We start from the raw sequence: 232,988 nt of genomic DNA, 5'->3' as shown, positions 1-232,988 counted from the left end.
TCGCGTGGAGGGGACTGGGGTAGCGGAAAGCCCGCGAAGATCCCATGTAACTGTGGGATGTTAGCTCGGGATGCTCGCCCAGGGAGAAGTCAATCTCGTGTACTGATCTCCGCTTGCGTCTCAGCATCTCCTCCTTCGTGATGAGTTCTGTGGTAGATCTGTCGGGGGTTGTGATTGGTTCCTGGAGTGACAGCGATCTAGTGATGAAATGAGGTCTTCTATTGAATTGATGTGTCTGGGGATGGACTAGGTTAGCTTTCAATGATGAAGTTTGTTCCGAATTGGTAACTCTAGCTGCCGAATTGTTCATTGGATCGCCATCCTTCGTTGAATCATTGTTAGCAGCCATCTGCTCCGTTACACTTTCCCGAACCCCATCCAAAGTGACGGTACTGCGTTCGGAAATGTCACCGAACATGTCTTTTGATTCCAAATACTCTTGCGATCTATCACGAGAATCTCCGAATGCTGACGAAACTTGACTGCCGCCTTCGGAATTCTTGCGAGACGCCATGGAACCGTCTGTGCCAGCAGAATCATAGAAACCCAAACTCTTCTGACTGGATGTTATGGATTTGGTGTCCTTTGTTTCGTTCTGATGCCTCGTTTCTAACTTTCCCGAGTCGTCTCTATGGTTGTATGCAATTTGCTGATGGTGATTCTGTATTTAAAACAAGCAAAATCGAATAAGTATGTTTTTATATTGCATTTCGTAACAGGAATCGAAGCACAAACCATCTCAAATTAAAATACCTTTTGGGACAGAAAGAGTAAACAGCACAGGTAAACACTGAGGAGTGGAACTATAACAAGACAGTTCATTCGAAATAGTTGCGTTTTTTTCTCAGCCATTTTTTTTTGGAGGGTGTTCGGGTAATTTTCAGATCATTGATAAAATAAACCTTCATATCACAAAAGAAAACTTTGTGTGACTTTTTTATATGGATGGATTGGCTTGTACAGGGGTTGGGTTAGTTTGTTTTATGGTATTTTAATTTTATTTATGGGTTTCATTAAGTTGAATACTTCCCTTCAACGCCCCCCCCCCCAAAAAAAATGCAGACAGCCCTCTGGCCAATGAAGCATGAGGTTATTGCCAATTAGCTTCAAGATTTAATTTCAGATCAGGTGTTGGCACTGCCTCTCGTAAGAAATGACCACAATTTATTACACAAGGCCATTCTTTCTCTTTGCAGCACCCCTGCAGTCCACAAACTTTATTTCTTGAGATAGAGTTTCCCTCCTTAGAGTCCTGGAGTCTGAGTTTTGTTATTTTACCCCCGCCTTCCCATTCATGGAGAAAATTGCATTGATGCCCAAATTCCAACACCGTTCGTTCATTTGGCTTCGCCTTTCATTCGAGACGTGGGAAATAATTGGGGTTTGTTTGTTGCAAAACACATTTAAAATGTAAGGATTATCAATGTCAATTCTCGTCACGTTCGTTGAGATTATTTTGACTGGTTTCTCCAATCAATCACAACTTTCCCCGGCAATTTCTCCGGCTCCGGCTATAAAGATTAAAACTTTTTCCACTACTTTTGTTTTCAAATTGATAACAAAAGGGGGGGGGGGTTCACAAATATATCGCTTTTTCTTTTCTGTTTCCTTTTCACAAAATCCCCAAAAAAAATTGTGTGGGAAACAAAACGATATAAACAAGATTCGTAAATCCATATGAAACGCGTTGATCTGCGAAATGTGGATTTTTAATTATCTTAGTTACTGAATCGCCATTGATTGAATTGAAAAATACTTACATTTTGAACAGCTACATTTTGCGTGTTGCCACCCAGGCGCAAAAGCAAACTGCTGTCTCCGCTAGAATTTCCCGCCAATTTATCTTCTTCAAATCCAAACACTTCATCTTCCGTATCTTCGTATTTCTGAAGGGAACTGCTCATGGCCTCCTTTACGAGTCGTTCCTGCCTCTCTCGCAGCAGACTCAGCTCCAAGAGTCCCGCATTGAGTGCCTCCAGTCTGGCCTGCAGACGATGACACCGCTGGAATGGAGGTCTGCAGGGTGAGCTCCCTTTTCTTCCTCGAGACGACATCAGTGCTGAGGTCGGAACACTTGGACTTGTGAGACTGTCTCCATCAATTGTGTTCACCTCGAGATCCGCGTTGTTACTGTGCAGAAATGCTCCCGCCTCTTGCACAACAAGGTTCCTTGCTTTGTAGGCCAATCATTTATTCACCATATTATTTGTGGTCAAAAGCTGACTAATTAACATGAGGAGTCGAATACTATAGCAGTAACTGCTTTGTTTTTGGTAAATGGAGCGTCGATAATGTAATGAGACAAATACAATAGCAGTCGGGTGTTCGGTTGGAAAAGGCAGTGGCGAAGCCGGTAGAGGGGTGTGGAGAAGGCGCAGTCTGCTGGCAGGTTGCAACGGGGTGGAGATTTTAGAAGCAAAATCGGGACGCTGATCATGATAGAAGCAAACTCGGGACGGTGAAAATGGGTTAAAACGGTACGAACATTTTAATTGTCAACGGGCAAACAAAACCCTGGCTACGCGTCTGGGGAAAGGGTTATCCTACGGTGCCAGTGCAGAGTGGGGAACATTTAGCGCCAAAAATTCAGGTGTATAATAAGTAGGCCTATGCGTACCAATTGCACAGACAGAAATGCAGTTTCGTGCTGATAAAATTTCAAGTGTTTTAAACTTTGCGTCAAGAAAGCAATGAAAAGCGAACTATGACAATGATGGATGCCTTTTTATGATTGGTTTCTGAGGTTGGAAACCCCTTTTTAATTTCCCCCTTAAAAACCACGTTTAAAAGCTATGGAAATCCTGGGGAAAAATTGTTTGCCATCTGATAAAAAGATTAATGAATTATTTTGAGGTAATTCGTGCGTCGACGTGCCAGACAGCACGACCGTAAATTGTAAACAGCGACCTCTGTTGAAAAGATATTCCGCATTTTAAAACGAATCGGTAACTTTGTGCAAAGCGATGATTTGTATTTAGGAAAATAATTAATAATGTGAACGAGTAAGCATTCAGGATCATATTTGTAACGAATTAAAGACACATTGGGGTTTGTTTAAGCTTGGCCGCTCATCATGCGCAAACCCTGGCATCATTCATGTGTGATGGCGCCCTCTTTTGATCTTAGTATGAAAAACAGCATTATAAATATTACGGTTCATAATGCAATGATTTACTCGTGCTAAAAAATAATGTGAGAGATGTCGAACTAATCAGCGTGGTTTACTCTAGATGGGAACAGTGGCGTAGCCAGGATTTTTTTTTCAGTTGGGGGGGGGGGGGGGGGGCATCAGCCTGTTATGGGGGGGGGGGGGGCACCAAGGGTGGACCCGCAACAAAATTTCCCTCAATTTTCAGGGCACCAACTGGCCAGGCAAATGCTGCAAATTCGAGGGGGGGGGGGGGGGGGGGAGAATGAGGGGGTATGTAACTCTTTTGACCATAAAGGGCGCTCTTTTTTCTTTCAATTTATTCACATTTCAGAAAGCCGTAGGGAATTATGGGATCGAGTAACAAACGTTCCTCTTCTGTTTAATTACTTAAAAATAAGATACATTAAAAAGACACTTCATTGGATGTGGCAAATTTGTGTGTGTGTGTGGGGGGGGGGGGGGGGGCACCTGAGGGGAACTGGGAATTGGGTGCCGGGGGGGGGGGGCACGTCTCCCCTCCCCTTGGCTACGCCACTGGATGTGAAGAAAATTAATATGGATTTGATTGTGTGTCACAAAATTTGAGTGCCAGATTTTATATTTAAAAAAGAAGAAGTTATTTTTCACTTTTGAAATTCAAGTGAAACTGTTGAGCACTTCAAAGTTTCTCAGAGACAGTGATGGGTTGGTTGCCAGCCGAGGAATATGATATTGACAATGAATTTTTAAAAATGAATAAATAAAAGTATGACATTCTCTTGAATTTGAAACCTTGTTCGTGTGGCGCAGCGCAGTCGTCTGCGAAATATCAACAACACTAGATGAGAGTGTGAAGTAATCGAACCCCGGGGAGTTAAGACCACCTAACGGTGCAAATTTCACACTCAGTGCCGCCCACAGATTACGTCACTCATTGTATGAATGGAGGCGGACTGTGGACCGGAAATACACTACAAAACTTATCTCCAGGGCTTTTGGACTTTAAGACTTTATTCAAAGGTAAAATGCAATATTATAATTCACCCAAAACTCCTTAAAATATCAAATGTTCATCTTGGTATATCATAAAAATAAGATTAATGTTTTTTACGTTCCAAAACGTCACCTAATTTTGCAATGTACCTGTAAAATAATTGAAGGGGATTTTTTTTTCAATTTCAAGAGCCCCCTTTGTGATGAATGGAAGGCTCCGCCTGTCAACGCGCAAGCGGCACACTTCAAAAGCTGCCATGCCGTTGTGTTATTGTACTTGTGTGGCGCGCGTGTGTGCACAATTTGAGGTACAACGGTGACCCTCTTTGCGGTCGCTAACTCTGTGTACAAACCCACCACCAGCTCTGTGCTGCAAAAGGAGTAATTTCTAGACTTGTGGCAGGCCTCCTTTGCCACAGTCAATATTTCTAGTTTCCATGTCTTGTTTCTTACCAGCTTTTGTAAGTTTTATGAAATTAGGGCTTTTTTCGCCCCGCCAGAGCAGAAATTCTGACAGCTGAGTTGAGCAGACGAAACTGTCGCAGAGTCCAAGATTTTTGGCGGCAGTGCATTTTCAACTCAAGTTCAACGTGGTCGTGTTCACAGTGTTGAACTTGACTGCAAGATGCTGCAACGATTCTTGCTGATTTCGACGGTTATTGCAGTGGTTTGGCAATCAAGTCCAAGATTTGTAGCTGCCCAGGATACCTCGGGTAAGTTTGTCTCCGTTTATTTTGTGGTATTTATCTATGTTCACTGCGGTTTTCGGCTGTGGTTTTGGGGGTCGAACCGCATTTTATTCAATCGATCAAAGAGTTCGCACACTTGACACACTTCTCGTTCAACTATTAAACACGATTTTTTTTTTTCAGGGGTGAATAGCTGATGCCTGATACAGTGGGAAAGAGGGTAAAAAGATGATGTTAATTATTTCAATAGGGATGTTAAATAAACTTCAATGCTGTTGAAACAATTTAATACATTCATTTCGTTTTAGGCCTATATGAATTTTTAAATCTTTGACTTTTTGAGAATTGAACTTGAACTTGAAGAAATTGAACTTATTTGGGATGTGAAGCACAAAACAGCCATTCAAATATGGATTTGAAGCACAAAACAGCCATTCAAATATTTTTGGGATGGCGAGGTTGGGGGTTAATACTGACTGCCTAGTACTTTTGAGATTGCAGTATTCATCAGTGCAGCACAAAAGGTAAGTGTACAGGCCTAATAATTTGAAGGGGTAGGGATGCACACAGGCCTCATGCAGAATTCATTGATATGGATTGCAACTTGATTTCTGCACCAATAACTCAAAGATATCACCATTTAACCGTGTTGCTCTAGCCTAAATGAATAATTGATATGGAAATCCGTACTTAGGCCAACACTCAACATAAAATAAGAGACCCATTATTTTCCACAATAAAGTGCTGAACCACATTTACCAAGTCGATGATTTATTGTGTATTTCGTGAAAAAAAGAAAAGAATGCGGCATATAGTCACTCACAGCTTTTCTTACCAGGTATGCAATTTATCAAAGACATAAATTCCCACCTGCTGTGAGAGAATTCTACAGAGAGGAAAAAAATGTTGTATTTACCTAACGCTCCATTGATCCACAAGGGGGAAAAAAATGGTATTCCGTGTCCATTAATAACTCAGGAACTTGGGCTTTATGGTCGACACGAGTTTCCACATAATGCTGGAATTCGAGCCGAAAAAGGCACCCTATTCAAATATGCACACAAAGGGGTCTGAATGGGATTTCTATGGTATATTGAGCATTAGCACCGGAGGGAATACAGCAAAACCAAGGTCAGATAGTGTGTGCCCATAACATGAGGGTTGGGTGGCAAGGGGTGGGTGAGTGTTTCTTTCAAGTTTCATATGATAGAAATGTGAAAATTCGTTTAGAATTTTTTTTCTAAAGAATTTGTATAATGAGAATGGGACCACTCCTGCTTTTCAAAATCCCATTTGTTCATTTGTCATTTATAATTGAAAGATTTCAATGACGTTTGGCTCTGTATTTTTTAGTTGATGTATGTAGTGCACCAACTTAAGAAAAGGCTGTCAAATTTGACAATACATGCAACTTTGGTGCTTGAACACAAGAAGTTAACAAAGTACTTTACTAAAGTGGAATGTGAACCTTTGACCTGTAGAAAACTGTACCAGAGCTCCATCAAATGTTCAGCCTTCTGTTGGCTCTTTTCCAGTTTGTAACTTTTCAGTAAGTTTGTAGATTTTTTTTCCTGAATAATTGAAGAATATATATGAATTTAAAATATGGAAGAACTAAAGCAATTTGTGTTAAATGTATTTAAGTAGGCTATTCAGAGTCGTAATTGAAGTTAAACAGGTGTGAAGATCTTATGGTTTAAAGTTTCATGCGGTCCGTGATTATTGAACTTCATTTATTCCGGTGTCATATGAAAATTTGACTCACTATGAAATGACTCCTTTAACCTATAATGACTATTAGGCCCAAAAAAACCCTTCTGCTTCCTATTACATGGCATTTGAAAATAGGGTAGGTACCAGTAGGTAGGGATATATTTTTTTGCAAATTTTTTTGTGTACACTCATGTGGAGGTGTCTGCGTGTAGTAAAGGGTAAAAGATGTTTTTCCCCTCATTTCCCCCCCCCCCCCAAAAAAAATAGTGTAGGGGCTGTCAAAATAGGGTAGGTAGGGTAGCTGGAAGCAGAACTATTATTATTTATTTTTTTGCCTTAATGGTTACACCCTCTCATGTGATCGGTAACTCTCCCATTATCTTTGCTTAGGCATGAGTCCGTATTTCATAGACCTAAATTCAAGCTACTCAGGATGAAGAGATTTTTGCTTGAGGTCAATGTTTTAGCAGATTTAAAAGTGTATGTATAGAGATCAGTGTGTTGAAAAAAAACATAATATGTTTAATTTCCTTTTAGCAATGCTACAGGCATAATGGATTTTTTTGCAATAATTCATTTATGCAACTCTGAAAATAAATATCGCTGTGGTAGCAAAATATTTAGGAAACTGCAAAACAAACATTTTCCCCAAAGATCCCCTCTGGTGAAGTTGTTCCTAAGGCTGCATTAGTACCTAACAGAAGAATGAACCCTCCATTTTGTTATAAACTCTCTCTACGTTTGCTTTATAGTTGACATAAAACCAGTAAGAAAACATGCCACCGCTAAGTCTGTGAAACCCAGGAATAATAAATATCGCATCTTTTCATATGAGTTTTTTCCATACATGCACCCATACTTTTTTTTCTTGCAGTATTCACCCATGTGTGAGCACTTGTTAAAATAGTTCATTCTCCTTTGTAGAATTAAGCTTTTTGGATCTTTTGATATCTTTGCTTCAGTTCTATTGTGCTTTCAAACCGGAATCTTGTTATGTTTACCTTATTCATATAGTAAACCATTACACCGGACCTCGATACTGACCGCAAACTGCCCCCACTCAATCACAGTCAGTGGGCTGGTGTAAATTTCCTCTGAGTGGAAATCCCCAAAGAAAACAAACTGTTCTTTGGTTTGGTAAAGCCTTACACCATGTGTGGGTTTTTGCACAAAACTGTTAAAATTATTCTTCCAATTTCTAATATGAAAGTTATGTTGTTGTTATTTTGGTATTTTCTTAATGTAAATACAGGGCAGCTTAATTCTGGAAGAGAGCCTGCAAAGTTGTGTTAAAAAGCTAATATAACTTCAAATTTGGGAGCAAAAAAAATAAAAAGTTAGACGAAATTTCCTGGATTTTTTTCTAACAAATGGTATAGAACTCCTGATCAACACCACAGAAAGAAGTCAGAAATTATACAGAAAATCAACTTCCCACCAGAAATGAAAGGGAAAAAAACAACAGTTGTTGGAACCATTACATGGTTTTCAGTTGACAAGGGGTTGTTGATGCAGAAGTGTTGCAATCCTTATCAGTTGTCGTATTGTAATCCTTCAGATATTAAAAGGCTTTTTTGCTTTACTCTAAGGTCATGGAAGGGCATGGACCACCCCGGGTTTGGGCTTTGCTCTTGTATCATTTGCGGAATCTACAAAATGGAAACAATAAAAGTAAAAAAAAAATTGTGGATGGCAGAAAGTTATCCACAAAACTTAAAAATGATTCTTTAAAATCTACAGTAAAATTTGGTCAAGTGCTATGGATTTTAGCCACTTGATAGCAGTGATGACATGCATTTCTTAGAAACCAGAGTTCTCAGTCACCCCGACCATCCATCAAAATGATTGTTAGAATCTCCCGCCTAATTAGTGTCAATGTTTGGTCTAATGACACCCCTAATTACACACCATGGCACTGATCAAACTCAGGCAGAGGAAGCAGGCCAACAAAGTTGTCTATATGTTTGCTTTCATGCTGATTGTGTTTGTCTGTGAGTTGGTCGCAGTGATTACTTATACCTGATCAATTTCTGCAGCTAGATCAGGGGAAGGGTTGCTTAGCGAGTTTGGAATGAGATTTAAATTGCCTTGTATGCTTTTATCTGCACTCAACAATGGAGGCGTGAATTTAAGGTGTAGGTAGTCACAGCGCAGGTACTGTTTGGTTAATGGCTCTTTGTTGAGAAGAAAGTCTTGCAATGAGATTTTGAGTTCATTGTCTTTCCACAATCCCATGGTGGCGAATAAATTATTTGTTCCCAACAACCAGAAGTATTTGTTTGACATGCCTGAGCAGCAAAGCAAATTCTAATCATTTTTATTTTCTCACCTTTTTTTGGAGGGGGGGGGGGGGTTTGTAAATTGTGACACACACAAACAGGTTTATTGTAAGCATACAGAGGCCAGGATTACAAGACTGGAGACCTGTGTTGTACAGCGGTTGTTTTCCTCCAGTGTACGCAGATCTTTCTGCCGTTGCCAGTGCTCCCCGTCTAACCATTTTGATGTGCCAATAATTATTTCCGGAGATCCCAACACCCGGAGTCTGGTTGGCCCTAATCCAGCTCTCAGTGATTGACATCTGGGACGTGCTCGGTGGCTGGTACCGGAATTAATCAATTGTTTCCTCCCTTCGTAGTTGCTGGAGGTGCATTTTGGGAAACACCCCAGCGGTCCAGCAAATGTTTCCGTAAGCCCTAGTTGATAGACATGACAAGGTGTGAAGGTGGCTACCTGTTATGTTGCGTGTTCTCTTTAGCTTGAGTGCATTTAACCAGCAGGGCTATAGGTGCAAGTATTCAAAAGAAAACAAAGACATCTTGGAAAAATATTGTCTGGTAACAAATCTGTCTGGTAGAAGTTATCACTAGAATGTGTGAACTGATTAGGGAATTGAATCTCACATTTCCATAACATTTCCAGTAATATCAGTTTTATATCCTAAGCTATTTATAATAACAAATGCATTGTAAATCTTAGAGTTTCCTTTTCCAACTGCCAGCCCACACTAGATGTCTTGAAAATGAATACAAAAGTTGTTTTCTTTGACTTGGAAAACATAACTAGTATGCAGCACCCCTTGTACAGTGCCCAATTGATAATAGAACATTTTTTAACTGTTTTTCCCCTCAAACTGTCCTCGTCAGGAAACATTGCTTTCACCTTTATAGCTGTTACGTAAGCACTTTATAGAACTAGTCAAACATCATATTTCCTGCGTGAATACTGCAAAATCTTTGCCATTATGTGGTATATAATAGGAAAAAAATATCCATTCACGTTGCTGCAATGCACATATTCAACCTTACACAGAGGATGTTGACCTTCCAAATCCTACAAAGTCCTCACCGACAGTCATCACAACCCTCTGGGATTCCGGCGCTTAATTCCTCTCACCAAACAACCCAGGTCTTTCCATTTTTTTTGGTGGTTTGGAGGGGGGGGGGGGGCAAAATCCTACACATATTTGAATGAACCTGGGGAATGAATGACTGAAGCGCAACAATGCCTCCACAAAGCTAGGAGTAAGTGCTCTGTTGGAATTTGAGAGAGTGGCCTGGCACTTTGACTTGGCGATTTGGTTGTCCGAAGTAAAACCTTTCAATGATTTTATTGTGTGAACATTTTAACTCCTTGAAATAGTTTTCCCGAAGTTAGTTGAAATAATTGGCTGACATTGTACAGAGAAATTGGCTGGAAAATAACGCTTTCAGTAGTTTGTGTAAAGAGAATTGACAGTTACGGGGCCAAACTGCAGATATATAAGTGCAAATAATTATTTTTAAACAGGTAGGCTTGCAGGTGCACAATCTTTTTGTTGTTGTCATTTGCCTCAAGCAGGCATGCAACTTTTCCTAGTGAGCCCATTTCCTCATTTTTATTACTTGTGCCATAAAAAATTGAAAATCACTAGAATTTCAGCTTAGAATTTCCTTTTTTGTTGTTAATTCCTTGTTGCATGCCTACTCTAAACTTAGTATAGTGAGGTACTGGCTATTTCAGATATATTTCATTTGTCTAATTCTAGTGCACAGTGTGATAATTAATAACAAACAGAGTAGCATTTCAGAAGAAGGCCAAGAAAATGTAAAGAAGAATTGTTTTGGCTGGTCATTGGTGATATTTACAGGTACGGTAGACTATCCTTAGCGTCTCAGTGATTTGAGAATTTTGAGATACCGTACCCTAATCTTTACTTGCTAGAAACCTTCCTCCTTTTTGTTGTTGCACCATCAATGGAGGTTGTTTGTTGAGTTCAGGGAAGCAAACATCTCGGATCTGTGTCAATACGACTGGTGTTAGTGCATTTGTGTCCTGTAATTTGAATTGGAGGAAGTGCAGCGCCAACCTGAATTGGCATTTAAGAACTAAAAACACTGTAAGGTGGTCCTCCTGGAGGTATGAGGGAAGAAAGAAGTCATCATTCAGCCCACCGGATTGTGCATGCAGTGTTCCTTGGGGGGAAATTAACACCGACCCTTTAATCTGTGGAGCCTACTTGAGTTTTTTTTTTGCCATGGCTTAACCAAACCAGTCATGAAGATAAATAATATTCTTTCTTTACAAATGTTGTGATTAATTAAGAAATTGTGTGTAATGTTTAAGGTTTCGTGGTCAGAGTTGGAACTCAGGTTCGTGGTTGCCCCCTTTTAAAATGTTCAGTACAAGCTCAAGATGTTTGGTGGGATTTCTCGCACCTTCCTCAAAAGACCTCAAGTTCTTCTTGAGGTGGTCTTAAGTGCTTAGAGTACCCTACTAATGGATCCTATTAGGAGAAGTGTAACATGAGTTTACCATTTCTACACATCATGTGCTTGCTCCGCGATTCTATTCACTGTGCACTGGCCATTATACCAGCCTAATGAATAATAGAGGTGTTTGGGGGTAATTTGCGGTCAGAAGTGACAAAAGGTCCCTTTTTTTCCCATCCTGTGCAGCCTGCAGTTCAATACTGGACCATGTTAAACTGAGTGACCTATTCTTGCTCAGTGATCATGTACTTGAGTTGATTAGGTGTGAACTGCAGAGGAGTGGTTACAAATAGGCTTACTTTTTTAAGCTCAATATATGGTTACTTTAAACCAATTTAGTGTCTTTAAAGTTCAAACTACATCCTTTTTTTTATCTTAATTTAAAAGTGGTTAATGCTTGCATAAGTTGGTAGCAGTTTTCCTCTTGCAAAAAAAATATATCTGAAAAAAATTCATACAGTTTGAGATGGAAAATTAAAAACAAATTAAAAAGATGCTTAATGGAAATAATTTCAAATTTTATTACCAACAGGTATCATGAGCAGCCTGATTATATTTTATCAGTCCAACAACTCCAACATGTGCTATAGTTATTGTATGTAAGGACCCTCATGTTACTGGTCTAGCAGTAGCCTGACATGGCCTTCATATTGGATGAGCAATCAATTTCCACTCACCTGCCGAATCGTTAGACATCCCGCTTACCATCTCGCTGGCAAACTATTGTTACCCTCATTGTTCCCAAACAATAGAAAGATCCTGTCCTTTTTCCTGCTTCATTGTCCCTGTTCCTTGTGGGTCCAACATCCTACCTGTAATTTACTTGCCTCATTGCCTCAGATGATGATGGATTATTGATGGGATCTACTCCAGAGCTGAGTTTGCTGTAGTCACGGGCCCATTGAATAGAAGTCTTGTTAATGAGACATTAACAAGATGATACCTGTGTTCATAATCCTTTTATTAGATTAGTAGATGTAATCCAATCAAAACATGATTTAATTTTTGCGTAATGCATTATTGTTTATTAATGAAATTTTCAAATTTTCAATTGAAATTTTCAATCTTTTTTCACGCTCCACTTTTGTGACTAACCAGGTTGGGACCTCACCACTTCTCCAGTCACTGCGGGCTAAATATTTTGATGAGGAACAGTATTTGATTTTGCTGTAAGAAAAAAAATATATCCCATTTCAAAGTTTCCCAATTCATGCTGTAGGCCTATAGTCTCATTTGCTGGACCTCATTGGTGTACATGTACCGGTACCCTACGTTACCAAAAGGATATGGAAGGATAATTAGCTTGTTAAACTGATCTGGATGCTGTCACATTAGCCAAAACCTATGAGGCATTTATAGCGGCAAACTTAAAAGCGTAACATTGCTTTTTCTTTTTCTTACGCGATTATCTTGACAGTTATCCGCAAAGATATTCTCCAAGTCCTTCTCTCTTTTGGCTGGCACAATACAATCGTTGGACAAATTGCAAACTACCTTCCATTTGATTCGCACACACATCAAGAGCCCCAGTGTTGCAATTACTTCGGATTTACAAAGGATGCACAACCTTGTGTAATAATCTTCAATGTTTGGCCAACTTTCCAAAACCTCTCCCGCCAAACAATGGCTGACCTCAGTCAGGATATTAAGAGTATGATCGACCAATAGATCGACAATCCAAGCAAGATTACTAAACTGCTGGTTAAAGGCACACTGAAATATTATGTACAGTTAAATTCCTTAAACATTGAGGTCAGTTGGATTAAAGAAAGGTGTTCTGGAAAAAAAGTAAAAGTTGTCATAAAAAAAAAAGGGTTTATTCTTGTTTTCTTACCTTTTCAAATTATTTTGTTTGTCAAATGTGAGTGACCCAAATCTTTGCCATGTACCGGTAAAAAATGCTGCTAATTTGGAATTGTAGAGTTTTTGTCAGGACTGTTTTTTTCCATTTCACTTATAAAAGACAGCACATGGTAAGTTACATTTTTGTTGTTTCATTATAGGCACAAGAGTGAGAGGCACAGCTGACCCGATGTAATTGTTTTGCAACATGGTTTGTTGAAATTTGCAGGTCTTCACAGCGAATGATGTACAATTCACACAGCTGTGCAGCATTGATTGGCATTTTTACAAAAGCCTCGCTTGAAATAAGCACAATTGCAACACTTGGCAACACCCCCAGCCCCGAAATATCCATTTCACAGTGGCTTAGAGAGTGTAAACTGATACTTGTACCACTCTCACGCCTTGAAAGGACCCCTAAATTGTTCTCCCAGAAAATACAAATGTTGCAGATTAGAGCTGGGGAATTTTTAAGTCTGAAAACCAGTCCCCTCCAGTCAAGGCTTAGCTGTCATTCAGGTAGAAAGTGTTACTGATTGGGCTTAAATGGTCAGGAGTTCATATGGAATTTGTTAAAGGGAATATACATGTAAAATACATCATTTGCTTTTGCTGTAATTTTCAGAAATGGATGGAATTGGGGGGTTGGAAATACATAGCAAATATAGTTACACTGACTTTTTTGAGGTTTTGGGTTCGAAAATTGCTATAAAAAACCAAGAAAAACAATCATTTTCCTGTTGTCTGGTTCCCTGACTCCATTTAAGAAGAAACAGAGCAGTTTACATACATTGGGGAATTGTAAGGTCAGGGAACCAGTCTAGCTGGCTTGTACCTGTTCATAGGTGTGTAATCGATTGCAAACAAGTGCGATGGTCAACCGGGGCCAGTATTTGAGAAAAAACGCCAGTTTTTTCCAATGCTGGTCGGCCGATCAGCATTGGAAATTGATACAAAAATACCACTTTTCTTGAAAAATGACAGTATACCAGGTGCCATGATTTTACAGGATGCTTTACACTGTCATTCACTAACAGTCCAGCAAGGTATTTCAAAATGATTTGGTAGTTTTATTTTTTGATGTTTGCAAATGTTGTATTTTCCCTTTAAAGTCAGTGAAATGATATAGCATGTGTTACCAGTTCATGGGTACAAACATGGAAAATACTCCATAGAAATGAAGTTTTTATAGAACTGAAGTGACCTGTCCTTTGCAGGAGAAAACATCGTCATAACCTGATATTGCCTAATACATCGGAAGTTTAGCTGCAGTATAATAAGCCTCGATACGCATGTACCATGTACAATTTCTTTGCCGTGAACCTATAAGTGTGCATGTACAATGTATGTACGGTAGGTTTGCAATTCTTTCTGCTACACTTTGCCAACTAACTCTAAGTAAATTGTTCTGTTTGACTGTCTTATTGGTTCATATTGATTACCTTCTCTGTCTATTGATCAGTTGACACTGTTCAAGGAGCCCCAGGCATTCAGCCCTGGTATTTCTTGTAATGTGGAACATTTTGATGGGGTCTTAAAATTCTTTTAAATACAACAATGAAGACACAAGAAAAATCAATGGTGGTCAGTTATTGACTGTAGACCCCATGGCTAAAAGCATTGCAAAGATGCTCTTTATTTGGCTCCACCCGTCTACTTGGAAAAGCCCATTTTTCATTTGACCTTGCTTGAAGTGTGAGGCCAATCTGTGTAGCGGGTAAAGTCATAATTGGCTTTTTTTGTACACTAAGATCTATCGGCTACAAAAGGGATCAGTTTCTAAGTGAAATTTCTTCATGCTTGGGAGGCACTTTTGAGGGAATCGTTGATACAGCAATTGCATTCATAAAAAAATCTCTGGGTGTTAACTGTGACACTCTGGGTGTAAACCTTGACAATTTTTGTTGCATCAAAGACCAGGAAACCCAATTTGAATATTTCAGAAATCTACTTCTCTTAACGCTTGATGGTAAGCTCTGATTCACTTACTGTCAGCCAGCCCCATTGCCATTTATATTTGCTATTTATTTGATACGCCAGAGATGACTTACTATCAACAATGTAATCACTGCCTTTGTTACGGTAAAAAAGAAACCTTGTCGTACACAATAATCAGGAAATAGAAAAAAGGATCCTGCTGAGCGCAATCTTTTGTTATCCCTTTGAACAATTTTGCAAGCGTTTCCTCTACCCAGGTAATAGGTTTGCACTTTTTCTTTGTGTGGAATCAACTGACTGAGCCAAAAGATGAGAATTGAACAAATGTATGCTTTATCATAAACCGGAAACTTTGAAAAATCAGCAGTAAACATCTAACGTACAGTTGCTGTCAATTGAAAATCAGTGTTGCATTAATTTTTGTGGGGTCACTGCATAGAAAAAAAACCTTTTGGCGATGTGCTTGAGACCCTTCAAAGTTAATTTATCATCATGCTCTGTTTAGCCAAGATTCTTTTGAGAGGATTAAAGTACCGACTGTTACAAAAATGACAACCCAAATGCAACTTTTCACACCCATAGGTTATTTTGTTTGCCATCTACAAATTAAAAAAAATGACGGTAGTATGCAAATTAATGGATTAAGGCTTCAGGATAAGCATTTCTGTTTCAAGATTGGCAAGAAAATTTAAACAGTTGTAAATTGATTGCAAGTTGAAAATGTTCGTTTGACTTTGTCGTAACCCTTTTTGTTCTTTTCAAAATGTCTCCCAGTCCTCAGATCCTCAATCAAGTGCAAAGATTGCAGCAAACTTGCATTGTGTCTGCTTTATGTTTGTAACATTTTCCATAATCTTTAAGACCAGGTGTAGACGTAAAAAAAAAAAGACAAGCCCCTAACTCTGTCAGTTGTCACCCTTACATGTGCAGTAAACCTGTCGGATCAAGACTGCTCTGGAAGGTTTGATGACAATTCACAAACCTCACAACTCTTAATCTAACCTCGGTGTTGACATTGATTTGCCAGAAATGTTGGACAGCCAGCCAACTATTCACTGCTGCCAGAAGTTCGGTTGGGTTCCATATCGTAAATTTTTTTTAAAAGAAGGAAACTTTTCCCTGTGGTTTTTCGGAAAGCCAAGCACCACTGCTTGTACACAAAGGACAACCAATAAAATTGAATGCCATTGCCATCATTGTCAAAGGATGTAAAGGGACCTATTTTGGTATGACTTTACTACTGTCATGGTTTTGATGAATACTGTAAGTGGTCATAAAAACTGTTGGACTTTTCTCCTGCGATGGAGGAAGTTATAAACTTCTTTGTCAATATCAAAAGGACTGTTACTACACATGTAGTTTCGTTAGCATCAAAGTTCTATTTTGCTTGAGTGTTTTTTGTCACATGGTTTTGGGGTAACAATAAAAAACTGTGTAAATTGTATGCAAACTGTTTGAGGAAAAATATACAGTACTGAAATTAATGCTGACCTGTAGGGCCTATATTCCCCCAAGTAATAAAAAAAAGCTTTACAAGAAATTGAAAGGTTTCAAGGTTTCCGTCATTTCGTCTGATGAAACCTTTTACTCAGTTGAAATTTAAATGTTTAAATTTCACTTGGTTTGTTTTAGTGTTTGTAGAGCATCATCTCTGAATTGAATCTGAACTGAAATGTGAGCCTCATTTTGTACTTCGTTGTGAACGTAGTGTGGGGTCAGTAGCTCCATGGAGTTGCAAAAGGAATTAGGCCCACCTTTAAGATTTCAAACAAGTCATCGAAAACCCCAGGGAAACCACTCACTCCCAGGGAACTAGATGTTCCCCTGACCCCACAGATCTGTTTATTGCCACCTTGAAACTACAAATAAATCATTTCTGCTCAGAGACTACATAACATACTTTCCCATATTTTTCTTTCAATAGCGCTTGCCTTCAGATGCAGTGGAGTGATTTCAAACATATGTTGGGGGATTTAAGGATTAGGAAGAAAACTCCCATGATTGTAAATATTTATTCTCAGAACTAGATCTCAGAAAATTCACAAGTTTCAATCTTCTTTGTCTTCGCAGGCAAAAGGAAAAACAGAACTTTTTATGAATACATTGGCTTCAACATTCAATATTTCTCATAATTTGTACTTGTCCTGAGGAAATCTGTTTCAGTCTTTTCAGAAGACAACTCATGAGTGTAACTTAAGACGTTTGCACTATTGAATAAGCAGTGAAACTTGTAAAAAGTAATAATTGAACATGAAAATGAACATTGAGCCAATTCTAGTTGTAATTTTGCACAGCTATTATAGATAGTCAGAATTTACTTTGCAAAGTCAATAGAAAAATCGGAAACACTAAAAGCTTCAGTTTTGAACTCATAAAGTAATAAATTGATTTTCATTTCCTGCAATAAACTTTGATTTATCATACCTCCTCAACTGTATATTTTACCAAGAGTGGGATAAATTGTATACACTGGTTTTTTTTCACAAACTGTGTTGAGCTCATGGGAAAATAAAATTTCTGCCGTCATGAATCTTGACTGCCGTAACGAGGAGCAACTTTTTATGGGTCACATTTTTTTCATACCCGTGTTTACACATGTGGGTAATTCATTTTAAGTTTACATTTAAAGACAAAACTACCCTTGACTGCTGTAATTTGACCAAATCCGGTGCTGTGTTGCTTATGCAATGAAAAATAAAACAGATTCCGGGAAGTTTTAATATGGGATCAGAGGTCTTGAAGCTGTAGGCTAGAAAACAGGTGCCATGTGGATCAGTTTATTCAGAGACTTTTTGTCTTCGAAAACAAGAGGGCATGACTGGGATGGGAGAGGGTTTGGGCGGGTTTCAAGGGGATAAAAAAAACCCATTTCCTTCGCACATACACTCAAGTAAAAGTTCTGACCTTGATTTTGTTGAAAATACAGGATTTTAGGCTTCTGGTTTTTACAAGTTCATGGTGTTAGTGGATGTAAGTCCTCCTTTTTATTTCATTTTTTTTTTTTATTTCAGATAAAATTTTGGCCCCATACATGCGTGTGTGTACCGTTTCCTTGTACACCTCAAATTTCCTGCAAAAAAAATATCACAGCCCACCACCCCTGAGTGTTGTACAATATGTATGTGTGCACACCATGGAGCACACACCAAAAGAGAAAAGAGGATCATAAAAATGTCCCTGTATTGAACAAGAGGCTCAGTGAACACAGGTTTTATGGGCTAATTCTATTTAATCACCAGGGCTTTAACACATAATCAGCTTATATCTCAATATAAAGAAATCTCAGCACCTTCTAGAGTCATTAGCGGCTAATGCGGTTGCCAGGTAACATTTGGTCCAAGTTTCTTTATTGTGGGTATGTTCCTTTCGTCATTGACTGACATAGGCCTACCAAATGAACGACTTCCCTGCAATATGCCTTCTGTGAATTTTAATACAGTGTTTTGTTTACCTGTATTTTAAATGCACCACTAACATGGATTTATATAGAGATCAAGACCCTTCAACGCTCTGAATAGTTCAATTATTTTTGGTTTCTGTTACGAAAATTGTTCCTTCACCCTTTTCCCAAAAGATTATCTTTATTTTGGCCATTTCATTTGCAAAGATTACAATTAACCTAAAAATGTATTCTCAGAAAATGTCTTCCTTTGCGTTGCAGGTTAACTTTGAACGGTAGTTTGTGTGCGAAGTTCAAGACGAATATCACAAAACGTAAAAAGTTCCAAATTTTCTTTTGCATGTATTTATGTGGCTTATCGTTTTATTCCTCCAAGCTATTTACTCTACGTCTTGTACAAGTGTGTCAAGTTTTTTTCCCTTTCTTACCCACTGGGCCGACTTCCGAAATTTATGAATCAATCATGTAGTGATTGAATGAGCTCTCTCTGTTTCCCCTGCAGGTGTTATACACCTGCTCATTAGGGTATCCAGCAGGAACACTTGTAAGAGCTAACCTTGTTTGAACCGCAGAACAAGGAAAATCAAAGAAACAAAAGGCAGTCTTTTTGACAGCCAACAAGCAGCCTGGCTCCACGAATTCTCGACACAGACCTTACAGAGTTGAGAGTCCGTGCTGGCACCATTTCCAGCCGTGGATGCAAAACATTCATCAGTTGTTCCTTATGTTATGTTTATAAATAAAAAAGGGTATTTTTGCCTTTTTTGTCACTTGCATTATGACAGCTGTTACCTCATCATTTATGCAGCTGTTGCTTCATAATGTTAAAAATCAAATTGAAAGCTCTTGGGGTGTTTCCCATGAGGGCGATTTCTGGTTACCTTTATTGAGACCCCAAATCTCTATTCTCCCTGTTTTTGTTGCAGCAGTCCACTGACACGGTACGATCAGATGGCACTTGTCATAATCTTGAAGTTGTTTAACAAAGACAGGTACATTTCATATAATGTATGCCAACTTAATAAAAGGGTTAATGTAGAATTATGAGAACCCTTTCCTTTTGAATGTGAGCCGGTGTACGATCTTAATGTTTGTTTTTGTAGGAACTTGAAATAATGTGTCCCACATGTTGACTTGAGAAATCCTGCACTTTAACCATTTGACCTACAGACCCCTGGTCCAGAGCTGGGATATGCTGGAGACTGTCAAGGTTCTCTCTGGACAAAATAAAAATTTAGAAATTTTCTGGCATCATTACAACATGCACTGGTCCCAACATTTGGTTTTGTTTATCTTCCACTTGTTCTACACACAAGTCCCAAGATGATGTTACAATGTCAACCCAGTGGAACTAGCAGAGCAGAAGGCAGATTCGGTCCAGGGATAATGGAAGTTAGTTGTTGGTTTAAACTAGAGCTAAGGTTTCTGTCATGCTGAGTGGTCTCGTGTGATTACTGTGTGGGTGGCGCCGGAGAATTTGAGATTTGTGATCCTATCGCTGGAATTTCAGGATTTCTGATGACTATTTTTATTCGGCCAGAGCAGCATTATTGAGTAACCACTGCTGCTAATCTCAAGAATGATTTCTAAAGCATTGTGAACAATGTGCAACACAGTAAACATACATTTTCAGAATATTTGGACGGGTAACTCACAATTTGCAACACTTTTAGGTCATCATTCAACTGGAACCTATTGTGTTCATATTTCCACGAAACATATCTTATTTTGAATTGAATGGCCTCAGGCTGCCAACTTTGAGTTAGAGCTTAGAGTGAGAATTTGGCAATGGAGCTTGATCAGAACAAGTGCGAGCGCGAAGTGCTAAGCCCTATCAGCGTGAGGCTCAGGGCTGGCTTAAGGGCCTCGAAATAACTTGGATCCGAGACGCTCAGTGGTGCAATCCGAGGCAATTTCTGACCACTTCAACTATTTTTTTTAGCAAAAGATCATAATGTAAACATCATTTTCGAGATTTTTTTTTTTTTAGCTTGAAAAATCCTGTGTAGGAACGTGAGAATAACCTGAAATGCGTGAGTCTCACGCTCAACGCATGAGTTGGCAGGCCTGTGGTCGTTACATTGAGAAGCAAAGTATTCCTTCCTCCATGATTTAACCAACTTCAACTTCCGTGCTGAACCAGCTGTTCAGATACGTATATAATACAAATTTTCCCTCCAAAAATCTTAACTCTGAAACTAAAAGACTGTGTCTGTTTCAAAGTCCACCATTTTTTCAAGGTATTAAATTCCAGATTTCCTCTTAAACATTTGAGGACAAGTGTAAGAGTTATGGGGCTCCCCATAAAATATGTTAAATCAATCAGTAACAATCAGGGTCATTCATTCAACACAATGACCCTTGAGTGACCACTATGGACAGGTCACAGGACACCAGAGTTATTTAAGAGCCCTTTTGATTCTGAGCCTGTTTATGTCAGAGGTAATGTCCCTAGAAACACTTCAAATCTCCAAGTACTTCCTGCTTGTTGGATCTTAAACTATTTAGGTACATATGTTAACTTGTAAGTGGTTTCTGAGGTATACAGTTAGTGGTTTGTGTAAATGCATTTATGAAGGTCATTCTTTCAGATAGCTTCAGCTTGGGGCAGTTTAGATATTAACCTAAATACCTAATGAAACTAAAGTTTAGTTTACAAACTAACAAAGTATTTTTTTCTGGTGGAAGCTCTTGATAACCTTCAGTGTGCATACATCAAGAATTTTATTTCAAAACTATTTACTTCTTATCATGCAGGAACTTCTAAGTGTACACTTATGCATGATTTTGGAAGATTGGAATTCTCAACAAACCTTGGAATATTCCAGTTTGGGTGGTCTTAAATCTGGCAGTAAAAGAATAAACTTTCATTTCCAGCAATTGCTGAGTAAAATCAAGTCTTGCTGTATTGTAGGCATCTAAAAAGAAATAAATGAATTCGGTGCTTGGTCATAGATAGATGGGTTTTTGTAGGCCCCTACTTCAACCTTTGATTTAAACTCTGAAATCTGAATTGTCTTAAATTTCAAGATTCATTATTCCGGAAGATTTTAAACATTAAAAAAGATGGTAATAGTTATTTTATAAAAATTCAGTTTTGTCCAAAAAGAGGAAGAAGTGTCCTCTTTTGTACAGAAATATTCCAGCCATCATGTTTTGAAGTTAAAGTTTTGTTCGATCAGCATATGCCAAACGTATGCCAAACCCAACTCTCGTATATTTTCCTTTCTCTGGAAAAATATTTTGGTGTTTATTAAGTCAGAACCCATACCATAAAAATCAGTGGCCCCATCCATATGGTCTGCTGTGTATATTTGCTTGGGTGTTTCTGGGGGTCAGATCTGACCTCTGGTGGGGTGTATCAGGACAAGGGCTTGGCTCCAGTGGCACCAGTTATCTCATCAATCATAAGTGGAGACAGAGAAAAATAAGGTTGACAGTGGTGATAGAGATGTACATGTAGCCATATCACAAAGCCATTGGCTTTGCACATAACAGTTTTGCCTAGATCAGCTTAACAATGAAAATGTATCAACTTTTTCTTGTGTTAAGAAGTGTACTTTGGGACCCCATTCCTATCCACTTTTAGTTTCTGGACTCACCAAAATAGCTGATGATGTTGAAAAAGCAACAGGAATGTCGTGGAGAGAGGGCAGGGTGTTGAAATTAGAGGGAATTACTTATTGAGTAACATGATGACAAGTGAAGCCGATAGACAGCACAACACAGCATACTGTTGAAAATCTTGAGAACTTGTGGAAGATTGCTTGAGGCTGCAGAAGTCATTTTGGAGCAATAACATAAAACAACCGTTGTACTGTGCAGAACTAAAGAGATCTCTTTTGTTACTCTCTGTATGGTTCTTGGCATATTTTTGCTAAGCACATACATTTACCAGTCAGTACAAAATACGGGTACATGTATTTTCAGTAAAGTAGGAAGGGGATGGGAATCTGCCATGGGGGAAACACTGTCTCCTGATCATCATCACATTTCCTTTGGTGACCTTATAAGGACATGAAGAAGGTAATCTGCCAAACCTGTTAGGGAACATCCCACAGATGGGTCTCTTGTGCAGGTGTCTGGTAATAGGTTGTGGTGCAGTTGGGGTAGATGGAGTGTGACCTCATCAGGCTAATTGAAATGCCTCCTGGCCAAAAAAGTGCAATAAAGTCTCCCCAAGTTTCACCATCAGTGATCAATCTTGGCTGACAGTAACTCAATGCATGGTCAATGCTTTAGGTTATGATGCCTGAATGGTATTGGAAACTAGAAGTTACAACTTGCCCACCATAATGTGCTGAAATGACCTTTCTGGTTTTACTTTTCAGATATGATGATGAACACAATTTCAAATTTGTAAGTCTGTAAACTTCAGTTCAGGGGTTCTCTGAGGGTTAAACTTCAGTTCAGGGGTTCTCTGAGGGGTAGGCAAGGCTCAACTGAAACAAGCCCTGATTTTGGTTTAGCTGGACCAATTCATTTTACATGGCATGTAATATATCAATCATCGCCTTTCCTATGGTCCAATAAAAAGCAATATTTTCTGCTGGACCTCTCCTTTGAAGTCATATCAGGTCAGGAGGTTATCACGCCCCATAAAGACCCTGCCAGCTTAATTAATACAAGCAGGGATGGTTTGGATACAGGCTGATGGTTTGCAGGAATCTAAATGCTTGGGAAATGTTGTGGGTTGAAAATTGACTCCAATTAGCTGTGGGGTGTTTTGTAGGACAAGATCCGATACAAGAGAGGGGTCATTTTGTAGTAGAGGCGCGGCACTGTTGCAAAGGGGAGTTTAGGTTTTGGGTTGATCCAGGGTAGCTAATAAGCAGGAGTTGCATTGCAGTACATCCAGGGTAGCCAAAAGGAATGGAGGGGTGGGTGGCACCATGGTGGCACTAAAGTTTGCAGTACCTGCAAGTTCAGCTTTCTTGTTACAAAAGTTGAAATTAGGGACAAGATGTTCGGAATAAGATTTGAATTTTGCATGGCGGTGGTGAAAACTAGTGAGGGTTTGAGGTAACACCATGTGGAAGAATCTCTTTTGAGAAGATGCGGGGTTCTGAAAAGAACCGGTGGTTGTGAACTCAACGTTCCGATCAGTATGCTCTGATGTCTTGAGGAGAAAGCAAGACGGGCTTCCATGTGGTGTTACCAGACCCCAAACCCTCACTAAGATGTTTGAAGTGAAATTATTCAGTCAAATAGATGAGTTTTCACTGAACGGTAATTTCAAACTCATGCAACCTAAAAGTAATTTTCCACTCTAATTTCTAGAATTTCAGTTGAATTAGAGTATATTCACTCTTTGCAAATAAGAGATTAGCCAGGAAGTGGAAAAAAAGTTTGCCACGGATGGAGGGAAGGAAGGGGGGGGGGGCAAATCTTGGGGAAGGGGTTCCTCCCCATCACACCACTGAAAACTCCTGGCTAAGCCATTACCTCCTTCAGACATTGATGCAGTAGTGGGCTGTTTCCCAATCAATTATCAGGAGTGTGAAACAACCCTTTTCTCCTGCAGACTGGAGTAAATACATGGAACATGTATATTTGTCCCTTGTTGACCTAGGTCATTCTGTTGGGGCTGAAATGGGATGGTTGATAGATATGCTGACAACTGATGGATCCGGGGGTCGTTGAGTAGTGATGAACTCAACACTTTAGAAAACTCCAGAAAAAGACTTTCCAATCAACTTGAGACTGTAAACTCATCAAAATTTAGAAAAATAAAATGAACATTCTGACTTGATATCTGACAGAAAGGGACTTGCATCCATTAACAGGGATTTCTTGAAGACATAATTTAATAAACTATTCCCAAAGGTACTTGCACCCATTAACAGTGATTTCTTGAAGACATAATTTAATATACTATTCCCACTTTCAAATTGCTCGTTTACTTTTGAGAAGATCTAATCTAAGTGTTCATTTAAATAAACCTTTGCAAAGGATGGGTGAGACCAAATTGGCAGGTTAATGCAGAAACATCTCCGGTTTGAGTTGAAATGTAAACAAGCTACCAATCCCGAAATAATCAATATCATACCGGATATGTATTTGAACCAGAACACTGTACTTTGTAAAGTTTGCAATTTGATGGAAGGAACAATAAACGTTCTCCCCAAAACAAAATATACAGTGACATCTCAGGGAGTAAGCAGGTGACAGTCTCAAAGCAATGACCCCAAGGCTATTGCTGTACAAGGTAACAGGGCCATTGCATCTATATAATAAATTGGATGATTTATTGGAGGGGGTGTCTTAGAAACAGGTGGGTCCACATTTTGATATTTCCTTCAGATTTCCACAGGGGAAGGAGTTGAAGTTTGAGTCTTCCTGGGCGCATTCCCAAGAGTCCTTTGAACTCTGGGGATTATTTTATTAGTAAAGAAAACCTCTGATTCTCACTTTTTTGTCTAAAGTCAGCTTGAGCCCAGGAGGGCTACGGAGAGTCGGTTTGGAGAATAAACTTCAGAAAGATGTTCTGAAGATGCTTGTAAAAAAAAAGTTGTAGACAGTTTAATAAGAAAAAAATGGCGAAACTTGGTGTAACTTATTCTTTATACCCTCCTTGAATTGCACTTTTCTCCCAACACATCATTTATGTGTGTGCAATCTTGACCATAGGAATTTCTGTATTATAAAATGTGTGTAACGTACATGCTCTATGAACCAATACTGAGTTATTTACGGCACTTCTTCTGCCGTACAGAGCTATCAGGTTTTCATTGGTTGCCTTTCGGCAATATTTTGAAGGAATCCATCAAATGAAACAGTCAACATTTTCAAGGGTTTCGATTTCAGTCAGTGACAGATATGGATGTTATTGGTGTCCCCTCTGGGTTTACATTGGAGTCACCTATTGACCAACATACGTGCAGACAGCGAAGCCCAAGGGTGGATTGGGAATGAGTGGAGTGAGTTATGGTCGTTGAATAGAAGAACACTCCCCATAGTTTCCCTTTTTTTCATGTTTGGATTTAATGGTTGTCAGATGCTAAATTTAGTAATACATAGTATGTGCTCTCAAAAAATTAGAGTAAACATCAACTTTTGAGATATCATGTATACCCCTCCGATTTCTACCAAAATCCATCACTTCATTTTGCTTGATTCTTTTCAAGGGACTCGTTGTGTTCTTATTTTAAAGTGAAAATGTAACTGCAAAAATACCTTTGAGGGAGTTGGGGTTATTGTAGTGAGTTATTGCTTAATTTTTTGCTCAAACATTAGCATGTATATCTGCATTCAACACATTGAAGAATATAATGTCATACAATTTCTTTTTTGTACGATGACCTGCATTTGTGCACACTTTTTTTCTTCTCGAACCGGCACTACAAAGGTAAATTCACTCATTGACGGGGCGCACACATATATGTTCTAAATTTAGCACAAACAGGTGTGACAGAAGTTCAATTGAAAAGTTCAGGAACCACTTGCAAACCCACACAAAGAGAGTATAGAGCACGGGAATAGTTGTAGTATTTGATTACGGTACAGTTGGAATGTACAATAATGGAAATATTTAAACCTGATTTTCAGGTAGGCCTAAACTGTGCTTATTAGCTGCGGGATAGCAGCTCAATAAATCGTCTGTTTCTCCATTAGTCCATTAGTTAGTAACAAACGCTAACATTGTCTATTGCTAACTACAAAATTTGACCGATTAAAACCAAAATTTGTCAAAAGTAACAGTAGCCCAGCCCCAACATGTCACATGACCAAACTGGATCAAAGGTCATCATGGGGTCACTGGGGTCAAAAACCTGATTTTCTTTTACTCAAAATACTACTCCTTCCAGAGATTACATGCACAATCACGTGACTCATGTCATGAACACGAATTGGTTGGCCTGCAGCTTCCGAGATCCGATCGAGCTTGTTATGTTAGAATACTGTTAAAAAAGTAATGTAGCTCATTGCCTTGTTGCCGCAACTTCTTGTTAGTATACATGTTTTCATGAAATGGTAATAACATTTCTTCCCAGGCATTTATGGATTTTTTTTCTGTTTCCCAAACATTAAATCCGATGGTACAAATTTATATAGACAGCCATTATGGTTTATTATGTCTTCACAAACTATGCAGATAAATCTCTGTCAATCTGTTTTATCATAAGAACATGTGGTAGACTCACTATCTGGATATCATGCAATCCAAATCGACAATCCATTCCTCATTGGAAGTGATGGTTTTCCTCAGTAATAGAAATCCCTGTAACTGAATCATAATGCTATTAATGAAAGGAATTCCCTGCTGGCTGATCTCCAAGTGTCAAATGTGGTTACTGTTCTCGAGGCCTTCCAACAGGGAGAATATCATCATCAAAACTAGGACCGGAGCAAGCTGGTATTCTTTAACACTTTTGAGTTGCTATTGTAAGATTTAAAAGACTTGGGTCTGATGGTTGGTCTTGAATATTCCATGGTGGACTTTGGTGTGGTAAATTCAGGGATGTACCTGTAGTCGAGTCCATCACAAGTCCATCACAAGTAATCACGATTCCAGTCACAAGTCCAATCACAAGAAACAGTGGATGAACAATAACAAAGGAATGCCTTTGTCAAAGCTCATTTCAAAAGCTTGTGATTTAAATTGGGACTTGTGATGGACTTGCAGGTTGTGATGGACTCGACTACATCCCTGCATGGTTAAGTGCACCATTTTATCTCTTCAGGAAACAAATTTCATGAAAAAAAATCTTCAGGAAAAGACAATAAAACAGATCAATCAGTTTGACTGACTCCATGAATTTACTCATATTGTAGAATCTTCAATTGTTCATATGAGTAAAGAATGAATCATGTTTCAGACAAAATAAGTCACAGATAACTTGCAGGCAACCAGATTCAAAAACAGTACCAGGAATTGCACCGCAATTTTGAGTAGAAATGTACTTGTAAGTAATCTAAAGCATTATCTTCTAAAAGGTCTAGAAAAAAAGAAAGGATTTGAAGGAAAAGTATGTCAAGAAGCTGGTTTTTTTTATAGATTGATTGAATACATATTCCTTGGGCCACAGAGGGAGAACAAAATTACAGTGTTTAGTTGATGAACCTGCCTCTCATATGTTCCAATCCCATCAATCATAGATCAACAGTATTTATGTATGATTGTGAAGAAATACGTTAATGTTAAATGTGTCTGAACAAACTGCGCCAAATGTGGTTAACCACACATCCCCAGGCCCAGACAAGACCATAGACCATGCCTTGGCCCATTTACAGTTACACATGTAGCATGGGTTAAAAGGTTTGGGAATATGAGCACAGGGTTTGCTCTTGGGTTGATGATCTTCACGTGTTGAAGTACGGGAAATAAACCAAACGACAGGGGTTGTAACCTCCTCTGTGTTCAAGTTGATTCGTGAACAGGACACAAACATCAAACTATTTGTGGTTTTGGATATGGGCCGGAAGGCAGGTTGGGACAAGGGTTGCGGTTTGAACTGGCTCCATAATGCTGCCAAAGTTTGATATGATACCCACCCACCCCTGTCCAACCACCAACCCCCCCCCCCCCCACCAAAACTTTACTAGGTACTATGCATTTTGAGAAACTATAGGCCTATCTCATTAACTGCAGATAATGATGGGCTACTACTTTGTTATGTTTGCTTTGGGTGGATTTAGTTTGGTCCTTGTTAATTGTACCAATTGATTTATGATTAAAACAATCAGTTGTATTCATTTTGCATCACTAATCATATATGCAACACTTAATCCATCTTTTCCTGGAGTTCTAGGCTCCGAAAGTGACTCACAGCCCAGGGCAATTATTCGCTGACCGAGATTTACAATTGATTCAGTGAAATCAAGGAAGAATTTACAAAGAAAACTCCAACCTCTCACAAGTCTTTTTCCCTGATTTTGTTTGGGGGTAAAGTCAATATCCCTAGGTGGTTAGGACACTTTCGCTGTCTTAAAGTCTCAGAAAGAACAGGAAATAATTCCCAGGAAATGCAAACATTTATCCAACCTCGGTGTCCTGTGATGGAGCTTTCAATGAGGTGATAACAGCTTGGCTTCAGAAGACAATCCCACTTATTTTTGGTCCAAATCCTCCGATGAACAAATCCAACCTCCAGCCTCAGCCCCCCCCCCCCCCCAGAAAAAAGTTACCACTTTTAGTGCTAAGGACTTCCCCAGTGATATAAATATGTTGTGAAGTGTCAGATATTCTGTGTTGATTTTTTCAAGAAAGGGATTTAAAAAAGAATGCAAAACAATTCAAAGTTATCTATTTTTCAACTTGTACATGTATGTATTTAGGGGTAAAATATTCTAAAGGTTCTCCCTTTTTAGCCTCCCTGAAACCCCACCTGACCAACCCTTTCCACCCACCCTCCCCCACCAAAAAAGTGCTGAAAACACACTTTAATCATCTGTGTAATTTCACTCATCTCATATTTTCACTGTTGCAATTATTGCACCCTGATTTGCTCAGAACTGACCAACATTGTCCAAGTTTATAAACAAAAATGTGCAAGGTGTCGCTGAGGGCATATTCTGTAATGAGCCCCCAGGGGAACTGAATGCTTGACTCCAGATCATTTCTTGTTCAAGTGCTGTGAAATTAGCTCAGCCTACCAGTATTTGAGTCAAACTAGAGAAGTACTGCCCTCAAGCAAAGGAGAGAATGTATGTGCTGGATTTCTTCAGATTTTGGAGCTAGATCACAAAGCTATGTTCAGACAATAAAGCTCAGTCGTTAGTTATCCAGACCATTTGGATTAAAAAAAAATTAATCCTGATATAAATTAAAATAAAACTGCTGTAGTACATATCAATAACTTATTACTTATAGGCTACATTCTCTGGCATTCACACACGTATTAATAAATTTAGGATTATGGATTATTCCATGCAAAGTCATTCTGCCCACACAGCAAAACTGTCTGGTATTTTGTAACATCCCTTAGGCTATACGTGAAAGTATTCATGACAATTTACTGTTAGTCCTGATACCTGAAGTAGGTAGAGGTCCGCACATGTCATCAATTATTATGTGTTTTGGGAAACGTGGAATTTGTTTTCATTGAAACTGAAAATGATGATGACATAGCAGGAATCGATCAAATATTTCTTGGCAAGCCTCCCTTAAGAGACTTGAAGATAACTCACAAGACTTTCCTCAGCACAAGGCTTTGCTCACTGAACACTGTCTCATGTTTTTCTTCCTGTCAGAGAACAAACTTTTCAGAACATTTTTATAGACAAAAACAAGAAACAGAGATAAAATTAAAAACATTTTGTTCCAGACATTGTAACAAGAAAAGAAAGTGTTCAGTTATTAAATTTTGCCCCCCCCCCAAAAAAAGTTGATAGGTCTATTCTCAACTTGTTTTCTAAAAGCTATCTGCACTGATAAAAAAAAGTGAAACCTGCTGTCTCACATCGTCCCAAGGACCACCCTGCAAAACAAATCCATAAAAAAACTCACAGAATCAAATAGATGACTACAGTCCCAATTGGACATAAAAAGCACCTCTCAATGGATTAAATCCTCTTTTTAAAAGGTTTCAGTGGTTTAAATGAAACCTTGTTGGAATGACTATCAACCTGTTGTAAAATTTAATGATGCATCAAAAGTGAGCTCTTCTGTACTAGGAAGTTGTCAAGTTGGGGTTGTTAGTCCATTAATCTATTGAAGTCATCTCCTCTGGGAAGAAGTAATGGTGGGCTGAGAGAGTCCGAAAGTCTGAGTCAAGTCCATTTGTTTACCTGATTGAAAGGAAACTCTTTGACTGAGGGATTAGAGTTTGGTTTCTTATGGCTGAGAATTATGAATGGGTTCTGTGTTTGAGCCTGGAGTGGATTAGGAGATCTGTTTGCTCAAGCTATACCCCCCCCCCCCAAATTTATTAATCTGTTTTGAGAGACGTGTATTATTATGGGACTCTCAGATCTGTGAAACAGATAATATTGTTCATGAAATGTTGTTTGCCTTCTTTGGGTCAGTGATTTATAAAAATTGGCGTTTTTATGAATTTATGAAATATATGTTTTTGTGAATGTCACATATATACAGTGTAAAGTGCACACAATTTCAATGATCATAGTTTCTGCATTGATTTCAAGAACATGGATTTTAATATTACTAGAATGTACAAACTTAAAGGAAGTCTCTTCCCGTACATCTTCAACCTTGCCACCAGGACTCACCACCTCAGCACCACCACCAATGCTAATTAGAGCGAACCAAAAATAATGGTAAGATTTCTGCATTAGAAGAGCATGGGTTCGAATCCCACTGAATGGTGCAACTGCTAATGGAGGGACTGCAACCTGAAGGGAGAGACAACCAGAGATAATGGTTGTACTGTATTTCTGCGTCACGTGGGCATGGGTTCGAATCCCATCAAGGTGCACAATATTGATAATAAGGACTTTTTCCTTTCTTCCTCAGGTCTCTTCCCACACATCTTCAACCTTGCCACCAGGGCCCGCATCACCACCAATGCAACCTGCGGCGAGAGACAACCCGAGATGTACTGCCGACTGGTGGAGCACGTCCCCATGGGTGAGATGCAGATGGAGCCAGACCACGCCCAGTGCCAGCTCTGCGACGTGTACAGCCAGGATCCCACACAGAGGCATTGGATCTACAACGCCATCGATGGGACTAACTCCTGGTGGCAGAGCCCTACCTTAGCCAATGGGAAGCATTATCACTGGGTTACGATAACGCTGGATCTACAACAGGTGAATTAAAGGGTTAAAATGACTTACAGGTGCTGGGCTGGAGTAAGATTTGGCAACAGGAGTTGGCTTATCTCCCTTTTGTCTGATGAACAGCAGCGCCATAACATCTCATAATTTGGTCGAGGCAAATGCATATGCCTTTTGTGACTCGCTATTCATCCCTCACATGTCGGCTGCACGAAAGCAATGAAACGAATTCCAAAAACCAATAAAACTACTCTCATACTACATTTTTTTCATTCATTAATTTCACAACTTATATTTCGTCTTTACGGCAAAATGAAATTATAGCAATGAAAAATATAACAGAGGCCAGTAGAGTTGGCAAAGCTTAGAATAGAAAGCAAGCTTGCATGAGGCTTGCCAAGTTACAAATTGTTTCCTTTCCAAAGCATGCTGCATACTTAAGATCCACGCAAATCATAAAAAATTTAAGACTGTTCCAAACAATGTGTAGTTGTTAACAATTCATGGAAACTAAAGCATTACTACACATCCCATACACACACATACTTGTGCCGAAACTATGGGGACTACACACGAGTTGTCCTATGGTACTATGGGGACCAAAGATATTATGGGGACAGCAAAAACTCAGTCCTAATTTGCCTAATAATAAAAAACTTCCCCATTAACGTGGTGACGTCTCGCCCACTAGAACTCACACATGTTTACCTTCACTTTGTTTTCACATAGAGCCTAGTTAAGAAAAATCAGAGAAAAAAACTCATTTTATTCGCACTGTGAACGCTCTTTCAACCCAAATTTTTTATCATGATTTCCTTGAGTGTTGCTTTTCATTTTGTGACAAATAACTGTAACCCAAAATTCCCCCTAAACCTGTTTTCTAGAGAGGGGAAACCTTGTGTGGACATGGGCAAGTCCACACAAAGTTCACACTTCCCACAGAGCCAGGACACAGAGCAGCCGTTTTGGCATGCAGGTTTACAGCTTGTTCTCTGATTGGAAATGCTCGTATTAACCCAGGACTGACCCGCGGCTGCCAAAGCCTAGAATTATTTATTCAATAGTCCATATATAGGGCAAATAAAATTCCCTCAGAGGGTCGACATGGTTTATTCTGGCTGTCATCGGCTTTGTAGTGTGTTTAGGTAAAACAGCAGATGATTTATCCCCCAGATTGATTTGCGGCCGAAAACTTTACCCATCGCTTTTGGTTAAGGAACAGCATCCATCTGTATGTGTGTTCATAATCTTCCTTTTTTTCTGGCCTTGTGTTTCTCCTTTCCACCCCACATTTACACAACCGTGTTGGTTTATTTTTCTTTGTCGGGGCTTGTGTGTGTTCAGTTTCAACAGAAATTCCTGAACTTGAAATTTCTGTTAAAAAAAAAAAGCTTGTGCATGACTGCAGTAATGTTGCCTTTTTAAGTAATTTTGACGGGATCTACATGTAGAACGACCTGACCAACACCTGTCAAATGTATAATTTTCAACCGATTGTAAAAAAAGAAAAAGGCATCAAGAAACAATTTTCATGCATCTAATCTGTGAAATTCTTAATCAAACCTTGCCCACTCCCAGTAACCGTATTTGTTCAAAAACGGCAAGCATTTTCCCCCTGCCAAATAAGCTATCAGTCAAGTGCAGAATACTTGAAATATATGCCACACATCTGTGCCTGCCATCGCTAGCATTCCAAGATGATAAAACAGCGTCTGGAATTTGCTTGAATTCTCCGATATAAACACATTTTTTAATTTGTTCTTTAACATCGCTTGGAGCTCTCGCTCATGTCGTAAAAAGGTTTTGACGGCGGTCTACAAAGTCTGGGTTGATTTATTTTCTTTTCCTGATGTATGCTGAATTTTGACTTTGGTTATTCCATCAGTGATGGCAAAATGACACTGAAAACTCTGTGAAATGTCAAAGAAATATTTTGCAGAGGTGAATTCGCAACATAGGATTAATATTTGTAAAGAATGCAACTTTGCCTCTACATGTATGTCAAAATAGAACCTAAATTCTAGTATTTTATGTGTTATCTTCACAGTGTCAGAGCTGTTGCATTTTGCATTATTTCCAATTAAAACCTGCAGATTAGTTGAAACCCTAGGTTGGTTCTAATCTGATTCCGCATAAAGTTATGTTTAAAGAACATCATTAACAAAAACGTCTTGTACAATTAATATCTAGACGCCATCCAGTCTTAACAGGCCCTCCTGTTTCCCACATGTGTGCACTTTAGTCATTGGCAGGGTTCATGTTTAGGGCTCCAGTCTTCTTTGACTGATTTGACTGGGCTGTTTCTATTCAGGGATTGCCTTAATATGGATCGGAAGGGTGCACCCTAAGGGTCTAGTGACCCAGTTAGCTGAGGCCAATCACCCATGGCACCTTCTGATGTGTGATTCCTCCGTGATTAGGATTCCTTCATTTGTAGGCTGAAATGAGGCGTTTAAAGTATCCGTCCTTGGAAATTTGTGCTTTAAAAATATCAAATACTGTTTAACTAAGTCTTAGAAAATATTATTTGGTACCCTTTTAGGGGGATAATTTGGGTGTTTAAAGCATGTTTAACAACTATTATACAGCCAATTCCTCTATCTTGTGAACCACATACTCTTGTTTCTGTAAAGAACATACATGTAAGCCTGGTTTCAAAAAAATGATCCTTACAAATGTTTTTCTTTGTACAATCACTTGATTTCTTAATCTTCTATAAAATTGTGGTGGCAAACATTTTTCACAGACTTGTCTAATTTCAGGAAACGCAATCTTGTTTTCAGTCACTTGTGGCTGAAGAAGTTGCACTTTTTGTCTGATATAAAAAGAAACATTTGAGTCCGACCTCAGACAACATGGAGCCACTGCTGGTGGTGTTTATATCATGCCCATCAAAATTCAAATTACAAAGTTCTTTTATTTCTTTGTATGAATTGTAAATAAATTGTGGGAAGGTCATATTGTAACTTAGGGTTGATTCAGGGCCATTAAGTAAATTGGATTTATTGTTTGCTTCCAAATGAAAAATTCTCCAAGTAATCAGGTTCTTTGTCGCAATAATGATGTTTCTTGGAGCATTGTCCCTGGAATAGCTTTGTTTGAAATGTGTAAAAAATTTAAGGGATCATATTTCTTCCAGAGATTTGGATTATAACCAGGTATTGTTACCTCTTACAAGAGCAAGCTTAATGTGACCAACCATCTTATATTTCTCGGGTCAGTCCTTTATCTTCGCCTGCTGTTGCCTACTGGGTAGGCCTACGGGAGGGTTTTTATTGTAAGGCAAAAAATTTGGACAAAGTTATGGGTTTTTTTTGCTGTCCCCACAGCATTTTCTGTCCCCACAAATTCCTCGTACAGACGAGTGTACCGGTATGTCCCCACAACTACAGAACAAGAATGTATGAATTTTTGTTAACAACTTATTACAGTACCTTTGACCAATTACTTTTAGCTGTTTATTTTAGCCATCTCACTGTATGTGAAAAATGATGCACATTGTTTCATTTTGAGATTTGAACACTTGCAAAACTTTCTGTCACCATTTTTAGAAGCCCCAATCACTAATATTCAGAATTCACTAAATTTCTTAGTTCAACCGAAAATTACTTTTAATGTTATGTACACTTGTCAGCAGTGTACATAAAATATGATCTTTCTGATCACATTGCTTCCTGCAATTTTCTTCACTAGTAGTCCCATGAGTCGTAGAGCCAATTTTTTCCATAATGCCCGGAGAATTCGGAAGCATTTTTCCAGCTTTAACCTGGGGTTATTTATGGATCATATTCATTGGAGTCCCCCTGAAGGTTTAGTTGCTTGTGCTTGGGGATTTTCCTTTCACTGGACAGCTGTACCTTGGTGCCAACAAAGGGTAAAAGTTCAGCTCCGTTCAGAATTGGAATGGGATATGAATGAGTTTATTCTTATCTCGACAAAAAAAAACAAGGTATGGCTGCTGTTATACCCCATCACAATGTATTAGTTGAATAGTTTTTTTCGATAAATAAATAAACAAGATTAAGCTTGGCTAAGTAGAGCTGGACCCGACAGTGTCAATATTTTGGAATATCAGTAAGGACCCTATCAGTCAGTCAGTCAGTGACTTAGTTAGACGATTGCAAGCTGGCCTGACCTGGTCCTTCTGGTCCAGCAAAAACTGGTAGGAACAGACTGTACCAAAAAAGTATCAGTGTGGATGGATGTACATCGAAATTGCTCACCAAGATTTACCCATTCATCAGGCAACATGGCCCAGGCAAATGGTTTAAATGTATCGTGTTTCTAATCGCTGATTCGCCGGCAGTGCCCAGACATTGTATATAATGAGACTCAAGCTTAGCTGCAATAAGAAGTTAAGCAGATTTTCAGATTTTTTTTCAATTGGATATTGTGCTGTAGGTTCAGAGTTGGGTATCAGTTTTCAAGTGTAATCTGAATGGAATTTCATATGCTTTTGGGTATAGATGGTTACACAGAATTGCTCCAGTTTAAATTATCTTCGCTACCTTTGTTATATAAATTACGTCTTGCATATAGGTTTTTGGTGGCAGAATTTTCTTTTTCTTTTCTCAGCAAAAGTATTTTCAGATCTGCCTCTGTCTGGTTAAAACCAGCCTGCACATATACATGTAGCTCTCACCCGATCCCTGAAATTCCTGACCAAATTCTCGAGCACATTTGTGTAAACCTGAAAATTAACCGACATGTTTTGCCAACTGTCCAACGTGGACAATAATGCCCCTACCCTTGCCCCTTGGGGTGTCAACTCGCACACCTGTAGTACAAGTGTGGTGCGGCTTAAGTTTGAGAGAAATTGTCGGAATTTTTTTTTTTCAATGAACGTATTTAAGACTGCACATTTGGGACTTGCCTTCTGAAAAAAAGGGACTGAAATTCCTTAATGGTTTTACTCAAAGCCGTGTATGGCTCATTCACCTTACATCCCAGCTTGTGCTTGTCCTAAATCCAGCAGCACGACTTCAGTAGTATCAGGTTTCATCGCTGTTTTCCACTTCACCAATTGTCCGTATTTATACAGGTGTTCTATTGTCAGAAATCATTTAATTAGTTTGAACTTAATTTTTTTTTTATAAAATAATTCCACTGACCCCTCACTACCCCAGGATTTGTCTTCCAGGGTTTTCAGCATTAAACAAAAAAAATGCGGTTTTTAATAAATGTTTTCGCCCAAGGCATTGAATCCTGGTTTCAAAACCATCCGCAGATCAAAACGTGTCAGAAGCAATTTACCAACCCAGTTAGCACGGCGAGCAGTGAGATTGATAATAGATTCCCGTGATCATACCCCTTATATACCACAGGTGTCTCTGTGTGCTTGTCAATCATTATTACAACACCACTCAATAAACGACCCCAAGCAGTTCCAATAGACTCCCCTCCAAAAACTATCAGCAAAGTTCATCCAAATGTCACATTTTTGAGGACCTCAGAAAATATCGAATGATATATTTGTTTTATAGGTCAGCAGATAAAAACGTCATTAAACAGACTAAACAAAATAATGTGATTTAGAGCAAGGTAAATATTAGGTTTTCACTGGTAAGTCAGACATAGTTTTCGGCTTATTATTACATGTCATAAAATGTTTAAAAATGCAGCTATTTTAGGGAACTTTTACCCCAGTAATGCTATATTTATTATGTAAGTACATGTAGGCCTATATATTTTTGGGGGTGGAAGTTAGGTAAGGTGAATTTTTAAGTTAAAGGTTTTTAAAGAGATGTGAGTTAAATTGGTAATGCTAGATTTGCTGTTTGACAATGCTGCAAAATGGGCCTTGGAATGTTGTTGAAAACTAGTCTTAACTTTCCTCCTCCGAGGGTTCTACACACACTGTACTTTTGTACGATTTTGAAACCTTCAGTATAATGCATCACTGCCTATTGAGTTTGATGGCATGCCAGCTGAACCTGTGGCCCTCATTTGTCCGCAAATGAGCTCTCATTTGTCCACCTGAATTGATCACGCTGACAGATCTAAACATGGAAACATTTCCCATGGCAAGATTTCCAGGTGCGCATGACTAAGAAACATGACGGATGTCAGTTCACTGACAGAGACAATCAATCCATTATCCTTTGTAAAATTTTGAGTTCAAGTTCCCTGAATGACTCCTCAGATACCGAGAGTCAAGATTCCCCAAGATGCTCTAATGGACAATTGGGAGATGTGCCACTCCGACAACTTCAACTTCTGGAGTCTTCTGACCCATTTTTGTGTTCCACTTGTCTCAAGAGGCTGTCTCAAGAGGCCAGATTGTAACATTATCAAATCAAATCTCTGCAGTTCCGGGCAAAACAAATGGGAAGGGGGAGGGTCTGTAACATTTCTTGCAAGAACCTGAAACATGATTTAAAAAGAGTTGATTATTAAAAGATCTTTTACAAATCAAAAAGTTAAAAGAAGTTCCAAATTCAAACATTTTATGGACTCTTTCCATTTTACTTAGAGAATCAGAAAAATTAGCAGATTAATTTGTTTAAAAGTTTACACATTTCCTTATCCTTTATTTTGTAGTTGTTGGATTGTAACCTCCAACACAATTTTCCACTGCCAGAAATCTAATACTTCCCATTTGAACTGATGCCTTTGCAGGCTGGTAACATTTTACTGGAAAAAAAGGGAAATTTACCAAAACATTGCCTGAAGAAATTTATCTGCAAGAAATGATACTTTATAAGACATTGCGTGGTAGCAAAGGGTCAGCAGAGTTAATTTCCAGCCCCTGTCGAATTTACAACCAATATATTATACCAACTATCACTTCCTCTGAACAAACTCGCTCCCCTGTGTGGCCTGGGGCCTGTGGTTTGGGGTCTGGGCCTGGTGTGCTTGAACGCCCTGGTGAAGTTTATTGACACTCCTGGTACAATGATGAGATGTGATGTCAAAACATATCACTTACTGCCTTCATAATTCACCAGCCAGTGGAGACAGGCCGGAGACCAGGGAGGGGCATGTGTCAGGCGATGGAAGTTTTCCATCTCCATCTCTGCCCATGTGACTTGAGGGTAGTTTCCCATGATGGACCGGGGAGCTTTGTAATTCACTGGGTGTTTTCTTTCTTCTCTGAGGAATTCATCCACATGTAAACAAACTCAAGAGTTGGGAAATGGACTGATTTTACATTGCATGGGATTCTCCTTGTGATTTTTCACAACTTAAGATTTCAATTCCAATCTTATCCTCAGATAAAGGTAGCTTGTGGTTTTGTTTTTCAATTTCCACCCCAAATACTTTTTCATGTTATAATGTTGGTGTGGAAAAATTAATATTGAATAGTTTAAATTGAGGAACCATGTTACAATGAAGTATGTAAAATATGTTGACATTGACAGGTTACAGAATAATCAAATTTTTGTAATGCATACCAAAAATCTATCATAATTATTAAACACTTGCATCACAGACAAGTCTTTGAACTAAATCAGGTAATTATTTAAGTGCCTATCAATTGAAGATAATACTAAATTAAAAAAAAAAAATTGGGGGGGGGGTGGTTTTTTGTGCCATTGACTTTAAACACATGAGTAGCTCATAGCAATTGGAAGTGGCGTATCAAATTCTTGGAAGATAAATTCTGTTCCTTTGCTTTGCCTTGCAGGTCTTCAATATAGCCTACATCATTGTCAAAGCAGCTAATGCCCCCCGACCTGGCAACTGGATCCTAGAACATTCAATAGACGGTATTAACTTCAATCCATGGCAGTATTACGCCATCTCTGACGTGGAGTGCTTACGACTTTACGGCATTGCCCCAGCTATTGGGATGCATCGATTTATCAGAGATGACGAAGTCATCTGCACCTCGTATTATTCCCAGCTTGAGCCACTCAGTAATGGCGAGATTCATACCTCAATTGTGAACGGCAGGCCGAGTCGACGAAACCCGAGTGAGACGCTTATGGTATGTATAATTGGGGCTGTGCTTTGGTAAAATAAAATTTCTTGTTACAGTTTGAGGGGAAGGGGAGTTGAGTATTGAAGATGGGGTGGGCAGGGGTGTGAAATCTCAGCTTTATAGCTGATTTCAGCTTTTTTTGTTTTGGATTTCAGCTTTTTTCCCTCACTTGCTGTGTACAAAAGTATAGGAGATTTCCACAAGTTCAGCTTTTTTACACCTTTTTCAGCTGTTTTCAGCTATTTTCAGCTATTTTTATCAGTGGTCACTCACACCCCTGGGTGGGTTCAGATAGGCTGAAAATTTGGGCAGATTGAGAAAGAGAAGGTTTCATATTCTTTTCATTTGAGAGCTATTATCACAAGTAATCACAAAGTCAATCATTAGTTGTCACATGTCAATTACAAACCAGAATGGGCTTTTTCAAGTGAAAAGATATTCAAATGAAAAATGACATTAAGCATGCGATACTGTTAATCCCCTGTTGCATGTGACCAAAACCAGTGACTAGACTTGTGAGTGACTTAACTTAGGATTGACTTGCGATTTGACTTGTGATTGGCTTGTATTTGGCTTGTAATTGGCTTGTGATTGACTTGTGATTGACTTGTGATTTGACTTGTGATTGACTTGTGATTGGCTTGTATTTGGCTTGTGATTGACTTGTAAATGACTTGTGATTTGAATTGTGCTTGACTAGATTACAATGCTGTTTACATGTAACATACCACCTGATTTTATTTGGCTATTTGATGAAGATTTCCGTTTTCCTTTATCGCTTCAGAAATTCATGGCTGCAAGATTTGTGAGGCTACGATTTCAGAAGATCCGTACACTCCATGGGGGTCTGATGGCTTATGGGAAAAACGGCTTCATTGACGAGAACGTACACCGACGGGTAGGACCATAGCTCATTATCCATCCACTCAGCCAAACTGTTCAGATTCTTCTCCTGTCAACTAAATTATTTCAGCTCTGCGGTTCTGATAGGCAGACATTTCCTGAACGCTCATTAAAAATTAAATTTTAGCCAAAACGTAAACAGTGTTCCGAATCCAGAGTTGAACTTTTGACCTTGAGGTTCCCATCCTGTTGCCATGGAGACTGTGTTGGTAAATTTTCCTCATTACAACCGACTGTTTTCATACAATTTTCGGAACACGTTTCGGCAGCTTCTTCGGATGGTTTGTTTATGTTTTCATCCCACCGCTGTGAGGTTCTGGTGCACTTTTTGGTGCCAAGAGAAATTGTTCGCCTGATTGCCCGAATTATGCAGTGTTTGGGTATATGAATGGGTGTATTTAAGGCACTTAGGAACACCCCGGTGAGTTTGCAATTGATGCAATAGCACCAAGACAACTTCCTAACAATTACGGACAGGTCATTCAACCCTGCGCTAACTCGCAAGTAGCCTAGATGTCTGCCGGCCCTTACAAAAAAAAATACACAACTGGTAACCAGTATGGGAACACTACTTGTTTGCCCTCTAAAAGGCCCACTGTTATATTTGTTGGGTGAAGTGTATTGGATAACATAAATTAGGGCTTGTAAATTGTCAGGGGTGTTTGGTCAACTTCAAAGGAATTTTTGGTTTGTTTAGAAATTTGAGTTACAAGTTTTGGCCGGGGATCTATAAATTAGGAATGAAAGTGGTCATTATTTTGACCTCAAAGCAACACTTATAGAATCTTTGAAGAACAGTTTTGTGTATATTACTTGTGTAAATTATTTAAAATTTGTACTTTAAATGTAGTGTTCTGTATGATAAGACCACACACAGAGGGGAGACTTGTAACATCAACATTTATTATTTGGGATAACCTTGAAAATAGTGTAAATAACTTGAATTTGGAAGGCGATGTAATAATTAGAAAGGGCAGTTTTTCGTTGGGAGCTTGGCTTTTTGTTTTTCTTTCTTGATGGTATTATAATTAAAATTTTATTTTACCAAAAAAATCATTTCTTTATAATTTTTTTTTTCAGGGAGTCCTCAGTCTCCCATTACCTGTAAAAGTGAACTTGCATATTCCTGATCAATATGCAATATGCAAATTAGTTTATTTTTGTGAGAAATGTAGTATTTGAATAACTGAGTCAATCTATATTTTGCGATTGTGTTGGCAGTATTTCTACTCCATCAAGGATATCTCTATAGGAGGGCAGTGTATATGCTTCGGTCATGCCAGCTCTTGCATACAAGACCCAGAAGTAGCACCAGATCAACCGGTATGTACAACTTTCTTGTAAAATATTTTTTTTTTTTCATTTCATAGAGTTTTGACGATATACTTTTATGGCTCAAGTAAAGATTAAACCAAAAGAAAACAACCATGGCGATCTTTGATCAATTACAGAAGTCATTTTAAATGAAATTAACAGAATTATTTAGAGTTGAGAATGAAATTAAGGTATATGTGACAACGCTATATGGCACAAAAATTAGCCGGCTATGACTTTTTAATTACAAACATCTTTCTCTTCAAAATTTTTCTGAAGTACCACTTGTTAAATTGCAAGAATTTTGTTTTATTGGAAGTTGAATTTTTAAATACGGAAATTTGTTCTTGAACTTAAGTATCGCATAGGCTAATGTCTGTGCATGTTTATTAATGTTTGACTTAATTTGATATCAATTAGCTTGATGATTAATCATCTCTGCAAACAGGTGCTGAAGTGTGTCTGTGAGCATAACACCTGCGGTGAAAGCTGTAATGAATGCTGCCAGGGATTCGTCCAGAAAACTTGGAAGCCAGGCAGTAGGGATCAGAGCAATGAGTGTGAACGTAAGCCAACATCTCTGCCGTTCAATTTGATTGGAGTGAAGTAATTTCATTGAAAAACGACACAAACCACTTCGGAGTGTTCCTATATACTGCTGTTACAAGTTGAGCGCCTAAACACATTAGCACTGACTTTGTAGTACATTGCATTTCATAATTATTGTCTTTATTCCCTGTTTAATCCATAAAAACCAAGGGTGCGTGGACAGTTTGGGGCAGCACAGGGAGTAATGTGGTGGGCGTTGTGGGGCGATACAGGGACAAATGGGTTAAAAGCTATACTTTGAAATCAGAGAGAGGCCAAAAGCCATTATTCAGACCTGATTTGTATAAAAAGGAAGACAATCATTTAAGAATCTATTTATGCCCCTATAAAAATCTGACGCTTCTTCCAAAGTTTTCCCACATTTTGAAAATAGATGGTCGATTTGTTAATAACTTGAATGGATTCAACTTAATCTGGTTTTCATGGTTTTCAATTACTACACCAGAAGATTCTCAGTAGCCCTAATTTTGTTTTATTTAGAAAGATTTGTTTCCATGAAATTGCATCTGACCGAAAGATGTTTTTTATAAGGAGCATTTTGAGTTTTTACTTCAACTTTTGAACTCTCCTTTTGAACTCTGTATTGCCTTGTGTCATCCCCCTCTCAGCATGTAACTGTCACGGCCACTCTGATACCTGTTACTATGACGAGGCAGTCGACATGGCCCATCAAAGCCTGGATATCCATGGTAACTATGAAGGGGGCGGAGTCTGCGTCGGTTGCCGTGATGGCACCACGGGGATCAACTGTGAGATGTGCGTTGATGGGACGTACAGACCGCTGGGAATAGAGACTAACGATCCACAACCCTGTGTCCGTAAGTCTTGGTTGGAACTTCATTTTTTTTATCAAAGATGTTTCAAATCTTAAGCAAGCAAAACTTAATGCCAAAACAGTGCCTAGAAAAGGCACAGGTTTTATCATTTTGTCAACTTTATCATGGTTAGGTAATTATCATGCTTGCACATAGCGTGCTAAACTTTGTCGTTTAACTTGGCCATTATTATCATTAGGCAAAACAGATTAACATTCTAGTGTACTTTGACAGACGTCATGATAAAGGCAAATGTTCTTACAATTACAAAAACAGACTACTGAGCTGAAATAAATATTTGTTTTCAGTAGAGTGCTTAATGCAGTTGCAGTCAACAAAATAGGGTTTTGATATCAATCAGGGGTGTGAAATCTCAGCTTTAAAGCTGATTTCAGCTTTTTTTTGTTTTGGATTTCAGCTTTTTTCCTTCACTTGCTGTGTACAAAAAAGTATAGGAGATTTCCAAATTTCAGCTTTTTTACACCTTTTTCAGGTGTTTTCAGCTCTTTTTAACAGTGGCCACTCACAACCCTGATCAATCTTACGTGAAGTTTATTGAATATTTTTTTCTGTTTATAATTTTTCTGACCAGCTTGTGATTGCAGTGTTGTGGGTACTCGTAGAGACGATACAACCAATAGGCTGCTTGTCTGTGCCAAGGATGAAAGCCGAATGTATGAGGGCTTGGTAAGTCATACCATCTTCAGACTTGCGATTCCAAATCTTGCTTGTGCCAAAATGTATTTAGAGCAACTCAAGTCGACCAAAGTAGAATTTTGTTTCAATTTTTTTTGCCAAGCCTTTGCAAGATGTTTTTTGTATCACCAATGTTTGTAGAATTGAGCAAATGATGGTGTTCCTTTTACAGCTGTTGATGATTTCATTTCCTTCAGTTCATATCTTACTGGTATTAATTTTCTTTTTTTTGAGACATATTTATTGATTTTGTTATCTTGTTATTTACCAGATTTCTTTTTTATTGATGGATGTATTCTCTAAAGGAGTATGGAATAAATGTTTTTCTTGAATTGAATTGAATTGAATTGAATTGATTGATTCAAGGTAAGCGTGCTTCTCGTTTCATCAGAACCCAGGTGATTGCTTCTGCAAGCCAGGCTATGCCGGTCAGCGATGTGATCAATGTGCAAGAGGTTACTTTGGTTATCCATACTGCCAGCCGTGCCAATGTAACCTGGCAGGCAGTCGCAACCCAGATGCCTGCGAAGGACCATGCGACTGTAAAGTAAGTGGCATTTTAACTTTGATAATGATATGGGGGAGTGTGGCCTAGTGCTTAGGGTTTGTGACTCATGATCAGAGGGTCTGGGGTTCGAATCCAGCCAATGGCCATATATTGTGTCCTTGGGCAAGCCACTTCATCCCACTTGCCTCTCTCCACCCAGGAGTATAAATGGGTATCGGCATTAGCTGGGGAGTAACCTGCGATGGACTAGCATCCCATCCAGGGGGGAGTAGAAATATTCTCATCGTTTCATGCTACTGAAACCGGAGATAAACGCCAGCCTGATGGGCCACATTGGCTCGTGACAGACTTGACTTGAATGATATGGAACACTGGTTGACTAGCTCTGTTTTAGAGGTTTTTTAATTTGATTAGCACAAAAATTTGAGGATGATCAAATTGCCTATCTCAAAGGTAAAAAAGTCTGGGACTATTTCCTCATCCCATTTAAGCAAGTGCATAACAATTTTTCTGTCCTCCAAAGCATTACTTTGTTTTCAAGATGTCAATTCTTTTTTGATTTTCTATTTTCAGGAAAATGTGATTGGACAGAGTTGTGATCAGTGTAAATCCGGGTACTTCAATCTAAATGAGGAAGATGAAGCAGGGTGCACAAGGTGTTTCTGTTTTGGCTTGTCCACTGTGTGTGAGAGCATACCCTGGGGTATTGAAAAGGTAACGCCTGATGTATTTCATCATATCATTTGAGTGACAGTATATAACCTTTCCTGCTTGTCAATGAAACAGTGAGCATCGACCAATTAGATCATGATTTTTGGTCACGTGATTACGGTAGCTCAGCCAAGCTCAGTCACAAGCACTGAGAAAAACGCGGTCGCAAGCACTGTGAGAAATGTACACAAAGCAAAGGTGGGTGAGGCTTACGACCAATTCCATAATTGGCTGTATCGGCAGGTACGTCTGCTTTTAATACTTAATTGTTTTTTGATTACGTTTCGTCCTTATAACCATAGCAGTTGTCCATGGCAATGTTGCTGTGTCATCAAGTTGCTTGACAAGTCTAATTTGTTCTCGTATTCTGTCTTTCTCTCATCACTCTTACTTTTATCAGATCAGAGACATGAATGACTGGATTGTTACCAATCAAGAAACCTCTGCTTATGTAACCCCACGCATCGCTGGACCAAACATGATTGCCATCAACCATCTGGAGGCTAGGAAGCAGCTGCAGGCCGATAACTACTTCTGGCGTGCCCCCCGACCCTACCTGGGAAATAAGGTAGATTTGCTTTGCATCTCAACTATGATTGCGGATTCATTCTGGCTGTCAAAGTCAAGTCTGTCGCAAGCCAATGTGGCTCATCAGGCCGGCGTTTATCTCCGGTTTCAGTGGCATGAAACGACTGAGAATATTTCTATTCCCCCTGGACGGGATGCTAGTCCATCACAGGTTACTCCCCAGCTAATGCCGGTACCCATTTATACTCCTGGGTGGAGAGGGGCAAGTGGGGGTGAAGTGGCTTGCCCAAGGACACAGTATATGACCAGCGGCTGGATTTGAACCCCGGACCCTCCGATTATAAGTCACGAACCCTAACCACTAGGCCACACATTCCCCCATTCTGGCTGTACTCATACAAATTATGTTGTTCTTACTCCAATAAATAAGGCTGGGTTCGATATTACGGCTATGGCTGGGATGAACACTTGTCAATGGGAAGTGGCTGCAGCCGCTTCCATAGGCACGCGTGTGTTCGCAAGCCGTAGCCGTGTAGTTTTGACTTGGCTTTCATTTTGACATCATAATGCCAAAGGAAGTGGGGGATGGCTACTTTCTAGAGTTGTGAAATTGATGGGAACTTCTTATTAAACGCTTTGTATTTGATGTGGTTTATTTTTTAATTGCAGCTGACTGCCTATGGTGGCCGGCTTCAGTTCGCAGTGTCTTACAAGGATCAACCTGGCAAACAGGCCGACCCAACAACAGATATTGATGTCATCATGGAGGTAAGTAGAAAACATACAAACGCAACAGTGGCATCACAATTAAATAATGAAAAATGTTAATATTTTCCCTCAGCATTATAGAAATTAGTTCGCAGTGATACAATGATAAAAATAAACTGTATGAAGATTTGGAAGGGGTAGCTACATTGTCACAGTGATTTTGTGTTTTGTGTCATCTAAGTGTACTTTTCAGGGAGAGGATTTAAGTTCCTGTTTCATGTGAATCTCTTTCCATCACTGAAATTTGAAATATTTTCCTGGTTCATGATCAATTTATTGAGTTTCTTATCAGCATTGAAAACCAGCTCTGTCGGGTCGGGTGGAAAACACAATCAATGACAACTTTGTCTTTAGTATTTGATATTCGTTGCAACTTGAATATTTGTTTCCTAGGGTAACGGCATTTCCATCTACAAAAACTCGCTGGTAGTCATGCCTGATACCAAGGAGACGGTGGTGATAACAATGACAGAGCGTGATTGGCACCGGTTAGCTCCTAACACTGACCTGGGGGAGGGGTCACGAGGACAACCGGCCACCCAAGCCGACTTCATGTCCGTGCTGAGTGGGTTGGAAAAACTGATGATCCGGGCGGTGTACAGCTCTGGTGTGGTAGAGTCTAGGTAAGAAAAGGCATAAACAAGTCAAGGAGTCATGCTTAGTCAGTGATACTTTGCTCGCCTTCCATTTCTCTGACCCTGGTTCGAATCCCATCTAGTTTGAGAATTAAATTGGGTTTACTGTCCCTGTCTGATTTCACGGGTCCTCCTTTGAAAATAGATCTAGGGTTTTCCTCCCAACTCAGAAACTATCTATTGCTTTCTCTTTTTCGGTTTCTTTCCCTCTTTTGGCTTCTGGGCTGCAGTACCCTTGGTTTCAGTACCAGAGAATTTTGAAAGGAAATTTCAGTTGAACAAGGCTACTAACTGAGCTACAAATTGATGATCCCAAATTTCTCAATTTTCAGTACCGAACAGGTGTATTTTTGAGCAACAGAATATTAAAACAGCTCCTCTTTCTCTAAAAGAAAACAATAAAGTTTAGAAAATATAGAGTAAGTGTAGAATTTCATTCCTTTGTTTCTTCTCATCTTAAGACTGAGTGACGTCAGTTTGGAAACGGCATCTGAAGAAGCGACTGATCCTGGCATCTTTGCAAGCATTGAGCAGTGTACATGCCCTGCATCATATGAAGGGCTCTCTTGTGAGGTAAAATTAACTGACGGAAGAAAGAGGAATTGTAGTTGATTCATTGATAAATAGATTTATTCATAAAATGGTCAATTCAAGAGAAGCCCCCCCCCCCCTTTTCCGAAAACTGTGGTTATTTCAAATTCAAGTCATATATTGCATTGATAAATTCTAACTGTTGTTTCCTCCTCCCAACAAGAATTGGGTTCAGAGCCTTCATTCAAAGATTTTTTTTTCAGAAAAATTGACATTTTGTCGAGCATGGCACAAGTGTTTAGTGGAAGAAAGTGTGTAATTTTCTGTAATGAAAATATCTTCCGAAATTTCGTCAATTATTCCATATTTAATTCCATTTTCCGCTAGGTACATAGAAACTGCAAACTTTAATTTGTTTAAATCTGCTTGCTTTGTTGGCCAACAATGTGAACCTGGTATAGAATTGAAGAGTTTTCCTGATCCCGTTTCTTCTCACAGTCCTGTGAAATCGGATACAGGCGAGTCGACGGTGTACTTCTGAATGGGATCTGTGAGCCGTGTCATTGCAACAACCACGCCACGGAGTGTAGTGACTTCACTGCAGAGTGCTTCGTAAGTTGCTTTGAATCAGATCCAGCAGAGATAAGGCCAAGTTCACTTTACATCTTTTGACAAGTTTTGATTGCTATCACCTGTGTTTTCCCTCACTGTATGCGCTTTTGGAAGACCATTTGATAGAAAGCTGGATTTAAAGGGAAATTACAACATTTGCAAGCATCGAAAAATAAAACTACCAAGTTTTTACGAAATACCTTACAGGATGTTGGTAAATGACAGTCTAAAGCATCCAGTAAAATTATGGCACCTGGTGTGAAGTCATTTTAAAGTAAATGGTATTTTTGTATACATTTCCAACGGTGGTCGGCCGACTATCGTTGGAAAAACCTAACTATTATTCAACTACTGCTCAAAATTTATCATTTTTTCTTCAGTCCAAATTTTGTTTCCTATTGGTTGCATGTTCATGAATGGGGGCAGGCCAGCTAGACTGGTTCCCTTACCGTACAATTTTCCGGCATCTATGAATTGATCCATTTAATTTTCAGTGGAGTCAGGGAACCAGACTACTTGAACATTTTTGTTTTTCTTGGTTTTTCCAGCATTTCCGAACACAAAACTTCAAACATGTCAGTGCAACAATAATTTGATCTATTATACTAACCCCTCAAATAGTTCATTTCTGAAAATTAAAGCAAAAGCCAATGATGTACATTCCCTTTAATGTTAAAATTCTACATTGATTATTTTGCCCTTATATGCATGATTAGTTAGTAGTTATGTACATAATGAGGAAAATTGATTTCTTTTCCATGGATAGTATTCAACCTTTCATTGTCCTGGAATAAGCCTTATTCATTCGTATCCTAAACCCTATCGATATCTCTCCTAGCTATCCTGTCCAAAAACAGTAGATCCCTAAAACCTAATCTTTTCATTTATTGTCAATGTTTCGAAACGTCTAATTCTTCTGTATGTATTTTTAGAATCTTCCTGTTTGTCATGTGTCAACATTCCTGTAGTATGGTTATCAAATCTGTCAAAAAGGTGGTACTCGAAATGAAAGAACTTTGTCCAAACATTATCTGTATTTTGATGACACAGTGTCCCAAAGACTTCAAAACTGTGATAAGATTGAGATACTATTTGCACTAAACTCAGACACAACACAAATAGTGCCAGCAGTCAGGAAATATTGTGCGTTGATGACACTTGTAGGCAGGGACTTCATAAGATTTATGGCAGAGGAAGTGGCAGCTTCTGACATTTATTGATTTTGACCTTGAAAACTTTAGGTCAAAATCCAAATTTTCTGTACAACTCTGACACTTTTTTTCACAAGCGCAAATACAACTATCTGACAGGGATATAATTTCAGATTACACCCCCCCCCCCTAAAAAAACCACAAAATTTAGGAAACAACCAAGCAGGGCTCTAGAGTGCTATTAAAAGTTTTTTTTTCTTCTTCAAAAGTAACCCATTTTAAATTCAAAGAGAATGTGTTGTAAAATATTCAAAACTAAAAAATACTTGTACTGTATTTTTTTTTTGATGCCCCTCATGTTGTCAAGAAGACTTAGGAGAACTTGTTCAGCTTTTCCTGGATAGAACATACCCTTATCTTTGTGACCTCACAATGACCTTATGAACTTTTTTCCCTCGGCAAAACTTGTGGTTGAGTTACTTGGCCATTTCTCAAACCTCAGCTTTCTTTCTCCAGCTTTTGCCTTTAGGCAGCATATTCTCCATTTCATGCCCCTAGCTTTTGAGACTAGCAATCAAAAACATTAGATCTTCACATAGTTTGGTGCTAGTATTTGAAGAAAAAAACCCACAGATTTTAAAATGTTCTGTTTTTGTTTTAGGATTGCGCCCATAACACAACAGGCCCCCACTGTGAGTTCTGTGCCATTGGGTTCTATGGCTACTCTGTCCAGGGCACAATACGTGACTGCCAGCCATGTGCCTGTCCGCTACAAAACCCAGAGAACAAGTAGGGATGACTTTATCTATTAATTTTTGATTTATTCATCTTTGATTTGATTTCTGTTTGGATTATCCTAGGACATCTGGAATTGTATTTAATCAGTAAGCTACCAGAAAAGACAGGCAGGGCATCTCATAAGGACAATTTAGAAAATCACACAGAGTGTTTGTGTGTCTGTCAGTGTCTTCGGAAAGAATTCTTCATTTTCATTTTAAAAAATGACATCTTAGATGACTCTGGCACATTTTAACCATCTTACTATTTTTTTCAGTATATATTTGTAAATTAGCATATTTGTCCCAAAAGTTCTAAAGATGATGAAATTATGCAGTACCTCAAGTGACGTCACTTTCTACAGATTGTGACGTGCATCAGCATTTTGGGCATCAAATTTTCGTGATGCACATCGGCTGCGCCATATTTCGAAGAAATTCCTAGCAACATGCGCATGTGTTTAGAACATTTTGCACACTGAGCAGTTGTAATTTTTCTATGAAGATGGCTGTCTATGAGAGAGGTCTATAGTTTTTGTGCTTGTGTTGTTAGATGATAAGAACTTTGTTTGCTCACCTCGCCTGAAATTATTTTGCTTATATTCATTTAAATTATGTTGTTAATTTGATTGACATTTTGTTATTTGTTTTCATTTAGTTTCAGTCCAACATGTGTATCTGATCCCAAGTTTGGCTACGTGTGCGATTCCTGCCCCAGTGGCTTCACTGGCCCAAGATGTGAGCGGTAAGGGGTTAGAGGCATCATTCTCTCACTGCCTCATTTTAATTGATCAAGTAATAGGGTTGGCCTTCTTGTCCCCGAAACATTTATATCTGAACATTTCACCAGCTGAAAGGCTCTTTAAATAGTCTCATCCCACTTCTTTAAGCAGTCATTTATCTCTGCCAAATATTCTTATGCCATTTATTGACTTTGAACAAAATATTTGATATAAAACAACTTCCAAAATATATTTTGCTGTGAGATTTTTAAACTCTTCCATTATCTCTTTCTAAATCTTTACACAATTCACATTGACACTTCTCTATTTGAGCAATCACTGTGTGGATGGTAAACCTTAGAGATAATTTTGTTTTGTTGAAATTTTTCTGGCAAACTAATATCACTCAGGTTTATTCTGGAAAAGCAATGATTCACAGACATCACACCTTTAAATAAATCTTACCGGTATGAGCGATCCTTCCCCTCAGATGTGCTGATGGTTTCTATGGCAACCCTATGGAGGACGGAGGTTACTGTCGCCCCTGTGCTCCTCTCTGTAACAACAACATCAACCCGGATATTCCGGCGAGTTGCGACACACTGACTGGAGAGTGTCTGATCTGTATTGGTGATACATGCGGGTCACATTGTGAGCATTGTAGAGATGGGTACTTTGGAGATGCAATCAAAGCTAAGAATTGCCAAGGTGAGTCCACAGTTCACCAAAACAGTTTTAGACTGAACTTTTCCATTTGGGGGAGCTAAAGTTCTTCGTGGGAAATTGTTATCCATATTTTAAGACTCAATATTTAGAAACAAATTAAATTGTCAGAACTGATGTTTAATTTTTTTTAAAGTCTTCGTTAACCCACAGCATTCCTAGTATTGACCTATCGCGGCAGAATCGTGTTAGAATCGCGTCAACGCAGCTTGTGAAATATTGTCCAATTACATGATATACAAATGGACGTGGAACGTGCAAAATCTGAGACAAACAAAACTTATAGTGTACAAAAACTCCACGGGGGCATGGCTAACTCGCAAACGGCAAAAGGTCAATTGCACAGAGTGTGAATAGTTAATTAACCATGAGTTTCTTCTTAACTTTTTTCACTTTCTGAATTTCAACCATTGGTCCTTGACAGAGTGTCGTTGTGATGAAGATGGAGCAATCTCCTCCTTCTGTGATCGTGAAACAGGACAGTGCGAGTGTAAACCCAACGTCATTGGGCTATCGTGCGATCAGTGTGCTGTGAGTAAGCAATTTTATAATAACTTCAAGAAATGTCCTTGAGACAATGAGTTTACTAACAACCAAACAGACAATGAGTTTGATTATATTTTGTCGTGTTTCAGATGAAACTCAAGCAAAAGAGTACAATGAAAAATTAAAACCCAAATTGTAGAAGAAAAACTGTTGAGTAACATTTAGCTGCATCTTAAAAATATGTACGTTTATCAGACAAAGATGTTAAATATGCATGCTTTTGGACACGATAAATTCCCTAATTGCTTTACTCTACATATCATTGTTGTTGACATTTTGTTGATTTTAAACCTGCTTTTGAGTAAACCAGTTGCAAAAAAATGCTTTAGATTTTCACCTGTTTTTTTTCTTCCAATCTCTTTTCATCTTCCAATCTATTGCGTACAGCCTGGCTTTTGGAATCTGGAATCTTTACTTGGCTGTCAGTCATGTGACTGTAATCCTGTGGGTTCATTGGACGATACATGTGATGTCATGACTGGCCAGTGTCGATGTAAGCCAGGAGTGACTGGGATGAGATGTGACGAGTGTGAGCTGGGATACTGGAACTTAAGTGAAACAGGATGCCAAGGTTTGTACTGTAGTTACTCATTGCCATTGTGACACCAATAGGGACTGTCCTGGGTTCGACTCCCACCCAAGTAACTTTTAAAGTTTCCTTACAAGCTCTCAGAAAGTGCTTACTTCACAGCTCTCATAACGTTGTCTTCGTGGCAAAATGTTCTTGCTAATTGTGAAAGGTTAAGAAATATGCAGTTTTAAGTTACAGATTGCTACTGGATTTTCAACTTGTAAAGTTGTCATGAATTTTTTATGTTGGCTGTCTGCCGTTGCGGGTTCAAGTCCTACCTAAGCGAAGTTGTGTTGAACAATTTTCTTGCATCCTCTTAAAAATTCTAGCAATTCTAGGCAAACTCGTCTTCGTAAAAACCTGCATTTCTTGCTGTTACTCTCCTGTATTTCTGACTGGTTCAGTCGAATGTGACACAGTTTAATGAGTGTGCAACAGTCAAAATTTCCAGCCAAAAGTTGAGGATTGTCAGCCCATGAAATTGGTGCAAGTGTTTCAGCAGTTTCAGATCTCTTGACAATTACTTTGACCCCACTCAGCTTGTGATTGTGAGTTCAGCGTGTGGTGTAATCCCGTCAACGGTCAGTGCTCTTGTCCGCCAAACACCGTCGGTCAGAGATGCGAGAGCTGTGCTGATGACCACTGGGGCTATGACATTCACACTGGATGTAAGGTATGTGATGCCTTAATGTTCTCACTGGACTTAACTAAGGATGTAAGTCCTACTGCAATTGCCTGATTTGGGGCTTTTTCAAATTGCAAATAACATATCAGTCAGTGGCACATCCAAGGGGGGAGGGGGGCCTCAGGGGGCTTGAGCCTCCCCCCCCCACGCCCCCCCCCCCACGAAGTCAAAACAAAATGGGGGGGGGGTCAAGTCCCGCGATTTGACTGTGGTGATATGTATGTGGCCTTTTTTTGAGTAGTATGAGAGGGGTGTAAATGGCACCACCAACGTCAAAATAGTCCGGCCCCCAAACAGTTTATTTTTTATTATTTTCTGCGGCCAAACATTTTGGGCAACATTTTTTGAAGAAAATCAAACTTCTACACAACTTTGTGAGCCTTTTTCCCAAGCCAAATCCTGGGTGCGCCACTGATATCAGTTGATTTGTTCCTTTCATAAATCCTTCCATCCTTCCAACCAATATCAGGAATTTTGTTGGCAAGAAATGGATTCATGCAGGGCCCAGTCTATGCTACTCCGATTTATCCTTTGTAATTAATTAAAACGGAGTATTTCTAATGCATTCATTTTTCTTTCATTCTCTAACTAGCCATGTAACTGCAGCGCTGAAGGTTCCTCAAGATCTGACTGTGATCCAACCAATGGACAATGCAGGTAAACATTTTAATTCCTTTACTGACATCTGTGTTTATATTTGGAATTGTTTTTCACCTAGGGAAACACATAAAAAGCTTTAAAGTGTTGGCACCGAAGTTTGATTTGTGTAACCATAGCGAAATGAAAGCTATTCACAAGATGGAATTTGCGTAGGGGTGAATTAAATTCAATATTAGGTTTGTCCTTCACAGACGTTTTTCTATAAACACTGCATACTTAGTGTTGTCCCGAGTGATTTTGAGAAAAAATCACTCAGGTGGGACTCGAACCCACGACTTCCTGCTTACCGAAAGGTCTTATTACCCCGGCTAGCTCGATGGTCAAATGGTAAGACGTTTGTACTAGTAAGCAGGAGGTGATTGGTTCGGGTCCCGCCCGAGTGATTTTTTTCTCAAAATCACTTGGGACAACACTGAGTATACAGTGTAGAAATGAAAGCTGTTATATGGTAAACTAGCATTAAACCCTTCACACTTGCCAATACACTTGTCAATTTTCACATATCTAGCTGTAAGAGGAAGTTTGTCGGGCGCCGTTGTGATGAGTGTCCGTTTGGTTACCGTGACTACCCGAGATGTAAGCGATGCAAGTGTGACGAAGTTGGAACTGACCCTACCTCTTGCCAGAATGGAATGTGCCAGTGTGCTGATGATTCACAATGTGCCTGCAAGGTAAAATAAAAACACTGATTTTTCTCACATTTACATATTTTAAGCCTGATTTGTGTAAAATCGGAACGATCATTAAAAACAGGTGTTTTCATTATTTGAGATTCTTCAATTTCCTTACTCATAACTTAAGTGCTAAAGTCTATTTTGAACTTCAGAAGCGGATATTGTTTCATTGTTTGTTGGAAGAAACTCATCAGGATTATTTTTTTTATCAGGCCAACGTGAGAGGGAAGAAGTGTGATAAATGCATCAATAAATCCTTCAGTCTGCGGGCAACTCTACCGGAGGGCTGCACGAGCTGTTTCTGCTTTGGGATCACCGACAACTGCAGACAGACTGACTTAGTCAGGAAAGACGTAAACAAATTTGTTGTGGAAATTTTGTACAACTTAATATTGGTCTGGAGCATTGGATTCGTGGTCTGCGGGTAATTCTGCAGGTTGTGGGTTCGAATCCAGCCTGGGGTTATGGTGCGTGTGCCCTTGGGCAAGGCACTTTGTCACTCATTGCTTCTCCCCGTGAAGGCAGAGGTGGTTATTGTGGTTGTTTTTAGCTGCTTTGCGCCAAAATGGCAGCATCAAGCTGTATTCTCCCCAGGGAGCTGATATGGTCTTTGGAATGTTTTATTGGCCCAATGAGCAGGGTAATAATGCTCGGCCAGGAGTGTCACAATGTCATAGACATGGCGCATTACAATTCTCCATGATGATGATTATTATTAATTTAATGAAATCTGGGAAATTTTAAATGAATTGAGAGAAATTTCATTTTCTTAGTAATTACACTAATGTTGCAAAATTTATGACATACATGTAGCTCTCATGAAATCCTAGTCTGGAAACACTGACCTGGTCAAAATGTGTACAGAATAATTGAAAAGATTTGTTTTATATTCTGCAAAGTTACACCGAACGATTGCCCTTGACTCAACTTCCTAAAACTTAGATAATCTCTTTCCCCTTCCAACAGTTAAGGATGTCGTCCAGAACCAATGACTTTTCCGTCAGTGACGTTTTCTACAGCGTACCAACCCAACGTGGTGTTACATTCACCACAGAGCGTGTTGATCTTAATGCCACCGAAGCCTTTCTCACTCTGAATGTAGACGAGCTTTACTGGAATCTACCCATTGCTTTCGTTGGAAATAAGGTAAACGGAGACATGTTTCATAAATTAAATATTTGCTTAACTGATTGTACGTGCTGCTATATAAGTTAAGGTAAGGTAAGGATCATTTTATTGGCAACCATTATAAATTACAACATCAAAAAGTGACAAAATACATCATATAAACTTCTAAACAAATAAATAATTAACTTATACGAATAAAAATGAAATTAAGATTGGTATAAGTAAAACGTTTATATATAAATATGGCCAGTTATATTACAAGGAAAAAAATGGATTCTTGACCGTCAAAACTGTCTGATTCAAATATCTGATTCGAATCGGCCAGCAGACCTTGACAAGCTCTGTGATTGAGTGGTAAGACATCTGCACTAGTAAGCAGCAGGTTGTGGGTTCGAGTCCCGCCCAAGTAAGCTTGTCATTTTTTTTCTAGCAAGCCCATGGACAGCACTGAGTATGCTTTTGAAATTACATTAATAAAGGGCAAAACCAATTATTGAATGATAACTTTTTCTTCAAGCTCATCACAATTTTGTGGTCATTGTTTAAAGTTTTTCTTTATTTGACAGGTGTCGTCATATGGAGGCAATCTTAGTTTCACCCTGGCCTATCGACTGAAACCGCCATCCATCTCGCCAGTGGATTCCACGGTAGACATTAAGATCCTTGGCGTTCGCTATGCAGTCACCCTAGACACGCCAGAGCTACTCCCTGATGTTAAACAAGCATTCAGTATTAAACTACTGGAGGTGAGTACCTCATGCAATAGAAAGAATCTTTCATTTAAGAATGTAGAGATTTATTGATCTATACCCATGAAATTACATCAGTAAATTAAGGGTAAGACCCATTAATTATTTCAAACTGTCCTTCATGATTAACATTCTTTGTGTATTTGATTGAATTATCGCAGCACAACTTTCAGCTCCAGCCTTTCGGCAGACAGCCAACCAGAGAAGAGTTCATGATGGTTCTACAAGACATCCGAGCTATCCTCATCCGAGCAACATACGGACCAGATACTGTCTACTCACTGTGAGTAACCATTAATTTAACTATGAACTCAATGCCAGAACATAACATGGTGAAAGGAGACTCTCTGCGCTAGAAGGCCAAGATTTATTTTCCAGTTATCCAGCTGCCGCGACAATTAAAAGGTTGGGGAGGGGGGGGGGGGGGCTGGACAATATCTGACTATTGGAGACTCTCTTAAAAGCAGACGATATTGGACACAGCATCAAGTTAACAAAGCTGTGAAACACCCTTTTTTCACCTCTCCCCCCCCCCCCAAATACACCACCAGCTGAGACAAATTAGAAGTCATTGTTCATAAATGAATTGAGATTTTCCTCTTTCAGCATTGACGACGTTGTTCTAGAGACCGCTGGTCCAGTCAGGGGTGATATCAGTGGTGACCCAGCCATTGGAGTAGAGCAATGTGACTGTCCCACCGGCTACACTGGGCTGTCATGTGAAGTAAGTCTCCAATCAAATGCCGTGTCTAATCAGCAGCTAAGCTTCAGTTTTACACAGATCCTCAAATAGACCCGTTGCATAGAGCGCCCTCGCTGTAGACAAGTCTTTGTTTTTCTTTGATATGCTGAGTAGACACACTGTTCTTTCATTATCACCCAAATTTTAAATAACTAAACCTTACGTTGGTAAAGACGATTTTTCACTTAAGGGATCTCGGTTGGTTTCTCCTAGACTCTTGGATAGAAAAAAAAATCAAGACGTGAGGGCAATACTAGCAAAATCTGAAACTTATTCTTGCATTATTTATGTTCCTTTGTTGCAGCGCTGTGATTCAGGTTACTTCAGGTTATCTGGTGGAGACTACCTTGGCACCTGTGTGCCCTGCGTCTGCTTTGGACATTCCGATATCTGTGATGATAGGACAGGCCTGTGTGAGGTAATTATAAACAAGGGTGGATCCAGAACACTTTTTTTGGGGGGGGGGAGGCCAAAAAAATGTTGATCCCAAAAAAAGTGGGTCCGAAAAATAATGGCGTGGGATTTGGGTCCTGCTTAAGGCCCCAAATTTTTTTGGGATTCTAGATGCTCTGTGGTGCAGTCTGAGACAGTTTCTGACCACTTTGACCAATTTCTCTTTGAGGAAAAGATGGTGGTGTACGCAGGATCCCCCCTGGATCGGCCATTGACTGTAAACTTTAAAAAAAAAAGGAGTTTTACAATTCATTAGGTTCCATTCCTGTTCATACATTTCTAATTTTTCTTTGTCCGCTGGTTATTTCCAATATTTCCAATTGTTTCCACCATTAATCAGGATTGTCAGCACAACACGACCGGCCAACAATGCAACATCTGTGATGTTGGTTTCTATGGCGATGCAACAGGTGGTACCCCGTCTGACTGCATGCAGTGTGCTTGCCCATCCCTGGATCCTGCCTATAAGTAAGATGTCTTTTGAGTAAGATGTCTTTTGAATTATCAGTTGTCAAACTAATATTTGTCATATATAGAAAGTACCGAAGTGTGACGACATTTAGAACCCGAAAGTGTAGTGCAAACGAATGGAGTACGCGCGCGTATTGGTTCACGGGCTGAATCACGCGCTAATGTCTTTCACACACATTTTGTACGCGTGACGTATTTACTTCGGTACTCCATACATGTTAATCATAAAAGACTTGGTTACCTGTGAGGGCAGAGATGGTTGTTGTGATTGATTTTAGCTGCCTTGCGCCAAAATAACAGCATTGAGCTGTATACTCCCCAGGGAGCTGAGATTGTATTTGGATTGTTTCATTGGCCCATTGATCAGGGGTAATAGTAATGTAAAGTAGCTTTGATTTTAGTTAAAAGCGCTATAGAAGAACCTATTATTATTATTATGAAAGACTTTTACAAAAATTTAGTAAGCACCTGATATGGAAAAAACTAAATGATTCATGGAAAAAATGGAGGGATTGGAAAATCAAATCCTGAATCTAACAATATTTTCCAATATTTTTGCATTGGTTAGGTAAAAAAAAAATTAGATTCTCATACAAATTTATTTTTGCTGTAGCTTCAGTCCAACATGCATATTAGATCCATTGGATGGTCAACACAGATGTACAGATTGTCAAACAAGCTACTTTGGGAGATACTGTGATAGGTAAGTATATCTTGAGATTCCTTGCAGTTGCTAGAATAATGAGTACACTTACGTCTTACTTTCTCCTCGATCTTGAAACCATTGATGGGGTACTTCTGGGCTATAATATTCCTGGTACATGACCAAGGAAGCGTTTTCTTCATATTGAAATAAGTGCCTCTCTGATATTGACTTTCTGAACGAAATTCCCTTGTGAACATCTTTTAAATATCAGCTGTGATGACGGTCATTACGGTGACCCGACCACACCCGGTGGCACCTGTCAGCCCTGTGATTGCAACACCTACGGTTCAATCTCATCAGTCTGTGACAAGACTACAGGTGACTGTCTGTGTGTGGAGGGAATCACTGGGGAAAACTGCGACCAGTGTGACGAAGGGTCGGGATACGTCGTCACTGAAACAGGATGCTCATGTAAGAATTTTATTTCATGCTGTCACTTTTGATGGTATCGTAAGATAATTTGTATTTTTAATGTAACATAGTCCAGATAAACATATGTGACCTGTTCTGTCAAAATCAGACTATTCTAGGCATAAGGTCAAAAACGAGATTTTTGCATATTGTTAAAATATGTTCTTTTTCCTTTTAATAGGTGGTTTAATTTTTGAAACGGGTCATTCCTGCGAACTGTTATGCTATTTTGAAGTTCATTGTGTCGAAAAGTAGAGCATGGAGAAAATGGCCACAAACGTCACAAAACAGTAATTTCTTTAACTGATATACCTTAACAAATCATCAAAATACTATATTTAGAGTTCAAATTAGGGTTCCAAACTTTTATAGTATATTTTAGACATGTTCAGGATTACAAATATGCAAAAATGTGAAAATAAAAAAAAAATTACCACACAGCGTTTTTTGGCCCTATCTCAATTTCAACCTCTGCCCAGAAGCGTCTGTTTTGACAAAACAGGTCACATATTGCAAAATGAAGTTCTAAAGACCAAATTACCTTTTTACAAATTAGATGTTGTGGTCGCGTGATGCCAACTTTCAGCAAATATTTTCTTCTGCACTGCATGTGTATCACTTGGAATGTGATTGGTGTAAAAGTGGATAATTTGGGCAAAATGCTTTTAAAAATGTTTGGTTGCCTGTCGATTGCCCAACAGTTGCCCGTTGGTATGATTTTTGTTATCATAATTTGCAAATTTTGGGTTATATTTTTCATTTTCATATTTTCACAGCCTGTTATGGAAACTGCACTGGCCTCCTCCTGACAGAGCTAGACCGTTTAGAGCAACTTCTTCAGGAACGCAATTTCTCCAACATTGTTGTAGCTCCCTGGGAAAAGTTACGAGAGATGGAAAATGCTACCAAACTCATTAAGGTATTTTGACGTTTTAACACTTTTATCTCTGTGCATTGCAGCTTGCAAACTAAAAGAACTTGTTAAAAGTAGATTGAAAACGTATTCCATATTTTACCGAAAAACCATGTTGTCTAATGAAAATCACTAAATCACGTTGGGATTAAAACCTTATCCACATTTTTACTCAGACCAGATATGAATCAAAACCTGTATCTTAATTAAGATATTGGCCTATCCAGAGGTAGTTATTTGAGAGAATATTTGAAAGCTAGAAGTAATACAATTTTGTAAATTTTTGTTTCCTCCAGAAGAGAATTGAAATGCAATTGGAAGCTCTCAACATCACCAGGGAACTACTTCAAGACTTGCCAGACGCAAGCAGCTTACAAGAGGACGCAGACAGCCTAGAAATGAGAGTAAGATATAGTACATCTGAAAATGTGACGCGAGTCGTTTGTCTGGAACTTTCATTTGGAGATTCAGGCCAAAATAGGGCCACTTCATCACATCTCTTCATCACATCTCTTGGTGTTCCGATTTCCTTAATTTTTGAAATAAAGATGGTATCAGCATGCGGTTTTCACAGCAGTAATGCTGAGATTGTGCTCTTTTTAAATCTGTAAAAAAAATTTACCAGGGTCGACAAACGACTCATTTGATCGCATCACATATTTGTATTCAAGTAGTAACATTGGAAAATAAAAAAAAAATATTTCAACTATAACCGTTAGTTGATGGCTGTAAATTCCGAGAGTTCATGTCAGAGAGGAAGAAACAGTCATTATCTTTTACACGTTATATTGCATTAATTTAGTATAATGTGAGGTTTAAAATCTTATTATTATTATCAATTATTAATTGTTTATGGTAACTAAACCAAGGATTACTCAAAAGTACCCTAGGCACTGTAGCTCGCAAGCCTGAAGAAACCTGTAGAGAGAAGACAATGAGAAGAAATTACAGTTTTAGAGGTGGGAGGAAAACCCAGAATAATATTCTGGGGAAAACCCACGGAGTCAGGCAGGGACTGACAACCCAATCCACATGTGGACCAGGGCAGGAATCGAACCCGGGCCACAGAGGTGGAAGGGGAGGACAAAGCCACTGCGCCAACCTGACTTCAATAAGTATAACCACTGATAAACATGTCTCTGGGGAATTCAAGATTTGACATTATCTGTTTTGGGAGGAAACACAACCAACAAGGCATCCTGAATATTTTTTCCCCCACAGGCTAACAGCACCATGATCAATGCAACATTATTACGAAACAAGGCTGAGCGAACGACCCTACGTGCTTTGGATGCAGAGGCTAATATCACAGCAATATTTGACCGAATAAAAGGTATGCATTTTGTGATCGAGGAACATCTAGCAGTGATTGTAATTTTGTGATAGGGACATGAAAAGTGACACCTGATTTCAACAAAAGTAAGACTTGGAGATGTCTGTCTTGAAAGAAAAATGGTGTTCACCTTCTCAGGTTTGCATTGTTCTAAGCTTTGACAATTTTGAAAACATGCATGCTTTGAATTAAATGATTAATGCATTGTGTTGTATAATGCATTGTGACAAATCAAATCAAACTTTGAATCTAGCCAATTGGCACTGTACTACATTGTAGTACATTGTATGGATTCCCTGATATATACAAATATTTTTCTCTGGTGGTTTGGGGCAGTGTTGGGAGTAACAGGCAGGGCAGTTTTGGGTGGTACAGGGAGTAACAGACAGAATGGTTTGGGGCTGTGCATGGACTATAGACCATTATTATGTTGTGGCCATCTTGATTTTTTCCCATTCAAATCAATGTAACCAAAGTGAGGCTGGAAGGAAAAATAGTCTGGTTCAAATTTTTGCACAAAAAACATCATTCAGTGCTGTTATTGGATACAGGGAACATGACTGAAATGGCGGTAGCATGATAAAGGTCTATTGAGTTAAATCTTATTGAATGACAATCACATACAGATATTGTGGGAGAAATCAGCAACATCCGTGAGGAGCTTGGCAAGGAGCTGTCTCTGGATGAGTCTACTGCCCTCCTGGTGGAGGCACGCCAGATTGTCATGGACATCTCCGACAGAGACAATCTGTTCATGTATTCACAGCTGGGAGCAGATGTAGAACTTGGGTGAGATAATCTGATTTTTTTTTCTTTCTGACATTTCTATCTGAAATGCTTTATTTCATGTACAAAGAAGTAAATGAAACTGTAAAAAGAAGATAATCAAGAAAATGTATGTTAAATTCATTATTCCAACCTTCTATTTTACTAAAACTATAGAATAACTGAAACAGTTAAGTTTTATAAACAGTTTAAATCCCCCCTAATCGTTTAAAACAAATGTTTCAAGTTGAACAAAGAAATTTAAAATTATTGTAATGCTCCTTGTCTGTTTCCTTTTATTTGAAAAAGCATTTAAAATTGTGGCAGATTGAGCATTCCTTTACAATCGACAATTTGGTTTCCATATTAAGTGGGGGAGGGGGGATTTTCCTCCCTACTTTTTGAAATTTGTTCCTTTGCCCACCCTCTTTTGAAACCTTACCAAGACATATGTACATTATCCACCCCCCCCCCCCCTTCACCGTAAGAAAAATTTCACCCCCGTTTTTTTTTTTTGGGTAATAATTACAGAAATGACATCAAGTATACCTTGTTTTTAATTCCAGGGAAGCCAATAAGACATTAGACAAAGCCAGGAATTTCTTTGACGACATCCTCGATTTACAGCCAATGATTGATCGTGGCCGCTCTGCCATCGGAAACTTCACCAAGCAACTGGAATTCCTGATAGAAACAAGCCGCAAGGCTACCAACCAATCTGGGAATGCAACCAACATCAACCAAGGCAGTAATACTTTGATGGATTTGATACAGGTATAAATGAAAACACTGGTTTGAAGTAGCATGCCTTATTTGTAATCTATATCAAAACTTAATGAATTGAAAATAATGTAATAACTTCGATATTCAGAAAAGGTAGATGGAATCATAAACGATAGGTAGACTCGTAAATTATTTCAATTTTAAATTACTCTAATTTGCAATAGGAAAACATATTGGTTTTTGTCTTTGCAGAACATTACAACGCAAACTGAAGACTTGAAGGAGACGAGCAAAGGGAAACTAACTGAAGCCCATGAATTCATTGACAAAGCTTGGGATCTGTTAGCTCTAGCCAACGCCTCTGGAGTGGTAATTGTCTTATTATTTCATCTCAGTTCCTACAAGAGACTTTATACCTTTCTTAAAGTTGTGATTTTGAATTCTAAGAATGTATGCAAAACGCTAAGCATGTTTGCTTTGAAAATTCAGTTGTAAGAATTGACCAGAAAGTTTCAAAAATAGTTTTTTGTTTTAAAAATGAGAAACTATTTTAAGTAATAATTATTTAAAGATGCTTATGAGAGCCGGTTTAAATATATCCTGATTCTCTGAGAAGTCTTTGTAAACATCTGATATTCCCCAGAAAAACCGAAAAGGTCATCCCAAACGTGTGAAATGTTAACAAACATTTCACAGAAAAGCTTACCAAGAAAAGCCCATGAAAGTGTATAAAGAACCAACAAGATGTAATAATAAAATATACAAGTTTATCCAACACCCTTCAACATGATCGTGGGAGGGGATGGGGTTCTTTGAATCAAAGTTGCATGTGTTTTACTCATGAGGCATTGAGTTTCTCACTCTTATCTTGTTCTCAGGGTCTTAGAGAGGAGTTTGCTCTTCTCTCCAATGTGACATCAGACTTGGGCTTCAAGGTGGGAATCATCCAGCAGAACTCCTTCGGCTTGGATGAGTTAGTCCAGAGAGCTGAGGCACATGCAGAGAAACTGAAAGGACAGGCACAACACTTGCAAGAGTATGTGAAAATGTGATATTAATTCTTTGCTAACGACCAATCAAAATATGGGCTCAAAATGGTTCTCCACCCCCCCCCCATGGCAAAGCAATATATCGACTCAAGATTCACAGCAGATTATTTCAATTCTCTTTGTTTAAAGTAATTTGTTCTACACACAACAGAGAGTTAAAATGGGTCCGTGAATAAATATTTACGCAAAAAAATAGTTAGTGGCCTGACGTTTCGACCCTAGCAGAGTCTTTCTCGAAGGCTAAATGACAAGACTATAAACATAAACAGGTACATGTATACATTACTGATGTAAAAGATGAGAAAGACTCTGCTAGGGTCGAAACGTCAGGCCACTAACTATTTTTTTGCATTTGTACCATAGGTCCTTTTGGTTGGTAAGCAGTTTGCAACAGCTAATTCTATTTTTCAATAAATATTTACATCAACAGCTTTTGTGTCAAGACTTTTTTTTCCAGTCTTTTTAAGAAGCTTTGTCAAAAGAAAATTATCTTGAGAAAGAAAAGAATGGTAATCTTTATGAAAATGGGCCTTCCAAATTACACTCACAGTCACAACTCCCATCTTTCCTGGTCAACCTTCTAATTTCTTTATTGAAAAAGTTATTACTTTGTGTTGGTTCTTATTCCCAGATTATTTCAACCCACCAAAGACTATGCAGAGGACTCCATCCGAGCTGTCAATGCTTACGGTCAGATTCTGCTAGCCATAGATGAAGCTGAGCAGGCAGCTGGACAGGCCATGGTTGCTGCTAACAATGCCAGTTATCAAGTGAGACAGATTCCAAGGCGCTTATAAAAACCACATGCCCCAAATTACTCCCAAATCCACCTGCTAAAAAAAATTATCGCAGTCAACCTGCCCAAAGATATTCCTTATTTGTTAAGAGGATTCAGTCATTCCAAAGGTGCAACTTTTTGAATATTCTGCAGGTTGTGGGTTCGAGTCCAGCCTGGACTTTGTCACTCATTGCTTCTCCCCACCCAGGAGTAAATGGGTACCTGTGAGGGCAGAGATGGTTATTGTGATTGATTGAGCTGCTTAGCACTGAAGTTGCAGCATCAAGCTGTATACTCCCAAAGGAGCTGAGATGGTCTTAAGAATGTTTCATGGCCATTTTTTTTCTTTTTTTTTTGCAAAATGTTAACTTTGCGAATTGGTAACTTGCAGGCATGACGTCAGAGGTCAAAGCTTATCATCGATATAACAGTTCTAATTTCAGATTGATTGTATTCCTGCAGGTGAGTCACCCTGAGCCCCTGGACATCCTAGCCTTGCTGTCTCTAGAAAAGAGTCTCTCCCTGGACACTAACAACCTGTTCCCTAGATTGGAAGAGTTGGAGGCAATGCTAGATGGGGTGCGGAATGATATCACCATGGTTACTGAGAAGAACGATGATGCGGAGAAGCGATTGAGAGCCATACAGGAGGCACTGCCTCCACTAAAAATTGGTCAGTTTTGATTCTAGGAGACAGGCTTGCTTAGAAATAGAGCTGTTCAAAGAAATTGGAGGGAAATCTTAAAAGGCTTAAAACAGAGACCCTGGGTAAAGAAATGAATAAATATAATAAATAAATAAAAAAAGTCAAATGGAAACATATTTATGATGAATTATGTTGCAATGTGTATGTGTGGCCTTAAATACAATTTTTTTTGTGGAAAATATTTGGTATAGTTCATTTTTTGAGGTTGTAGAAATGCGGGTGGGGCAAAGGGGGCATGTGCCCCAACTTTTTGATTTTTTTTTCCTTTGCCCGCTTGCTTTTGGGTACCTAACTGCAGAGACGTATGCGCTATTCCAGTTCCTTCACTTTCAGAAATTTTCCACCACGACTGTGTATTAAGCATACTTTTTGGCAGAAATTTACTACTTGTGCCAATGGTAACTTATTCTTTTCGTTTTACATTTTAGCTTAAAACAAAATCTTTCCTATGGGCATAATTGGATTAATTATCCCATTAGCAGTGCTGGAGTAATCATTTATCATGAATGGGTTTTCCTGACAGATCTAACGACACCTGCACAAGAAGCTTTGGATTTATCCATGTTAGCTCTGAACAAAGCAGAGAATGTTGGAAATAGAATAGGAGGGATCTCAAGACAGCTACCCGAGATGGAGAAAAAAATAGAACAATTGAAGGAGGATGTAAGATTTGTGGATGACGCCCTGGAAATTGTCGGCAATGCAAGTAAGTCAACTAAAAGCAGGAAGGTTCTGAAAAATGGCATAAATATTTCAATATTTTACTGTGAGGATTTTCCGAAGATGCTTCTTTTGTAGAAACAGGATTTTATTTTGTAAGCTGGGGACCTTTATAAAAAAAAAATCTGAATCACTTTAGAATGATTGAACTTATTTGAGTTCCCATGAATTTTTTTCATCAAGTTTTATTTGAGAAAATAACATTTGTTGACCCTGCAACATCTTAAATACTGTACCTGCTCTTTAAATTTATCCAACAAAGAGAACTTATTCAAGCACCGGTAAAATGGTGCTTTGTTGGAAACTGAGAGTCAACTTATTTGTCGTGTTTGCTTTAGTTTGCTATATTTTTTAATTTTTGTTGTTCCATATTTGTAGCCAGGTATTCTCGATCCAGTGTCAACCAGATTCGTCGGCTGTCCTCGTCATTGAATGGACAGGCCAATGACATGAAGGCACTGGAAGGCGACATGGCGGTGGACCTCAGCAAGATTAGAGAGAAGATACGTCAAGCTCGCAACCAAGCATCTAAGGTCAGTCCTTAAGACCAAAGCCCAATTTCACAGCACTTTGAAAGGTTTACACAAATTTTCTCCATCCCTGTGCTTGTGGGGTTAAAGATGTTCAAGAGATAGAGATGTTCAAGATTTGAAATGCGTCAATCTTCTAATTGTTAAACCTGTTTATGAATTTACAGATCAAAGTATCAATGTACTCCACCGGTGACTGTGCACGCTCCTACAAGCCTCAAGTCAGCCCGTCCACATACAACTCTCTGATCATGAACGTCAACATCACAAGCCCAACCAATCTTCTGTTCTACATCAAGAGCAACAGCAGTGTAAGGCCACGTTCAAATTACTTGGCTGTGGCTAGCAGTAACATATGTGTCTATGGGAAGGGGCTTCAGCCGCTTTCCATTGTATGTGTAATTGTAAGCCGGAGCCAAGTAATTCGGATGTGGCTTAACCCTAAAGGGGCCGGGTTATTTTGACCATCTCTCAGCCGGGGGGGATTCCCCCCCCCCCTAAGATCTCGGCCATCGAGTGACGAAAAAATTTGAGACTCAGCACATGCATAGAGCAACTCTTCTTAAACATACCCAAGAAATTTCATGACTATAGGTCAAAGGGTTTTGGAATGATGGCTAATTAATTATTCATATGTACGAATGGCAATTCTGCTCTGTGTACACGACGTATATGCAAAAATTCAGTTTTCACAGCGCATAGCGCCGGAAAAGTTTGGGTCCGATTTTTTTTAGAGGCTATCGCGGAAAATGTTGAGGGGGGGGGCCGGATTCCGCCTCCCCCCGGCCCCTTTAGGGTTAAGTCAATGACTTCTGATGGAGTTTTTATCGATTGATGATGTGAATATTCTAACATTGGGTTCTGCTCTTTATTGAGGTTGTTGTAAACCCTGTAGGCTCATTTCTTATCTACACTACAGTTTTGTAGAAAACTTGACAAGCTTACTTGTTTGGGACTCGAACCCATAACCAAGCACCTACTTGCTTGTGCAGAAATCTGAACACCTAACCATTTACAGCTGACTGGGTTCCACTGGCAGGTTGCAGCGGGCACCACGGCTAAGTGTGACAAAGAACAGTTCATAAGATGTCTTTAAGATTGATTTCTGTGGAAGTACTGGACTTCCTTTTTGACAGCCGCAAATTTCCTCTTTGTATCTTAAACACCTGTGAAATCATTTCTCTCTGAATCACAGGATGAGTTCATGTTGCTGGAGACAATCAACGGAAAGCCGTTCTTTCGTTGGAATGTCGGAGCAGACGTTGGCTCCATCAAGTCATCTGAGGTCATGCAACTGAAGGAATGGTACAGGATAGAGGCACAGAGGTCAGTCATAAATTGGATTCATTATCAAGAGAACCATGCATGATGTGGCGAGATGTGATAACACTTTCATATGGACTCAGACAGTAATTGCGTCAATTGGTGGGGGACAGGGGGAACAAGTCCCCCCCCCCCACTTTTTCACATGGAGGGGATATCGTATAGTTTGTTTCCCCCCCCCCCCCCACTTTTTTCGTCCCCCAATATACTTTGTAGCCTACATTTGATGCTACAGCTCAGAATAGCGAATTCAACGCCTCCAAACTTGATAATGATATGTAAATGATGATCTTTTGCTAAAATAAATTGGTTAAATTGATCAGAAATTGCCTCAGAAATTGACGCTATAGAGGGCGCTCATAATCTCTCCAATTTATTTGGATTTTGCTCATAAAGGGTCAAGGGAATTAAGGGATTACAATCAATTAAAAATTAGTCAACTCTTCACTCCTCTTCTGTTCTATTAATCAAAAAGATACTTAAAAAAAACCACTTACTTGGCAAGCGAAACTTTCAGATTTTTGTGGGGTGGCCCCTTGGGGACACTGGGAATTTGGCTAAGCCACTGAACCTAGTAATTTGAAAACAGCCTGATTTTTTGATTTCCTCCAATCAGGATTGGTCATGCTGGCTCCCTCAAAGTCCAGAAGTTGATCTCAGAGGAGGACAACTCTAACCCAGAGAACACCATGGAGCCTCCCGTAGTCTTGACGGGCATGTCGGCCGTCGGGTCTAGCATACTGGATGTTGATAGCTCCAGTCTCATGTTTGTGGGAGGAATACCCAGAAAATATGATGTAAGTACTTCCACTTTTTAGAAGGTTGGAGAATATTGGTTTAGAAAATGCCCTGAGGCAATTCAAAGAATAAGGTTTGGGAAAATATTAAACTTGCGTCTTGAATGTCACTGCCACAAAACTGGCAGTAAGAACGGCTGCCAAATGGAGGCACTGTTAAACCCATTAGCACCTGTCATAGCACCTGTTTTTGCACCTGCACCTGTATTTATTCCCTGATGAATCCATAAAACCACAGAGTGCTGGGCTGGTTGGGTTGGTACAGGAACTATTTGGTGTAAGAGCATATGTGATGCGATCAAGCTAAATGAGTCATTTTTCGGCAATAATGAGTTTAGTAGGGGTGAAAATTTCAAAATTAACTTTTTTGTAAAATCGGAAGGCTACATATGTCCTTTTTCATGTCACCTATTTTTTTTTTCTGAGAAAAACTCACGATAAAGTAATTAAAATGTGACATTTTTGCTAAGGAGTTAATATTCAATAACCTGAAATAAAGCATGTTTATTGGTGCTTAATAAACACTTCAATTGTGAATCGTTGATTTCTCTGTTTGATTTCTCTGTTTTCTTCTTTCTGTTCTGCCCGTGTTCTAAGTCCCATAACTTCTGAACGGAAGGTCGTATTCACATGGGGTTTTCACCAAATATAAAAATGAAAAAAAAATGCTGTTCATAAATTATCTATATCCATCAATGCCCAATACATGTAATATCCCTTAAAAAAACTCACCATAGTTTTACTGCAAATTTGGAAAACTATTGCTACAATGTTGTACAATTCACCGTTCCACTTTTAGTTTTCCATAACTTTATAATAAGAAAAAATATTCCCGGATCCTGAATTTAATACAGAGGTTTGCAATTACCAGTAACATATTTTCTTATAATTTTTTTTTTCAGAGTGTTGTACAAGGAGTTGAAAGCAGAGAGTTCCGGGGTTGTATGGGCGAGGTTATCTTAGACGATGTACCTGTGGGATTGTGGAATTTCAAGAGCATCGAGGGACAATGTCAGGGATGTGGTAACAGGTGCGTCCGTTCTTCTTTCCTCTCTTGCTTTCCTTCCGGCAAACTTCAAACATTGAAACAGTTTTGACCATGCCTTGTTGGCCTGAATGTTAAGATTTGACTTTTTATTTCACTCGTTGCATATAAGAATAGGGTGAGAAAAAAAAGGAAACCCATATATGGCAGGACAAATTTTGAATGAAGTTTTGCCTGTAGCACTTTCAAAATCTAGGATATGAAAGCCTAATCAATGAGCTTTCTTTTAGAACAAGAATCATTCAAATCACTCATGTACTTTTCAAGTTTACGGAATTTTGAACGCAAACATCATTTTAAAGTTCTGTCCATGGAAAACAATTAACATGCATCCCATGAGAATTTGTTTTGTTTTGCTAAAAGCACTTACTTTTTTGTGATATCTGTGGACAGAACTTTAAAGCAGTGTTTGTGTTCTAAATTCCGCAACTTGAACAGTACATGAGTGATTTGAATGATTCTTGTACTAAAAGAAAGTTTAATGGCTGGGCCTTCATATTCTAGATTTTGAAAGTGCTACTGGCAAAAATTCATTCAAAAATTGGTCCTGACATTTGGGTTTAATTTTTTTTTACCCACCCTGTACATTTTGCTAAGTATGAATCTGAATGCATTGCCATTAGTACTAGTACAAGTACGGCTACTTTACCATGAATATGAGTACAAGAATTTTTTTCTTGCATATATGAGTACATTTTCAAGTATGTGTGATGTTTACATTTCTATTGCATTCGGATATGATCTACTGTATTGTATACTTGACCCTTGACCTGTGAATGGCATTCAGGAAACACTCGATGATGAGGCACTGTATTTATTAGACTCTGTTATTCCCTGTCTATTCAGGCATGCAACTTTTCCTCGGATCCACTAATTTCCTCGTTTTTTACTTCTCATGAATGCCATCACAAGTTGAAAAATACCGTACAAAGTCTTGTCTGGTTTGGAGTTTCCTCAATTATTTTTTAATTCCAAGTTGCGTGCCTGCTATTTTGGGTCAGAATTAGACATTATAGTATGGATAAGGCCAAAAAAAAAAAATATTCGGTCTCTGGTCAGACCAAAGTTCCGGAATTGACGCGGCCACGCGGCTTTTTTGTTTTTTTTTGCTTTTTTTTTCCTTTTCTTCAAGCTTGGATTGTACAGACAAGGTGGGTACTATTTTGCTTTTTTGGTGTTCTCATGTACATTGGTGTCCTCCATAATTTGCCTTGGTGCTTTCGATCATTTGCCTTGGTGCAATTTCCCATTCCTTGGTGCTCTTTGGTAAAAAAAAAATTAAGGAGGTGCGGAAATAGAGGGCGCTGTTGGAGCTACCGCGGAACATTTTGGGGAAAAAAAAGATCGACGCGCATGATTAAAATCGACGCGCGCGCTGACCAGAGACCGACTTATTTTTTTTTTTGGCCTAAGAGTACTACAACACTGATGCTTTGTGTACTTTTCATCAGCCCCAGCACCTCAGTGGTCGAGGAAGGGGTCTATAACTTTGATGGGACGGGTTACTCTCTCATCCCTCGTCCCAGCAAAGGGGAATGGAGAGAAAACACAATTTCCATTGCTTTCCAATTGAAGACGCAAGCCGAAGAGGCACTGCTTTTCTACATGGCTTCTTCAGATCAGGTCAGTTCAGGTTCCTTTTGCTTTTAAACAAGTTCCGATGTGATCATGCAAGTAGTCGTTTAAAGGCTTTGTTTTCTCTTCTAAAGGCACTCCGCTACAAGCCTTGGCTTATTAGGATTGTGCCTCCACAATATTGTATTTTGCTCTCTGTTATGTTATTGTTTCAGTATGGAAATAAATGTAATATGGAATTGAATTGAAAGTGAACTCTGTGCAGGTACAGTAGATACTTGGTACTTGGTTGCTTTCCTCCTGAAACATCCTCTAGGGATTTTGGCTAGGAGATGATGGCCTTCTGAAAAGTGCCAAAGTTGCCTAGATTGATCTGATTCATTTTTTTTGACAGCGCCTTCTACAGAATGGTCCAAAAAAATTCACCCTTTTTCAGACGCAGATTTCTCAGAAAGTTTAAATTGTTTTAAGATATTCCTAAACTACAAGATCTTGGTGGTATGTGGTGAAAACGGTGTTGAAAATAAAGCTCAAGTTAAGAAATAGCGGCCAGTTACAGAGAAATGGTCAAAAACTATAGTTTGTCCAAGTCTATGGCAGTCATGTAAACCTATTTTACATTATTTACTTTTATTTCGGGTTTGTTTTCCTTTTTTAGCGCTCTTTTTTTAGTAACGTTATTGAACAGAGAGAGTTGATTTGTTTTTGTTGCTGGCTTGCTTTTTTATCTATTCTGAGATTATGCTTTTGTGTTAAGTGCATATCATTTCATTTTTATGTTTTTTTCCTTCTTTGTTTCTTTTTAAGCCTTCGATTTGTAAAAATCATATTTTTAGTTGATTTAATGCAGGTCCCTAATGAAAACCAGCTTTTAGCTGTTTGGTTTTACACTGGATAAATAAAGGAATAAAAAATTATTGAAGTTCTGTTGTGTTGGCCATATCTCATAAATTTGTGTGTGGACAAAACTGGTTTTTGACCATCTTTAAACCGTCGCCATTCTTTTATTTTGGCTTTATTTTCAGCGCCGTTTCATTATATACCACGAAGATGCTGTACTTTAGAAATATCTGAAAACAATTTTAAAATGTCTTCCCAATTCTGAGAAATCTGCGTCTAAACAGTGTTAACTTTTTTGGACCATCCTGTACTGCTGCGGCAGTTTGAGATTAGTCAAGTACCCCCCTTTGTGCCATTGTGATTGGTATCAGTGAAGGTAAAGTAAAAGGTAAAGGGGACGAACCTGTGTTCACAGGAACGGAGTGTCCATCTCTCTTTCATTAACGATTGGGCCAGACTCATTATGCTGCTGTGGGGGGATCGCCACACCTCCTCCACAGCGAGTCTGTTACCTTTCCAGCATTGAATAATGCCGGTACCCATTTAACACCTTGGTTGAGAGGAGTAATTGAGGTAAAGCGCCTTACTCAAGGGCACAACACGCATGGCCACGGCGGGGCTCGAACCCACAACCTCACGATCATGAGTCCTATGCTCTACCGCTAGACCACACATGCCCAGTAAAAGGCACCCTCAGTATTATTGTCAGTAAAAAGGCACCCACCAAGAGATTATCTCATGGTGCTTTTAATACCGTCGGTTGGTTAAATCTTTTCGGTACAATTTTCTCACCACCACTTGCATGTATTATGTAAAACCTGTTTCGATGTGTGTGTGTGTTTTTTCCTAGCGTGACTATATGGCCATTGAGCTGATTGACGGTTACATGGTGGTCTCACATGATCTTGGCAGTGGAACTGGTAAAGTGTCCTCACGGGAAAGAGTCAACACAAATACTTGGATATCTGTTAGCGTCATAAGGAATCGAGGGAACAGTAAGTAAAAACTTTTTTTTTTCGCAACAGGCATAATTTTTGCCTACAAAACCGACCGTTTCGGAAATGGTTTTATACCATCGGCCGTGCGGGTTTCTAATAACGGGAAAGTTTGATTATATGACAGCTATTGTGATGTATTTTTTTTGTATAAGTACTAACTTTATGTTGTCATTGTTTTATTTGTATGGTATTTGTAAATTGTTATTTTTGTGTGAGTCCAACATTGCAAATTCCTGTGATTATTTTTTAACCATTGGCTGAATTAACAAAACAACCAAAATGAAAAAAAAAAAAATTATATTGTGTCTATATTTTTTACAGGCATTTTCTACATCGACAACGTATGGCAGGGAAACGGTGTATCTGCAGGAACGCTGACGGGATTAACCATCGAGGAATTTGCATATCTTCACGTCGGAGGCGTGCAAAGCTTCTATAATGTCAGGTAAGGTGAATTCCTTGATTAATGGGTTGTTTTTTTTCTCTTTCTCTGAAATCAAGCAGTGAGTTTCTAAGATGCTGGACTTGTGACTTGAATATGTTGTGGAGTTGCGAATAAATTTCTTGACTGCAATCAACAGAGCACATCAGATAAGGCCATCTTGGGCAAAGTTCAGCGGGCTATTTTAATTCCAATTACAACTTGGCTCTTGAATAAGGGAATAAATATGTAAATTGGGTAGGGGCCTGGTCGCCGATAATCGCCCAAGCTGAATCCCATTCATAAATACTTTCGGTCAAATAGTCAAAATGCACTAACTTCCTACGATTTTGCTCAACAGTTTACTTCATGTTTTGCAAAACACCCTTCTGGCCTTGTCTATGGTATGTGCCTCCCACGCGTAGTGCTAAGAATCTCATATGGAAATTGGTGCATGCGCGGCGCTTACTCTGCGACGTGGCATAGGACGCAGGAAATTGTGTTTAAATTTAAACCAGCCGGTGTTTTATCAGTGGTTTGAATCCATGCACAAATGACGGCTCTTGACCAATAGGAATGGGTAAACTGTCTCAGGTATTTATGAATGAGAATTACGTACAAATAGTAGATTCGTAATTGGTAAAAGATACACTGACAGAAAAAAATCACTGTGGCAGCAATGAAGGCATGAAACTAACAGTGACAAAAGGCAGAGCACCTTCATCTCATACCTTCTGGGACTTTTGTTAGCCGTGATTATTTTGCTTTTTTTTTTCAGGCGCGATGTAACCACTCAGCCATTTTATGGATGCATCAAGTTCTTTGGTCTGTACGGTAACCAGCAGAACCTACTCCAGCCTGGTCTGTCAACAGGCGTTGAAGATGGATGCGTCAAACGAGTAATTTCAAATACATATAAATTAAATTTAAAAAACTCTTTTTCCACCTGTTAGCGCAGATTTATGCTCGGTGTAAAGGTAAAGATTCTATTCAAATTGTATACAAGTTGAGCACATTTAAACTGCTCCAAAGTGGTTTGCAAATTTTTGTACCGTTAAATTTACTGTGTTCAAATGAAGTATAATCAAATTGGTCCTTTTTCAACCTCTTTCCCTCTTATCTCTAGACCGTTCGGAGTCTGGGCCTACTAGAAGGTGCTCAGGTCAAGATGCGTAACATTGCCCTGGGAAAGATAGCCGATGTCTCTCTAACCTTCACCACCGCACAAGAGACTGGTATCCTCCTGGCTGCCGGGAAGATGGTGGAAGATAGGACTAGGCGAGACGTGGACCCAGACCAAACTGATGTAAGCTTTGTGTTGTTACTATGTGTCCGCATGCACAAACAGTAGATGGCGCTATCACGGCCACTCATAAGAGCCTTAGGCCATGTCCGAATTACTTGGCCAGTATTCTCCTGAAGACGGTCAGAGCATATACTGACTGGAACGTCGAGTTTATACCTCTGGTTCTTTTCAGAACCATTCTCTTAGTTGAGAAATTATTCGCACATGGTGTTTCCGCAAATCCTTTCATTCATTAGTATCTCCACCATGCAAAGCCTCAAATTTTACTCAGTACATTCTGGATTTTTGTTTTATAACAACTGTATTTTTGTTTTGTAACAAGTATTTCATGAAACCCCTTCACCGGTTCCACACACCTTTGAATGCTTTCTGTTTTTTGAAAACAGTACAATCGATGGAAATCTTTAATGAGAAACAAAAGTTTAATGAGGTCCCAAATGAACTCATGTATAATCACTGGGATTCTAGGGTATCAAGTTGAGTCAAGTCCCAATAATTGTCTCATTAAAAAGTGATTCTCTTGGGATTCTAAGAACACATACATACAAGATGATGTTCAAGCCGTGTTCGAATGACTTGGCTGTGGCCAGCATTAACTCATCTATGAGAAGTGGGTGCCGCCACTTTGCGTAGATGCATGTGTAATTGGAAGTTGGAGCCAAGTAATTAAAAAAAAAGGCTTATGATGAGAAGTGGCTGCATTTGTGTAATTTTCCTTTTGGGGGGGGGGGGATTTTAGGTTAATTCAAACAACAAAAATTATTTCAATTCTCAACTTTATTTTGGTTTGTTGTGCATTCCTGTTGATTTTTTAAGTTGATGAAAACCACTCCAAACATGGCATAAGACATTTTATTGTTTTTTGCAACTTTTTTTCATTATTTTGGTAAAACAGCATAATTTTTTACGAGACAGCTTGCATTACAAATTCTATTATTTCAAAGGTATTCTAGTCAACTGGCACATTAGGGGGAGTGTGGCTTCGTGGTTAGGGTTTGTGATTCCTGACCAGAGGATTAGGGGTTTGAATCCAGCTGCTGGCCATATGTGTGTCCTTGGGCAAGCCACTTCACCCCCACTTGCCTCTCTCCACCCAGGAGAATAGATGGGTAGCGGCGTTAGCTGGGGAGTAACCTGCAATGGACTGGCATCCCAACCAGGGGGATAGAAATATCTTCGGTCGTTTATGCCTAGGAAACCTGACATAAACCCCAGCCTGATGAGCTGTATTGGCTCGTGACAGACTGTACTTTACAACTGGCACATTGCAAGATAACAAGACAAAAGAGTGAAACCTAACTTGATAAGCTCGAAATGAATAGAAGGAAATCAATTTGACGGATTTCTGTTCCCTTTTCTGTTTCCTGATGTGCAGGTATCTTACGCTGTTGCGCTGGTTGCAGGTCGGATCAGGGTTCATATCAATGCAGGACAGGGACTCTTAACACTAACGACCCGCTCATCTGCAGGTGTATTCAATGATGGCAGGCCGCATGTTGTGCTACTTCAAAAAGAGGATTTCAGGTAGACCCTTTACATTGCAGTAAACCCTCGTTTTGAATGAGCAATGTTGTCTCTTTTATGCACAAAGATTTTAGATACTAAAAAAAGGCTTAGTTCTTTATGCATCTCACATAAGATATATGTACTTGTGTATATATATATGATATAAGACATTTACCAAGTAATTTGTCACTGATAATTAAAGTGATAATGAAACATTAGCAAAAATTTTTGAAGTCATTAAAAAGGGCTTAGTAAGGATTAAGATATAGTAAATTTACATATGTGTGACGTAAATCCTAATAGGGGTAAACATGAAGAAAGAATATTCCAAGCTTTCCCGAAATTCTCCAACCTTTTTAATTTGTTTTTTGTTCATCTAAAAAAAGTCCTTGTATACAGGTATTTATACATTGTACTTGTTTCAGAAAAATATTCACATCAATTTATATGAATTTATATTTATTTTTTAATATCCTCAGCATTCGATTGATCGTCGATGACGTAATCGCTCGTAGCGGCAGACTCCCAGGAAGTGAGAGTTTGATCCCAGTCACGTCCCCCTTGTACATCGGCAGCGTACCTGCCTCAGTCAGGCTAGGCCCTGGCTTGCAGGAGATGAGGCCACTGGTAGGATGTGTCAAGGACCTGGTCATCATGGGAAGGTGACTTCTAGTTCTTTTGCTCTTAGAAATTCCATCCAGTTTCTTGTCTGTGGAAAAAAATTCTTACTCTACAAGCCCGTGTCAGGCTTGTGTTTGGAATATATGGAGAAAAAGTAGTTAGGGAGAAGTCAGGATTTGAGTAAGTCATTCCACTTGAAGACGCTGGTGGATCAAAGCCAAATTTTTGGTGGGTTGGAGGCAAGAATGCAGAGGCGCACCAGGCTCAGATCCAGAGCGGGGGTTTAGGGGTTGGAACAACAACAGCCCCCCCCCCCCCTCCCCCCCCCCCCCCCCCCCCGCTCTGACACACACAAAATTATAACAATTATAGTAATAATGTCTGCCTGTCCGCAACAATCAGACATACAAAATCTGATGGGCCTGAAACCCCCCATGACCTGCAAAAAATTACTGCATCCCCCTGCAAAAATTCCTGGATCTGCCCCTGTGCACCCATGATTTGTTACAGGGGTGATGACTGTTCTAATTTGGTAATTAACAAAAAAAAGGTTTCATATTCAGTTTTTTTTTTGGGGGGGGGGGGGGGAGTGGCACGACCCAGGTTTATGCCCACCTCCTGCCTCCTTCAATCCATTAGTGTTCCAAAAAGCGACAATTATTGCAGAACACAAAGTAGATACTTAAGATATGTCTGGACTTTTCTCTCTTTTTTTTGGGGCAACATTTTGCTTGCAGCCTTGTTGGATTTGAGTCGGCCAGCTCTTTCAGCAACGCAACCATTGGGAAGTGTAGCATTGTCACCCCAATCCCACCATCAGATATCACTAAAGGTAAATTACTGTTTACATCTTCTTATTGTTTGTCGTAAATTTCATTATTTTTCTTTACTGTGCCTTAAAATTTACAATAGAGTGATACATTTAGGTTGATGATGCAAAGAAACCAACAAAGACACTAAATCTGAGAGATTTTGCTGAAGAAAAGCTGATTTGATACTGGGACCCTGTTTTTACCGTGATAAAGTGTATCACCTTAATTTCAGTCATAGATTTGCACTTTTTCTACAAAATTGATAAGTAAAGCCATTCCTATTGGTCGAGAGCCCGTCACGTGGCCGGTATTAAACGGATGATAAAGACATGGCTAGCTGGTCTTAAACACTTTTCCAGTGTCACAATAAAATGTGGACTCCTAAAAATCCAGTGCCTCTTATCGTTTAATTGGTTGAACGTTCACAATCCTCACGTAGGCATGCGCAACACTACCAGGGAGTTAGAATTTTATAGTTCTAAATTCAAAACGCAACGCGCCAGGTGCGTTCTGCGCGACATCGCATAGAACATCATACGCGCGCGTCAATCTCCATAAAAGGGTTGTTTTCATCTTACTCGCCAGCTGAACACTCCATTATTTTGCAGGAGGGATGATTCAAAAAGCATAAAGTGAATTTGTTGAAAATCGGGATGTTTTGCACGAATTATATGATTTTTTTTTACCGAAAAGGTATTTATGAATGGGAATAAATATGTACTCCGTCGGTATTTATCACTCTGTTTAATACCACTTAGAGTCTGGGTGCTGATAATTACCCTCGCCTCCTTAGAGTCTGGGTGCTGATAATTACCCGAGCCGGAGGCGAGGGTAATTATCAGCACCCAGACTCTAAGTAGGCTCGGGTAATTATCAGCACCCAGACTCTAAGTGGTATTAAACAGAGTGATAAAAACCTCCGGAGCACACATTTATTCCCTTAATAAAACATGTTATAAATGCACTTCAAATAAAAAAAATGCACTGCTTCAATGCCTTTGATCCCAATGTCCCCAAAACTGCGCTCGCACCTTACAAAGATCTTTTCAGTTTACAAGTTATTTCACTGATTGTCTTTCCGTAGTCACAAACAGTGCACACTAGCTTTTTGTCCATTCCAATCCCGTCCTGTACCTATTTGACACCCTTTGCTTGCCCTATGAATTTCCTCTTCCCTGATCCTTTTGTCTAGAATCCACTGATCCTCCTGTCTTGCATGACTCTCCCGCTACGCCAGGTTAGTCCCCATTCCAGATTGTCTGTTTATCTGTCTGTTCTCTGGCAAAATTGCTGAGCCTATAATAAGCCATTTGCGTGTTAAATTTGAATAAAATCTGGAACGCTGACTTAATACAATGCTTTGCACGTTTTAACCTAGCATTCTCCCGACCAAAGAGACTGTTACTATATCACGTGATTCGGGGCAAGCCTTATGCTAGCAACCCCCAGCTCCGGCATGGTCTGGTGTCTTTGTGCCATTCTCACCCATTGTGAACGATGTATTGGTGCTGAACGTCTCTTACGTAACTATGCAAGAGCTTGCCCCGAATCATGTGATTAGCAACAGTGTCTTTGGTCTGGAGAATTCACAGTTAAAATGTGCCAAGCATTCTGAGCAAGTCATTGTACCAGACGTTTTTCAAATGTAAATCCCAAAGGGTATAGGTTACTCGCAAATGGCTTATTGTCACTGACACCCCGAACTGATACTCAGATTGTCTGTCAGTCTGTTTCTTCAATGCATGCTCATCCTATGGGCTCCGTGCGCCAACAAAAGAGGGCGTGTTTTTACCTCTTTTGAGAGCTCCCTGGACGGGACTCTTAGCGTGCGCGTACTGTACTGTACTGGTTTGCGCGCGAAGTACGCACGACTTCCTGAATATGCAAAAGTTATAGCCACTGCATCTTCGCGTGAGCGTCAGGCGTCGTAGGTGCGCGAATACATTCGAATTTAACTTGGTCTCCCAGACTAATCCCCGCCTCCAATAACTTTGGATATATTCCAAATACGCATTGGATGGATCGGGAACCAGTCTAGGTCTCCCCCAACTCTCCTTTTCTGGCCGTTGATGGGTACTTGTGCACGGAGCCCATAATATTAGAGAGGTTTCGCATATGTCAGATACGTGTACACATACATTTGGTTATCAACCACCGAGTTTGCTGGGGTCGGCTGGCCGGTTTGAATCTGTATAGCAGTCGGTACCACAAAGAATGACTGATGATAGTATTTTTTACGTCGGGGAGATATACTAATAAAAAAAAAATACGATCATCAGTCATCCTGAATACCTGCTGAATTTTGAGGTAAACTTTTTCAACAGGTGATGTTGAAAACATAACAGAACCGAGTACGAGTACCACGTTTTCACCCATGGGCTGTGCCTTGGCCAGGGAACCATCTGCAATCGCCAACGCCGTGCGATTCGGTTTGTCGATGGATAGCCACATTCAGATAGCCATCGACCCACTGCAGTTCGGCAAAGTGTAAGTCTGCTGTTAACTTTTGTTCTACGTTGGACAGAATCATCAAAATTTATTCCATGATTACCAGACTCATATATTAACATGCCCCCGGAATTGGTATGGGCAATCTTAAAAAAATTTAAGCATCTTTTTTTTTATTAACATAATGAATTTTGGGGCAGTAACAGGATTTGAGGCACAAATGTAGCCCTTCATAAGAGATTTGATTTCAAATGGAATGGCCCCACCTCAAGAACACAAACACACCCTTATCCTGCCCCCCCCCCCCTAAAAACTTGCTAAATAACAAAATACAGATGAATGAAAGGTCCAAAGAACGTGTGGCCTAGTGTTTAGTGACTCGTGATCAGAGGTCAGGAGTTCGAATCCAGCTACTGGCCATATGTTGTGTCCATGGGCAAGCGACTTTACTCTCGCTTGCCTCCCTCCACCCGGAGGTATAAATGGGTGTCATCATTAGCTGAGGAGTGCAATGGACTGGCATGCCATCCAGTTAGAATAGTTGTTTCATGCCAGGGAAATCGGAGATAAACACTGGCCTGATTGGCCATATTGGCCTGTGACAGACTTCACTTTTACTTTTAGTATGGGGGTTTTCGAAACCTTGGCTTCGGCTTCGGCTTTGCCTCCGACTTCTGAATCACTGAGAGGCAAACTAAACAAAAAGATTCCAACTTTCGGCTTCATATAAACCGATTGAATGTTCCTGAAGCATAATCGACACCAAAAGGTAGCTGGAGTTCCAGATATTGGGGGCCTAAAATCTCTGTATAAGCCGAAGACGAAAATGCTCGAAAATGCTCTATCCCTGCTAATCAAGGGCAGATCCAGAACACAGTTTTTTGGGGGGGGCCAAAAAATATTTTGTTCCCCCCAAAAAGTGGGTGAAAAAAATTACGGCGTGGGGTTCGGGGCCCGCTTAAGGGCCCCGAAAACATTTTGGATTCTAGATGCTGTGTGGTGCGATCTGAGGCAATTTCTGACCACTTTGGCCAATTTTTTTTTGAGGAAAAGATGGTGGTGTACTCATCATTTTGCCTGCCTTTATTGCGATGTCACATAAAAAAAATTTTAAAAAAGGTTTCGTTTTGGGGGGGTCATGGCCCCTTTTGGCCCCCCCCCCCCCCCCCCCGGATCCGCCCTTGCTGCTAATACACCAGTACCTTTCAGAAACAGAAGCAGAAGTGTGACTGGTTGTTATGAAAAATGACACTTCAGTCACGACCTTCTGTCACAGTCTGTCAGTGATGATGTCATTATCGGGCCAAAGACAAACAACCAAGGGGAACCTCAGGTGGCTGTTGTTGCCTTGATCAGTGTGAAAGACGTGGAGCAATTCTCCTCTCTTGCATCACGAAGATTTGATTTGAAAACTCAAGGCTAACATGACTAGCAGGAGTTTCCCATCCCTATAACGTATTTAAGTATCAAAACATATCTGAGTACAGAGTTAGGAGAGAAACGGTTCATTGATGCGTCAATGTATCACAGTGTGCCATACTTTGTATTGAAAGGGTGAAGACGTCATTTTCTCGGTACAGTAGAAATATCGCATTTATTTAATACTTGCCTAACCAAAGTGGAAGTTGTATGTTCACTGTGTTGTTTTTGCTATACTAAAATGACTGAATTGGTGAAGTTTGCAACACATTAATTAATTTTTTTCTGCTGTGTCGTTCGATGGACTACAAACAAAAACAGGTCATGCTGACAAGATCTACGGGGCATCAGGTTGGCGTAGCGGTACTTTCCTCGCCTTCCACCGCTGTGACCCGGGTTCGAATCCCGCCCGGGCCAATATGTGGATTGGGTTTTCAGTCCCTGCCTGATTCCGTGGGTTTCCCCCAGAATATTCCTCTGGGCTTTTCCTCCCACCTCTAATACTGAAGTTCTTCTCATTGTCTTCTCTCTACATGTTTCTTCAGGCTTGCGAGCTACAGTGCCTATAGGGCACTTTTGAGGAATCCTTGGTTCCATTACCAGAAAGAAATAAAATAAATACGACAGGATGATATTTAATTCAATTACCCATGCAAAACAACTTCAGTTATTTAAATCAAGCCTCAGAACCATGTCGCATTAATTAACATTCCCCGTTCATGAATGCCGAGCCGTAGTGTACCACGCTCTTCAAGGAAACAGCAAAAGTCTGTCTTCAATTTAACGGACTAATGTATACATAACCCCACTGATTGAAACTTGCCCACATCCTGAACATGTACGTCTACTCGCTAAGTTTACACCACAGAGTAAATAAGATGGCCTCGGAAACTGATGGGATCGAATGAGAAAACAGATTAAATCTTTTTGAAACCAGATTGCTGGACAACATGATGGCTTTTGCAAGCAGCTGCTTTCATTATTGGTTTCCAACTTGTAGTGTTACAAAACTCGTTTGCATGGGCGTCGCGAGGGGGGGGGGGGCAAGGGGGGCGCTTGCCCCTCCCCCCCTGAAAAAAAAAAAGGAAAAAGAGGTGCGAAGCCATATTGCTGTTAATTTGATGGGGGGGGGGGGGAAGGTTAGCAGGGCAAATGCTCCCCTGCTCACGCTCGAAAAAATGATAAATTGTGAATATAATGAAAAAGTTAAGGAATTTTGGGGGAAAATTAGCTTTGCCCCCCCCCCCCCGGAAAAAATCCTGGCGACGCCCATGCCTGTTTGTCTCTGCCCATGCTCTTCAACTTATTCAATTTTTTTTTTTTCCTAACGAGTTTCCAAAGGTTTCATTCAAATGACATCATTTCCTACAGACCATCCCCGTGCATCAGCATTTTGAGCGTCAACTTACATAACTCGCATCGGCTGCGTTGTATTTCCAACACATTTCGAGCAACAAGCGCACGTGTTTGGAACATTTTCAACACTGCGCAATGCATGCTTGATTGCGTAAAATACACAGTTGCAGTTCTCCTACAGAGATGGCCGTCATTGAGCGAGCCCTATTTGCATGTTTTAGTTATACAGAAAAACTACTTCTTTTCTTTTCCTTTTGATGTTTTCAACCATTTGGAAATGTGCTTTCATTTGGGTTGCTTTTGCGTGCCCAATTAGGAAAATTGTTTGGCCCCAAATGTTTAAAATTGGTTTCCGCCCCCCTCCCCTAAGATCTCGGCCATCGAGTGCCGAAAAATTTTGAAACTCGGTACATGCATAAGGCAACTCTTCATAAACATACCAAAAAAATTTCATGACCATAGGTCAAAGGGTTTTGGAATTATGGCTAATTATTATTCATATGTACGAGTGGCAATTCTGCTCTGTGTACACGACGTATACAGGAAAATTAAGTTTTTATGGCGCTTAGGGGCGGAAATTTTTTATGTTTTTGGTATCAAAAGATGCACAAGGCTCAAGGCTAAAAAGTCATAAGAGCTCGGGTCGCAAAAAAAATTTTTTTTCAAGGTTATCGCGGAAAAAGTTGGGGGGGGGCGCCTTTTAGGGTTAATTACTTCATAACTGAATGTGGGCATACTTTTGTTTGACATCTCATTCACAAGTGAATAACTTTGGTATTGCTTTAAAAAAAAAAGTTTTCGGGGGGTGAGACTCGAGAGGGCAACTATAAAATTCAATTCCAGTCCTAAGGATAGGCCTACATCTCTAATTTCATGTTTACAAAAACTCTCCGTAAATAAATTGTTTACCCGTTTGTGTCGCTAATGAATGTACCCATGGATTGTGTTCTGCCATAGGCCCAGGGTTTAATGACCTGACTGATTTGACGTTTCCGTAACTCAAAAATTTAATTACAGTACCAAAAGAAATCACCTGTAATTGTATGTTTACATAAACCTTACCATAAATAAGTTGTTTACTTGTTTGGGTCTCTAATGAATAAACCTCTTATATTGTGTCCTGTCATGGGCTTAGCTTAATGACCGCACAGAGTCGGAAACACGGATAAGGATCAGACTTCATTTCCTGTCGATCAAAACGAAGAGGGTTAAAAGGCGGAGCACATATTGATCCGTCACAGTTAATGACTCCTCTTAATTAAGTGTCCAACCTTTAAATGAAAACTTAGAGCTTAATAACAAGCAGTTGTAGTGTAGCAGGGAAGCATTTTAACAAAGGTGAGATGGGGGGGGGGGGACCGGAACAATTTCAAATAATTTTGTGTGTGAGGGCTTGTGGGATATAAACTGTTTCTATAATAAAAAGGACAGAAAAATAATATCAAAATAATTTGAAATTACAAATAAAGTAGGGATCTAAGAAATTACATCAATGATAATACAACTTATGGAGTGAAATAACGCAAAAAATTAAATTGGGGAGAAAAATATTTTTGGTTTATTTGAGAGCATTCACCTTTACATTAAAAACCAGTTTTGCAATTTGATTACTAGTTTTTGCAATGTTGATAACCCTTGATAGTCATAACTGTACATAGTACATTTTTTTACAGTCATAGTTTTTAAGAACAGATTTAAAATTTCACAAACTGCTTTATTTACGCATTAAATTATAGAGTGTCTGATAAACAACAATGAGCATACATGTTAAACGTGTATCCTGAGGCAATCTTGTCAGTGTTTTTAATAAGCGGATGATTTATTTCTTTCTGTACTTTCATCTTTGCTGTAGCAAAATAATTTTTGACTCGCCAGCCAGGCTACTTTTAAAAAGGAATACTTTGACTATCCTGCCGCTATTTTGACTAGCATTTGGCTAGCGGGCTACCGCTAAAGTTGAACCCTGCTGTAAAAGTATTAATCAGTGTGAGTTATTCCACAGAAATAAGTACAAACATTGGGGAAAAAAATGATGTACACGTATCAGTAGTTTTCGCTTCCATAATATACAGTGTTTGCAGTTCATATTGTCATCTGACTCATTTTCAATCTCACTGCATTCACACAAAAAGAAAAAAGGAACCATTGGTTTGCTTGGAAAGATACACATTAGTAGGCCTATATCAGGGTTTATGGAGTTATATCAACTTTGTGAACAAGGAAGTGTGTGGTCCTTTTTATTGGCCCCTTTTATCTGACTTGTATTTTTTGCCTCAAGTTTCTAGTTTTCTTCTTTCAAAGTCTTACATCACTGAACAGGTAGTCATCAACCTGGTACACCTCGCAAATTAAAACAATTATTTCTTCGGTCCTGTTATAAGTGTTTCTCACTTCCTCGTTTAGTTCATATTAAAGCAAAAACAATAAAACAAACAGACTACACAAACTGACCAACAAACACAGCAAGAATTACAACCCTGGCAAATCTTGCCAGTTTAAAATTGAAAAAAATCATCCAAACTTTTTCATTTGTAACCGTCTGGCAAGCACAACTTCGTTTTCCAAAAAAATTAATTTCCTGAGAGTTTCATTGCAAGTTTTCACTATTTGTTCTTAATCATTTACATTTTACAGAGCACTAAACCTAGATTGTTAACTCATCAATGTTTACAGTTGACTTTCTCTAAGCCCATTCGTGTCAGGGAGATGTGAGTGAGATAATCTCCTGCTGCCGTTAACCCCACGGTAAGGCGACATTGGCACACGCCTGTGTGTGGAGTTGTGCCTTTTTGGACAGTGGAGCAGCTTACTAAAGGCATCCTTAAAGTCCTTGTTGAATTTGGTGTACAGGATGGGATTGATCATGGAATTGAAGTATCCAAGCCACAGGAACAGGCTGTTCCAAAAGGCAGGAAGGTGGCATTGCGGACAGAAAGGTATGACCAATGCATTGATGAAAAATGGCAGCCAGCAGACCAAGAAAGTCCCAGTGACTATGGCTAAGGTCTTGACGGCTTTCTGCTCCCGGGCTGAGGCTAGATTGCGTCGCTGCATGATACGCTGTTGTATGAACGGTGAGCAGGGCACGGTGAGCGTTAACTGGCTGCCTTGATCCTGGGATTGCTTGACAGCCAGTGAGGTATAACTGTTGTGGATGGAAGAACGTTGAGGGGACCTTACATGGGTTGGGGATTGGAGGATAGATGCATCAGCTATCGGCAGACCGGGGCTGGACTTGCGTCTTCGACTGTTGTATGTCACAGGCTTCTTAGACACGTTGCTTGTACTGCTCATCTCATCAATCATTGGTTCACTGGTGGAAATTCTTCTCAAGAAACTTGAGATCTTTCTGGGGAAATCAGCCGTTGATCTTCTTCCCGGCGATCCGCAGGAGGAGCCTAACGGTGTCTGGACCAGGTTTTTCTTACCATGGATGCGCTTTCGTGCTTCGACAAAGATGCGCGCATAAACCACCATCATAATCGTCATTGGAATGAAGAAGGCCCCAAACGTGGAGAAGATCGTGTAGACCTGATTCTGAGAGATCATGCATGTCAGTGGGTCTCGGATCTCCGTGCGCCAGCCGAAAAGCGGTGTTGTTGAGATCATGATTGAGATAACCCACACCGCAACGATCATGATCAGCATCCTTGACGGTGTACGCTTGGGTTTGTACTTGAGTGGCTTGGTAATAGCCCAGTAGCGATCTAATGCAATGACGCAGAGATTCAAGATGCTAGCCGTGCAGCATAGGACATCCAGAGAGATCCAGATGTCGCAAACGGCAACGCCAAACTTCCACTCCACGGTCAGTTCTTGCGTCAGGCTGATGGGCATGACCATCAGACCCACCATAAGATCTGACGCGGCCAACGAAGCAATGAGGTACACGGGAGGAGTCTGAAGGGGCCGATGCTTAAACACAGCAACGAGGATCAGAATGTTACCAAAGATGACGCAAAGAATCATCAGACTCAGTCCTACGAGCAGTAGCCACTCTCTGGGAGTGAAATGTACAGTTAGATCCGTCGTACCTGATAAGTTGCTGGAAATGTTCAAGTCAGTAGAATACAGTATTGCTGTTGTGCTTCCATCCATTGTTGCTCTTGATGTACAGCAATCACAAACGGCAATCACAGACTTATTTTTCAGTGTTATCATGCAACGGCCTGTTATTGAATTGACCTTGTTTAATGCGATGAACGTGTCATAGTTAATTGTCCCTTTGTTGCCTTGTTAGAAAAATTAACAATGGCAATGTAGTTCAGTTGAAGTCTTTTCAAAAGAAGGTATCTGTATTTGGGGAGGTAGTTTGCTGTTGGCAGTTTAAATCTTTGCAGAAATGAAAAGCTCGGTCTTCATTTCTTTTTTGTAAAATGTCAAATGAATAACGTTTCATCTTCCATCCAAGTAGTCAAAATTTCCTTTGTAAACCACAGTTCAAGGGACGCAACAGCCGGCTCGTCTTTGAAGTCACATTGCACCAGGTCCCTTTTATCTAAAGCTATACAATATCAAAGAACTCTTTACCTGCAAAAGTTGACTGGTATTTATTGTGTCTTCAGTTGAGCAGTTCGACTGGTAAGAAAAACCCACGCACTTAAGAGTGTGTCTCTTGGCTGACAAATATGTGACGTACTTCAAAAGTCATCGATGAGTGAGCCGGGCCTCAATCAGCATTTATCCGAGGTGTTGATGTTGTGTTACGACCACTCAGCCACAGAACTCATTTCCTGTCGATGAAAACAAGAAGTCAACCACTTAATGAACAATCATTGTTCCTATGCATGGGGTGGATAACTGCAAGTTTATTTATGGCATACAGCAAGGTGTATTCTTCGAAGCACACAACAGAGCAGTAGGCCTACAATGCTTTCTGCATACCTGTGATCAAAATCTAATGTTTACCCTCACATCTGTGGGTGGTTTGTCCTAAACCTTGGATACAGACAAATCATCAGCCTTGCAGGAATTGACCTAATGAAGTGTGTAACACCACAGCCTGCAGCAACTCAAGTGAAATAATCCATGCTCCCTTTCTTGAGTTTCTTCCCTTCTTTGCACTTTTATTGCGAGTAGAAAATCTTGAGTTTATATAGCTACCTGCAGAAAGACCACGTGTTCTCTGCAAATACCTGAGCAATACCTGAGCAAAGCCTGATCATGTTGGTACCTGAGGGCACTTGCAAGTTTTCTAAAAACTATTTAAGAGCTCTCTTATTTCCAAGAGTGTGTATCCATTTTACCCAGCTTAAACTAGAGACAAGGTGTTCAGAGTTGAATTTTTATTCAATCAAATAGATTGATTTTCGCTCCAGTAATGTTTTTTTCCCTATAACTCTGTCAATCTGAAAGGGGATTTGACCACTGTTTGGTCTCCACTTTCATTAGGTAACAGAGAGAAATTTCACCCTTTGAAAATAATGTTTTAAAGTTGAACAAAGCCTAGAAATTGACTGGAACCGTGTTTGAACCTGCAACCTCAGGAATACCGTTCGGGTGCTCTACCAACTGAGCTATGCAGCCCTTTGTTGGCGGTTTCAACACAAGGAAGATCATTCTTTCTTACAAGAATGATTGTTTTTTAAATATGACCCTCAATGAGTCAATAATACCCTCTGAAAGTGAAGAAAATATCCTGTCACCTTAACATGTAAACCAGTGCTTTGCAGTCATCTCTGTGACATGGTTCATAGAGCATTCAAGCACCGTGCACATCATTAATGGACATCTCATGGTTATCACACAGGACTGACCATTAGAATTGCAGTGTCTCAGAAACAATGCATAATCCGTAAACAGCCTTGGAAAATTCAAATCAATCCTTTATTTCCCTCTTACATCATTGCAAAAAAAAAAAAAATTTGCACGAGCAAAATAACAGGTACTAGAGACAGGTAAATAAAAAGTAAACCCTGTCAAGCTCCGAATACTCTGTTGCAAAATAACAAGACTAAATATAAAATCGAGGCAAGCATAATTAGTTAAGTGCCTTGGACATTTCATTTCAATTCTTAACAGTCAAACAATTATCAAACAAAAACTGATTGCATCAGCAAAATCTTGGATACAGAGCCGTGCGAATAAATACAAGTTTCCCAGTCGAGTACAGGACAGGTATTTGCAAATTAAAATAACGAGCGTAAAAACAAAATGTAAGCAATGCGCAATTAATTACGAGCCTTGGAAAATTATAAAAAGGTCTCCGCTACTTCTTTTTCACATCATAATTAAAATTGCCGTTGAGCAAAAAAAAAAAATGGACACAAACCCTTTCAGATACAGGACAATATTTTACAAAACAACAAGCAGAAAAATAAACATAATCAGTTAAGTGCCTGGGAAAACTCAACCCAGTACCCTTTTGCTACATCCATCTTACTTTATCACAAACAAAAACCCAATTCAAAGAGCAGAATAATGCAAAGCCTTGCAAAAAATAAAACCCTGCAAAGTACAGGACACTTTGTCGCAAAATAACCAGCATAAAAATATAATCTGAGCAAGCTTTCACGGGAAAAACAATCAGCCGATGGAGTACTCTGATCTCTAGGGTTTTCTCTGTTACATAAGACTGTACTCAGCTGTGATTGAATTCATGTATACTGTGATTATCATTGAGCTGTGTTTGCTATCTCGAACCATTCTACATATTCCTGAGCAGTACAGAGTGTTTGCTTTGTGTGTATCTGATTAAATTGATACAGGGTGAGCAATTTCAGTGACTTTTTCATCTGAAAGTAGTTTATGAAATTTGCTTTCCAGTCATTATTATTTTTGGTGCTACATATTTTTTTAAATGTGAAATATATTTTGGGGGTTTGGGTTCCGCTTTTTTTGACTCGCCCTGTATTAATTTGAAACAGCATTTTAAATTGCTACTAAAATTGGTATCAAATTGAAGGGATTGTACCTTGTAAAATTACTTGTACCTTGTAGATTATTAACACAAAAGAGTTCGTAAAGAAAGCTGCACTATCCAATAAAAGTCTAGAACTCAGATTATTTTTTGTATCTGTCAAACGTTAAAATAAGTTCCGCTCAAAGTGAAGTTATGAAAAGATTTATATTGATTAAAAGCATAAATCGGTAAAATATGGCAGTATTTACTATATGGAGCAATTGATTTAAAGACATAGTAAAATATTTGACACTGTTGACACTTGATTTGAATTATTATTTCAGTTATAATAAAGTGGTTTACCTGTGTCTGTGTTGCACAAATTTATTTCGAAAATGTATCCAGATTAAATATTAACCCTGAAATTAATTAATAACAATTTCTTTAAATGTGCATAACCCAATGCTGTGGCAACTGTGGTCAAACGAGTCATCACGTCCCACATACACCACAGACAAATAGAACTTGCACGGCAGCATGAAGATGACTTTAAAGAGAAAACATAATTGCATTCTTACCTTTCTTGAGCCGTTGATTGGCACATTAAAAGTACAGCCACTGCCCAATTGATGAAATGGAAAATCACGATGCTGCTCTGTAATAGATTTTACTTGAAGATCTCTGCGGGCACTATTCAATGTCCACTGTCAAGTGTGGTTCTCAAGTCCAACAAGCCAACAGACTTAGGGTTGACCTCGTTAAACATAATCAGTGGTCCCTCGTGCTCAATTTAGCCGCTGTCTGTAATTAGCCCGGTTGGGTGTCATTCACGTGTCACACCAAGGATTTCTCGTAATGAAACAGTTTCAATCTGGTCAGCTTATTACACTGATAACAGTTGTATACAAGTAAAAAAAAAACTCTGCACTGTCTGAAATAACGCAGATTTAGACTGACAAGCATTGGATGTCACAGCAGGAAAAAAAAATCAGGGAAAAATAGCGGAAAAATCTTGAGCCAGCAGAGCGGTTGATGTCTGTATGTCTAAGTTGACAGCCGTCAGCCACATCTGCAAGTGACGGTCTGATCTGCACAGTGTACAACTCCTGTGTCTGTTCTGAACTTCGGCCAACCCACTTGGGATTTTTATATCCTTGTGTGTTACAGCACGAGTCCCGTGAACCAGCAATCCGTGTTAATGATGTCTATTACATCACTCCCTTGTAGAGAGTGAGTGATCGTGATTTCATTAACAATCTTAAAAAAGTGACAGTGACTCGGCCTATTCAGATTGTACACAACTGTCTTTTTGTTTGTGGACTTGTCCATTTTCAAACAGGTTAATGTTTGGGTTGTTCCATTATAGGTCAGAGGTCTACGAGAGAACTCTTGCGATAAACGGTTTCTGAAAACTGCAGGAAGAAAACCTTGAAGGCGTTTGTTAGTTGGTTCATTAGTAAGATCACGAAGTGAACAACACATGAAGTGAACAAAATAGGAATCCTTACTTCAACCGTACCTCTCTGGGTTAACATTCATAAATGCACCATAAAGCATATCTCTTTTAAATCGGTTCCAGGCTGGTATTAAAGAATGAATTCTAGTAGTTTTTGTTTTGAACAGCAAAAACAGATGACAAAAGCTCTCGTTCATAGACGTCATTTCCTACAGATCATCCACGTGCATCGGCATTTTGAGCGTCAACTTGCATAACGCGCATCGGCTGCGTCGTATTTCAAACACATTTCGAGCAACAAGTGCGCCTGTTTGGAACATTTTCAACACTGCGCAATGCGTGCTTGATTGCGTAAAATACGCAGTTGCAGTTCTCCTACAGAGATGGCCGTCAATATTGAGCGAGCCCTATAAAGGAAGACTAACATTGAACTGTGGTTCAATTAGCAGGGGGCACTTAATTAAGGTTCTCATTTTTCAGGAGGGGGCATCAGTGGGTTTTTACAATAAGAAGCTCATTTTTGCCTTCGCCAACTTCTGAAGGAGGAGGAGAAGACTAGGACACGGGCCTTGAAGGATTGGCAGTGCCTCTATCACTCCCTCTTCAGGAACACTACTGATTAGGTTTAGGTTTTTTTGTAAAAAGTGGGAGTTTATTCCATTCTGAGTGGGCTCTCATCAAATAAAGATGAGAATGTCCTTTCTGAAGATGATGACGTGATGGAAACAGTGGCCTGGGGGGAAAAGATTTACAATTAAGGCCACTGGCACTATCATGATGAGGACAAACCCAACTCTACTGAGACTGGAGAGTGTTTATAATTGGACCACTTCTCTCTGTAGGGGATGGGGGGGGGGGGGCTGGCTCATCAGTTTCTGTTCCTGTGGTGGGTTTCAGATTGTTAATGACAGTAGAGGGGGAACAACCTTTGTATCAAAATGTATGTATAATGTTGCAGGAAAAATAGTAGGGAAAATTTGATCAATTCACTTCATTCCAATTTTTTTTTTTTCATTTTAATTCATTAAATCTGAATAGAGTCCATTTCAATCAATCAAACTTTTAACAATTAAAACTCGATTCCAAGTTATTCCAACTTATCATATTCTATAGTCCATTCCGATCACTTCCAATTAAATCCAGTCATGTTTTCCAAGTCTTCCAACATCAAACTTCACATGATTCATAGGGCAGCTTTTGGGTCCAACATTAGGGATAAATAAATTCCGCTGCTTAAGTTCCGCTGCTTACTCTGTTTCTAAATCTAATGGGAATCCATCTGTGAAATAATAGTTTTAATGATCGACCTGAGTGTTGAAGTTGAGTCCAAACCACAAGCCAGTTCACAAATCCAGATATGAGTATCTATAAAGGAATGTCCTTTTTTTCACAGTTTATTTGAACAGCTTGTGACGATTGAGAGGTAGGGACTTGGTTTGACCGTGGAGGAATAAGAACATTTCTCCATGGTTTGACCAAGGGCGGATCCGGGGGGGGGGGGGGGGGGGGGGGGGGGGCAAAGGGGGCCATGGTCCCCCCCCCAAAAAAAACGAAACCAATTTTTTTTTTTTTTTTTATGTCACATCGCAATAAAGGCAGGCAATGAGTACACCACCATCTTTTCCTCAAAAAAATTGGTTAAAGTGGTCAGAAATTGCCTCAGATCGCACCACAGAGCATCTAGAATCCAAAAATTGGGGGGGGGGGGGACCAACATTTTTTTGGCCCCCCCCCCCCCAAATTGTGTTCTGGATCCGCCCTTGGGTTTGACTGGTCAAACCTGTCCTTACACTGTCCTTGAAGGAGGTCGATTCCCCTCCCACTGATCACTGATAACACTATGCAGTATATCGGCAGATCTTTAATTGGCAGGTGTCTAGCCTGCCCTCATAGCACAACACCACAGAACCCTAACAGTCTATCACCTTGATGCAGCTGTTACACCCTGTTACACCTGCTCCTGCAAGTTGAAAGTTAATTCATAAATTTCATGTTTTGGGGTTTTTATAGTAGAATTTCCTTCCACATCTTTGACTTGTTCCCCACTGGAAACAAGTCGAAAGACTTTTGTGGGCTATCCGGGCCAATTGCCGAATAATCACAATATCTTTGAAGTTAGAGGAGCACTTTTTAAAATAATGTAGTTCAGAGAATATGCCCCTCAAAAGTGGGAAATGATTTCTTCAGAGTAGTGTTACTCATTTTGCAGAAGCAGATCATGATTTGTTCTAGGTTCTACCCACATGTAGTTTTTCTTCAGACTAACTTCAGAAGTCAATGAATAAGATGGAATGTGATTCCCTAAATCCTCTCAATGATCACTCCTAATGTTCATTCACTCGGTTTATTTTTTCCTCTGTTTACAGACAACCTCCATATCTACAAATCCCTTTTTTTTGTGCTAAACACTTCTTGTTCAAGTATTGCGCCAGGGACAGAAATTCAATACAATTCTGTAAATAACAGATCAGAAGACAGGATTAAAACTAGATTTCCACAAGGTGTTGAGTTTGTGTATATGGGCTACAGTGAAATCTCGATCTGTCAAATCTCGGGGGAATTGGCTCAAATTTTGAATTAAGCAGAGTTTGGAGTTATCCAGTGGATTGACGGAAATAAGTTTTTACTTTGAGTGAGGAGGGTTTTGAGTTAACAAGTTTTGACTTTCGTTTCGGTTTGCGGTAACACCATGTGGTAATAACTACTGCTTAGAAGACATTAAGTTCTGAAAAGAACTTGTCCTGCTTATTATCAACTTCGCTAAGTAGTTTTTTGTTCTTATAAGAACAGTCCTGCTGTAAGTTCTAAACGAACTTGTCTTTGGTCTCAATGTTTCGACTAGCCTGCTCTAGTCATCGTCAGTTGTTTTGAATTATCGAGATTTCACAGTAGAATTATGTCTGGAGGACACATTAAGACATCACAAATTGTTGAAGATATTCTTAAGAATTTTCCATAAGGTCATATTACAATGAGAAATTGAAATGCTGCTGTACTGTCTGTAGTCCACTTGGGAAGTTATGAGTGAGTATAATTAAGACAAAAGAAGTGGAGTTTTCATCTAAGAGTAAAATAACATGTATTATGTAAACATACTGGTATCGTGTAGGGTTCACATTTGTTCCTGATCCTTAACAGTTCTCCTCTGTTCTAACAGTTTTGAGGATTTTTTTTTGGGGGGGGGGGAGGTTGAGGGGCGGGGCTTAGGCTCCCCCTTAAAGCCAGCCTTGATTTGAAGAACACCAGTATTGAGTTGTGTAAAGTTTTTCAAGCAGTTGATTAGCTACCGGTGGGTACAAGCTCGATCAGTCCTCAGCAGTCTAGAGAATTCCTTAATCAACATCTGGAATAAAAAACAACAACAGTGTCCAAGGATTTCAGATGGAATGGTCAGACCGCTATCATCTTCCTCATGCTGCCTCCTTAAGCAATCCTGGTGTAATTAGACATAACAAGGCCAAACTCTTTATGAGCCCCCGACGGGTGTGAAATTAATTCAGGACTCTTTCCTTCGAGCTTCTTGAAGCAGAAGAATTTGAGGACAACTTGTCACTAATTATGCCTGGTATTTACACCTTGAGATAGATGGAGACATGTCAAGCATCCGGATTTTCTATTAAAGATACGCGGCCTTGTTTGAGTTGGAACATGGAAAACTGTGTTTCTAATTAGACTTGGGTACTGATACTTTGGAATTTTTGTCTGGTTTGAAATGGACACTTTATGAAATGTTCCTTCTTTTTTAAAATAGATTGAAGGTTTTATTTTGCAAAACCAAAGTGAAAATTATTATGTTAATAGTTGTGCATTTATTGTGACATATCAGTTCCGTTACTCCATTCACTGTATAGTAAAATAACCTTGAAGCATGAATTTGGCTTCAAGCTACCTGAAAGACAAGCACTATATTCTCATTCATTTGTTCAGGGGGACAAATTAAAAAAAATTATTTATAAAATATTGTTTCCTCTTCTCAAATTCCATTAAAACCAGAGTAATTTCCTGTCCTTGTGACTCAGTTTTAAGCTCTGGCAGGAATTTCTTAATGTCACTTGGTGGTTGGTCTGTCCGTCTGTTTGTCCCCGGAAATTGACAAAAAGTATGGTGTTCCATATTTGCTTTTTTGATATCAAATTTTTAAGCTCTGACAGGGATCATTTTGATCAATTTCATGCAAGACTTTCATGCAAGACTTCCATGCAAGACTTCTTGCAACTAGGCCAGAGCTTTTTGTGCACTCGACTTGTTTTTTTTTGGTGGTCTCTTCATTAACACTTACAGAGTTTTTTTCTACCTGAAAACATCATCACTGCAGAATATAGAGCTTGAATTTGCTTGATCTTTGCAGGTTTTCTGTGAATGTTGAGCTGCGGACCTCCTCCCAGGAAGGGATGATCTTCTTCCTGGGTTCCGACTCCAACCCTGACATCTACTGCTCTGTGCATCTCAAGATGGGATACGTCTTCTTCACCTTCAGTAGTGGGTTGAAGAATGGTAACAGGAATGTCTTGTCACACCACGCGATTGATGATGGACAGTGGCATGTTGTGAGTATTGAAACAAGAAATCCTATGGAAATTCAATGGTAATTTAATGGGAATTCAGTGGGAATCCAATTGAAATCCTATGGGAATAATAGAGAAATCAAATTTGAATGTCCTGTCACACCATGTGATTGATGATGGATAGTGGCATGTTGCGGGTATTAGAAGAAAACAATTTCTATGGAAATTCAATGGGAATTCAGTGGGAATCCAGTGGGAATCCAATTGGAATCCTATGGGAATAATAGAGAAATCAAATTTGAATGTCCTAGCTGTCCGACCATGTGATTGATGATGGACAGTGGCATATTGTATTGGAAAAAACACTCTGTATGAATTCAATGGGAATCCATTTGGAATTCAGTGGGAATTCTGATGGGAACAGTGCAGAAATCCAACTGGAATCCTATTGGAATCCAGTAAAATTCTAAATCAATGTTAGAATCTAGTTGAAAACCTGTGGAAACGGTTTAGGAATAAAGTTTAAAAAAACATTTTTTTCAGAATCATTGTTAATATTTAACGATTCATTTTGGAATCCTGTGAAATTCAAATAGATTTGGAAATGCTACAGGAATATTTGTAATGATGAAACGTCATAAATGTTCACCTCCCTTTCACATTTTTTCTTGAAGTGTGAACAAGTGTAACAGGCTTCATTGCTTAAATACTTTATATTATTTTGTAAAGAGCATTGTTTCTTCAGATTCTTGATTGTCCCTTCATCTTGTGTTTTTATTCTGTTAGGTCAAAGTCTTGAAGAATCGTAAGACCATCTCCCTAACCCTAGATGCCCACGAGACGCAGAAGGAGAAATTCTCCAGAAGGGTCAACATGGTGGACTTTGACTCACCTCTTTATGTTGGCGGGGCTCCCTCTACCGACACTAGAACTATCGATGGAATAGTAAGGAAATAACTTAATCTAAATATGTGTCTGTTAAGTATACATTGTATTTATTCACTGACAAATCCGAGAGAGTGCTGGGGTGGGACAGGAGGTAAAAGGCGGGGCAGTTTGGGGCAGTACATGGACAAATTGGGTTAACCAGTTTGCGCCGGATGACGTGTATACACGCAAAGATTTTGCAGTATTCGGAATGGATGATGGATAAACACGATGGGAGCGAGGCCGGGAAATATCCGTCAGCGACCCGCTCGCAGCGAGCGAGGCCGAAATGTGCTGCCCGAGGGTGATGGCTTTAACCCGCCTGGCTTGAGGTTGGATGATGGTAAACACGCAGGGAGCGAGGCGGGAAAATATCTGTCAGCGACCCGCTCGCAGCGAGCGAGGCCGGAAATGTGCTGCCCGAGGGTGATGGCTTCAACCTGCCTGGCTGGCGGTCGAGTGAAAAGTAATCCTGCGCCTTGATCCAAAGATACGCGGCCTTGTTTGAGTTAGAACATGGAAAACTGTGTTTCTAATTAGACTTGGGTACTGATACTTTGGAATTTCACCTCAGCACGCTCTCGGATTTGTTCCATTCTTGTCAAAAAAGTCCCGGCGTGAACTGGTTAAGCTGTTATCAGAGTGCCACGTTTATACGTCATGTTTTTTTCCATTTTATCAGGCAATGCGGAGCTTTGAGGGTTGTATACGTAAGATTAGCGTCAACCAAGACGAGATGGATCTAATGCAGCCTCAGATCAGTAACAGAGTTACTCCTTGCTTCATGAGTACTGAACCGGGAGCATACTTCAGAGGCACGGGATACGCCATACTGAGTGAGTATATACATCAAATTATGGCAACAGTCAGTGGTGTATTGAAAAGATCAGGAAATACTTTCTCTTACCTCGGACTATGGGCTCCGTGTGCGAACAAAAGAGGGCGGCCTTTTACCTAGCAACGACGTCCCATTGGCAGGACATTTAGCTAGTTGACGCGCATCGTTCCTTGGGTGTGACGCACGTACACCAGGGGATTTGTACTACGTACACGCAGTGGTACGGCCGCGCGTCGCGGCAAAATTGCTGTCAGGCAAGATGGCATTGGTCGGTCCCCCAACTGTGCTTTCTTTGCCAATGAGGGGGTACTTGTGAACGGAGCGGATACTTGCATTATTTTCTTTTTTTTGTCGCCTGGAGATTTTTTTTTGCCGAGTCAGTTTGACCCCTCCAACACCTGGAAATCTAATGTTTCATAATAATATTTATAAAATGTGTTTCACACAACCTTCATAACAGTGATCATTACATATATGTATGTGCCTGAAAAATTACGCATTAAAGCAATAAGAATACATTTTGAAAGTCTAGAGCCTAAAATGTCTAACAAGGCCAAAAAATAAATTGAAAAAAAATGCCACTGGTCCCTGGTCCCTTAATCATAACTTGATCTTTTCTGATTCAGCAGAAATTTGTATCCCATTTATTTTCAGATGAGCCAGTAGCAATGGACGTGGACTTTGTGTTAAGCTTCAAGTTCCGCACAGCGCAACAGTTTGCCGTGCTTCTATCCATCCAAGATAATAAAGACGGGGGTCTTGCCTTAGAAATCATCAACAGAGAAGTAAATAAACCTGAGATTTGAGATAGATACTGATTAGCGGTAATATGATTAGTTTTAATAGTGGGTTTTACTCTTTGACATAATTTCATAGTAGTGGAGTCCTTCACAAGTCAATTCACAAGTTCAGCCACAAAGTCCACTACACAATTACTACCAGTGTTCATTACGAAAAAGGACTATTTATTTTAAAGCATCTTAAGATCAGTGCAACGGGTCTCTAACCTTTAAGGCGTCCATTAATACTCCTCGGTGGAAAGAGGCAATTGTGATAAAGTGTCTTGCCTGGGAACACAAACATACTGTTCCCATCAGAAATCATTGCTCACCACAAGTTTTAAAACTTGCAAGACAGGAATATTTATAAACTTGGAGTGCTGTGAACAATGATAAAGACATTTTTGTCCTTTCTCTATGTTTCATCCAACCGTTTTCTTTGACCAGCTTGTCCTACGTGTTGATAACAACCTGAACGGTCCGCGTCGCATCACATTCAACGGAGCCACTCAGGACATTGCACTGTGTGATAATCAGTTTCACATGGTGCATGTCCTGCAGCAGGGCAGTGAGCTAAGACTGTTTGTCGACGATGACAACTTTGAGTATAACGGTGACGACGGGGCGACGGCGGAGACGAATGGTACAATATCAGTTGGAGGTTTTCCAGGTAAAATTGTTGGAAAAATAGTTTTGGAAAAATACAGGGTGAGTAAAACAAAAACGAAACCCAAATGTCGGGACCATTGTTTTAGTGAAGTTCTGCATTTAGCAGTTTCAAAATCTAGGATATGAAAGTCCAATTCATAAGCCTTTAGTACAAGAATCATTCAAATCACTCATGTACTTTTCAAGTTTTAAACACAACCACCGTTTTAAGGTTCTGTCCATGGATCACAAAAAGGTTGAGTGTTCTTTTGTGTGTGAATTTTTTTTTTTTACTCACCCTGTAGTGTTGGAAAAATATTGTTGGAAAAATGTTGTAAACTATCATAGGAACGTCAGTCCCCACCCCCTCGTTAACAAAAATGATAATAAAAATCAATCAATCAATCAACAAAAGAAATTTAACTATTGGAGGTTTTCCAGGTTAGATATTACATGGAAAAATATAGTAAAAAAATTACTCCTATCTAAGGAAAGTTAGTCCCCCAAGCCTTATCCCAATCCCAAACAAAAACAAAAAATAGGAACTCAAGGCAAGTAATTCAAAAGACTAAGGCATGGTCTAGGCTAAATAAAAATGATGCAATCAACAAATGAAATTAACTGTTGCTGTTAAAAAATCAGCAGACCCATTCTACTAACGTTTCTCTAACTTGAGGAAAATTATATTAAACCATGTTTACAGTGTAGAGCTCAAGAGATAAAATCCATCACACTACTGTGGTCACTTCCAATCCACATTATCGGAGATATGTGACCTGTTCTGTCAAAAGCAGACGCTTCTGGGCAGAGGTTGAAATTGAGATAGGGCCAAAAAACGCTGTGGGGGTGATTTTTATCGATTTTCACATTTTTGCATATTTGTAATCCTGAACATGTCTAAAATATATTATAAAAGTATGAAATCCTAATTTGAATTCTACATACTATTTTTGATGATTTTGATAAGGTAAATCAGTTAAAGAAATAATTATTCTCAGACAACACACAAAACCACACAGTGAGAGTTGATTTGACTTTTTTGGCATAGATTTTTTGAGCCGCTAATTTATTTCTCCTCGGTCAATGTTTAACTGTATTAAATGTCCGTAAATACGTTAACAAGCTATAACATACCAATAATTACCTATTTGCTAAAAGATATTTGCCTTAGAAACATTTTAAACAAGCTAAAAACGGGGCACGCTTGCCCCAAATACTTGCCATGCTTGGCATCACTGGGCCCGAAAACTTGGCACGCTTGCCAACCATTCACTAGCCCCACCAGAACAAGTGGATGCTAGCCAAAGTGTTTTGTCACATGACTTAAGTATTTGTCACGTGACTTTAGTATTTATATGCCTATATTACTCAAGAAGTTATTTGTAGTTAAAGCACACCGATTTGGTCCACCGCTCGTAGATACGGTTGGCATGCCCCATCAGTACAAATGGGTGCTTGGCGTACTTTTTTACAAAGATTAAACACAACTTGTTAAATGTTTAACGTCCAAATTCAAAGGTTTTACTTAAGAACTATTCACCCAACTTGTTTATTTAGTTTGAATTGAGGCACTGCCCGTCGCTCCCAGCCAACTTCGCCAAACGCGCGACGCGCGCCCCATGGGACGACAGGCAGTACCCTCACACCCTTACCCCGAAGAGTAGAACCCCAAAAGAGAAAGACTGAACGAAACAAATACTAGCGCCAGGGCCCTACTGGAGTTGTGTATAACTATTACCAACTGAGGATAGAGTGCGAACTGCTACCATTTTTATTTATTTTTTTTTAAAGAGTTAATGTTGCAAACATCATTAAATGCTGTAACCTCATCGGCATGCTTGCCACAAATCTTAGGCACTCTTCCTAAACCACACAAGCTGCCTCTTTGAAATTTTTGAAAATTAAACATGCATTATAATAATACACATTACAAAGTCAGGTATTATAATCATACGCCACAACTTGATCATTGGATAACGTTGTCAAAAGAGGTAAAACTAATTACAAATGTTGATTAAATGCTTTTATATATTTCTCAAACCAATCCTGATCGATATAGATTCAATTGATACAAAGGGGGAAATGTTAGTGGCTACCTTCTAAGCTGGCCTACAAAGTGGCAAAACCATTCGTGGACAAAAAGAGGACGAAATGTACTATTCTCCCGTGGGTAGATCTAATATAAATCAGTAAGGGGAAATATCCCCAACATATCAACCTCCTATTGTGAGTATCACTAACGTGAACTAAACAAATTAGCTATTATTGCTCCTGAAAAAGGTGAAAAAGCCAGTACGAAACCCATCCTGGTGGAAAAGATCGAAAAAATTCCCTTCCGGCCCCCAAATAGGCGACCAAGTTTTCTTTGTAGTTTTTGGAGCAAAATTATCTGGAGGCATAAAGATTTTTTTTTTTTTTTTTTACTTTTTAATTGTTTATGTTAACTTCCAAAAGTACAATTATTACTTAAATCCCCTTAAAACAATGAACTTGTTGAAGTAGCCGTTATTAAATGTAAACAGTCAATGTATAGCTATAGCTAGTCATTCAAACTGTTACCTGAAGATAAGTATTCCGTGTTCAATATAAAATACAGTACAAAATAGCCAGGACTATGTACAACCTACAACCCAATACAATGACATCAAAAGCATGAATGCAATTTAGAAAATTCCAAGTTGTAATTTACTTAGCAATATTCATTTCATGTCAAGAAATGTTTCTAACCAGCTTTATCTGTTTCTTGTTTTTGAAGCCCAATTTTCTTTTTTTTGAAAAATCATAACCAGCAGGAGGCTTAAGTACGGTGCATCAACGTTAACATGACAATGGGAAATATTATTACACTTACAGGTAGGCCTACATATGAATAGTACAATTGGGCTGCTAAAGATCTGCGTCAAGCACGTAAACGCGCAACGTGTGGTTAAATGTATGTGTCTACGGATCATATAACTTAGCGTACACTTTATGTTGTATTATCCTCCTCAATGCCATCATGCTTTTAAATCGCGTCAACTTAATTGAAATAGTCCATAGAATTTAATAGGTCATGGTCAAAAAAGTGTGCCGCTTTTTCTGTTGACAGTTTTTTCCTGTTGACAGTTTTCCTGATATTCGCCTTTAGGCAACAGTTTATAATCTGGACGCCAAACTGGCCAAATTGCTGGACGATCAGTACCAACCGAACTTGACAAGATGTCCAACCTTGGAAGACCTCAATGTTGCAAATCTGAAGAGCATTCGATGGTTTGAGTCCCGGTCCCAAACCAATTTGTAGCGTGTGCTATCCCCTGGCATCCTGCAACAGAAAATACTCAAAGCAGCAGCTATCCTTTGCAAACATATCTATCTTTTAAATGTATTCATTTATTTTTTGTTTATGTGTTCGTTAGGTTGTTTGTTTGTTGGGGTGTTTATTTGTTTTGTCAGGGTGTTAGTTATCATTATTATCATTATTATTATATAATCTACAGCATCCCACAAATGGGCGACAGGTTCTTTTTTTTTTTTTTTTTTTTTAAATTTATTTGGCAAGTCACATCTGGATTTTGGCAACATGCCATGTGGGGGTGACAAATTGGAGTCACCCTATTGTTAGAACGACCCTTAGGACAAGGAATGTTTGTGTTGCAAATTATCTAGCTCGAGAAAATCACCAAATTTCGTGAAGAAAAGATAAAAGGTAAACTTGGATTAGGTGATAGTTTAGGTTTGTGCACAAGTCTATGGTAAAGTCTCGCTGTTATAGCATTAGTAGAAATTTTTACTATTTAATTATTAAAGTTTGTAGTATAGTATTTCATTATAATTTTGAATGTCAGTATAAATTCCTATGGCTTCACAAGTTGGCCCAGGTGACAGAAAAGGATGTCAAGCTAAACAGGAGAGAAACTATACCTCGAATGAATAGGTCCCCCTTAATTGTGTGAAAAAGAATCTAGCATTTTGCTGCAATCATACAAGGTTGGGTTAATTACACATTGTCAAGCGGAGCCTACTGCGTTTTTGGACTCTTTGGTCAGGTTCCTTGGGTTAACAATTAACATGCCTTTTCAAAATAGGTTAAGAAAGTGCCCATCCAGTGATCTCAGATCTGCCAACCTGCTCCGAAAGCAGCTGCTCTGACAAACAGCGATCATGTCATGTTTGGCCAAAATCGCAAATTTATGTGGAAGTACTATCTTATCTTAGGAACTGTCAAGATTAATCATGCCAGTGGGGACACTGTCACTCCTCTTCTTCTTCTTGTTTTTTTTTTTTAAATTTGCATTAAAGTGCTTTCTTTACATTTAATTGTGTAGGCCCTACAATTAATATCATCATGATTATGTTTATAACTATGTAATTAGCATTACATGCACTGGCTAAAAACTGCTCAGGTTGCACCGCGGTGTTATTATAGGCCCCGGGCCCCTATTTATTGTATTAGGAACCAATGCCGAAAGATCGGCTCAAATTAGCTGCAGAACAATAACATTTGTCAGACTAGAAATGGTCTGAAAAATTAATTAATTGCCCAGGGCTGTTATAGCTCTAGTATCTTATTGGATTTTTTTTTTTTTTTTTTATATATATTTGTGTGTTTGTTAGTTTATTTATTTATTACTATATTAGGCTATTCATTTACTTCTTATTATGTTTTACGGTTACATTTGCACTCTGGCCACGATTTGAGACAAATACAAATGAAACAAATGAAATAACTGAATAGGCGCAAGAGCCTAGCCCCTGCTAATTCTTTCATGAGTTTTAGTCCTATATGTTAGGAAAACAAAACAAGCCCCCAATGCATGCCTCAACATGTCGTAATATAGGGCCAACAAAGGCCTATTAATTATATTATTAAACATAAATGGCTGGCTGCAAAAACAAAACTATTGATAAAATTCAATAATTATTTTTTTTTTTTTTAAGAAAATGAAGTAGGGACCAGGTATCTCCGTTGAGGGAAGTAATTGCAAAAGTGAATGAACAAGTCAACTGCACACTTGGAATAGCTCACGCTCATAGTCATAGCTTTAAGGAAACCAGGATGTAGGCCTAGGCTTATTAATTATGGCAAACAATTAAGCTACCCAGGTATAAAGTTGACTCAGTAGGCTACCAAAGTTAAGGCCTCGGTGATCAAGTGATGCCTAATCGCCATGATTCGCCTTCAGCTTGCAGTGGATAGGCATTTTATTATCGCGCTTAACGGTCCCCGAATGATCGAATTTGTATCAAATCGGCCTAGGCCTATGCCGACGTCAACACCGATGCCCCGTCTGAGTGATCATGGTGATATTACATTCAATGTGCCGTAAAACTCATCAGACATATTGGACATTTTTTTCAGTTTAAATATCAAAATCATTAATTCAACTATCCAAATTAGGTCAAACCATGAAGGTATGAAAGTAAATTGTAGGATTAAATCAAATGTCGATCGATCTCCGCACTTTCAATAGGGCCCTACCGCTGGCTGCGTATAATTGAGGCCTAGCGTTAAAACTAAAATCATAGAAACGGTGAACAAAAACTTCACACGATATTGCACAGTACAACAAACAAACGGGCCCAAAACAAATGCTGTGTGATTGGAAAATTCTCACCTTGAATTCCATCATGCCTGGCATGTTTGAGCATGATGTCCAAGCCATTGCACGAAGCGGGAAATCTCGAGAGAGGGTCGTGACGAACAAAGATCCAGCGTTCACACTGTACTGCAGGCCGACACGTTGCCGCGGTCAAGCATGCCGAGAACACCAGCCACCAGCACCGGGGCGGATTGAAAGCTGGGCGGGGATGCACCGCCCGGACTCGGCTGGAACGCACCGTCATGACCGTTGATTTAGCACCTGGACTTCGGTGTCCGTAAACTTATGAAGGGCCATGATTCAAATAGGACTACACAAGCTTCAATCATGGACGGCTGACATAATCCAGTGGTGATTCAGCTTTCCAAAAAGTACGAGTAGGCCTAGGCCTATAACGCTGAGAATTCATGTTCTGGAAACCTTGGACGGCTGTGACAAATCACATGAAATGTCGACAAGCGAGCGGATCGCTTGGGCTGACGTTCTGACGAGGCATCTTGTAAAAGCTGTATGGTCGTACTCGTAGGATATACGTAAATGCCGTCTCCAAAACCCCCAAAGATCACTGAAGTCAGCTGCATAACATTTGCAAATCATAAGTTCACTAACCGAAGTTCAAATGTGAACGAAAATCCATGGAATGTAAGCAAACAAACGCTTATTCCAGGAGAAATTTATTTTTGTTGTTGCGGTCTCAAAAAGCTACGCCGAACTGGCCTTTCATCCACGGCGTGCACGTAGTGCGTCTGTGCGTGCGCGTGGACTTATCACATTTGTATCAATATTTATATCTCCCTTGGAAGTTACATCAACTTCTGCCTATGAACAGGACTTTTGGCTTGATGCCAGCAATGGATGGCCAGCTGCAATTTGGGCAATCAAAATGTTTACTAATTCCATACCATAGCAACCATCCGCTGATTAACAGAGAGTTTGAAACTCAGCCAGCCGTGTGTTCGTGGAGAATAATGTATTTTATCTTTCAGTGATAAAATGAATTGTTTTGTGACGTTTTTGGCCATTTTCTCCGTTTTCTACTTTTCGACACAATAAACTTCAAAATTTCATAACTCTGCCCAGGAATGACTGGTTTCAAAAATTAAACCACTTATTAAAAGGAAAAAGAACATATGTTAACAATATGTAAAAATATCATTTTCGACCTTATGCCCAGAAAAGTCTGATTTTGACAGAACAGGTCACATAATGTGCTATCGTACAGTGTGTTTTCACTTCAAAACAACAACAACCCCCTACACATTTTTAGTGTTCGGGTCTTTTATTAGTAACTGAATGAGTCAGCTACATTTGGTCTGTCCATGAAAGTTAGGCAACGTTAAACCCTTACTGAGTTAGACTCGTTAGCGCTTAATGATCTTACAGAGTACTGACTCTGTAAGATCATTAAGTGCTAACGAGGTATAGAAGTGATTATATCTATCAACTATATTTGGACTATTTTTGAGCTATATTTGAGATCAACAAAACCCAAATAGATACTTGTTGCAGTGTTTAGGGCTTCAAAATGCTGTATTTAACCTTGAATGTTGCTAAATCTGGAAAAGTCAAATCTAAAAAAAAAGAGATTTTTTTATTGATTTATGCGTGGGAGTTGCTGAAAAAAATACCAGTGTTTTCTCTATGTTGACTGCATTGTGTGGGCCTCTCTACTTTTTATTTTCGCAAGGAAGCTTTGAAAGAACATGTACATATACAACCTCTTGTAGGTGGTTTCTCAGCCGCTGGCAGTTAGACCATAGAGTAGGGGCAGGCACAGTTCTAGAGCCAATATTTGGGGGGGGGGGGGGGGGGGGGTTAGCAGGGTGGATCCAGATTTTTTTTTTTAGGTAGGCGTGCTGAAATGTAGACCTGTTATTTTCTTCAGACACTTAGACCTCCGAAAATCAAGGGGTGGGGGGGGGGGGCCTCATGCCATATTTTCAATGGGAAACGCTGATAAAATCCTACAATCAGGCACACTATATTAACCAAAAGTGTACTCCAGGATATTGACTTTCCCAAATTTCTAGTTAGAGGCGTGATATGGCACATGCGCGTCGAGCGTGCGGGTGACTCAGTGTACGACTGCAGGCTTTCAGTGGTCAAATTTCTGTCAGCTGTCGGCGATTAGGCTAGATTTGTGGGAATATTTTTTGAGTCGGTGTATTTTAAAGAGTAACAAGTGCGATATTTAAGTTACATGGTTAAATGTTGTATCATGGGCGTCGCGAGGGAGGGGGACAAGGGGGGGGGGCGCTTGCCCCCCCTTCGAAAACGGGGGAAAAAGGGGGGAAGGAAAAAGAGGTGCGAAGCCATATTGCTATTTATTTGATGGGGGGGGGGTAAGGCAAATGTTCCCCTGCTCACGCTCAGAAAAATGATAAATTGAGAATATAATGAAAAAATTAAGGAATTTTGGGGAAAAATTTGCTTGCCCCCCCCCCCCTGGAAAAAAATCCTGGCGACGCCCATGGTGTTTATCTCACATAATAATTTGGAGGCTTCTTAAATGCTACTATCATGTTGGAACATTATATATGTGTCTTTTTAAGTAACTTTACATTGCTTTTGTGTACTTGTTTGTTTCTGTTTTGTTTAGATGATACTTCTCTGAAAAATATAAATCTAGATTTGTTTGTGGATGTTTCTGTTTAACGTGGCATTTAGAGCTATTTTCATGCAGAGTATTCACGGTTTAACATGGACATTTAACAAAATTTTACCATCTGTGTCTGAAACTCTCTGAACAAACAAAATCATTTACTGAGAGATTATGGGTGCACAAAAAAAGCAAAATAAAATCATACTGAAAGTGCTTTGCCATTAAAAAAAATAGTTTGGTGTATTTCCCAACTTTAGTTATTTCTTGGTGGTGTACATCAGCAATCAGCATTTTTATCACTTTTGCTAGCTAGCAGTTTGTATTTGTTTAAACGTATATTTATTGTAATGATTTAAATAATCATTGACCATGATTGAGCTTACTCTTCCAAGTTCTGACATTTTGTCTTTCTTCTTTTCACACATTTTATTATGGAATATTCTATTGAAAGTTTTCCGTGCGACCATACCTTAATTATAACCTTAATTAAGGCTAACCCCTTGCATTTGTTTTGGCCCCGAAATGAAATTGTTTCAAACTTGCAGGAAACATAAAACGAAATTGGGCAAAATCAGATTTTTATGAAAAATCTAAAATTGTAAGGGGTTAAACCTTGCATTTTTAGCTAAAATTGTGCAAAATCAGATGTTTCTGGAAAATTACAGATTGTAAGGGGTTAACCTTGGTTTTTCACATAATTGGGCGAAATCAGATTTTTATGAAAAATCTGAAATTGTAAGGGCGTTAACCTTGCTTTTTTTAAAGCAAAATTGGGTAAATTGGATGTTTATGAAAAATTTCAGACTGTAAGGGGTTAACCTTGCTTTTTAAGCAAAATTGGGCAAAATCAGATTTTTATGAAAAATTTCCGACTGTAAGGGGTTAACCTTGCTTTTTTAGCAAAATTGGGTAAAATCAGATTTTTATGAAAAATTTCAGATTGTAATGGGTTAACCTTGCATTTTTTGCAAAAATTGGGCACAATTTGACTTTTATGAAAAATTTAAAATTGTAAGGGGTTTACCTTGCATTTAAAGCAAAATTGGGCAAAATCAGATGATTATGAAAAAAATTCAGATTGTTAGGGGTTACCCTTGCTATTTGAGCAAAATTGGGAAAAATCAGAAATTATGAAAAAATCCAAAATTGTAAGGGGTTACCCTTGCATTTATAGCAAAATTGGGCAAAATCAGATTTTTATGAAAAATTTCAGATTGTAAGGGGTAAACCTTGCATTTTTACCTAAAATCGGGCAAAATCAGCCATTTCTGGAAAATTTCAGATTGTAAGGGGTTAACCTTGCTTTTTGAGCAAAATTGGGCAAAATCAGATTTTTATGAAAAATCTAAAATTGTAAGGGGTTAACCTTGCTTTTTTAGCAAAATTGGGCAAAATCAGATTTTTATGAAAAATTTCAGATTGTAAGGGGTTAACCTTGCTTTTTTAGCAAAAATGGACAAAATCAGATTTTTATGAAAAATCTAAAATTATAAGGGGTTAACCTTGCTTTTTTAACAAAATAAGGCGAAATCGGATGTTTATGAACAATTTCAGATTGTAAGGGGTTAACCTTGCTTTTTTAGCAAAAATGGACAAAATCAGATTTTTATTAAAAATCTAAAATTGTAAGGGGTTAACCTTGCATTTTTAGCTAAAACTGGGCAAAATCAGACGTTTCTGGAAAATTTCAGATTGTAAGGGGTTAACCTTGCTTTTTGAGCAAAATTGGGCAAAATCAGATTTTTATGAAAAATCTAAAATTGTAAGGGGTTAACCTTGCTTTTTTAGCAAAATTGGGCGAAATCAGATTTTTATGAAAAAATTCAGATTGTAAGGGGTTAACCTTGCTTTTTTAGCAAAATTGGGCAAAATCAGATTTTTATGAAAAATTTCAGATTGTAAGGGGTTAACCTTGCTTTTTTAGCAAAAATGGACAAAATCAGATTTTTATGAAAAATCTAAAATTATAAGGGGTTAACCTTGAATTTTTAGCATAATTGGGCAAAATCAGATTTTTATGAAAAATCTAAAATTGTAAGGGGTTAACCTTGCTTTTTTAACAAAATAAGGCAAAATCGGATGTTTATGAAAAATTTCAGATTGTAAGGGGTTAACCTTGCTTTTTGAGCAAAAATGGACAAATCAGATTTTTATGAAAAATCTAAAATTATAAGGGGTTAACCTTGCTTTTTGAGCAAAATTGGGCAAAATCAGATTTTTATGAAAAATCTAAAATTGTAAGGGGTTAACCTTGCATTTTTAACAAAATAAGGCAAAATCGGATGTTTATTAAAAATCTAAAATTGTAAGGGGTTAACCTTGCATTTTTAGCTAAAACTGGGCAAAATCAGACGTTTCTGGAAAATTTCAGATTGTAAGGGGTTAACCTTGCTTTTTGAGCAAAATTGGGCAAAATCAGATTTTTATGAAAAATTTCAGATTGTAAGGGGTTAACCTTGCTTTTTTAGCAAAATTGGGCAAAATCAGATTTTTATGAAAAATTTCAGAGTGTAAGGGGTTAACCTTGCTTTTTTAGCAAAATTGGGCAAAATAAGATTTTTATGAAAAATTTCAGATTGTAAGGGGTTAACCTTGCATTTTTTGCAAAAATTGGGCAAAATTAGATGATTATGAAAAATCTAAAATTGTAAGGGGTTAACCTTGCATTTTAAGCAAAATTGGGCAAAATTGTATGTTTATTAAAAATCTAAAATTGTAAGGGGTAAACCTTGCATTTTTAGCTAAAACTGGGCAAAATCAGACGTTTCTGGAAAATTTCAGATTGTAAGGGGTTAACCTTGCTTTTTTAGCAAAAATGGACAAAATCAGATTTTTATGAAAAATCTAAAATTATAAGGGGTTAACCTTGCTTTTTTAACAAAATAAGGCGAAATCGGATGTTTATGAACAATTTCAGATTGTAAGGGGTTAACCTTGCTTTTTTAGCAAAAATGGACAAAATCAGATTTTTATTAAAAATCTAAAATTGTAAGGGGTTAACCTTGCATTTTTGAGCAAAATTGGATGTTTATTAAAAATCTGAAATTGTAAGGGGTTAACCTTGCATTTTTAGCTAAAACTGGGCAAAATCAGACGTTTCTGGAAAATTTCAGATTGTAAGGGGTTAACCTTGCTTTTTGAGCAAAATTGGGTAAAATCTGATTTTTATGAAAAATCTTAAATTATAAGGGGTTAACCTTGCTTTTTTAGCAAAATTGGGCAAAATAAGATTTTTATGAAAAATTTCAGATTGTAAGGGGTTAACCTTGCATTTTTTGCAAAAATTGGGCAAAATTAGATGATTATGAAAAATCTAAAATTGTAAGGGGTTAACCTTGCATTTTAAGCAAAATTGGGCAAAATTGTATGTTTATTAAAAATCTAAAATTGTAAGGGGTAAACCTTGCATTTTTAGCTAAAACTGGGCAAAATCAGACGTTTCTGGAAAATTTCAGATTGTAAGGGGTTAACCTTGCTTTTTGAGCAAAATTGGGCAAAATCTGATTTTTATGAAAAATCTAAAATTGTAAGGGGTTAACCTTGCATTTTTTGCAAAAATTGGGCAAAATTAGATGATTATGAAAAATCTAAAATTGTAAGGGGTTAACCTTGCATTTTAAGCAAAATTGGGCAAAATTGTATGTTTATTAAAAATCTAAAATTGTAAGGGGTTAACCTTGCATTTTTTGCAAAAATTGGGCAAAATTAGATGATTATGAAAAATCTAAAATTGTAAGGGGTTAACCTTGCATTTTAAGCAAAATTGGGCAAAATTGTATGTTTATTGAAAATCTAAAATTGTAAGGGGTAAACCTTGCATTTTTAGCTAAAACTGGGCAAAATCAGACGTTTCTGGAAAATTTCAGATTGTAAGGGGTTAACCTTGCTTTTTTAGCAAAAATGGACAAAATCAGATTTTTATGAAAAATCTAAAATTATAAGGGGTTAACCTTGCTTTTTTAACAAAATAAGGCGAAATCGGATGTTTATGAACAATTTCAGATTGTAAGGGGTTAACCTTGCTTTTTTAGCAAAAATGGACAAAATCAGATTTTTATTAAAAATCTAAAATTGTAAGGGGTTAACCTTGCATTTTTGAGCAAAATTGGGCAAAATTGGATGTTTATTAAAAATCTGAAATTGTAAGGGGTTAACCTTGCATTTTTAGCTAAAACTGGGCAAAATCAGACGTTTCTGGAAAATTTCAGATTGTAAGGGGTTAACCTTGGTTTTTGAGCAAAATTGGGTAAAATCTGATTTTTATGAAAAATCTTAAATTATAAGGGGTTAACCTTGCTTTTTTAGCAAAATTGGGCAAAATAAGATTTTTATGAAAAATTTCAGATTGTAAGGGGTTAACCTTGCATTTTTTGCAAAAATTGGGCAAAATTAGATGATTATGAAAAATCTAAAATTGTAAGGGGTTAACCTTGCATTTTAAGCAAAATTGGGCAAAATTGTATGTTTATTAAAAATCTAAAATTGTAAGGGGTAAACCTTGCATTTTTAGCTAAAACTGGGCAAAATCAGACGTTTCTGGAAAATTTCAGATTGTAAGGGGTTAACCTTGCTTTTTGAGCAAAATTGGGCAAAATCTGATTTTTATGAAAAATCTAAAATTGTAAGGGGTTAACCTTGCATTTTAAGCAAAATTGGGCAAAATTGGATGTTTATTAAAAATCTGAAATTGTAAGGGGTTAACCTTGCATTTTTAGCTAAAACTGGGCAAAATCAGACGTTTCTGGAAAATTTCAGATTGTAAGGGGTTAACCTTGCTTTTTGAGCAAAATTGGGTAAAATCTGATTTTTATGAAAAATCTTAAATTATAAGGGGTTAACCTTGCTTTTTTAGCAAAATTGGGCAAAATCAGATTTTTATGAAAAATTTCAAATTGTAAGGGGTTAACCTTGCTTTTTTAGCAAAATTGGGCAAAATCAGATTTTTATGAAAAATTTCAGATTGTAAAGGGTTAACCTCGCTTTTTTAGCAAAATTGGGCAAAATCAGATTTTTATGAAAAATTTCAGATTGTAAGGGGTTAACCTTTGTTTTTTTAGCAAAAATGGACAAAAGCAGATTTTTATGAAAAATATAAAATTATCAGGGGTTAACCTTGAATTTTGAGCAAAATTGGGCAAAATCAGACGTTTCTGGAAAATTTCAGATTGTAAGGGGTTAACCTTGCTTTTTGAGCAAAATTGGGCAAAATCTGATTTTTATGAAAAATCTAAAATTGTAAGGGGTTAACCTTGCATTTTAAGCAAAAATGGCAAAATTGGATATTTATTAAAAATCTAAAATTGTAAGGGGTTAACCTTGCATTTTTAGCTAAAACTGGGCAAAATCAGACGTTTCTGGAAAATTTCAGATTGTAAGGGCTTTTTTAGCAAAATTGGGCAAAATCAGATTTTTATGAAAAATTTCAGATTGTAAGGGGTTAACCTTGCTTTTTGAGCAAAATTGGGCAAAATCTTATTTTTATGAAAAATCTTAAATTATAAGGGGTTAACCTTGCTTTTTTAGCAAAATTGGGCAAAATCAGATTTTTATGAAAAATTTCAAATTGTAAGGGGTTAACCTTGCTTTTTTAGCAAAATTGGGCAAAATCAGATTTTTATGAAAAATTTCAGATTGTAAAGGGTTAACCTTGCTTTTTCAGCAAAATTGGGCAAAATCAGATTTTTATGAAAAATTTCAGATGGTAAGGGGTTGCATTTTTTGCAAAAATTGGGCAAAATTAGACTTTTATGAAAAATTTTAAATTGTAAGGGGTTTACCTTGCATTTTGAGCAAAATTGGGCAAAATTGGATGTTTATTAAAAATCTAAAATTGTAAGGGGTTAACCTTGCATTTTTACCTAAAACTGGGCAAAATCAGACGTTTCTGGAAAATTTCAGATTGTAAGGGGTTAACCTTGCTTTTTGAGCAAAATGGGGCAAAATCAGATTTTTATGAAAAATCTAAAATTGTAAGGGGTTAACCTTGCTTTTTTAGCAAAATTGGGCAAAATTGGATGTTTATGAAAAAAGTCAGATTGTAAGGGGTTAACCTTGCTTTTTGAGCAAAATTGGGCAAAATCTGATTTTTATGAAAAATCTTAAATTATAAGGGGTTAACCTTGCTTTTTTAGCAAAATTGGGCAAAATCAGATTTTTATGAAAAATTTCAGATTGTAAGGGGTTAACCTTTGTTTTTTTAGCAAAATTGGGCACAATCAGATTTTTATGAAAAAATTCAAATTGTAAGGGGTTAGCCTTGCTATTTTAGCAAAATTGGGCAAAATCAGATTTTTATGAAAAAAATCAAATTGTAAGGGGTAAGCCTTGCTATTTTAGCAAAATTGGGCAAAATCAGATATTTCTGAATAAAAATTCGGATTGAAAGGGGTTAACCTTGAACATTCAATTATTGACGTAAAAGTTCTCTCGCTTTCAGTTTCCTTAAAGTATGAACCTGCCTGTAGCCTTGTACACGATTTGGTTTGAGTTTAGAAATATCTATTCAAATATCTACCCTTTTCTATTATTACCAGAGCCAATGTGGCAGCACTCAGGAACCATCAAGACAGCCTTCAATGGATGCATTCAAGACTTCCGTATCAACCTGGGTAGACCTTACATCTTCCTGTCTGCCTCAGAGTCAATTGACGTCATCCCAGATCAGTGTCCCCTCACCTAGTTTCCCAAGACACCAGTCCTAAGATGTCAACTCAGTTTTTGTAGGTAACGCTGCCAGAGTTCTTAAGGTGCTTTCACGGTGCTTTCAACAATCAATACCAAGTCAATCATCCCGACGCAAATTCCATTTCATGAATAATTGAATAGTTTGGTTGCGGTAACTGCTGCTATATCAGATTCGAACCAGCCAGCCGACCCAAGCAAAGTCGAGTGGTAAGACATCTGCACTAGTAAGCAGGAGGTCGTGGGTTCGAGTCCCACCGAAGTAGTTTGTGAATTTGTTCTCACAATCACTCAGGACTACACTGAGTATACAGTGTTATAGAATACGTCGGTGAATGGCAAAAACCAAGATTGAAGTTTGTGAATTGGAGGGGTACAGTACATACATCTATGTAACGGGACATCCGAAAGGTTTTTTTTGGCGGGAGGGGGGGGGGAGGGGATTTACCCCTGTTTCTGCCGCCCTTGATCGACACATTTTATAAAGCAAATGTATACATGGTCCTGTGTAAAATGGTGTAAAAAGTATTTACATGAGTTTGCAAACAAAATGCTAAAATTTAAAATGGGTATTCTTACTTGAATTTTGTGTCATTTCGGAGGTTTCTGCATTCAGAAGTGATTTTACAGATTTACCCTGTGCACATGTGGCATCTGGCAGCCAAATTTAAAATGGTGCTAAGTCTGAAATATGATTGGTCAGCTGCTTATTGATTAAATATTTGTTTGTACAAAGAAAACAAAGATTTGTTACGTCCAGTTTTTAGATTATTTATATAAAGTGATAGTGTACCAGAGTGTATCCTGAAGATGTCAAAGAGCGATTTTACCAATCATCAAACAGATAACATTTTTTATGTGCTTGTGTAGTCCTGATTGTGAAGATGTTTACAGGATTTTTAAAATCTTACACAAGATTGAAAATTATATTTAAATTATGATCTATAAATTACATGATATACTCGTTGAAAAACTTCAATTACTTCGAGTACATGTACACCCTCTTCTGTATTCTCGGCTGTTCATTTTTTTTAGATGCAGAAAACGATCAATGGTCCAATATTTTTGGTTTTAAAATTTTAACCAAAATTGACGTGACTGTTTCATCAGTGCTTTAAGCCAAATGCTGCAATTTGTATTTGAAAAATGCACACGACTTTCGGAACCCTTTCATAATTTTGTTTACGACAAATTGTAATCAGTGTGATTTTATAAGAAATTGTTTGTGATTATATGGTATAAAAGATACTGTCTGTAGTTTTAAACTAATTATCACCAAATCATGTATGTGACATTATGTGTGTTCATAAAAAGAATATAAATTTTGTAGAATTATTTAAAACAGCAATGACTAATTAGATTTGTAGACTTTGCAGTAGATGTTTTGAAACAAAATGTAAAAATTATTATTTATTGTTTTTATACCGTTTAGATTGAGTTGTGATATTTTATTATTGGCCTACCAGAATTATGTCAGACATGATAGTACCTTCTATTATTCATGTTTTGATTAACGTCTTCGTAAATACAATGAAGAATATGGATACCACAAAATGTCTTAATTTCAAATTTTTGTTTCTATTTGTCCACATTTCTAGAACATGACATAACAACGATTTTTTTCTTTAACGAATACATGTACTCTATCAAAAATATACTTCTAAAGTTTTACGGAAAACTCAAATTACGCACAGAAACCTTCTTTGCGCAAAAATGATTGAATTTAGCCAACCGTAACCATAATTAATTTATGTTACACAGCTACAGTAATCAAAGCCAAAGTCTAGCCCCTTTCTTATCATTATTGCTTTAAATGCTCTGACACCTTATTTGAAGAAGAAGAAAATACAAAAGGGCATTTGAAAAATTCATATTCTTTTCAGTTTGAGTTACCGTAAATATCAAATTAAATCCCAAATATTGGCATTTTTAATACGGCATCGAAAAGAAGCCCTGTACATATAAATGCAAAATAAAATACTTAAAGGCACTTATAATCCTCTTGAGCCAAATCTGATAAATAAGTCAATATATATTGCAACACTATACAAGTATTAATGCTTTTTAATACCAAAGTTACTTTACCCAAGATTTTGAAAATCTTGTTTACATTTGCTCTTCGGCAAACGAAAGCTACTGTTTTCAATCTTCAACAATTAAACCAATAAGCACACCCATAAATGATATAAATATTTCAAATATAAAACAAAAATGTAAACCACCTTTTTTTTCCCAGGAAATAAGCCGTAACCCTACTTTGCATATTTCACTGATCTGATATATTTGGGGTTTATTTATAAACACTGTGACTAGATCTATAGATTTTAGCAATTTCAGTTTATGGCTGCCATTAGGCCAAAAAAAAGTCTCCGGTTTCTGGTATGGAGCTTGCCCCAAAAGTGGTGTGGCGACCTGGCTTTTTTTTTTCCCTTCAAGTGTCGGCTGATGACTGCAAATGGTGCCCGACTAAACTTACTGCAAATATATGAGAGTCCAGAGAGGCCACATAAACCTTGTACTTGATCCTAACCCCATCTAAAAACACGTTAAATTTGTGTAGCAGCAGGATTCCAGTCAAACCAGTGAATTTGGCGGTTTTGAGACATCATCTTTCATTGAAAAAAAAACTTGTTAATTTTGCCGACGCGCATGGCTACGGCAACACGCGGGCAGACCAGAAACCGGAGACTTTTTTTTTAGGCCTTATTCTGTTGCTTCTACTAGCTACTGCCTCGCACTCACAAGGCAGATATTTCTTGGAATTATTTTTGTTTCAATGACAGGAATCCATCAAAACTTACTTAGGAATCCACGGCTAATTTCATTTTCAATTTCCGCAAGTCTTAAGAGGCATGACATACATGTATATTGGCCTTGCTACATTTTTACAGCAAAACACATGAGAAAAAAGGGACAATTTCAGCAACAAAACTAACGGTCAGTCCTACTTCCAGAACAGCAATAAATCTTGCGAACTAATTCCAAGAAATTTAACAATTAACAGTACAAATTTGCTTTTAAATTATTATTGCTCCATTCCCACAACCAAACAGGAAAATTTTCCATCGAAAAAAAAATGAAAATTTTTAAATGAAAAAAAAAGGAAAGTAACTTGGTTGGGCAGATGCTAATGTCCTCCCATAAAAAAGGTCAAAATTCACAAGGTTTGTGTTTTACGTGTACATCCGATTATAAACCTGAGCAGGTACATATACCTCACAACACTGGTATCATGTGTCTATCATACCAATTTAATTTTGTACGCTTTGTAGAATTAAAGAGTAGCAATGACTTTTGAAGGTTGTCTCGACTAATGAGCATTTAGGTAGCTCAAGAATTCCAAATGTTATTCTGAGAATTTATGCGGGATTATTTCCTGCGTATCTTAGGTCATTCCACCTAATATTGAACACAGTTGTCTCAGGAATTACAAGGAAAATGTATTGCACAAGTCTATCGGTAAGCTTGCTCAAAATCAAGTGCACAGTGGATATCATGTTTCCCAATCTGGCGCCCTCTTGTGGCAAAGGATGAAAGTATAACCCAACGTCTAGATAAAAAAAAATGGCATGACTTTCAAAAATGGTCAAGTCTGGCGCCCTCATGTGACACGGTTTGATGTCATAACCCAAAACTGCTAGCTTACAAAATGGTTAAGTCTGGTGCCCTCTGTGACAACGTATGATGTCGTAACCCAATTACTGCTACCACAAGGGCATTGTTTTTGCAAAACGGATGTCTGGCACCCTCTTTCGTCAATTTCTGGCATCTTTGCACAACTGCTAGCTTACGAAAAAGGCATAATTTTCAAGATGGATGCCTGGCACTCTCTTGTGACAATGTATGACACTGGATAAAGTCTGGCGCCCTCTTGTGACTGCATCAAATTTTTGGATAAATGTATGTACACAAGCTGCATGGGGCTTGTTAGTATGTTGCCTTTTGTGTCCAACTCAGTACCCCTAACGTGGCCGATTTTGTAAAATAAACAATGGTGCATTGACAAACACAAATAGCCCCCTTTTACTCTCGAACAAGAATGATTAAGCATACTTCAAAACATTATTCATTGTAAAAAAAAAAATCAACAATAACCTTAATTTACCAATAAAGCACTATTAATAGGATACCACTATTTTTGATATTTACATTCACAAAACAGCAATTAAATGAAGTCACAAAGTGGAAGCACTTACCATTTGTTTCATTAAGATTGGCATTTCCAATCCCCTCAATCAACAAATTTCCACGATCTCTCAAATACCTCGGGAGTAAAATCAAAATCTCTTGGATACCACATGGACGTTGCTCTCAGCATGTTTCAGTTGGCCCAGTTTTGAGGACATCGCCCGGACCTCTTTGAACAGTTCCACAATCCATAGCAGACTCTGTGGATTTTCTCTCACCGTTTAGCAGGGCCGACGGCTCTATGGCAGACACATCGCTCAAAGAAGTTGGTGTGGTATCACTAGTTATGCCTCCGGACATGTTCTCCAGTGTGCTATCAGCAGTGTCACTAGGTCCGTTGTGGCCAGTGTCACTAAGTGATGCAAAGGGTGTGTCACTGGTTGCCCCACTGGGTGTGTCCTGGGTTGTGTCACTATCTAGGCAGACACCCTTCTGCACCTCAGCTTTAGACACAGAGTTCTCATTGTTCACTACACTTTCACATATTGGACGGGATGATGACTGATGTTTAACATCCAAACTTATATTCTGTTTTTCATTAGATGACATATGTTCGTATTTCGGCGAGTCGCTGATCTGTGTTTTAACACTAGCTTCGCCATCATTGCAATCCATTTTTTCTTCTGTTTCTAGGACGCGTTTTGGACTTGATCTTGTGTCAGTTGATTCTAGAGTAAAATGCACAAACAACAGATGCAAAGTTTACTATCTGTCTTGACAAAACTGAGCATTTAATAAAGTAACCAAAGACAACTAATAACAGTGGGATATGAACCCCTGACTTCTTGGATACTGTAACGATGCTCTACCAACTGAGCTATGTTGCTTTATACTGGTGGTCTCCAAATTGTTCGATTTCTTTATCAAAGTGTCAGAGAAAATAATGGATTGGAAGTTACCACCACAGGTTTGAGAGTTCAGTTGGTAGAGCACAAGTACAGCATTTGTGAGGTCACAGGTTCAAACCCCAATCTTCTTAAAATTGAGTCAGTTTCCATTATGCTAATATTTATTACAAATTCCTCAAAATTGAACAAATTCTGAGATCATAATCTAACTGATCCAATGAGAAACTTTGTTGGCCGGTCATTGCTTTATGCAAAACTCTTCTGCATTTGGCATCTTATGCACAGAACTTCAATAACTTTACAGAACTCGGAAGAAACACCAGGAGACGCTTATGTTCTCACCTGACATATTGGTGGCTGAGGAGCATGCTTCATTCAAGGATTCTATGGCCGGTTCCTCTCCTTCAGCTATCGTGTGGATATCACGGTCTGGTCTACAGGCTTTGAAGAGAAAAAAAAGACAGCATAAATTTACAAACATTTGTGAGCAAAGAGACTAAAAGAGAAGTAACCAAGTGCAAGATATTTTATAAATGTGTAAGTTTGGTCGGGTAGGGTCGGGTTGGGTCAGGTAGGGTCGGGTTTGGTCAAGTTGGGTCGGGTCAAGTTGGTCAGGTTGGGCTGGCTGGGTCAGGTCTGTCTGATCGGTTAGTTGGCCCCTCAGTCGGTAAGTACAAGTCGGTTGGTCGGTCAGTCGGTCAGTCAGTCAGTGTGTCAGAGAACAACAGGCAACCCCTTCGGGTCGAACAAAACTTACTTGGATCTCCAAAGAAGACTTCGGCAGCCTTGCAGTAGTACCCATCAGGTGTCTTGGGTTTATTTATAGAACACAGCTGTAACCCTTCCACCACCTGGGTTCCAAACACCTGTGAGCTGTGGGCCTTGTAGAGCTCAGACTTGATCCTACGTACACCTTTCTTACGCAGGCTGGGCGCCCGGGATAACTTCATGACAGTCAGGTGGGGTTTGAAGCCACGCTCACCGGTTGAGACCAGCTGGTACTCAGAGAAACATTTCTCTACCGTGTCTGGTTATTAAACGGGAGGTAAAAAAACGAAAAAAATATTAATAAATAAACAAATAAACAAAAAACTGGCGTGATCAGGCTTGAAGTTCACACTAAACAGACTGCAATAGCAAAATGTTATACCTAGTGGAGAAAATTATTTTTCGCCATCACAAACCTTTGTTTTGGGAAGTTAATTCACTGTAACTCAACAATTCTAAATATTTATTATCAGAAATTACTGTTCTGTAATCTAATTTTTAAAGAACAAGCTCACCCAATTTCCCAGCTTGATCAAGAACCAAATTTTCGAGGGGGAAGGGGTGGGAAGACAGGAGTCTGTCTTTTCGAAAGGGAACTTGCTAGTGGCCTATGAAAATGGGTTGAGTTAACTAGATCATCCATTGTAAAAACCGGTCTTCACTCCTGGTTATATATATATATTTTTTTTATTTGGGGGGAGGGGTGGGGGGTGGGGGGCTGGAACCACCCCCCCCCCCCCCCAAATTTTACATAAGCTTAGACTACAAGCATTGGAGGTCATAAGGGTAGGAAGAGTCTATCCGGTTCATGTGACACTGTTTCCCCGTTTGATTTCCTGTATGCTGTCATCTTGCCTGTGACACCAAGCCCCACCGGGATCACAAAGTTCAGTCAGGGTGTCTTGGCTTGCATCACAGAGCCTATGTGATCAATCAACCTATCTCTGGAAAATGTACTTCAGTTATCTTAATCATGAAACCCTATGTCCCATCCTACACACCTCCCCCCCCCCCCAACTGACACCCACCTCCAAACCCATCAGTTCAACACCTGGCATATATCAGGACAGCTTTTCATTTTCAGTTCATTTCCTAACTGCAATCAATCAAGATACCCAAAACGTCCCTGCAAGGCCTCCTATGTCATGCTAACTCTTGTCTTGGCATAATGTTTGAGCTGCTAAGTGCAGAAATTATTTCCTCAGCAGACACATATTTGGCTGCGGCTTACATGGAAGCGGCTGAGGCAACTTCCCATAGACATGTGTGTTACTTCTAGCCATAGCCATTCACACGGCTTCATTCACTTGCTTACCTGCTATCTCGTACAAACTCTCCAAGATATTATCCTGATCCTTGATCTTGGCAAACATGACCTGGTTATTGAAGTGGCCCAGTCCTCCGAATAGGATGCTCAGCTTCTCCTTGATGAAGCGTGGGCTCAGAAGTCGATGGCACTCATTCAAGGCTACCTTCGCTCTGACAAAATATAGAAGAAAAATGTTCAGTGAATTCTTTTAACCCTCGTAGTCTTCTGCACTTCAGGACATTTTTAAGTTTTGCAAAACCACTTTTGCCCATGAGTTAGCACCCACATTTCAATTCATTGGAGGTAATCTTCTGTGGAGTATGGATAACACTTCTGCACAATTCGTTTGCGAGGTTAAGCTCAGAACAAGCAGGCAGATTCAGTCACGTTTTACTGCCCTCCAAAGTGCTGTTTTTTGCGCAGGGACTCTCTGTGTGGCACAATTACTTAAACATTACATATCTGCTTTTTTCACCTGAAACTAACCTGCAGGGTTTTAAAGGGTTTCACATATTGCTCTGAATATTGACTTCCCACTAAGAGGGTTAACATTTTATTGACAGAAGGAACCCAGCCTGGGAAAGGAAAGGCACTAATGATGTGGTATATGTCCATGTATAGACACTGCAGCGCCCTCAATCATCCTGCACAAAGCTGATACAACATGGATACTTTGGCAGATTTGAAACCCAGGCTTCAACTCCAACTCCGGTTCCATTGCCAAATTACATGCTTGAAGCCAAAGACAGAGACCAACCGGTGTTTGAGAAACAGCCCTCGATTGGCCAATGTGCCATCACATAAATTTCATCAATAAGCACCAATTTGATAAGACAAGGATTATCTTGAGTTGCACCAACCTCTCAACGTCCTCCTCGGTTGCTAGGTGCATCACCATGATGGTAAGATGCAGTGTTGATATAGGAACCATGGCATCTTTTAGTTTCTCATCTCCAGACACCACTGTCTGTTGGACGTCTTTCAAGGCTTCATGGATCTACATCAAGAATAATTTTGACAGTTTTACAATTTTTAGTAACAGAAAGAACAAATTCCATTTTGATTCCAGTTTGAACTATCTGATAAAAGAATTCCCACTAAAGGAAGTTTCTACGCATATGTAGAGTTCAGCAACAACACTTCAGTTATAGCAAACTTCTAGGAATGAAAAACTTGAGAGAAAAAATATAAACTTTGAAATACCAAAAAAAAGATAATCTTCACAAAAAAACAAAGGTGTTTGGCTGAAGTTCAGTGAAAGCCAGAATCAAGTACTTGTATTTGTAAGTATTCGTGTTCGCAGTCTGTTTTACCACTGCATTTTTTCCTTGTGAATTTTAATTTTATTTTACTTAACTTTAGTTAATAATTTGTAATGTATGCAGGGCCCCAATAGAAACCAGTTTTAAACTGTTTGGGCATACCCTAGGTGAAGAAACGTAATCAATAAACAAATATCCAAGACTGGAAGACTAAACTGCCACAATGAATCAGAAGTGTAGCTCTTACGTACGGAACATTATCCGAGGTTAGTCAAGATTTGAAATTAATAACAAGGCACTACCTGAGGATTAGAGACCTGAACAGCCACAAAGAAGTTAGGAGCTAATCTCTTAGTCTTCCTCTCTGAGCCTTCATCTCCGGCTGCTGCTGAGGATTCCTCAACCTTTTCTGTTCCTTTCCTCTTCCTCTTCTTAGCTTTCAGTCCCTTCAGACTTCTGTCTTTAGAGGCATCTTGTGCTGAAAAAAAAATAATTTACTACCTTATTTTTGTTTACAAATTGAGAGTGCTGTAGCATGCCAAACAGCAGAAAGATGTTTGATGCAGTGTAGTGACTTAACTTCAATCTAAAAATTAAAGATTGTAAAAATGTACTTTTGAAGTGAGACAACTTGAAAACTTACGTCAAAGTCCTTTGATTATGGTCTTCATGAATAAGAAAATGTCCCTGAGAAATTTGCCTTCCCAAAAGTGGATCTGTTCACATATCCCTTTACAACATATGCAACATTGAAAATATAAGCATTCAACTCAGACATTGTCAACTTGATTTTGAAAGGAACAGTTGTGTCGATGTATTACATATCTCTGAACAGTTGGTTTGTCCTCTTTTTTGTTTGTTTAGTTGACTGGGTCGACATACCTCTCGTTGCATCTCCTAGTGACCTTGACCTTTCGAGAGTATGTCTCAGCAGACTCGGGTCAATCCCAAGCTCTTCATCTGTTCGGGGAAAAATAATTGATTCATTGGCTTATTTCAGACAAAATATCCTCAAAATCCTAAACCTTTGTGCTGACATGACTTGATTTCTATATTTAAAAAAAAAAACTTCATGTAAGATATACGTGTACCAGCTCCAAAAACTGTGATATTATTCACACACCGGCAACCCATATTACAACACATAGATTGTCTTATGTATACTGCAAGATGAATTTGAGGTGCCAATGCATGGTAGACATCCTATTGTTTGAGTCAGCATGTACATGAACAAGAGCACAAGCAATGTACCACCATAGTAATGGCTTCGAAATGTGGTTGCAAGATTTGTCTATAAGCATGCAAAATAGCTCCAGCTCTTACCTTCGGTTGTTAGTGGTGATTTAGTAACATGCTGCGGACAATCCTGGCACATGCTAGAGTCTGACTCTGCGGACTGTTTAGTCGCACACCAAGTTGACGTCGTGTTAATGGAAGCCGACTTCGCTTCAAATATATCCACGCCACCCACATTAGTTAAGGTTAGCGTAGCTTCATCAGTCGACTCAGATGTTATGAGTTCAGACTCGGTTAGCATGCTGTTAGTGTCAGTATCGTCGGCTTGTGTATCCAGACTGGTGCCCGGAGGGCCAGGAGAGGCACAACGGCGTATCTTGGCATGGAAGGAGGCAGTCAAGGTGACAGGGTCTAAGACAATGGAGCATCCATCTTCATCGATGGGACTCTCACCCCAGACATGCTTGATGTGTGCCGTCTCCTCCACGGCACTGTTTTGTGGATCCACTTGCGGTGAGCGAAGTTGAGAGTCTTTGCTAGCGTGCTTGCGTTTAGCAGCTTGCTTGTTAACTCTGCTAGCCATGCTTGCATCCAAGTTAATACAGACGTCTACCGGTTTAACCAAGTGATAATCCAGGTAACTGAAGCCTTGGTTTATAGTTAATATAACTTGGTTTAAACATGTGACGCAATTTCTGTTCATCAAATGGTTTTGGTAATGAGTTAATGGCTGTTTAGTTTCATCACTCCTCCTTGAGAAGGTAGGAAAGTTGTTAACCGGCCTCAACCAGTTTAGAGAAGAGTTGGTGATTGGATTAATCAAAAGTCTGTGGTTAATGAGCAAAGGTACCAGTTGATAGTTAAAGCCCTTGCAGTAAGGGTAGACTCTGCTCCAGCCGTTAATCATGCAGATGGATCTACTCTTAACCAGTTTATTTTTCTACTATGTAGTTAATGGTTAAGTCTGCTACTAACCCAGTTGCTAACATGCGTTGATTAAGTAACTAGTTTTGATGGTGACCTGACTAGTCAGGTAGCAACCACAGGACATACGAACGTAAAGCAGACTCAAGAAAGCACAGGCAAATTTCAGGCATGGGATCAAAGCATTCCACAACTCACATAGACTGATGTCCGTCAAGTCGGCTAAAGACCGGCTGAACGTCGAATCGGGCGAGTCGAAATCGTGCGGGGCGAGGGCGTAAAGATCGATATCACCTAGACGATCCTGGTACCCAGACTCGTAGGTGTCGTTCAGGAAATCCTCGTCGAGATCCTCCTCTGAGATGCCGTTTGATGCTCCCTCGCTCTCCCCGTCCTTGGAAGGCGTGTCGGTAGCACTAGAAGAGGAATCCTTGTCTCGCGTCAATGCCAGGTCAGCTAACAGGAAGTCTTTGCTCTCGCTTGGGCTGTCTAGTCCCGATGAGAACAGAGCGCCCTCATTCAGTTCGCTGGTCAGCACCAAAAGTTCTTTGTTGAGTCGGAGGGATTTGGAGAGGTGGTCTGAGGAAGCGAGAGTCTTAAAGGATGCGCCTCCTTGGGGGAAACGACAGACTTGGATGGCACCCAGGGGAATATGGCCGCGGGAGAGAGGAGCCTTGGTGACAACACCGATCTGTCAGACAGGAAGTTGGGAGAGAAATATAAGACTGACAATATATTCTCTTGGGAACAAAATCTGATATTTCTTTAAAAAAAAAATTAAGCTGAAAGAAATTAGATTTTGCTTCAATTTAAGTAATGGTATCACAGGGCAAGCTGTCATGAAAGGTGAATTGCATAAAATGTGCCTTTAAAACTAAACTGAAAACCTTCTTTGGATTATTACAATATTTGGAGTCAAATAAAAACAATAAGCATTTTCTGGCAGATAAATTCTGGTTTGAAAGCAGAAATCTCTTCTGTATACAATATTAAAAAATCACAAGTACATGTACTGTACACAACAGGAAACAAATACACAAAAAAGTTTTTCAAAGTTCTGCGAGATATTTCTGATAACATATTTTCTGATGCTTGACAAGAACACTTACATGTACACTTGCAGTGATAAGCTCATGCATGATACACGAACACGTACATGTACACGTAACTCCACAGACTGATTCACAAATGTTGGTAAAACATTAAAAAATATAAAGAGCATACATGTAAGTGTGTACTATCCAACTATACAAACATGCATATAATGGATCGTAATTTACCTGTTAGCCTCATATCCTATGGAGAATGACAGCATGGTGTAGGCAAATTGACCATGAAACTTGTTAGTACATGTATTCAATAAGTAAATGCTACGTGTGTAAGCTGGGGATGAATGCAATTTGCTACAAAAATAGATATGATGTGGGTCAAGGTCTAGGAGATGACATGGTATTATTTCTAATCACAGTAAATCCTGCAGAATTGTGTACATGTATAGTACATATTTGGAAAGACTTTATTTGATTGCTTGATTTCCCATCTTTCGTTCGACAAAATGCACGATTGGTTTCCAGCACAGTGGATTTAGGAGGACAGTCCTGAATCCTCCAATTCCAATATGATTTTGCACACCCCCTGGGGAGTTAGGGTTAACCCTAACCGCCCAGTGCCTTTGGCAAGAACACATCTAAAATCCTGCAAAATCCTGCAAAATATTGCCATCATATTAAAATTAGATGCAGCCTCAATTCTAGAAAATCCAAGTTATTTCAAGTTATTTCTTGAATTTCTTCATTCGAGGGGTGACCACTGCCTCAATCCTTCAAAATCATCCAACAATCACTGTCAATACACTGAGGCAGTGCGGATGATAACCAGAAGGGGGGGGGGGGGGCGGATGGTATCCAGCATAATTTAGGCCTTAATTATGCAAGGCTGAACATAAAGAATGCAAGGTACAGCTTGACACAATGCATCCTCCAAAATGAACGGACACTTTTTAGCCATTCAGCCTCAATCCTCCAAAGTCGTCCAAAACTGCCCGGTTGATTTTGGAGGATTGAGGGTTAGGGTTAAGGAATCTTTCTAACACAATACCTACTCACATATGTTGGTTGAATGGAAAATTTATTTAGATTCCACAAACCTGAATTGTTAGGCTAAAATGGGTAATTTTTAAGTATTGATAAAGTAACAACAGAGTAATTAGTGGGTAATTTTTAATTTTTAAGTATTGATAAAGTAACAACAGAGGTATACTAACCAAAGGAAAAACTCCTTCTGTCAGAATGTAGTCCAGCGTTTCAACTGTTTCTTCTTCTTCTTCTTCTTTAGGTCTTAGATCGTAGTCATCCCATTCCAACTCTGCATCAGCCAATGTCGGACCACCACCGTGTTGTGAGTAAGAGTTCCTCTGTCGGGACGTTTGCTTGCCTTTCGGTTTCTCGGCGTTAAAATCGTAATGGTCCCACTCTAAGTCAAAGTCCGGCGGGTGTGGCCGGTAGCTGTTATGGGCGTGGTTGTTGTAGCCTTGGCCGTTGTGGTTGCTATGGTGATGATTGTTGTGGTTGTTATGGTAACCACCACGCCCTGTGTTGCCACCACTGCGGCCACGCCGGTTGCTGTAGTTGTTATAGGGGCGGGACGGCTTCGGGACGGAGTAGACAGAGACGGTGTTGTTGTAGTGGGAGGGGCCCGGCCGTGGGGGCGGACTGCCGTAGTGGTTCTGGTGATAGCCTCGGTGGGGGTAGCCCCCAGGGTGGGGAGGGGACTCACCTGATGGACGGTAGGGTGGACCCTGGGAGTGCACCTGATGGTGGGGAGGGTGGTGGTGGGTGTGGTGGTGGGGAGTGGGGTGGTACATGCGACCGTAGGCCTGCGACATGGGGATGGTGACTGAGGGATGCTGGGAAGGGAAGGACAGATGGTTGGATGACCAGAGGAATGGACGCAGAGTGAACGGTCATTGCTTAGCTGATCAGGAGCTAGTTACCTGCAAAGTAAAGAAATAAAGACCACAAGGTTTACAACCTTGAAAACCAAGGAAATTGTCAATCTAAGACTCAATCTAAGACTCAACCGTGGAGTGTCGTGGCTAGGTGGTCTGAAGCATTGAATTCGTGGTCTGCGGGTAATTCTGCAGGTTGTGGGTTAGAGTCCATCCTGCGGTTTTGGTGTGTGTGCCCTTGGGCAAGGCACTTTGTCACTCATTGCTTCTCTCCAACCAGGAGTAAACGGGTACAAGTGAGGGCAGAGATGGTTATTGTGGTTGATTTTAGCTGCTTTGCGCCAAAATGGCAGTATCGAGCTGTATACTCCCCAGGGAGCTGAGATGGTATTTGGAATGTTTCATTGGCCCAATGAGCAGGGTAATAATGATGTAGTGCCTTGAGCACCAATACTGGTGGATACATGCGCTTTATACACATAACCTTCGTGTATTTAATATTATAGAGCTCTGCTCAAACTTTCTAAGACAGATTCTTGCCTTTAATTGCGTTTTTTTCCGACTCCTAGCACAAAATAAAAATGGTGCTGCGTATTACAACAAGGGCAACTGAACAGCACAAATTGACCGTACTCCTAAAATCCAGACCTTATACAAAGGAATATATGCCATATTCGTCTCTGGATATCTGCTACAGCCAGTACTACAATGCACAGAAGTATTCAGCTCAAATACACCGAACAACAGAATGAAGACATTATTTACATCCGATGTACATAGTAAACTCTATTTACGTGTACTGTGTGAACACATCAGCCTGCCGGGCTGGTTCCTATAGTTTGAATGGAACCACATGTGTAGGAAAAAACGACAAATTACTTCAAAACCAACACACACTCCCCGCGGGACCACCGCAGAATCCAAAACTTCGGAGGGAAATGAGCCTTTCAGTCGGTAGATCTGCTTTCCGCCCCCGAATGCCCAATACAAATATCCTCCAATTTCCTGCGTTTCATGGGGGATAGTTCAGGAGGTCTCGCTAATGGATGACAGATGTCGACAGGGTAAGATTGATACCCGACAAGGGCTCCCTCTGGGGTTCAGAATCAGCCTAGTCACTGCGGGCGCGATACGCAACCGAACCCCCGGCTCGTATCGCTGTGTGTACATTGCGTGTGGGGGGGGGGAGCTCCCAGGGTACTGAGCGCGCATCACAGTCAGAGGTACTGATAGACTGTTTCCTGTCGGAGATAAGTTTTTACAATTGCAATCGTAGAATGTATCATGAATCCACTTCCAAAACGGTAACGGTCATCACACAAATTTTAAATGCGAACATCTGGACTAATGTAAACATTCTGGACAGCTGATCTGTGCATGAAAAAAGGTCTGCTGTCTTGCATTACTTTACAAAGTGCCAACAAGTAATTTCAACTCAATGTGGAAAAAAATCCAAACCGAGAAATGAACACTAATCCAGGGTTCAAGAAAATAAGGTTGCCCATGTACAGGAAATAAGACAGGTTATTACTAATACTTTCCAGATGTCAATATCATTAAATGACTCGACCCACATTCAAATTCAAATTCCTTGAATTTGTAGGGGTAATAAAAATTAGTGTTTTCTATTTTATTTTGCAGTCCTCTATATGGCCAGACTTTTTTTCAATTTCTAAATATTTACTAATGTTTTAAACATTTTCTGTATTTTCTGAATTAAAGCTCACTACTTTCTGCAATGTACAAAATGCCCTTATAAAAAGGAGATTTATGTTACTTTTAACATAAGACATTATTCTTCAACGACAAAATTTCATACATGTACCGTAAGTACTGTATATTCAATGTTAATATAAAGAGATCCTGAAAAAAAACTTCAGGTCATGAAAGTCCGCTTGAATCTATGGGTCCGTAACTAGACAGGCATAAGCAGTATGAGTACACAGACTCTGACTATCATGGACCCGTCTCCATCCTAAGTAAATTTCCTGTTGCTACATGAATGAGATGATATTTTTCAGGTCACTTGTTTGACAGGATTAATTTATGACCAGGGCGTTTATAAATTTGCTCATCTTCTGACCACAGAAACATAGCGAGTTTGAGCCAACTTATTTGGATTTAATTTTTCTTGAACTTTAATTAATGTTCAACATTTTTAGACACCTTAGCCTCGTCTTGGTTCTTTGTGAACTCCCCTGATGCAGATGAGGCAGTAGAGATATATGCAAATGCTCAAATACCAGGGTGAGAGAGTAGGTACCGGTAGTGGTGACAGCATACTGCTTGACAGCCTGGGAGGAGGTTGAACCCCATCTTTCAAACTTAAGCACCTGACCCAAGAAATTCTGAGCACTCATCAATTGTCCGCACTAGTCTGATAACAGCATACTACCAGTAGGTATTTCCCGGATGGATACAGGTGCCAAGGTTCCCAAGATTGAGTTTGATTTATCATCTTGTTGATAGTGCCCTCTACTTTCAAAACAGCTTGACCAGACTTGCCAGAGACCGCCCTATTTTGGGGAAAAATCCAAATCTAGACTTGAACCGAGACTCACCCTAGCTTTACCCCCCCCCCCAAAAAAAATCATACATTGTTGTTTTTTCCCCCCGAAACAGGGAGAAACAACGATTTGTCCCAGATTTTATGAGTAAAATGTCCAGTCGACTAAATTGTGACCTAAGGGGGGTTGGGGGAAATTGCCCCGCCTCAGGGGAGGATGGTACTGCTATTGCCATCGGCCACCGACTGTCAATGTTGTTCAACTTAATAAAGAGTTACATGTACATGTACAAATACTGACAAGGCTTATTAATATCAATTTTGAGGAAAAAAAGGTACGGCGAGTGATCAAATGTCATTAGAGGATGGTGCCAATTTACAGATGAGTCACCAATAAAATTATTCAAGACAAGCCTTTTTTTTTTTTTTACAAAACAAGAATATGGTTTCATACTGCCCTTGACATGTGTAGTAGTTGGTCAACAAAGAAAACATTGGGACATTTAAATAAAACAAGTCATAATTAACCCCCCCCCCCCCTTGCAGGTCTTAATAGATATAAATTGTTAAACAGCTGAACCTTCGCCAGTGTATTACTTAATTTAATTGTGCAGTGTGCTGTCCTAGTAAAGCTAGATTGCTATGCAGAATGTATACATTATTGTAGGAAAATTTTACCACAACTCTAAAAAAAAATTACATATTTGACCAACACCTGGTTTCTTTTAGTAAATTTTATTCACAAATGTTTTCTCAGACTAGCTCAATATAATAACGTAATATCGGCCACGCCAATTTTTTCTTTAGTAAACGTTACTTTGCCGGAGGTCTTCTTTGATGTTTTCCGGCAAACTAACATTTACTGTAAAAGGAAAGGCGGCGCAGCTAATGTGAGGTAATTATATATGAGCCAATCAGACAAAGCCTTCGTGAAATGTAAGATAACGTTTACTAAAAGAAAACCAGCACTGAAGAAATATCAACTGCCAAAAAAAAAAAAACCTTTAGAATGAATGACAATAAACGTACAGTTCGGCAGAACACAGCATTAAAACACTGAAAACGTACATGTGCACATACCGGTACGGACCAATTATTCCTTCATGTACATGTCATGTGTCTCAATAAATTTACAGACAATGATGTTCAATGCAGCTCCGCACAGTTCACAACTTACTGACCAAAGTGGAAACATCAAAACAAAACAAAAGTCATCAAAACAAAATTCAACTCATCAATCTCTGCTGTATCTCCTGCAGTATCACTCACAGCTTCATCCTGAATACTAAATAATATGCCACGATGTACTCACCACAAATCAGAAAGTATTCGGCATCCTACATCTGCACGCCATGCAGCAACAGTCAGCTGTGAGAATTATCACACGGCCAGCCCAGTATATTGTACCAACCCTAAAAATATATGCCCTGTACATGCGTACAAGTGAATGAATCATCATAAACACAGGGTGATGAGTGTGTGTGTGATCTAAGGCATGTGTAGTATTGTATGATGATTGTCGGATGCGCAATATGAAGACTGTGTGCACGGTGATGTCATTTCAGGGAAAAGGATGCACATAAGATTGTGCTGTACTATCGGAGATCTGTCAGATATCTGTAAACAAAGAGATAGCTAATATTGTGCACCAGTTGTATAGCCTGCATGTAACCATTGGCTATGTTGAAACATGTACATGTATGTATGTCTACGTGCACGTATGTCTGTCTACAAATGTGCACTGTGTAAGCAGCATGCAATTAAACTTAGGTAGAATACAAACATCATCATTTGTAACAATTTTTGTTTGAAGCAACAAATTAAGTGCTCAAAATGTAAAGTAGGGTGCTTAACAACTATATTAAAACTGATGAAGTTTTAGCTCAGTGAACGCCGTATATTCCCAGAAAACAATTTTCTTGGATCTCAATTTCAATTCAAAAGTTGCTGCATCATGTGTTGAATTACACCTGAAATCAGCGTCTGCGACACATTCTTATTCAGCCGATTGCAGCTACGCGATGTCACGCACTGAGCCAAGGAATTGTAGCAACTGCGCATGCGTACGCATCGTGTCAACGTTTGCGCACACTCTTTCACGGCTTCACCAAATTAAAAACGAACTGCTAATAAACAGGACTCGTTTATACTACGCTGCATCGGGAGTCCTGTTTATTACGTCACGATTTGCTATGTTTTGTTTGCTGCCCCCAACGACAACTTTTACACAAATTGCACGTTCGGGTCGAAACAGGACCTGAAAAACAGCTCTCAAAAGTAGGCCTACTCATTTCATGACAGACACAATAGTCGTTTTTATTTCATCACACCTTAGGCTACATATACCCGAAAAATGACAGAAATGTCTTCGAGCATTCCACAACCTCTTTAATTTGTCGCTCATGCATAAGCAAAAATGAGTTCAAACTTATCTCATTTGTTGGGTACCGGTATGTGCAGTGAAGTTTGTTTTAAACATGTATAGTGTACATGTACATAGTATGTAATCACTCTTAGGAGAAAAAGGCATTACAATTCAAAGACAAATCTCAGTTCCCTGAATTAGGAGTCTAGCTTGATGCTGCCATTTCAACACAAAGCAGCTAAAATCCACTACAATTACCGTCTCTGCCCTCACAGGTACCCATTTACTCCTGGGGACGTGGGGAGAAGCAATGAGTGACAAAGTGTCTTGCCCAAGGGCACACACGCCATAACCCACTAGACTGCAGAATTACATGTACCCGCAGACCGCCAATTTGGAAAGATCCACACACAAGAAATATCCCTGAACTGCTGTGATGGCTAAATTGTTACGTACAGTTTTTCTCAATGGGAGTCACACATATTACAGACAACTGATAAGACGGCACACGACGGCCTTCCCAGCGTGCCTCGTGTCATCTTCTAAGCCCCTTAACAAGATGCTATCTGTTCCTTCCTGTCTGCAATGGTTCCCCTACATTTCCTCCCACTGACAACCATTATCAAATCGGTTCCACTCATTTCTAATTCAATTTGTTGGTCTGTGCACTTTGTTGTTTTTTTTTACTCGCATGTGTGTCGCCCGACAATCCACTGGCTATCTCGAATTGTGAATTGTCAGTACAGTAATTTTCAAAATAATGATGTGATGAATATTTCAACCAATAGTTATTACACACTGCTACGCTAATTTTAGAAAACTAACCTCAGTGGAGATATTCAAAATTCTGTACAAATACATCAATTTTTCCTCTTTTTTTTGTTTGGTCTATTGTCAGAAAAAAATTAGAACAAAATGTACATGAAGCATGATGAAGCTCATCATCTTCTGAAATTCATCCAGGAAATATCTCTGCCCTTTTAATTAATGGAAACACAGAAAATTGTATTTAATTATGACTTCCTCTTGTGAAGTCAAAATAAGACAATAACATCACCTGACAAGATGAGTCTTACGTACTTAAAGGTCAGAGATGTCTATGAGATCCATCGATAGGATACCCCCCCCCCCCCCCCCCAATGAGGAAATGTGAAGTATATCATTGTCTATGTACACAGGGCGAGTTCCTGATACATACATGTACTGGTATGCAATGCAACGTACATGTATGCAATGATTCTATCATCCAGTTCAGACTGGCTTGCTGGCATGGCTGGAGTCATTTTGATCAAAATAGTATTAGTACCAACTTAGGTCCCCCCCCCCCAAAAAAGTCTCCGGTTTCTGGTCTGTGTGCGCATCGCCGTAGCCATGCGCGTCGGCAAATTTATAAAGGTTTTTTCTTCAATGTAAGATGATGTCTCACAACCGCCAAACTCACTGGTTTGACGGGAAGCCTGCTGCTGCACAATGTTAACGTGTTTTTAGATTGGATTACGATCAAGTATAAGCTTTATGTGGCCTTTCTGGGCTCCCATATATTTTGCACTAAATTTAGTCGGGCACCATTTGCAGTCATCTGCAGTCATCATCATTTGAAGAAAAAAAAAAGTAAAAAAAAAAGAAGATGCGTCGCAGCACCACTTTTGTGGCAAGCTCCATACCAGAAACCGAAGACTTAATTTTTCCGCTACATGGGGGATGGCCCATGGGCAATCAACCATAGCAGCCTCATTTGCATGAGCAACTGTTTTAATACCGCACACCATTTGTACTTTACATTGCAATATTTCAACTAGAATCCAGAGTCATTCTGAATGATTGCAACAGTGCATCTTTCGAAGTAGTCACTCCTAATTGTTTCAAAGGTCCAATTTTTATTCTAATCCTCAGAATAACTCAGCTTGGTGTTACATGAGAACACCAGCCTGATACAGCTTCAGCTAAGTATGCCTAAACTTGACCACAATGTTACACAGAACAACACTTCTATTTTTTGTTTAGTTCACACACGGAGCCCACAGATAAGAAACTGCCATGTCAGACTTGACATTCTCCAAAACCCTAAGCGGTCCATCAAACGGATATGTGCAGGCCTTCTATTTGTTCTTCTCTGAGTCTCCAGATGAACATAGTAGCTGCGTCCTCCAAACCACACCAAATCCATTAGGATGTTTTGACTGATGGGAAATTGAAACTAACTGAAGAAACCCACACGTGGCGGCGTGTTTTCTGCGGCAAATATTTTGACACGGTTCTTCTTCTGACGACCTATTTTAGGGACCTTTTTTTCTTTTGAACGGGTAATGGTAAACAAGACGTCTCGGCCACATCTGGCCTGGCACCAGTCATGTTTGTTTCCCCGACGATGATTTTCCTCTTCTAATTTCGGCCTTATCTTGCACTTTGTAATTATTATCATCCAAACGCTAAAGGTTGCAAGATGCTCTGGGGACAGTTCATGTGGGAGGCAGGGAAGGATGATAATTTGTATCAGCCGTACTTTTGACCTTCACAAGAGTTTTGACAAACTGGCAAGTGTCCTAGCCTACATTGTGACACATGTACATGTACATGTATATACAGGTAAGGCAGCATCTCAGAACATGGCCATGTGTCGGAGTGGGATGTTCCAAACTGGAACAAGCTGGTCTCAATCTAGCACATGCAGACTTGTTTTACAATACTCTCGAGGGCAATGCTTTGTGTTTCCATTTGTCCCTGTAATATAACACTCTCCTACAGACTAAGCACATAACCGTATGATACATGACCGTTTAAAAAAAAAAAGAAGGAAAGTGGTTTAAAATATCTCACCTCATGTTAATCTCTATCCAGACAACCGGCAAGATTGTGGAAATGACACTTCATGGAAATGTAAAGCTCTCACGATCATTCAGGTTACTCATCTAACATACCAAACTCCTCCTCAGTGAAGCCAGAACAAATTGATAGAGAAATATCCTAAACTCAGCAAGCTGCATGCAGGCAATGCCGGGTCGGTGTGACGTTCTGAGCCGAATCACTGCTTCAAAAGTTGAAACCCAAATGTCGGAGAACTTGTCAACACTCTGTCATGTCTGTCAGATCAGCCACAGTGACTACACACACATCATCTACTGTAAACACAGAGATATGAAGATGAGTCTTCCCAAGTCACCCAGGCACCAACACACGACTAAAAAAAAAAAAAAAAAAAAACCACAGTCAGTGACTCAACCACTTCCCGGACAGACCTGTGAAATAAGCAGGCATGGACCAAGACATTTTGACAGCAAGCCCCCTACCCCCCCCCCCGATACTGTCCCACCGTCAGGAAGACAAGACGTAAAAGATGACAGGAAATCAGTTGAAGCAGCTGAAATTGAACCTTTCAACCGGGAGAAACTCGGCAAATTGGGGTTTCCTCCCAGCAAGCGTCCCAACGGGTCCTTCAACTACTTTCTCGACAGCGATTCTCATTTAACGAAATCCCCTCGAAATTATAATAAAATAATACGACGATGCATCTGCCGTCTGTTATCTTGTCCGATGACAGAGATGTCTGGTGAACACAAAGGCCTGAGAAACACTGATGTTGGATCGGTGAAAAATCATTATTTGGGTTGCTACTGCCATATCACTGTGAAATTTACTGTATCTAGTGAATAAGAACTAAGTGTGGTTTAGAAATAATGATGCTTCTCTTCTGTCAATGTTGTCGTACATTAAATGAAAGCGTATTGGATAGGACCAGAGCAGGTAGCTTGTTGTGTACTTGCAGGAAAGTACGTAGAAAACCCTGTCGTCATTTCCAGCATCATTTCAACTCTAGCCTAACTAACCCAATGACAGTACACCTACCACTGGCGTTGTGTGACAACATTTGGAGTCCCTGCTACTTATGGACTTCCTGCACACGTACCCCCTCAAGAGTTACAAACAGGGAGTTTGGATAGACCACTGGGAGGGACATTCAAACACACTGCTGACGACACCTGCCACTCCTGCGAAGACGTTATGGCTTCAGACAATAAATTAGTCGTGCATACTTCATGCTACAATTATGCGCAAGAGCCAGTACCGGTACGAGCACGCAGTGTCCCGTTCACTGGGCTCTTGAAAGTGGTAAACAAAACGCCCTCTAGTGTTCGTGCACAGAATCTATAGAGTACAGAAGTGTGACGTCATTTAGAACCAGAAAGTGGAGTGCAAACGAATGGAGCACGTGCTGGTGTTGGTTCACGGAAATCACCGGCTGAATCACGCGCTAATGTCTTTTACACACATTTTGTGCGCGTGACGTATTCACTTCGGTACTCTATAGCAGAAAATGGATCGATATCGTTCTTGAGTCCGTCACAAGTCAAGGGACTAAAGCCATGAAGCTGGGATCTGAAGCCAAGACTGAGAGACAAAGCAAAGATTTTGTAACCCCTTTAGACCCAATAATGAGAGCAGATCTAGACAAGTGTAGGCCTGTGTCGCCAGGTCGTTGACTCCGTGAGCAGGGTCACTGGGATGATTAAGATCAAAACGTCAATCACCGACGACAGGTGAGGTATCCAACAAATTGTGACTGATGGTATAGTGAAGACGTACTGTGCGATGGATGTGTATTACTGTCAACATCGTTTACGGTTCGTGAGTGCACTTAATCCCTTCAGGATTAACGGGAAAATCCAGTTATTGAAAACACCACCAAAAAAAAGGAACTGAGCAGTAACACAATGAAGTTAAGCTCTTTGATTTGAATAGTGTACCGGTACAGCAGTTCCTGTGTGGATTCAGTGACCTACCGGTACAATCAACTACAATGTTCCCCAAGATACAATATGGATAAAAATACATGCACTAACATAAGGCCAAAAAAAAAGTCTCCGGTTTCTGGTATGCGCGCGTCGCAGTAGCCGTGCGCGTCGGCAAAATGAAAAAGGTTTAATTTTCAATGAAAGATAATGCCTCAAAACCGCCAAACTCACTGGTTTGACTGGATTCCTGCTGCTGCACAATTTTAACAAAGGGGTTACGATCGAGAATAAGCTTTATGTGGCCTCTCTGCACTTTAGTTGGGCACCATTTGCAGTCATCAGCCGACATTTGAAGGAAAAAAAAACGGTAAAAAAAATAATAAAACCGCGTCGCCGCACCACTTTATGGGCAAGCTCCATACCAGAAACCGAGACTCTTTTTTTTGGCCTAAGCAGGTTTGCAAGAAAAATGATGAACTCTAAAGTACACCATGTCTGTCTTCATCAGTATTGTACATGTACTCAAGTCCATCACAGGTCTGGGAAGCCATCACAAGTCCATCACGAGTCCATCACAAGTCATCTTGTCCCCCGTCAATGCACAGGCTACACTCAAATGAAACTGTGACAGAGACATACACTTGATATTGTTCATCAGCCTGTTACTTGTGAGTGGAATCGTGAATTGACTTGTGATTATTCAACTTTCGACCGGACCTGTGACGGAAACGTGACTGATTTGACAACACTGTCTGGATATACGACTTGAAGCTTTGCATGGCGGATGAGATAAAATTGAGGAAATTTTCGGGTAACACCATGTGGAAAGAGTTCTACACTCAACCAACCGGTTCTTTTCAGAACCACACTTCTTCCAAGAAGAGATTTCTCTCCACATGGTGTTACCCGAAAATTTCCTCTATTTCAACATTGTTTGTGTTTTACACAAACACGCTATGGCGTGGAGCAGATTCTTTAACCTTAACCCCCTGGGCCCTTTTGGCTAGGAACCCTCCTCAACCCTGCAACATCCTCCAATTGCCACCATGTAGAAATTGCAATCAGCCTCAATCCTCCAAAATCATCCGTTATTTCTTGAATTTGTTCAGTGGAGCGGTGACCATTGCCTCAATCCTTCAAAAAATAATTACTGTTAACAGGCAAAGCCGATGACCTTCAGAAGCAGTCTGGATTTTATCGAGCATAATGTAGGGCTCATTTATGCATGACTGAACATTAACAATGCTGGGTACAGCCTATGAACTCGACACAATGCATCCTCCAAAATCAACCTACACTTTTTTTGCCATTCAGCCTCAATCGTCCAAACTCCTCCAAAACTTCCTGGAAGATTTTGGAGGATTTGGGAGGGTTAGGCTTAATTAATTGTTCATTCATACACTGTTGATTATTTAACCCATTCGTCCCTGTTCGGCCCAAGACCACCCTGACTGTTACTCGCTGTATACCGCTCCATACCACCCAGGCCCTTCTAGGTTTTCGTGGGAAGTTTTACAGGAGGGAATTAATACAATGTAACAAAATGCAGTGCACATGCTAATGGGTTAAATTCAAAAACTGTATAATGTTTACCTTTCTGCCAACAGCGTTTCATTCTTTCAAGTTGGTCAACCCCATCTGAAATGAAAGCAAAAAGTATTAAAATCAATCATTCGTAAGAAATGAAAATATTGGGCACAGCAACAGTTAGGTATTTTGGACCCACTTACGAATTGACAGCTTTGGTTAAAAACAAAAATTCAAACAGATACATCGAAGAGCTACCATCTTGATAGGAAGAGAACAGAAGCAACATGAAATACTTTTGAAAAAATGGAAAATCTGCTGAAAAAGACAATTCTGACAAACAGGAGTTTTTGGGTGAAGGAAAATGAATGATCATGGTATCATATTGATGAGTCTCCACCAGGAATAGGCATGAGCTTCGACTTCCTGACCCGAGCTCCCGCGAGTCCCAACTAACAGTGACTTTGGAAAAAATCCAATGGCATGCATGTCACTATCAGCAGGGTATCTGTTGACAGAGCGGCTAACAGAGCGTGCACAAAACCCACTCGTCATAGCTGGGGAGTTTGGGCAAGTCACAAAGGTGTACTTTAGTCCAAGATGAAGTTGCACTGTGGACTTTTAATAGAAAATTATTTTGCTACATCTTGCTACATGTAGCATCGTGTTGTAGTTATTTTGCTACATGTAGCATCGTGACTTTGGGCTTGATCCCTGGCTACATGGCACATGGCTTTGTGGCTTCTGACTATGGGCTCCATCAGCCAACAAAAGAGGGCACGTTTTTACAACTTTTGAGAGCTCTATGGACCATAGACATATAATAAAACCCAGCATGCGCGTACGCGCGCAAAGTTCGCACGACTTCCCGAATGTTCCAAAGCTTGTGATGGCCAGATATGGGAATCTTTCCTTGACGATTCCTTCCAGCCCTAGTATATGATGAATCGGGGTCCGCTCATTAGTCCGACGCAGTCATAGGTCCGACGCCTCATAAGTCCAAAATTTCGGACTAATGAGGCGTCGGACTAATGAGGCGTCGGACTTATGAGGCATACAATTTATTTATTCTGCCTCATAGCTCACGCTGCATATGCCATAAGTCAGACGCCTCATGCTCATAGCTCCGACCCCTCATAAGTCCGAGCGTTTGTCCATTGTAATTTGTATGTTGGACTTTACATGAGGCATCGGAGTTATGAGGCGTCGGACCTAATGCGGCGGAATTTATACCTCATATTAGTTCAACACCTCATTAACATACATCATAGGCCTAGGTCTGGACTTATGAGGCGTCGGACCTATTATGAGGCATCGGACTTTATGATACGGCCCCAACAACCCAATGATAAAATATAGGGCTGAGTTAGCTTTAGCCTCATAGTTCTACAAGTAAGCTTTAGTAACTCCAGCTTAGCATGCTTAACAAGCTCATGTTAAGCTGGAAAACATGTGAATTTCTGATGAGCTTGTTAAGCTGGAGTTACTCAAGCTAGTGAGGTATTTTCATTTTTTGCCAATGCATCTGACAAGTGACATGTCTGAGCATGTGTTTTATTTCTCCATGGTCTGAGCATGCCTCGTCATATTCTTCCATTTTCTGCACAAACGGGAGAAACCAGTATGACTCACTATGAGCTTAATCATAAATGAACCAGAAATGACAAACATATCGTGACTCACCTGAATAAAAACCCCAAAAAACAGTCCCTTTCTCCATCCCAAGCATACAGCCAAATCACGAAATTGCTGTGTGTTCGCCGAATTAAGATGTCAGGCAAAAAGATGTTTAGAAGTTTTCAATGGTAACAAATACCTCAACCCGATTGAAATGCATGGCCACGATGGGTACCAGCAAGAAATGTAAATTGTGAAAATTAAAAAACAAGCCCAAAAGAGCTCAAGTATTTTTGACAAGTGAAAGTATAAAGTCTAAGAAGGGCAATAACATTGACTGAGACAAATAATCAAAATAATTCAATCGGAACTGCCACTGCAAACTGGCTTTAGTGACTTTTCTCCCCGTTCAAAGTTTTTTTGGTGATCATACCCCCTCCTGAAAATAATGAACTATTCTAAATCTATATTTAGATCAGTAAGAAAAGCAAATAGACTGATACCCATGGTCTTGAAGTGTGAATTGCATGTCTCGCGCCCTTGATGAGTCAGGACGTTTTTCGCCTGTCATCTCCCGCGAACTGCGAACGAAAAACACGCTTGCTCTGTTTGGTAAGCAATGTTATTATTTTTATCCCGAAAAAAAGGCTTAACAAGCATTGCAGTCAACCAGTCACATATCTTTTGCAAGTGTATGTACAGTGCTAACTTCCGTCGCCTTATTGGCATTTGATATGCCTGTTAAGGCAAATGTTTTCCAATTTCCAAACCATGCAAATTAACTCGTACTACTACTCGTAGGGATCACATACATGACATAGGCGGGCCGGTATCCAGCATTTGATGTCAGGGGGGCAACCGCTGATCCACATCCGCGTCGAAATGTAGACATATATTTTTTTTTCTTGGAACACTTTGCCTCCGTAAAATAAAAAAGCGGCGGGGGGGGGGGGGGGGGGGTAGGCCTTCCAAATGGAGGCGCTCTTCAATTTCCAAAACTGACCATTATGACAAATGCAAATTATAATACCCATTTTCACAGCGCATTGAATTTATAACGGTTTTAGTGGTTTTTTGGGGGGCAATGATGTCAGCACTTTTTAACCTTAAAGTGCCCTCTCTGCCCCCCCCCCCCCCACTCCCTCTGGGGGGGGGGGGGGCAGGAGGGGGGAAACAGAGAATGCGTGCGCACCCAGCCTTACGTCTGTATTCCGTTCTTTTATTCTTTTCTTTTTCTGTTGAACTTGGTCTTCAACCAATGCTAATGATGTAGCTATAACGGGGCAATTTAGCTTAGAGTTTGACTGACCAAGCGCAGATAATTAAGTATATTCCTCAACACAGCTCCAGATGCACCAAACCGCTTTCATCAGCCTCATCTAGAATGGCAACCACTGACGCACATAGACTGGCCCTCCAGTCCTTCCTCTCCCGCGGTGTCATGTCCACCTCTGAGGTCAAGGAACTTCATAAGAAAGCTTGCCAGACGTTCAATGGTATGATATGTTATTAAAGAATACATTTGTATAACTTAAGACATAGATTTTTTTCACAGGGTCATTGGAAAGATTCCCATATCTGGCCATCACTTATCACCTTCTGCACAAACTGTATGAGACTGGTCTGAAAATTTCTAAGTGTTTTCTCAGTAAATAGTACTTCAATGTTTTCCCCGCTGAATTGGACTTTTTAGGACATATTATCACTTTCTGATGTCTAATAAAAGTAACAGGTTACTGAAGGGAAAAATCAGTAATGACCAGATATGGGAATCTCTCCTGGTCTTGTGATAGTCACACATTTTATCAGACTGTTGCCCTCACATCCTGTGGCTGTAAATGTCTGTCATTGTTAAATGTAACGTTCAATCATTTAAGCCAAAAACACCGAGATTCTCTAATTAGACTTTAAAAGAATTTGACTGACTGTTCACTTCAACACATACTTCTTAAATCATTGTTTCATAAAAACAGTTCTAGGTTTTCACTGACTAAACAATGTTAAATCTTACAATGATTTAACTGTATATCTTCACATAAACGTATGCTATATTAAAATGAAACTTAATGTAATATTGCCGTAAACTGAACATTTGGTCTAGGAGCAATTGTAAGTAATCAGTGTATCAATAACAAATCACTGAAGAGATATCATGCACATGGTGTTACCGCAAACCTCCCATTCATCGATTATGTCCACCATGCACACCCTTGAGTCTTATTTAAAAATCGGTTACACAGAAAAATAAATGTCAACATTTATCAACTTTTGTACGACAGTGAACTTTGAAAACACCATGGAATGCCTCCGGAATTTCCTGGAGAAGATCAATGAGAACATCAGCAGTGTTGGCATGGAGATCAGATCCAAGAAAGATGAAGAGACCGGCAAGCTCATGTTTGCTCTCGTCATGACGAATGAGTCTCAACTCGGGAGACTGTCCTCCGATTATCAGAAGAACGATCTGGAGCTCTTCAAAAAAATTGTGAGTGCAATCATTTTGTCAAGCATTACCATTTAAAATTGAATTGACAAATTTGTTCAAGCTGCAGTATTTTATAACATGCCAGCTAATACGAGCTCAAAAACAGTGCATCTATTAAAGACAAAGAATCTTGACAGTTAAGTAGCTGCCAATAAGTTAATCTGAACACACCCACCCCCACCCCCAATTGTGCCATTTCATCCATAGATAAATGTACATCCACACATGGGATTTAAAAATTTTCCAACAATTGACATGCAGAGTTGCATTAACCCTTACTCTCTGAGGGTAGTTTACTGCATGTCAGTTGGTTATGCCAATGCCCTCCAGCTGCAGTTTATTGGAGGATACTATGATGTAGCAGTGAAGGCTCCAATTGGCAGGAGTTGGAGGCCCTGGAGGGTGCCTGATACTGACCAGCTGGGGGCACTCACTTTGTTATCAGAGGACTCTCATTGTTCTCTGTGGCATGTATTGGAGTGCCTGTCCAGTTACCCTTGAAATGACATGGCAGATATTGGAGGGCCATGCAAAAAACATAGGAGATTTTCTTGAGGCACAATTGGCATGCGTTGGAGGGTCAAGTAGGGTAAGGGTTAAAAAAGTGAACATTTCTTGGGTTTTTTTTTTCAGTTGGATCTGATTGTTGAGGCGGAGTCCGGCTGTGTGTCCTCCACCGATGTCCTGAACCTGGCCAGTCACCTCAAAGAGAAGATGTCAAAGCAAGACGCACAGAACATCCTGAGCAGACTTATCAAAGAGAACTGGCTGACAGAGGTAAACTTCAAATTGTCATCATAAAGCAAGTACAGTCGAGGAGCTCCAGTGGACGATGTGGCATTATATACACTGGACCAATAATGGGCTCGGTGCGCCAACAAAAGAGGGCGCGTTTTTACCAGTTTTGAGAGTCCCTTGGACGGGACACCGCATGTGCGTACTGTACTGGCTCGCGCCATAGATATCAGAAGAATATCTATGGTTCGCGCGCGCGAAGTACCCACAAGTTTTTTATCCTGAATGTGCACAAAGCTATTGCCATAGCGTCTTCGTGCGTGAGTGTCGTGGGCGCGACAATTCGTTCAAATTTAACTTGCCATGGTCTCCCAGACTAGTCCCGGCTCCCAATAACTTCGGATCAATCGAGATACGTAGTGGATGGACCAGGAACCAGTCTAGGTCTCCCCCAACTGTCCTTTTCTGGCCGTTGTAGGGGTACTTGTGCACGGAGCTCTTAGCATCTTGCACTTGTCTCTCCTCAGGTGATGGTCAGAACATCATCCTGAGAATTCGTGGTCCTGGCTCTCCGCTTTGCATTATGATACATGTGGCTGTCGGTAACCAGTGATTCAACCAGCCTCACTAGGCTGGTCCCGAACAGCCCACTAGACTAGTCCACCTCTGGTCAACTTTGTGTGTTTGAGTGAAGATAACCTTGTTAACCTTGCCCAATAAATTTGTCTCAACTACTGATTTTCCTCCGTAACAGAGCCATACAGCAGTGGATGCTAAATTTCATGAAAGGTTGTTGTCCCGATTTTTGAAATCTAAACTTTATTTTTTCACTTGATATTGGCAACGGAATCTTCTAACCTGGTTAATCACCTGGTTTTGTTTTAAATATCCAGTGATCACTGATCCATTTTTTGTTTAATTTCCACTTTACTGTCTTCGTTTTTTTAGAGTCAGGGTGAGATATCGTTAGCCCCTAGAGCGATAATGGAACTGGAACACTACCTGACTGATGTCTATGAGGAAGACATCAGACATTGCCACCTGTGCAAGGAAATAGCTATCAAGGTAATGCTTACTGAAGATCGATTGATATAGACCCATTGCATTGCGGCCATCATTGAGGTACAGCTTTTGTGCCGGAGGGATAGGCACAAGACGACCTCTCGTGCATTCGTAGTTACTGAATTCGCTCTTTTCACACTCCGCCCCTGGGCATGCACAGCCTCCATCTGGCAACTTTACACAATAAAAAATAGCCGGTTCAGTGATCTGAACCCAGACACAGGAATCACTGAACTGCCTATGTTTATTGTGTAAAGTTGCCAGATCGAGGCTCTGCATGCCCATGGCAAAAGTGTGAAAAGGGCGAATTGGCCCCGGATCATTTTTTGAAGATGGGTTTTGTTTTTCAAATTCAGTGATAATGAAAGCACAAAATGTCTACACATGCTTATCACAGAGAAAAAAAGACCTGTCCCCAGTGAGGGCGCTCTGTGCAAAGGGACTATTGAAAAGACAAAAATGCCTCAAATATTGCTACTGAATATTAAAGGTCTCTTTTGGTGAGGAGTTATTGGCAGATAGTCTGTACTCACAACTGAACCCACATCCTTAACAAAGCGGACCCAAACTGCCACCCCCTCCCACCACCAACCTCCCCAACAACCCCATCTCCCACAACCACAACAACCCACGGATCCCACCCCAACACCCACCAAACCCCCCCCCCCCCCATCTCCCACCCCCACAACCCCCCCATCACCCACCCCCACACCCCCCATCACCCCCCCACAACCCCCCCCCACAACCCCCCCCCACAACCCCCCCCCACAACCCCCCCCCCCACAACCCCCCCCCCACAACCCCCCCCACAACCCCCCCCCACAACCCCCCCCCACAACCCCCCCCCCCACAACCCCCCCCCCCCACAACCCCCCCCCACAACCCCCCCCACAACCCCCCCCCCACAACCCCCCCCATCACCCCCCGTCACCCCTTCCCATCACACCCCATCTCCCACCCCCACAACCCCACAACCCCCCCCCCCCATCACCCACCCCCGATCTCCCACACCATACCCACGAACAACTGCCATCTTCCAACCTTACCTCCCAAAGAATATTTCATTGAAAAACACTGTTTGTCAACATAAACATTTCAAATGTAATCATTTTCAGGGTCAGTGGTGCCCGTGTGGGCTCAAACTGCATATTTTCTGCGCTGCTCGTCTCTTCCGGGGGAAAGACGACTGTCGATGTCCTGGATGCAAGGACGTTTGGGAATTTGAGATTCCCTCAGATGACAGAGGTATGCAAATCTATTTCAGATTTGGCCATAAGCCCCACCCACAAATCTACATTTACATTTCTCCCAGTTTTTATGAACGGTTGGTAAAACCATTGTGGTCACATGACAAAAAGTTGTGATCTAATTGGTCAATTTGCTTTGCACTATTTGATTGACAGGCAGGAAGGGTCCATCTGATGTTTTCTTTGGGGAGGGGGAGAAAATGTGTGAAATATTGAAAGGGGACATGTCCAAAAACTCCCCTCCAAACTGAAAGTACATCTGGCTCTAGAATTATTTTTTTTCAATCTTCATTACTGCCCTAGCAAAAATTTGATTTTTGTAAAACAGAACATACCTTTTTGAATTTGACGACTATGAATTTCTTTTTTACTTTATTTGTTTGTGTAGCCACCAACAGCGCAAGTAATAAGGATACAGCAAATTCGGCGACGACAGGACGGAAGAGGAAAGATCGACTGTGAATCAAACTCATACGATTAGGCTACAGCTCTCAATAAGCCAGTATTTCACAATGACCCGAGGTCGTTCGGGATAACATCCCTGACGCGATGTTACGCGCACGCCTGTGATGCTGGTAATTACACGCAAGCGTTGTGCGCCCAGGTTCATGCGCTTTTGAAACGTTCGATTATCCCGCATGACCCGTGACTAATGTCATTGTGCACACACATGCACAGTGAAATACCTAACTGTCTTATTGTGTAGACATCTTTGAAATCCAAGAGAAATGAAGTGGAAAATGCTACGACATAAGCCGTTCCATTACATGTAAACATATATCTAGGTCCTTTATTCTGAAGGAATATCAAATTTATCATTCCTTTTCAAAATCAGTTCTACACTTGTATTAAAAAAAAGGTTGGATTATGTCCTTAGATTGGCATATTAAATTTGTTCTTTATACCTATTGTAATATTTGTTCACTGCTTTATAAGATTTTACTTTGTTAAAAACAAAATGTGAATAGAGAAAAGTTTGGAACTGGCTCACAAAAGTTATTATCTTTTCTTTTGTGCAAGTGTAGTCACTGACCTATGAAAAAAACGTATAGCATAAACATTGCCAAGATTTAAAAACAAACAAAACAGAAGACAAGGTACAGACCGCTTTTCTTCAAATACAAAGTTTTAATTATATTTTTTTAATTTTAAGCAAGCTGATTTGAATGGTTGACCCTTGAATATTTACATCTTCAGATAATGACCAGTCATTGAATTAAAACTTAATCTCTCAATGTAAGAGTAAGGAAACCACGATTTCAGTCTGGCTTGAACGAAACTTTTATCAAAAGTACTACAACAGTACTTCTAAAATCTTCAATACATTGTTACGTGTTCACATTTTCCCTAGTTATTAGTGTGATATTGGATTTGAAGTTTATCTACCAGGGTCGAAGCAAACTTTCAGGAACTGGAAGGGGGGGGGGGTTGAACTTGAAGGCGTGTCAAAGGCTATGGGGTCCAGGGGCTTTCCCTCCGAAAAATTTTGAATTTTATGATGCGGCAATTTAAGAATAAAGTTAGTAACTTTTGCATTCCATTTATTATTCTGGCTCCAGTTTACTAGGATTATAACATTAGTCAGTGGCTGAACGGGGGTTGCCCCTCCCCCCTCTTGTTCTACTACTGTCTACAACACCATACATGTAGGCAGTGATCGTCCCTCAAATTAACCATCTAGCAAGAGCCACTTATGATTCCTGTTATCATCTGTAGATAGAAACCCCAACAAATGACGTGAGAAACACATTAAAAAGTATTAACTTTGTTAAAACTTGAAACATACTAGCAGCTGTGTAAATATATGCCTTATGACAAAGCAAAGAAAGCAATTTATGAAATTTAATTTCAGTAATTCTTCAATTAATTGCAAATGTCAGTACAAAAAATGTCCATTCTACATGAATGTGAGTTCTGAATCACAGTTCTTGGATGCCATCAAACAGAACAAGGTGCTCCTTGAGATGGAGACTAGTGCCAAGGTGGTTCTTGAGGTGAAGACTAGCTGCCAATGGAGGCTACAGCAGTCTGATGCCGTAACGCAACACCATGAACAAACTGAAAACAAAAGATGTAAAAATATACACAAATTCAGGTTTTTCTTAAAAGAAATATCGTTTCAACGAGCAGGTTTTTCACATACTGTACTGAATATAGAATGAGAATATTCTTGTTTTATACCTGATTGCAGACAGCAAGCCAGCAGGCATAAATTTTCCACTGTTCATAAAACGCATCCCCATGACAACCAGTAGAATGGCTGAGGCACCTGAAAATACAATTATCAGTTATAATCATAAGAACTCATATATATGAAATTAAAAAAATTGACGCAATAAGAAATAGAAAATTGAAGCATCGATTTTTAGCGCGATTCAATGAAAGTGCTTACTTTACTTTATTCCACCTCATGGTACAATGCAAAAATATAAATATAATTCTTTAAAATAAATTAGGTATGTTAAAACAATAAGATAGAAATAATATACTAGTATTAATACCAAGAGATGCAGGGGACCCACAACAAGCAAGCTTGTTGAGTGCGAGTCCCCTGAACAACAAAAACGATAGCACAATTAACAAGGTAAATAATAACAACAAAAAGGGACTCTGTATAAACATAGACAATACGAGAATGTAAATGACAGGGACAATGAGTGTGAAATATTGGGGAAAAAACATTAAAAAAATAATTTAATTTAATTTAATATGGCCATAATAGACAAAAATGCAAAAAGGCTTATGAGAGGGGAAGTGCCTCAGACTTCCAGTGACTTTTTCAGAGAGGCAATCAATTATATACCCGACCGACTTGAAGCTGTCTATAAACAACTTACCAAAGAGTACAAGGCAGTTGTTAGCATTTCTGGATGTCAAGGAGGCACCGTAAGCTGCCATTCCACCCATGGTGAGGCCCATCAGCAACGATATGGTGCTACCTGGATGGGACATGAAACACCATCGGTGAGAGTAGACAAAATTGTCACTGAATTTAAATATTAATTTAATCCATCTACAATGAGGGCTCTGTGCAAGCTCTCTACTATGAGAATGGGTGAATCATGAAGTTTAGGACCCTGTTCCATGTAGAACGAAAAGACACTTTTAGTTTTAATGTTTTGGGATTCACCAGATCAGTTACCAGCAGGAAAAAAAATTATGTTAGGGGAGTCAGGTTGGCACTTTTTTTTACTGAGAAAAGTGAGAAAACACAAATTTTCAGACCAGTACTCATAGGGTTTGTGCAAAAGGTGTCAAGTTATGTCCAGGTATGGAACTCTTTCCATACAAAAACCTAGATGATAAAATACTTAATAGACTGCTGAGTGATGTGGCTGCAAATGTCATTTTGGTAATCCTTACTTTTAGGACCCCTTTCCTATATAAGGTTAAAAGACTCACCAAAACAGCTGATTATGACACTCAAAAGTGACATTCTGATATTTATTGACACATTTGAACATTTGGCAATGACACCTCTTGAATATCAGCAGGTTTGATTTTGTAGAAAGAGGGCAGGGTTTTGATTTATGAGGGGTTAAAGACGACGATGACAAACAGAAAATAAATTTAAAAAGCAAGATGGCGAACTGCAAAAAAAGGTAGGAAAGTCACATTTTCTTCGAAAGTGCTTTCAAAATTATAACTAACATGAGTTTGTCTGAAGAAAAAAGACTTCTTTAGCCTGCAAAAGTCACTTTGGTACTGGACAGTCATCTGCAAAAGTCAGTTTTGAACAGAACTCGTACAAAATAGAGGTGTCCTAAAAGTAAGGATTACCGTCATTTTGACATTTGTCTTTGGAAAATTTGACTGTCAGTGACTGTCATTTGCCAAAGTCATTTTTGAACAGAACAAGTAAAAAGGGCCAGGGGAGGTCCTGAACTTCACCATTACCTGAGAATGATCCAATATAGAAAGTGCTGACACATGATCACAAACCATACCATCGACCCTTGCCCCGCCCTTCCAATCCCATTCATTTCATGTTTACAAAATCAAGTAGGCAAAGCTAGCTGCATTGTACTTGTAGTTTGTACCGACTTTCCCAAGGAAAGGCACCACCAAGTTGACACCAACATTGACATTACTGAATACTGAATTACTTACCAGCCTTAACAAAGCCGATAACGCCTCCCAAAGCAACAAAGGCTGCATATCCAAACCCAATGATATCCGTCATTTTGGACAGGAATGTTTATAGGCTGCAAAACGCGAACACTTTACACAAGTGCTGGTAGTGGTAGTGGTAGGATCTTGATCTCGATCGCACGTACGTACGTACAGTAGCTATAAATAGCGCCCTCTCGTGAGTGTTATTTTATGTTGCCCAAGCCAGGCCCAAAATATTGACCAAAATTGAAAGCAAAAGAGTGTTAAATTCATTCCGGATCGAGTCCTCTTCGGGTTCAAGAAAAGCTTTCCTCAGCTTATAGTGTTGTTTATGTTCAAAACAAGAGACAGGATTCTTAAAATTTTGCTTTTAAATGTTGTTACTTTTTTCGGGGGGGGGGGGAGAGAGAGCTTCGAGTCATTAGGTTGAGCATGGGTTGAGGGACGCCCAAGGACATTCGATGCCTAAAAAATTGGACATCAACTCGAAGGGCAAACTAATTCGATTTTCCTCCGTGCCCGGCCCTCCATTTTTGGAAAACTAAAAATGTCTCTTGTCCTCAATGAAGCAACTTATGCTTATATTCAAAAGATACATCAGCCGCCCGTCAAAAGGTTGGGAACAACAAAATCACACCAAAATCAAATCAAACAAACGAACAACTTTTACTACGCATGTTTTTTTTCCCCTTCAATTACCATGTATGACAAGCTTTAAAAATTGTAATTAAAATTACTTTATTTTAAAAAAAGACGTAATTATATGTACAAGAATGACAAATTTAAAGAGTACCAACTTTTGGACGCTGGGCTAGTTCAAAAGGTAACGAACACAAACGACGATCGTCAATCTTCGGCTGGTTTCCGTTTATTGACAGATTAAGCTCGTTTACTTGTCTTTAATCTGTGATGATTTCTTTGCGGCAAGTACAGTGTATATTTAATATGCTTTGATTTTAGAGGCCTCTTTCATATAAAAAAAACACCGCTGGTTACAAAATAGAACAGGATCATTATTTCCAAGGATATTGACGTGCTGTTTAATTCCTCGATCTCCCAAACCCTCAAATATTACATAAATTATGCCTTAAAACTAATTTTGTTTTAAGGCCGGGCCATTAGTAAATTTTAAAATCCTTTTCAACTTGGCAGTAAATCTCAAGTTTAAAATTCATGAATAAAAAATTAGTCACAACAAAACGATGAAGTTAAAAAGAACAAGAGGTACAAATTCACTAAAATTTAATTATCTTAAAAATTAAATGAAGAAAAAGACCAGACAAGTACATTCAATACTCATTAAAAATTTGCTGCAGCTAGCTGGGCATGCATAGTTGACTGGAATTTAAATAAGAGTAAATGATGGAGGGACTGGGAACTAGTCTACGCCCTGTGATGCAAAGCGCCCCGCTGATGATTTCTTGCAGCACGATGCTGTGCAGTGTGCAGTGTCTGAAGAAGTTTGCGAAGTGTCAGGTAAATATGGTGATGATACGCCTCCGTCAAATGTGAACATCTTGAGTATAGGCATTACCTGTGATAAAACAAAAAGAGCAAAAAAGGAGATAGATAAGAGCAAGTGGCACTAATAAAAAGATTCCCATATTACCATGGGCGTCGCCAGGATTTTTTTCTAGAGGGGGCAAAAAAAAATTTGCCAAAAAAATGCTTGTATTTCTCAATACATTCTCGATTTATCAGTTTTAGAGGGGGGCAGGGACATTTTGCCCCCCCCCCAGACTCATTAAATTTACACCACTTTGTCTTCGCGCCTCTTTTTCTTTTCTTATTTTTTCTTTTTTTTCTTCCTTTTTTTTTTGGCTTTTCGGGGGGGGGCCACGCCCATGCATATTACGAACAGTCTGTCGGCAAGACAAAAGCTCCTGTCTAGTCTAAAACGGCCGGACTCACTCCACTTTTGGTTGCCATCCTTTTGGCGCCAATTCAAGACTGTCAATGTCAAAGCCTGGACAGACAGAGCATCCAAACAGTGTCCATTCCCCCAAACACCTGCCATACTGCCAGTGGTTGGAAGGAATCAACAACTGAGGGCGTTGGCCCTGTAAAACACCGGGACCAAGCACCCTAGTGTCCCGCAGGATACCGTCTGGAGACGCAGTCCGGACCTCCACGGGATCCCCCGCGTAAAAGTGCCACAGTTCATCGCTGCCGTGGATCCTGTGCCAAGCAGACCCTCTCTCCGCCGTCACCAGATAGTAAATGGCTGAACCTTGGGGAAGACCTGCTTCAGTTTTCAATTCTGAGCGGTAGGTTCTCCTGTAGAATCCACCTTCTGGGTGCGGTGAGAGGTTAAGTTCTTGGATGATGTCATCTGCACTGATTTTACCGTTGTTGTGTGTCGCCATGATCGCAAAAGTCATGTAGAACAGGCTCAAAAGTACAAGGAAGCTTGACAGTCGGTAGCCGACTGTGGTTGATTTCACCGCTTGATGATATGCGCGTGGCCCCGAGTGCGACAAGTATATACACCATACTTTGTACGTATGCAAACCGAGTAAAATATACGCGATCATGACTGTGTGCTTTTGGAAACGGCCACTGAGCCGCCCATAACGGAGCTCAGCCGGTACAACTGGAGGCTAAAAGGTTGAGGATCACAATACTTTAACCCGTTGCTTTGTTGTGACACAGGAGACGGGGCGCTTGGGAGGGCATACCCAGTCGGACTTGAGGACAAGTCGCTATATATAGACAGTCGTGTTTTGTTGCCTCCCGCCCCCCATATCGACTAGGATAAAGCATGTCGCTATTTATCGTGTTGAAGTTTTTCTGGCCTTGAACAATTTATTATTGGGCGCTAGTATTAGTAATCAGTGGTGCGCGCATAGAAAATATATTGTCAAATTATTGTTTTTCGAATAAGAAAATAGTTATGATGGAATACAAAAAACGGCAAGCCATGTGAAGAAAGCCCATGGCAGATTATTGAAGTCGGTAATTGGTATGGACCTACACACAATGTTGGGCCGAGGCGCTATATAGGCTCAAGGATGCACAAAGCGTCCCCGCAAGTTAGTGCAATACCGCACGCTACACGTTTATTTTGGGACGGTATGCTGTGTGTATCTGTCCATACAGGGTGTCCCAAAGAAAATGCTCCACTCTCCTTTTTTTTTTTTACAAATTCAAGCAAACCTGAATGCATAAATTTTCTTATTATGCATGGTAAGAGTGCTATGTGTATTGGTTGTTATCTACCAAAAACATTGGCTCATACTATCAATCCACTAGGGACAGAAATGCTTAAACGTGAACTCGCCTCCATTTGCCAACTGCGCTGGGGACTCAAAACACCAATTTTAAAATGTCGATTTTTGTCAAGTGTGCTTTTCAAAAATTCTACTTGGTATCTATTATGAAAGACCAGTCATCAGTTGTTGTCAAGCAAACAAGAGAAAACAAACCAACCATGGCATTGTCCATTTATTGGACTTTGACTAATACCCATTTGTAAATCAACCACACATAACAATTGTGAACAATCAGCCATAGGTGAACAATCATGTTTGCTTGACCACACGTAACAATTGTAAATCAAACCACACGTAACAATTGTTGATTTACAAATGGGTCCAATAAATGGTCAATGCCGATCAGGAACGATCGGGGTGGCACAAAAGTCCACCTTCACTTCGACTGGATCTCCCGCGTAAAAGTGCAACACTCCATCTTTGACGCGGACTCGATAAGTCAGACCGACACGTTTCCTTATACAACTCCCTTCGAGATGAGGCGTGAGATTTAGTTTCTCAACGATGCCTAGAGCAGTGGCATCAACCATTGATTTTAAAAACGCACATCAATGGTAGGTTATGCCCTTCACCGACGTATACTCATGTGTTAACTCCCGAGTGAAAGTTGGAAAATACACTCGGGTGGGACTCGAACACACGACCTCCTGCTTTCTAGTGCAGACGTCTTATTATACTCGACCACCGAGCTAACGGGATCGGTTGACACATTTTATACTTACTTATTTTGCTCAGTCGGTTGCCAACCTTTCGGCGCCATCTCGAAGTCTGCAAACTCGAATCCGGGACTGACGGTGCAACCGAACAGCGTCCACTCTCCCAGACACCTAGCCATCTGCCAGTAATCGGCACGAATCAGAAACTGAGGCTCCTGATCTTGGAAAATATCCGGGCCAAAGATGGTCTTCTTCTGGAGAACTCCGTCTGGAGCCGCCGTCAGTACCTCGGCCGGATCTCCCGCGTAGAAATGCCACAGTTCGTTTTTCCCACGGATCCTGTGCCACACCAGTCCATCGCTTTTACTCATGATGTAATAGATGGCCGTACCGTGAGACTCGCCATCGCTGTTTTTGGACTCGGACCGATATGTTTCCCTGTAGAACCCCCCTTCGGGATGAGGCAGTAGCTGCAGTTTATTGATGATGTCTTGGGCGGTGGCATTACTTGTAGTAATGCTCAATAACCCCTCGCCGCCTTCGGATGCCATCTTGTTTCTCGGGGTTGGAACTGGAGGAGCGAGGAAAGTCTTGTCGAGCATCCAAACTATCTATAGGCCTTTTCACAATACGAGCACTGCTGGGTTAAGTTCGACCCGTGTACAACCGCATATCGACTCATCGGACTCGGACCAGCCGGAGAACGAGAGTGCGTGTGTAACTTTTTAGCATCGAATATACAAATAATCTTTGACCTACTGCCCTGTCGCGCCACCTGTGATATGGAAATCGGACTCGTGTGAAAATCTGACTCCTTTTCCCTTTTATTGGTTAAACCATTTCACGTGACCGGTCCCTCTCCTAATTATCTATGCATGAGTCCGTATTTCATAACACCTGATACACCTGCCGACCGCGCTTGCTTTTTCCTATTCACTAGAGTAGAATTAAGCGGCCGACCACGCTTGATTTTGCGTTCTTCGCATATTCTTTCGATGGTGCTAGAAGTTCAAGTCACAGAATATTTTATCCTCCGACGTAAAATGGGCCCGAAATCAGAAAGACTGACATGAAGTGCGGGTCCGTGGTTGGGCTGACCATGGAGGAATTATTCCTCCATGGGCTGACCATCGAAGGGGCTACAAAACACGTGTAGGGTGGACAGCCGTATGTGTAGTGTGAAACGATCGCGCAGGGTCGAAACATTACACGTGTGGCAAAAACGCTGGGTTTCGCAGCGAAATTGAACCGTGTTGAAATTTCGAGTCTGGAACCGTGTAGATTTCGACACGGATCGGATCATGAAAAGGCCTTATGTGGCTAGTGTTTCCCGTTCTAAACCATAATAGAGCAAGGACATGTCATGCATGTGCAAGGACACGTACATGTACATGCATGTCATATACACGTACACGTGATTTGGTTACGTAACAGCCATATACACTTGTATGCACAATCGATAATCAAGGACGCTCGCTATTACTATATCAAATGGTGTTGGTGCACGCACGCGTTATTGGGCCATTTTGCAAATGTTCCGAAAGCTAGATTAGTCACATCACAGATCTATTATGGTCACATGAAAAAGCTCCGCCTTCCTCCAATGGACCGATCCAGTAAGCCCCGCCCACTGCGCACTGGGCAAATTAACACGTGCTCCTCTCCAATGCCACACTGCATTTTCCTACCGCGCGCATCATACGCGCGTACGTGCACGCATGTCGGACTTTTGTGCACGCGCGTCGGACATAAATTACGGCCGTGATTGGTCAGAACACCATGGGGCCGGGGCGGTGCTTACTGGATCGGTCCATTCTGAACGAGGGAAGGATGAGCGTGTGGGAGGGGGGGGGGGGGGGGGGGGGTTAGGGGAATATAGGCTTCAAGGGGGAAGGGGAATGTCTCCACCTAGACTGTGAATTATGGAGGAAACAGACCGTTCGGGGATCTGTTCCCGATGCTCTAACCATGGAGAAATAAAACACATCTAACCGTGTTTTATCAGTTCATCCATCCTCAAATCATAAGAACGAACTCTATTAACAGACGGACCTATAAAAAATATGTGCATGTTGATCCCGAATATTATATGTTCTATTCGAAACTGCACTGTGCTACTAACTCTCTACTCGATCATGTGCTCGATCCATGCATCTAAACTTGGCCCACCCGGTGAGGATGCGCACCCTGTGTTAAAATTCCAATAGACACCAAACCCTGAACAAAATCTCCTCACTTCAAAATTATTTTTTAAACTTGAATACTCGGAACTCAGTCTCACAGGTATTTAAGCTGCACAGAAAAAATAATGATCAACATAATTTATCATCGTTCATTTTCTTTTAATTTTTTGGTGTGTTGACCATTGACTTTTCGAGAATTAAAGTCTCACCCAAAGAAGACGACCCTTATTTTTCATTCCCAAAGCGGAAAAGTAGCCATCTTGAAAACTTGAACGATCCCTCCCAGGCGCGGTTCTAGAACCAATATTTTTTGGGGGGCTAGCACGGTGGATCCAAACAATTTTCAGGGAGGCGTGCTGAAATGTGGATCGGTTATTTTTTCCAGACACTTAGGCCTCCGAAAATCAAGAGTGGGGGCGGGGGCAAGGGCGGATCCAGAACAAAATTTTTTGGGGGGCCCAAAAAATTACGGCGTGGGGTTCGGGGCCCGCTTAAGGGCCCCGAAAATTGTTTGGATTCTAGATGCTCTGTGGTGGGATCTGAGGCAATTTCTGACCACTTTAACCAATGTTTTTTTGAGGAAAAGATGGTGGTGTACTCATTGCCTGGCTTAATTGCGATGTCACATACACAAAAAAAAAATTGGTTTCGTTTTTTTTTGGGGGGGGGGCATGGCCCCCTTTGGCCCCCCCCCCCCTGGATCCGCCCTGGGGGGGGGGGGGGGGGCTCATGCCATATTTTCAATGGGGAGCGCCAATAAAATCCTAAAATCATTCACACTATATTAACTAATGCACCCTTGTCACGGAATTTTTTTTTTTACAGAATTTATTTTGGGGGGGGGGGGGGGGGCTGGACAAAATTTGGGGGGCTTCAGCCCCCCCTAGCCCCCCCCCCCCCCCCCCCCCCCCGTAGAACCGCGCCTGATCCCTCCACAACATGGCAAATTTAGCGTCACTTTCGAACTCAATTACATCCAAAATGCTCAGAATTGGAAGCCCCAAGGCCGGGCCAGAGTCAGTCATTGCCATAAGTTCCCCAATTTTATGGGTCTGAGAATTTTGTAATACATTCAAAGTTTGTGTATACAAGCTCATTTACCCAATCATGATCGGGTACCATTAATGTGGGGAGTAATGGGGGCAATTTAGTTGAGAAACCATGCGGTATAGGAATGCAAAATACATGTATACACGCCAAAACATTACGGACACACTCTCGCAAAATGTGGTCCGGCAGCTTTCTATACAAAAACCTCGTTGGCTCGGGGTTTTGTACGTAAACCTTATCAGTCAGCCGACCACGCTCAATTGACTTCTGCCAAACCGCAGTCCCATCATAAGAAATAAGTTAACAATGTTATATCCGGACCATTTTTTTCCGAGAGTGTGTCTGCAATGAAGGAGAAACTAATAGTGGCCTTATTATTAGCCTTTTATCAATATCATGAACAGTAATTCAAATTTAAATTAATTAAAGCTTCAGAAATCCAATTCAAAGCTAATTAGCTTTGTAAATATGGAAAGTGTAAATATCTGGGAATATTGGTGTTGGAAGAGTGACTGGTGTTAAAGTTGAAATCTCAAAAAATGATCTATTAGGATATTTAAAGCAGCGCCCTCCCCCTCAAGAAATAAACAGGAACCACCTGAATCGACGTCTAAACCGTCTTAAACCGTCTTGAAAATAACTGTTTTGTTTTTCAGTTTTCGTTTTATGAAGCTACCGTACCGCCGGGGGTCACTGCCAAGGTCGACATAATATTGCACCGAAGAGGGCAAATATTGTCTGTTAGTGGCAGTGCCTTAGGTTATTTATTTTTCTGTTGCCTGTATAAATTATAGCTCATCATTCCACTTCAAATTAATCGTAGGGACACAAAAACTCAGTCAAGGTTTTCTTTCAATACAAAACTGATGGCCCACTGGCAATACATGGTTGCGGGGGGGGGGGGGGCAAGGCCGGGGGCGGGGCTTGCATCTTCATGTATGCATGGAGGAAGGAATTGTAATTCCTTCCTCCATGATGTATGTAATTGTGCAAATGAGGGTAAGATATCGCACAAGCATTTTGATAGTTAGGAGAGAAAAATCCTCTTTGGTTGTTTTTTATCATAAAATCTATCGTGAAGTATTAAAATTGGAAGTCCGGTTTCCCTTGGGAAAGAAAACAAAAGACGACTTGAACCCCGGCTTCCTCCATGCTTGAACAAATTCTAACCCGGTACGCGCCTCATGCATGATTGTCACATGCACAGCTGACTGAAGTCTGAAAACCTGTAGCACACTGGTGCAAATTGACTGGCCGAGTCTGTAAACAGAATACCCGACCATCTTGCAAAAATTGCTGGCCATGACGTGCGCACTCATGGGCTTGTCGTGTTTTTATAGTGAAACTGAATTGAAAGCCGGCCGGGTGCGCTTGAATGGCCAGCCGCGCCTTATTTTGTCAGATCGATTTCAGAGCTCAACATGTGAGGACGTCTGGCGTTAATTGCATTCAACGTGAAGATTATATCTGTATATAATTCTAGTTCTACGTCTGCTTCTGTATTGCATAAACTTATGCATTTTAAGGTGAGTGAGAACACGTTTCGCAAAATTTTAATAGGCTGCCTGCTGCCTACAAGTACAAGTAAACAAGTTGGTAGAGCAACCTATAAGAAATTGTGTTTGTTCTTTTTTGGGGGTCATGTTTGTCAAGCCTACATATGGGATATGGTCTAGGCCCTAGAATATTTCTAACAATTTTGATATGTTTAAATTGAGCTGCTCAATGCTGCTGAAGGGTGACTAGTATTAAATGTACATGTATGATGTAGGGCAGTTATTTTGGAAAGAATTTTGCATCCTGACGCCACTTTTTTCATCATTAAAAAACCCCAAAATCTAAGTGAAAGTCAGTCATCATTGCAAAAATGTTGAACAGACATGAATCATGGGACTGAGAAACATTTCCGATTTTGTTAGAAAATCCTGAAAATTGACTCAACTCTCCATAGACTTTGTATTCAGCCAAAGAACTTGAAGTGGCGTAGCCTGGATACCAGGCCTACATTTTTTCCGGGATTTTAAATCCTTTGTGGTTTTTTCTGATTGTCACTTCCAAAAATGAGGGTTGCAATTTTTGTTCTTTCCTCCACAGTTACCAGAGGCATTAAAATGAGTGGACCCAGTGAAGAATCATTATCAGTGGTCTTAGTCTCTCTTGAGCTGGATGGTCTCCAGGATTAACCCGCTAAAAAGCTGCAAAGATTGAAAGAAAACTAGGTAGGTCATGTAGGTCTAGTTCTTCAACTTCCTACCTCTAATATTTAACGTTACGGTTAAGACTAGAAAGCACCTTTTGGAAATTGGAGGGCGTCCTAACGTTAGGTCTTTGCCAGCTCACTTGTGTTCCAACTTGGGAACACCAGAATTAAAACACATTCCAAGATCAGAATTTGGACCCAGAATAATAAATGGTCTGACATGTGTTCGTGCCCAATGTAAAATAGTCATGACCACTGATGACTTAGAAATTAGATTTGCACCCCGACATGAAATAGTGTCAACGTTACAGTTAGGTGTCATTTTTGGTTGGGCACAAGCAACACACTCTCAGACAAGGGGAAGTTCCTTATTAAAACTAAAAGCCTTATTATTCTAATGATCTGTTAATAATTTTTCCCCATCTTCCAGGAATTTTTGTTCATCAGAAAATACTACCATCACAATCCAATTCCATCATGCCCTCAATATCGACCCGTTTCGCCAAACTGTCAACGTCTGTGTCCTCAGCGGTGAGACGGAAGGTGGATTGTTGGAGGAGGGGCGAAGTTAAGAGGGTGGTTATATTTGACAAAGATGGCACACTCATTAACATCCACACGCAATGGGCACCATGGATCAGGAATGTTGTAGCAAGGTAGGCGCTTAGAAAAAATCCTATCTACGCCTTATAAAAAAAAACTTTTTCAAACTATTCTTTGTATTGAGATGTTAATAATTTCTTTTTACTTCCTCTCTGTGCAGCATTGAAGCCAAGACAGATTTGACCATCTCTACCCAAGCTTTCTCGGAACTGTCCTTTGACGATGAAACCGGGAAAGTCCTGCCTGGTATCCTTGGCGAGGGAACCATGGAGATGATTAAAGACTGCCTGTCCTCTATACTACAGAAAGAGGGCGCTATTTCTCGCAGCGAGGCCGACCAGGTCGTTGACGCATGCCTGGAGGAATGTAGCTCCCTCAAGTCCGGAGTGATCCAACCAATTGGAGACGTGGGTGAACTTTTCCGCAGACTCAAACGAAGAGGCTATCAAATTGCCATCAACACGTCAGACAGCCGTGAGGTCACGCTGAGAACTCTGCACCTGCTCGGTGTCTCGCAACTCGTCGACGCTGTGGTATGCGGGGACGATGATTGGATGATTGTCAAACCCCATCCGGTGTCGGCTTTCACCATCTGCGCTGGACTCGGTGTGCAGCCCAAGAACGCTGTCATGATTGGGGACTCGCCATGTGATGTTCAGCTCGGAACTAATGCAAAACTTGGCTGTGCAATAGGTGAGAAATCTTGTCTGTAATTCCACCTTTAGTTCCTTTACTGCCCAAAATCACCCTGCCTGTTACCCCCAATACCGCCCTAAATTGCCCCTGTACTTTTGGTTTTATGGACTCGCCAGGGAATGACTATATAACACAAATACAATGTAGTTGAGTTGCTACAGTGGAACACCTTTATAACAAGGTCCTTGGGACTTTACAATTTACCTTGTTATAACAGGTACCTTGTATTAACAGGAATGGAAAACCTTAAATTGTCCTTGTTATAAAATGTAAGCAGGATGTTGTATTAACAGTGCTCTTCTTATCAGGATTCGACTGTAAAAGGTTTTAACAAAACACAAGGAAAATTGTTTTGCTGCGTTACTCCCTGTACCGCTGGAATTTGAAACTGCCGGACCACTATAGTTTTCTGGCTTCTACAGGAAATAAAAAAATGTAATCCGATGCAGTCAAGGTGCTAATGCGTTACAGTGCTATATATTAATTTCAAATTCCACTTCTTCTTTTTTTCTTCAGGCGTGCTGACTGGTATAGCTCCAAGAAAAGCCCTGGAAGCCGATGGTCATCTTGTGGTTCAGGATGTTATAGAAGCTGTCGATTTGATCCTGTCAAACACAGATCTAAAACAGACTTCAAAATCAGCCAGTACTCCATGCACCCAGCAATGCCCAGTGGTTTTGCCCCAAACACTGCAATGTTAAAACACATTTTATTGTGTATAATAGAGTTGGTTGATTTTTTTTTCAACCTGATAGTCTGTGTATAATTTAAATGTCTTGTGTTATTTCTTGTTTATTTTAAAATTGGCTGAAGTGTTTTTGTTGTGTGTGAAAATACTAACCCAAATTACCCTGAAATGTTTTTTAAATCCAAAACTTGGTTTTGCATTTTTGAAGGAATTAGATGAATGCCTTGTCATTTTTACTGGAAGGATGCAAGTCCTGCAATCACCGGAGTTTAGTTTTTTTTCAAATTGTAAATAACATAGTGGCACCTTACATGTTTCTAGCCAAACTACCCAGGATTTATTTTTAAGAGTAATGTTATGTGTGTACAATATATTTAAATTTTAGTAATGAATACAAGAGTTTATATGACAGTTGAACGTTTTTAAAAGATATCTGGTGGAAGAATTTCGTCAAGACTTATATTTATTGATGGTTGTATTATATGGTAATGTATTTTAGTACTGTGTGTAAATTTGGGCTGTTTTTGGATGGCCATTTCAAAGGGAGATATATAAATGTGTGTGTTAGGGTGGCTGACAAGATGAGAATGGGTCTCAAAAATCTTCAAGGATTGACGGTCAAAACAAACTTACAACACGGGAATTTGTCACTAATTGAAAGGCTACTTTCAAATATGTTTATCACCTACAGGCAATAAATGCATACAATTAGTTCTCGCATTTTTAATCCACAATATTATATTTATATAGATCTATACAAACATGTACATGTACCTGTAACATGCAAACTAGACATCTAGCAAAAAAAAGCAGCCACCCTGTGTATTGGCTGAATCTGTACTGGTTTTAACAAGAGTTTAAAGTTAAATATATATTTTTCTGCATTGTTGGGTTTGTGAAATTTAAAAAAAAATAGTTGTGTGTTAAGCTTACTGTATCAGTGAGTCTCATGTAAAATACAATATGGCAATTTGAATGCAAAAAAATGACGTCTACATTTGCATTTTTTACTCTGTATTCTTTAAAGGGAAAATACAACATTTGCAAACATCGAAAAATAAAACTACCAAGTTTTTACGAAATACCTTACTAGAATGTTGGTAAATGACAGTCTAAAGCATCCTGTAAAATTATGGCACCTGGTGTCCATTCATTTTCAAGAAAATGGTATTTGTTTATACATTTCCAACGGTGGTCGGCCGACCACCGTTGGAAAAACCTAACTATTTTTCAACTTCTGCTCCAAATTTACAATTTTGTCAGTCCAAATTTTGTTTGCTATTGGTTACATGTTCATGAACGGGTGCAGGCCAGCTAGACTGGTTCCCTTACCTTACAATTTTCCGACATCTATAAATTGATCCATTTTATATTTAGTGGAGTCAAGGAACCAGACTACTTAAACATTTTTGTTTTTCTTGGTTTTTCAAGCATTTTCGAACCCAAAACTTCAAACATGTCAGTTAAACAATATTTGAGCTATTATACTAACCCCTCAAATAGTTCATTTCTGAAAATTACAGCAAAAGCCAATGATGTACATTCCCTTTAAAGGTGTCCTATTCATGCAGAAAGTCAAGTACAAAGGATAATGTACATAGACATTAAGGAAGTGCACTACAGGGATGTCTGTTTTCCGGCTGACCTATTCCTACCTTGAAAAGCAATAAAACAAAGAATAGACTTGCCACAGTCCCCTAACAGATTCACAGTCATGGACATAGCAAACAATGGACTCTTCCATATCCCCATGGGTAACTTGACAATGGTCAAGGTCACACGCCCTAGGAATGCAGATAACATATTATTAACTTCCATTTACTGGATTAGTTGCAGATGAACACATTGATATTTGAACAATTTTCACTGAAACAATTTGCATCTGAAGTTGTTTTCTGAAAGAATCTGTTTCTGAGGGTTGGATCAATTTTGCAATGACAGCAAGATGCATAACTCACAAAAACTGGCATGATCATTACGCCCCCCCAAAAAATTGTGGGTTTTTTTTTGGGGGGGGGGGGGTGTAAAACTGGTGTATAAATAGTTCACATACAGGCCTACCCCTTTTTCTATTCCATTCGATGTATACCAGTTCCCCTATGTACCAACATACACACAACGTTTCAGGCTACAATTATCGGACTTTGGTGATGATGCTGGGCACAACTCCGCCGCTTCTAGGAATTCCTCAGTGTAACTTCATCATCAACTTGTCTCAACCGATGACACCAAAAGAACCCACAGGAAAACTTGTGGAAGGTTATCGCCACATTGGCAAGCATCGTTAGGTAGTTCACCATTCGACAGTGTCTTCTGGGTTGGCAAGCTGGGACTTCAACTCGAGAGGAATCTCCAATTTGTCAAAATCTGATTTGTCCTTGATAAAGTTTCTGACAACTTGGAGCGATCTCTCCCGTAATGTGTACACTGGAATTAAAAGAAAAGGAGAGGAAAAAAAATGAATCACTAGATAATAATTAACTAATGTTCTGCAAATCTAACTTTTTTGGTGGGTAGTCCATTAAGTCTGGTTTATTTTGGGGGATCGAAATAGCTTGATCAGAAGTCATTTCGGCAAGATTACCATATGCGAAGTTCACTAATTTTCCTCTGTATTGACTAACAAGCCCCCAGATAGCAATTTCATGTCATCAAAGTCAATTTGAGCAGTGAGAAAATACAAGCATTTTCTTAGAAAACACTTAGAATTTTTCAGTCCACTCTCATAGGGTTTGTACACAGAGTGTTGAGTGAACTTCGTATATGGAAATCTTTCCGTAATTTCCTCAAAATGATTTTCCATGAGTCCAAAGACAAAACTTTACAAGGAATGGTTTATGGGTATTGCCGTCTTTGTGGTGATGTGGTAATTAATGTGGCGGTGTCTGTGAAAACGTCTATGGGTCCTGAACTCAATCAATATGAATGCTATCATTTTCCACCTGGTATCTGTATGTTGACCTGGGTGGCATGTGGATGTTGATCATCGACTGGAATTGGAAAGAACACCTCTTGACTCTGCCTGTCCGTTCCGGCGGTAAAGACAAGCTTGTCCCCGCTATGATGATCTCGAAATATCCAGGGATGTCCCTCATAAGTGTTCATGTGCATCTTGTAGCCCTGCTTCAGTCCATTCTTTGTGTAGTTCACTCGAGCCCCTTCCCAGTTGACCCACAGTATGTCCGCCACACGGGGACTGCAGTTCTTATAGGTCGCGTACGATTTGGCCGATGGGCCTGTGACGGACTTCAGCTGTTTTCCACGCATTACGCTACTGTGATGGCCTTGTCTTCCTTAAGAGGATGAAACAGAGCCTGGCTGTGGTATACCAAAAAAAATGTGTAATCACACTTTTAGAATTTGCTAAACTCCTGGAAACGAGCATGGAGGTAGAATTCTACCTCCATAGATCACAAGAGTAAATAGAAACATCATCAAAAACTGGATCACTTTCCCTCGAAAAAAAGATCAACAAGACAACAGTTCAATTTTGTAACTAAAAATCTCACTTTTTTAGGTTGTGCCGGGGGGGGGGGGGGGGGGGGGGGGGATCGGGAATGGTCAACTACACAATGCGCTAGATCATTGGTGTAATGATGTAACATTACTAACAATCCCAATCCCTGAAATTTTGGGCAGCCCATTCGGGGTGGGGTACTTTTTGGGGGGCGTGGACTGGAAAGGTGTGTAATAATATGTTTTCGGAACTTCATAACATAAGAAATGAAATTTTTCAACTTGAATAAACTGAGTTGAAAATGAAATGAATGATATAAGCAGAGGTACAACTATAGAATGCAGGGCCACTTTACTCTACATCCGCGCCTCCGTACGGCTGCGTGGAGGCGTGGAACCGCAGTCGACCTACCTCCGAAAATCGATCGTGGAGTCGTGGAGCCGCAGAGAATTGCGCCCTCTATCGGTGCGCGTCTCTGCGACTCCGCGCCTCCACCACTGAGAGACAGTGCCCCGTCGCCCTCCCCCCCCTTCCTAATTTGCGCGCCCAATTAAAGCGACTCTGCGACTCCGCGACTCCGCGCCTCCGCGACTCCAGACAGTGCCCCGTCGCCCTCCCCCCCCTTCCTAATTGGCCCGCCCAATTAAAGTGACTCTGCGACTCCCCGACTCCCCGACTCCGCGACTCCAGACAGTGCCCCGTCGCCCTCCCCCCTTCCTAATTGGCCCGCCCAATTAAAGTGACTCTGCGACTCCCCGACTCCGCGCCTCCGCGACTCCAGACAGTGCCCCGTCGCCCTCCCCCCCCCCCTTCCTAATTGGCCCGCCCAATTAAAGTGACTCTGCGACTCCCCGACTCCGCGCCTCCGCGACTCCAGACAGTGCCCCGTCGCCCTCCCCCCCCCTTCCTAATTGGCCCGCCCAATTAAAGTGACTCTGCGACTCCCCGACTCCGCGACTCCAGACAGTGCCCCGTCGCCCTCCCCCCCCCTTCCTAATTGGCCCGCCCAATTAAAGTGACTCTGCGACTCCCCGACTCCGCGCCTCCACGACTCCAGACAGTGCCCTGTCGCCCTCCTCCCTTCCTAATTGGCCCGCCCATTTAAAATGGATATGGATGCTTCGTTCTCAAAAAGATTCCGCCGAGAATTGCGCCCTCTATCGGTGCGCGTCTCTGCGACTCCGCGACTCCGCGCCTCCGCCACTGCGGCCACTCCAGTGCCCCGCGTCTCCGCGATTCTGCGACTCCAAGACTCCGCGCCTCCGCCGCTCCAGACAGTGCCCCCAACACATTTACAAGCACGTCCTCCCTTCCGATCCTTCATGAGAAGCTTTGAAGACAAGTGCAGTGCATTCCTTCGCTGTACTTAGCACTTTTTTGCAGGTTTGCATATCTATTACTCCTATTCCATCCACGCCTCCAGGCAAAATAAAAAACCTTGCTTCGGCGTGGCCCTGCATTCTATGGGTGTCGGACGCTTCGCCCCATTTCCACGTCGCCCCATGTCTCTTCGCCCCTAACCACTTCGCCCCATCCCCACTTCGCCCCATCCCCACATCGCCCCATCTCCGCTTCGCCCCATCCCCACTTCGCCCCATCCCCGCTTCGCCCCATCCCCACTTCGCCCCATCCCCACTTCGCCCCATGTAGTATAAAAAAGGTGAAGGCTAGGGGTGCAGACCAAATAAACTGCCAAAGACCCCAGATAATAAATGCTCCCAATTCTAGAAACTTAGGAAAAAAACAAATTCTTTGATGAGGTGCTCGAGACACAGATGAGAGAAATGATGGCTCTATCCCATTCAGAGACGCCTCTCCTATTGGCTTGTGAATAAAATCATCAGCCGCTGGATTCAAAAGAATCCGTAGGTATGGGTCAGTGAGTTAAAAGGAACTCACTGCCTTGAGGAAAATGTTCCGTCAAAATTTGTCTGATATCATCATTTAGATGAGATTGGTTCCTCCAACAGTGAAATTAGGATGTCAAAGGTATTGTCGTTCTCAGGGGTGCGTTTTGGCGGTCATAACCAAGAATTGGTTCGGTGGTTTCTCTTTGGTTAATTGTTTTGGGGATTTGAGTACTACATGATCATGCGTAATTCTAACCCAATTAAAATTGCCGAAGAAATTCACTGACAAGAAACCACCGAACCAATTCTTGGTTATGACCGCCAAAACGCACCCCAGATAAGTGGGAGACGGGTTGGTATAGCCGGGTTGGGAACAAAGTTTGATCTTTTACTTAAAGCTTTTTTCTCGGTAGGGGAGAGCCTATAGCTTGAGAGGTTGGTTATGAATTGTTCATTTGGTGATGGGCTAATTCTTTCTTTCCGTTGGTTAGCAATTAGTGAATCTGTTGAAATTGTTTTTTAAGCCAAAAAAAAAGATGAGATTTTTTTTTTGCATGTAACGGCTGGGGCGAAGTGGGGATGGGGCGAAGTGGGGATGGGGCGAAGTGGGAATGGGGCGAAGTGGGAATGGGGCGAAGTGGGGATGGGGCGATGTGGGAATGGGGCGAAGTGGGGATGGGGCGAAGTGGTTAGGGGCGACGTGACATGGGGCGACGTGGAAATGGGGCGAAGTGTCCGACATTCCATTCTATAGTTGCTCCTAAGCAGATGAGACTAGTTTTGGGATTTAGTTTACATTCTGAGAATGATACTTACGTCGATAGCAAATCTAGACATTGTGTACCCTGCGCTTTAAGTTTAACATCTTCTGCATCTTCTGTAAATAAAAGATAATTCGGAGTCTAGTCCGCACGTACGTACGGATGCACAGCTTCCACAAGGTAAAGTCAACAGCGCCCTCTATAACTTGTGTCAACCTCTCTTTATATCAGGAATTCTTCAAGATATGATTGGCTGTTTGAATTCAACAGAAACATTAGATTTTTCCCATTTGAATACTTTAATAAAAGATTGATTTTATTTAATGGAATTTGTTGAATCATCATATGTGTATTCGGGAAGAAATACATTCTATTTCTTACCTTTATTGGTAAAATAATAAAATCACTTTGATTTTTCTGGTTAAATTGTAACCAATCAAAACATTGGATCTATATATTTCGGTTACCATTGCGCTAACAAATGAATTTAAACATGGCCGCTGATTGTAAACATTCCTGTCTCATTCCTGTCGTTAAACAACGATCGTTGACGTTGGTTATTCCTCTTTGTAACTGATTGCGTTTCAGTTGTCTTATTTTGATTGATACCTCTGCGGACGTATGGATCGTCGTTTCTGTTGAGGGTAAATGATGGATACCAAAGGTAAACTTACCGTTCGTTTTATTATTCGCGCATCAGCTGCGCAAAATATCAATAGACAATTGTCACGCCCCAACTATCGCATCGGTCCCAACTATAGTTGGGCCTGTCCCAACTATAGTTGGGCCTGTCCCAACTGTAGTTCCACAGTTGGGTTGGCCCAACTATAGTTGGGCCTGTCCCAACTATAGTTGGGACGGTCCCAACTGTAAGTTCCATTGTTGGGCTGGCCCATCTATAGTTGGGCCACTCCGATCTTTTTATTTTGCGGTGTCCCAACTATAGTTTACATTGATGTACAACGTTCCCTACAGCTCTGATACACGTCTGACTTTACTGGGGACCACTGAAATTAGCTATTGATGGGGCGAATCCAGACTGGGACCGTGAGTGCATAAAAACGTGCAAAATTACTACTGACGTTTTTTTACTCACCATTTGGCTAATTAATGCCCACACAACACATACATCAAAATGCTATAGTTGCAAGCATGTCACCTGCAAAATTTGAGACCTTAAATCCAATTTTAAGGCAAGGTTTTGGCAGTTCAAAAACCTCCCACGTCATTCTCCATGCTCTGGAAATATATGTGTGATTCCCAATGTATTCTGGGTAGGTGTAGGAAGAGCCTTGCAGCTTACTTGTTTTTTAATCAATGGCCAAATGAACATAGCGCCCTCTGCTAAAAAATGAAACATTTTGCATTCACTCAGATCAACAAGAGGGCGCTGTTTTATCTACACGATGAAAATGTTATAGCTGAGGAGTCTTTTTGCACAATGCATTGCAGTACACATCAACGTGATGTTTCACGTATGCATTTTGATAACTCTCTGCAAAATTAGAATTAAAAGCTGAATTTTTGGTGATGCAATGCTCACAACAGCAACTTTGCTAGGCAGAAGTTTCGGGAATTATTGAAGAAACTGTAGTGAGTAAGAAGCTTGCAAATTTGATTCACACTGGTTTTATCATGCAGCACAAAGTTTTGCACGATATGGATACCTTAAGTTTTGGGACTCTCATACACAGTATTGAGAGTCCCAAATTTTCGGACTAGGGCGAATCTATAGTTGGGCCACCCCAATCTTTTTATGTTGCGGTCCCAACTATAGTGTACATTGTTGTACGATTATAAAACATTCCCTACAATTAACTCTAATACACATCTGACTTTACTGGGGACCAATGAAATGATCTATGGGTGGGGACCATCTGTAGTTGGGCCACCGCAATATTTTTATTTGGCAGTCCCAACTATAGTTTACATTGATGTACGATTATAAAACATTCCCTACAGCTCTGCTTACATGTCCGACTTGGGACCTTTGACATTAGCTATGGGTGGGGCCCATCTATAGTTGGCTGGCCATGGCAATCTTTGAATTTTGCAAAATGTTGCTGGATAATAAAACCCAGCAGCTGGACAACTCGTCCAACTAGGCAGTACCACGTGACCGGCCAGCCTTGCGGCGCGGCATGCATGCACGACGAATACACGGTGCCAGCGCCGCGGAACATTTAATCCAACAAGATCTATCAAGCATGAAGCATCCGGCGCAACTCCCGTCCCAACTATAGTTGGGCCGACCCAACTGCCGCACTATAGTTGGGACAGTCCCAACTATAGTTGGGACCGATGCGATAGTTGGGGCGTGACAGCATTATGGCATTCCTAGCGCTAGCATAGGCCTGTCTGCTGATCTGATTATAATACTAAGCATATCTGATTATTTTTAAGCATTGTATTGTTAATTTTTTTTTTAAATGTTTAACAGTAGGCCTAATATGTTTAAATACAGCATGTTCAGTCGTTTTTCCTAACCCTAGTTCCGGATTTTTACTCTTTTTTTTAGGGCAATTGTGTAGTGTAGGGCCCCTGTTTTATTTTGATCAAATTAGAGTCCAAAATGTTTTTTATTGCTCAAAAATCACCTTTACAATAAAAGCAGACTTTTCTCAATTCTTTCTAATAACACCCGTTTTGCAATTTTGAATTGTTTCTTGGGGTAGAAATCAAGTTTGCGCAGTTTGTGCCTTGCGATTCAGCGAGCTGTGCGTACTCACGATACATCGCCCAGGCTCTCATTCTACATGCTACGATTTTGTTGGAAACAAATAAATCAACATCTTGACACAATATTTTGAAGAAAAAAAAGGCAGTAGTATAGGCCCTTTTGCAAATGTATGAATAAAAAAAGGGCAGGAAAATGATAGCGGGCAGGGATGAGAAACTGATTTCTTTAAAAAAAAATTTTTACATGGTTATGAACTAAAATATTACAAAATGTTTCAAGATGTAACTTAATCTAACATTTTATAACTCACGATGATGTGATATATTCAGGAAAAGTGAAGAAGAAATCAAGAAGGCTGCCCAAGACTGAAGATGATGATGAAAGACCTCTGTGTAAGTGCATGACAACCTCCAGATTAAATTTTTGTTCTTAATTCTTATTTAGATTTATTTACAATTGAAAGGAGTTATCTGATACAGCTTCTAGAATGAAGTATAAATTCACACAGAGTCATAGTATTTGGGAAATTCTTTCATTTGAATAGATTAATTTTATTGGATTAATTTTTTTTTTCACGTTTCTAGCTCCTCAGTCTGATCAGAATGCAACAAATGAAACCAGCTTTGACAAGCTTTTGCAGGCAGCCATGCAGCAGACGACAGAGTAAGAAATGTTCCTTATGCTATCCACCCCCCCCCCCCCCCCCCCCCCCGGAGTCTAGAATATCTTCTTGCACTTGAAGGGTGTATGATATGCAAGCAGACTCGGTGATTAATATGCAAAACAAGACTGTGTCTTGACCTCGAGATTCTGACCATTCAGCGGGTGCCTTCTGGTAGTTCTTCAGAAACTTAGTCCACATTTCTGATCGAAATGATGTCACAATTTCTAAAATCGTCTCCGATTTCAATAACATTTTCATTGTTCACATATATCAGACGTTGATCAAGACGAGGGACAACAGGTGAAACGCAGTTACCCCCTCATCCCCATCCCTCTAAAAAGTTTTTTAAATCTGTACAATCTACCTACATTAACAACTTCATTTTATTGCTGCAACTTGATTTTTTGTTTGGGGGGGGGCCAGTTTGTCATGGTCTATGTTAGAGAGGTTTTTGTTTTGTAACACTTCTTTTCAGTGAGAAAAGAAAGTCAGGAAAGAAGAAAGGGAAGAAAGGCAAATCCCAGACAACAGATTCTGTGGTAAGTTTACCCTTCACCTATCAATCTCTTGAATTCACCTATTTATTTGATGAAATCTGTCTTTAAACACAAGTAACTCAATTTTAGACACTTCAGTTGATTATACTAAGACGTATTCGTAATCGTTACCATTCCTTGTGAATCAGTTTTGTGTTGTTTCTCTTTTGCAGTTGGAGTCGTTGAAGCAAGGTGCCGATCTCCGCAAGGACACCGACCCATCTGAAGATCCCTCCATCTTGGCCAACACCTACGACGGAAGCGACAGTCCCCGCTTCCACAAGAACCTGACCAATGAGAAGGGACGGAAGCCCCCGCCCAAAAAGGGGGTGGAGAACAAAGGATTCGTGGACGATGAGGAAAAAGACACCCAGGCTGAGAGCCCTAAGAAGTTGAAAAAGAAGAAGAAAAAGGCTGAGTCAAGTGACATTATGGACAGGTGAGGCTTTCAATGTTTGTTTTTATAATTTTAAAATCTTGCAAGAACAAGTGCAATGTGCAATTTTAAAGTGGTTTCTCCCTTCAAAAATACAAAAGCAAGCCTGTAAATATAATTATATGAATGAATTAAACAAAGTTTTGTTGTATTTGTTGCAGTGGCCCTTTAACAATGCAAGAACTGGAGGACACACCCAAAAAAGTACGCAGGAAAAAGAAGTCGGTAACCCAGCAGGAGGAGGACAAAGAGAATGAGGAAGCTGTGTGGAGTCCAACAGAAGATGATGAGGCGGATAGCGGGGAACCGGTGAAGGAGATCACTGAGGAAGGAAACGAGGAAAACACGAAAGTTGCCAGAAAGAAGAAGAAGAAAAAGAAGACAGGTTAATTCCCACTTTTTTGTTATTTTCTAGAAGTAAAGTGAAAGGCCTACCAACGTTTCTGAGTAGAACTTTGAAAAGTTTGGAGAAAATTTGTTTTAAGAAAATGTTTGGCCAAGTATTTATAAGTATGGCCTGGAAGGGATGGATCCATCTTTGGTGCATATTCTTTACATTTCTGTTTAAAACTTGTATACTTAACAAGATGCATGGTCATAACTCAAAGATTTGTCGTGGTTTTCATTCGCTTCCTAGGACTTGCATTCTTAAGCTTGCAAGGAATAATCTTGATAGACAAATGTTTGCAGAATTTATTCCCAGAATTTCTTTCAACCATTACAAAAATCACTGCGATTAAACTAGTTTCTTTGAGAAAAACTAAGCATATATTATAACATTATAATGCCAGCTTAATTAATCTGGTCCCAGAACGAAGAAAGTTCTATGTAATTGATTCAGAATGGCTATTGACTGGGTCTGATTTAGCCCACTCATTACAGGGTAATCCTATATGATAGCACTGCCCGGCTCACAAGTGCCAGTCCGTCGGTGAGATGTTGAGTCAGATAGGTACAAAGATGACACTTGGCTGGCTCTCTGGAACCAAAAATATTTACAATGTAATTTGTTTTAACATTAGTGATTGATTATTTATTCACAGCATCTGAAGACGACAAACCCGACACCAACGAAAATGAAGAAGCTGAAGGCAGCAAAAGCACGAAGAAGAAGAAACGCAAGAAACAACCCAAGGACGACGGCCGAGTGTTTGGAGTGACCGTCCACCGTAGTGATCGGCTCAAGACTGACCTTTACATCGCCCACCCGCTGGTCAGGGTGCACATCATTGATATGGACACCGGGGCTTACTTCAAGAAATCAAAACTGTACGTTCCAATTTCATACTATGCGACAGTAAAACGATGAAGATTGTCGAGAGAGAATATTGACATGAGAATTTTGTGTTAACATTAATTAATTTGGTTGTAGAATTTTGTTACTGAATCAGTTCAAGAATTAATTTTCGTATCTTTATATTATTGAAGTCATTTTGATCGTTTTTCTCTTTTTTGACACTAGAATTTGAAAACTTGGACTGAATTTGAAAAACGAAATTTAATAAAATTTATTTTATTTAATCAAGTAAGTTTTAGGGTATTGCTATTTGAAGTCAAGATGATGATTTTTTGTTCATTGTGTAGTGATCGTGCTGTGACGTCATACTATGAGAACCAAAACGACAAAGTGGACTACATCTTGCCAGTACTTACCCAACCCTACGACTTCAAGAAAAGAAAGTAAGTCGAGAAGATATTGATGAAGAACAATTCCAAGAGCTCCCATCCAACTAGAGGTTGACCCACAATGTTGAATAATAGGCGGTCTGCTTCCCACTTTTCTACCTGAATTCCTGGTTTTGTTGACATTTTGAATTACGGCACTTGACAAAAAATTAAAGAATTCAACAACTAAACATGGGCCAACTTTTTCCATATAATTATGTCTCATGCAAAAGTGAATAACTTGTATTGCTAAAAAAAATGGCAATTTGGAAAAGGAATCTATATTTTGGGAGGAAGCTCGAAAATAGCACGGAGAATGCAGCTTTAATACCAAAGTATTGAAATTGAAAATTTACCTCTGAGCAAATGTTATTAATAAGAATTTTAATTACCAATAGTAAATTGATTTGAAAGAAAATTAATGTTCATAATTATAATCCTTTCTTCCAACAGGTCTATAATACCTTGCTGGGATGAACAACTCATCTTCAACGAGAGTTATAACTACCTCATCCAGTCTGAAGAAACGGCACCTAAGGCTATCATCTTTTTTGAGGTACGCAATATATTAACTTATCCATTTCTCATCTAATCCTGATATAATTGGCCCAATGTCATGAGCTTTCTAACCGGCAAAATATTGCTTACCAAATTTACGAAAACCACACACAGGTCTATGGGTAGTGGATGTAGCCGCTTCCATAGGCACATGTGTAATTCCAGCCGTAGCCAAGTAATTTGGGACACAGCCTTAATTTACTGAAACTGATAAGCACAGAAATGTCGCTAAGCGCAGAAAATATCTGCTTAGCAAAAGCAGGTTACCAGCCAAAATGTCACGGGATTCATACTGCTTGTGACTGGTACTCAGCTGATTTCTGCTTAGCATAGAAATTTACTAAGCAATAGTTTCTGTTTGGCAGCGCATTGGCCCCTGGGCCCAATTTAATGGTGCTGCTAAGCACACGATTTTCTGCTAACTAAGCCTCTGTCTATTTCATGGAGACCGTAAGCATAAGCACAGCAAAAGCACGCTTAACCCCAGAGGAAAATGTTGCTTAAATCAGTGACGTAGAATAGAAATTTCATATGCGCGCGCAACCGTCAGCACATCCACGCCGTGAAATAGTACTTAAGGTTAGAACGATTTTCTGCTATTGTAAGCACATCTTTCCTGCTAACTGTTAAGCAGCGCCATGAAATTAGGCCCTGGTTTTGAATTGGGATGAGAAGGGAAGGTATAGTTTAGAATGCACTGAAATAATTCTTGTTTTTTGATTACTGTTGTATTTTTGTGTGTGAGATAGATCCTTGATTTTGTCAGCATGAACGTCGCCGCTACCAAAACCAAGATGTTGAAAGGAGATGGAGGATGGCACAGGATAGCCTGGGCGTTTCTCAAGGTCAGGCCATTCTAAAAATAGTTCTGGGTTATTTTAACAATTTTACCAGAATTTGTTAAGTTACGTTTAGGTTTACTTTTTTAAATTGTAAAATGAGGTCTGTGTAATATGTACTTATTTCTTGTCTAATCTTCAACATTCTTAGTTTACTGTGTTTTTTTCTTCAGGTTGTTGGTGCCAACAGTGTTCCAAACACTGACAAGAAAGTTCGCCTTCAGCTGTTCCACCCTCCATTCAGCTTCAAGGCAAAACCAGGACAACTTGATGTAAGAACTCAGGCCATTTTTTGTGCAATTCATGGTGCCAAAGCGTTTGAACCAAGTCATTTAAAAAGCATAGTATGTTTTGTTGACAAAAGAAAATATCAGAAAATGTTAGTTGTAAAAAAAGTTGTATTCCAAACAATTTTTTGTTGTTGGTAACAGGTGTACCAGTGGTGGCTGAACATTAGTCGGCAGCCCTACCCCTCTACCTTGTATGCAACAGTTAAAGCAGTCAAGACACCAGACAAGGTTGAGCCCGCAGTCAGGTCCCTCTTTGCCACACAGAAAGTAAGAAATAGAATAGCTTAGCATGTAGCTTAGCATGTATTCAATAGACACTTTGCACAGAGCGCCCTCGCGGAGGGCAAATCTTTTTCTTCTGTGTCGTAATGGAGTAGACACTTTCTTTGTAATTGTTCACAAAATTTTGTTATGAATTCTTAATTGTTTTAAGAGCTACATAATCTAGTATCATAAGACAATTTCTCTGTTTTATCTGAAAAGGAGCAAGGAAAGATGACGTACAGTGAACTGAAGAAATCCATCAACTGGGGAACTAAATTAAAGTGAGTATTCTGTCTGCCTACAGGCATTTCTTTATTGTCTATATTGGATGGAGAAAACAAGTTTGCTTAAAAATAGGTTACCTGCCAAGATGTCATAGAGTGAATATTAAGTATGTAGTGGTTCTCCGTTGGTTCTTACTTAGCAAGTAAATTGCATAAGCCAAAATATTTAGCTTAGTAAACTAGGATTTTAATAACATGTATTGATTTTTTTTGTAGTTCTTAGCTTATTGTCAAGAAAGAAAATCCTATCAAATAGGGAGGCAGGTAAATAAAATCTAGTGGATTTTTTTTTTTCTTTTTACAGAATTTGATGGCAAGAAAAGTCTGTAAGCTTTTTTTTGTGTGTGCTGCTTTTTTTTTTTTTTAGTAAAGACACGAAAGCCCCCACCAACTGGACACGCCTTCCTGGTCAGATGTGTCGCATCCCAAACAAACTCAGTCTGACTTTGGCCGGAGACAAGAAAGGATGCTTTGTGCTGAAGTTTTCACCCAGTGGGAGGTAGTATGAATCGTTGTTTGCATTGTTTTTGGTTGCTGTAGCTAGGCTTAATCCCCTTTGTTATACTGCCAAGATTTTATTTATATTCCAATGGGAGAACAACGTTGGTGTAAAAAAAATATTGTTTTATTCAACTCTTGCTTATATCGGCCCCCAAAAAAGAATAAAATTAAAGAATCTCTGATATTGTTGACAATAACAAATGCATTTTGCAGATGTCGCAGAAGACTGATCACCTATGAGCTCAAACAACTGTCCTAAATATTCTTAAAATTATTTTAAAAAATCTTTAACAGCTATTAAATAGATTCCGATGGATTATTAATTGTCACCTTATTTTGATTATTACTTCACAATTCCTATTCCAGGTTTTTGGCCTGTGGATGCAAAGACAGAGAAGGCTACCCAATACTGGTCTTTGAGGTAAGTCTTCATTTTAAAAATACTTTTTCACTCAGAATTCATGCTTTTCTTTGAACAAAAGAAGCTGGATAACACATTCCAAAATTGGAACCGTTTTGACTATGAACAGATCCCCTCCGGACGATTCAAGTGCCAGTTTCCCGGCCACTACAGCTTAATCTACGACATCTGTTGGGCAGCCAACGACATTCAGATCTTGACGGCGTCGTCAGACGGCACAGCACGTATCTGGAACCTCGAGACTCCCGACAGTGCTGCTGAGAAGGTCTTTCCTCATCCAGCGTTTGTCTATACGGCCAAGTTCCATCCCCAGGCTGATCATCTGGTGGTCAGCGGTGGATATGATCATGTGGTTAGAGTCTGGAACTTGAAGAACGACTCGCAGACTGGAGAGGTGAGTTGCAGTGTGGACCAGAGGTCCTCATAAGTCCCCAGAAGACCTCACAAGTACCAGAGGTCCTCACAAATGCTCACAAGTCCTCCAAAGTCATCACAAGTTCACACAAATCCCCATAGTCTCCACAAGTCCTCACAAGTTTTATCAAGTCCTCAAAGGGTCTTTACAAGCCCTCACAAGTTCTCACTAATCTTCACAAGTTCTCAAAAGTCATCACAAGTCCCCACAAGTCCTCACAAATCACATCGTGTCCTCGCAAGTCTTTACAAGCTCTCATAATACCTCACTAGTCCCCACAAGCCTCACAAGTCCCCACAAGTCCTGACAATCCCCCATACATCCTCAATAGTCCTCACATTTCCTTCAAAAGTAATCACAAGTCTGGACAAGTCCTCACAAGTCAGCACAAGTCCTCGCAAGTCCCCCAAGTCTTCACAAGTGTTTCATTTTTTATATTCATTTAATTGTACATGCACAGCTGCTTCAAGAGTTGGAGGGACACAAAGGCTTCGTCAACTGCCTCTGTTTCTCGCGGGACGGCAAGACCATGTTCTCGGGCGACAGCGTCGGAGTCATCATCAAGTGGAATGCAGCTGTTATGGCCAAAGCTGCAACCTCAGGTTGGTAATGACCTTTGACCTTAACATGACCTCAGTGATTTAACTATCCTTTATTTGTATAAACCCCTTTGTTCTATGATACAAAAGATTACTTAAGCTAATTACCCCTAACGAACCTAGTAGAAGTTACTCTGTTGAAACAGTTGAACTTGTATGATGTAAAGAAGCTTTTGAATATTGATGGGCCTGACGTCTTTATTATTAAGACCAATGTCATTATTCGCTTTAATCAAACCAAGAATTTGGCAAAATATTTGTGAGGTTGTGGGTAAGTACCAAAGAAGAAACTTGAGTGATAATTTCTTGATGTGTGTCTGGGTACAAAACCTAAGCTTGACAGTTCTAGCCGTGTTGTTACTTAGACCGGCAAGTGAAATTTGGATCGACCAGCGAATCGGTGGGGAACACAGGGGCAAGACCAAAGCAACTCGAACAAAAACCCAGTGGGATTTTAAAGGAGACAGGTACAGATAACATGTCATGTTTTCTGCTTGGCCGAAAATCTGCCAAAGTGATTTTGTCAACATGTAGAAGAGCCATGACGCATTGTAGACTTGTTTCTTGTCATCACCTGCGTAGGAATTTCAAAAATGAAAAAAAACAAACATATTTTTCAAGCAATTCATCCAGAAACTTGTTGAATTTATTAAAAGTCGCAAATTGCTGTGCACTGTTTTGTGACTGTTGAAAAAGAATTGTAGACTAGGATTTCTGTTTACACTATCATGTATAAATCATTGTTTTTCATTCTTCTCATGCAAAGCACGCTGGTGTTCTTACTGCCATCAATTGAATCTGTGCATAAATTCTCTGTTGAGCAAGTTTGGGCGTGAACTATGGGCTCCGTGTGCCAACAAAAGAGGGCTCCTTTTACCTATCAACGACGTCCCATGGGCGGGACACAAACATTTCGCTGTTTGACGCGCGCGCACCTTTCCTTGTGTGTGACGCATGTACACCAGGGGATTTGTACTATGTACACGCTGTGCGGCCGCGCTACGTAGCAAAATGTTGCAGTCAGGCAAGATAGCGTCGTTTGGTCACCCCTAACTGTACTTTCTTTGCCGGTGAGGGGGTACTTGTGAACGGAGCGGATAGTTCACCATTGTTCGACTAGGTTCGCTCGAATGTAGAATGATTGGACTAAGTTGCTATTAAGTTGCTACGTTGCTATTTGTGCGCAGGCGTAATATACGTCACAAACCCAACCACTAGTCGACTAATTGCCCTCGCCTGAACTTGGCTGTGAATTTGAAGCCCCTAATTGTTAGGAAAACAGTGCCCTCTTTAGCTTATGCACAAATTCAATAAAATTATTTAGGTTTTTTTTTTTCAACCAATGAAATAAGGTTATGGCATTGTAGTGTTTTTACTTGGCTGAAGGTACAAAATTGTGTTGGTAATTATAGATGTACATGTTGCTGCTAGATTTACTGCCATGTACTTCAAATATTTTGGCAAATTGTTGTGCATGACGTCATGACCTTTTAAAAATGAGATTCATCCATACAGCTGTATAAATGTTATCATGAAGTCACCCCATGCATCAAAAGTTTCACAAAATTTAAAAAGTTTTCTTGCATTTTGTACAGACTTTGCAATGTGAAAAATGTGTAGGCCTACACTGTGTGATTTGTACATATCGTTGCCTTGATGGAAATATAAAAACATACCGCAGCGCCATTTTTGTAGTGTGCCTGAGTTTGTGTGTTTTTGTCCAAAGAATGGTGCTGTGCCATGCAGTGTTCTGCCCTTTCCTTAAAGTTTTAAATAATTAAAATATTTTTATAACTGAATTACATGAACCTCCAAGATGGTTTCTGAATAGGAAGAGTCTATTCTGTACAGGGGAATGTCTGTACGTAGTTCTGCTATTTCAATACATAATACATGCACACTGAATGCTTGTGGATATTTTCTTTATGTCTAGGACATAGTGCTGACATTTTTATTGCAATCTTTGGCAGGTTCTCCGGACAGGTGGTCAGTAGAGAAAGTCATCAATGAGAAGGAGCTGGAAGGAGTCACCATCAACAGTCTTGAGGTCCACCCAAGCGGCCGTCGACTGCTCATCCATGGACGAGACAACAACCTACGCATGATGGACCTAAGATTGTAAGTTGGGGTCACAAGAAATTTGATCAAAATTAGATATTTGATTTAAGTACATTGCATTAGGCTATTGTTGGAGTTGCATTGAAATAATGAAATAATATTGAAATAATGCCCACAAATTGCAAAAAACTCAGTCACTGTGTCAAAATGTTCGATTTTGCTCTTCTATCCTGTAAAATGGTTTCTTTTTCGAAAGTATTTATAACTTCAAAAGTAAAAGATGAGTTATTTTTGTCTTTAAACCAGGGATTGTCTTGCTGTGGGCTTATAAGGGTACTCGCAACTAATATTAACTGGTCAAATTTCGTTTGTTCTACTATTTCAGTTCATTTTTGGTTTTTGTATCTGTTTAGGTTCACCGTCATGCAGCGATATCTTGGTGCTTTGAATTTCCGTGAGCATGTCCGGAGCACGATGACTGAATGTGGATCGTTTGTCATCTCAGGGAGTGAGGACCGACAGGCTTATGTCTGGAACACAGACACAGGTCAGTGCAGGCTCAAGTTAGTCTGTCTACACAATTCGTTAGGCTTGTTTCGTAGGATTTTGTAAGTCTCGAAGTTCGCATTTTCTGTACTCTTAAAAAACAAAACAAATTCTCTTAACAAAGTTCTCATTTGTTTTGATTTATTTTTACGAACTACCAACTTTATATTCTAGCTGAGGCTTCTGCAACCCTTGGGAAAAATTAGCATTAATTTTTGTTGCTTTTGGGGTCTGATTTGCCCTTCAAATAGACTGGTTCAAGTCCCTCCATTATTGATATGTTGGGCCGCAAATGATTAGAAATTTTGTAAAGTTATTATTCCATTTATTTATCGTGCGCCGAATTTGTGTCGTTGGAAAAATTTCAGATGAAGCAAAAATATTATATTTTTCAGTACGAAACTCAAAAGATAGTATAGACAATATATCTTAAACTTACATCATAACGAGATTCAGAAATGTAGACTAATTTCATTCTGACTTTGTGTTTTTTTTTGTTGGTGCAGGAGACCAAATCGCTGTGTACTCCAGCCTAGGTTACAAGTACCCAGTAATGGCCGTCACGTACCATCCCTGTGAACACATGGTAGCATTCTGTTCCAGGGGGGAGGGACATCCGGTCCTGGTCTACATTTATGATGCCAAAGGTCGGTCAATAAATAATAAATGTTGCTTTTTATTCAAAAACCAACAGACTGAAATATCAACAAAATGTCTGAAATGTGCAGAGATACGACAATTTTTTTCATGAAAAGAGAGAAATGTTGAATACTCATTTTCCAATGTTTTCTCTAAATTTTGGGATTTTTAAAAATTTTCTTTTACTGTACCCAGATTTGCCAATTTTGGGTTGTGTAATTAGGAATTTGGAGCTGTTTCATCAACTATCCCTGGTTTTTATTATAAGGAATTTCTTTGAAACCAATTTAATTTTGTCGCAATTTAATGAAATTATAATGAAATTTGTAAGAATACTTTTTTTTTCTGATGGGAAATCCTAGTTGCCCGGTTGGACTTGGGTCTTAAGTCAGCCTCTGGTGACAAAGAGCAGACGGAAGTAGGGCCCGGTGTTGCTAAGGCGGAGGACGCCCTCGTGAGTCTGTTTGAGGCCAAGCGAGACCTCAAGGATGAGTTGGATACGACGAAGACGCTGCGAATGGAGCGAGTCAAAGCCAAACTTGCCACCGTCATGGTACAATTTTTGTTTATTTCGTCAATGCAAAGCAATATTTTGGGTCAAGCTTGTATTTTTAGTTTCGCCGTATGCTACACTGAAGAGCAAGTTCATTCAAGAATCATCAGCTAACAGTGGTTGGCATGTGAAATATTTGAAGATGTCATTGTCCCAGTCCTGGTTCCCCGCTGTATATTGTTATACAAACATCTGTCGGTAACCAGTAACCAGTGTTTTCACAATCGTGGTAGCCTGGTTCCGTAAAGATACTCATTCATGCAACCATTGTCAAGTAGATCAACTTTGATGCGTATGTCAAATTACATGAATCATAGTTCTTTTTCACCGCTATTTTTTGCTTTTTTGTTAAATTATTTGTGCTTTTTTGTTAGATTATTAGCTGCTTAACACAGGCATGCAACTTTTCCTCGGATCAGCTGATTTCCTCTTTTTTCACTTCCAATGTGTGCCATTGAAAATAGAAAAACACTGTACAAAGTCTTGGAAAAATGTGAATATCCTCTTTTTTGTGTGACTTCCCAGTTGCATGCCTGTTAACAAGGTTGTCCATTCTTCTTGCAAAATGCAAATAAAGAGGGATTTCTGGAACTTGCGATTATGCCAATGATGAGTTTGCCTCCAAAAATTTGATAACTTGACATTTTTATTTGCATTAGCTTGAAGAATTGATTGGGTTTATTCACATTTAGCATTTTCAGAGATCATGGGTGCATGAATTCAGGCTGTGGCTCAGTCAGGTTCCCTGCTTTGCTACCATACATACATTCAAGCCACCAACAGGAATCCAGACCTTCTGTAGCCCTAGCCTTATTCATTTTAATGGCTTCAAGTAATAGGATATAGCCAATGTTGAAACAAAGTGTGATAAAGTACCTTATAGAATGTAAATTTGTTTTCATAGTTTGCACAATCCCTGTTAGACATTAGTTGCTGCCTTTTGCATTTTTTTTGCTGTAGATTAGGGGCTTTGTTTTTTTGTTTGTTATTGCAAGACATTTTCACGCTGTTATGTTTGTCATATATTACTTTGCAATTTGCCTTTTCTTTGCATGTTTTTTCTTTGGTTGCTGGTCGCATCTTTCCTGCATTGATTGGACATGTGTCATCCCGTGTGATTTTTTCGTTCATTTGTGGCCTGGATTTTAGGCTTTCAAGAAACAGGCGAAGGTAAAAATCTGTGTACTATTCATTTCATTTTCAAAATCACAAATCGACTTCATGAAACGGAAGCTTTTTAAAAACATGCACCATGCAAAATTGACCCTGAAATCCTCCTTAGTCATTTGACTTTGAATGATTAATTCCTTGTCAAAATATGCCCAGAATCTTACAAAACTTGATTTTGATGTAGTGAGAAACAACTTCAAATAGTTCAAATGGAGTTGGGTGAAAGAGGTATTTTGGAACAATTTTATTATTATTATTTTTTTTTAATTTTTGATTGAATCTGTGCCCTATGTGTCGTCATGGGAGCCTTACTTGATTTATTGAATTATATATAACTGGTTAAAATAAAACAAACAGAATTCTACCCAAATTCGCTATTTCATTCTTGTTTTGCTGAAACTTAGGCCTGAAATTCACAGTTTGCCTACTGAAAGTGACTTTTACTCGGTGACAATTCCATTTAATTTTGAACGATGATATGCAAATTGATCTCATTTTTAGGCCAATCAAGAGAGCTCCCAGGAACAGCAGTTGCAGCAAAGCATGATGGGTAATTCCTTTGTGTACCCACCCGGGGGTGCCACCCCTATGCAGCCAACACTGAGCACCTGGGGTTCCGACTTTGATACCACCATGTTTAAACCACAGGTAAGTTGTCCCTGGCTGTTACTTTGCCAGTGGGAGAAATTGCTTTTTTTCCTGTCATATACATGTATAAGTGAGCTTGCTATTGTGAATTGATTATGTAAGTCATTCAGATAATTTGCATATATTAGTTGCATTTTGTGTGGACTTTGCCCTGATTAAAGCATCTTGAGTTGATGAAAGTTTAACTGTTTTAGAAATAGTTTTCATCTGATAATAGAATGGTTTAGCAAAAAAATGTAGCCGTTGAAATGTGAGCAGTGTGTTAGAAAGTTAAGAATGGGTGAAAACAGTTAGATAATGACACTTAATTATTATGAGTATGACATTGGAACACTTAAACTAATTCAAACAAGTTAATGCATGAAGTGAGTAACTATATTTTAAAGTCTTGCAGAGAACGAAAATGCGTAGTGAATAGAGCATTTTGTGCTTGATATTCATTGAAGAATGATCTTTATTTTTTAATTTCAAATTTGTATTGCTTGTGTATTAAAAGTTTGTGATAAATGAAATGTTTTAGACGAAAATTAACAGATAGTTGTTGAAAGTCTGTCAGTTCCTCGGTGCAATGCTAATGCAATGTCGCTTGCTGGCGTGTATGTGTGTTATATTTAGCTGACTATGTCATATCAGAATCGACCAATGGGCCCACAGATGCCCACTCCGACCCCGGCCCAGCTAGAATCGCCCGGTGTGGTATGTATCCAAACACGTCAGCGTTCCGCAAAATACCGTAACTTGCACCCGTTGAGTAAACTAACGTTTGGAGCAGCACTTAACCGTAACACTCCTAGATCCTTCAAAATCCAACCAGGAAGGCTTTGAAGGATATTTTAGTAGGATTTCGGAAGGACGAAGCCAGCTGGTCCTGCATAGGACCTGATGTCCAATGAGTTTGCATGAGGAGGATTTTGGAGGATTCAGGGAGACTTCTAGCAAACATTCCTTGCGATAATCTGGTTTTGTTTTACTGACTTTTCTTTTATCTGTTTTCATTTTTATTTTACGATTGAATATTTTCTGTTTACAGGATTTTGTTTACATTTCCCCTAAGTGTGGTTCCTCATCTTATGTCAATTACGTATTCTATTGGTACTCGTCTTGCACACCGCTTTCACACTTATGACTATTATTGCTTTGTGAATTGGGAAAACAAGATACACGCATCTAGAGAAAACCAAATATTTGTTTGCATTCTATTTCCAATCTGTAACCCCCGTAACCAGTTTTTTTGGTAACGGCAAAAAAAAAAATTCTAGGCATGATACTGTCTCCAGATTTTCTGTGTGATACTTATTTTACTCCTACTAACATTCAGCGATTGGTGGACTCGTGTTCTTTTGCTGTTTTGGCTTTGTTTGACTAATCTCATTCATAAAATGCACCACTCAAGATGTTCAAGACTTCGTCACTTATTTTCCGTGTGTTTTTGTTCTATTTCTGGGCCCTGGTTCGAATCCCAGCCATGTTTAGATGTGATTTTTTTTAAAAGGTTTTTTCAAACTCCTTCCGACTGTGCTGGCTTTGGTTACTGTACACAGCGATGCAGTTTTGGCATAACAAAGTTATGACTCATTAATTTGGTTGTGTGTTTGAAAGCTTCAAGAGTGGGGGTTGACTTTCTTCAAAGGCAATCAAAAATGGCAACCGTTCTGAAATGAATATGCCCAGCCGTCCAGGGTAGAATGTAGTTTCATGCAGGATGCTTTAATTTTCTAGTTAAAGAGAACACATTTTCAGATTAAAAAAAAGTTTGTCAAATTACTCGTCTTGTTCAGCTTGGATATGCTAACTCGGGCAAAACTTGGGGAGATGCTAAAACAAAGTTTGTCTCACCATAAAAAGGTTACCATCCAGAACGCTGTGTGGTTTATATTGCATGTAACTGGTACTCGGCTGGATTTGTGCTAAACACCTACTTTTTGCTAAGCAATATTAACTACTGTGTGAATGACAGTAGTGTATGAACCGTAACAACGTTTTAAATCGTTATTCTAGATGACTCTGGATTGTATCTCCCTTTTCAATTTTCAGAGTTCATTTCTTGCGAATCAGTCATCGCGTGCAGTTCGTAGTCTAGGCATGAGTATGGGCGGGACAGGCTGGACTCCCCCGAGAGCTTATTTCCCACGAGCGTCCACGCCCAGTATTGCATTGCAGGCAGTGAGTATCCTCTCAATATCTTGAACATTTCTAAGGGTTTTAATGCTTCTTAGTCCTTATTTCTAGCATCACTATGCCGGGTAGCTAGATGCTTAATTAATTCATAGGTAGGGTTAGAGGCGTCTGTCTCCGGGAAAGATTGAGACATCACCGATGTCAGCAGGGTTAGGCTTAAGTAATATATTCTCCCTGTTGGCAAGACAGACGTATTCCCATACTGCGGTTTGGGCACTGGCGCGGTGACATGACTTTATATATATATTACCGTAATTCTTCTATCTTTCTATTAATTATGAAGTAGTTACATTTATTGTTGATTCTGTAATGCGCTTTTCATCATTTGTATGCAAAAGGCGCATTATAAATTTAATTATTATTATTATTATTATTAACGTTGAGTTGAATGTTTACTTAAATTCGTCGGGTGCCCAGCAGAAGGGCATATGAGCGTTCTGATGCAAAAATCATTTACAAGAAAATTGCATTGAAAGGTCCCATTGTTCCCCAGCGTGTACCATGAATCCAATGTTCCCCCACATGTTATATAAATCATACGAATTTGAATGATAATTTTGGAACATCTGGTAGTAATTTCTGACAAAAATGTTTAAATTTCATTCAAATAGAGGCAGTTTGCTGCAAATGCGCTTTTGCTGGGAACATTTTGGTCATTAAGCGCTATTGCAAAAGGGCATATGCCCTTCTGCCGGGCACACGACGAATTAATGCCAGGTTCCACGTATTTACTGTGTCATTTTCGTGTACACTGTTGGATATTGCTAATCTCACAGCATTGTACTTCCATGAGAAATGTTGGCTACAATTCCAGGGTTCCCATAGTCATGGAAAAACATCCTGGAAAATCCTGGAGTTTAAAGCTAGGCATGGAAAGTTATGGAATTTCACATTTTAGTTTTCTGTGAGAACCCTGAATTGACTGCTTCCAGCATCTGTACACCATTCATGTTGGAAGTGCTGGCACGAGGAGGTGCTCCTCAAGTTTCTTCACTCGTGCCGCCTCACTGCGGAATTCCTTTTCAAAATTCTGCTCTCCCACGTCTATATTTTTAAAAATTAATCTCGGTTCCAGTGAAATGTCAGAAGCTTCCTTTCTCCCTTATTGTATGTTTCATTCTGTTTTTGTAGTCACAACGTTCAGTGGCCTGTGGTCAGGCAAATTGTGGTTGGTCAAAAATTGTACAATTCTCGAATTGAAATTTGTCCTGAATCTATTTTGATGCTCCACAGACGAAGGGAGGCACAGCTACTTTCACCTTCAATTCCCCCTCCTCGCAGAAGAATCGGGCGAACCTACGACGCGTGGTGGCGCTCTACGACTACACCGCGCAACGCTCGGATGAGCTGAGCCTGCGACAGGGAGACTGGATCTCCGTGCTTCACGAGGACAATGAGAATTGGTGGATGGGACAGCTGGATAACGGACAACAGGGCTACTTCCCTGCTAACTATGTGACGGATGAGTGTAAGGACGGGGTGGGAGAAGGGGTGGGGATTAGGGTGGGGGGGATTGGTGGGGATTGCGGTGGAGGGAATTGGTTAGCTGGATAATGGACAACAGGGCTACTTCCCTGCTAACTATGTGACAGATGAGGGTAAGGATGGGGTTGGAGAAGGGTGGGGATTGGGGGGGGGGATTGGTAGAGTAGTCTACTTCTCTGCTATGTGACAGATGAGTGTAAGGATGGGGTGGGAGAAGGGGTGGGGAATAGGGTGGGGAAATTGGATGAATCGGTTAGCTGGCTGCCATCTGACCAATGGTTGCACGGTCAAAGCGGACAGGACTGGACATTAGCAAACAATAGGTGGCTGTATTGGCATAAATTCTGTAGATAGGAAAATTGGACGACAGGTAGGGGGGGGGGGTGGGTTTACACCCTCCCACCCCCATCCCCAAGCAACACTCCTAATTTAATGTCTTTCTCACTTAACAGATCTTCAGGAGGAACCTTTAGTCCAGGAAGAAGCAGCGGAGTACCTTGGTGAAATCCCTGGCAGCACAGGAGCGGAGGAGACTGATTCAGCTAGTACTACCCCACGCAGAAGGGGCAAAGGAAAGGCCAAAAAGGGCGGGACTAAAGTAAGAACAAAGATAGAAAATAAAACATCTTGAGGCCAGTTTAGACATCGCTTTGTCCAAGAATTAAAATGTAAAGCCACTGCTTTCTTGACTCAAAATTACATTAGTATCAAAAACAGCTTTCTGTGACAGAGACACTTTTTCCAGACATTTCACTTTTTTTCTTTTCTTCAGATGACGGCTGTCGTCTCTAAAAGCGGCGAGCTGAAGATTTTGTCGGCTGCAGAGGACAGTGACATAGACATCACACCAGCCACCAGGTAAAACATCTCAAGACTTAATCAACAATATTAAATTGTTGCTCATTTCTTCTCAGAAAATACTGAGTATCAATGCTATTATTATGCATATGTCTGGTGGGATGATGTTTTTTCAACTGTTTCTCAAAATTTTCATTAACAGCCAAAGAAGACGGAAAAAGAAAACTCTTTCCCGTGAACTGGCTGTAGATCTTAGCCAGAATGGAAATGACATATCAGATGCGGACAAGACACCCCGCAGGCAGCGAACCAGGACGAGGTCACAAAGTGCTCAGAGACGTCTTACGTCTTCCTTTGACGCTGTGGATGTTGGCATCCCGCCAAGACCTCAGAAGAAACGCTCCAAGACGGTAGATGAAACAGCGTTATCAAACGAGGACATAGCTGGGAGTTTGAGGACCCCGCGGCTCAGCAAAACGATGTCGCAGGAGGACATTCTGGCTGGATCCGAGGACATAAAACCGAGGACGCCTCGTAAGAAACGCTCCAAGACTGCAGACAACACCGTGTTATCAAATGAGGACATCTCGAGCAGTTCAAGGACAAAGCCTCGGTTGGCCAAGACGATATCAAAAGAGCAGCTTCTGAGCGGGTCTGAGGACGTTGAGCCGAGGACGCCAAAACCTCGCAAAAAGCGTTCAAAGACGGCAGAGGATGCTGCTATGACCAACGGTGACCTTGGTGGGAGTTCTAGGACTAGGACACCACAACGGACTAAGACCACATCAAGAGATGGGTCCGTGGAGGAGTTAGAACCTAGGACACCGAGCGAGAAGAAAGGTGGCAAGAGGAAACAGAAGACGAACCATACCGAGAGAACAGTCTAGAATGCTTCCAAATTGACTTGCGTTTTTGGTGCATGCTCATAGAACAACCCTCACCACTTCTTGTCCTGTACCTGAGATATCCTGAGTTATGTATACTTTAAAGTATGTGGTATCTGAAGGTTAACCTATTAGCACTTGTATTACATTGTGTTACATTGTATTACATTGTATGGCATTGTATTACATTGTATTACATTGTATTCCATTGTACTTTGTATTCATTACTTTCCCTCAAATCAAACAGTCTGTGCTGGGTCAGTTTGAAGCAGTACAGGAACTGGGTTAAACTGTGTGAATTTCTGAAATGCTGAGAGAAAGGAGTTGTAAATTGTTTGTGAATAAACTGTACAAAGTTTTTCTTGAAGAAGGAAGTGTAAATTGTATTTATCGTTTGTTGATAGCTAGACACCATTGTATTTGCTGTGTCAAATCCTTTAACCCAACCTCACCTAAAGCTACAAAATACTACTGAGGAGTAACGTGTAGTATGTATTTATTTCCATACAAGTGTGCACAACACATGTAGTATTCTGTGGCATTTGGTCCTTGACCCCCAAAGACGTTAGGGTTAATGTTGTCTAATGACTTCTCAGCCTAAATGGAGCCTGCAAAATATGTTTAACAGCAAGTTGGCCTTCTACGAATGCATAAAAGCTCTGTACAATTGTGCTTAATAAAAAATTCAAATAACATTTCAGACAAGGATCAACAGAACATTTTGTGTGTTTTCAGTCTAACATTTTATTATACATGTACATGTATAAACAATGAACAAATCTGTATATAAATGTTTTGTTGAAATGCCCACTGCAGTGTGCTATTAAAAATTGCATGCAGTACTTTTTTAACGACAATATCCGTCCGCTTCAAACAGGGTTGGAATTTTATGAAATTGTAGAAATTTTTCAAAGTCTGTTATAATATTGCCCACTGTTTTATGCACCTTGACTGTTGTACATGTACTTTTTAAAATTGTGTTACTCAAGCTCAAAATTGCTAGGCTAGTGAGTGTATTTTCTATTTTGGCAAAATAATTTACACTTGTAACTTTTTTTTCCACAAGTGAAAGTTCCAGCTGTTGGTAAATTCCACATCTGAATTCAAATGACAACTCTTTCTTGAGCAAGCAATTTTATTGATCCAAATTATCATAACTTGTTATTCTGTTGGTGCATTGAGGATCCATTTAGGTTTTTCTCCAGAATTTGCCAAAATCATTCTGAGTGCTTTGTTTCTTGCGTAGTACACGCAGAACAGGCTTTCTATTTCATTCGACGAATAATTAGAACCGTTGTCATGCACTTATTTAATACACAAATTATTTCAAAAAGTTCTCACAAGATATTTGTTCATGACAGAAGCCAGTTATAATGAAGTATTTGATGTTTTTTTCCCGCTGGTTCAAACCCACCATTTTCGGTGAATTTCCCTATAAATTTACCAATAGAATTCAAATTCCTTTTATACTTGAACAAAATTAAATGTGTGATTAAAAATTATGGAATTGTATTTATTGCAGGGCAATTGGACAAGTACTTATGCACTGTACTTCATTATGAAACCTTGTTGAATTTGGATGAATTTTGTATTCTGATAACAAATAACCACATTAAATCTTTTCAGTTTTATTCTACCAACTGGTGTTCCTTTTTTGCAACGACATTGTCATGTTTCACATTAAGATGGCACATGCATTTAATTATTGGCACATTTTTACATGCAAAATCATGGTAGCATTTGAAAGTCATGAAATAGTTGATTGGTTTCAGTAATGTCCTGTGAATTCGGCTATTACATCAACTTACAAAAGCATAGAAATCAATCAAAGTCACCTTGAGAGAAAATAAAATGGTCAACTTTAAAAGTTCAAAATTCACAAAAAAAGTACAAAATCTGAAATTAAAAAAAAATTTGCTTCAAAATTATAAAAGTGAATATGCATACTTGCAGCCCATCGAGTATTCATTACAGCGTAACAAAAACTTTTAATGTTACAAAGATATACATAAAATAAAAAAACATTTTAAGACTTGTTACAAAATCTCTCCAAGCAAGGCACACAGTAAGATCTGACATGCAGAAAGCTTCATTTTATAAGACATTAAAAACACAATGCACTTATTTTAAGAATTATTTCATATATACTTTAGCTTCATCAAGCACATCTCTGAATACAACACCCTGCAAAAGCACATGATATTAAAACTCAAACTTGGACGGATTTGGGCAGAACATCGATCAAATTTTTTAAATGCCCTTTTACACGTGTATGCACTTGCAATATAAATATAGAATAGCCAGTTTTAATTAATTCCACTGAAAAAAACAACACAACAGCCAAATTCAGGTACACGCATACTTGAAGATATTTTGTTGCGGGAAGGCAAATTCTCGTAACACCACTGACCACTTCCCGTAATTAAAAAAAAAAGCTGGTTTGTAAAATTCAAATTTAAATCAAGCATCCAACGTGAATTTGGTATATAAAATGCCATTTAAATTCCCACAAACAGAAATCCATCAACATTGAACAGTTCTCCTGAACAATCCTCATAGGACTGAAAAATATCACTCAGTTCGTATGGTTCTAGGAATCGTTTCTTCCATTCAGTTTCCACGATTTTGGAGTGTAGAATTCAACTTGACAAGACGCCAAAACTGAACACAGTCAGTCATGAGACTAGTAGGCACATGTTGGCACTATCCACCTTTCCAAAATGATGAATTTAGGATGCTCCTATTCAAAGCAAGATGCTTGAAGGCACAATGTGATTTCCATTCATCATTGGATGCATTTTGCCGCTTGCCGCACCAAAACCTGATGCGTCTGGGTAGCTGGTATGCCTTGACTCGTGCATCATCATCGCTCTGCAGAAAAGAAAAAACAGGGTTACCAACCAAACGTCATTAATGTTAACTGCTTACGACTGGTTAACAGCTTGTTTTTACTAAGCGTAAATGTAATTTTTTTTTGCTCAAATATGTACTTTTCATGCATATCAAACATATTCAGGTTTTTTGTCTCCTACAAATTTTCAAATTTAACTTTTCATTTTGTGTGTTTTTTATGTTTACTTTAATTTTTGCTGGCCTCTGCAACCCACTGTAGAAAAGGGCTTTTTATTTTGGGTTGCTGCACTTTCTCCTGTTAACAGATCTGTGCTGCGGCGCAAATAGACTGGTTCCCGGTTCCTACATTATTGATTCTGATGGCCGGATCCAGCCCACCTTGCCAGAATTGAAAATGAATGCAAAATTTGTAAAATAATTAAACCTTGATCGATTCTTTCGGTCCAACTAATTCAAAAGTGAATGGAAATTAGATATTTAAAACAAAACTTCTTTTTAGGATGAAACTTGAAATAGCTCAGGCAGCACATCTTTGTCCTCTCTAAAATATGTTGGAGGATTATTTTCTTCTTCAGGTTTTGTTACCTCGCTGAGCGTTCCAAGTCACTGTGACTCTTCTTCAGCACTCCAGGAGCTACTATCTGCCTGACCGGTACCGTCCTGTCAGCCTTGAGCTTAGAGGCGGAGTTTGGCAGACTCTGAGACTTGGCCAAGACGGCCTCAAATCTCTTCTTGCCTCCCACCATGCTCGGCATGATGTAGATGTTCTTCAGACCGCCTTGCTTCGATTTGGAGCTTTTGGGCGGCATGACTGGGGGTAACTCCCGACCTGTATTTTAAAGAAAATTGAGAAACAAAGTTGAGAAGAATGTGCAAATATTTTAAAGTTCAAAACTGAAGTTGATTTTTCACAAATGTTGTGATGTCAGAATATATGAACTGCTTGTTTTGATTTTGTAACAGAAAAGTTTATGTCATCATTTCAATTTGACATCAACTGCAATGCACCGCACTGCATATATTTTACATATTTTGCACGGTACTGCACAAGATAATTTTTTTTTTCATAGGTGAGACTTAAATTAAAACTTTTTAAGGATTGTTGCAAATGTAAAAGGGCAATTTATTTAACCAGAATATCGCTGGTTCTAATTTAAGTATTCTCCATTTTAAAATGCAACTTGTTCTTCACAAGTTTGTTAATTCAGATCAATAAAATTCAGAATAAATGAACAGCTTGCTTTGAATTTTTAACAGGAAAGTTTGTTTGGTTATTTTAAGTTGACATCAACTGCACCTCAAAAATTCCGAAGTTGAAACAGGAACATGTATAGTTATCGTACTTATCATGAATTGGACATAAATTAAGATTTTGAGAAACAAAACAAAAACTAGGAAATGATTGGGTGTAATTTAGTCTGGCCTACCTGTTCCAGCAATGGGTAACGGTGGGGCAAACCCGTCTAGCTCTGGCCTCATCTGTTCAGCCTCTTCTCTCTGTTTTCTCTTTGCTTCTTTCGCTTCCTTCCAACTCATCAGGAACATTTTCTCCGTCTGGTTAATCTCCTTCCCATCTAAGACAACTGAAACAAGGTACAGAGTATTGGTGAAAATGTTCAAATTATTTCCATTTTTTGCCAATATTGCTTGCTTTTTAAAGAGTCGTCATTGGACAATATGTTGTAGATTAAGAGTATAACACTAATGAGATACGTCTTCTGGGCAGCACTCGAAATGGAGATAACGACCAAAACAAATGTTTTTTCATTTTAAGTTTTTTTTCTGATCCTTCATATTTTTGTAGAGTATTGTAAAAGTTTCAGACTAAAATAGAGTCTGAAAGTGTTTTCTGGGATGACTTTTTTTTCAAATGTGTATCAGTTCAAAAAATGAATGATCCAAAAATTAAACAAGCCATTTCTCTGCTGTCGCCCTTGTGATATCAGGAATTTCCAAAGGTCATAATTTTGCCAAGTAAAAAAGATTTTTGAAAAACATCAACTTTTTGACAGAACACATCTCATATTTTCCACCCACCCAGTTTTTCATTCATAACGATGACCCTGTCTCTGTACTTGGCTCTGTGGCTGAGTGGATTGCCCGACAGATCTAGCCTCCATAAGTAAGGCCACCAGGCTATCACGTTGGCCACGGTCTTGAGATCTCGGAGTTTGTTGTCGCTGCAGATGAACTGGGTGAGTTTCTGGAGGAGACGCAGGTCCGTGATTTCATCGAGATTGTTACCGGAGACATTCAGGACTTGTAGACACACCTGGATAGTAATCAGTTAGCATACAGAATTCATTGTAGTGTTTTCATTTGTTTTTGTTCTTAAATCTAGTTTGCAGCCCATACTTAGTGGTTTTGATTTTGTGTTAAAGTGTTTTTTGTTGAAAAGAAAATAACCAACCAACAAACAAAAACATGGTAACTTCTCTGCAACAACGACATTACCTTACTGTAAGGGTTTTATTAGTGTACAGAAATTTGGTCATAGTGTAAATGCAAATTGATCCTCCTTAAGTGATACATGTCCACTCCCATTTATAAAAACTCAGCCAGATCTAGGCAAAATATTGGTTATATTCTTAATAAGGTGAGTGCAAATAAACTGTTAATGTTAACTTTAACCAGAATTTTGTTTTAACCAAGTTTGTACAAACAGGAGCCAACTGTACTTATTTAACATTTTCCTTCTTCGGAAGCCTTTTTCACCAAAATAAATTTTCTGAAAGGTCCGAAATCTCTTAAACTATGAGTTTTGTAATCTTACCGAGAGAGAGGCAAGTGATCGGGGGTCAAACAGCAGCTTTTCCCCCCTCGGTAGTCTCTGGTGCTCCATGTGCAGTTCCTTCAACTGTTCCAGTTTCTCGAAACCTTCCAGAACTGTTATGCAGTTGCCTCCTAGATACCTGTTCAAAAAAAGTTTTTTAAAAAGTCAAAAAGAAGAAAATTACGTCAAAATGTGTAGTCTTTGTTTTAACAGAGAGTCTGGGTGTCTTTTGGTAATCCTGTTTTGGACACTCATTTTTAAATGCCCTATTTCTTTTTCATGCAGCCTTCTTTTGACTTTAAAGCAATTCTTGACAAGCTGCTTTCTGTATGTCTTGGCTAAAACCCTCGGAAATTTGCTTATACTTTTCATCACAGTAAACTAAAGAAATACAAGCAATCACAGCCATCATAAAAATGTTTAGTTTGACAACAACAGATAATAATAATAATAACAATTTAATAATGTATTCATTTGCATAGCGCAAATTCCATCATAAAATATGTTCAAATGAGCTTATCATATTTAAATTCTTTAAAACTACACATACAAAATAGTAAATTAATTACTTGAAATAATACAAAGTTCTATTAAACATACACAGAAAGAAAATACACAAATTACAGAAAAACATACGTTATAAAATAATCAGCAAAATTTAAAGTATAAATTATAGACAAAGTGAACAACAAATAAATGTCAATTGAATGATGGAAACACTTCTCACTAGTAAATGCATGATCGATTGTAGAAGTTCTTCTGACAGCAAGAGAATATCAAAAATTTAAAATATTAACTTACAGCTTTGAAAGTTTTTGTAGCGGTGATAACCTCTCAATCTGCCCGATCTGGTTGTTTTGTAGATACAGATGGGTCAGGTTGGCAGCAAAGCCAAGATTGGGGATCTGTGGTATACTGTTGTCATAGAGATAGAGAACGGACAGATTCCGACATTGCGACAGATCATCCTGTTAACACAAATTAGAAGAAAAAAAATGTTACAAGCAACAAAGCAATGATTTGCCAACAAGCGGCAAATTTAGTAACATACTCCACTTTAAAAAAAAATGAAAATTATATCCCAAAAGAAACCAAACATGGCAAAAAATAAATGAAAAGGCACTAAGAAATTTCTTAAAAGCTCATTGGAAGATCAAAATTATTTTATCAGACCACTGCATATTTTCATGTTTTCGTTTAAAAGACAGAGAAAAGAGCACTGATATTGAAAAAAAAACTTATGGAACTAAAAACAAATTGAAAATTTGTATATATTCAATCCATGTGAATGTTATAACTTTAAACGTTCATCCTTTTAAAATTCAAACAAACCATCTGAGTTCTACTCGTAAAATAAACCATCAAATCTCAACAATTTAATTTGAGGTGCTATAACCACTCCAATCATCCAACATTCCAAACTTTTTTTTGAAAATAGCCACCCTAATCTACAACTACATTTCAAATCTGTTACTTTGCCCATTTATTTCTTACGTTACCCGGGAACCGAGCGCCCACCAGCGTTATTCCAAATCACTATGACCTTTTTATTGCATTGAGGACGATAAAGCGAAGCAACAAACACCCACAGAACACAAAGTGTAAATATTTGTACAGCCTGTTACCGTTTACATTGAAACCTTTACAGTGAAGTTGTAATAAAAGCTGCCGAGATTGGGAGACGTTTTAAGAACAACTGGACACCACGAAAAAGAAAAACAGCCAAAGTGTAGACTGACACAGTGTTTGCTGTGCTTTAACGTTGCTTTGTATCAAGATTCAGATTTCTAAACACAAGTTGTAAAGATGTGTAAACATTCCAAGCTCCCCCTGAAAACTTCAGATCTTTAATTCAAACACTGCAAATGTTGGCTTCAAATAGTCAAAAGATGTCATTTGCAGATTTGACTACCTCACCATCTTAAGTTTTCTTTTTTCTTATTATTTGTAAGTCTAGTTAGTCAAGTTTTTTATTCAAAATTGACAAAGAACACATTTATTAGGTTTGGGCGACTCCAGGTAAGAATCAAATAAAAATTGATTCCTAACTTGGAATCGGATTGTTACTCCACTTTTTTAAATTACAGTTTCTCTCAAATAGATTCCATACACTTCAAATAATTTTTTTATGAAGTAAATGAACTTGCAATTAGTGATTTGATACTAAAATTTGTTTGTGATATTATGGGGAATTTTCCCTATTTGTGTTTATATGTTTTGTTTGGTTGCATGGAATCAATTCCAAAAAGAAATGTTTCCAAAAATTCCAAAATTGTTGAGATCTCCTAAGCCTAAGATCAGCCATGTCCAAATTACTTGGCTACGGCTAGAAATTACACACACGCCTATGGAAGCCGCTGCAGCCACTTCCCATAGACCTGTGTGTTATTTCTAGCCATAGCCATAGCCATACTTACTATTTCATCTATGTTCTTCTCAGCAAACGATAAGTGTGTTAATCTCTTCAGATACTGCTGCAGGTTTTCTTCTCGCTTTTTTCTTGTACTGCTCGATGTCCGAGCAATCAAGTCCAATGTTAGCTTCACCATGCTGTCACGATGCAGCTTCAAACTGGTTGAAACTTCTTGAGTCGGATTTCAACTTGATGAACCGGGCATTCTCATTGGCTCACTAGGTGATCAGTGGCAGGTCGTTTTATTTACTTAATTAATCCAAGTGAAGAAATAAACAGACAGATGTCCTTCGTCGCTTGAAGTCTTCTGCTCATTGTTACAACCTCTTTGTCTCGGTAACATCACTATGTGTAACTTTCTCCATCAGCTTTAGGTATGCATTTTCAAGACTGAAAAAACAAAAAAACCCACAAAGGCCAATGTCATTTAAATGATTTAGCATACAAACGAATACATTTACCTGGCAATGCCTGGGGTCCACACGGACGAAAGTTAATTTCCACCCCAGAATGAGGCCGTAATTGCAGAAAAAGGTGCAAAAATGTGAGTCAAGTTAGGCCCTAGCAGCTGTTTTCTGATTGAATGACATCAGTCGTCTCAATTTTTAAATTTCAACTCCGACTGGCTAGCTGGTGTGCGGGGTCACATAAAATGTGCATTGCTCACATTATCAGACGTTGGTTACGCCACGGAGAGTGAGAGGGCCCCATTGGACAACAGGTGATACTGAGACTAGACATCCCCATCCCCATCTCCCCCCCCCCCCCCCCCCCCCCCCCCATTTTGCAAATCAACGCCTCCCCCCGAATTCAGTTTTTTCCTTGAAATTTCCGTCCGGCCAAATGCGGTATTCAGATCACTCACAGTCACACAGACAATCGTATTTAATTGTCACATTGGACAACGAGGCCCAGGTACAAGTGACACATAACCAAGAAAGACGAAATAATTAACTCACCACCGGTGGCGATGTATGATGATGCACTTGCAGACTACTTCACAACATTCATCGGACCCATGTAAACTTCACTGCTTACCATTCAGTGTGATTGAAATACGCAATGTAAATGCAGACTACCAGCTGTTTTGGTAGTAAACTATCACGTGACTTATGTCAACGTTGCTACGGAAATGGTCATTTTTCTTTAAGATCGATTAAATACTGAGAAAGTAATAGGTATCCTCTAAATAAATTATTTATTAACTATTAGCTCCCCTCCCCTGATTGATGATAATCGACAGTTTGTAAAAAAATCTTCAAATTCAATCGATATGAATATTAACATTCTGAAAGAGGATGTGTTTGAAAAAGCTGGTAACCTTCGTTGATTGTACAGTAAAACAGTAAGAAAGCGGGGTACCAAAACTGCTATCGTGGCGAACAAGATGGCGACCCACTTGGCCGATTTAGATTTTCCGCCGTATGTCATAAAATGCGTCGACGAAACTCACTTTCTTGTTGCAGGAGGAGGCGGACAAGCAAAAACGGGAGTTCCAAATGCAATAGTAAGTTACTAGCTCTGAAAATTTGGACGTACTGAAAAGGAGAATGTACTTTGTATTGTTTTGATAGTATTACAACGTGTCATTGATGTGGATCCAAACGCTTCTAATTTCGACACTATCGGTTTTGACTGCAGCGTTTATGCTGCAGAAACTTCAACTAGACTACGTCAACTCAACGCATTGTCATAACTAGTTCCTGGATGAATTGATAATTACAGTATCTAGCTGCAAAATGTTGGGCGTGCACATACTCTTTGTTGAATCATCATCAAAAGTTTTCCCAACAAAGTTTGATTTAAAATTGGTATTAAAATTTAATGTTGCCCTCCCTCGCCCCGCCCCCCCCCCCCAAACACCCCAACCATCCCCCAACCCCACACCTACCCACCAGGCCCACTCTTCCCCATCCTTTTGTCAATGTTCATTTACATTGACAATAGAATGTAACATTGAACCTGTCAACATTGTCAACATGCATCTTTTAATTATAAATTCTTAATTCATTTTGTCAATTAATGATCCCTTTTTCCAGTGTATTTCCTAGTTTGCAGTGTTTGCAAAACATGGAATTGAGAATAGGCCAAGATTATCCCTAAAACTCACCACTTTGACGAAAAACCTTATCCTGGACTTTGCCCATTTTGTGTGTCCCCAGGAGATCTTTGAAGTGCAGAGGAGAGGGCACCGCTTATTTGCGGACAGCAAATTGCAATGTGACACTGATGTTGGAGACGATAGGGCTGCCATTATGAATGCTGCCCTACGGTAAGCTACAGATTGCATAGTTTCTCAGCAATTACATGAACTCTCCATATATGCACAGGTATTGATACAAAACCTGGCATGATTGTCCAATACTATACTACATTGTAATTCTTTCATGATCTTTCATTTGGATTGCAGTTTTGATGGCAAAGAGTACCTTTTAGCAGCAGGAAAAGACGAGAACTGCCAATTTTACAGATTTGTTAAAACCAAAGAAGCAGTGAAAGAGGATGAAGAGGAGCCCAAGCCTAACCAGGCACCAAACAATGGAAAAGACACGGGTAATTACTCATTGTATGTTATCCCATGAATATAGATTTCAAACTTTGGTCATCATTTGGTCATTGTCAAAGGAAATCTTGACTTCTGTGCCAAGAAACGTTGTGCCAGTGTGTTAATAAAGTTAATAAACACACCTTGAATGTTGCCATCAGTAGGCTTAATAACTATGTTTTTTACTGTTCATGATGTGATTCTAGATGGCACAAGGAAACGGAAGAAAGGAAAAGATTCCAAACAGACCTCAGATGACAAAAACTCCAAAGAAAGTACTACAAAGTCCGAGAAAAATGCCTCCACAAACTCGCAGGAACCCACCGCTCTTGTCACCAAATTTGACCTGGAGAGATTAGGGTCAGTCCAGACGGACTTCACAACCGGAGACAAGTATCAGAAAGCTGTGTGCTTTTCACCCAACGGATTGTTCTTTGCCACCGGTGGAGCTGACGGACACGTCAGAATGTGGTCTGTGAGTAATCTTGGACAAATATTTTAAAATTTATTGAAATTGTTTGAAATGTTTAGTGGGTTTGTAATAAAACTGTGATAGAAGGTCTTGGGGAAAAAATGTTGCAACCTGACGCCACTTCAGCGGGTATATACAAAGTCTATGGAGAGTCAAGGAAATTTTCTAAGTATTTCCTAACAAAATTGGAAATGTTTCTCAGTCCTGGATTCATGTCTTATCATCATTTTTGCAACGACTGACCTTCATTGAGATGATATATAAAGAAAAAAGGGGTGTCAGGTTGCAACATTTTTTCCGGTCTTGGATTTTAAAAAAAGGATTCTAGTATGGAATCAAGGAAATCTTGCTATAAGGGGAAAAGAAACAAAGCGTCATTTTTTTAGTTATAAAAATATTTGCTCTGTATAATTCCAGTTAGAGACAAAGCCAATTTATCAGCATGATTCATTAATTTTGACTGGAACCCAGATGGTAGAGGTTAAGAGAATAAAAGTTCCATTATGCCTTCATGGTTTCCTTTAAAAAACAACAGAATAATTTGAAAATGACAAGTTCCTTTGCTTATGTGTTTTCTTTCCAGTATCCTTCATTTGAGAAGCAGTACGAGATAGAGGCTCACTCAAAAGAAGTCGATGATGTCATCATTAACCCACTAGGAAACAGGGTGAGTATCGAACATCGAACATCGTAATTAATATCCCAAAATAGTTGGCATCTCTTTTTTACCTTCAAAAGTTTCATACCAGATTGTTCGTACTCGTTGCTTTACATTTGCTGAAAATCTTACCAAAAATCCATTTTCTATAACAATACTCTTACTAAAATTGTCACACAATTTCTTTCTGATGAATTTTTTTCCTGTGCCGTTCTTAGTTGGTGTCTGCGTCCAGAGACTCAACAGCTATCGTATGGAGAACCGTGGACGGCAGCAAAGTGTGTGACCTGAAATGGAACGGGGTACCAGCCGACCAGGCCAGCGGCTATAGAGTCAGATGCTGTAGGTAGGTTGTGATATCAAAAAACCAGCTGAAACTTGTACTCCGGAGTTCTTGTACCTGTTGATGGCTATATGTCACTGTCATTTGATGCCACTGTCATTGAAATTGTCATTATTTGTTGTCACAGACTAATCCAACCAAACCAACAAAATTGAAGAATTTGGTATATTAGGGCTAAATTCCTTCGTCTAGAAGATAGCTTTTTGAGGATCTGATTGTCATAAATGTTGTAATTTCACCTACATTTTTAGTAACAAATTTCACAAAATGACTCAAATTCACAATAATGAAGGAGGTATTCAATTTTACAGATTAAACTAATGTTCAGTTTTAGAGGGTTAAGCCCCCTCCCAAAGATTTAATTTCAAGAAGAGATTTGAAATATTTTAACGTTTTGCTCGCCTCCTTTTCTCAGGTTCGGCTTCACCGACAGTGACCCCAGCAAGTCCAGCATGTACACCATCCACATCCCGCGCATCCAGGGCAAGACAAAATCCTCCTATCTCACTCGATGGAATTCCATCAAGTTCACCGCAGAGAAGACAGTGTGCACGGGGACTGACGTGCTGTCGGCTTTGAATATCAGGTGAGTGTTGGAGTGAGTCAATTGAGTTAGTTCAGCTAGAGAATCCTGGTTTGAATTCTTGTTCAACCAACAATTATTTCAACATTTTGATGTAATAATGAGAAGGAAATTTTGTGCTGTATTGGAATTCTAGCTTCTTCACAACTTCACAGGCATGTTACATCTGGCATGTGCACAGTAATGAGAATCCTACCAGACTACGCGATTGCCCTTTACTTGTAGCAGTTTTACACAAAAGGCAACATTATCATTTTACCAAACTACCTGATAACGTATTTACCCCTCTCACTTTTGTCTTTACAGCCACAGTGGCAACCTGGTAGGCGTAGGCACAATGTCAGGATCCATTGGCATCTATGTCTCCTTTAGTTTGCAGGTAAGCCTGCAATTTGTTTATCCCATTTTTTTCAAACACAGCAGCTGCATTGTTTTTCTCCTTTTGTACGTTTTCCAGTCTGCCCCAACAGGATAATTAAGGGCAGGGGTGCCTGTGGCCAATCCCCTTAAGGCCTGAACCCCCCCCCCCCCCTCCCGTCAGAATTAAGATGACAAAAATGTAATGCATTGTTAACCCATTGAGTGCCTCTCTCGAGAAAATGATGCCCCTCCCCCTCCCAAAGTGCCCCCTTCCAATTTGACCCCAATCATACCACTGTGTCTCTAAGATTGGGTCATTGTCCTAGGGTCAGAGGTCAAGATCTGTTGTACATTTAGAAACCAAGATACTTTTAAAATCACTTGTGTTTATTTTTTTTATCTTGTTGACGTCCAGAAATTGCGTGTGGTGAAAGACGTGCACGGTATCTTCGTGACAGGACTGTGTTTTGTCCCGATGACAAGAACAACTCGTGCACTTTTAGGAGATCTTGAGACAGCTGTGCTGAGTATATCAGCCGACAAGAAAGTGTCAATCGTTGCCGTGGAACAACCAAGTAAGTATTCTATCTGGATCTTAGTAATGTCCAACTTATTCTGAGGAGAAAAAACTACAAAAATTGTGTAATGATTTGATTCTAATTCACATTTCTGAATGCATCTTTTTATTAATATTTCTGTCCTTTTTTTATCATTTTAGTGGAGTTTCCAGCTTGGTTGATGTTTGTCGGAGCCTTTCTTCTCATTGTTCTCATCTTCACTGGATTAGCAGCGCTTGGGCTCAGCTTTTGAACTGTGACCCTTGACTCTTGATATGATCGTTTGCACTGATTTCGACGCCCGGCCAATCAGATGACGGGGAAAGGAGAATTGTCATGGCCCATAGCAATAAAGATTACTTGAACTTGAACAAGCATTGTCATATCAGAAGCTGTGTGGCTGTTACCTGTCCTCTTTTGTGATTGGGTCTCCAATATGGGCTTCAGTGGGTTACAAGCCAACATATTGCGTACTGTGATACTAAATTTGGCCAGTGTAAATGTTAATTTGGTTGTCCTTATTCAATAAGGTGAGGCCTCCAGTTTACAATATATTGTACATGTTTATAAGGCACCAGTGTTGGCAGCTGTATTCAAATTTTTATATGGCTATGGATAAGGATAGTCATCATTTGTGTGTCAAAGGAAAGCCATAGCCAGAGTTGTCCAATGTTAGTAAGTGGCTGTGGATTTCAGCCAAGTGTAAACCCACCAGTCTGAAGTCAATCTGTAATTGGTTGTTTATTGAGAGTGGTCTGGTTGCCAGACTTGTTGGCGTTGTGGTTGTGTTTTCACGACCAGAGAGGTTTTTTTTTGTCAGTTAAAATTTACGCAGTAAATGCTTTTAGTCATTTCTGTTAGGATTGCAATATTAATTTTGACACTAAGCATTTTAAAAGTATCTTCTCCAGCCCAGCCGCACCCTGGCCACACCCCAGCCGCATCCTGGTCACACCCTAGCCGCACCCTGGCCACACCCTGAATCAGATGTTGTTAATTAGGAACTATCTTGTGCTGTACATATTTTAATGTAAGAAATGAATCATGAAAATAACTCAAAAAATAAAATATTATTAATTATTAAATTGACAATTTATAATTGTATTATCAGCAGTACTTGATTGGTATTAAGCAGAATACTAATCATTAACATACTCTTAGGTATTTCATTAAGAGAAAAAAATTGGACTTGTTTACTGAATTTTGAAGATGTAACTTTTATGATTAAAAAGTTGATTGTATATTGTCAGATGTACTTTGTTGCCTATTGTCCATGTCCTTAGACTTGAGTACAAGTCGCTAGACATTCGTGTTTTGTCTGTCGGCTGTATCTGCCCACGCCGGTGCACGGTGGGCGAACTAAACCCGATCAATTACCGACTTGATTTCAAGTCTACCATTTCCTTTGCATAGGGTTTCAAGATGACATTGAATTTCACCCTTTGGTTTTTATGAGCAAACTCATTAACATGACATGTTTTTGTGGTTACCCGGATTTCAAAACCTGAGAAATTGTTAAGTTTGTTTATGAAAATTATCAGACTTTTTAGTTTTACGTTTGGGGGATGTGAAGGTTGAGAAATGAATGTATGTTAAGTTCAATTTTTTTCGTTTACTGACTTTTTATGTGTACAGTCGACTCTCGTTAGTACAAACTCTGTTAATACAAAATTCTGGTTATAACAAACATAAAGCCTTGGTCACTACTGTACTGTGCAGTTATGTGCACAATGAATGGGACTGATGTTCCTCTTAATACACAATTCTGATATAACAAACAATTTGGCTGGGTCCGAACGAGTTTGTTATAACGAGACTCGACTGTACATGTATTTGTATCTTCAGCCGTGAAGCCTCAAGTGATCACTATACCAGAAGTCCTCTAAAAAAATCAATATTTTTAAATTGAATCCAATGTCTTCTACCGACCATTTGCCTTGATGTTTCGATTTTAACCTTTGTTGATTAATCATACTTAACGTCCGAAATTACTTTGTTCAAAGCAAGGACCCGCCTTTACTCGACGCAGCAATTCGGACCAGCGTCTCGACCTCGCAATAAATTCGATTCCTCCTCAACTGAAATGCCGTATCGATTTCTCGGTATGCAAGAAAAGACGATATTATTTTAATCATCACGGTATCGATCCTTTCACTCCAAATACTTTTTGATTGAACGAAAGAAATAAAGCAAGGACCGTTATTCTTCCAATAAAGGTCAGCCTCGCCCCCTCCTCCCCCTTCGCATCTGAAATCAATGTACCATGGAAAGCTGGATTGCCTTTGTTGGTGTGATTTGTCTTTTGTTGTCATAAATATCGAAGGTTATTCTTGTTCTGCTCCGGGGTCTTAAGAACAATTCAATCAATTTCATCATCCATCCCGTTCCTCCTTGCCTTTGGAAAAAAGCACGGCCGTCTTAGGCACGGAAACGTCCATTTTCAAGGCAGGGGGACATACGTTCAGAAGTGGACATGTTTCATTGTCTCACTCCAAAGTCTTTGAACATTTTGCTCATCTCTTTCTCGCTGTAAAGCCTTCCTAGCGTTGCTTCAACTTTGTCTCTGTCCCATCACTCATTTTTAACCCGGGATATTTGAAAGATAAACCCTACACACCCCAACCAAGATGGATGCTTCCGGAACCGCCGTGGCTCTGAGTATTTAAACTAAAAAAAATCAGAAAAAAAGTAGCGAACCCAATCTCTACCTTTCATTTTCTCGACGACGTGCCGTTCAGACGAGGAGTCTGTGATGAAATGAACTGATTTGTTTTGCCTATCCCCCAAGTTTCAAAATGAAGAGGAAAAATTCTCCATTGTTAATGCTCTTGACGCAAATTTTGTTGGAGTGCATTTTGATGGCGACGGGTAAGTTTTGGATAAAATTCAGGGGTAAAATCTCATTTGATAAAAATGCTAGACAAATTGCTGCTGCAGTGTCGCCATTGCTTATCACGCTGCAAACAGAGAGTTGCAGTTGCGGCAGTTTCATTGCACGCCGCTGTTATTTTTGATTGAAGTGGTCTAAATGATGATGAATATGAAGCCGAACTGCAGACGAACTAGAGGTTTGAAAACTCCGAACGATGACACCTGTAAGGCTAACTAGTTCCCTGTCTCATTACAGGCGTTATCGGCCTCGGGCCCGTGTATAACCTGACCAACCCAGAGACGAAAACCGTCTTCCTCGTACCCTCTGACTCTTCCGATGACGTCAAATCGTTTGCCGAGGCTCGCGCCATTTGTCGGCAGATTAACAAGATGGCAGATTTGGCCGATATGGCTATTGCAAGTGACAGTGCCATTGTGCAGCAACTTATGGTGAATGCAGACGCCAAGTAAGAATTTGAATAATATGTGGTTTTTTTTAAGGTATTTTGAAGTTTATTTTCGGATGAGGCGTTATCGTCTTCCCGAAGTAAAAACAACAACAACCACACAACAAAGGTTCAGAAAACCTCAAGTTGCCCCAGGAATATCGTTTCTGATGCTGCTCCCATACTTTTTTTTGATTCTACGAAAAACGGACTCTGTTTTCATATCCGCATGTCTTAGGACGCAGAAAAGGTGAACAAACGCAAGGGCGTATAAATGAGTAACACATTTCATGCAGATTTCATGATCTATCAAACTTGACCATGTAATATTAGGTTTATTTAAAGCAGTGAATCGGACTCTGAGTTTGTATTTCTTAGAAATGTTGGATGAAATTGCGATCGGAGTGGAGGGATCATTTTTCAAAATGGCGATGGGCTTCAGGACTACTTTTACGGGTGAACTTTTCATGGAAAACATCACCCAGTCATTAGTCAAACCTTGAAAAATCGATCAGAAAATGAAAGAAGGTAAATCAAAACTTGAACACCTCAGATGGTTGTATTTTCCCGATTTATACACTGGTCTGTGCTCCTTTTAGGCACTCCCACTGGCTAGGAATACACGACATCCAGACCGAGACCGTGTTTCACTCTCTACGCACCGGGCAGCCCGTGGTCTACAGTGCCTGGAAGGAGAACAAACCCACCCACGATGATTCTAAGAACTGCGCGATGCTGGAAGAAGGGCGTGAAACTTGGGACGAGGAGAAGTGCGATGGGGGCACAGACCGGGGAGCTCTGTGTAGCATCCTGCACGAACAAAGCCAAGAAAGCGGTACGTATATTATATATACGGTGGTTTGTTTTTTTTTGCCTCTGGTCAGAATTTGTAAAGGGAGAAAAGAGCTCTTCACTAATTTAAATTGTGACCATGTCACGGTGCCCCTCTAAAATGAGGCCCCAAGTGCCCCTGTTATAATTTTGCTGCTGTTTCTCTCAACCACACCACGGCGACTTTTCTCCTGTGAACAACCGTACCGCTTGGGTTGCAGAGACGTGCCGAACAAATAAAATACAAGTATAAGGAGTGGCTGGTCGACCGAAATCGATTTTTTTTTCAAACCGGCAAACTCTTTCGTATTATTTTTTTCCTTTAATGAGACTCTGGAGTCGTTCCGAACGACTGCAACAGTCGATCTTTTGACAACATCACTTCTAACTGTTTCAAACGTGGAACTCTGCAAGTAGACTTGTAATTGTAAAAACTTTGCAAGAACTTTGTTAATCTTCGTAATTATGTTCGTCGCAAGAAGGCCTATAATCTGAAACGCCAGTCTAAAATAGGCGTTGGGTTAAGTTTCGTTATCACAATTATCACAATAGTTTCTAGGATCAACCATCTCTAAACTACGATCCAATCTTGGTCTTGCAGGTTGTCCTTCCCAAAGTGTCCCGTACGACGGTCTCTGCTACGACTTTCATCCTCTCCGAGTAGCCGATTTTGTCGAGGCGAGACAAGAGTGCGAGGCGGTTGGACACGGGCGATTGGTTGTGCCGTACTCGCTGGATGAGACAAGATTTCTTCAGTTGCACGCACAGCTGTCGGGGTAAGTCGTTTATACGACACTTCGACTAAGTGTTTAATAACACAGAAAATATTTTGCTAATTGCTGAAGTATGTAGATAGCCAGATTTCATATTGAATTCTCTTGCAGGCTCGACGCTGTCTGGCTAGGTATATGGGATAACGACACGGATGAAGTCTACAGAGGGCTGTACGGGGGAGCAACACCCTATTTTAATTGGGAAAGTAACGAACCAAATGAAGACCTGGGGAATGTTGGGTGCGTTGTCATGCTCGCTGACACTGGTACTTATGAGATTCGAGACTGCGCAACCCCCGAAGGAGGAATTGTGTGTCAGTTAGAACCAGGTATTTTCCTTAAAACAGAGGAAACGTTTTTGTATGTTTTTGTTTAGTAATGTCTGTTGTGTTTTCGTGACTGTTGGTTTTGCAGACGTAAGACGCAAGCATCATTGCACTGACAGCGCATGCGTGTCAGCTTCTAACCAATCAGCTGGTCTTGCTGCTGCGCGCGTAAACAGTTGTCTTTTTAAAAGTATTTTAACAGCATAGGTCTGTAGACTGGTGATAGACGAGATTTGAAGGACATGAAGTATATGACAGAAGGCTTGGAGGACATGTCTACGGACTTCCTTGCAGTAGAGGAATGAGGAGTGCAGGTACCATACCACAGGTAAATACCTCCCTTTGATATTTAAATTCCCATCCACCCCCCCCCCCCCCCCCGTATATTTAAGACGTTTGCAAACGTCCGGAAAAAAAGACGTAACATGACAGCCATGAAAGACAAAGTGGCGTGATTTCAAAAACTCGGCCACACCGGTGTTTTGTTATGAAAACAAATTTCAACAGTTTTCAGCATTTCTAACTCTATAAGCTTCACCGAAATCGAGTAAGTTATTTTGTCGTCTCCTCTTTCTTCTTGAAAATCCAATCTCAGGGATGACTCTGCTTGCCGGATCGTGAGTGTTATCATCGCATCAATCTGAAGCTACAGAACTACCACGACCACATCTTCAAGATCATTCATCAGCACATTGAATATTGAAGTTAATTAATAAAACACGGGCTGTCTTTCCCATCTTCAAAAAAATACCACAACAAAAACGTCTCTATTGTGAACCAAAATGTTAAGGAATTGGAGCATGTTTGATTTTCCTCATTTAAAAAAAAACCAATAGAAAACCTCCCACATTTCACTGAAATCCTATACGACCGCCACAACGTGGATGTCGTTCAAAAGGTTACAATAAACGAAAAAGGGGGAAAAAAATGCAAGAATATTTTCATTGTTATGTTCTGAACTTGAATAAAGCCTTTCAGAAATCATGGCTATATTTGTCACTGTTTTCATTTGTTGAGTTTTTATCTGGACAACACCGTTAACATCGCTTCAATTTTTTGGATGGAGCCTTTTGCCTTGTGGCTTGCTTTCTGAAAAATTATGAAATCAATGACAGGAAATGTAATCAACCACCACCTTGACAGGATAATAATATACCCGCCAGTTATTGATCTGATAAGTCAATAAACTACGGCTAACGACAGTCACATCCTCGTGTCTTCAAGGTGATTTCCAGCAAAACAATTATAAGCAGGCTATTATGAGATGGATAGACTTGCAAAAATTGTATAGACGAGCTCGAGGACAATGTCACATATAGAGCTGCTTCGGACTTGTTGATGAGAAGGTGCTGCTATTATGAGAAATGATCGATTGACGTTTACCTCATCAGGCCATTTTCATTTTTGAAAAAAAGTGCACGCGTACCAGCGAGATAAATGGGCTGGTTTCAGTCCCTCCATTATCATTATCCAAGACAAAGGAAGGAGGACGTTTGCCAGTTTAGAGAAGTGGGAGCTCTTCCCTCGCTGGTTCCCATGAGCTGTCACTCATTGAAGATCGTTATACCGGGGACCTCTCCTGCTCTACTGACATTGGTCGCACATTTTGTCATGAATGAAGCATTAACTATTATGAACATCATACTTGCGCCAATCAAAATCAATTTCAAACACGGCACGATTTTAGCTGGTTACCTCTTCTCTCCGTAAGCTTTAGTTTGTGTCTGTTCGGCAACCAGGACATTGGGCTATGCGGCAAGCTTTGTGGGGAAGTTGAGGAGTTTTTTTTGTAAAACAGATCCTTCCCCGGGCTGACATTCTCACTCAAATATATCGAAAAAAAATTAATCTTGAGAGTTTTTCAAACGAACTTCTTTGAAGTCACATCAAGGTTAAGTGTGCTTCAGACAAGCACGTCCGGAGTTGAGAGGACAAGTACAGGGAGGCGATATTTCGAAGGATACGTCTCCATGGAGTGTGGCCGAATTCGCGAGCAACGAAGCTGAGGAGAAATAGTTTCTAATTCATAGTTAAGAGTTCATTTTAGAGGCCAGTAAGGGGAGTGGGCTACGTATCACTGTAAAATAGATTCGGGAGGGGGGCATGCGATTTGCAGCACTTATCCTAACGTCTTATAGATGAAAATAGTCTTCTGTGATTGTAGCTTCATGCGGCGTGTATGGGTGTGCACAACTCATTTTTTTTTTATAGTTGTGCAGATGAATATCGGTGCACAGGCATCCACAGCGTTTTAGCATCCTCATTTTTCAGTCATTATTTCACCAAATTGCGTTCCCGAATCTCAGTTTAAACTTGATATTATCGAAGAATAAACATTTCGGATAATACTCCATTCATTTGCGATTAAATCCATTATCAACATTTCATGTCAGCATATACATTTCGTCAGCGATTTTCTTCTTCTTCTCAGTTTTTACCATACTGGCGTTATTTTTGAGAGCTATATACAACCCTTAAAACATCTGTTTCGGACAGCAGTTTTATGCAGTGACAGACATAATTATTCTATATAACAAAAATCACGGAGAATAAGCAGTGCAGTAATTCCGAAAGTGAAGAAAAACGACTTGAATGGAACACAGAACTTCAACAGCAATGTCGACCCGATCATGTCGTCTCAGTGACGCACCGGACTGACCAGTGACCAATCAAACGGACCGCAACACGCGAGGCCAGAGGTCATGAATAATAATGATGTTTGGGGTCAACAAAGTTTGTTTTCGCATATAGACGCAAACTGAACCAAACTTGAAATTTGGATGGTCGTGTTTTGCATTTATTACCGGATAACAAACTTGTACTTGTCCAGTAAAATGTTTCACTTTACATTGTTGATTGGGATGAGTATTTTGCTAATTAATTTGATAGCCAACCTTAATTAAAAGCGAATGAGTAGGACAATAAACATGATAAAAGTTAATCAATGATTCAAAAATGACAATTAAAATAACTTGTTCCCTTAAGAATCCAATCAAAATCAAATGAGCAAATAAAGTCACTTGGAATCGCATACAAACTTAATTGATGAAAATTTAAAAGGATAGGTTTTCAAATTGGGTTCAATATATAATGTAGGCCTACTGATGATTTCAATTCATATTCTCTATTAAAATATTGTTAAGTAAAATGCTAATCTAGCACTTTCCTATCGATTTATTATGTCATATTGGAAGAACATATTAGAAATTAAGAATCATTAGTTTACGATTAAAAATATAAATTTATTTTGGGTTTACAATATAGCTGTCACCAGGCTTTTTGCGTCTACAACCCCGTCGCTACCTACATTATGTACTCAGTTATAAATTAGCCAAAAACTAACTGTACAAGAATGTATATATTTATAAACATAATAAAAAACTTTTCTTATTCATTTCTACCTTCCAAAGCAGAAGATGAATGGATACGGAAAAAAATACCAATTTTCTTGAAGGCTATAGAAGACAAGAAATCGTTAAACTACTTGTCACTGGAACAATAATTGTGACTTAAATCCAAGATGGCCGAAAGGCTCTCGAAATAACAGGCTGATCCGAGTTCGATTGTTCCTAATCATGGCAAATCAATTAAGTCAGTTCACTATTTTAAGAAGAAAAATTGTATGAATATAAATTGTATTGAGAAACAGAATTTACTGTGACAAATGCAGAATTCATGGAACTAATTCGGAAATGTTTCACTCCGATTGTGCTCTGTAGATTGAGCGCTTGACGAACGAACGGACCGATTTTTACACAACAGTGACCGATGCACGTACGCTACGGCAAAAGTTTTCTCCATCAGACACTCTCCTGATATAATCGACACTCTCTAAAAAAAATCAAAGGAAATTTTGAAATTAATATTGCCAATAGACTGAATCCAAAATACAAGTCTCATGAAAAAAAGGTTGGAAAACTAATATGGGGAAAGGGAATCTCTTCAGGAAAGAGAATCGCGACTCAACAGGAGGGGGAAAAATATGGCCGCCGCCCAAAATTTGTTTCTTTGACCGACAAATTTGGAGTCTCGAAAACATTCGAAGACAAGACAAAATCGCCGTAAACTTTTAAAACAATACAGATGACGATATATATTTTTAGTATATACATCGGAAACAATTTTTGTTGACGGATATTTTCGTGAAAAATGGGTATATTTTTACGATTTTGTAAAACATTTTTTACTTTTTTATTTTCGCCGTTTTTTGTCGTGATTTTTGCCGATAGCGACAATATTGGGTGGTATGACGAGAAACTTCAGTTCGTTTTCTATCCATACATGCATAAAACATTGTAGTTTCGTTTGTAAATATCCCGAAATTTGGCTTTAAAAACTGGGTACTAACACAGAATGTTGCCATAATGTCACCGTGCTTTGAAAGGCGCGCTCGATGATCGGGCCTAATAGTGTACATAGGTTGTGGTTTATCACACGTCCGCAATGAGTATATAATTTGGGGTGCGCCGTACAGCCATTTCATTCAATCAATTTGATCAACAGGTGTACTCTGTGTCGAGGAATTGAAGTATCTAAACCAATCATCATGGCCGAAACCCAGCAAACCGCTGCCAAGCCAGCCAAGCCCGCCAAGAAGACTCCCTCCAAGCCGAGGAAGCCGTCAGGCCCCAGCGCTGCCGACATGATCCTTGCGGCCCTCAAGGACCTGAGCCAGCCCCGTAAGGCTGTCTCTGCCCAGGCCATCACCAAGTACGTCAAGGCGAACTACAAAGTGACCGACAAAGTGGACGGCAACCTCCGAAGGGCCGCCAAGAAACTGACGGCCAACGGTGCCATCCTCCAGGTGACCGGCAAGGGGTACAACGGATCCTACAAGATCAACGTGAAGAAGGCCACCGTCTCAGAAGCTGCCAAGAAGAAGAAGGCCGCTACCGCCGCCAAGAAGAAGGCAGCGTTGGAGAAGAAGAAGGAGAAGAGAGCTGCGAAGAAGGCCAAGGCTGCCGCTAAGACTGCCGCCAAGAAGGCTGCTGCCAAGAAGAAGAAGGCCGCCAAGAAGCCAGCTGCCAAAGCCAAGAAGCCGGCCGCCAAGAAACCAGCTGCCAAGAAGCCAGCCGCCAAGAAACCAGCTGCCAAGAAGCCAGCTGCCAAGAAGCCTGCTGCTAAGAAGCCGGCCACCAAGAAACCCAAGCCAGCGAAGAAGGCCGCGAAGCCCGCCAAGAAAGCAGCGAAGAAGCCCGCTAAGAAGGCTGCCAAGAAGACAGCCAAGAAATAAGCAGCTGACCAGCAGCTTTTAAAAACCCAACCGGCTCTTTTCAGAGCCACCACAAATTCACAAAAGAGATTAGAATTCATGTGCTGTATTTTTTTTATTATTTTGTATTTGAAGAGTGATGATGTTTATCAAAACGCGTATCTCTCCTTGACTTCATTACTAATAACCATCAATTAAAAATAAAGTTCTCTTTCTTTTTAGGTTCACAACATGTTCAAATCTTTTAACATACATGACATACATACATGTGCATAATTTGCTCTCCGCGTAGTCTTCGACACATTCCAATTGTTTGCTTCAAAGCGTGCTGTTTATTTTTTTTTTTGGACGGGGGGGGGGGGGGGGGGGGGGGGGCGCAGTTCTAGAACCAATATTTTGGGGGGCTAGCACGGTGGAGCCAGAATTTTTTCAGGGAGGCGTGCTGAAATGTTGACCGGTTATTTTTTCCAGACCTCCGAAAATTAATATTTTCAATGGGGAGCGCTAATAAAGTCCTACTATAAATAAATACACTATATTAACTAATGCACCCTTGTCACAGCTATTTCTTCTTTAGGGGGAGACCGTTCGCATGTACATCACAATCCTTCTTTTTGCTAATGTAATTTTTTTTTTTAAGGAATTTTTTTTTGGGGGGGGGGGCTACAGCCCCCCCTAGCCCCCCCCCCGTAGAACTTAACCGCGCCCGGGGGGGGGGGAGGGTTGGAGGCTGGCGTCTCGATGAGAAATCTCACAAAAATATAACTTGCTTCCAAATTTCATCATTAGTATTTCAAAAAAGGGTAGAGTATAAATTCTTTTTTTCTAAATTAGAACAAAGCACGGTGAGTCGGCCATGTGCGTTGCCAAGATTTTTCCGGGGGGGGGGGGGCGAAGCACGTTTCCCCCAAAATTTCTTGTCTTTTTCAACATATTCACAATTTATCATTTTTCCGAGCGTAGGCAGGAGCACATTTTGCCCTACCCCTCTTCAAATTAACAGCAATATGGCTTTGCATCTCTTTTTCCTTTTTTTGGAAATATTTTTTTGTTCATTTTTTCCCCTTTTCCAGTGGGAGGGGAGGGGGGCACATGCGCCCCCCCCTCTCGACGCCCACTTTAAAATGGACAGTTAACTTAATCTTGTCGTCACCACACGACTTCGTGATGAACTAATAGTCCCCATCATGTCGCCAATGAGACGAGACAATAATTTTGCGTCATAGTCATTTCCAATAAACGCGCGTGTGAAGATGACACCTGTAGTATAAACCTTTAATTAAAAATCGGTCGTACTTAAGGAGGACATTCTGCGGAGTTCCTCATTTCTTTGGTCAGCGGGGATCGCATCAACTTGGCAAGATGAATGAACGGGTGGTGATGTTAATGTTTTTAATTTGTTTTGCATCAGGACTCCTACCAGGTAAAAAAAAAAAATGTTAGGAATTGTTGTGTTTCCCAAAGAATCATCAATTTTACTTTTTGTCCTGTTTAGATTCACGGTTTTGGACCACATTTAGTCCTAGGCTATTTGTATCATCTATTGTATCATCCATTTTACTAGAGGCCGCTCCTCGCCTCTGTTCAATAGAATGAAATTTTGTTTAAGTCACAATTCAACCAAAATTCGCACGAGAAGAGAACACTGTTTACGACGAGCGTTTTCGTTGGCGCGGTTGCATAAAAAAATATTGTTATCAAGTTTATATCAACATAATAAAACGCGTACATTTTGAAAACGTTTTCAATTACTCAATCTCACTAAATCCAGAAGAAAGGTGCAGTGTATATACTTTTCCAAGACTTTTGACAACTTCATCCTCTTAATATTTTGTGGGTTAGTGGCTATACATTTAATTGTCCCTCGAAAATCCGAAATCTACGGGGTGATTCAAGATAAGTCCTTTAATTTAATTTATTCTTCGCTCCTAATCTCAGGAGGGCTTGGCGCCTACACTCAGCACAACCCAGCCACGGGGTTCACCTTCATCGTGTTCGAGAGCCTCGCAGATGAGACCAACTCTTGGTACGACGCGCGGGCGAAATGCCGCATTCACTCGGAGTACGCCGACCTGGCGGAGATAACCGCACCCAGTGACGTCACCACCGTGGAGAATCTTCTGACAAACTCGCAAGCAGCGTAAGAAATTGAAGTCCGTGCCTTTTGTAAATTTTAATCAGAAAAAAATATATATATTGGGGATCAGAATTTTCAACAATCACGGATCTCGACTTCAGGAACTCGATGTTTAATTTCCCTTGAATCATTTTATGGATCTCGTAGTCTTGGTCCAGCGGCTCGGTAACTTTGGCGCCCAGGGCTAGGGGGCAACCAAGTAAATACATTCCCATATACACCAGTGAGAAATGCCCTTACTTCAACATTCTTACAGGTGTTCAGGCTGACGTTTTGGAGAAATTCTCAACCAAAGAAGACTACCTCTAAATGAATAATATTTCCCAAATTGGAAAAGTAGCTACATTGTACATTTTGTATTTTGAAAAAGGATGCCTCCACAACATGGCTAAATAGCGCCACTTCACTGTGACCCAATTGCAGCCAAAATGCTCAGAATTGGAAGCCCCGAGTCCAGGCGCGGCCAGAAGTGCAGTGCTGCAGGTGCCATATCTTCAATCCCCCAATTCCATGGCTCTCAGAAATCTCTAATATAGAATAATTCGAATTATTCATGAGCTAGGCGGACGGATTTTTGGCCTACTTTGGCTGCACACACAGAGCCTAGAAATGCAGCCATGCAGTTTAAGGAAACGGTGTGTTTAATAGAAGAACATAAAGAACAGTCTCACGCACAAAGAACATCATTTTTTATGCATGGTTCTCGCTGAAAATTATGAGTTATTTTCAGCTGTTTGTTCAGATTTTTTTCAGTGAACCAATGACACTTTTACTACAATATGTCACAAATCAATCCATTCTATCGCTAAGTACATGTATATAATTCCTCGTTGTTTAAACCATGACAGCCTTCACTTTTAATTTCCTTCACTTTTTTTTCATTCAACACAGCTCAACTTCGTTCTGGTTCGGAATCTACGACCACTTGTCCGAGAATGCTTTCAAGTCCCTGTATGATGGGTCAGATATAACCTTCGAGAAATGGGACGGCGGGCGGCCCAAAAACGACGCGAACAAGAACTGCGGCACCGTGGTTTCATCCAACAGTCGCTGGAGAGACGAGGCGTGTACGGGGTCCAAAATGCGGGGCGTCCTCTGCCGAATGCTTACCCCGATTCCCCCATCATCCATTGACCCTAACACAGGTGATTTGCATACTTTATAAACAGCTACATGTTTCTGCGCCTGCGTGAGAGGCATGCTCAGAATTTCTTGGGTCCCAGTGCCAACATTCCCAAGACTGGATCATGTGACTGAGCTTGTCGATAGCGCCCTCTACTGTCCCAGCGGCTTGACCGCGCTTCCAAGGGATTTTGACCGGCTGAATCAAGTCTTTGATCAAGACTAAGTGTATAATGATGGCATTCTTCAATAGAAAAGTTGATTTTAATTCCATAAAATCTCTGTTCACAAACCGATACCATTTGAATAAAAGATTGAATAAGTCGAAAGTGTGTTTCTCCCTAAATGTTTTGACAGGGTGCCGACCTACAATGGTTCCATTCGGTGGTCTCTGCTACGATTTCCGACTGTTGGGGATCGGGAATTTCAGCCATGCACGCCAGGCCTGCGAAGCTCACCCTTCGGGTCGAATGGTCGTACCCAACGGCCAAACGGAAGCGGATTTTGTTCACCTGTACGCTATGCTAACGGGGTTAGTACAATGACATGGCTAGGATATATTTGTGCTGGTCCCAGAGGGCCAGCCTAGGGTTCCTTTCTGAACCTATCTCACCGACTGACTGATTCACTGACTGATTGTCACTTGTGAACCGGGCAGTGATATCGTATATGATTACCTAACAACGCCAATGAATGGGGTAAAATCAGGTACATTGTAGACCACAACTGATGCGTGTAAAAAAACTTCAAGGATTCCGCCCCCCCCCCCCCCCCTAAGATCTCGGGAATCGAGTGACGAAAATATTTGAAACTCGGTACATGAACATACCCAAGAAATGTCCTGACTATAGGTCAAAGGGTTGTGGAATTATGGCTAATTAATTATTCATGTGTACGAATGGCAATTCTGCTCTGTGCACATGACGTAATACTATATGGGAAAATTAAGTTTTCACGGCGCGTAGCGCCGAAAATTTTCGCTACGCGGCAACCCGTGGTCCGATTTTTATGTTTTGGGTACCAAAAGATGCGCAACGCTCGAGGCTAAAAAGTCATAACAGCCTGGATCGCGAATTTGTTTTTGCAACGCTATCGCGGAAAAACTTGAGTTGGGGGGGGGGGGGCCTTTTAGGGTTAAAACACTTGATTTCATACACTGCATGCAAGGCCGCAACTTTGCAAAAACAAACACACCGCAACTTTGCAGTGACCATGGTGACATGTTTTCTTCTCTCGAACAATTTCACAGCCAAACGGATTTTTGGCTCGGCATCACGGACGAATACATCGATGACGATCTCCGCAGTATCTACGGACCAGACCTCTCCTACGACAATTGGCATGCTACGGGTTCGGGCGTGATTTTGCTTGAGATAGACTGTGCTTATATCGACGCCGTCACTGGGGACTGGTATACGGACAACTGTGGCGAATTGAAGAGCATCATGTGTACCGTCGTTCCACCATCTCAAGGTAATCTCAAATTTGGTTCGTTCGTATTCCGTGTTGTTGTCGAGCTACAATCCTGGCCAAATCTCGCTGGGCCCGCAACCCCCCAGCCCCCGCTCAATGTTGTCTCTCATTGCGCGGTGTGTGCTCCATTCGCTGAAGAGAACAACATTGACCGGGGGAGCGGGGGAGTTGGTGACCGTTGGAGGCTAAGGTTATTTCCAAGTGTCCCAACCATTTTGGCCGGGATTGTAGTCCGTTATAAATCCATCCCGGTCCGGTCACAAGTACATCACAAGGCCAGTCACAAGAAACGGAAGGTTTACGACAAAAAAAGAAATACCTTTGTGACAGTTGATTTGAATACCTTATGTATTGACTTGGGACTGGAGGATAATTGTTATGGACTTGGGAGGACTTGTGACTTGTGATGCACTCGTCTATTCATTCATTCATTCATTCTTTATTATTTTTACCACATCTCATTTCATTAAGTGACAAGGCATAAATACATACATGTAGTCTATAACACTGCTCCTTTTCGTTAAAGAGGATAGTTCAGCTACAAAGTTACAGCTCTCCTTTTAGGGACGTTTTCCGTTCTTAGTTTCTCCAATTAATATCATTGTGTTTGCTTTCTCCGTCCATAGCAACGCCAAGTACTACCCTTGAGTCCACACAAGATCCACAGATGTCAACAATCAGCACCACAGCGCAATCAACCCATGCATCCACAGTACAATCAACCCATGCATCCACAGATCCTGACGCCACTCCACCAAATTTAACCTCACCAGCGGGCGCCCTAGGTCCCCGTAAGAATAATACTATTTTGGTCAGTCCGTCCGTTGGTCTGTCGTGCTGTCTGTCTGTCCGTCAGAATCAACAACACGGTGCTCTTGCGGAATTGGAAAGCGCGTACTTGCGATATTGTAAGACCGGAAATGTCGCGATTTTGCCGGTTGTGCTGTAACCATGAATGTTCAGACCGCAGGTTTTTAGGTAACGGAGCTGTTCTTACTGAGGGAGGAAAGGCAACTCAAATGGAAGTGCCTAACGGAAGGAAAACTCGGTGCATCCAAGACAGACTGACAACTGAACTGACACTTGCAAGCACGCATACTTCACTCAACCTGACGGAATGGAAAAGTAAGTTCGGCTTCCAGAATGTAAAATGAATAATAACGGCCGGGAAGCTTTTTTTCCCTTACTTTTTAATTCCATCTCCATGGCGCACTTAGATGATGTGCTGGACACGTTGCCATCGTCTGTCTCTCTGAGACGTTCTGCTGTGGCTTCGGTTCCGCTTCGCTGACGTCCTTTTACTCCGCTGGGCACCGTATGAGGGCGCTATAGTTTGGACTGCTAGAGGAGCACCGAGACTACGACTGTACATGGGGATGACGATGATGACGATACATGCATCCATTCTCATCTGGTAAATGAACGTAACATTAAGGTTGTAAATAATGTTCACAACGATTTTTTACCATTTAAAAAAATGTTTGTCTTTAATTGCAGTAAAAAAATGAGAGCATTTGGTCATTTCAAAGAAAAAAATCGGGCACTGGTCTAATATATAGACTATAATAGTCACAAATTCAATTTAAAAACTGCAAACTCATTTAATTTTTCTTCTCCACAGTCTAGGTGGAAGCGTTCCGTGACACGTGCAAGGCTCTTTTAGGCTGTAGTTTCATCCACGATCGTACTGGCGACAACATCGAACAAGCAGGGCTCAGCATCAAGGATATGGATTGAAATTTCAATGGCTTCGCGGGATGAGGATGGGGGCTGGATAGAATGGGGGGGGGGGTATTTATTTTTATTGATTTCTAGTAATGAATCCAATGATTCCTCAAAAGTACCCTAGGCAATGTAGCTCGAAAGTCTGAAGAACCTGTAGAGAGGAGACAATAGAGGAAATACAGTTTCAGAGGTGGGAGGAAAAACTCACGGAATCAGGAATAGGGACTGAAAACCAAATCCAAATGTGGACCAGGCCAGGAATCAAACCTGGGCCATATAAAGTCGCGGAAAGTAATCACTGCACCAACTTGGCTCTCCTAGGAAACTTTAAATACTCATTCTGGTGAGGACTGATTTAAAAATAAATGCTGTCAAGACGATCCTACAAGAAAATGGGGCCACTTTTAAACAATTTAGAGGGGAACTTGCCATTAATAGTAACTTTGGCCGCAAAAATATGCTGTAGAAACGAACATGCATGTTAATCAGAAAACTTAAGGCAACTATGATAACAGAGTCAGTCTTAGAGATGGGATGGCACGACTGCGGGCACGCCGGGAATAATACATGTACAGAGGGAATAAAACGGCCAGAATCGGAACACTGACCATTTTTTCTCCCGGCTGAACAGATATCGATGCCACCACAAAGTCAGGCCCAGAAATGATTTTTTTTGGCAATCGAATCTCGATTTAAAAATGGAAGATAATTAAATAGTAAATATCGAATTCTTTTAAGCCAAGACCATCTTTATAAAGATGGTAACTCATTTTTAAAAGTGCCTTCAGAGTTTCAAAGAAAGTTGGTTTTTGTAAGGTTAAAATCTGATTGGTTACAAGTAGCATTATATTATGCATCGGTGTGTTGCTGATTAAAATATGAATGAATGAATTTTGTTTTTTTGCTTTTATTTGTGCAGGAATCATTATTATGTGTTCGAGTTAGGACAGAAAGTTTAGCTCCCCCTCCCCCGTGTGAACAAATCTTTATACGAACCCCTCATCACTTGAATGCGAATTTTAAAGGATTAGGGTGAAAAGGGGAAGTAGAAGGGATGGAAGGGAACAGTTATGCGAGGGACCGGGGGTAAAAGGGAAAGGGCACAATCGATGCAAACTTTTATTTAAAAAAAACTTGGCGACCTGGCGGGGTATAGGGCCTAGCTTTCTATAGATGGCGCTTTCTGATGGAGCCGACAAATTTCCTTATGTTCCAGTGAAGGACAAGTAGCCAGGGAAGCTTAGGCGTACTCTTAACTCAAGTTATACCCGGGTGCCTCATCTTCAAGAAAACGAAATTGTACATAAAATGTATTTGTCAAATGATGATTCCCCCTCCCGGCTCCGAAATTATGTTGGCATGGAAAAAACCGCTATCTGACCCTCAATTTCGATGCGCAACTGAAATTGTTTGAACAACTGCTGAAACAGTATGGCTGCGATAACGCCAGCACTTCCGCCTCCCCCCCCCAAGAAAAAATCGTGGAGGTGGATCGCGACGTACGTGACGACGTGACCGACCAGGACCCGCCCATAAATTGAAGTCACTTGAGGGCGCTATTTGTATGCCATTGATGGATTAACCAGTTGCTCGGACAGCAGCAGGTCAATGTCGCGCCGCATCCCGCTCAACGAACTGCGAAAAATAGACAAACAAATCCACAATAATTTCTCAAAAGTTATGGTAACGGTCCGAGGGGGTTGTGGTGTGCAGTTCAAAGTAAGTAATGCAACTGTTGATTGTGTATTTTATGGTGAAAAAACGAGATATTTTCCGACCCATAAGTTTCTAATGGCCGGCTGGAGAATCGTAGATTGGGCCATTTTTGGGCGGGGTCGTCGTTTGTTTGATACATGGGTTTCGAATACATGTTGGTTCGGTTCGTGTATGTTCAGATGCAAAGTTTTCGTTTCTCATGTCTTTACGATTTTAACGTTGTTGGCTCATTACCTAGTTTTAGGTCCAGTCCAGTGGTTGTACTTAATGCTTTGATTGCATTTTTGATAATATTTACTTTTTAGACTATTTAGTAAATCAAATTAGGTTGTGCCCTTCGCCGACGTTTAAACACTGTCAAGTGTCATGATACTCAGTGTGTTACATCCCGAGTGAAAGTTGAAAAAATAAGTCGGGTGGGACTCCAACCCACGACCTCCTGCTTTCTAGTGCAGATGTCTTACCACTCGACCATCGACCATATATTAGCAATATATTAGTGTGATTGTCATGATTGTTGTTAAATTTCCTGTCGGCATTTACTTCATGATCCTTGCATATAAAAAAAGAAAGAAACACAAGTATGAGAATTAAATGTAGTGTGAATCAAACAAACATGAAATTCAAGCATCCCATTTTGTTTTATATATTTCTCCAGGATATTGTCAGTTGACCTTGGTTTTGGAAGTCGGCCAAAGATGAAAATCTCAATCGGCTATGAGAACAACCAGCCTCCAGGCCTCAGGGCCGAGGAGGTACCGCTGCAGTTCCGAGAGCCCTACGTGGAGATCGGATACCGCAAGCCCTACCAACCCTTCACCTTCTACCTGAAGAGTTTCTTCCAGATCCACAACGAAACCCTGAACGTCTGGACCCACGCGATCGCCTGCGTGGCCACAATGTTCCAGGGCATTCGCCTCTGTGCTACCTTGGATATGGAGCATGATCCTTACGCTCCCATGTTCAAGATGTTCATCCTAAGCAGCATGATCTACCTGTTCCTGAGCACATGTGCCCACCTGTTCCAATCAATTAACGAGGTGGCTCATCACACCTGTTTCTTCATTGATTACATGGGCGTCAGCATTTATAGCTTCGCAGCTGGTATGGCGCAGATCCACTTCTGCTCCTTACCCTGGGTCTATAGAGCCGTGGAGAGCTTCTACCTCCCTCTACACTGGTTTCTGTCCTTCCTGGTCTGCTTCTGTTGCAGCTACTCCAAGTATCGCTACAAACGACCGTACCCCTTCGCCCGCAAAGTCTGGCAGATGTCTTCAGTCAGTGCAGGTTACATCACGGCCATGTTCCCCATCACCATGCGCATTCTATTCCAAGGGCTTTCCATTTTCCACGATCTAGCCCTCTTCTATCAAGTACTGACGGTGGCTTCCTTCTTGGCCGGCTCCTTTTTCTTCGCCGCTCCCTTCCCCCAGAAGTTCTCGCCGGGCAACTTCGACATCGTGGGCCACGGCCATCAGCTGTTCCACATATTCATGGCGTTTACGTCCTACATGGAAGTGGAGGCAGTCTACCGAGATTACATCGATCGGCGAAGCATTTACTCCAATCTCTTCACCCCGACGCCCATGATTGTCTGGGGCTACTTCATTCTACTTGTGATCGCAAACTGCATCGTTGCCCTTGTTTTCCGGGAAAAGGTAAAGGCTCGAATCGAGCGAGAAAAAGAGGAGTAGAAGTGTTGGGTAAATCTTTGTAAGAATCACCAATTAAAAAAAAAAAAAAAAAATTCATGTACCTTATCAATTGAAATAATATTTTTGCTGGAATAACAAATCAATATTTTAAAATCTAACTGTCTTAAAATGTTGGACTAATTAATGCAAAATGGATTCTGTTCAGGTTTATATGTTATCAATGCAAATTGTTTGTTTCACATTATAGACAATGCGACCCTAGGTCAAAGGTCACATAGTACTTGAAAGCCTGCAGTGATGTATTAGGGAACCTTATTCATTTCAGTGCGTTTTAATAAGGCCAAGTAAAAAAAAAATCAGTTTCTCGTCCACGCCCACATCCTTTGTTCCCGGTCGCTACATTTTTTTTCTTTTAAATTCATACGTTTGCAATATTTTGTGCATACATTGGAATATTGTCAATATATTGTCTTTAGATTTGTTTCCAATAGAAAAAGATATGGCTCCTGTGGACACAATTTTGTATTGCAAAAAATATGGAGAAAATTGAAAACTCCACCTCTGCCATCTTGGAAAATCTACCATCTTGGGAAAAAAAACATTCATCTTTATTTTTTTTCAAAAAGGTCAAACAGGAAACTACAAACATTTTTTCTTGGCCTAATAATATAGGTCCAATCACTCCATAACCTCCATGTACATTGTACATGTACTTTTCATCAACTGGCAAATTACAAGTTTTTAGTTATCTAGACCATACCGGTACATCTTGAGGGCACTAGTCCATGACTATTTACCCCTTTAGAAGGGACATAAACACATATTTGCCTTATACTGGCAAATTGCAACTTTTTAGTTATCTAGACCATACCGGTACATCTTGAGGGCACTAGTCCATGACTATTTACCCCTTTAGAAGGGACATAAACACATATTTGCCTTATACTGGCAAATTGCAACTTTTTAGTTATCTAGACCATACCGGTACATCTTGAGGGCACTAGCCCATGACTATTTACCCCTTTAGAAGGGACATAAACACATATTTGCCTTATACTGGCAAATTGCAACTTTTTAGTTATCTAGACCATACCGGTACATCTTGAGGGCACTAGTCCATGACTATTTACCCCTTTAGAAGGGACATAAACACATATTTGCCTTATTTTTATTGTCTGCATGCAAGAAGCTCTCATCTTCCAAGTTGCCAGCTTCCAAACTTGGCAAAATTTCAGAGTAACTTGACAAATACATGTAATTTACCCTAGCCCCACCTAAAGCTACAAAATACTACTACCCGTAGTCCCTTACTAGTAAACTGTTAATTATGAAATACTTCAGCATATCAAGTGAGCACAACACTCATAGTATTCTGTATTACTCAGTTCATCATATCTCAAAGTAATGGCTAGGACATTAGGGTTAAAGAACGGTATGCCTGGAACAAATTTGAGCAGTTTGCAATAAATGAACCCCATGTGATCACGTTAGAGCAAATCAGACGGAAAGAATGACGCGTATTATAAAAAATGACCAGCGGAAAGGATAATCAATTAGTTACGTACAGTACACCGCACAAGACCGAGCTACGTTATTAAAAATTCATCCCTTGTACAATGTGTATATCATATTGCTGTCCTTGGCACGTAAAACAAGTCATGAATAATGAAATATCTAGTAACACTTTTATCACGCTAGTAGCACAGCTGCATTGCCAAGCAAAATAACCCCCACCCCAATTCTTTTTTAAAAATCTGGAAAAATACAGTGTCCAGTTCTTGATCACTATTTTGACAACCGTCAGAAAAAATGATGGCATTGACACCAGAAATTAAGATTGAAGAGTATCGATTAAAAAGTCAAGAGCAAAAACAATGAAAAAGAAATAAATATTTGCTTGCAGATTTTCTCCAAGTCGGTTACCTTTGATTTGTAAAATTTTGTTTTTGATTTTGATCTTAATAGTACACATTTATAAATTTTGTTCTGTTTTGTGTAAATATAGGAAGTTTTTCTTCAGCTTGCATGAGTGTTTCACTTCAACATTGTTTGATCTTACTGTTTTAAAGTTTAATTTGTTAGCTCAAAAAAAACCCCCAGCGCCTTGAAATATCATGAATTTGTTAAAAAACAAAAAGATAAGAAAACAAAATAACTTGTACAGCTTTTGTTTTTAATGACATATAAATACTTACATGTACACACATGTACGTATATGCCTCTAGATTGTTGTAAATTGTCCTGGTATATGTACATGTACACTGTACTTTTCATTGTAAACACAACAGGACCTATAAAATAAACATTGCAAATATACTTGCAACAAACAAAATTGAACGAAGTACAATGTATGCATGTGCAGATATCTTATTTTTGTCCTGGTACATACATGTACAACTGTACATTGGCATGCTTTGAATTGCATACACCATGGGACCTATGATGAAATAAACAGATACATATTGCACACTCACATTCCATACTTGCTGCGACATGCTGTGCGTGCAGTCTGCTTTTATTATTGCCTTTAAGTTACGCCAAAGCTGCGTTTCAGCCTTGCACTTTAAATCATCCCAGCTGGATCAATTCTTTGTCGCCTTTTCTGCATCCTCACATGAAAGAAGTGTGTAGAGTACATTATTGAAAATGTGCACTGAGCTGTAACGGTTACAAAATTCACCACTTTTTCATCTTCGCTTCATGATAAAATCTGCCCCCAAATTTTCTTAATTATTCCTTTTTTTAAATTTCATGCTTCTTAATCCTAACTGTTAGATGTACCCTAAATCTTTAAAAATCCCACGTCTCTTTTTGCCTTATGTCACAGTTTTGGTTTGGTTTTAAAGAAATTGTCGTGTACTTCTTATATTTTGAAACGTTAATCCTCCTATTGAAACATAAATTCTGTTCCAAGTTGTCCCTGCAGTCCAAATCAATCAAGTGACTGTTTCCAACAGTTAAGAGTTCCCAGCCTACATAAAGCAGGATTGACTGGCTGTGACTGTTTATGTAACTTGATCCAGCTCTGCTTTGACTGTAGGTGATTGATAAGCCAGCTGTGATTACTTCTTGCCTGCTTTTGTCTGTTGACTGAATTTGACTTATCACAGTGCTTGCTTTAAATATGAGCTGACTGTTGGTGACTAGCCTGCGTAAAAGGCATGGCAGGGGAAGAGGCTTGATTTTTTGACTGTCTTTGTCTGTTCAGACAGCAGGAGGGTTAATGGAAGTTTCTTCTCAAAATGCTTAGGGAGTGACATGTATACAGCAAATAGCAAATAGAGACATGCATTTAGATATAAGCACTGAAGCCCGGTTCATACTTCATGCGAAAGCGAATACGAAGCGAAGTTGACGTCATGAAACATTCGCTGCGAAATTCGCCCGAGTTGAAATGTGTTCAACTTTTGCGAATTCGCAGCGCGAATACATGCCATGTCGTCACAAATTATGTTCGCTTTCGCTTTTGCGCCGAGTATGAACCGGGCTTAAGGCCTTTATGTGAACAAGGAAATGCACTGAAGGATTCACTGAGGATATAAACGTAATGCCCCAATGGGATGTACATGAACTCAGACAAAATTCCTTTTTCACACATTCCCAACCTCATTACACCCATCAGTCAGTCGCTAGTAGTTTGTTTATGCACAGTAGTTACAGTGTGCAACAAACCTAGTACGTTCCCTACAACACACCCAGTTCCCCTACATGGTGTCCCCATTGCAAACCATTGTCCCATCTGCACTGCCATGCCTGAATAATTTCATTCAAGTTTGTTTTTCTTTTCTTTTGAAAACCAGCCAAGCACGAAGGAACTCAGACATAATTTCATTTTTCAACTCCCTACATGTCGTCCCCATTACAAAGTGTTGTCCTGTCTGCACTGCCATTCCTGAATAATTTCATTCAAGTTTTTTTTGTTTTCTTTTGAAAACCAGCCAGGCACAAAGGAACTCAGACATAATTTCATTTCTCTGCTTTTTAATCTTGTACATATGCATTATGTACATGTATATTAATAATTGGATAGATTCCGAAAAATATATTTACAAAGTCTGTATTTCACAGCTGCATTTCTTTAAAAAAAAAAATTATCAGGCAGGTGTAGTAGAACTAGAAAAGGGGGTGGGGCAGAGGAACGAAAAAATGGGGTGTGGGGGTTGAGAGATAAGAATGTGCTGCCCTCGGAGAAAAGATGCATGTATTTTTATCTTTCCTTCAAACAAAATTGCACTCTTGCACAAAGTGACAAGTTTAAAGAACATTTGGTCAAACTTTCCAAAATTTAAAAATATACCATGATTTTTTGGAAATGTGCCCCCCCCCCCCCACACAAAAAAATTCAGTAAATGAAAACATCACACTCTCAAAATATTATTTAACAATCATTTGAAAGATCGGTTGTCTGTCCTTGTCAATATTTTAAGTAAAGAAAGAAAATATGCAGTTGAAAAAAAAAATACATGCAGTCACTTAAAAAAAAAAACCATCAATATGTGTATACATAAGACAGGTGCTAAACACACATTAAGGCTTTTGACGTATAGACTATCCTTCCTGTTCTTTGACACCAACTTCGGTATAAAACAAATAATGGCCGTCTTGTCAGCTTTTGCAGAATTGATTAAAACAATTTTTTTGGGTTTATTTTTTTTTGAAAGTGATCAAAAAAATCTTCGGATTTGTCCATTACAAAAAAAAAAAAGACCTTGAAACCACTAATATCAATGCAAGAATTAATGTAAGAAATCATTGTAGTAGTAGACTTAAAATTGAGTTTAAAAACTGTGTTATGAAGAAAAAAAAATTGTGAAGCTAGCGCGAAAAATAAATTTAGTTCAGTTCATCCGCAGCACGCTTTTATATGCCTGCACTCAAAAGCCTTGATATTGTTTCTATTTAAAGTGTGAAGAAAGAGAAGACTTCCTCGGAACATTTTAATTTTCTCTGAATTTTCCCCCAGAGGACCATTTTTCCCATCCAGATGTCTGTAAGTCCGGCAAGCAGTCGGGCAAAACATAATTCCCTTGAGGCGCCACATGTGGGCATGAGAATGAAAAAGGAAAAAAAAATTAATCACATAAATTTAATATACAGGCCGAACTGTTAAAGCTAAATTGTACGCATCTTTGATATCTGAGATGTATTTTTATCTGAGTTATTTTTTTTTCACTTAGGATGAGCTCTTTCCAAGTATTTTGATATTGTTTAGGTTTTTATGAGACTTCGTGCCGAGAGCTGTGGAATAGATTATAGACAAAATTGTTCCAGATTTTTCTCCAGCAGACGCCCTGGTGAATACATTAAACTAATGTAGTGTTTTCATCACACATACTGAAAGATTGTCTGAGTGTGTGTGTACGTCTCGTTGTACGTGTCAGACGTTCATGAATAATATGTTTCATGTACATTTTATATTTTTCTAATTCGGCAATTTTACATTTTTCTCAAAACTGGATGTTAAAAGCCTTGTTTATTCATTGTTGAAGTACACTATGCCTACACAATTACAGTACATGCAGATATTGAGACATTTGCTGTGCTTCAATATTATTTTATTCCTCAGATGTTTGGTTTAGGATGTCATGTGATGGCAGTATTAGATTCACTAACAAAGAACTTCCCTTTATAATAATACAGAATTTGCCAGTTGAGAATATTGTCCATTTGCTATATTTAGAAAATCAGTAAACAGTCATTTTCATTAAAAGGTGTTTTTTTTTTTTTATTGCAAATGTTCAAATAAAATAAAAATAAAAAAAGAGGCGGGCGGGAAAAAGGAAGCTGGTGGAGACAAGAAACTAGTTTATTCTTTTACTTGGCCTTGTGTTATAAATTGGTGTACTAAAATCCATAGGAGAATTATGGAGTTGAAATGTAAAATGTAGCACCATATTTCAACATTTTGGGTTACTCATTCATTTGTAGCAGTAGTATCACTTGAATCGTCATTACTCTTTTTGTATACTGTAGCTGTAATTGGACTTATTTTGATATTCGCAGGGAAAAAAAAAATACATGGTAAGAATAAAATACTGACAGGAGTCTTGAGGTGAAAACAAGAAATAAACTTCTGTTTTACCAGATGAAGGATTTCACTTTCAGGAATCATGTAATTAGGATTGTGTAGCTTAAATCTCTTATTACTACCTTCGCAAGATGTGTACATGTGGTAATTTGTAAAGATTAGTGTGAAGAAAAACCAGGAAAATATCAACATAAACTATTATTGGAGAAAAATATTCCGAAATGAAAACAACCAGGTTGTTTTTTTCTTCGAATATTAGTGAACAGAACATTTTATGTTGATGTTTTCCTTGTTTTTTTTAACCAGACATTGTTAAATGACTTGCTTACATGCCTTGGTTTGCAATGATTCTGTCAAATAGTCAACTGCTGAATTTGGGAACGAAGTAGCACTTAGAGAAAAATCTTTTTTTGTTTTGTACAAAATTACTGGTTTGACAAAAAAAAAAAAAAAAAAATAAAATAATGCTAATGTCATGATATAATTTATGATGAGAAGAAATCTATTTTTTATTAATTTAGTGATTGTACGGATATGGTGTAATTCAATGGGTCTTGTAATTATTGATGCACAGTCGTAGATAGCTCCTCTAGACTTAAGACTTCTTTCAGTGCAATGGCGTTACATTTAGATAAACATTTTCTCTGTGTGTGTGTGCACAGTCTGTACATGTATATCTGCAACAAAAGAATGTATTTATCTATCGTAGCACTAACTGTAGGCGCTCTGTAGTATAGCAACATCAATTTAGAACATAAAATAACTTGATTTGTAAAAATTAAGGGTAATATACAACTTTTGCTTTTGTTTTTAATTTCAGAAATGGATGGATTTGGGGGTTGGTATTTGATAGCAAATATTGTTACACTGACCTGTTTAAAGTTTTGTGTTCATAGATGCTGGAAAAACCAAGAAAAAAAATGCTGTTCTTGTTGTCTGGTTCCCTGACCCTGCTTCAGACGAAACGGAGCAATTTATTGATGTCACGGATATCAGGTCAGGGAACCAGACTAACTTAAAAAGAAATCTGTCTGTTAAGCACTTAGCGATACCAAGATTGATAATATGTCTTGTCATTTAGACGGTTCCAGGGAGTACATTTAATCTCAGAGCTTCATAAAAAAAACCTTTCTTGGATTACAAACGAAGGTTTTGGCTTGGGTGCAATTACTGCATACGAGCGTCTTGGCTTGATTTAACGTGCAAACAATATCTTGACTGGTTGTCAGCGTTTTTGTTTGCATATTTGACAATCAACACATTGCAGTCATGGAAACAGACCTCTGATTGGACGCTGCGAATTGCAGGGGCGAGATATAGGCCTATCAGGATTCTTCCTGATCTCAGAATTTAAAAACAAATCACTTCGAAATGGCGGAATTTGTAAGATTTACTATAAAGGTTAATTTTACTACATGTATTTACAATGTAGAACAATACATTAGAAATGCATATGAGACAAACAAAACTTAATGTACACAATTCCATAGGGTTGTCTAAGGGGCATGGCTAACTCGCAAATGGCGATCGGCTAATTGTCCGCAGCATAATGCATTATGTATATTGCCAATTAAAGATAGTTTTTACAGACAACAAGATGGCGTACCAGTGCGGTGGAGCTTGAGGAACGTAATTTTAATATTTTGATGCTTGCAATTTGCAGCATGTCATTGCTGTGTGGTTGAAATTTTCTCAAAAACTGTTGAAGCAGTATGCCGTTGAAAAAACAGAAAAGACTGAATTGGGAGATTTGAACCGTAGACCTCCAGAACACCATACTGGTGCCCTAGCAACCAAGCCATATATCGGCAATCTCCCAATTTGGCAGTGTCTTTGTTCTTGGGTGCCTGTTAGAATGAATATTGCAGTTAATATGAAATGGTTTATTTTTCCATCCTTTGTTTTATGTTGCGAATTAAACCTTAAGCAACAGACTTTTGATGTAATACTTAGTAGTTTTATAGTTGAATGCTTGTTGACAAGCATTAGAAATTGCGAACAGAAAAAATATTCACAATTTTGAGTACATTACAACAGAACAATCAACATTCTATAAACTACTAATTCCTGAGTGGCCATCATAGTATATTAACTATTTCACTGTATTATTAACGATTTGATGATGTTTGTAGTGGCGTATAGTGTTTATTGTAGCATTATAAAAAATACTATGATACCAAAATGTTTCAATTTGAAGATAGCAGTGCTCATAAGTGTGAACTTGAACGTGCATAATGTGTGTATGTGATCAACACAAACAAATGAGGCTTTTTCATTCTGCTAATAATGGGTGTGAATCCCCGAGTGGGGAGGGGGAGGATATATCCCCGCCCACATTTTGACCAATGGGGGGGGGGGGGGGGGGGGCATTGGATCATCTCCCCCCCCCCAGATTTTTGTGGTGAGAAGCAAAAAAAATGCAGATTTTGAGGTTATCTTGAAACTTTCTAACGATCCATATGTATGAAATAATATTGAAAAACGGCGAGCAAATAGTACAAAAGCTCTCAATACACTGTTCTTACGTAAGGGAATGTAAGCGCGCAAATTAACATTACATGTACATTTGTATTATGAACAGCGCCCCCTAGTGTCACATGTTATCCAGCTGCTACTAATAAAATGAGCAGTGGATATAATAGCATTTTATCGTGTACTATAAAAAGTGTACTGTATAATTGTTTAGGTGGATGTAGGTAGAGTAGTTCGTAGTATCAGGATGCTGTTAAATTTAGTTTATGAATATTCAGATTTCCTCTAATTTTATGATGGAAAGCCTTCTAAACGATATGCAATTTGTATAAAAAAACAGCTTGGAAACCTTTTATTGCTTTTGGAAATCAATGTTTGAGTGTTTACTGTCTGCCATCCAGCAATCTTGACTCTGTATTTCTGTCAAAAGGTCTTGTTGATGTTGAAGGCTTGTAAAGGCCTTTTCACACTGCACAGCCAATCCCCGGGAAATAAATCCCCGGGATATTCCGGGGATTTTTTACCCCACCAACACCCCAGCAACCGTTCACACTAGACACATTTGATAACTCCCGGGGACACTATTTCCCGGGAATATGCACGATCGTTTCACACTCGCAATCAAACCCCAGGAATTGTGCAAAAGTTTTTAGGCTGACAGTCGGCTATTAATTTCGAGAAAACTTTCAGTTTCTCGTTGATGATGACGTTGAGAAATACGCATCGAGAATTGCTACCTACCTATCCCCCGACGGACACGGAGCCGGCCCGGCGCCCGGCCAATTAACCCGCTCTTCCGAGCCAGGCCGCACCGGCGAAGTACGATGTAATGTTCCCGCATGCATTGTCGGGAGCATGCCATGAGAACAAACAGGTCTCTTTTTACTACCAATCTTATCAAATTTTTATTTTTAGCAACGACTTTGCAACGTCAAAAAATCAACTTTTCCATCGCAATTTTCTTCGGAAAACATACGGCAATTCGCCTTGCATCATATGGACGGATCATCCAATAATACCGTAACTAAAGGGGTGCTTTTAATACCCTTTTTAAAGTTTTACATCGTTTCTCGAATAAATTCTTAACAAAAATCATGTTGTGATATTGAGGAGCTTCTTTTCTAACATTGAAATGTTTCGAACTTCATAAAGAGAATTTTGTATAGTTTTGGAAATGCTGGTAAATATTCTTAAAAAAAAAAGAATATGATACATCCCTACAGTAAATGGTGTGATCTACATTGGTGACGCAGTACTGCGGCTCAGCACGTGCATCGAAGAAATTAATGTTCATGGAAAAGGCATGTACACGTACGTTGTTGGATGACAGTTGCCTGTTTTGGAGGATAAAAGTGGGTGAGATTTTCCAGGCACAGCGTACGCGAATTAGTTGGGAGTCTTTCAGTTGGAAAATTATCATGGATAATGCCTACATGTTCGTTCAAACATGTCTGGAAAATGGTTATGTTTTTGAGGATAAAAGTTGCATTTCCAGGCGCTGCGAACTGAAAATGTGAGTACATGTATTTCAGTCACGCGACGGCCCGATCGACAAACTGAGCACCGTTTGCATTGCGATTTATTTCCAAAAGTTCGGAGCACTTGAATATTGTGTCGCAAAATGCGATCGATACAGGGGGAAAAAGAGGTGGGGTAAGTTCAAACCCGCCGACGTTCACACTAGTTGCTTTTCCCCGGGAAATACGTAAAACCCCGGGGATTTCTCCTTTAACCCTACTCCCGAGCAGGGGTAAACAATTCCCGGGGAAAAGCTTTTCCCCGGGAATTCCCCGGGTTTTTTTTGTAGTGTGAACAGCCCGACCGAAATTCCCCAGCAATTTCCCGGGGAATTGCCGGGGAATTCGTCTAGTGTGAAAGCCCCTTAAACTGTGTGTTCCTATTTTACAAATGCAGTTGTACATTATTTTTTCACAATCATCATGGGATCGTATTTCTGTGTCCTACATGTATGTTCTTTAAAGTATGCTCTAATAACCACTTGTTTGTGAATTTTGTGGTAAATGGTATTTTAAGATGTAATTTACTGTCTTGAAATTGTTGACAAATGATTGCCTGTTTCACCAGGAAACCCCAGATTATACAAAAATAATTTGGTTATCGAAATGATTAATTTTTAAGGACTTGAAATTGAAAATATTCAAAAATTCCAAACAACTTTGGAAACAGTTCTGCTGACTCGTAATGTATTTATCATATTTGGGAATCGGTGTCACATGTTCACTTTGTCATTTGTTCAATCTTTGTTACGTGTTTCATCGAATTTCCCCCCTCCCCAAAAAAAAGTTTAGAAAGTGCATGGAGGAATAATAAGAAGTGACAGATTTTTTTTGCCCTAGAAACAAACCCTGGTTTCTGCATTTAAGCAAAAGTGAAACAAAGAAACAGGAAAGGAGTGGATTTAATCTTGGTAAAAAAAGAAATCACCAGTCAGAACTTTATATGTTCATTTCCTTTTGTCTGAAATGTGTAATTATATATTATCTGTTCTGTGTTCACACCATGCTTCTGTGTAAAAAAATGAAACTTGTAAT

The 232,988-nt window shown here is 39.7% G+C and overlaps 15 protein-coding genes across 24 annotated transcripts; 9 read left to right on the top strand and 6 right to left on the bottom strand.

Annotated features, from left to right (window-relative positions):
* Nucleotides 1-30,807: 30,807 nt before the first annotated feature.
* On the top strand, nt 30,808-113,857 carry LOC119728129 (laminin subunit alpha-2-like). Its single transcript, XM_038200204.1, has 62 exons — nt 30,808-31,167; nt 38,762-39,064; nt 39,843-39,956; nt 41,183-41,284; nt 41,724-41,841; nt 42,493-42,702; nt 43,292-43,386; nt 43,787-43,942; nt 44,477-44,617; nt 45,015-45,182; nt 45,812-45,910; nt 46,304-46,533; nt 47,007-47,118; nt 47,575-47,688; nt 49,501-49,628; nt 50,274-50,360; nt 50,828-51,045; nt 51,485-51,591; nt 51,994-52,177; nt 52,717-52,850; nt 53,455-53,519; nt 54,031-54,193; nt 54,409-54,549; nt 55,163-55,342; nt 55,891-56,070; nt 56,235-56,356; nt 56,680-56,797; nt 57,120-57,233; nt 57,609-57,736; nt 58,353-58,442; nt 58,657-58,856; nt 59,633-59,775; nt 60,066-60,173; nt 60,991-61,102; nt 61,729-61,891; nt 62,434-62,641; nt 62,843-62,959; nt 63,469-63,626; nt 64,271-64,409; nt 64,880-65,090; nt 65,647-65,829; nt 66,222-66,376; nt 66,541-66,684; nt 67,569-67,699; nt 68,313-68,493; nt 69,396-69,523; nt 70,990-71,161; nt 72,804-72,948; nt 73,273-73,396; nt 74,151-74,271; nt 74,499-74,678; nt 76,054-76,202; nt 76,664-76,846; nt 77,543-77,637; nt 78,810-78,854; nt 79,942-80,104; nt 95,486-95,684; nt 96,429-96,587; nt 97,252-97,405; nt 98,062-98,192; nt 98,634-98,856; nt 113,549-113,857. The coding sequence occupies exons 1-62, from the start codon at nt 30,808-30,810 to the stop codon at nt 113,692-113,694; spliced, it is 9,351 nt and encodes a 3,116-aa protein (XP_038056132.1). The 3' UTR covers nt 113,695-113,857.
* LOC119729237 (5-hydroxytryptamine receptor 1D-like) lies at nt 84,376-90,905 on the bottom strand. Its single transcript, XM_038201822.1, has 2 exons — nt 90,260-90,905; nt 84,376-87,573 (listed from the first exon to the last, which is right to left on the bottom strand). Exon 2 carries the CDS (start codon nt 86,999-87,001, stop codon nt 85,508-85,510), a length of 1,494 nt encoding a protein of 497 aa, XP_038057750.1. The 5' UTR covers nt 87,002-87,573; nt 90,260-90,905; the 3' UTR covers nt 84,376-85,507.
* Nucleotides 113,858-116,289: 2,432 nt separating the features above from the next.
* Nucleotides 116,290-140,087, bottom strand: LOC119729235. Of its 4 annotated transcripts, XM_038201819.1 has the most exons (12): nt 139,990-140,087; nt 138,373-138,417; nt 134,867-135,168; nt 126,495-127,223; nt 124,430-124,922; nt 122,954-123,031; nt 122,374-122,549; nt 121,670-121,806; nt 120,816-120,979; nt 119,490-119,759; nt 119,075-119,173; nt 116,290-118,552 (listed from the first exon to the last, which is right to left on the bottom strand). In XM_038201819.1, exons 4-12 carry the CDS (start codon nt 127,113-127,115, stop codon nt 118,008-118,010), a joined length of 2,583 nt encoding a protein of 860 aa, XP_038057747.1. In that variant the 5' UTR covers nt 127,116-127,223; nt 134,867-135,168; nt 138,373-138,417; nt 139,990-140,087; the 3' UTR covers nt 116,290-118,007. The 4 variants fall into 4 exon arrangements, with proteins under 4 accessions (XP_038057747.1, XP_038057746.1, XP_038057748.1 ...); XM_038201818.1 differs by lacking the exon at nt 134,867-135,168 and having other exon boundaries at nt 139,990-140,086; XM_038201820.1 differs by lacking the exons at nt 134,867-135,168; nt 138,373-138,417; nt 139,990-140,087 and adding an exon at nt 130,997-131,340.
* A 1,175-nt stretch (nt 140,088-141,262) lies between these two features.
* On the top strand, nt 141,263-146,434 carry LOC119729233 (non-structural maintenance of chromosomes element 1 homolog). Its single transcript, XM_038201816.1, has 6 exons — nt 141,263-141,419; nt 142,203-142,408; nt 143,042-143,185; nt 144,092-144,208; nt 145,321-145,450; nt 145,841-146,434. Exons 1-6 carry the CDS (start codon nt 141,308-141,310, stop codon nt 145,912-145,914), a joined length of 783 nt encoding a protein of 260 aa, XP_038057744.1. The 5' UTR covers nt 141,263-141,307; the 3' UTR covers nt 145,915-146,434.
* Nucleotides 146,435-146,560: 126 nt separating this feature from the next.
* Nucleotides 146,561-149,745, bottom strand: LOC119729234 (transmembrane protein 14C-like). Its single transcript, XM_038201817.1, has 4 exons — nt 149,563-149,745; nt 148,290-148,391; nt 147,634-147,721; nt 146,561-147,510 (listed from the first exon to the last, which is right to left on the bottom strand). Exons 1-4 carry the CDS (start codon nt 149,633-149,635, stop codon nt 147,471-147,473), a joined length of 303 nt encoding a protein of 100 aa, XP_038057745.1. The 5' UTR covers nt 149,636-149,745; the 3' UTR covers nt 146,561-147,470.
* A 666-nt stretch (nt 149,746-150,411) lies between these two features.
* On the bottom strand, nt 150,412-154,856 carry LOC119729232. Of its 5 annotated transcripts, none has more exons than XM_038201812.1 (3): nt 154,703-154,720; nt 153,560-154,064; nt 150,412-151,099 (listed from the first exon to the last, which is right to left on the bottom strand). In XM_038201812.1, exons 2-3 carry the CDS (start codon nt 154,042-154,044, stop codon nt 151,096-151,098), a joined length of 489 nt encoding a protein of 162 aa, XP_038057740.1. In that variant the 5' UTR covers nt 154,045-154,064; nt 154,703-154,720; the 3' UTR covers nt 150,412-151,095. The 5 variants fall into 5 exon arrangements, with proteins under 5 accessions (XP_038057740.1, XP_038057743.1, XP_038057742.1 ...); XM_038201815.1 differs by lacking the exon at nt 154,703-154,720 and adding an exon at nt 154,253-154,556; XM_038201814.1 differs by lacking the exon at nt 154,703-154,720 and having other exon boundaries at nt 153,560-154,246.
* Nucleotides 154,857-158,059: 3,203 nt separating this feature from the next.
* On the top strand, nt 158,060-161,899 carry LOC119729231 (putative pyrophosphatase PpaX). Its single transcript, XM_038201809.1, has 5 exons — nt 158,060-158,252; nt 158,821-158,945; nt 159,357-159,582; nt 159,690-160,222; nt 160,742-161,899. The coding sequence occupies exons 3-5, from the start codon at nt 159,404-159,406 to the stop codon at nt 160,924-160,926; spliced, it is 897 nt and encodes a 298-aa protein (XP_038057737.1). The 5' UTR covers nt 158,060-158,252; nt 158,821-158,945; nt 159,357-159,403; the 3' UTR covers nt 160,927-161,899.
* A 621-nt stretch (nt 161,900-162,520) lies between these two features.
* Nucleotides 162,521-167,188, bottom strand: LOC119729230 (von Hippel-Lindau disease tumor suppressor-like). Its single transcript, XM_038201808.1, has 3 exons — nt 167,037-167,188; nt 163,856-164,231; nt 162,521-163,340 (listed from the first exon to the last, which is right to left on the bottom strand). Exons 2-3 carry the CDS (start codon nt 164,178-164,180, stop codon nt 163,207-163,209), a joined length of 459 nt encoding a protein of 152 aa, XP_038057736.1. The 5' UTR covers nt 164,181-164,231; nt 167,037-167,188; the 3' UTR covers nt 162,521-163,206.
* A 254-nt stretch (nt 167,189-167,442) lies between these two features.
* LOC119729226 (jouberin-like) lies at nt 167,443-189,728 on the top strand. 3 transcript variants are annotated; one of them, XM_038201803.1, is made up of 29 exons: nt 167,443-167,645; nt 169,991-170,053; nt 170,246-170,324; nt 170,801-170,864; nt 171,035-171,300; nt 171,459-171,682; nt 172,341-172,566; nt 172,882-172,977; nt 173,416-173,518; nt 174,270-174,365; nt 174,533-174,631; nt 174,791-174,916; nt 175,133-175,194; nt 175,565-175,696; nt 176,065-176,119; nt 176,229-176,513; nt 176,995-177,136; nt 179,104-179,251; nt 179,605-179,738; nt 180,244-180,384; nt 180,739-180,929; nt 182,079-182,099; nt 182,601-182,747; nt 183,363-183,443; nt 184,782-184,910; nt 186,159-186,393; nt 186,863-187,008; nt 187,183-187,268; nt 187,411-189,728. In XM_038201803.1, the coding sequence occupies exons 1-29, from the start codon at nt 167,630-167,632 to the stop codon at nt 188,093-188,095; spliced, it is 4,278 nt and encodes a 1,425-aa protein (XP_038057731.1). In that variant the 5' UTR covers nt 167,443-167,629; the 3' UTR covers nt 188,096-189,728. The 3 variants fall into 3 exon arrangements, with proteins under 3 accessions (XP_038057731.1, XP_038057732.1, XP_038057733.1); XM_038201804.1 differs by lacking the exon at nt 182,079-182,099; XM_038201805.1 differs by lacking the exon at nt 183,363-183,443.
* Nucleotides 189,281-197,194, bottom strand: LOC119729228 (protein phosphatase 1 regulatory subunit 42-like). Its single transcript, XM_038201807.1, has 8 exons — nt 197,091-197,194; nt 196,136-196,521; nt 194,520-194,686; nt 193,719-193,857; nt 192,983-193,217; nt 192,373-192,528; nt 191,531-191,774; nt 189,281-190,963 (listed from the first exon to the last, which is right to left on the bottom strand). The coding sequence occupies exons 2-8, from the start codon at nt 196,265-196,267 to the stop codon at nt 190,837-190,839; spliced, it is 1,200 nt and encodes a 399-aa protein (XP_038057735.1). The 5' UTR covers nt 196,268-196,521; nt 197,091-197,194; the 3' UTR covers nt 189,281-190,836.
* A 253-nt stretch (nt 197,195-197,447) lies between these two features.
* Nucleotides 197,448-202,904, top strand: LOC119729227 (prolactin regulatory element-binding protein-like). Its single transcript, XM_038201806.1, has 10 exons — nt 197,448-197,638; nt 198,294-198,403; nt 198,542-198,684; nt 198,883-199,151; nt 199,732-199,815; nt 200,025-200,152; nt 200,565-200,735; nt 201,039-201,111; nt 201,508-201,667; nt 201,811-202,904. The coding sequence occupies exons 1-10, from the start codon at nt 197,519-197,521 to the stop codon at nt 201,900-201,902; spliced, it is 1,350 nt and encodes a 449-aa protein (XP_038057734.1). The 5' UTR covers nt 197,448-197,518; the 3' UTR covers nt 201,903-202,904.
* Nucleotides 202,905-204,332: 1,428 nt separating this feature from the next.
* On the top strand, nt 204,333-207,880 carry LOC119727338 (macrophage mannose receptor 1-like). The gene is made up of 6 exons (XM_038199192.1): nt 204,333-204,517; nt 204,777-204,987; nt 205,566-205,801; nt 206,399-206,573; nt 206,682-207,224; nt 207,492-207,880. The coding sequence occupies exons 1-5, from the start codon at nt 204,445-204,447 to the stop codon at nt 206,944-206,946; spliced, it is 960 nt and encodes a 319-aa protein (XP_038055120.1). The 5' UTR covers nt 204,333-204,444; the 3' UTR covers nt 206,947-207,224; nt 207,492-207,880.
* Nucleotides 207,881-211,392: 3,512 nt separating this feature from the next.
* LOC119729365 (late histone H1-like) lies at nt 211,393-212,326 on the top strand. The gene has a single exon (XM_038201988.1). The coding sequence runs from the start codon at nt 211,443-211,445 to the stop codon at nt 212,127-212,129; it is 687 nt and encodes a 228-aa protein (XP_038057916.1). The 5' UTR covers nt 211,393-211,442; the 3' UTR covers nt 212,130-212,326.
* Nucleotides 212,327-213,194: 868 nt separating this feature from the next.
* LOC119728128 (C-type mannose receptor 2-like) lies at nt 213,195-217,488 on the top strand. Its single transcript, XM_038200203.1, has 6 exons — nt 213,195-213,531; nt 214,047-214,248; nt 215,137-215,390; nt 215,725-215,899; nt 216,617-216,895; nt 217,467-217,488. Exons 1-6 carry the CDS (start codon nt 213,471-213,473, stop codon nt 217,486-217,488), a joined length of 993 nt encoding a protein of 330 aa, XP_038056131.1. The 5' UTR covers nt 213,195-213,470.
* A 2,651-nt stretch (nt 217,489-220,139) lies between these two features.
* On the top strand, nt 220,140-224,676 carry LOC119729225 (membrane progestin receptor beta-like). The gene is made up of 2 exons (XM_038201802.1): nt 220,140-220,284; nt 220,940-224,676. The coding sequence occupies exon 2, from the start codon at nt 220,980-220,982 to the stop codon at nt 221,973-221,975; it is 996 nt and encodes a 331-aa protein (XP_038057730.1). The 5' UTR covers nt 220,140-220,284; nt 220,940-220,979; the 3' UTR covers nt 221,976-224,676.
* The last annotated feature ends 8,312 nt before the right edge of the window (nt 224,677-232,988 follow it).

This window comes from Patiria miniata, unplaced genomic scaffold (genome assembly GCF_015706575.1).
Source record: "Patiria miniata isolate m_02_andy unplaced genomic scaffold, ASM1570657v1 HiC_scaffold_20, whole genome shotgun sequence".
Lineage (NCBI taxonomy): Eukaryota > Metazoa > Echinodermata > Asteroidea > Valvatida > Asterinidae > Patiria > Patiria miniata.
The sequence above is the reverse complement of the archived record's forward strand: the minus strand, read 5'-3'. Positions and strand labels throughout refer to the sequence as shown.

Excerpts from the sequence above, each read along its gene's own strand:
- LOC119729230 (XM_038201808.1), bottom strand. The coding sequence starts at position 164,180 with ATGCGTGGAAAACAGCTGAAGTCCGTCACAGGCCCATCGGCCAAATCG. Across the intron at positions 163,341-163,855 it reads GGTCAACATACAGATACCAG|TGTACACATTACGGGAGAGA; the intron begins GTGGAAAATGAT and ends TTTTAATTCCAG.
- LOC119729225 (XM_038201802.1), top strand. The coding sequence starts at position 220,980 with ATGAAAATCTCAATCGGCTATGAGAACAACCAGCCTCCAGGCCTCAGG.
- LOC119729237 (XM_038201822.1), bottom strand. The coding sequence starts at position 87,001 with ATGATAACACTGAAAAATAAGTCTGTGATTGCCGTTTGTGATTGCTGT.
- LOC119729226 (XM_038201803.1), top strand. Across the intron at positions 183,444-184,781 it reads AGCTAGAATCGCCCGGTGTG|AGTTCATTTCTTGCGAATCA; the intron begins GTATGTATCCAA and ends TTCAATTTTCAG. Across the intron at positions 184,911-186,158 it reads CCAGTATTGCATTGCAGGCA|ACGAAGGGAGGCACAGCTAC; the intron begins GTGAGTATCCTC and ends GATGCTCCACAG.
- LOC119729365 (XM_038201988.1), top strand. The coding sequence starts at position 211,443 with ATGGCCGAAACCCAGCAAACCGCTGCCAAGCCAGCCAAGCCCGCCAAG.
- LOC119729227 (XM_038201806.1), top strand. The coding sequence starts at position 197,519 with ATGGCGACCCACTTGGCCGATTTAGATTTTCCGCCGTATGTCATAAAA. Across the intron at positions 200,736-201,038 it reads CTGTCGGCTTTGAATATCAG|CCACAGTGGCAACCTGGTAG; the intron begins GTGAGTGTTGGA and ends TTGTCTTTACAG. Across the intron at positions 201,112-201,507 it reads ATGTCTCCTTTAGTTTGCAG|AAATTGCGTGTGGTGAAAGA; the intron begins GTAAGCCTGCAA and ends GTTGACGTCCAG.
- LOC119729233 (XM_038201816.1), top strand. The coding sequence starts at position 141,308 with ATGGCAACCACTGACGCACATAGACTGGCCCTCCAGTCCTTCCTCTCC. Across the intron at positions 143,186-144,091 it reads AAGAGAACTGGCTGACAGAG|AGTCAGGGTGAGATATCGTT; the intron begins GTAAACTTCAAA and ends TCGTTTTTTTAG. Across the intron at positions 145,451-145,840 it reads GATTCCCTCAGATGACAGAG|CCACCAACAGCGCAAGTAAT; the intron begins GTATGCAAATCT and ends TTGTTTGTGTAG.
- LOC119728128 (XM_038200203.1), top strand. The coding sequence starts at position 213,471 with ATGAATGAACGGGTGGTGATGTTAATGTTTTTAATTTGTTTTGCATCA. Across the intron at positions 213,532-214,046 it reads TGCATCAGGACTCCTACCAG|GAGGGCTTGGCGCCTACACT; the intron begins GTAAAAAAAAAA and ends TCCTAATCTCAG. Across the intron at positions 215,391-215,724 it reads ATCCATTGACCCTAACACAG|GGTGCCGACCTACAATGGTT; the intron begins GTGATTTGCATA and ends ATGTTTTGACAG.
- LOC119729232 (XM_038201810.1), bottom strand. The coding sequence starts at position 152,099 with ATGATCGCGTATATTTTACTCGGTTTGCATACGTACAAAGTATGGTGT.
- LOC119729228 (XM_038201807.1), bottom strand. The coding sequence starts at position 196,267 with ATGGTGAAGCTAACATTGGACTTGATTGCTCGGACATCGAGCAGTACA. Across the intron at positions 193,218-193,718 it reads GATCACTTGCCTCTCTCTCG|GTGTGTCTACAAGTCCTGAA; the intron begins GTAAGATTACAA and ends ATTACTATCCAG. Across the intron at positions 190,964-191,530 it reads GACTTGGAACGCTCAGCGAG|AGCGATGATGATGCACGAGT; the intron begins GTAACAAAACCT and ends TCTTTTCTGCAG.
- LOC119727338 (XM_038199192.1), top strand. The coding sequence starts at position 204,445 with ATGAAGAGGAAAAATTCTCCATTGTTAATGCTCTTGACGCAAATTTTG. Across the intron at positions 204,518-204,776 it reads GTGCATTTTGATGGCGACGG|GCGTTATCGGCCTCGGGCCC; the intron begins GTAAGTTTTGGA and ends GTCTCATTACAG. Across the intron at positions 205,802-206,398 it reads CGAACAAAGCCAAGAAAGCG|GTTGTCCTTCCCAAAGTGTC; the intron begins GTACGTATATTA and ends TTGGTCTTGCAG.
- LOC119729231 (XM_038201809.1), top strand. The coding sequence starts at position 159,404 with ATGCCCTCAATATCGACCCGTTTCGCCAAACTGTCAACGTCTGTGTCC. Across the intron at positions 159,583-159,689 it reads ATCAGGAATGTTGTAGCAAG|CATTGAAGCCAAGACAGATT; the intron begins GTAGGCGCTTAG and ends CTCTCTGTGCAG. Across the intron at positions 160,223-160,741 it reads AAAACTTGGCTGTGCAATAG|GCGTGCTGACTGGTATAGCT; the intron begins GTGAGAAATCTT and ends TTTTTTCTTCAG.
- LOC119729235 (XM_038201819.1), bottom strand. The coding sequence starts at position 127,115 with ATGTCGCAGGCCTACGGTCGCATGTACCACCCCACTCCCCACCACCAC. Across the intron at positions 124,923-126,494 it reads CAGAAGGAGTTTTTCCTTTG|ATCGGTGTTGTCACCAAGGC; the intron begins GTTAGTATACCT and ends CCTGTCTGACAG. Across the intron at positions 121,807-122,373 it reads TTCAGGTCTCTAATCCTCAG|ATCCATGAAGCCTTGAAAGA; the intron begins GTAGTGCCTTGT and ends TTCTTGATGTAG.
- LOC119729234 (XM_038201817.1), bottom strand. The coding sequence starts at position 149,635 with ATGACGGATATCATTGGGTTTGGATATGCAGCCTTTGTTGCTTTGGGA. Across the intron at positions 147,722-148,289 it reads CAACTGCCTTGTACTCTTTG|GTGCCTCAGCCATTCTACTG; the intron begins GTAAGTTGTTTA and ends TTGTATTTTCAG. Across the intron at positions 147,511-147,633 it reads GGCTTGCTGTCTGCAATCAG|TTTGTTCATGGTGTTGCGTT; the intron begins GTATAAAACAAG and ends TTTTGTTTTCAG.
- LOC119728129 (XM_038200204.1), top strand. The coding sequence starts at position 30,808 with ATGGGTTCGAATCCCATCAAGGTGCACAATATTGATAATAAGGACTTT. Across the intron at positions 61,892-62,433 it reads GGAGCAGATGTAGAACTTGG|GGAAGCCAATAAGACATTAG; the intron begins GTGAGATAATCT and ends TTTTAATTCCAG. Across the intron at positions 72,949-73,272 it reads CATAAGGAATCGAGGGAACA|GCATTTTCTACATCGACAAC; the intron begins GTAAGTAAAAAC and ends TATTTTTTACAG.